The 288358-nt window shown below is 44.4% G+C and overlaps 1 protein-coding gene and 1 pseudogene across 4 annotated transcripts; both read left to right on the forward strand.

The window, feature by feature from the left end:
• The first annotated feature begins 5966 nt into the window (after nucleotides 1-5966).
• Nucleotides 5967-238113, forward strand: ETV6 (ETS variant transcription factor 6). 4 transcript variants are annotated; one of them, XM_028119824.2, is made up of 8 exons: nucleotides 5967-6205; nucleotides 96387-96516; nucleotides 190155-190319; nucleotides 202853-202987; nucleotides 216568-217113; nucleotides 228984-229126; nucleotides 231067-231167; nucleotides 234790-238113. In XM_028119824.2, exons 1-8 carry the CDS (start codon nucleotides 6173-6175, stop codon nucleotides 234893-234895), a joined length of 1359 nt encoding a protein of 452 aa, XP_027975625.1. In that variant the 5' UTR covers nucleotides 5967-6172; the 3' UTR covers nucleotides 234896-238113. The 4 variants fall into 4 exon arrangements, with proteins under 4 accessions (XP_027975625.1, XP_027975626.1, XP_027975627.1 ...); XM_028119825.2 differs by having other exon boundaries at nucleotides 96390-96516; XM_088025923.1 differs by lacking the exon at nucleotides 5967-6205 and adding an exon at nucleotides 93765-93810.
• A 43594-nt stretch (nucleotides 238114-281707) lies between these two features.
• LOC114221666 (large ribosomal subunit protein eL15 pseudogene) lies at nucleotides 281708-282419 on the forward strand (annotated as a pseudogene).
• The last annotated feature ends 5939 nt before the right edge of the window (nucleotides 282420-288358 follow it).

The raw sequence follows: 288358 nt of genomic DNA on the forward strand, positions 1-288358 counted from the left end.
GAATAAAGATTAGACATTCGGGGCGCCTGGGTGGCTCAGTTGGTTAAGCATCTGCCTTTGGTTCAGGTCATGATCCCAGGGTCCTGGGATCGAGCCCCACATTGGGCTCTGCTTGGCGGGGAGCCTGCTTCTCCCTCTCCTTCTGCTTGTGCTCTCTCTCTCAAATAAATAAATAAAATATTTTAAAAAAAGATTAGACATTCGGGTTCTTCTTCAACTTTGTACATAGAAAGTCACAGGAGACCATAATTCACTCCCTACACCCAATACAGACCAAATAATCTACATAATTATAGTTTCTTTTTAAATCAGAGAAATGAGAGTACGAAGAAACCTAAGCAAACTAAATTTTAGAAAATGACAACCCTTCAGATAAGAGGAAAGATATGCAGTGGTTCTCACCCTTGACTGAAGTGGAGGGAAGATTAATCCACCATAGATGATGGTAAGGAGAAATGAGCCTAACTTTTAACAAGTTCTGATGGCAGTGTGTGGACCATGGATAGGTTAGAATCCAGAGGAGCCATAGGCACAGAAGAAACTATACTACCTCACAGTTCTTTCTGTGATATTCACTAACAGGTAGGACCACGAAAATAAGGGCAGTGAAGAAGAGCTGGGGAGAAACTTTCAGAGATACATTGGGCTTTCAGCTAAGAAAGTTTTGTAGAGGGATAGAAGAGCTCTGGCCCTCTAGGCATTCAGCTCAGAAATCTGAATCTGAATCCCAGAAAGATTGGGAATGGAAGTGGGAGAGAACTGAGATCCTCCCCCGAAGCTTAAAGCTAAGGAAGACATCAAGCAGAGTAGAACAGCTGAGAATAAGAGCTCTAAAACAATATCTGCTTGAAGGAAAAGTCCTGTCCTGCCTTCAAAATATTTGAAGCCAATGGTGAATTGACTCAAACTATAAAATTATAACAAACCCCACATTCAGCTGAACTATAGATCATACAGACTCAGCCTAAATTCTGGTGGTATTCTAAGAGAAGATGTATAGCCTCTTTTGGAGGAAAACATCATTTAATTCTTTGTCTACTGTATTTTTACATAAAATATCTAGCACATAGTAAACAATATTAAGAAACATTAAAAAAAAAACACAATAAAATGTAACCCATGGTCAAGAAAGAAAAACATCGAGGTGCCGGGGAGGCTCAGTCAGTTCGGCTCAGGTCATGATCCAGGGTCCTGGGATCAAGCCCTGCGTTGGGCTCCCTACTCAGTGGGGATCCTGCTTCTTCCTATCACCCTGCCCCCCCCCCCCGCTTTTGAGCGCACTCATATGTGCACTCTCTGTCACTCTCTCAAATAAATAAATAAAAATCTTTAAAAAAGGAAAGGAAAACATCAATAGAAGTTAACCAAGAAATAGTCCAGATTTCAGAATTATCACAATGTGACAAAAATGCTAAAGGACTTAAAGGAAAAGGTAGAAGCCGTGTATGAAGATATGAGTAACTTCAAGAAAGTGATGGAGAGTATAAAAAAATGAAAATACTAAAAATAAAAAACACAGTATCACAAGTAAAGAACTATTTAGATGGGCTGGCTTAACAGTAAGGTGGACAATACAGAGGAAAGAAATTTAAAAAGAGATAAATAGAAGGAAGGCATCCAAACTGAAAGACAAAGAGAAAAAAAGTAAAACAACAGAGTATTTTAGATATATGGAACAATGTCATGTGGTCTAATATTTGTATCACTGGAGTAATAAAAGGCCAGGAGAGAGAGAATGGGCAGAAACAATATTCAGAGAGGTAACAGATGAGAATTTTCCCAAGCTAATGAAAGATATCAACTTATAGCCCAAGAATTGCAGACAAAATCAAGAAAAATAAATACAAAGGAAACCACACTTAGGCACACCATAGTCAAAATTTTGAAAGCTAAATTTAGAGAGACCTTAAAAGCAGGCAGAGAAAAAAAAAGATACTGTACACAGGGAGTGAAAATATGAACTACAAATGACTTTTAATAAAAAATTATGGAGACAGAGATGGAATTATGTATTTAAAGTGCCAAAAGGAAATAGAATTATCAACCTAAAATTTTATATACAGTGAAAATTATCCTTCAAAAATGAATGTGAAATAAAGACATCCTCACACAGACAAAAGCTGAGACACTTTATCACCAACAAACTGCACTTCAAGAAATACCAAAAGTTCTCGAGGCCAGAGAAAAATGAAACCATATCTGCAAGAAGAAATAAAAAAGTATCAGAAAGGACAAGTAAAAAAGACACATATGTTTTAGTACCTTCATTATATACACATATTTACAATTTTTTAAATATCAACCCCCCCCCACCAACAATGTATGGTGGGTTTTAGAACACATAGAAGTAAATATATGCCAGTATCATAAAGGATGGGAGAGGGATAAATGGAATTATGCTGTTGTAAGTTTCTTATATATTCTTAAAATAGAATAATATTATTTGAAGATAGTTATAATTAAAGATGCAAACTGCAATTTCTAGAGGACCACTATATTTAACATACAAGAGAAAAGCTACAAAGATGACATAGGAATATGAAAAAAATACCCAATTTGCCAAAGATTCAGGAAACGGAATAGAGAAACAATTGACAAGTTGGAATGAATAAGTGAAAACTTCCTCCAACCACGATTATTGAACACTGAATGTCTTTGGAAATTAGTGTTTGCTACAGACTTGATGTTTTTCATTAATTCAGCCTAAAACTATAAGGCAAAACGGAGTTATGTGTGAAGTATATGCTGTAGTTAGATCATTTTGATATGACTAACATTGTTGCAATCACAAATAAGAGCTGCTTTATAAACTTCCCATGCCATCAGGAGTTAAAACAAGAAGCAAGATCTCCATTCCAACACAAATTTTCAGCAGTTACATTTTTCTGAAGTCAGACTACAATTCCAGTAGTGGTTTTTGGATTATGATACAAGTGAAAAGGAAATTTCCGTATTTAAAATCCATTTTACTGTGCACTTCCACCTAATTTTCCATTGAAAGTGATTAACCTGCAATGTAATGGCAGGCAAAGGGGAAATGCCAAGAGAACTTAATAGAATTGTAATAGAATTTTTTTTTAAGATTTTATTTTTATTAATTTGACAGAGAAAGAGACAGCGAGGGAGGGAACACAAGCAGAGAGAGTGGAGGAGGGAGAAGCAGGCTTCCTGCCAAGCAGGGAGCCCTATGTGGGGCTCGATCCCAGGACCCGGGATCATGACCTGAGCCGAAGGCAGATGCTTAACGACTGAGCCACCCAGGCGCCCCAGAATTGTAATAGAATTGTATAAATGCCTTCCAAGCAACGAATATGCTTAAGTAAAACCATATGCTCATGGGTTATCTGTCAGTACCTATCTGGGTGAGAAAATATTTTCAAAAGTGAAATATGTAAAATTTCACTACAGATCAGCATTAACAGATAAACAGATAAACAATTAGTTTTGATGATAGAGAACCATTACTCTGAACTGGTGTTCAACTAAGTAAAATGTTATCCCCCACAAATGTAATTCCATTCCTCTCATTATTAGACTTGATTACAATTATCATTACACCTTACATTTTGTCAATAATGTGGATGTTCATTTTCTCTCTTGTTATAGAAATATCTGCATAATGCCCTCAGTTTTGCCTCTTTGCACACAAACTCTAAAATATTTTTTATCTGGCCCTTTATAGAAAGAAATTGCCAACTGGTCTAAACGCACAGATTTCCACAACTGTTGTTTTGTTTTGGAATCACATGCTTTCTATGGGTCACGTGGAGAAGGTAAAAAGGAGGTAGAAATGGAAGTTGAGAGTTAATTCAGTCCTGAGGTTAAGTTAATTGTAGCTAAGATTGAGAACATGTTATATGTAGCAAGTACTCAGGTAATTAAGCACTTTGTATATATTTGCTCATTTAATACAGGAATCTTATGAGATAGGTACTATTCCAAACCTTTTACAGAAGCTGAGAGTTGCCGAGGATCTTACTGGTAAGTGATATAGAGGTTTACAGGATTTAATCCAGCGATAGGACATCAGAATCAACGTCTGCAACATAAGTAGAGGGATCAAGGGAAGATAATTGTTGGGGGGCGTGAGGGGCTGGGGGATAGAGGTGGGTGGCAAGTGGTCCAAGGTAGAGGAGCCGGTGTGGACATGAGATCTCTTGGGGAGGATATGACTACCAGGTGACAAAAACTGGTAAGATCCCTGGAGGCTCACAAAAACCCGTAATTCCCACCTGCCAGCAATAGGACTCTTTTTTTTTTTTTTTTTTTTTTAACCCCAACCCCTTTTAATCAATTCTGGTTCAGAATTTCCTGATGAGTGCGTGAAGAGGTCTGGATACATTTTATAATGTGGAGAGTGGAAGATGAGTAGGAAAAATCTGTAGCGTGGGGATCTGGGAAATCTGTCCTGTTTTACAAGTAGATATACACACATTACAGGTACATATTCACACCTATGTATTTATATATTTGTAACATAACACACATCCACACTATCAGCAGGGTTTAGAATTTAAAACACAATTATGTTCTCAGTGTTTTGCAGCGGCCACTTCAGAGCATTTTAAGAGACTATGAATGACAATAAAAATAACAGAGTGATCAGACCACATGTGCTCAAGGCTAGAACCCTCAGCCCCGTCGGCTTTTACTTCCCTTCGATTGTTTTTCCAGCCAAATATTCCTCCCCTGGCAGGAAGGATCCCAGGGTCATCCAACCAGCCAATGACGGTTTCAGAGAAGCGATCCCGGGGAGGGGTATTACGTTCAGGAACACGTCCTGTCAACTTTGCAGTCGAGTCACCTATTTCGGTTGGTAGCGGCCGCTATTTCTTTAAATGGACAGCGGATTTCGAAACGGCAGGAAGGGGGGGGTCAGGAAAAGGAACTCAACCGCCTTTGATAACTGCCCAGCAGCCTTCCCTTCCCCAGAACGCGTGCTCGGTTGGGGAAGCGCTTGCGGCGGCCGCATTCCCCCCCCGCCCCCCCACCGGGCGCGCGCGGCGCCTGCTCTTTTCGGGGCGCCCACCCTCGCGGGGAATCCCCCCCAACCCGGCCGTCCCCCTGCGTCTGCGGCGCGGCCGCCCGGCTTTGTCTCCGGCGGCGTCGCGCTCCGGCGCTCACGCTCCCACATTTCCCCGTGTGCAGGCTGTAACCCGATCTCCCATTTCCTGGTGAATTCTCTTAAAGAGGCAGCGGTCGAGAAGCAGAACAAAGGCTATTGTTTTATTTCCTCCTTTGGATTCCGCGTCCTTACCGGAATGCCCCTTCATATATGATTATTCTCCTTGCTTCTGCGCTCGGGCTGGGGCAGGGGGTGGAGGAGAGCCCCTGTGCATTTCAGTGTATCTGAGAGACGCAGCCGGGGAAGGTGGGAGGCGTTTCATAAAAATCTGTCTTGTGGTTTCTGGGGCCCCAGCGTAACGTTTTTTTCAACGTGTCTCCCTAGACCAGGCGATTGCTCGGCCGCGCCTGGGCAGCCCGGCTCCCCCGCCGGCGGAGGGGTTCGCGGCGGGCGCGCGTGGGCCGCGCTGCGGGGGGCTGTGCCGCGCGCTCCGCCGCCGGCCGCGGCCTCGCGCGGCCCCGCTTCCCCGGCTTCCCTCCGCAGCCGCCGCCCCTCCCCCCGCCCGGCTTTTATTTCCCCGATGCCGGGCTGTAACCCGAGCTTTTATTTCCTGGTGGCTCCTTTAAGAGGCAGAGCTCAGTGCTGGGAATTCACGTCAGTTTCTGCACTGAAACTCTCAAGATCAATGAGCAAAGAGCTTTCTCAGTTCTGCCTTTCAGTTTCTCTCTTCCAGGAAGGAAAACATTCGAGAGAGCGAGGGAGAGCGGCGGGAGGGCGGGGGGCGGGGGCGCCGGCCGCGGGTGGGAGGAGAGAGCGGGAGGCCGGCCGGGCTGCGCCCCGGGTCGCCGCGCCGCGCCGCGACCTGCAGACCCCGCCGCCGCGCTCCGGCCCGGCTCCCACGCCCCCGCCGCCCCGCGCACCCAACTCCGCCGGCCGCCCCGCCCCGCCCCGCGCGCTCGCAGACCCCCGGGGCGGCTGCCGGGAGAGATGCTGCAAGAAACTTCTTAAATGACCGCGTCCGGCTGGCCGTGGAGCGCTTCTGGGTTGGGGAGAGGAAAGGAAAGTGGAAAAAAACTGAGAACTTCCTGATCTCTCTCGCTGTGAGACATGTCTGAGACTCCTGCTCAGTGTAGCATTAAGGTAAAGATCTTCTCCCCCTCCCTCTCTGTGCTCGAAAATCTTGAGCTGCACCGGCCGGGGCAGTCCTGCTGGGCTCCTCCGAGGGGGCTGTGGCAGTTGCTCCGGACGCAGTGAATTATTTGGGGCGCCAGGGAAGGAGATGCAGCTCGCGGCGGCGGCTATACCCTTTCGTGTAACCTTGCTGCTCCCCCCGCCGAGCCCCCTCTCGGCTTCTCTCCCCCTACCCCACCCCCTACCTTTTTGACAATTAAATGCCCGACACAATTGGCCAGGAGGAACCCGAGTGGTCTCTAGAACTGTAAAACACCCCCGTAATTAGTGCGCTTTTGTAAAAAAAAAAAAAAAAAAAAAAAAAGGAAAAAAAAACCTGCTCCTACTCCTACTCCCAACATGTGACTGAAATGTAACTTTTGTTCCTGAGGGGTGGTCTTCTTAGGGAAAAAAAAGTTCCTCAGCCCCCGTTGGGGATGCAATCTTTTTTTTTCCCCCTTAGAGTACTGCCTGGGTCAGATCAGACTGGATTTTTTTCCCCTCCTCTGATTGTAATTGCAAGCGCTGTCGGAGAGACAGTCCTGGTGTCAGCTTTTCCTGGGCATTTGCACAATGAATTTCTCTCTTTCTTTTTTAAACCGAGGTGAATAAGTTGCCGAATGCTTATTTTACTCCCATGCATGTGAAAGTTGAGTAATCCCAAAGTAGAAAACTCCTGTGTTGCAGAGAGAGAGAGAGAGAGAATTATCTAAGTGACCAGGCAAAGTGACCTTCCCTGTTTGACAGTGCAGAGTAGAAATCTCCCGGCTTTCTGGTCGTGTTTTGCAGTATTGTAAATGCAGGGTGGTGGATGTTTGCAAACACCGTACTTGGCTTCCAAGTAGTCGTGTGTGTACACGTATATATGTCTGCATCTATAGAGCTGGTGGTACTGTGGTTTGTTGCTTCTAAAAAGTTGTAAAGTTTGCCACCGTGAGGAGGCAGGATGATTTGTCCATTTCCCCCAATTATTTTTCCCATGGCTGTGTATATTGTGCACTTTATTTATTTCACTATTCCATCAGTCCCCAGGTGGAAAAGCCTTCTGCTTCTGTGAGAGGCTGAAGCCACTGAAGTTTGTTTGTTTTCAGCTTGGCCCATTTAATATGTGCTCATTGAGTGGACGCTGCAGAAACAATGAACAAATAACCTGTTTTCCTCATCTGGGGGGAATTAGAGAAACCTTTCCTGTTTCAACACTGCTTTTCCAATAGGATCTGTTTAAAGGAAACAGTATTTTATTATATTTGCTTACTAGGTTTTCGTAATTAGACTCAGATTTTAGTGTTTCTCATCAGGTGAGATTTTCATGGATTTTTAACATAGGGCTAAAGTGAACTGAAAAAGTGGGTTGGGTTTCTTTGTTTTTGCCTCACAAAAATGCCCAGGGGCACTTGAGGGCTTTTGTGTTTGTGGATACCTGGGGGCAGCAGAATGTCTGTGGTGGAGAGGGTATCGCAGTAAATAATTTAAGGTACTTGGATACTTCAAAACTAGTTTCTTTTGCTGTATAAATTAGATTCTACAATGAGCACGGTACGGATAATCTAATTTGACACTTCATAACACAAACAGAGGTAACTAAATAATAGGGTATTAAATCAGTAAATTGTATTCGCTGGCAATAAATCCCACATCAGGAAAACATGGACCAACGACGGGGCGGTAATTTTAGGCTGAAAACAAACAAAAAGCAATTCTTTCTGTGACTTTTCTTGATACCTCTCTTAAAGAGACTGCATGTCCCCACTGTTCTGATGGGCTTGTTTCTGGTGCTACGAGTGGCTTGTTTCATCCTACTCTAGTGGGAAGAGTTCAGCAGCCGCTTTCCTTACACAAACATACAGAACTAATCCCCAAACCCAGACAGAACACTGTCTTAAATGTGACATAAAAATTGCAGCCATAGTTTGCCTGTCATTTTTTTCCTTTTTGCTTATCCTTTCAGGTTTTTTTCGGTGCCTCTTTTCATGACTGTATTTCTATGTAATTAACATAGATGGAATATTCTTCACTAGTAATGAAAGTATCACTTGTATTTGAATGGTTCCTCACGGAACCAGTGTAGGACTGTTGGCTTAGACTGTGTGTATGTTTAGGTGCACACATGTGAAGTGTGTTTTTTCCAAGGAGTTTGTTGAATTCACAGTGTTCCAATAATATGTGCTGCAGATCAAGGACTTGGGATTATTCCGGGTCATCTGAAAATGTGCTGGTGATGTGTGCAGTGTTTCATTTAGTCCTTGGGATGTGGTACAGTGACTGCATAATAAAAAATGTTTGCTGGTAACCCGCAAGCAAGTACGGGGATTGTTTCTAGAGTCCAGTAAACAATAACTTTTCTGTGGAGCAGAGAAGGAATGTCAGAAGCTTTCAAGGATGAGCTGATGAGTCCGATGTATTGAAGACATGTGATATGGAAGCCTCCCTCTGTGTGGAGAGATTTCCCTTACTCCTCCGCTCCACTCCTGAAACCTTCCTCACTTGTTCCCATTCCTTACAAGCAGCTGGTCAGCAAACAGTAAATTCCTCAGCAGCTGGTGTGATGGAGCACAGAGGAGCCTGACCAGAGGCAGCCACAGAGGGAAGTACTTGGTTTACTTCTGAGCAGTGTCTCTTCTCCTGGAAAAGCGAAGTGTAGAATTTAGGTGCAATTTCCAAGGTGAAAGTTTTTGACTCGGTCAAGCAGTGACAGCTTTGTATAGATCACTTCTGTGGTGGTGGTTGACATTGAATGCCTGATAAGCACTTTTTATATTTCTTTTGAGCTTTGTAGGCATCTTTTCATCACCTAGGGAAGTGAGTATCAGACACGCATTGTACATAGAAGACAGGTTGACTAGCCCAGGGTTACCCAAACCATCACGGAGCCCCACTGTTTCTCTGCACTGGGCTGCCCCACGTGTGTAAAGGCACTCTCATCCAAGAGTTTAAATGCTTTGCTGACCAGTGGGGTGGTTCAAATGTAAGGACAGGGACAACTGACTATAAAAAAAAAAACAACAGTTTTTTTCAGAGGCTTGAGTGGCTGGCTGTGCTGGTCATGGGAGGAAGGAAGAGGCTGTCCTTTCCATCATCAGCCTTCACCTTCAAGTCACCTGTTCGGTTTTAAGTTCAGCCGACTTGCTGCGGAAAGTGGTGATGGCCCAGCAGACACAGTCCTTCGCTTCTTGGCGTGGTGCTTTAGTTGTGAGGGCCATCCAGGTTACCAAACCTAGTGGCCTAGCTGCCCCTTCCCCCTTTCCCCGCCCTCCCTGTTTGTCTCTACTCTCCAGTATGGTTGGCCTTCTTAGCAGAAAGAAATCTCTTTTTATTTTGCTACTAACTGGGACACTCCGGGTTTCCCCTACTGGACTCTGAGCTCCTTGGGTTTAGTGATGGTTATCTTGTGTCCCAGTACCTAGCTTGGCACCTGGCACAGAAATGTTCCTCAGTAATGTTTGCTGATTTGAAGTGAGGCATGGGAGGAGGTCAGCGCCCTTTCCTCTGTCTGTTCCTGTGTACCAGAGGGTGACTAACACTTTTATCCGATAGCTCACGTGAAGTATTTAATAAGTCCACACTGCTATCTCGGGGGGGCCTAGAACACTCTCTAGGTGTCTGTCCAAAAATGATCATCAGTAGAATTTTGGTATAATGATACTATTTTTATTATTTTCATAAAATGAGAAAAAAAACTCTTGTGTATCTAAACAGACAAGGGAATTGAGTAAAAGATGATAAAGGGACTTGAAGAATCACTTTAGAAGGCTCAAATTAGTGGGCTTGCCAGTTTTCCCGTTCTTGGACAATTGAACCAGGGAACCTTTAGGCTTTCAGAACTGGAAGGCCTTAGGGATCACCTGGGCCAGCCTCGTATTTTTATGGAGAGGAGGTCCAGAGGACGAAATGGCTTGCTCCAGCTAATTGGTGACTGAGCCAGGTTTAGAGCACCACAGGCCTTGTTCTCAGGCCCCCGCACTGCATTTGCTGGGTTCATGGTGCATCCCTATAAAAGGCCAAGGAAATTCGATACAATAGGCTGCACTCTCTCTGGCACTTCCTAGCTTGGTCCATTTTAATCCCAAGCCAGCTGGTATGAGGGCACGGAGGTGTGTGCCAAGGGAGATGTGTGTGGGGGGAGCACCGGCCCCAGAGGCTATGTTGTTAGATGTGAGAAGAGGAAGTAGTAGGAGTAGGGGATCAGGGAAGAAGGGCGGGATGGACTTGTATTTGTACCACTGTTTGCGGCAACAATTTTTTTTATTGTAAAAAACACACAGTGTGAAATTTACTATCTTAACCATTTTTAAGTGTGCAGTTCCGTAGTAATAAGTATATTCACATTGTGGGGCAACAGACAGATCTCTAGAACTTTTTCATCTTGCAGCTCAGAAACTCTGTACCCACTACACACTAATTTTCCCCCTCCCCTCCTCCCAGCCTTGGTAGCCGCCTGTCGATTTTCTGTCTCTGTGGTTTTGACTACTTAGGATACCTTATGTAAGTGGAATCCTATATTATTGTTACTTTGCTTATTGTTAACGCCCTGGAGATTCCTCCATGTGGCAGAATGGTACAGGATTTCCATCTTGTTTTAAGGCTGCATAATATTCCGTTTTATGTGTATGCCACGTTCTCTTTATCCGTTCATCTGCTGATGGAGATCTCGATCACTTCTATCTCATGGCTGTTGTGGATGAAGCTGTGGTGAGTATAGATGTGTGATGATTGCTTGGAGAGCCTGCTTTGAGCCCTTTGGATGTACGCCCGGAGATGGGGTGGGTGGGATGCAGCAACTCTTTTTTACAGTGTGTGTGAGAAGTCTGGTACGAAAGGAAGGTAGAGCTGAAAGAAAATCTGTAAATCTCAGTTGAGCTGCGTCTGCGCACACCGAGGAAGGTAAAGGGGTGAGGAGGCACGGGGTTACTGGGAGTAACTGGGGGAAGAGCAGTCTCGTTTTATTACCCATTTTTAAAACGTTGCCCTTCCGTGTGGTTCTCCCAGCTGAGTGGCTCAGTGTTAAATGAAGCCCCCTAGGGTGTGGGGTATACAAACAGCATATTTTTCCCTGTGAATGCTACTGTAGAGAAAGCACTGGGGTTTGTTTTCAGGCAGAGTCCGGGACTGCTGTATTTGTTGTTAGACGTGTGTAAGAAACCAACCTCTGTGTGTGTTTGTTGAATAGAATGAGTGTGAGTGCACTCAGGGTTCCCACGCCAGAGGGGCCATGCTTAAAGATGGTTCCCTGCCAAACCTAGTATTTGGGGGCGAGAGACTGAATGAGCGAGAAGTTAGAATTGTAGCCTATTAAACAACAAACACATTTTGATTTATTTCGGAACCTACAGGAACCAGACTGATGAAGTGTGGCTTGCTGGGGCATCTCAGGATAAGCCCCGATGAAGAGGCAGAAATGACTTGTGTCCCACATCATCTGTTGGTTAGAAATGAGTGCTATTGCCTGTTCGAAACTGTTCCGTCAGTGTCGAAATACTACCACAAATATATTATTTGCTCTCTTAATTTGCTCGATAAGCCTTTCTTCTTAGATAGTGAACATGTACAGGTCGGCCTGGTCTTTGTCGAAATGATCTGGAATTTTCAGACTGTGGGGAAGCGGTGGGAGGGGTTGAATAAGGAAGGCATTAGCCCGAGTTTGTTACGTGTGGACTCCCAGAGGGGCAGAGCTGCTTCTTGGTCCTGTGGACTGTGTTTATGGAAAACTGTGTAACACTTGCATTTTGGAGCTTTCCCTGTTCTGGGTAATTAAAGTGGTTTGTCAGCTGTTTTAGTGGTCATTGTGCCTACATTTTCTCCCCTTCTTCTGCTTCCTCCTTCTCTTCCTCCTTCTTCATCACCACCACCACCACCACCGGGTGTGGAAGACGACTGCCTGCTGGTCCACCGTGTGCGAAGTGTTTGATCTGCATTATCTCCCTTACTCTTCACAACTTTCTCAGGGATGCCGTTTTTCTCCCCATTTACAAATGTGGATCCTGAAGCCTGGAGTGTTTTAAGCGACCCGTTGGCCTAAGATCTCAGACACCATACCTGGCCAAGCTAGGGCCTACAATTCCAGAGCATTCTCCATGACACTGTTCTCAGATATGGCCATCGTCGTGAAGAAAATTAGGAAACTGATTGTGACGGGCGATGGTGGAGCCTCGCATGAGCCGGGGTGAGAGGCAGAAATAGGGCAGCAGAGATGGTTCCTTCCCATTCTGGGTCCCCTTGAAGGTGGGTTGTTCCTCTCTGTTCCTCTCACAGGGGGGAGAGCCGGATGGCCACGCCACGCAACCCAGTGCCCAGTTCTTCCATTTTTCTTCCCGTCTCTGGTGTTCTCTAGTGATATCTTGTCTTTCGATAGGTTTCTTTCAAGGCCCTCAATGTTCTCAGAAACCTTTCTTTTCCCTCTCTGCCTTTTTCTTCTTTCCCTGGCACCTAATTACTCCTTCATTCTGTGGGTGACAGGCTGCACTGTGTCCTCTCATACTGCCCAATCTCAGCCGCTGGGTTAGACACCTTTGTGTCTGTCACTCCCTGGTCAGTCTCTTTTCTGTCCACAGCTTTTTTTGGTCCCCCTCCCTTGAAACTTTTTACACAATCCGTCAACATGAAGTTTTTCTTAAACCATCCCTCACAGACATTCTCAGTACTGTATGATTTCTAGGAATCTCAGGTCTTTTCAGGTATCCCCCGATTGTCCCACACCACCAGAGGAATAATCTTTTCTTTCCCCCTTTTTCCTGGTAGCCTGACCACACTCTCCTCGTTCTATCTTACTTGAGCGAAGAGAGAATTTTGGCTATCTGAGTTCATAAAATTTGGCATTTGAACAACTTTAATGAAGTCTTTCTTCAGAGCAGATATGGGGAAGGAAGCAGAGAGAGAGAGACGTGGGGAGGCAACAAGAGGGAATCTGAGAGAGCACAACCGAAATTTCTCGTGAAACAGATGAGGAAACTGGGTCCTTTGGCATTTAAATAGCACGCCTGAGATCACACTGTTCGTGGTAGCTGAGCCAGAGTCAGAATTGGCTATTCTGTCCTAGGACCATGTCCCTCTAACACCACGGCAGAGGAAGAGTGATAAAATGCAGACAAGATTTCAGAAAGTGTGGCTTCATCGTGAGGACTCCGGTAGAGTTAAGCCCATTTGTATGGCACCACACAATGACTGATGATATTAATGATCATAATTACGACTTCCAAGTTAAAGACAAGCTTTAAGTTATGAGATTTAGGAAGTGAGAAAATGTAATGCATTTTGGAAAGCTATCCAACAAAAATGTTTGGCGTAAAAATAATGTGAAGTTTTAAAAGGCTACGCTTCAGTTATCTGGATGAATGACTTATGAAAAATATGTTACTCCCCGGTGAAGACAGGAAGGAGCTATCCAATAAATCTGTACGTTCACCAGACCTGTGTACTTCTTGGGGGTATTTTCCCTTTGTGTGTGGGAGTCAGACATACGGAAAACGATTTCATTTCCTGAATGACCTGAAAAGGATGCGGCGCCCTGCTGCCGTGAGCACTGTGGGTGAAGTGCGTTCAGTGATGTAAGTGTTGCCACGATGTAGTTCCAGTCACCTCTACTTCAGATTTTCATTCGCATTTTTTTCTGTCTGATGTTCTTTGGTTATCTGTCAAGGCGATTTCCCTCAAGAGGGCTGTAAAGTTGCTGGGAAGAGGGGACCAGTCATTGCCATACTGTGGAGCCCTTCTAGGGGAAGAACACAGACACTGGAGTAGACAGGCCTGAGTGTGAGTCCTGGTTCTTGAACTTAATTAATCTTCATCTTCAACCTGTTAACTCGTCTGCAGTGGTAATAAAGATACCTCTCCCTTGGGGTATGTAAATTTCATAATGCAGTGACTTACTCTGTTAAAAAAAAAAGTTAGTTCTTCCCCCCCCCGCCCCACCTTTATGTATGCTCCATAATATCTAGAAGGAGCTAGAGATTTTCTAGTCCCCGGCCTATGTTATACACTTGGTATGGCGGCCAGAGATGTTGATGGTTTGCTCCAGCTCCTGTGGCTGGTCGGTGGCACCTCCTGAACCCAAATCTAGGCCCCCCCCCACAAGTTGGCAGACTCCCAGCAAGCGTGCTTGCCGCTATGGACTGGGGTCACTCAGTCGTGTTGAATTTTAATTGAATGCAAGCCTCAACAGTAGGAGAGATGAGCCAGCTGCAGTTACTTGGTAATAACCAAGGCCTTTTGCATCTCAGTGAAGTTTTGAGGGAATAGCTGGTACGGTTCTGAATAAGTTTCAAAGATAAAAGAAAAGGAAAAAAAAAACAAAAACAAAACCCGAAGCCTGGAAGTACTGTCCAGTGACTCTAACTAGCATTATTACTCAGCCCTCAAGTATTCAGACCTATTCAGGGATCCGCTTGTTCACACAGTTGCTTATTATTTGCGGCCAGGGCGCGACTTGAACGAGGGCATCATTTCTTAAATCTGCTTTTGTTAAACAGGCAGTTCCATGTCTGTCTGACCACAGAGCAGACACTGTTTGCTGGGGGGTGGGGGGGGGTTGAATTTCCAGTTTCAAGAGCAGGAGTCGATGGCTTTCAGTGGAAGTTTATACAGAAGAGTTGGAGAAAGCCAAATGTGTGACTTTGGGGCATGAGGGAACTTTTGTTTTTAGATGTTGAGGGACTGAAGTATCTGTTTTCAGCAGCTCTGTTCTCTTAGCCGTGGACTTGAAATGTATTCCTGAGTTTTCCTCTATATATCCACGTTAGAGGAGGAGATGACTTGGAGGCTGGAAAATGACCCTTTGTGAGGCAGAGTGGAGAGAACGTGGCTGCCTCTTCCGCCTGACCCCCCACAGCAGGTGTGGGCGCTTTGGGACTATTGCAGAAAGAGCATAGGTTTGGGGAGAAACCGTTCCTCTGCCCTCCTCCTTGGAAAACACAAGTGAAAGTTTGTGATTTTCTCCTCAGCTGCCTTGTCCCCCTCCCCAGTGGCTTGTAAGGGGCCACATAACTGTATCTTTCCGAAGACTTATCTCTGTAACAAGCAGTAACCCCTGCTCTACTCACAATCCCTATATGTGAGGAAACAGGAACCAGAGATGAGATGCTGACTCTGAACTATTTCCTGGAAGAAATGAGCTGCAGGTAGAAATCATCCTGATCATTAAAAAGGAAAAAAAAAAAAAAACCCAAGCCCCCGAGAACAGCCTATTTGTCTCTGAAGTTCCCCTTTTCCCTAAGACTTCCCCTTGTTCCCTAGTGAAAGTGTGGGTCTGGGTGCGGCGCTGGTGGCAATGCTGGGAAACTGGGAGACGGGAAAGAACGGGGAGGGCTCTAATCTGCTCCTCGGGCTGCAGGTGTGGCCAGAGCAGCGCTGGGCTCCCTGATGAATAATCCAGGTCAGGAGACAATTTAGAGTTTGTATCGTCCAGGGCCTGCTAATTAACACTCAGATCAATACATCCGCACTGGGGTGGGCCAGGGGAGCTAGAACAGAGACTTAACAGAAAGGGGAGCAGGAGTTTGCTAAGCTGTCTTCTGGACTGCTCTGAGGAGCTCAGCCAAAGGGAAGGAGACTTTTCCCCACCTTCGTTCATTCGTTATTCATTGTTGCTTCTGGACAGCTCATCTTTCCCACACTGTCCTGGACGGTCGAATCAGAGTCCTGCTGGAGGAGACCGCATAAGAGAGTCTCCTGACTCACCGGAGGGTCCAGCTACGTCTTTTCATGTACAGATGTGTGATCCCGGGCGGGGCCTCCGAGGGGACAGACGGGAGTTCTCTTTTCTCTGGGCCTGGTTGTGTGTGTGTGCCCAGCTTCCTGCCAGAGAGTCAGCCCACCTGGTTTTGGGGGATGGAAAATCTGAAGGATTGGACTCCTGGTGCATTTTGCAGTTGCTGTGTCCTTTTGACCTGAGATCTGGGAGGTTTTAAAAATCCAAGTCATGAGGTCACTGGACGGGTGCTTCGCACAGCTGAGACCCATGGCTTTCCTCACTCCCGGGTCCTGATGGTCATGGCCAGCAATGGGGTGGGGACAGCAGGTCTCGCTTGGTGCCTTTTGATGTGGTCTGTATTCGAAGTGAGGTGAACCGGGTGGGAGAGCCGTCGTTTGGGACGGAAATAGGAGTAACGGAGATCTTCGGTCTGGGAGTGTCCTCTTACCCCTGCCTGGGAGGCCTGAGTGACCCCATGTGGCTGACTGCATCCCAGATCCCCTGGAAGGCTGCCAGATCCTTATTTGACTTTGTGCCATTTAGTCCTTCCGTTAGTCTGCTGACTTGAATACTTTAGGATGAGGTGGAAGGAGGAAGCATATGAGTTGGAAAGGTAAGAGTCTTTACCCTCAGAAAGCTAGAGAAACGGAGGCTTGCTTTCCGATTTTTACATTATGCCTTTTTTGTGTCTCTGCGGCTCTGTGCTTTTGGCTCTGAGTCGGGTGGTATGGGTCCACTTCTCTGCAGGTAGAAGTCACCTGTAGGTCAGAGGCAGCTTTTTTTCTTTAAACATTATTTATTTTAGAGAGAGGGAAAGAGTGTAGGGGGAGAGGCAGAGGCAGAGGGAGAGGAAGAAGCAGACTCCCTGCTGAGCAAGGAGCCTGATTCAGTGCTTGATCCCAGGACTCCGAGATCATGACCTGAGCGGAAATCAAGAGTCAGATGCTTAACTGACTAAGCCACCCAGGCGCCCTTCAGAGGCAGCTTTTGAACACGGTGGAATCCAGGGGGGCTGTTGGAGGGCACAGGAAGGCTGGAGTAGTGATCCTGTAATCTCTTCCAGCATGCTATAAGGGTATCTTTAACCTTCACCCAGATAGGCAGGGAGATGGGCAAAGGGACCTCAGCATTAGGTTACATGTCAAGTAGGGCACCTATTAGAATATGTCTTACTTATTCCCACCCTTCCTGGAACTGTGGTTTTTCTATGCTACCTACCTTAGAAAATGGACAGGTCCCTGATACCAGTGGCAGGATATGTATTGATCATCTTTTGGAAGCACGGTGAGATAGGTGGACAGGACCTCAGAGGGAAAAGACCCTTAAAAATGCATGAAGGACACAAGGCGGGGAGCCATGTAGACCCCCTGAAAGGCCTTGTCATTCCTGCAGAGAGGGAAGAGGTGGGCCCAAGGGCATAAGTCAGTGTTAACGTTAGCTAGCTCTTCTGAGAATTTGTCTGTCTTGAAAACTTTGGTAAAATGACCAAATGGAGCTTCTCTAAACCAGGGGGAAGGCCTGTGTGTGCTTTTGTGGTTAGCTGTCGTGTTGAGCAGTCTGATTTAAGGGAAAGATGGTTCTGTGTACATTTCCATTTCAGTTGTGGTATTTTAAGGTTTACCATGGAGGAGGTGTGGGTGAATGAGAAGATAGTCCTGTTGCTTCTTGACTCAGTTCGATCTACGTTACAGGTGAAAGTAAGTTCACAACGCGTCCACATTCTTATTCGGGTACATTTTAGGATTGCCTGCAGATCCTAGGGCACATCTAGTTATTCTCCCTTGGTGTACATGCTTGTGGCCTGCCAGGCTAAATGCCAAGTGGATTATTAGAAAGAATTCACTTCACAGATCTGGCCCCCACATTGGTGTCTGTGATTCTTCTTGGGCTCTTGTATTGGGGTTCTCTTAATCCTTTTGGGACTCCCAAGTGGGACCCATGCTGACAAGATCATGCTGCTTTGGGGAAGTACTGGTTGCACACTTCCCCAAGCAGGGTGGAGCAAGTGTTAGTCCAGCTGGCTGCCTTTTGGGCAGTTGGCCATGCTTGGCACTTCTGAGTTTCTGGTCTACCAGTTGCCAGAAAGGCAGCCTTTCAGCGGTCCTATAGTGTCCCCAGGGCACAAATGTTAGGCTTTGGAGGAAAATTTGCGATTTTATGTTCACTCCTTGTTTTCGTTTATGTGCATTTATGGCATTATAGTTGAAGTTCGTTGAAAGATGCCTCTGTGCTCCAAAGCCTAGAAAGTAGCTTCTTTGGGTGAGGGAGAGGTTCCTAGGTAAAGTTATTGAAGGCCCATGCTGAGGGACGCACACTGGAGGTTAGAATGAGCATGATGTAGGGAGAACAGTGAGAGGGTGGCTGACACCATGCCTTTAGATGCTGTTTTTAGTTCTAGTCAGGACTGTACAGTATGGCTGTGCCTCCTTGGGCATCATTCTGCTTTTACTCCGAGGGTTTGTTCTTGTGATCCTGCATATGTGCACGTGTGTGCATGCCCACAGGATCATAAGTCATGGAAATGATGGCATAATCTGTTTTCTAGCTTATAGAGTGAAAGATTACACAAAAGCCAGCCTTGTGGCAAGAAAACCTTACATATAGATGGGAAATATATCTCCTCGGAGGGTTGGCTTTCTGATGGGCTATAAACGGATTGTTAAACAGCAATGTGAGGGGCCGTTAACAAGCTGTTTCTAGGAGCATCTCCCTGGTCTGGTCTGAAAAGGTAATGTGTACGTATTAGAGCTATGAAATAGTTTGCCTGTGGTGTTTATATGTTGGTAGATTGTGTGTGTGTGTGTGTGTGTGTGTGTGTGTGTCTGTCTTCAGGGGTGAATGAACCGAACAGATAATTTTACATGTTGTTTATTTCCTCCTACATTAGCGTCCACGTTCTATGGTGGGCTGTGTTCTGCTTAGTTTTTTAAGCTGGCTTAAATGAAGAGGTGTTTGGTCAGGCAAACTTCAGAAAGCTTCAGTATGTTTATGAAAGAGCTGAACACTGGTCCATGCCAGTTTCTGCTACTATTGGATTTTAATGAGAACCCTTTCTTGTTACTAGGATGCCATGCTTCTACTGTGTTCACAGCTGCTGTGTTAAAAAACAGGTGTCTCTTATAATCCTCTGACTGGATCAGTTTGCTAGCCTGGCAAAGGCTTATTATTATTGTTTTTATATATTTATCTGTGTCCCACATAGGTCAGAGCCTGCCAGAAGCTGTTGATGAGCAGGATTAATGCGAGAGAAGATGGGAGCTTTTCTTGATGGAGATTTCTGTGAAAACAGTCCATCTAAGATCTTATACCGTAAAGACAGAGCTAAATAAAACTGTTCGGGATATGGATCACAGGGGAGAACAGCCAAAAGAGGAATAGTAAATGAATAGTTCTGCCAAGTCACCTCTCTGTCCTTCTTCAAAGGCCATCTTAAAGCCCATGCTGCCACAAACGCCATCCAAGACTAAGGGGCATGAGTGATGACAGGGCACATGAACAGATTCATCCACTGTTGCTTCTCAAGGCTGCTGGATCCCAGGCTTCTGGAGGGCGGATGTTCTGTCTTCTCTGGCCCGCAAGGCAAGCTGGTGTCCTGCTGCGCACCTCACCCCTCTCCTGCTGTTCCTTCTTCTCCATCCTCACTGGCGCTGTCTTCCCTCTAGCCCCAGATTTCTCACTTGTCTGCCATCTCTCACCTTCCTACCTCCACTCCCTGCACTTTCCAGTCTGACCCAGAATGATTCTTTGCGAGTCAAAACTCAGTCACATCAGTCCCTTTTTGACCCTACAGTTCAGGATGGAACCCAGCCCTTCATCATGGAAGGCCCTGGGCAGTCTACCTTTCTAGAATCGTTCTCCAACCTCCCCCTTCTGTCTTGTCTTCAACCGAGACCTGCTCTTCTCCCAAAACACATAATGCACCCTAATGCCTCGAATCTTCCCCTCATCCTTTTTCCGCCTGGTAGCCAGTGTGTCATCTGAAGCCCATTTTTGAAGCCTTCCCTGTTATTGACAGGCACAGCATCCTGCTAGCCTTTGAACGTGCTGGCTATTGGCCATGACCCTGTTGCAGTTTGCTTGTCATCCTCTAGCTACAGTGATAGCCTGTGGGGAGCAGGAGTCCGATGGATTCGTTTTTTTATATCTCCAGTTGTCCGGCACGGTGCTTGGCGCGGGGAAGGTCCGATGTATGTTAGCTGAATAGAATTTTTTAAATCAGCAAGTATTTATTAAGCTTCTCTTATGGGCTCAGTGGGGACTAGGCTCTGTGACACATACATAAGTGTGAGATAAACACCTTGCACAGTCGAAATCCTGAGCAAATAGCCCCTGAAGGTAGAGGAAGGAAGGGAGAGACCTCACTTTTGTTGTAGGGTTAGAACCACATGGCCCGGCTGACCGCACTGCCACTCCCCATACCTGAGACGTACGCACTGGACAGACACACACACACAGGACCCGTACAGTCTTTCCCTCTTAACTGTCCACCTTCCAGAGAGGAGCACAGAGAGCTGGAGAAAAGACTGGAGAACCTGTAGGCGCAATGCAAAGGGAGACGCATGAATAGCCCCAAACTAGTAAACTTACTCACCAATGTGCCTTTTCTTTGCTTGGCTCAGGATGCTCCCGGGCCCGGGAGAGAGAGCTGATGGCTGTGTGTTGCAGCCATGTGCAGTCTTTTGACATTGTTGGCTGTGGTTCTCTGGGAACCAGGGGTGTATCACCAGTGCGTGGGGCTGCCTGTTGTCCCCTCACCTCATTCCTTTGCTAGCTGGTTGGCAGAGATAGCCCTGAAAGAGCAGCCTGACTTCCTGAGTCTTCTGTGAAGTCTGTGATTGCCTTGCCAAGGACAGGGAGGAATCTGACTCTGTACTTGGGTCAGCTCTTTTCAGCCTTCTCCTCCTGATCCTGTGTTCTCTTTACTTATCTGGGAAGCTGATCTTCTTGGAGCTCTTAGGTTACTCCTAACATGTTGCCTGGGGGGCCTAAACCAGAGAAAACAACGGAGCGTACCACGGGACTACAAAAACAACTCAGAGCTGTGTCTTACAGACGGTCCGACAGCCTCACCATTTCTGTTGACAGTGGACAACTCAGTGCTCCTTACTTAAAGAGGAGGCTCTTAGGAGATGGTGTTAGGGTTATGAACACTCTGGTACGTGTGAAATGGACCAACCAGGACAAGTCGGATATTTTCAGATATAAGCAGACACACCTAGACCTTCCCCACAAGCCCAAATGGCTCATTTCCTCTTTCTTCTCATTGCCATTAACATGCAGCTGGGATTGGGGGCATCCAGATATGTGAAAAGTCTCCACTTTCTGAACCCACCCAGACCCCAAGCAAGGATTCTTTCATGGCTCCCCAGACCATCACCTGCCAGGTTTTCCTGGCTACCTGCCAGGGGTGCTCTTTTCCAGATCCACACTGCAGCTGCTGGCCAGCCCTCCCGGCCTTGATCTTATCTTGGCTTCAGGGGACCCGTCTCCTCACTGCTTTCCTTCTAGGCCTGTCCACACCGGCAGCCCAGGGTTTCCCTTGCCTCTCCCAGATGGGCTCCAAGGGGGGTTGTGTGCAAGTTGGGAGTTGTTAACAGCCACGATGGGGAGCGGCAAGGCATGGGTCCCAGTGCAAACACACATTTATGAAGCTGCTGGGGGTGGGGGTGGCCACCAAGGGTGTACCCTCAGGAGCACCCTGCTCGTACCCCTCATGCTGTTCAGGCCAAAGGGATGCTGTCAGCTTCCTCCCACCAGTGCTGTCCTTGCCCAACATCTCCATGGCCAAGGCTGTTGATTTAGAGGCCGTTTCCTTCCTGTCCACTTTCTCTCCTTTCCTTCCAGCCTCACCAGACCCAGTGGTAGGCTTACTGCTCAGGGCTCACGGGAACCCGGGGCTTGGCGCGGATGAGCCCCGGGGTTCCTGATAATGAACAGGCCATAGTCTAATCTCTGACCTGTCCCCCGTTTAGCTCTGTGAGGAATTACAGTCCTTGTTCTAGCAACCTGCTCAAGAACAAACTTTTGAGCCCCCACAACTGTAATAGGGCCATCAGGCTTTGTTTTCACTTGAAGTTGCTTAACCATTGACCTTCCTGCGAGAAAATTTCAGGATGCTTTTCTGAAGGAGCTGTTGAAATAGAAACGGGAGAGTGATAACAAGTACCCATTCAATTGTGTGGGAGGGGCACTCCAGCCCCGCCCCCAAGTTACCATATTTTCCAAACCCTACATGAGTGTGATCTGATAAAGGACTTCTCACTGTTTCTCATTTATGTGGCAAGCCTTACAAAAGGGTACACCGAATGGTGTATTTTAACAGATTACTTTTTTTTTTTAAAGATTTTATTTATTTGATAGAGCGAACACAAGTAGGCAGAGCGGCAGGGAGAGGGAGAAGCAGGCTCTCCCCGCTGAGCATGGAGCCCGATGTGGGGCTCAACCCCAGGACCCTGGGATCATGACCTGAGCCGAAGGCAGACGCTTAACCTACTGAGCCACCCAGGCGCCCCTTAACAGATTACTTTTACAAAAAATAAAATCACGTGCGTTCAAGGCTGTTGAGGAACAGCCCACCTTCAAGCCAGTCTTCCAGTGTGGCGAGGGTGACACCGCCCAGTGACGGGAGGCTCCACACCCTGGGGCTCTTCTGAACTTGTTCCCTTCTGACGACCCCTGGCTGGGGTTGAGAAGGACTAGCCAGTCTGTTTGTCTTTCTTCTGGATAAAAGTTGGAAGGACACTTAAGCCTTATGCTTCAGGGCAGAATCTGATCACAGCGGAGATGAGGAAGAAATTTCCCCCTGTGGTATCAGGTTGCACAACGGCCCAGGCAGGTGCACTACCTCTGTTAAACACACACGCAGCAGCACGCTGCCTCCTCCCTGGCCATCTCCAGGCCAGGCTGTTGGACCTCGCGGGCCAGTGAGGTGATTCCTTTGGCAGGTCCTGCGCTCGAAGATGGAAGGCAGCTCTACTCCCGCACTCGGCCTTCCTCTGGCTTCCTGTACTGGCCTCAGGGCTGTGTTGTCGGGCCCTTAGAACCCTCTGCAACTTTGGGGGAGATTGGAAGTTGGGTCTTGGTCGCTACACACCCACGCCTGCACTCACACATGCCTTTAAAGAGTTTTCTGTAAACTCGCTGCTCCTTTCCTGGGCATGACTTTAGTGCCTACGCCACATCTAACCCATATGCATCCCCAAAATACCACTCACAACGAATAGTAGAGTAGAATTCTTTTAACATCAGGCCCACAGTTGACCATCTCAGGCCTGCATTGTGGGTAGCTTTGAAGTCTGATCCAAAAGAAGAGAGAGAGAGAGAGAGAGAGAGAGAGTGTGTGTGTGTGTGTGTGTGTGTGTGTGTGTGTGTGTGTATTGTTGGGGGGGAGGGGAGGTGTGGGGAGATGGACTTTTCCTTTTCTTCCTCTTTCTTTCTTAAGGCCCTGCCTGTGCTGCTTCTTGTGCAGTCGGATAATTACTAGTGCTTCGGAGGCTGACCCGCCTGCTCCTCTTCCTCTGCATCTCTATCTCCTGCAGTGCACTCCTTCCTTCTGTCTCTATTATTAGACTACTTAGCTTTACCATTCACTTCCCCACCTCTCCCTGGTTCCCTCCTCATCTTCCTCCGGTCTTTGTTTTCCCTTCCCCTCAGTAAAGTTATTTTGGGGCGCACTTTCCTTGTTCTGTTCAGATGTGAATCTTCTTTTTCTTTGTTACAATAAAATTAATTTGTTTCTCCTTCATTTCATCATGCAGTCCTTCCTGTTCCCCAAAGTGGAAGGCATCGCCCTCCCACACAGAATGTCTGGCTTGGGAACCTTCAAAACAGGAGGTGCTGAGGTGACCTCCCCCAAAACAGGTTTGCTCACCCCCAGGACTGTGGGCTTTGATGTTCTGGTTCTCACCTCCTTTGTTCTTTTTCATGATTCAAACCCAATCATGTTCCTTCCCCAGATTCCTGTTTTAGTCCTTAATGGTTCATGTTGGTTTGCTCATTTTGTAGTTTATTGTTTTCCTTCTTCCCTGTAAGTTTTTCTTGTTCTTTGGGCAACACTGATATTCCTGTTAATTAGAGATTACACCAGTTTTCATTACCAAAACTTGCTAAATGGACATAATAGTGAGCCTTTGGCACTTATATGAAGCATGCCCTTTGGAAATATGGGAAGAAAAGTAGATTTGGGGCAGCTCTTGGTATAATAATAATTCCAGCTTTATGGGGAGAAAGTTCATGAGGTTCTAATGGAGTAAAAGCTTAAAAGTTACTCTTGTCTTGGTAGTTTATGTAGGTCTCAGTTTGGGTGAGAAACAGTTTAAATGTAAAAGTTTTTCAAGTAGTGGACTTAGAAATTATTGTAATTATTGCTTTAAGTTCCACAACTAATAATTAATTTCTGTATGTTAAGAGTTTTAGTGCTGATGATCTGTTACTTTGCGGTTTTAGCCTATTGGGAATTATAATTTTCTGGTTTTATAGCAGGGTTTATAATGCGTGCCGTGCTGTATTTAAGTAGCGAAACCGCGTTTCTTTAAATAGGCTTTCCTATTCAGACTTTTACTGAGGTAGCCATATCCTCTGACGCTTTATCACTACCCATTTGTAAGATTTCTTGCTATAAGGATAGTTTCATCCTGTTTGCAACATACCCTGTTCTGGGAATAGATAGAAGGAATTGAGGGAATTCTGTTTGAGTCATACTCCATGAAAGAGCAACATCATTTTAGGAATGAAAGCAGAGAAGTTCTCACTCTTCTAAAAATAATGGGGAGAAGATTTAGGGAGGTAGCTGATAGGATCAGTTTTAAGACCAGGTCAGACATACATGCTAATTCCCTCTTTGTAAATGAGAAGTGAGAAGTGGCCTCTAATAGCTTTATTATGGTTAGGTTAAGTAGGTGAGATTTTATTCCACCCAAAGCATGAGGCTTCCGTAAGCATTGCACTTTGAAACTTGCCTTGTTGGATTTTAAAAAAATGTTCTCTTCAGGGGCACCCGGCTTGTTCAGTTGGTAGCGCGTGCGACTCTTGATCTCAGGGTTGTAAGTTTGAGCCCCATGTTGGGTGCAGAGATTACTTAAAAATAACATCTTTAACCAAAAAATCAAAATGTCCTTTTCAGGATTTTAATCATGTATAATAAAACAAAGAGTCCCTTGCACTTTCTTAAAATCATGTATGCTTTTTGGAGAGGGTAGGTGAGTGAGCAGGGCTTGTGGGTGTTTCTGGCTTTTCCTTATGGGCCTTGCTTCTAAGAAGTAAGAAGTGATGGGAATAACCCAAACTGTAAAGCTTATGGTGGATTTCTGCTTCCCAGGGCAGGAACCATACCCCACCCCCACCCCTCACTTCCCCCAACTTGTATCTCAGTGGTCCTGAAAAGGAGGAGAGAGCTGTTGATTTGTGACCTTTTTTTTTTTGGAATTCAGTTTTAGGCCCCACAGCTATTCCAAAACCATGAGGACTTACCAGCTCAGAGTTGGGAGCCAGTGGGGTTAGAGGTGAGGGTAGAAAATGGGGATTCTTGCTCCAGGCTGCTGTAGTCAGAGTTGTTTACATGGGCTCGGGTTGGAAGCCTTGTTTCTTTGACTCTTTCATTAAACCTAGGTGTGCTGTGCAGGCTTTGGGTCCACTGTCACAATTAAAGGATGGGGAAGAGGGGCGTCGGGATGTCTATCCAATCTGTTCTGACTGCCGAGCACTTGTAATTCAGGGGATAGTCATTAGAATAACAGAATGTAGACATTTAGAGCTACAGTTTTTAGGAATTTAGGCTCGAACTAGAATCCTGGTCTTCTGACTCCCAACCAGCTTACTGATTTTTAATTCAGTTGTTGGTTTTATTTTAGGCTTTATTTTCGAGATAAGATTCAAGTCACATCACTCTGATTTGTGAGAAGTTTTTTTGTTTGTTTTTGTTTTTGTTTTTTTATCAACCAGGTGATCTAAGTGAACATATCTGCTTTTCATTTGGGTGTTTTTTGGTCATATAAGGAAAACCACAAACTCAGAAGCTCTTGAATGCTTCATGTTTGGAATTTTTTTTTTTTTTTTAATTCAGAGTGAATTACGGACAGTGGAGTAGGAAATAGACCATATACGTAACACAACATCCACTCCCCTGTCTCGCCACCTGCACTTCCATTGGGTGTTTCAGGGTTCATTTTAAGGTGAGAGGTTCATGCCGGCCCCTTGACCACCCTTGTTTCCTTTTGCTGAAAAATGTAATCACAAGGCTTTTATTTCACAGTGCACTTTGACTATAGGAAGGAACCAACTCCCACCCCAAACCGAATTGCCTTTGAGATCCTATTAAACAGCGAATGCCCTGAACACCAGTATATGAAAATGCTTTTCTAGGATGAGCTCAAAGCATTTCATCCTCCAAATAAAATCTATCTGCTCGCACTTAGATTGTTCAAAGGCAGATGGTAGGCAATTGAAACAGAGAGGCAAGCTGGCAAAAGAAAAAATAAAACCACAAATATCTGAACATGAAGGTGATCTACGCTCTTGCCAAACCCCCTCCTAACTTCGTTAACACAGCAGTATAGCAATTAAGTAACATGGGACTCAGACTCATATGGCTAATACAATTGTCCTCCGTTAATGGGGTGAATCAAAGCTTGCATATAATATACAGCATTGTTCAACAAAATGCAGAGCTGAAGGAGAGTTTAAGAGGGAATCAGCAGCAGAGCCCATAAACCAGGCTACCCGTAGCAAACAACCACCTTATTGAAATCTCACTGGCCCTTACCACATATTCACGGTGGGGTCACTGGTAGGAAATATTCGCTGTTACAGTTACCATGTCTTAAGGAGAGGGGCCACTCAGCAGTATCGAGCTTGAGAGTGGCAGTTAGATGCCCTTGAGGTGAGGAAGAGGTGGTGAAGAGGCTGACTCAGAACACGGGGGGAGCCCACAGAAGAGGTGTTGTGGGGAGCCCTGACTTAGGGACAAATGTTACTGCCATCCTAGTGCTGCGGGGCGGCGGTGTAATCAGACAGCCCTCTTGGTTCCCTTAGCCTTATAACCTACCAGCGGACTTCGCAGACGCCCAAACCTGGCACTTCTTACTAACCTTGAACTTGAACACTCAGTGACAGAAGGGGACCGCAGTGTGTTTCAGCTGCTGGAGCCGGGCGTCTGCGTGGCTGCCGTCTCTCGGCAGGCCGTCTGTGGCTCTGCAGGGGCTCCAGGACGGGTGCGTGAGAGGGGGCCAGTCCCCACTGCGGAAGGGGCAGCCTTCCGAGCAGGTGGGGCGGGCGCGTGCGAGGGGCGGCAGTGGGCAGGATGTGAGAGGAGTGCACTCTGCTGAGTGACAGTGTGGGGATGTGTGTGAGGAAAGCGGCTACTGACCGGGGGCTGGTGTAGGAGACAAGGCTCCGATCGCCGCCCAGAATAAAAGAAAGGATGCCTCGGTATCCAAAGGAAACCACTGCTGGCAGAGTAAACCTTGTGCTGCCTCAGTAACAGAGGAGAGGCTTGGAAGAGTTTGCGCTACATGTGAAAAGGCAGTAAAATCAGCTCTTGAACTTTGGAGTCATACAAAGTTCAAATATCGAGGTGTCTGACGGGCAGTGATTAGAGGAACGTTAGGGCGTGTGAATGAGTGAACGCATTCCTTCACAAATCTGTGTTTCTCTTCCCCAGCCTTCCACGTGGTATAGTTGTATTGTCCCAGAAACATGGGTTTATCTCTTACATAAGAGAGCTTGTTGCATTTTATTGCTCTATTCCATTTTCCATTGTTTTCTTCCCTAATGGTCCTGTGTTTGATCCTGGCCAGATGTTGCCAGTGACTATTGTTAGAATGATCTTTTTTCCTTTCCCTGCCCGGTCAGACGATGGCCCGTGGTCCCTAAACTGGGATTTGGCAGTGATTCACAACTGTTGTGAGTACAGTTCAGGAATAAGACTCAGGAATGGAAGGGCCATATTATGGAATTTGGTTGAAGCAGGTTTTGTTTTTCTTCTGCCAATGTAAATCTATCCCAGAGAATTTGTCTTTACTCACAAAGAATGGCCTCTGTTCCACCTTGCTCTAAAAGGTACAAGGTCATGGGGATGCATATTTGATGTGCACCTTGGGGACTGGCTGACCACCCCAGCAAGTACAATGTGTGGAATCCAGCAAACAATAAAGAGCATGTGCTCGCGTGGCCAGATCGTTAACTTCCTTCCTTTCTCGCCTTGAGTTTTAGGAACTCCTTCCTTGCTAGTTCCATAGGCCATAGGACGTAGCTACACAAAATGCCAGAGGATGCTCAGAGGGGTGTGTGGAGGAAGAAGGGAAAGCAGGAATTCTGGGCCAGAGAGCAGATGGCCAGCTGGTGACCTAGGAAGGGAAGCTCAGGTTTTTAAAGTGAAAAAAATAGTTGTTTTTTGTTTTGTTTTGTTTTAATGAGGGATTTTTGTCAAGTAATACCCTATCTCCAAGTTGGAGAATTCCAAAAGCGGACATAGAGTCCCTGCTCTCGAGGGTTTACAGTCCAGGGAGACAATCTTGTTAATGTAATGAAGTGATGCAGAAGACGGCCAGAGAAAATGGAAACACCCTTTGTCCGGCACCTTCTTTGGCCCTGTTAAAATGTGCACTGTGGCTGTGGGCCTAGGGGATTTTTTAGGTTTGTTTTTGGTGTTTTCCCCATGATGACCTGGTTGTGCAACCCTGCATTTGGAACCAGCTGCTTCCTGCTGCTCTTTTCCAGGAGTGCATGAATGTCCATCTCCCGGAGTGATGATGGAGACCAGGGTGGGTGGGGGAGACAGCTCGGCCTCCTCTCTCCCTTCTCCCATGTTCTCCGGCAGCCAGGAGCCGGGCTGATGCTCAGGAGGCCTGGGGCTGTGTCCTTGCTCAGAGTGGTAGGGAGCCTGGTGGTAATCTGATGAGGGCCACATCCCTCCTAATGCTGGAGGGAGCCTGCTTTTGCTGAAGGCATCGGATATATTACGGGCTACGTAGGTACAGCTTGGCCCCCTTCAGCTCCCTGGGCAGGCCTTACCCCCTGGCATGCACAGGTTTATTTATATTTAGAGACCTAGCAGTAGCCACAGCAGTGAGCCTAGTTTTCCAACCTGTAAAAGTTTATTACCACAGGAAGCAGGAAGATTGGGATCTTTTTGTAAGGTGTTCTGTTGCCCCGAAGTACCTGCAGCTCCCAGGTCTTTTTACATTGATCCCACAACCACCCAGAAGGCATTCAGAGAGGACCTTGTAGAAGACAGCCATTTGTACTTGTGCTACAAACCGGCAAAAATCAAGCAAGCAAGCAAACAAGAAAAGCCCTTGGAAGTCCTTTAGTTGTAGTGATATGTATTCGAAAAGTATCATGTATCACTGAGCAGGGACGTCTGTACATTTCAGTCCTTTGAAAAACATCACGATACAGCCCTCTGAAGTTAGTTAGCATACATTGTGCATTCAAGGGAAATGTTAATTTGAAGCTAAGACATGGGGCTTTTTTTCTCTTCCTAGAAAAAAGTAGTTAAGGAGCTAGGTGTACCTAGAAATGGTTAAATGAAATAATGCCACCAAGAAAAAGCCCTCAAAGGCAAGTGGAAATTTTCTGTCTCACTCCTTGTGCTGTGTTTCTCGCCACCGTGTCTGGCCACTCACTGTTCGTGTCACTTTCCTCGTTAGTTTGGAGTGGGCCCTGGCTGGGCGATGGCTTGGGGGTGACTGCGGGCTGTCCTTGGTTAAGGCGATGTGAGCAGCACACAAACGTCATGCCCTTCTCGGTTATTCTCAGCCTGGGATGCAGGAGCGATAGAGGCACTACTCAGTCTGCTGTCCCTCCCTTCGGTCCCCTGTCATCACGCTTTCCCACATGGCTCCCATCGATCCCTGTTGCCCTCATGTGAAAGCCCAGCTAAGCCCAACAAGGCCTGTTGCCCTGTGTGATCTGTCCCTCGTCTCATTCCCCGGGACTCCCTTTTACCCACTCCCAGGAAGGTGTCATCCTCTCCTCTCCTGGTCTTCCTCTTCCTGGGAGACTCCTCTGTCTTTCTTCTCCCAACGGACTATTCATCCTCAGGTCTCACTCCCCAGGAGTCTTTTCCTGGACTTCCTGGGTCTGAGGGAGATGTCTTTCTCCTGTATCCTCGTAACACCTATTTTGAGACTTTCATCCCATTATCTTGCGATTGCCCCTTTGTATCTATCACTTGACAATACAGCCCATTAAGTGAGGGCCTCATCTTGATTTTGTGTCTGTGACCACAGGGTTGGGTATAGAGTTGGTGTTCCATAATAAATCATTGTTGAATGAAGGAACATGTAGAAAACAGAATATGGTCTCTGATTAATTTGGTGTCTGATGCTCCCCAGATCCTTCTTATCAGTTCATAAGACTCTGCAGGACTCTGAGGGTGATGCATATCTGCAGGATTGTCAGATGTAGTCAGGTTGTTAGAAGTGTTTTTATGCAGGGAACAACATGGAGTTTTTTATTTTTAGTTGTGAATTCAGAATCTTAAGTTATACATGAGTTGCAGTGGTTTGGTTTTTAAATTGAGTTTTTGCTTAAACTTAAATCCAAAACAAAATGAACTAAAAGGAGCCTCTCTACAAAGGCTCTGTGGCTCTCTGGATGTTCCTGTAAGACAGGAAAAGCTATCACAGATCAATTCCCGTTCCTGCTTTTGAAAGAAGATAGATGGGTCTGGCTTTGTGAGGAACCTTCCCTTTCTTGCCTCCCCCCTCCACTCTCTCTCTCTCTCTGCCAGTAATTGCATGGCTAAACTGAAACACTACTGAAAATCCAAGTTCTTTCCTGGCTCTGAATAAGGTAGCATACATGTCTCTACTCTCTGGAATCATACGTACGTGCGTATATACATGCATACACACATATACTCTGCTTTTGGCCTAAAATGATGGGCCTACATGAAGACCTCTTTCTTGTTTCTTAAGCAGATGGACAGCTCTTTTATGCTTATCTGAATCTTTCTTGGTTACTTTGCTGGGATGTAGCCAAAATAACATGGGATATGCAGTCCGGTGACTCGGATTAATTGAACACATACTTACTGAGCACCTAGGATATTCTAGGTATCTCGGAATTACCATGGTGACGAAGACAAGGCCTCTGATTCAAGAGCCTTGCTGTGTTAACGGCACGCTAGTGCCATTTACTTTGTAACTTAAGGGGGCGAATCATTTAACCTCTTTAAACTTCCTGTTTCTTCACTGTAAAATGAGGATAGTAGCACCTACTTAGAGTTGCCGTGAGGATAGTAACACCTACTTTGTAGGGCTGTTAAGAGCACCTAGGTGTTCATGTTTGTCAGATTCCGCCTGACAAACATCTGTTCATCCTTCGTGTTTCTCAGCCCTTTCTGACCGCCCCCAGCAAAGATTCCATGCCTCAGCACCCCACAGTCCCTCGGGCGGTCTGCTGTGGCACCTCACTCCTCCCTGTAAGCATCGTTTCTTTGGTGCCTGCGCCATGCCAGACTCTTAGCCCATCTCTGTAATCCCAGTGCCTGGCTTGGTATCTAGCAGGCAGTGCTTGATATGTGCTTGCTGCTAAATAAATTAAAGGACAGGCTTATGAATGATCAGGTACCACACATACCATGTTATTATTGTAGGAACTTTGGGCAAGAAAATAGAACAAAAAGAGTGCTTTGAGGCTCTGGAGATTGAAGGAAAACCTGGCATGTCCAACTCTTACTTTAAGGTTATAAATGTGTGCCCCTCAACCATGGATGCTGATAAACATCCAAGTCTGTTTGATCAGACATCAAGGCAAAGAAACCTCTTGAGGTCAGGGAGGAAGTCTACCATAGGTTTAATCTAAAGGTTAGCACATGGTTTCATTAGCTAACAAAACGAGCAGATCTCGGTGGTTGACAAAGACAGGCTCATTTTGGCTGTTTTCTGATGTGTTCACCACAACAAACATGGTAACACCTGCTTCCCGCCCGTTTCATCTCTGGCAGAAAGAAGTGTGTTTCTCCTCTTCCTGAGATGGTCTCTTTTCCTACCCTGACCATACCTTTTTTGGTGTTGTCTATATAGACGAGAGAATTAATATGAGTTAGTGATAACATATGAGTTGAAAAGAGACCGTTCTTGTCCACTGTGGGGTGTGTGTGTGTGTGTGTGTGTGTGTGTGTGTGTGTGTGTGTGTGTGTGTGTAATCAACACAGTCTCAATGTGTGGGAGATAAGGGGTGAGCACTTTTGGAAAAGATCATGCCTTGGAGGGTTAGTTTTTTCCCTTTACTCACCTCTGGCTATCAGCATTGAAATCAAAGGTCAGATGGTTGCTTGAGAAGAAACAGCCACTCCCAGCAATTGTGTAGTTTTCTAGGTCGGGTCAGTTCTTAGTGCTGGATGGATAGATGGATGGATACATGCGTTTTTGAGAAAAAGCAAAACAAAACAACAACACTCCTTCCTGAATAAAGCTTGGTAATCCTTCCCACTGTGTCTCCTTTCCTCTCTTCCCTGGTTTCCATAGACTGGGGCCTCCCTCCTTGTGCGCCTAGCGTAGAATTTACTTGGGGCCTGTTAAATTGTCTTGATGTTTTCTAGTCTATAAATATATTTTTAAATGGGGCCATCATGGGATTTGGCTGTATTTATTTTTGTCACTCTCTCGTTTTTCTCCCAGGGAAATGGCATGTTTACGAAGAATTTCACTCATTGGTAACATTCGATGACTTGTGTCTTTCATAGACCATGTCTCTCCCCTGCTGTCATAGTTAGGGAAATGGACAGTTCCTTACTTTCGGACATACTTGTTCTAGGGTCTGTGAATGACCTAGGACAGTGGCCACACTCCCTTTGGCATCCATCACTTTGGCATCCTCTGGGTTTCACGCATCTCATCGTATTACTCTTCTCGAGTTTACAAATCTCTTTTCATTGATTTCATTTGAGTTTGGCATCATGATGTAGTGGGACTAGCACTTGGCTGGGAATTAGGACTAGCTGTGCCCTTGGATAAGACACTCAGCATTCCTGGTTTGTAGTTTTTGCCTCTGTAAAAGTCGAGACATCCAATTTGAGAGTTCTCTGGCTCTAAGGGCATTTTGACCTCTGAATGCTGAAAGGATGCAGGTGGGATTTCAATCGTTCATAGCTTATGCTTTCTGGGAGCATTTTGGTCAGCTGTGTGAGTGATGATTCAAAAAATCCCATGTTCCTATGAGAAGCAAAGGGAAATATGCTGGCCCCTCAGATGGTAGCTGCTAGTTGTCAGGGGCAATCAATGTATTTCAGGTCAGTCGATAAGCTAGAAACCAAATTGCATAGTTGCCCTGTGCGTATTATTTAGTATAATTAAGGTGTACATTTTTCTTATTTCAAAACTACTTTTGATGGTAGAGTATTTGCTTCCTCTGTTTTTGACTGTGAACCCCTTTGCCCATTAGTGATGGTATTCTCACTCACCTCTTCCAAAAAGATCCGTATTACATGTCCAGCTAGGACAGGGACTCTGCATCGGGGAGAGCATCTCTCATATAATTTGACTCAGGCTGAGCACATTGATTTTCTTGCAACTAGGGATTAACTCCCTCCATTGAAGACTCATGTGAGGGGAAGAACAGATAGCAAAGTGTTTGTTAAGATGATGGACTGTCCTTATTTTGCCTTCCGGCAGCAAAGTGATCTGCATGGAAACTAATTAGAGCATTTCCCCAACGGTGTTGATGATCTGCTTCTCCTCCTGGCTATAATTTGAGCACTCCTGCGGTCTCTTAGATGGTGGTGCCATGTGTCAGGACCTCTCCATCTTTCTAGCCTGTGTCCCTTGCCTGCAAGGATGTGGAGAATGGCTCATTCCTTCAAGTGAATTCAGACCTTTCAGGTGATGCTCTTCCATGATACTCCTTGCTGTTCTGCTTTTCAAAGTCTTGAATACTATACATAGGTAATTAGGACACTCGAGGGTCCGCCACGTCTGGTCCACATTTTTTGGTGGCACAGGGACGAAGCTTCCTCTCTGGCCTGCTAAGCCAGCCTCTCTTCTCTGCATCCCACTGGGTCTAGACTTACCTTCTTTCTAATATGGCAGCGTCCTTGCCCCATGGCTGGAGGGAGGATAGGGATAATCTTTGTCATGCCGTGGCAGCTATAAGCCACGTGGATCTGCGTGCCATAGCGGCTGGAGTACTATCAAGTCCACTGGGTTCCTTTGTTTTTCAGGATAATTTTTGTTTGGCTCATTTACTGAGTAGCAGACACAGTCCCACCTTTTCTTTTTGATATAGTGGGCTAAAAATTTGGGTTCTGTGGCCTTAATCATTTACATAGCTCAAGTTAGCTATTAATACTTTTTAGGAGATTTAATGCCCATTTCTGGTGGGCTTCGCCTATTTTTTATTTTTATATCATAAACCACAAAGTCCTGTGACTTAGAAAATCATGAGGTAAGACTGAAGTTAGGAATGTAGGACCCTGACTAGGCTATGATGCTCATTCTCACAGCTGGCTAAAGGCTTCAGACCATCATTCAGTGAGTAAATCTATATGGTATATTTTGTTTACACTTTGATTGTCAAGGCTAATTGTTTTAATTTTAAAATTATGCCTTGATTAGATTCAGGAATCCCTTGTAGACAAAAACTCAGGAAATTTGTTTGAATTTCTACAAGACTGTTTTAATTTCACATTTCATAGATAACACCAAGACTTAGCCACGCTTTTCGTACTGATGCCTCCCTTATAGATAAATCACAGTGCAACTAAGGTAAAATAAAAATGTAAAAAGAACTCTAAGAAGTGAATCTACTCATTCCTTCTTGAGACATTTATTTATTCATTTATTGCTCCATTTTTGCCACAGCATATAGACCACTAGACTCTCTTGCTGTCTGGTTTATATAGAGGTTCAGAAAGTAGGACTGGGAAGAGGAAAGGGGGCCTCCACTTTCCTTTAAGACTACTTTTTAAGTCCATTAGTTTCTGCAACTCTCATATCTGAAGAACCTGAAGGCAAACCGTGAGCCTGAGTTTCAAGTTGGTTTTCCTGGAAATGTCACCAGGATATAAACTCAGAAGCGGACCGCCCAAAGAAAAATTCCCTAAAAAATTGTTATTCCTTTTTTTTTTTTTTTTTTTTATGGTGTTACCGATGTTCTTGTGGGAGTCTCAGAGACTAGGACATACTTGGTAGAGTTGCCTCCCAAACGTCCTTGCTGAGCTCCTCTTTTGCAAGAAGCTTTTCTTTAATTACTCTGTGAATGTGTGCATAAAGACGAAGGCCTGACCTTCCTAAACACTGTGTTATAAAATTAATTGATAATTAATTCCACAGATGCATCCTGATACATGGATAGAAGACAAAGATGGTCGTTGGTCACAGACTTTGAATCAGAATGACTCAGGGGAATTGGGCCCGCAGGTACGAAGTTTTAGGCGCACCATGACCAAATCACTTTACTTATTTTCCTTTTAATATTTGCACAAGATGAGTGTAAGCACCATGTAAAAGTTCTTTACTTTTTTAAATTTTTATTTTTTTTAAAGATTTTATTTATTTATTTGAGAGAGAGAGAGAGAGAGAGAGAGAGAGAGAAACAGCACGAGAGGGGAAAGGGTCAGAGGGAGAAGCAGACTCCCCGCCGAGCCGGGAGCCCGATGCGGGACTCGATCCCGGCACTCCGGGATCATGACCTGAGCCGAAGGCAGTCACCTAACCAACTGAGCCACCCAGGCGCCCTGTAAAAGTTCTTTAAATAAGTACAAAATAATTACAAATGATAAAACTTCTTTTTCTTTACGGTAGATAAACCAGTGTGTCAGAGGGGTCCTCATCCGTGGCCTGCTTTGAATCATCGCTGATGTGATAAACTAAATGAGCATCTCCTTTTATTTAGCTTTAAAATGAATGCTTTGTGGGTTTTTTCCCCCTTTGAGATTTTACTTAGAAAGGCTTTCTCTACCTCAAGATCAAATAAATACTCAATTAAATATATGAACTATTACTTGTTCCATCTCTCCATTTAGGTTTAAGATTTTATTAGAGAAATCTCCACACGTATTCCACAGTAGAGAGCAGTGTAATGAACTACATATACTCACCACTCAATTTCAACGGTTCTTAATACATGACTAATCTTGCTCTATCTATATCCTCCTGCACTCCTCACCCCTTTTCCACCCTGATATTTTGAAGTATAAATCCCTCACATAATTTCATCTATAAATACTTAAGTATGTGTCTTTAACAGGCTTAAAAAAAAAAATAAAATGTCATTATTACATCTAACAAAGCTAACAGTAATTCCTCCATGTTATTTAATTAATATCTACCGCTCAAATATGATACCTAGTGTTTTAGGCCTTGAGGATACAGCCTATAAAAGTAAGGCCTAAGGTTTTAATACCTGTGGGCCAAAATTCTAATGTGAGGAGACAGACAAAAATAAGTAAGATAAAAAGAAGGTAATTGTGTTGAGTGCTCTGAGGCGGACACAATGGGCAATAGGAAAGAATGACCCAGGCCCCCAGGGATGGGGCTGTTCCAGGAAAGGGTGGTCAGGAGCCTTGTGAGGACATATTGGGGGAGTCAAGACACCAGAGACGGGATGAAGAGAAGGACCTGGGAACAGCCTCCAGAGGGGGTGGGGGGAAGGAGATTGGTGATTTTGGTGGGCCGACCAGGGTGTGCCATCTCTCCAAGCAAACTCTTTTCATTGTTAATGCTGGCTTGAGTCGCAGTCATTTGTAATGCGTAACCTTTTGGTGTCTAACTTTTCGGCAGGGTAAATAGAACCATCCAAAATACACTGATGGTGAACTTCGTGATAATTTTTGGCCGATGTGTTTATCAGTTATGCTTAATTGCCCCCTGAATGTTCCAGAAAAAAATGAAACTGAAAATTCAGGCTGCTTAAAGACCCCTTGAAATATATAAGCCCTGAAAGGCACAAACCCTTATCTCTCTGTAATAATAAGCTCTAATTTCTGCAGGACATGTTCCCTCTTGAGATTTTGGACACTTCCTGACTCTTTCTGGGTAAAATAAAAGTGACAACTTCTTTTTTTTTTCCTCTTGTGACTTTTTAATACTTCTTCTTCTCTGGGTTAAAACCGGGAAGTGGAAAATCAGTGTGTAGAAACCCAACAATACACACACACGCGCGCGCGTGCACGCGTATTTTCATGGATATATGAATATATATATATATATGGGAAATAGGGAGGAGGGAAAGAATCCATAGGGAAGCTGGTCTTTATTAAATTTGATTTAAATGTGATAGCAAATTAGAGTACATTCTTGTCTTATTCTTCTCTGTAACAAAGATAAAATGAGGCATTATGTTGAGGTGATCGAGCACAAGTGGACGATTCCAGCATTTTCCTTCTCAGCCATTAAAAGAAGATTTTGAAAGAAGCAGTCTTTCCACATACATACAAAGACTTTGTCAGTCTCTCTTCAAACACAGCCAGCCACAGTCAGACTAAACATTGGTAGACATTTCACTGAGTCCACAGTGGAGATATTTGTGGATTCACATATTTCCTTTCTACAAGAAAGTCTTCAGGCATTTACTGTGTTCCTGCATTTAAGACCCCTCCCAGCGTCGTAGGGAAAGAAAAGCACCCAGACTGTAGTCTTTACCTTTCAGGAACTTGTGGCCTAATTGAGGTAAGATGTCCGCAGTAGAAGGTAAGTAGTAGCTGAACGCAGAATGTAATCAGTGCCAAATGCAGATGAGTGCTAAGAGTTGAAAAGAGGGAGAAAGTTCACTGCAAGCTAGAATAATGATCCTAATGACTACAGCCAGCATGCAGGGAGTGTTTACCTTGTACTGGGTACTGGTCAAATATTTTACAGGTATTCGGTCAATCATCTTCATGTCCGCCATGACGTAGGTGCCCAAGGTCACATGACAAGGAAATGGTAGGCCCGCCCGCCCTCCTCCCCCCCCCCCCCCGCCTTAGATTCTGGGCTGTCGGACTCCAAGGCACAGTCTTATGCATACCAGAGTGGGCTAGGGAAGCCTGCAGCAAGGGGGGACCCTTTGGGCAAAGGAAGCAGCCCATCTCACGGAAGCAGCTGGTAGATACAGGGAAAGAGTGACGGGTAAGGTTTCAGGGACATTATTGAAAAGCCCTTCAGTGTGGGTTAAAGGCCTGTAAACTTGCTGAGAAAAGCAATTGGGGAACCAATACATGAACTTACCAAGAAAACAACGTCATCACCCGACACCCTGGGAGGATGGGTCTCCCAGGGGAACAGCAGGGCCGTGTTGCTGGGCAACCACGACGGTTCAAGTTTGGGCTCCCTAATCATTTCTGCTTCAGTCTTGTGGCTGTCCAGTGACTTGTTTGGCTTTCCATTAGCCCTTTCTCCCTTGGCCTTGAGGGATCGATAACTACAGAATCGCAGTCACCAGGCAGGATGCGCTCACCTTCCCGCTAGTCTTCCCAGCAACTCCCGCAAGGCTGATGGTGCCTTCTTAGACAACAGAAGGTAAAACCAGGTGGCATCACCCCCTTTACTCCTCTCTGGATCTGGGGCCAAAGACTGCAAAACCACATTTCAGGGCAACTTGGAACTTTTAGGAGGAGAGTGGTGGCACGCAGAGGCCCTTCCAGAGTAACTGCAGTACCACCAGCTGCCCCTCCAGACCTGCCTCTGCGTCCCTAGGGGCTAATTAGGAGACTCCTTTGTGATCACCTGGTCGAGACTGCGTATTATATTTAGACAGCAAGGTCAGGGGCGTAACCACAACTTTTCTACTCCATGCTGATTAATCTAGGATTTAAATACAGGCTCCAAAATAAAGTGTAAGTGGTGGTAGCTCAAAGAAGCAAACCAAGCTTCACATTAAATGACATGGGGCTCCTGAAAATATGGGAAGCCCTGGGAACAAAGTTTACTTACTACATCTATAACTCTTTTTAGACAAAGAAAATATGTGATTAAGAAATGTTTTTGGCAAGATCTCACCAAGATTATTTACTGGGAAGGAGGCCCAGGACTCAGCCAGGCAGGAAAATGTGGGGTGTTTGCCGGAGTTGTGGAAGAACATTCTGAAGTTTGGAAGTAGAGTGAACGAGGGGGAGGGAGAACCATAATACAGTTTTCTGCTCTTAAAGGATCCCTGCAAAAGCCAAAATAAGTAAAGGAAGCCTCCCCCCTCCCTTGAAATTTAGGGACTCCCTCGTGGTGGGGAGGGGTGGGGCTTGAACATTCACTCTGCTTATTAGGCAGGTTTTGAATATTTAAACACCCAGCACAGTACTTTTAACTTTGTTTTCCTTGAAACCATGGCTAGCTCTTCTCTAGTCTTCTCCAGGAAGAAAACTTGATTGTTTGCAGTCATCCTGGCATAAAAATGTCCAAGTTATGCTAACGGGCAGGCTTAGGTAAGCAAAGAAGATTTGCCTGTCTGCTTCCAATGTTTCACTACCTAGCTTTTTATAAAACAAAAAAATAAACTGCCATCAACTGAAGTTTCAGGTTAGGGCTTGGTTTGAAGGTGTTTGGAGATTTGAGCATCCTTCGCCGTATTGTTTGTAGACATTGGACGTGTTTCAGTGTCCTGGCTGACCACGTTTCCCCCCAGAGGCGCGTTCTCTACAGAATCATTTGTCTCCCGCTGGGAGACTCTTCCCTCCCTCCCCTTTGTCTATTTCTCAGACATCTGCTGCACACTTTCTCAGGGGCATGCAGTCCAAACCATTGGAGAGAGCTTTGTGTGCTTAGTGTAACTTGCGGGAGAAGATAGACCTGATTGATTTTCATGTGCAAATACAGCGATGTTCTTGCCAGAAGCTCCGTGTACTCGGTGTCACACGCATGAATTTATGATGCACTTTGGAGAGGGTCAGAATATTCAAAGATGAAATTAATGCTGGTCCAGCCGTGCTCTGTGGTGCTGAGGTAAATGAAGGGTATCTGGTGTTCTCTGGAGCTCAGGTTCCTCCAGTGAATGCCAAGAGGAAAAAGAGGGCTCCGTGGATTGACACTGGGACGTTTGGATGCATATGTCTTGCCTCCTTTCAATTGGTAATCTAGACACAAGCCGGCTGGGGGAAATCAATTAGTGGCAGAACGTGCCAGGAGCTGTCCTCTCTCCGCCCGCCTCACTCCCTTACAGGACACCTGTTCATTTTGCATACATTCAGGCACCATCTTCTCATATTCCTGTAATTTTATTCTTTTGTTTTGATGTTGGTCTTTATATGCAAAGAACTAGATTAATGTCTGCCAAATAATGTTCCACTGGGTTATAGTCCGTTTACTCATTCACTCTCCCGTCGATGGGCATTCAGGTTGGTGCTAGGATCTTGGCTACTGTGAACATGTCTGCTATAAATATTCTTGTACATATAATCAGTTGTCCATATGCGAGAGATGACTCTGTGTATAGGACTTCATTTTTTGGAAACTAGCAGTGATAGTATGAACCAGAGAACATTTGTGGGAAGCATGATGGAGATAAATCCTCTGCTTTTTATTTCAGTTGGTGTGAAGAAGTCGCATGTAAACTTTGTGTGAGGTAAGGCACCATTTTATTTTGACTTCATTTCTTCCACCATTGTCCTGGCCCCAGCCAGTGCTTGGAACAAGTCTGGGCACACAGTGAGCACTTTCTTTACATGTAGGTTCAGTGTAGTCAGTGCTTGTTGATTTTATCTGATCTTAAACTCTTTGAAGGTAAAGCCATGTTCTCATGAGACCAGTCTTTTTTGTGCTTCCAAGTGTCTAATTGGGTCAGTTTTTTGCCCTTAAAGAACTTCCCATCTATTGGGGAGAATTATAATGCATTGTGATACACTGTAACCCTTAGGTCATAGAGAAAGGGTGCTTACCTTTCCCTGGGAGAGAAGACTTCTGGGGGTGACAGGGGAGAACGTATTGGATCTGATCATTGGAGCATGAGTAAGAGTTCACAAGATAGATTAGGAAGGTGGAGAGTATGGACTCTTTCAGGGAACTTAGAAGCATGGGAAAACATGGCACACTCAGGCCCTGGAAAGTGGTTGATTTTGGCTAGAACATGCGTTGTATGCAGTTAAGTTAGGCAAACGAGAAGTCAACTGGGCTTGTGTTTTTGTGAGTCTCTTCATCTTTGAGGATTGTAGATAGACCAAAGTCATTTTCACTTAGTCCCACTACTAGGCATCTGGGTCTCTGGTACTTAGTGATGTCCCTCCCCTTTCCCCTTCGGTGGCACATCCATTTGGCCAAGAGGGACCCAGAGTAGGGGGAAGATCCTAATTACCTCTGGTCCTCGTTAGCCTGTTGCTTGGATGGTAGAGTTCACCTAAGTTAGGCTTCAGGTACAGTCTGTGGTCATGGAATCCTGCTTTTCGCTCCAGGAATTAGACCACGATTGTAGGGGTAGCAAAAATACGTGCTGTGGAAAGCTTGCTTTCTCCTTCTGGTGGCTGTTAGCCCCAGTGCTCTTCTTCTGTCATATCTCTGCCCCCGGCTGCTTTCATCTCTTTGCTTTCTAGTGATGGAGCAGTGGGGAAGCTACGGGGATGCTGGCCTCACTCGCACCCATCCCTGACCATCTGTTCTCAGAGACTCCGAAGCTAGCAGAGGGAGTGATGATTTCAGGGGGGAGGACCGGAGGGGCTGGCGGACAGCAGACGTCTCTCTTCTCAGAGAAAACAGCTAGTCCTCTGTGACCAGTTCTCCTTCTAATGAGAGAGATCATACAGCCACTGCACACACCAGTACGTGCACTTGGGAAGATCGGATGGATTTGTACCAAATAAAATTTTTATTGGAGTGGATGGTGGTAGAGGAACACATTTTATTATGCCACGGGATAAGATAGTATTATATTTTGGATGACTTTTGGGAAGTCTTTGTTTTAGGTTCATCTTTGGAGATCTGATTTCTTTGTATTCTTTTACCTACCTAGCAGGGTGTTTAAGAACTCAGTAGCCTTGGGGCACCTGGGTGGCTCAGCCGTTAAACGTCTGCCTTCGGCTCAGGTCATGATCCGGGGTCCTGGGATGGAGCCCCGCATCAGGCTCCCTGCTCAGCGGGAAGCCTGCTTCTCCCTCTGCCACTGCCCCTGCTTGTGTTCCCTCTCTTGCTGTTGTCTCTCTCTGTCAAATAAATAAATAAAATCTTAAAAAAAACCCCAAAAACTCAGTAGCCTTTAAAGTTGGCTAGATCTGCCCATGTTTGAGCTCAGCCTCTGCCACTTTTTCACTGTGTGACTTTTGGCATATTTTTTAACCTCTGAGGCTCAGTTTCCTCAGCTGAGAAATGGGCCACTGATTGTTGGCTCCCACGCTGGGTTTTTATGAGGGTTATGTGAGCTGTAATGCGTTTAAAGTAGCTTTCTATGGAGTTATTTGAATGTTGGACTCATGCATTGCTTTTATAGAAAGGATTCGGTTCATCCTTTAAGCTGTGTCAGTCAGGTGGCCATCGTGAAACCAAATGGGCTGTCTTCTGTGAGGCTTAATAGATTTTTAATAGCATTCAGTGCAGAGGTTAAATTAAATAGGAGGATGATCGCATGCAGAGTGGGCACCTCTCTGCTTAAACGTGGCTCTCTCTCACTTTCAAAACAGGGCTTTAAAAATCTCCTTCTCTAGAAACATTCCCGATGAAACCTCTTTTTCCACCTGCTCACTGTCTCTGTTTGCTACAGCCTTCTCTCTGCTTTCATATATTTAGCTCTGCAAAGTCATAATCATTTATCCATTTAAATGTACTTTTGTGTGTGTTTGTCCTGTCTCTCCCTTTAGGAGACGTATCCCCGCAGGTGCATGGAATGAAATGTCCTTCCTTCCCCATGGAAATACTGTTTTCCCTTTCCTCAAGGAGCTGGGAGAGAATTCAGCTCGACGCTCAGTATGGGTCCGTGTATCACTGTGCCTCTCTTCCCTTAGTTCACCATGTGGTTAAAAAAATAAAATGGGGAAATGGTCGTGCAAAGATGATGTATGTCCCTTATGTGTATGTCATCTGTGACTTCTGTATACTGAATTTCACTGAAATCTGTCCAAAGATACTGAAGACAGGCCTCTGTGAAACACTGAATTTTCTGGCATTTTCGTACTTGTAATGCATGCATCAAACTGATCTGTCATGAACCGTAAGTACGTCATCCTTCCTTTTCGTGATGTTATCAAATCGAGCTCGGGTTCAGAGGACTCTTAGAAAAATCACTGTGGTATGAGGGGCGCCTGGGTGGCTCGGTCGGTTGAGCGTCGGACTCTTGGTTTTGGCTCAGGTCATGATCTCATGGTTGTGGAATTGAGCCCCATGGAGGGCTCTGTGCTCAGCAGGGAGTCTGCTGGAGATTCTCTTTCTCCCTCTGCCCTGCCCCCGCCCCCAGCGCGTGCGCTCTCTCTAAAATAAATAAATAAATCTTAAAAAAAAATACTACGGTATGAACAGAATCTAATGAAGTAGAGATTTCTCCACCCTATGTTAATTAGCACCTTGAGAGTTAAAGAGTGAGGTGGAGGGTACGGACAGGGATCGAACAGTATGGAGAAATTTGGAGAGAGGAACAACGCGGGGATGAACGGGAACCATCCCCACAAGAGCCGTTGCTTTGAAGTAGTTGGAGTTCTTTCCTTTGACTTTGGGATTCTTCCTGCCAGGCATGGGAGTTTGTCCTGGGTGCGCTCTGCTTTCCCTGGAGTCAGGGCTCCCCAGTGGAAGTGAGCTGTGTTATGGTCCTGTCCAGTTTCAGCCTTCTAGGGCATGAGGTGGAGAGAATACTTGACGGCGCGAGCTAGAAGGAGAAGGGCTCATTTTGTCCTCAAGGCTGTCCTTTCTAAGCATAATGAGGTTTCATCTGAGAGGTCCTCTAAGGTGTGGAGTCAGAGCCTGAGGAGTTTCCAGGGCTCACGTTCGTGCTGTCCTCATCTGGTAGCCAGGTAGAGGGCCTCGGGGTCCTAGTGGCACTTCCTCCTGCTCCTTCTTCCCTCTGTGCTGGATGACCCGGGGGCATCCTGAAGGACTGCAGGAACCTCAGCTGCTCCTCTTGCCCTCTTACGTGGCTGTGGGTTCAGCGTTGGGGACTCGTGTTTAGCAGCCCTTAACATGGCTTTCCCCATGTTCCCAGTGGCCTCTTTGTTTTTAATCATCCACTCGTGGAATGTTTTCAAGGGCCTTGCGGTCCTGTTGCCTAATCTGCCTCCTTCACTTCGGAGGTGAGGACCCCGAGGCCTGGGGAGGGGACGTAACAGGCCCGCAAAGGTACGTTTTGGCTAGAGGCAGAGATTTCCAGAATTTCTGGAATCCTTGTCCAGGGCCTTTTCCATTTCTCTCTTCCACTTTGTGTTGTCAGACTTTCAGAACCCCTCCAGTGTTTTTGGCTGATGAACCTCAGACCTCTGTGGGAATAGAAGTTTCTATGAAAACCCAATTTTAAACCTATTTTTTTTTCCCAGTGATAACACATTACTTTTATAATCAGAAGAGAAAATAAAGCTTGGCTAAGGAGGTTGCTAGAAGGAAGGGCAAGGCTCCAGCTTCTTTTGCACTGTATTCATGGCGGAGAGGCGGTGAGCAAAGTGGTCAGGCCATGGGCTCTGCTGCGGACTGCCTGCCTGAAGATCCTCACCCTGGTGCTTGCAGACACCTCGGATCCCTGCTCAGATGGCACCTTATCTGGGAGGCCTTCCCGGGTCCCCCTTTTGAAATAGCAACGACTCAACTCCCTCTAAACAATCCTTTATGTCCCCTTCACAGCTCTGTTTTTCTGTAGGGCACTTGCCACTCTCTGACGTTGATCCTCGTTGTTTTTTACTTAAAATATTTCCTCTTCTGCTAGTATGTAGCCCCACGGGAATGGGGACTTTTGTCTCTTTTGTTCACTGCTGTGTCCCCAGCACCCAGAGCAGTGCCTATTTCTTGAAACGGTGAATGGAACTTTGGGCAAGTTACCCAATCTTTCTGTGCCTTACTTTTCTTGAGAGTAAAAATAGGGATTAAAAATAGAGCCTACTTAGAGGCTTCCAGTTATGGAGTGGATAAGTCATGGGGATGAAAGGGGATGTAGCGAGTGGTATTGTAATAGTGCTGTACGGTGACAGATGGTGGCTGCACTTACGGTGAGCACAGCATAATGCATAGAGATGTTGAATCACTCTGTTGCACACCCAAAACTAATGTAACTTTGTGTGTCAACTGTATGTCAAATAACCAAAAAATAGAGCCCACCTCACAGAGTTGCAGTAATAACTAGAGGAGTTCGTTCTATCGTCCAAAGCACTTGGAACCAGCCTGGCACATAGTAACTGCTCAGTAAATGTTCTCTGTTATTACAATCATCATTAAATATTTGACTTCCTTACCAGACTGTAAATTCCCCAAGGGCAGAGGCTGTTTCTTACATCATCTTTTTATTCCTGGTAGCGATGTGGTTAACACATGAGTGATATTCAGCATTTGTTAAATAGATAAATAAATTACGGAGAAATGGTAGGCAATACCTCGGTAAATATTTGTTAAATTTAAATACTTAGTTTTCCTTCCTGTCTTTTTCTCCACGCTGCAGTTGGTGAATCTTCATTGAATGGTACGATTATATCGTGCCTTAGCTCATCACTTAAGCAGGGGGGCCAATAATTTATTTTGTTTCCATGACTTGGCTGAAATTTCTTGGGGATTGACAGTGGCAGAAACTCTGTGGGCGATGAATGTTACCTCGGCCTCTAAGATACAGAGTGGTTACTTGAGATCTCTTCCATTTATAGTTGATACTTCACCCAAATGCTTCCCTGGGAAAGGGGGTGCTTACTGAGGCAGCAGGTATCAGAGCAGACAGATGCAGGAAAAGATGAAAGAGCAGGTTTAGAGGGAAACGTACTCCTCCTCTCTGTTCTCAAGAAACAGTTGAAAGGTTGTAAAAAGATTCTGCTTCTAAACTAGAACCAGTCATTTGAATTCCGTGGGCCTCACAGTTTTTCTGGTAAAATGAGAGAATGGGACTAGAAGATCTCGAAGGAACCTTCTGACTTTTGAAATTTCCCGATGCTATGGAAAATGCTGAAGAAGGCCCTAGACCGTTGAAGAATTTAAGGGCAGAGGCTTGAGTGGAGACACTGATAAATTGGAAGAGGGTGTTGCCGCAGGAGGGAGCACCGGACAAGTGGCTAAATGGCATAGAGTGTCCATTTGTGAGAGGAACTGGAAAACATAGCATTTAAATAGAAAATGAACTCAGAACCCACATCTTAATAAAAGCCTTTTCTGATCTCCTGGTTTGAGTCAGTTTATTTAATGTGAACTAAGTTGTATGTTAGCGGTCCAATCTGGGTGTCACATTTGTGAAACTTTCCCATAACTAAGTCCCGGGAGGTTTCCAATCATGCCCATAAGGTAATGCAATTTGGCAAGAGGATTTGGACCTTGACAAAATCTCTTGCCCAATTTGGTTTCCAGAAAGGCTGACTTACCTAATTTGAAAATAAGTTGAAAACAAAACCTTTGGTTGTTACTTGTTTGATGAAATGCCACAGAAAGCTATGTGTTTGTTTGTTTTTTTCTCATACCCCATCACTGTGGAGAAGATTGTTACCGTTTGCGTCCTTGGTTTACTGTCCTTTCCTGCCATAATGCTCCAGCAAGGCTAAATCACTACAGCAATGATGTTAAATCCTAGGAATCCTTTGTGTGTGTGTGTGTGTGTGTGTGTGTATTTGTATGTATGTGTATTTTGTACCATGTATATCTACCTGCATTCCCTATCTCCACATTAATACTTGCTTTCTGTGGCTTTGTAACAAATCACCACAAACTTAGTGGTTTAAAACGACACACGTTTACTTTCCTACGGTTTCTGGGGGTCAGGAATCTGGACACAGCTTACTCGGGTCATTCACTTAGGGTCTCACAAGGCTGCAGTTAAAGTATTGGCCAGGACTGTGGTCTCATCTGAGGCTTGACTGGGGAAGAATCTACTTCTGGTGGCAAATTAGTACTTAGCAGTTGTGAACAGAGGATTTCAGTTATTTGTTAGCTCTTGGCCACAGGTGGCCATCAGCTCTTTACTGTGTGTGCCACCCAACCTAGGCACCTCACACAAGGCAGCTTGCTCCTTCCAAACTAGCAAGGGAGTTTAATGTTTTCCTGTAGCTCAACTTTCTTTATAGGTGTGACCTCAGTTTTTGTCCCTATTATCCTTATAAGGTAAGATAGAAGTAAGGAGAACCAAGAGGCTTCAGAAGAGCTAAATGAAAAATTAAAAATAGAAATACCATATGATCCAGTAATTCTCCTACTGGGTATGTACCCAAAGAAAACAACAAAGAAACCCTCCACTAAGTCAGAAAGGTACACGCACCCCTATGTTCATTACAGCATTATTGACAATAGGCAAGATATGGAAGCAACCTAAGTGTCCATGATCCATGGACAGATGAATGGATAAAAAAGATGTCATGTATATATGCAATGGACTATTTCTCAGCCATAAAAAAAAGAATGAGATCTTGTCATTTGTGACAACGTGGGTGGACCTAGAGGCTATTATGCTAAGTGCAGTAAGTCAGACAGAGAAAGACAAATGCCATGTGACTTCACTTATATGTGGAATCTAAAAAAACCAAGACAAATGAACAAACAAAACAAGCGGACTAAAGAAATACAGAGAACAAACTGGTGGTTGCCAGAGGGGAGGGAGGGAGGGGGGTGGGCGAAATAGGTGCAGGGTACAAACTTCCAGTTATAATATAAATAAGTTACAGGGATGAAAAATATAACCACCCCCCCCCCAGGCTAAGTGAAATGTCTAAGGTTGGAAGCAGACAGTGGTTGCATTGGAATAAGAATACAAGTTGATTAATAACAAAAATTGGCATTTTCTAAATATTTGCTACATACCAGATACTGCACAAAGAGCTTTATGTCGCTACATGCTCATTCAGCTCTCTGTACAACGCTCTGAGCTAGGTATTGGTATTAACTAAAATACTTAATGGGTGGGGAAATTGAGGGTTGGAGAGGTTATATAACCTGCCCAAGGTTTGCAGAGAGAGAGTGCCCAGGTTTGAACACAGGCAGGCAGATTCCAGAAGCCACTACCATCCTGCTCTGAAAATCTTCCCATTAGAACATAACGCTACCTGTGTTCAGAATTCTTCCTTTTGTCAGGTACTTAATTCGCTGCAATGTTGCAAAGGGATCATTATAATAGATTGCTCCTTTCAAAGTGCATCAATAAAATGGAGGGACAATGTTCTTTCTTTTCTATTTGAGCCAGGCTTTCTCATTTTTTCTCAAGCATCTGGGACAAATTGAGGGAAACCAGAATTTAGTGGGATTTGCATGTATTAATAACACTTTTGCTGCATACACATCCAAAAAATGAAACTGAGAGTCCTCAGTGTTGATAGAATACAACTTGTTCATTTTAATGTTCATTTTCAATTAAGTGCTGTGCATTTCATTATTCCATAAAACACTAGTAACCTGGGAAAGACAGAAAAGGTCTATTTTTCCATTCTGTAAAAACCATTTATGTAGATGGATCTTGTTGAGACATGTGCAAAATTTGAGCGTTAGAAACTGAAATTTTAGAGTAAAATAATCTAGTTGTGTGTGTTTTTTCTATATTTCTGGAATCCTGGAGAGTTATTCTGCAAGATACTTTAAAATGTATAAATACAGAGGAAAAAAATAAAATACAGAGAAGGTTTGTTGATTATTGAACTTTTTCATGAGTAGCAACAGATGGAGGTCAAGAGAATGGGAAAATGTTGTACTGGGTGAGATCCAACCAAACACCCAAAAGTGTTGTGGCCATTCTTCATATTATATAACATGTAGAATGGCAGAGTCCTCCAGCTGGAAGGACCTTAGGCCATACCGAGGACCCCACTTCATTTGCTAGAACGGATGCAAAGGTGCAAGTAGGTCAAGGTTGGGTATCCAACTTCCTTCATTAATGCTTATGAATTTGCCTTCCCTGAACTCCTTTTGGAAACCTTTCTTGAACTTATTGTCCTTTCTCCTGTACTACAGTTGAATTTCTTTCTATAAACCTCAGTTCAAATCAGCATAGCACATAGTTATTTGAGTATATGTCTCATTCTTCCTAGGATTCCTTAGACTATTTATAATCAACTTTAATCTCCCTCCAGTACCAAGCGTGAGGCCTGGGATATTGGAGGTTCTCAGTATGTACTGTGGACAGCAGGGCTTACCACCAATAGTTCTAAAACTTCCATTTTAAGTTTTGGAGGGATAGTCCCCTCATTCCAGGAATCTGAGAGTTGGTGAACAAAATCAAATCCACGGTATCACTGTCCTTCATGTTCCTGTGTTTTTTTGTTGTTTGTCCTTAATTTTTTTTTCTCAGCTACTCTCTTTCTTTTCCACTTAAAAATTATAGCAAAATAACATAAAATGTACCATCTTAACCATTTTTATGTGTACAATTTAGCATCACTAAGTACACTCACACTGCGGCGCAACCGTCTCCACCGTCCACATCTAGCGCTTTTTCATGTTCCCCAGCTGAAACTGCATATCCATTAAACAATAACCCCACTTCACCCTTCCCTCCCGTGTCTGGTAGCCACCATTCTCCTTTCTGTCTCTATGAATTTGACTCTCCTAGGAACCTCACATAAATGGAGTCCTACAGTATTTGCCTTTGTGTGATTGACCTCACTCACTTAGCCCAGGTTTTGTGGTTTGTCCGTGTTATGGCATGTGTCAGAATTTCCTTGTTTGTGATGCCATCTGTTGTCTGTGAAGACTCAAGAGTCTCAGTGGTTTTAGTTTTTGTAGCCGGAGGTAGATTTTTCTCCCAGACCTATCCTTGGCCTTTTTGTGAGAGGAAATTTCCAAAGGCATGCCCTGACTTCCTGAGTGGTGTTCTTTGGTGGAGTTGAGTAGCAAAACTGAGGTGGTTCATGTCGATGTAACACGGGAGCACCTGCTGCACGTCAGGGGCTCTGCCTGTGGTCTCTTGGTAGCAGAAGAACTCAAACAAGACTTTCATAAACAGTATAAACTTATACTTTGAAGAACAAAGCTGGGTTGGCCTCAAAAATGGCCATCAGAGCCTATGTAAGTGGTCCATAAAGAACTTGGCTCTTCATGAAGCTCACCAGGAAAAGATGTAGTCCCAGCCTGTATGCAGTTTATATTCTAAGTTGTGAAATGTCAGAAATGACTCTGGAGAATTAAAAAAAAAAGAATTTAGTTAGTATTCTTAAAAAGTGATCATGTAAGGAGGGCCCTGAACTTTCAAAGACAGAAAGGGAAAACATTACTTGGTATAAGTATTGAAAGAAAATACCCAGGAGTCATTAGTTGACTAAAAGCTGATTGGGAAAAAGTGCTGAAATATACTAAAAATAATACAAGTTTCAAGGAAAATAACCCTTTTGCTAACCTTTGCATTAGTTCCTTATTAGAGTATTTTTTCCTGTTTTAGTCACTCTTTAGAAGAGTGTGTATAAATATAGAAGTTGAAGAGAAGTGTGATAAAAATAATTGAAGATGTAGAACATGGTTTTTAAAAGAAAAGGTTAGAGAAATTTGGGGATTAGAATGGCTGACTTTGTTATCTTAATATAAAAAAAATCAGAAGACTATTTATGGGTGAGCCGATGTGAACGATACCAAGAAGTTTAAAACACACTCTCTCCCCTTGTGGGGCTTTAATCTACTGCCCAGGTTTTCACTGTATAGTTGATCAGGTCTTTTCTTTCTTTCTTTCTTTCTTTCTTTCTTTCTTTCTTTCTTTCTTTCTTTCTTTTTTTCTTTTCTTTTCTTTTCTTTTCTTTTCTTTTCTTTTCTTTTCTTTCTTTTCTTTCTTTCTTCTCTTTCTTCTCTTTCTTCTCTTTCTTCTCTTTCTTCTTTCTTCTTTCTTTCTCTTTCTTTCCTTTCTTTCTTTCTTTCTTTCTTTCTCTTTCTTTCTTTCTTTCTCTTTCTTTCTTTCTTTCCTTTCTTCTTTTTTTCTTTCTTTCTCTTTCTTTTTCTTTCTTTTCTTTCTTTCTTTCTTTTTTTTTTTCAATTTCCCAAGAGCACTGAGTAGAAGGAAATACATGTGAAGTTTTGGGAGATACTTCAAACGATCCTCAGAGCCTAGCAGAGCGCCTTGTAATTACCCAGTGGAAGATGAGTTTCCTTCCGGGCAGTCAGGAGGGCTGAGCAGGAGAGCTTCCTGAAGGAATCTGGACTGAATGATGTCAATTATGTAATTCCTTTTCATTTTAAGATTGGAAGGAAACTTTAGGAAGGGATAAATAATTGCCCTTTGAGTATTAGAGTCCACACTTAAAATATGTGTATATTTCTAAGGTTTTGAAAATTGAAAAAGGCTATCTTGGTCACTCCAGAGTATTTTCAGGTCCTCCTTCTGTTGTTTTTAATCTGACTCTTGTTTGTTCCTTTCTTAGCAGGTATTACAGATATTTTGTTTATTCTTTATTTTGTCTGCCTCGCTATCACAAGGTAGGCATCTTGAGAACAGGGACTGTTCAGTTCTTTATTGTATTTCTGGTGTCAAGCAGAGCGTTGACACACAGTAGGTACTCAAGAGATATTGGTTTAATGAAGGAACCGTCGTTCAAGAGTGGGGAACGGGGAGGGGACAAGTGTTAGGAAGATCAGTCAGTGGATGTTGACTGCTTTGAAGGGACAGTAGCCTGGGGGTTAAACAGGGAAGGAACAGAGGCAGAAAGCGGGAGAAGGGGAAGGGGAGTGAATTCATAGGCCTTTTTTCCTGTTGGTGGTGGTACATTAGGTAAGAATGTGCTAAAAATGGTAGACATAGAGGATCATATAAAAAAATGGGAGGCATCATGGGCTCGTGCCCAGACACACCAGCTCGGGGAAACGGTTCACGAGGACTTGCCACTGGGTGAGGTTTGTTTATGTTTTCTAAAACGGCCAAAGGCTCTCTGAAAACCAAGTTTTCCTGGTGTGTAAATCAGTTGGAGGTTTTAGTGGTGGTGGTGGTGGTGGTGTGTGTGTGTGTTTCAAGCATCTGACTCTTTTATTTATATTCTCTGCCCTGGCCTTCAGATGTTTTTTGAGCGGCTTTAGATTAGATTATCTGCATTGGGATAATGGAGCAATTTTGCAGTGAACTGCCTCTGTGCTTTGGACTAGTCCATTCTTCTTGGCCTGACTAGCCAAAAAAAAAAAAAAAAAATCTTGATTTAGTCTGGTCTGGTCTGTTGTAGTCTGACTTCAGGACTTGAAGTCCCAGACCCTAGGATGATTAACCTAAAATGCGAGCCTATTAACAAAAGGGTAAAACAAAGTTTCAAAAGAAAATCACCTCTTCCCAAACAAGCAGTCCTCTCCAAATCCAAATAATTCCACCTTCCAAACTGTCCCACGCCGATGGAGCTTCTGAGGGAAATTTGTTTGAACCACAGGGTTCCCTTATAACTTGAATATTCTCAGGGGAAGCCTGGAGCTCAGCGAAGACCACTCTAACCCTTGTCAGCCCCCCAAGCTCTCTCAAGGTCTCTGTAGGCCTCACCAAGAGAAGGCAGGCTGGGGGTCCACCAGCTGCTGCTGCTGAAGTGCTTTTAATACCCTGGAAGCATGGGGGTAAATGAAAGCGAGAGCCTTGAACCTATGGACTTTTCCAGAATAGTTTTGAGGGACATACTGTCGCAGTGGGAGTCCCAGGGCACTCAGCTTCCATGGTTTTATAAATCTTTGGAGGACCTCTTTGGGACCGGGATGATAAGAAGCAAATGTTCCTTCTGCTGATGTCCCTTTGTTTGAGCTCTTGATGTCCTCAGACCCCATGTTCACGTTGGTGAAAGGAATGAAAATAACAGGGCCTTTCATTTATAAAGCAGCTTTTAAAATATTTGCTTTTGTTATCTTGTTCCATCCTGATAATAACCATGTGAGAAAAGCAGGGTGCGTTCTTACCGTCCTTGTGTATATATGCAGAGAAACTGATGCACAAAGTATTTAGTGAAAGGGCAGAGCAAGGACCAAACACTGTGTCTTCTTGCTGGGAAAGCAAGCACAAGTGCATAATCGTCTCTCTGTAAAGCAGTCCTGAAGAAAAACCAAAGAAGAGGAAGCCCGATGGGGTGCACTTCAGCTTTTTAAAATTTTCCTCAGTAAAATAGTGAATCAACATGCTCTGAGCCTCTGGGGTGGAGAACCCTCCTTACCCTCGAGGCCTCCTTGAGAGGCACTGAGTGCCCTAGGGACCCCAAGTTCAAGTGCTTAGAGAGACAGTAGGGCCAACCAGACTTTTGAGAGCAGGACAGATCAGAGACTAAGTGTTAAGTGTTAACTGAGCACTAAGGAATTCTGAAATTGACAGGTGGAGAGAGACCCTGTACGTATGGCTTGCTTCGTGAGAAGCAGTTGCTTCTTCTAGGCCTGGTTCCAGAACGATGGCTTCCATAGCTGTATCTATTTGCTTTCTGCTGGGGCATATAATTTACCTTTCGAGTTCTATAAATGGAATCAGGGGTGAAGCCTTGACTTTGTTGACGGAGGACCTTCAAGTTGGTTTCTCTGCTCCACAGTGAACACTTTGTACAGTCAGGTAGACCTTTACGCCAGAGGACCAACTCTTGGGTGTTTGGAAAGGAAGACAAACCTGTATTTTGTAGAAAGGGCCTATTGTTCCCAGGGAGTGGTTGTAGCCAACTTCTTGGGCTCCTTGGCTGACTCTGAAGAAGGAATTGAAGTCAGAATGCTAATCACTGACTTGCACAGACATCAACAATCAGACCTCAGGGAGTTCATAGGAAAGTAAACAGAAGTGCTCCATTTCAGATTCTAGAAGAAGAGCAATCATGTCAAAGAGGCTCAAGAGGAAAAAAATGTGTTGGTGAGGGGGAAAAAGAAATTCTCATTCCCTGCTTCTCAGGTCTTAAAAATAAAGAAATCCTGAGGCGTGGGCTCACTTGCCATTACCAGGATTGATGTGGCTGGCAGCCTTATTCTTTTAGAGGTGGTCTCCTGAGCCCAGAGCCGGAGCAGGCTGGTGAGAACCACGCCCTGACTGAATTGCAGGGTTTCTCTATGTGAGCTGGACATAGACTTTTGTATTCTGATTGTGCACTGCATTTCCATTGATCCATTTTATATTCTCGCTTGTTCGCTCTAATGCCAAACAGCAGGAATGCTGTTGAGAATGCTGTTATCAGGAAGGAGCAGTTTCTTCTGAATGTGAGAAATTTTGGAATTGTTGGAACCAATGTGTCGCTCTGAGTGGTGGGTCCACGGAACGGTTCTCAGTTTGGTTTAGCCCCTGATGATTTTTCCTTCTCTTAATGTAAGGAGAGAATTATTTCCCCCCTCAGTTACTGCTCTCCAACGTCCTTCATGTAGATTTATGTATTCTAATCTGGGCCTTTCTTTGATTTAGTGCCAAGTTGTTCAAATTCCAAGTCATGGATGCGGCAGGTGGGTAAGATGATCTGTCCTAGAATGCGTGGTGAAAACAGCAGTGGCCGTGGCACCGGGAGACCTGGTTCTACTTCTGCCAGTGACCTGCCTGTGACCTGAAGTGTCACTGAGCTGGTCGTGTCACCTTACAGGGCCATAGTCACCTGTTATTGATGAGGCTGGGCTTAGAACATGGTTACCGTAATTCTAATCTCAGCCTTCTCTCCTAGATTAGAGCTTACAAAGGGACTCTTTAATAGGAGCCGTTTATAAGCTATTTGAAGTCTATCCATTCTTCTCCCAGTAGTTGTGTTTATGATTCTCTCAGCCTTGTTCCACGAACTATGGCAAGTAGAGAAGTTATCCCATCCATTGCTCTGTTATCCTGCACGCTGTGGTGTGTGTACCTGAAAAGCTGTACTTACTCTCCAGGTTAACCTTTGTTTCTAGTGAGAGAGAGCTCTCACACACAGCCTTGATCTCATGTAACCGAAATTGGAATAAATCAGAGCTGCGGTGCATGGGACAAATGGGAACATCTCAAGTTTAGGGTTGAGGAGTCCTGATGAGAAAAATTAACAGTGTGGATAAGGAATTCGAAGACCCATAAAGCACTCCTCACTGTTGGCCGTTTGGGGGAGTCCTGTTGTCTTCTGAGCCATTGTCTGGACAGGCCAGGAAGCTTGCTGAAAGATCGGCCATTTGCTAGAAGTGCTGTCTGCCATACCGTGTTCTCTTAAGGAGCTGTGGGGCTGAGGTACTACATCCCTAGGAAGTGCTTCCCACCGGCTGCTCACAGTCTGCACATCACAGATGATTGAGATTTTCACCGGTCTGCTGTGCATCCCCTCTGCAAGCCTTGCTGTGTCATCCTTATTAACACGGGGACCACTTACAGTACCGCACCAAGTGGGATGGGCATTGTTTCCGTCCAGGCTTGTGAAAATCGGACGTGTGACCTTGACTGGCTTTTCACCTCTCAGGCCAACTCCTGGAGTCTTGCAGGCCTTCTGTGGCGCTGAAACCCGGGGCTGCTCAAGGCAACTCTGCTTTCTTGCTGAGATCTTTTTGTTACCTTTGCCCCCACCCGCCTTGTGTTTCAGCCATCAGTGAGTTTATTTTTTTATTTTTTTAAGTCACACAGACATTCAACCAGACTTTGGGGTTGGGGGGATGAAAACTGTTATAAGAAACTTTCCCAGAATTGTAAGGGACTTAAAACCCACTTGAAAACAGGAGGCCTAAGTATGTGAAAAGTCATCTTCGCGGTATTGGCTCATGGATGGAGTAGACAGTAGGATCAGGGAAGGAGAGATTTCTATTCAGGAGTGATCGGGGGAGGCTGTATTGAGGTCGTGGTCTCACTCCATGGCCTGAAAGCTTGATTTTCTCCCTTTTATTTTATATGTAACATCTGAGATATGTATATATATGTGTGTATATATATGTGATATATATATATCAGATATTACAAATAAAACATATATATATATGAAGCTATGTGAGTTACAAAGTATGACAATAAAATGAAAACCTCTGAACCTACCATCTAACTTAGGAACTAGAACATTACCAATACTATTGCCCTACCTGTGTGCACCTCTCCCATTCCACCCCTGCCCTCCCACCCAGGTTAGCCACGGTCTTGAATCTCGTGAGGTTTATTCCTTTGGTTTTTTTCGCCTTTTTTGAAAATCTTTGTAGAACTCCTATGTTTTCTTTGGAGATCTCATAATAAATCTGTGATACGGGATCTCTGAAGGCAAAATACTTGGGGCATATGTGACGGTCAGTTTTACATACAGGTTCCCCCGCTATCCAAAAGTAGAGCGTTCCTACAAAAACCTTCTTAAGCTGAAATGGTGTAACGCGAAGGGGTAGTTACCATTAATTTATATGGAAGAAGTGTTGAGTATTCCCAAACGCAAAAAATAATGTCCCTCGGGCTTTTCTGTGTCTTAGGACACAGGCACATCTTGCTGACTGACCCCAGAAAGAAACTGAGATCAAGCACAGATGCTCACAGCTTCATGCTGAGATGCTGAGCGTGCCTGCTGGGGAAGGAGCTGACGGGGCCCCTCTCGTTGCTTGTAATGCCCTGCGTCTGAAATGGCTCGCTGCAGAGCAAACACCGAATGCTATTGCCACTTTTTTCCTTTTTTTGGAAAAGGGAAAAATCCTCTTCAGATTTCATTTGGTTAGTGGAAACAGGTCCTAACAGAAGTTTTTTCTAAAGGTGAAGTGGCATAATGCAAAGTTTTGAAAAGTGGGGGATACCTGTATCTACTTGGCTGGGTTGCGGTGCGCAGTTAGGTAGTCAAACATTATTTTGGATATTTCAGTGAAGGTGTTTGTGGGTGAGGTTAACATTATAATTGGTAGACTTCGAATAAAACAGGTTGCCCTTCATAATGTGGGTGGGTCTCATCCAATCATTCGAAGGCCTGAATAGAACAAAAGACTGACACCTCTCCCCGTCTACCGCTCTCCCCTCCCCGCACCCGTTGCCCTAAGCGAGAGGCAGCGCCGCAGCCAACTACCTTCAGACCTGAACTGCAGCACTGTCACCTGCCTGGGTTCCCAGCCTGCCAGCCAACCCTGCAGATTTTGTACTTGCCAGTACCCCTAAGTGTTATGAGCCAATTCTTTAAAATAAATCTGTTCACGTACACACGCGCACACACACACACACACACACGTTGTATGGGTTGTGTTTCTCTGGAAAACCCTGACTAATACAGCATATCACAGCGCTCTGCATGCCATGTGGGTGGCATTACAGACTGGATTTGCAGAGTGTTCTTTTGTCAGGAGATCAGCAGTATATTAGTCACATGCTAGGGAAGCATTTGGCTGATTTTGGCCTAGGCCATGGAAGGGAAATCTTGATTCTTCTGTAGAAGCAAAGCCTACTCAGTCTTTTTGGAGTACTCTTTTCTCCTTGGTAGTGCTCTGTCACCTTCCAAAGCCCTGTTGCTTTTGCTGGTCACTCAGTTACTGTTTCCTACCAACCGTGTGCCCCAGTACCCCTATCCTTTCTCAACAGCATGTGCACAAGCGTATCCGTGCGTGTGTGTTTCTGTACCTTCTATCTGGAACCTAGCTCTCCTCATTACCAGGAAAGAGCTTTCGCCTCTCTGAGCCCCTGTCCCCGTATCTGCCCCAGGGTTGGAGGGAATCGTCCATCTGCATTTATTGTGTGTCGCCATGTTCCAGATGCTGATCGAGGTGCCTTACCTGTTTATTCCATGTCTATCATTGTAACAAACCCAGGTGGTAGCTGCTCTCATCATGATGACTTCGTAGTGAGAAACTGGCAAGGAAGTTATAGAAATGGGATTTGAATCCAGGCAGTGTGGCCCGCCCCCCGCCCCCCCCAGAGCCCCTGCTCCTAACACTTTTGTAAACATACTATAAACTGAAAAGTACTCTGCAAGTATAAGATACAGCTGTTATTAAAATACTGTATTTGCCTTGGGGCCCCGTGCTCTGCTAGTTAATAGCTGGGGCATTTGAGGAGCTGGTCCAAGCTAATAAGGTCACTGGTAGGAATGTATTGCCCTTCCTGGAAAGCTCTGCTTCTGTGACAGAAGCCTGGCAGTCACAGTTCCTGAGCACCAAGGAGAATTTCTAGAGGGGTCCTCTTAGGACGTGACAGTTAGTGGCGGGTTGGGTCAAGAGCCTCCTCTCAGGTCACACCAAGAAAACCACCATCTCCTTGGCATTTAAATAGGTCCTGGAGACTACAGTGTAGCCCACTGAGACAGAGAGACTCCATCGGCTTGGAGGGTTGGAGGCCTCAGCCAGACGTGACAGATCTTTGGGACTCCTTTACCAATCCAGGGCCATGGCAGATGTTGTTAAGTAATCATAACACTGTGCAGAATAACCACTGCTAACTGATCGAGTTGTGCAAATAGCATGGAAGGTCTTTGGCCATTCTCGCAGAGGTCTGGGTTTCCCCCTGACAACCCAGCCTGGCTTTACTCTTGCCTTTCCTGTGTCTCTCCTGTTTTCCCCACCCATAGTTCTCCAGGATTTCAACACTGACTCTGCCTGCAAAGTCTTGTTTTCCTCAGTGTTTTTAACTCCTTTTCCTGTCTGGTTACGGAGTGAAACGGTACCACACATCTCAGTTTCCAGAGCTAATTCTCAAGGAGTGAGAATCATTCCCTCTTTCCATGGAGACAGTTCAGTTTTTTGGGTGAGGGTGGTGCAGGGAGAGGGTCATACCACACACCAACACTCCTGGGAGGGTCTCCACCTGTGAGGTTCGTTTCTCGCCACTGTGGAAGGAACAGAAGTTATTCCATTTAAGTGTAGAAACTTGTTTTTTTTTTTTTTTTAAAGGCCTCGCTTCCTTTTTCTTTGTAGATCCTGCTTCCCCCTCTCCTGTACTGTCACATAGACGCTGGTGCGTAGAGATCGTTTCTGGTCCCAAGAGCTTTTTGAAGGAACGAGACTGTGTATGCCATTGTTTTCTGGGGGGAGATCCATGCTCTTCCCTCTGCTTTCCAAACATTTCTCCCAAAAGCATTTTCAAAACATCAGTCATGCAAGGGAACAATGGTTTCTGGGTCGTTCCGGGGGCACCTTCTTAATGACTCAAAAATGAATAAAATGTAGAGGAATACTCCTCTCAAGCCGTGATTTATACGTCATTTCCTTGCTTTCTTCAACACCCTTATTTTTGAACCAGTCCGTATTTTGATCAACGTTTTTTGGGGGAAGAATTGTGTGGTATTTCCCAACGTTCCCCCGTGGGTGGACCGGCATCACTGAATTACTTTCCTGTATTTTTTTTTCCGCTTTCTGTCTCCCGTTTTGTCAAGGCTCCAGCAAGCTCCAGCCTTTTCTCGGTGTTTTTGAGTCCTGGAATTTTAGTGTGGCATCTGTGGTTGTGTTTAATTTCCCATCATTATTTTCCAGCCCATCAAGGAAGTCTCATAAAAACAAAGCATTTTGTTTGATCCTCAGGTGGAGAGGTTTGAACCCTGGTGCACACGGGCCCTTCTGAGCTGTCCCCTAAGTCGGAGGGGCAGTGGGCTCCTCGGCTGTTGGCAGAGCGCAGCACGTCTCTGTGGTCTGCCTTTGTGCTCTTTCCTCTTTCATCCATCCACCCCATGTTAAGGGATAGAAGTGTTGTTAGCAACATTCCTTGGGTGGTCAGATTTTTAGCACTGTAACCTCATCTGAGACTTAGGATGACATGCCAGCCCTGAGAGAGGCCCTGCGTTGAGTGAAGGACCCGGAAGCCAGTCTAGTCCCTTCCCTTCCTAGAAACGTGACCCCCTCAGAGCTGTATGCCCTCAGCATGGCGGGTGGTGATAGTACTGGGGGCGGCTGTCCGTGTCAGTCAGGGTTCTCTGGAGAAACAGAACCAGTCGTGTGTGTGTAAGTGTGCACCGAGGCTTATTTTAAGGAATTGGCGCACACCATTGTGGAGGCTGGCAAATCCACAATCTGGAGGGCAGGCCGGCAGGCCAGAGACCTAGGGAAGAGCTGATGTTGCACCTCGAGGCCAAAGGCAGGCTGAAGAAGTCCCTCTTCCTCGGGGACCTCAGTCTGTTTTCTCTTTGGATCTTCAACTGATTGATTGCACGAGGCCCACCCCCATGATGGAGGGCAGTCTGCTTTACTCAGAGTCCATGGATTTAAATGTTCATCTCATTTAAAGATGACCTTCGTGGCAACATCTAGACTGGCATGTGACCAGATAGCTGGGTTCCATGGCCCAGCCGTGCTGACACATGCAATTAGCCCTCACACCATCTCGCAGGGCTTTTCCGAGGCTCGGCTGTTGAAGAGTCAGGAGCTAAAAGCACGTAGGGGGGAGTCAGCTGTCCTTGAGCTCTTCTCTTGTTTTTCCCTCTCTCTGCTCTTTTACTTCCTGAATTTTCTTTTTCTTCCCTCCCTTTTACCGTTTGCTTCCTTCTGACATGTGCCCTCCTTCTCCCACCCACTCCACCTGAGACGGGGGCCGTGTGCGAAGAAAGAATAAGAGGGAACAATCCGATGGGCGATTAATGTGTAATGGAAAGAGAACAGATCTGACGTTATTCTGACTGGAGTTAATCTCGCCCTTTTATGGCCACGGGCAAGTGGATATACCTCTCTGAGCCTTTGGTCACTGATTTCTAAAATGAGGATAACGAGATGTATCTGGTACAGTTCTTAGGATGATTAAATGATTTAACATAATCATGTGCATTTCCCTTGCTTCCAGATGTTTCCTTGAATCAGAGTATTTTTTAACTTTAAAGCATTACTCATTTTGAACTCCTTCAGGCTTTGGTACCTACTAGACTTCCCATTAGAACAGATGAACTATTTTGCTATGATTGTGAACCACCGTTTCAATAAAGTCTCCTAGTGAATGTTCTTGTATCTTAAGTCTCTCTTGCTGTTCCTCAGACACTCCAAGCACACTCCTACCTCAGGGCCTTTGCAAGTGCTGTTTTGTCTATGTAGAGCTCTTCCTGCAGATAACTGGATGGCTTATTCCTGCGTATCTTTCAGGTATCTGCTTATATGTCACCTCCTCAGAGGGTCCTTCCCTGCTTAACTTACATAAAATAATATACTCTCTTACTCTCTATTGCATTTTATTTTTCTTCATAGTGTTCATTTGAAATATATATTTATTTTCTATGCACACCTCCCACTAGAATAGTGGTTCTCAACCTTGGATGTTCATTATAATCACCATGGGAGCTTTTAAAAATCCTAATGCCACTCCAGAACAATTAAATCAAACTCTGGGGGAGAGATCCAGGCATCGGTATTTTATAAAACTTTCTGGGTGATTCCTGTGTGCGGCCAGGATTGAGAACCAGTGCTCTAGAACCCTGCCACGAGAATGTGGTTGTGTGCAGGTGGCACCAACATCATCCAGGAGCTCAGGAGAAATACAGGTGCTTGGTCCCACCCCAGGCCCCCTGAGTCTGCTTCTACTGTTTGGCAAGATCCCCAGATGAGTCAGATGAACCCGGAGTTTGAAATGCGCTGCACTAGAATGTAAACTCGCGGCATTGTTTTCGCTTTGTTTTTAGTGCCAGAAGAGTGCCTAGCACATAGTAAGCGCTCACTAAATGTTAACTGAATGAATGATGAACTAGTGTCGGAGATAAGAGGAAGGAGGTGGTAAGGAAAAGAGCTTGAAGACAGAGGAAACCAGCCTTGCCCTGCCCACGTTCCCTGAGCACAGGCATATGTACAGGCGTACGCACAGCTCCTATTCCTCCCGTGAAAACATAACCAGCTTCAGGTCCCACATCTCAGGGCTCGCCTCCAGCTATTGTGCCTTCCAGGTGATTGCTGACTAATCAAAGATAACTGTGATAATGAATTGCCTAACTACCCGGGCCGATTTCTTCCCTCCGAGCATAGATTTTATTAGGGGCCTGCTGAAACCAATTAGGCAATTAAGTAATAATTTAGTAAGACTTTATGGACTGCCTACTACATGCATGGCTTCACATGGCTCGAGTGGCAAAGAACCCAAGATGGAAAAGACAATCCAGCCGTAGAGACAGTCCTGGAGGTGGGTGATTATAACTTGAGGCAAAAAGTGACCGGGGCTGGGAATCTCGCAGGCAGGGTGCTGTGGAAGGTCAGTAGTAAGCGCTGATTGCAGGCGTGGGGGTCAGGGTAGACTTCCTGCGGGGGGCGGGGAGGGCGGGGGCATTTGAGCTGGGCTGGAACACAGGGCCGGTGACGTATGATTCAGGAGTGCAGGGAAGGCAGGTAGGAGGAATGAGGGCAGCGGGGCACAGAGGATGACTGTTGGCTGTGGAAGGTGGATTGGAGAAGGAGACCATGGGTGCATCAGAACCAGTTTGCAGGTGATTACAGATGCTATCCCAGTTCGTTGACCAGGCCCTGATCTTGGGCGGTGTGGCAGGAGGGTGTGAGATGTGGGGACGCTTTTGAGGGCTTTCTCGAAGGTGGAAGATTCTGTCTCCCTTAAGCCTTACAACAATGCTAAGAAGTAGGTGAGGGGATTTCCGTTTTCTTTAATTTTTAAAAATTTTTTAAAGTTGTGATGGAATTGACATGTAACAGTGTATTAGTTTCAGGTGTACAACGTAGTGGTTTGCTATAGGTGCGCCCTGGGGGATGGTCATCACAGTAAACTCACTGAACATCCATCACCGCACATAGTCAGGAACTTTCTTCTTGTGATGAGAACTTTCAAGATGTGGTCTCTTAGCAACATTCAGATATACAGTATAGCTCTGTGAACTGTGGTTGCCGTGCTGTACATGACATCGCTAGAACCCTTTTATTTTATAACCGGACATTGTACCTCTTGACAGCGCCCCCCCCCTCCCCCGCCTCACCCCTGCCTCCGGCACCACCAGTCTGTTCTCTGTGAGTTCCTTTTGTTTGTTTGTTTCTTTTTCTGATTCATGTATACGTGTGATCCTACATTATTGGTCTTTCTCTGACTTGTTTCACGTAGTTATTTTCATTTTAAGGACGAGAAAACCAAGACTCACAGGATAAGTACCTCACCCAAGGTCACACAGCTAATAATAATTGCCGCATGTGGGCCACAAACACAGGTCTTTTCCCATGTAAACGGTGGTCCTCACTGCTGTGCTCAGCTCTCTCCAGAATCAGCACTTTCTCTCGCTGCTGACAGCAGACCTTATAAAGGAAGATCAGGCATCGCTTGCCTTATTCTTGAGCGCTTTTGTTTTCTATGATTAGCATAAATTGGGGATTTGTGGCAGCTGATTTCTCTCTGTGACTTTGGTCACGATGACACAATATGGCCTTTGGAAGTAAAGGCTTTGAGTTCCCTAAAAAAAAAAAAAAACAAAAACTAGATTGTAAGAGGGTATAGAAGAAAACTAACCCAAATCAGAGGTTTTCTACCAGCTCTCTTTCTTAGGTTTCTTGTAATAATCAATACTCAGCAATTCTTTCTTCACGTTAACTAGAAGAGTCAGGGAAGAATGGCGACCTTTGACCTAGCTGTCTCAAGCCTGTGCTCTTGGTAAAAGGAAGTTTGCTGAGATCTGGGTCTGATACTGAAAAGCTGAAGGAAGCAACATCTTGCATATTACCCTTGCATTGAAGACCATTTGGATCCGCTTAGGTGGAGAATCAGGGCTGTGATCTGGAAATTGGGACTGACTTATGCCACCCCATTGACCTAGATGAGTGGGATCCATTCAGACAGCTTCAGTTTCTAGACTGGCGTTTGTATTAGTATTTGGTGGAAGTTGGTCGAATTTTGGCCGAAGTTGGGGGATGTGGGCAGAGCTGGTTTCCCTCTTTCATGCTTTGCTCTAGGAATGCTCTGAGGTAGGTCAGGAAGACTCATGACTCAGACCAGCAGTTAACCACCTTGAACATCTCTGTTCCTCTATCTGTTATATAAGGGGTCCAGTTAGGAGGACCACCAGTCACGCTTCCAGCTCTAAAATTCTATGCTCTTTCCTTTAAACAGTGACTGAAATAGCCATTGAGTGGCTGTGTTAGGTGTTGCTTACTTTTTTTCCCCCAGACCTTTGTATTCAACTACATGTTTGTGTCATCCAGTTTTAAGAACACCTTAGTGGCCTCCAGACAGTTGTCCACAGCCCATCAGCTGTTCAGCCACTTATCCCTGGTTATGAGTAGGTGCAGATTCCGCATCTCTCAGATCTAAATAATTAGGTGAATTTTGTTCTTGGGAGGGAAAGGGCCAGCGTGGCGAGCAGCAAGCCCTCATCCAAGCATGTCCTTTTGGCCTCCGGTGCACACAGGTGGATGGCTTCCCCTGAACCTCAGGGAAGACCTTTATTTTGCCCTTCCTGCACCACAGACGTTAATGTCATTCTTCCACTCCAAATCCATTAGCGTCTGCCCAGCTCCGTTTTCTTCCTTTTGCCAAGAAGCAGGCAACCAGCTCTGCCTTCCCAAGAGAGAACAGACCTGGAACCACGGGTGCCACGTTTTCAGCTTTGATGGCGATGGCTTTGGTTCCCTTGTTTCATCACAGGTTAGGATGCGCAGGCAGTGCTGTGTGACACAGAACCCATAAAGCATATCTGCTTCCTGCTGATTTCATGGTTCTGGAGGGGAGGCTGTGCATGGGGCTTAGGAGAGACTGGAGGATCAAGCAGGGTGCTATGGACTCTTTACTTATACTCAAGAGCATAACTGTCCTTTTGAAGGGAACACAGCTGCCTTTCCCCATAGTATAGCTCTGTGCTGCTGTGTGTGCGTGCGCACACGTGCGGGCACGTGTATGCGCATGCATGCGCGCTGAAGAGTAAGGAGTGTCCATCCATCCCTGTCACGTCTGAGAACATTAATAAAAGACTCAGCATCATATGCTTGCCGGTGATCCCAAGACAGCTACTGAGACATGTCTCTGTCTCCCGGCTCCTTTTGAATCCCTAGGGCCCTTCTGTAGTTTGCTGTTGTTGAGACTCATTGGGAAGTTGGCACGCGGACAGACTCCAGACCGTGAGTGGCCCTGCTGTTCCCCCACTGCATCCGACCCATTCGTAGCTGACGGAGCCTGGCCTTGCAGCGAAGTGAACAGCCTGGAAGTGGAGTTCTCTCAATCTCGGCAACGTTCGTCTCATGCAAATTTCTCTCAAGCTGAAAAGAAAAGAACAAACAAATAGAATGCCAACTTTTAAAACAAGCTTGGGAAACATTGGGAAAAAGTCAGACTATGTTTAAATCAGCGCGAGAAGATGAGGCCCATAATCAAAGATTTGAGATAGATTTGGGGAGTTTCCCAAAAATCAGGCTCCCAAGTGAGCAATACTTGGTGTGTGTATTTGAGAAGCGGTTTCTGATGCTGCCGTCCGTTGGCAGTGTCGCCCCATTCTGGTCACCCTGTGCTCCCTGTCGTCTGACCAGCACCCTCCTCTCTAGGGAGCAGTCATCCTCCTGTGCCTTGCCCTTGCCAGCCCAGAGCCTCACGCCCTGCTTGACCACACCCTGCTCCTATTGGCACAGCTTCCCAGACTCACTGGAGTGACTCTTTGATGGGATTTAAAGTGCTTGGCAGGACCTCCTACATCATTTGTGGGGCCCGGTGCAAGATGAAAATGCAAGGCCCCTTGTTCAGAAATTCCAAAGAATTTCGGGACGGCCACAGGAGAGCATTAAAACAAGCACAGGCAAGCTCACACAAGCACGGGACCCTGGGCGACTGCACGGGTCACATATGCCGGAAGCCCGCCTGCCATCAGTACTGTTTTTCGGAATAAGCAGGAGTTGGTTTTAGGGCCCCCTGACCCTCCAGCTCAGTCTGTGCGACGGCCTGTGGCGGATCCCTGACCCGTGATTCACAAAGAGTCATTCAGACAGGAGCTGCCCAGGGTCTGGGTTCTCAGTCTTTCCTGAAGTCACTGAGGCTGTGCAGAATGTGTTTAGTGTTTCATCCAGTCAGTTAGGGTAATCACTGGGGGCAGTCAGTTTTTCTGGCACCTTCAGAGGTGGAGGCAGACCAGATTCAGTGAAGGCTATAGAAGCTACCCAAGGACCGGCCAGGCTGCCACCCTGTCAGCGAGCCCGCGGGGAGGGGAAACGGAAGCCCGGGCCCTGGGGAGCCACGTTCCTGGAGTCTGGGATCCATTTGCACTAGGCAGGAGGCCCGCATCCCAAGTTAGGAGGCACTGCCTTGGTGTCCAGCGTCATATTGATGTCCTTTGGCGAAGAAATAATGGTCTTTGCCCCGAATTCTTTTATAATCTCTCTCTGGGCAACACAAATCATATTAAAAATGCCAGCAAGCTTGAGACCTGTAAAATATACTGATCTTTGAGGTCTTGTGATGGAGACGTCAGGTGCCGTGGGCCGGGGAGTGAAGAGACTTTTCTTTCCTGAAGGACAAGCTTCTGTAGTGTTTCCTGCACTGAGTAGGTAACGCCAGCCTGTCTTTCACTCACCAGGGATGGCAAGGAAGGACTGGATGACAAATAAGAAAGCAAGCCCATCTGTAATTTCATAGGCCATGGAAGAACGATGACTTGATCTCTCATCAGCACCGAGAAGGCCTCGGTGTTTCTCGCAGTGAGACACTCCAGGTGCCGCGGCTTCTTTGGGGTGCTAGGGCAGAGTCTTGGGGAGCTGCCTCACCAGTGAGGCTGGGGGAGGAGAAAGGCAAGTTCAGACACTAAAATCCCGTGAGGGTGGGGCTGGAGAAAGGGACAGGAGCAGGAACAGGAACGGACTATTAACAGACTCTCTTCGGCCTTTCTTCCTTCTGCCGGCTGGGCCGTTTGGCTGCTTCCCTCCCCGAAGTAGGAAGCGGTCGTGCAGTGGCCTTCAGAGCCTGGGCTCCTGCCACACAGACAGCCTGGCACACTGGCTGGCCCTGACTCATCTGGGAAGTGAAGGCGTCTTTTACAAGCTCCTCGCCCACCGAGGCCTCAGGCTTCTGCCATACAGGAAATGTCTGGTCTCCCACTAATCAGAACTGTGAACAACTAGTGGCCATTTGTATAGATTTGGCAAAGGGGTGGGAGCGGGTGGTTATTTGTATTGGTGCTGATAGATGGGGAAAGAGTATACATGTGGAGAGACTGTGAGGGGGTTCTACACATGCTTAGGTATGGCCTTTCCTCTTTCAAAGTCAGAAAGAGCAGGGGCGCCTGGGTGGCTCAGTCGGTTAAGCGTCTTGTCTGCAGCTCAGGTCATGATCTCAGGGTCCTGGGGTTGGGCCTTGCTTTGGGCTTCTTGCTCATCAGGGAGTCCGCTTCTCCCTCTGCCCCTCCCCTGCGCTCGGGCTCACTCTCTCTCTCTATCAAATAAATAATCTTTAACAGCTAGCAGAGCCATTTGCCAAATGAGCCTTGAGGGCATTGTCACAAAAAGAGTTCTAGGTGGAAGTAAGAAATCTTACTGACTGGTGGGGTGCCATGAGCATAATTTTGGGGTGAGGGGTGGGGGAAGGCAGCTCTACGTTCATATCTTAGCTCTGGTACCTAAGAACTCTGGGACTTAAATTCTCTAAACCTGTTTCTCTATAAAATCAGGATAAAAAAATTTCTCGCCAAATTGTTTTAGAAGTGAGTAAGATAATGGTTAGAAGATGTCCAGCAGATGGTCTGGCACCCTAGACTAGTAGGTACCTATTTCATGTTAGAGTTTTGTCTTTCTTATGAGAATAAAGACGTCGTGGGAAGTGGCAGTGGTGGGGAAAGTCCGTTATTAAAATTAAGATGGGGTCCAAAGAGCTGTGATGGATCTAAGCCTTTTTTTTACCTGTGATCAAAATTGTCCATGACTGTGGCATTTCTAAGGGGTTTAATTTAAGGTAAGAAGATACCGTAGGTTACCTCTGTAGAAATTCCAGAATTTGAACGTAATGCTTCAGTTCACTCGTAGACTGAGCTAACGCTGTCAAGTTAGACTGACCTGACTGTATCTGACAATTAGGGGCAGGGAGAATATTGAAAATTGGAGCCCATAGATAATCCCAGTGTCTCGTTTTAGCCAATAACAATTTTTCTCCCACCAAGTCTTTACCAGAACCGCTAACAAGGAGGAAAATTGACTGGTTTGAGTTTCCTCACCTTTTATTCTCCCTTGCTTATCCTCAGTAGAGGTGCTAATGAACAGTGAAATGGCCACGGGGTGAGCTGCCCCAGGGAGAAGGAGCAGGCTTAAAGAAGCCACCAGCTGGATAACTGGGTTGAATAATTGAGCTAACTTAGCCGAAAGAACGGACACGTCCACCTGCTATGTATTGTCAGAAGCCAAATGAACACTGAGAGCAAAGCTTTTCTTTTCAGGTTTCTTTTTCATTTAGGGATAGGTATTTGGGGACACTGCAAGCCTCTTAAGTCTGCTAGCTGATGTGGGGATGCTATGAAGGAGTTAAACCGCTGTAAGAATATGCAAGGATTCTTACCTGCTCCTAACCTCCTTCCATCAAAGTATAGATACTGTTGGAGAAGCCAAATCGACTTCTGTGAAAATAAAGGAAATTGAGATTGCTCTCCCAAGCCCCAGTCCTAGGCCACTCCCTAGACAGAGAATGGATGATCCAGGTATTTTCACCTTTGCCCATTGCCAGCCAGGCAAGGCCGCTCCCCTCCCCATGAGGGAAACGTCTTTCATTATCTGTCTTAATTGAGCCACTATATGGAGAAGCACAGTACTATAATTAATTCTGAGGTGCTCAGACTGTTCATCAGAATCACCTAGAGGGCTTTTAAAAACAGTGTGCAGACTCGTTCCCCTGGAATCTTTGATTTAGTAGGACTGGGCAGGGAGCAAGAATTTGCACATCTGAAAGTTCCCGGGTTCTTAGGACCGTACCTTGGGAGCCACACGCGTAAGGGGTAAGAAGGGGAGCTCTGAAATCAGACTACCTGGGTCTGAATACTAGATCTCACACCTGATAGTTGTGTGACGGGGTCGTTAAAGCTGACCTAATCTCTTGGTACCCAAGTGTTCTCACTTGTAAAATGGAAATACTGATACCTTATAAGGTTGTGAGCATTAAATTAATACATGAGAAGCCTTTAGAATATTGTCTGCTGTATCCCAAGTGTTCAGTCCAGACTAGAGTGGCACAGTGATAGGCCCCGTAACAGTGAATAGAATGAGCCCTAAATTTACAAGGATGGTTACTCTTAAGACCCACAACCCTCTTCTCCCTCTTTCTTGCTTCCTCCCTTACTTCTCACTTCCTTTTTCTTCTCTCCTTCCCTTCCCACACCCCTCTCATTCTGTTTTGCTCTTCATAAACAATATGGTGACAAAATTAGTAAAACTCTAAATAAAAAAGAAAATACACATTTGTTGGTTGTCATAAAGCGTGACCTTCGAGAGTGTGAAGGTCTTCGCCTTGGTGCCAGCCATACAGTAGGAGTTGGGTGGACATTTATTGCATGAAACCAGTCATCCTTACAAGTCAAACCGGACTGATCCATCAGGGTTCCCTTCCGGTTCTTCACCCTGTCCTGGTTTCTCCTTGACTAACACATCCGTGAGGTTCACCTCTGCTCTTTCTTCCTCCAGCTGCAGCACGCACATGCCAAGGCAGGGTGGAATCACCATCTGTCTACAAAGCTCTTGTTTTACTGGCTGTTACCGGGACCGCTCGTCACAGAACAGGAGTCTCAGGGGCACCTGGGTGGCTCAGTTAGTTGAGCAACTGACTCTTGGTTTTGGCTCAGGTCAAGATCTCAGGGTTCTGGGATCGAGCCCTTGCGACAGGCTCTGCGCCCAGCAGGGTGTCTGCTTGGGATTCTCTTCCTCTGCTCCTCTCCCTGCTTGCTCTCTCTCTCTCTCTCTCTCTCTCTCTCTCTCTCTCTGTCTCCCTGCCCTTTCTCTCTCAAATAAATAAATGAATCTTAAAAAACAGGAGCCCCCAGGAAGCTCTGAGTCCAAGCCCCCAGGAAGTGCCTGACCCTGGGCTCCTTGGAGGGAGACCAGGCCATCTGAAGCCACCCCGTGCTCCCTGACCCAGGGATTGTCACTTCCTGCAACATCTCCCTCCCAACCCAGCTTGCAACATGAGAGATACCAGTGTCAGCTCATAGGGAAGTTGGCTGTCAGGTATTGCCCAGTTACAGTTGGTTTAAACTCAGGACTACCCGTAGTACTGCCTCCAGATCGCAAGCAGGTCAGCTGCGTGAGTCTCTGGTTACTCTTGCAGCTCAGGTTTCCCTCCGGCAGGTCCTGATAGGGGCTAGTTTTGCACAGTAGATGTGGTCAGGTCCTACGGCCAGGTTTAAGATTTCCGTGTATAGCCGTCCTAGCAGCGGTGCCTAGAGAGGGAGTATGTTCTGAGGGCTTGGAAGGAAGTTTCTTTCCATGCAAAGCATGTTCCTTGATCGTTTGGAGCTAGTCATGTGGAGTGGATCTGTGCCAGTCAGCACCAGAATTTCTACGAAGGGGAGAGTCTGTATTCCCTGGGACCTTTCAAGGGTCCGTGTTTTCATCGTTTCTCATTGCTTGCCCTGTGACTGGCTGTTACATAAACATTGACTCAGGGCCTACTGCATGCCAGCTACTCTGCTAGGTACTCACAAGGATGGGGAGTAGCATGCAGAGATGGAACCTTTCTTTCTGCTCTGTGTATCAGTGGAGAGTTGAGTTGGTGACAAGAATAAAGAGTTAGGGGTGGGAGAACTGAGAATAAGCGATAAGCCTTCAAGCAATGGGAACAAAAGTGTTAACTTGGGAAATTTTTTAGACAGTTTATTGAGGTATTTGTAGTAGATACGTATCTAGATATGGGGCTTTTCTGGCATGTGGTCCATGAGGGAGACTTTTGCAGGCTTCCCGGACGGCTTTTGACTGGACCCTCCGCCTTAGCATTGAACCTGTGCAGGGTAGACGTCTCTTACTATAGTACACCAAGGTTTCTGGTAGAGCTACTCCGGGATCCACACAGATACTTCTTATTCCCCTCCCCTGAGTCCTCCAACTTCCCATTTGGGAAGAGTAGAGTTTTATGACTCTTTCTTTTTTTTTTTTTTTAAGATTTTATTTATTTATTTGACAGAGAGAGACACAGCAAGAGAGGGAACACAAGCAGGGGGAGTGGGAGAGGGAGAAGCAGGCTTCCCGCGGAGCAGGGAGCCCGATGTGGGGCTCGATCCCAGGACCCCGGGATCATGACCTGAGCCGAAGGCAGACACTTAACGACTGAGCCACCCAGGTGCCCCATGACCCTGTATTTCTTCTATCATGAACTGGCTACCACCCCCTTCTCTGCCCATTTTCCCTGTCAGGTTCACCTTGGGTCACATCTTTCCTCCGGGATCCATTCCCTGCCAGGAATTGACAGGGAGCTTTTAAGGCTTACATTTCTTCTTCTTTTTCTTCTTTTTTCTTTTCCCCGTTCAACACCTAGTCTGGCACTAAATACTTACATGCTATGCTGTGAATATGTGTGTGAATGGATTGATCAGAATTCCAAATTTTAGTTGCAGGAAAATTCTTTTGTTTTGCGTCGTACATGGCTTACCACGAGGAAAGGTCCTAACAAGGACTTGGCAATCCTGAGATTTTCTTTGGAATGGCATCTGCCTTACTAAATGTTGACCTATTTTGTAACAGACCAGGATGATGGGGTTTCCCTTTTGCCTACTATTTCAACAAAGTTAACTGCATTGAAGGCCTATCTCAAAGGCAATATATATATATTTTTTAATTTCAGAGTAGTGTTCCTAGGCTGAATTATGACTTCCGCTCATCTTAGCCTCTGGTACACTCTCTTATTTTGAGCGTTTGTTATGTTCCCCTCTGACTCCTTCCAGGCGCCTCAAGGATGGGCAAGAATCATGTCTTACCATTTCTGTGTCCAAGTGTGGATTCACAGTGCCTATCACTGGCACATAGTATGTACTCAGGAAATGTTTATGTACTCAAGAAGTGTTCTCAAGAGAAATGTACTCAAGAAGTGATCAAATGAATAGATAATTTGGGTTATGAAAGTTCTAATTTGGCGCTCATTCCAAATGGAAGAGGGATATATCTGGAAGAGGGAGCATGAGGAGTCCAAGGGACAGAGGGAGATTGGCTATATCCAGAACTCACAGTAGTTTCCTCAGGAAACACTACCAGATAGTATTGGATGTGGGGGAAGTGATCCACTTGCTCAATATCCTAGACTACAGTTGGCACACTGGGTATTCATTTGTGCACAGCTAATACAGAGGATAGGAAAAATAAAAATGACGTGATTCTTCACAGCCTAGGTGGGGAGATAATATATAAGCCCAAAGTAATTAAAAAATACAGATCAGTTCAGGATTAAGTATAGGAGTCTTTAGGTTAGGGAGAAGAAGAACAAAATCTCCTGTGTGCCAAATCCTGTGTAATACAGAGGTAGGAGCCTTAGATACACCCACAAACATGACTTCATTCAATCTGCACAGCCTTTCAAGATCGGTGTCTTTATCTCTAGTCTACAGACCAGGAAACTGGGATTTGGGGGCTAGGTTACTTGTGCAGAATCACCCAGCTAGTAAATGTCAGTGCCAAGATTTGAACTTGTGGCCAGCGAAGAAGAGACCTAATCTGTCTTATGGAGGGTAAGTAAACTGTGGATGGGCAGAGGGAGGAGGGTACCACTTTGCAGAGGCCCTGCCTTGTAGCTTTGAGGGGATAGTCTCACACACCCCGTACCCTGGATGACAGGCTGTTGAGGGGATAGACACACACACACACACACACACACACACACACACACACACACACACCAGTCACACACACACACACACACACACACACACACACACACACACACACACACACACACCAGTCACACACCCCGTACCCTGGATGACAGGCTGTTGAGGGGATAGACACACACACACACACACACACACACACACACACACACACACACACACACCAGTCACACACACACACACACACACACACACACACACACACACACACACACACACACACACCAGTCACACACCCCGTACCCTGGATGACAGGTTGTTGAATGTGGAGTTTACCTGACTCTCCCAACAGAGAGAGGGGCACAGACGAAACCTTCTATTACACAGTCATGCCCACATGCCATGGGCTACGGAGGCTGTACTCACGCACCAACCAGCTGCACGCCTCACAGAACTAACTTCTGTGACAAGGGCCCCACAGAGAAAATCATCTTTTAGGGCCCTCTCCCTCACAGGGGCAGTGGGTACCTGGGAGCTTCCTGTAAATTGTGGTGACCGTGTTCCCTTTGGTCATTTTCCATTGCTTTGTTCCTCATCTCCCTCATCCCTGTCACTTATGAAGTCCCTTGAAAGGGATAATTGTGCTAAAGAAAGACTCAGAGAATAAGAAATAAGAAAAAGCTAAGAAAATACAACCTCAAGCCTACATGGAGCTGGTTTTCCAGTTAAGAGGCTTAATTAAAAGTGTGGGGACTGAACCTGATCTTTACATTGTTATGAAAAGTGAAGAAAGCATTATGGCACGTGTCCCTTATAGGCTGCATTGCGTGCCATCACATGCATGGGGAGGAGGCCTGAGGGCTTGCTGGTCCACTGGCGCTCACAGGGTGCTCGCACCAAGTACCCCTCAATGGCTCCATAGGAGCGGACCCTGGCAGGGGAAAGCTCTCTTTCCAGCGGTAAGACTTGGTGATCCGTGCTTCGGTGAAGGGGGCTTATATAAAAGCTTCTCTTGGCCTGCCCATGCCTCTTTCAGCTGGATATTCGTTCAGCACGGTGGAGTAAGTTAGGGGGAGATTATACACTAGTAAGCACTAGTAAGCCTCACAAGAGAAGAGTCTACACCTTAAAAATTCCACTATATTTACTCCCCAGTGATAGAAGCGATGGGGCTGGCCTTGAGGCTCCTTAGAGATCCCCTTCAGAGTTAAGATTTATGACACCGGTTTTACTGTCAAATTGGGTCGTAGACATTTATGATTACAGGAAATCATTTAAACTTATTTACTGTTTATTAAATTTGTAAACCACCTAAAAGATTTATAAAATTGAGCCTCTTTGCATGGTAATCAACGACCTGTACCTGACTTTTTCAAGTCTTAAGCTGTGTGTTCCCATAGCTATTGGATAGCTTGTCATCGACGTTTCATTACAATTTCATATTCTACTTTTAGGATTATTTAGTATCAAAAAATAATACGTAATATCGTATGTCAGGCTTTATAGTTTACAAAACACCTTGACAGATACTATTTCTGTTATTTTTGATGGCTCTGTGACACTCCATGGAACTGATCTGCAACAGTTTAAGGTTCTTTTTATTTTGTATTTTACTTGATTTTTATTATTTTTCTTTTTTTTTTTTCTTTTTAAGGTTCTGTTTCTCAACTGAGTTCTGCTCAAGTGTGAGAAACCATAGCAGTGAACATGAACTAGTTTTAGCCTTATCACCATTTCCTGTTTAGGCAGGTAGGATCTGCTGAAGGAAAGAACGGTTGCCAAATGGCTAGGTGTGCTAGTTCATGGCCTAGAAGGGGCAGCTGTCGGTTGGACTTTGCCCATTTCAGGATTTTATCTGATCTCCTGGGTGTACTCATGAGTGCAGTCCTGTGGGTGGAAAGCATTCGGATCAGAGACGTGTTGAAAGGGTTTGTACCTTTAAACGAAGAACCTTTCCAAAGGTCCTTACAGCGGTTAGGTAGCTCTCTGGGAGCAGGTGGGGGTCAGGTTGTGGGCAGTAGGTGTGGGTTCATGCCTAATAAATGGACTCTCCTGGGATCAGAGAGGGTGGCTCCCTGGGTCACCTCTTATACTATGAATGGAAAAGGAGATATGACAGGAAGAGCCCGGCTCCAGTCCTATTTGGGGTGACTGCTGGCGATTTGATGATTTCCTCCTTGATCTCGAGGCCCTCTCAATATGAATGACTTGTACGATGGGGAACAGTGGTCTTTGAACTCTTGGTTGATACAATCTTGACCTTGGTTAGATACCATCTTGACTTCTGGAAAGAACTCTGTCCTGGACTACTATTTTGTTGATTCTCCTCTCCACAAAATAACTGGTGTCTTAAGATCTTTCTTACTTTACATGCTTAAAGTTGAAGGTCATCTCCTTTGTAGTGAAAAAATAACCATTTTCCCAGTGGTGTGTGCCAGATGTGTGGGTTAAAGCAGGAAGACTAGCTGTCCTGGGTTCTCTCGTTAGGTTTTTTGCTGAATCACGGAGGCATTTAATTTCTCTCTACCACTTTTTCTAGCTCTGCAAAATAAGAGAGGCGAGTTCATGAACATTTGTGTGCTACTGGGGGGATTTTTCTGTGCAAGTGAAAATTATTATTGATGCAACCACAGGACTTGCTGCCAGCTTCAAGGGGTGCATTTTACTTTCTCTGGAAAGAGGCCAGCAGTAATGATGGAAACACAGTGCATTTGACTTTGACCTTACTTTTGACAACTGTTCCCTTGCAATCCTTAAAAACACATTCCACCATTTAAGAGAACAGTAGCAGGTCTTTGGCGAAGCCTGTGGCCTATGCATGCCTTTGTAGGTCTTTGGGATCTTGGTGAGAAAACCCTATTCCTCACTTTGCTTCCTGGTAGCTTGGCATTTTAGAGACATCTGGAAAGAAAGGTGGCAGAAAAGCAGCATAACCGGCTTGACAAGCCTTGTATAAACAGAGGAAGTCCAGTAAGGCTCCTGGTCCGGGATTGCCAAGCTCAAAGAAGCCAATTGTAGTGTGCACAAAGGTGCAAGTCACTAAGGCCCATAGAGCTCCCGGGAGGCCTGCACATAGGCAAGACCTGAAGTTCTCAGCAAAGACTGAAGGTCCATCGCAGCCCAGGGAGCTAAGCTGAGTTTGATGACTGTGGACTCTTCAGTGAGGTAGCGTTGTTGCCTGGACTGGCCATGTAGTTGGGTGGACAGTTGCTCCAGCCCTGCTCTCCCGTGACCCTGGTTTCTCGATCCTTTAGACTCATCCTCCAGGGGCAGACGGTGGTGGTGGCTGCCGTCTCCACTGCAGAATGTGGGTGAAGTGTGCTTGATTTGATTTCCCCCTTTTGCTTGGGATGGTACAACAATCAGCCCATTAAAATGGAAGTGGAAGGAGGGAAAGCCCCTCCCATGGGCCCCTGGCCCGTCAGAGGGCTGCCCTTTCCTCTTCCCTAGAACATTACTTTATCTAGTGCACGTCATGCTTCTAGGACATCAGATAAGGTGGAAGAAAGTACCTTTCCCAAATATGTGTCCAGGCAGGTTTCAGCTGTTCTTGTGAGAAGCGGAACCCGTCGACGTGCTCCTGGGGGTAACCCCCTCCTTGGCTCACATCCTTTCTGCCCTCTGCAGGCCAAGCGCTTCCAGTGTGTTTGGTGACCCAGGAAAGGTGACAGTGAGACAGACAGCCTTCTGTGGCACTGCTCTTAGGGAGTGCTGCTTGGGAGAAATATTAGGGTGAGAAGTTTTATGGTAGGGTGGCTCTTTTCCACCGTGATGAGGACAGTCAGGAATAAGTCCAAAAAGGCAGTTTTTGATCTTTAAAATACTGTGCTAGATAAAATAAAAATATAAATTCCCCCCCATTCAGCACCTGGCACAGTGTTTAACAACAACACATTTTTTAAATAAGATTTTATTTATTTATTTATTTGAGAGAGAGAGAGCACGAGCAGGGGAAGGGGCAGAGCCAGAGGGTGAAGCAGACTCCTTGGCCAGCAGAGAGCCCAATGCAGGACTCGATCCCAGGACCCCGGGATCATGACCTGAGCCAAAGGCAAATGCTTAACCCACTGAGCCACCCGGGTGCCCCACAGCAACACATTTTTGATTGAAAATACCACAGATGGCTGAATGAATGGGCATTCCTTAAGTGCGAGAATTGATCTTTTCTGATCAGATGGTTTTCTGCTTACCTCAAATTACGTGTCACAAGAATTTAGGATGCTTACAGGGAGAAATGAGTGCTGTTTGTTTCTCCATAATATTTCTATATGAAAGCAAGCACTTGCTGAACTTTAGAAGCCTTTGGAGGTTTTTGAAATTCCCCACCGTTATTCTTAAGAAGAGAAGAGAGAACAATTTTTTTTTCTACCCTCTTGGCTGATAAGGAAAAAGCGAATTTCAGAAAAACATGGGACGGAACAGGAAGTGTTCAGAGGTTTAGTCATACTTGTTAGGTATGAAAAAGCCCCACTGCATTCTCATATTGTTTCTTTTATGGACTTAACACTTCCTACTTTGAGAATACCTTCCTCCCCAAGGGCTCAAAGCCCTTTATAGTCATTAATCTTCATCCTGCTTCTTTTCTTAAAAACTTGAAACGTTAGCGACCATTTTGCGAGTGTCATACCAGCTACAACTTGCAGCTAAATGCATCTTATCTGTCCGGGTCCATTAGCTCCGGTGAGAATGTGGCCCCAGAGCAGGCAGTAGGGGGACCCGTTTGTCTGGGTTTCCGTGGGACTTTCCTCGTTTTAGCGCCCAAATCCCACATCCCAGGAGCCCCCTCAGCCCCAGGGAAATCAGGATGGTTGGTCATCCAAGATGGCGACCCGTGCCAGTAGCCCTGAATGAAGAGAAATCCTTCCACCCTGCCGTCCTTCTCTCCAACCGTGGCCAGTGGCCTGAGAAATGACCCAGACAAGAGTCTGTGAATAAGGTAGCGCAGACCTTTTGTGCCACTCGGTGGAAGAGGATTCAAAGCACAGAGTCATGGAATTAGGGAAATGCAAGATGAGTAGGGATAGCTTTGTGTCTATGAAGTAAAATTTCTGGTTTCTTGGGGGGTTTTTTTGGTTTTGTTTTTTTTTCTGTTTTTGGTTTACCCTTTCGCTCCTTACTACAGTACATGGTGAAAAGCGAAAACAAGAACTGATAACTACCTAATTTCTGAAACAAGAAGTGTGATTTCAGATACTTCTGTTGGTCTCAGATTTTTCATCTGAAAAATGAGGATGCTGGTCTTGATGTCTAGGGCCCCTTTCTGCTCAAACTTACGATGCGGAAAGAAGCAGGAAGTAGGAAGCAGGAGAGGGCAACAAGAAAATGGATTCCATCCCCTTTAATAAGCTCTACTCACCAGGAGGACATTTTCCTTTAAGTATGAATCTTTCGCCATACTTAGGGCGTTTCCACCCGTCATTTCCCACCTCGTCTTTTTCTACCATCTTACGCTGTGTTGTTTGAATGTGCACCTTTGTCTGAGCCAGGGAGGGTGTGGGTGGCTGCCATGGTTCTCCAGGTGCACCCGATATGCAGACAGCCTTTCCTTTTTCTGCCTCTAGAGGACCTAGAACAACCCTCGCTCTTAGGACACCCTGGCAGCGGGCCTGAGAACCTTACCCTGGGTATCAGGATATGCTCTCTTCTATTTAAATGGTCCAACTCCAGGTATACAGTCATCTTGTGAAACACTAGAACTTGCAAACACTTTCTAGTATGTATTTTTTACTGTCTTTCGTGAGCCCATCATGCCACTTTCGTTCACTCCTCATTTTGGGGAAGAGATGTAAAGGGATCACAGCTTTCGAATCCAACAGCTTTGGTTCGAATTCTAGCGCCATTGGTTTCGTGACATTGGCAAGCACGGTCTTTAAACGTGATTCAGCTGGATTTCTTCATGTATAAAACCAAAAGGTATCATATCTTAGTTTTGGCACATGGAAGGCACTGAATATATTTCAATGACCTCTTAGCCGTTTATTTTCTCTTAGCCCTACCCCCTGTACCATACCCCCTGACATGTCACCTTGCTTTCATTCTTTGCCCCCTGTTAATTTCAGAGATTACAGGAAAGGTGTTCCAGGTAAAGGAGAATAAGTACACAGCGAGTGGGTGCTAATTGAATAATTATACCAAGCTGTTCCTCCTGACAACTTGTACTAGGCCACGCTGCCCCTGAATGCTGATGGAACCAACTGGGGAAAAGGTGTCATTAGCAAAGAACCAGTCACCTCAGCATAAGAAATGAAATGTGTGCATTATTGGACACCTTGCACACCACCACTTGCATGCTTGACGATATTGAAAAGTTGATCTGTAAATGCAGGTAAAGCTGACAACTGATCGTTGTGACAGATAGCAGGAAAACCTCCCTTGAGCAGATCCCTGGATGTTTCAGCTGTTGTCACTAACATGTTCATCAAAAGAATCAAATGCATTGGGGCGCCTGGGTGGCTCAGTTGGTTAAGCATCTGCCTTCGGCTCAGGTGCTGATCCCAGGGTCCTGGGATCGAGCCCAGCATCAGGCTCCTTGCTCAGCGGGGAGCCTGCTTCTCCCTCTCCCTCTCCCTCTATCTGCTCCCCCTGCTTATGCATACTGTCTCTCTCTCTCAAATAAATAAATGAAATCTTAAAAAAAAAAAGAATCAAATGCATGTTTTCCCTTTGAGTAGAGCATAGAAAATAGTGTTACAGAAATTACCTAAAATCTCTCTCTGGGACCATCTCCTGAATCCAGGTCGATGGGTGACTTGATCATGCTAGGACATGCAGACCTGGCGGTGGACACTTCTGTTGCAGCATCTTTATAGCAATTGACTCTTTTGATTTCCATTTTCCTGTTGGTTTTTTCCCGTTTTTTTCCTTGCTTAAAAATAGGTGATTTGCAAAGACACTTGAAAGTGACTTAAATCCTATAATAGGTAATCATTTTACAGGAGCACTGTATCTTTTATCACACAGTCCTTGATGTAATTATGTGATAATTAAGTGTAATTATGTGATATCATGAGCCTACCACAGATGGAGCCACCAAGCCATCTCAGAAATGACCGTATCTGTACGTGTGTATGTGTGTATGTCTTTAAGATTTACCACAATTTTGGCACATGTACAGTTGTCACTGATATTCATTATGCTTTTTATGTGCTAGGTCCTGTGCTATGTTCTGGTGTATTATGTCCTTCAATCCTCACAGCCCTTTGCGGTGGAGCCAGTGTTATTACCCCATTTTGTAGGTGAAGCAACTGAGGCTTGTGGAGTTTAAGTAACTTGCGCAAAGTTGTACAAAGTCGTGCAGTAAGTGCCAGAGTCAAGACTGAAAACATACCTGGGTGCTTCCACGCAGTAGCTCTTAACTACTATTCTACTCTACACCGGTGAAAAATATTTTTAGAACTGAATGAAGAAATCTAAGGAAGAGGAAACATACCTAGAGTCTAATGTCTTTTGTGATAACAGTGTGAAACTTTTGTCTCTTTAAAATGTCATCAAGGGGCGCCTGGATGGCTCAGGCAGTTGAACATTCGACTCTTGATTTTGGCTCAGATCATGATCTTGGGGTCGTGAGATCGAGCCTTGCATCAGGCTCTGCGCTCAGCGCAGAGTCCACTTAAGATTCTCTTCCTCTCCCTCTGCCGCTCTCCCCCCCCTCAAATAAATAAATAAATCTTTTTAAAAAGTCATTAAAATAAAACTTAAAGGCTCCATTCTTCATCTTCTACTTAATAAGAATGAGCAAAATATCTAGGTAATTCATGGCATGTGGCCCCTTTTTGAGATACCAGTTCTCGTTTCCAAGCCTTCTTTTTCCTTCCAGTTCCATATGTACCGGTGTTTATCTGCTGCTTAATCTACCTGCTCCTTCATAGGTGTTTGTAGGTCCAACGTGGTATTCATGTGGCAACTTCAACTAAAAGCACCTTAGCCCCAGCATCAGCACAGGATGGGGGTCATGGACCTCCAATTGAGTAAGCCTGTGGCTTCTTGATGCCCGTGGAAGTAAGGCTAAGGGAGCTGGTCTTTGGAGGACTTATCTCTTAGTGAAATCAGAATTGGTGTGTTACCTTACGTGATTTCTAGAGCAGTGGGGTAAGGCTAAAAAAGGAATACTTGTACCAGCAGTCAAATATCCATGTACGTGTTGTCTCCTTTAGAGTTTCAAAGTAGTCACTTAAAAGACAAAATGTTTACTTGAATTGTACACCCCTTGCTTGTCATGGAAGAAAGATCCTCAGTTCATAGGCTCTGGGTTCAAAGACTGGCTTATCACTTATTAACATTATGCAAGTTATGTAGCATTGTTGAATCCCAATTTTTAAGTCTTTAAAATTGGGATTAAAATGTCAGACTTAATTTGATTGCTGGGAAATTTAAATGAAATAATATATGTGCGGGGCACCTGGGTGGCTCATTTGGTTAAGCTGCTGCCTTCAGCTCAGGTCATGATTCCAGAGTCCTGGGATTGAGCCCCGCATCAGGCTCCTTGCTCTGCGGGGAGCCTGCTTCTCCCTCTGCCTGCCACTCCCCCCTGCTTGTGGTCTCTCTCTCTCTCTCTCACTATCTCTCTCTGTGTCAAATAAATAAATAAAATCTTAAAAAAAAAAGAAATAATACATGTGCCTGCTATGTAAGAGTTGACAATAAATATTTTTCCTTTGTCCGTAAGGCTTTTTTCCTCCTCTAGACTTTAAGCTCCGTGAAGAAAGCAAAAATTGTTTTTCTTACTCATCTTCATATTCTCAATACCTAGCAGTATCGGGCATGATTCATTGAATCAAAAATCGTTTAGGAAGGTCTTCAGATCATTCACTCACTCCTTCTTCAGTTGCATACGTACAGTGTGTCAGGCTCTGTGCTTGGGATAGTAGAGTCAATAGCACAAACATAGTCTGCCGCCATTTGTTTGTCTTTGTGAGAGAGAAACATTATATGGATAATAGAGTAATGAACAACTTTGGTCCTTGAGGCAGGATTTAAATTTTGGAAATAACCAAAATTACTTCGCCTCAAGTCTGATGAGTTCTTGAAACTGTTTTTGGTCAGATACAAAGAATAGCAATAAATCATTATAATTTGGTTCTGAAAGTCCTAAAGGAGGTATTTCTAAAGTATTTCTGGGGAAGGATGGCATCACTGGAAAAAGTATAACCACATTAAAAAGGTCTGTCTCACGAGGCAGCAGAATTGATGTGAAGGGATCATAGTTTAGGTAAGGTGTTCCAGGAACTTGGAACCACGTGGAGTAAGACCTAAAAACAAGTCAGATAGCTCGATGATTGGACGGTGAATATGCCTCCTGGAGAGGAGAACTAAGAGGAGATGAGGCAGTGTTGACAGCTCTAGCAAGATTCTTATGTAGATAGTTGGACTTAAAACTTTATCAATAAGTCACTAGGTGGCCCTAGGGGAAAACACAAGACAAAAGATTGAGTTTGTGTTAGCACCAAGAAATGCTCTTGGTGAGATTATCTAGTGAGGCTCATTTAATCCATCCATCCATCCATCCATCCATCCATCCATGAGTGCCTAGTGCCAGCCCACAGGCACTGCTCTAGGTATAAAAGGAACAGAATAGGCAAGTACCTGCTCACGTGGAGTTTTCTGCTAATGACAGCCTTCCCTCCTGGGTGAGAGGGAGGGTCTGGGGCTCCAGGGTGCTGTCGGGGGTCTAAGAAGCAGTTGAAGGTGAGGTAGGCCCCCAATATGGATATAGACAAGAAAATGGAAGTCCAAGCTCCCTCAAGCCATCGACCCGGAAACAAGAAACTGAAGTTAAGACCTAGATCCAGACTCAGGGGCAGATCTGCAGAGAGGAGCAGGCGTGCACAGTAGGGGGGCTTGGCCTGAGACAGGAGGAGAGGCAAACCCTGAATGGGCAGTGGAGCCCATGCAGGGGAGGGAACTGTTTAAAGCTCTGAGTTGTGATGATAGAGCTGAAAACCTGTACTCAACTATAGGAAGTTGTCTTAGCATCTTTATTGAACTAGAAAGTGATCGACAACTGCGTTTTTATTTAGGTGTTAAGACACTCCAGGTAAGGGCGCCTAGGTGGCTCAGTCTTTAAGTGTCTGCCTTTGGCTCAGGTCATGTACTCTGTATAGGGCTTTACTTCCACTTTGGTTCTGTTTTCTCCTGACAAGATACATCGTTCCTCTGATGAGTGGAAAGTGTCTTCTGAGAAGTTTAAACCTCTATTTTATGGGTCAGAATTGTAGATGGGAGAAATAATTAGTATTAAGCAAAGTGCCCAAAGCTTTAGGAGTTCCAGGTGGGTTATATTTTTAGGCATCGCCTAAGAAAGGTTGTGACCAAGTTCAAGGACATCCAAATGAGGGCAGGTTGCGATGATCATTTGTACTGGAGAGAAGAGCGGAAGCTGCAAAGTGGCGTTCTGAACGAACTTGTTCTGCAGCTCCCAGGGAAATTTGTTAGGTGGTTAAAAAGAGTGAGCGAGCAAGCGAGAGAAGATAGATATTGATAAGAAGAAATTAAAAGACTTCTCTTGATGGAGTCCAAACTCCTCTGGGTTCTTTCTCCTGAGTGCTGAGAGGCTCATCGTCACCAAGTAGAGGGGCAGGAGGTATCTCTGGCCCCTTTGTCCTTCTCTGTAAATGGCTTCCAGTTTAGAGGACTCTAATGACTGACCATTGCAATTGGAGAAATGCAAGAAGAGGACCATGGGCCATCTGTAGTCATTGTCTACCCAGAGTTCATGATGTTTCAGAAAGGATGTGGGATAACATCACACCTTTGACCTCCACGCATTCCTGTGGGGTGCTCACTGTCCCAGTATCTAACCCACGATATGCAGTAGCTACATATGGAAATGGCTAGTGCAACAGAGAAGCTGAATTCTTAACTTACTTCATTTTAATTAATTTTAATTTTAAAATGTACTTGATTTTTATTAAAAATCTTTTAAAGTGTGTTTGGAACAGCTTGGGTATATGTATTTACCTTTTCAACTGTAAACTGTGTGAACTGTAAATACAGATCAGGTATTTCCAGTGAAAATTTGGTGTCTGATTTGAGCTGTAAACTAGACACTAGATTGCAAAGACCTACTATGAAAAAAAAACATATCTCAATAAATGAATTGATTTGTATTTCAAAAGAATATTTTGGGGGTGCCCGGGTGGCTCAGTCGTTAAGCATCTGCCTTCGGCTCAGGTCATGGTCCCAGGGTCCTGGGATCGAGCCCGCATCGGGCTCCCTGCTCAGCAGGAAGCCTGCTTCTCCCTCTGTGTACCGCTCCCCCTGGTTGTGTTCCCTCTCTCTCTCTCTCTCTGTTAAATAAATGAATAAAATCTTTAAAAAAGAGAATATTTTGGATACATTGGGTCAAATGTAATACATTATTTAATTAATTTGACCTGTCCCCTTTTTTAATGTGACTAGTAGAAAATGTTAAATTACACATGTGGCTCGCACTGTATTTCTGCTGGGCAGCCTTGGTCTAGATAATGTCCTATGGGACCCACTGGAAGTATTATTAGGACTCTTTTAGGGAAAGTTGCTAGACTTCCAAAGTTGTAGACCTGTTTTCTCCATTATGTTACTATGCTTTTCTTTTTATGGGTGGGTTTATGACAACTGATGGTTGGAAAACAGGTCTTAGTAAGTTAATTGAGAGGGTAGCTTTGCTTGTGTTAATTAGAATGATTTTCAAATGCATTTTCAGCGCACTCAGAAACCACTGATTCTCATGCAAGCAAAGAACTACATTAGTGCTTTGTCATTTGTGTCTGTTCAGACCCTGCTCCTTTTCTTGGGGCAGAAACCTTGGTGATCGTCAGCATAGATTTGATTTGCTTGTGGCAAGGAACATGAAGAAATCCAACTATAGGGGAATTCCATAGCTGTAAGGGACTTAGGAGCCCTTTGCTAGCTCCTGTTTGGACCCTCCCAGCTCCAAGTGGTTTTCAGAGTCCCTATTTCAACTTTTTGGTTAAACTTTCCAGATCTTCCTATTTATAGATTTCGGTTGTTGGCAGCTCCGTGTTGGAGCTCTTGACACGACTGGTGAGGCTTGACTGGCGGTGACGCTGCGATGTGCTTTCACAGCTTGGTTTGCAAGTTGGTTTCTAAAGATGCAAAGAGACTTACTATCCGCTGTAGTAGTTTCAACACCTGAGTGGATTTCAGATGCTAAAGTTGCGTTCTTGCCATGATTCTATTGCTGTTGCAGAATTGTGTTTTGCTTAAAGGAAGAGGAGATAAAATACTAATAACATCAAGATTGCCTGGAAACTTGAAAATTTTGTTTTAGAGGAAGAACTTGAGTTTTCAGTGGCCTTTTTCAAGAGTGTTTTTTTGTTTTTTTGTTTTTGTTTTGTTTTGTTTTTAAATCAAGGAATGAGTAAATAACTCAGGTTCTTGAGTAAGCCGCCCTTCCCCTTACGGGCCACTTTATACCCAGTTTTATCACGATGACGAAGAGTTTAAAAAACCTTCTAGGCAGAAAGTAACTGTAGAAAGATGACAGCTTTGAGTTTAGGACTGCTAAACTTCATCCAGAGTGGTTATATGATTCATTCAAAAATCTTGTTAACCCTTCAACCTCAACTCCTGTATGTGTCAACTAGGTTTTGTATTAGTTGCGGTGACATGACTCTTAGGGGTGTTAGAACAGCCTGTAATTGAAGGGCTTTTGGTAATTGAAGGGTATCTTGGTAAAGAGCTTTAGCAGGCTCAAGATTTCTACTAATTTAGGGTTCTAAGATTTTATTAAGAAGTCGGCTGCTCAAGCTATTTCTTCAGATTTGAGCTGTATGAAATAAAGACCTAACCACTAGTAGCAAGGTTACTTTGGGGGCAAATGGGGTCCACTCATCCCTTTAGAATGGCATAAATGCAGTCCTGACTACCATCATGGAAAAGAGGCTCCCCAGTCTCCCAGCTGTTTGATGCGGGTTCATTCTTGAGCAAGAAGGGGGCCCGGGGTCTGGGTACACGAAGACAGACAGACCCTTCTGGGTGCAAGAGGGGGAAGGGAGAGCAGGCCAGAAGTGGAATGGATTTTCATTCCTTCTTGCTTTTCCTTCACTAACCTTGTCTTGCTCCTGCTACACACTTCAAGTGCAGTCAGTGCTGAGAACACAGGCTCGAGAGCTGTGTGGAGCTCCAGAAAGTGAAGCAGAACAGCCTTCCTGCTGGTGGGTTTAGGAGGAAGCTCCAGAGGCAGTTGGGAGAGAAGAGGAACCAGCTCAGGCACACCTGTCTAGGGCCCTTGTTCCTATGTAGGTCAGGTAGTCATTAGTCAGGAACTTCCTGAATTACACGGATAATCTCCATTTTATGGTTAAAGGCAGAACAGTAGCAACTTACTCAGGAGGGAAGGACCATTAGCAGATTGGTTAATAAGGTTTCTCTCTCTCTTTTTTTAAAGATTTTATTTATTTATTCGAGAGAGAGAGAGAGAGAACGAGCAGGTGAGGGGGGCAGAGGGAGAGGCAGGCTCCTGGGGACTTGATCCCAGGACCCTGGGATCATAACCTAAGCTGAAGGCAGATGCTTTAACCAACTGAACCACCCAGGCGCCTGGTTAATAAGGTTTCTAAAAAACTGTTGTGAAAGATAATCAGTTAACGTGTCTTGTTTTACAATATTTATTTGTGTCATGATTCTCAGCCTTACCCCTCTGCATATTGGAATCTCATGGGGAGGTTTAAAGATACTGATACCTAGCTGATTTACTTGGATACTGGAATTTTTTTTGTTCTTTTTTTTTTTCTTTAAGCTTTTTATTTCTTTTTTTGAGAGAGCGAGAGAGGGACCACAGAGGGAGAGGGAGAAGCCTACTCCCCGCCGAGCAGAAAGCCCGACATGGGCCTTGATCCCAGGATCCTGGGATCATGACCTGGGCCGAAGGCAGACACTTAACTGACTGAGCCACCCAGGTGCCCCAGAATTTTTTTTTTCCTTCTTAAAGCTTCTCCAGATGATTCTCCTGTGCAGCCAACATTCTGAATGCCTGATGTAGAATGTGTGTTTCCTTGATCATTAACTGATCCCGAGTCCCTGAAGTATATGGAAATTCAAGCATATTTTTCATATACTGTGGAGCCCTAATAGTTACAACGAAGGCATGGATCTTATTAAAATAAATTGTTAGTTTTTTTTAAACTATCTTGAAGATGATTCTTTTTTTTAATTTATTCATTTGAGAGAGAGACAGAGAGCACAAGCAGTGGGAGAGGCAGAGGGAGAGGGAGAAGCAGACCCCCTGCTGAGCCAGGAGCCAGACATGGGGCTTGATCCCAGGACCTGAAGACCACAACCCAAACCGAAGGCAGACTCTCAACCATCTGAGCCACCCAGGGACCCCAGTAAATTGTTAGTCTTAACAACAGGGCTACAAGAGTGTAGCACAGGAATTTCCTTAATTCAAGCTGTTTAATATTCTGATAATCACTGCTGTCATCTCTGACACACAGAAATCCATTGTCAAAAACAGAACTCTGTGGTCTTTCTAACCATGACCACAGCGAAGGAGAAGATGCCTTTTCTGAGTTCCTATCAGGAGTGTGGTGTCTAAGAATCAGGGAATTTCTAAGGTTTTTGATAAGCGTAGGTAGCAGAGGTGGAAGATACTTGCCATGAGGGTTGTTACTTCTGGAAACGTTTCTCTGAAAGAGGAAACGCGGGTGTGTGACACTCATAATCAGTATTCAAGGTTGTTTATATGTTACTTTTTAAAGGTGCAGAGGCTGGGGGGGGGGGGGGATGGGAGATAAATTCAGCCCTAATTCCTCAGTCAGTTATAGAGTGAAGTCATGTCGATCTTGTCCTGGTTTTAATTAAGTTCTCATGTTACAACATAAAGACAGGTTTAATTCTTAAGGCATACACAAAAAGTAGTGCTTTATTTGGGACTTCTCAAATTCCCTGTCATAATAAAGCCTTGCATTTATAGAGAGCCTTTGTTTGAAGAAACTTGTAATATTTTACAAGCTTAATCTCATTTATCTGTAAAATAATGTTCTGTGACAGTGGAGGTTGGGTATGGGTATGCCAGTCTCTCAGACGGCAATGCTGAGGAGAGGTTGACTTCTTTCTTTTCCACTGCTTTTTGAGTATGGTGCTCTTACGTCGTTCTGTTGAAATTATTTAGGTGGTAAACATTTTCCAGAGATATAAATCTTTTCCAGATCTAATTTGCGCTTCTTACTCTAGGTATAGTTTACAGGGCTTTTTCTGTTTATATTTATTTCTCCGCCTGAGGCAGCCCAGGAATTATCTGATCTATGGAGCGCAAGGGAATTTGTTCAGTCTGACCATGGCAGGGGGCTGTACCCCAGCCTTCTGCCTTACAGACTGAGCCATGGTGGGGTGGGGGTGTCTCCTGGTTCGCTGGAAAGGGACCAAATCCAGCGAGGCAGTTGTAGGACTTCATGCACACAGCTTCCTTGGGGCTGCCATTTTTAGAGACTTTATTCAGTTTTATTCAGTGTTTCTCTGGATTACTGTTATCTGAATGGGAACGTAAATCTTGCTCTGGTGTCAAATCTTTAAAACCTAATATTTCTTAGAGTAAAAAGATGGCTTTTTCGTTTTAAAAGAGGTCCGAGTTGCCTCCCTTGCAACCACCCCCAGCAGACAGCTGGGGTTGTGGGTTCAGGCCATAGCTTCTCTTTCTCTCTCTCTCTTCCTTTTACAAGACTTCCAGGATACAGCCGTTCAAGAAAGAAGTGAAAATGAGCAAAGCCCAGAGTGGTGCTGTAACACAGAAAAGCTGCGTGGGGGGAGGGGTGAAGGGTTTAGGAGGCACAAGGCAGCAGGTGGAAGGGGAGGAGGGACAAATGGTTAATGCACAGGTTTGAAGCAACAACCTGTGCATTAACCATGTATTCTGCCCCCGGGCTCTGCACAAGTCTGACCCATGATCTTTCTTGGCCCAGGTCTTAAGGTCCCACGGCCCCAGGGGACTTGGCTCCCCCACCCCAGGGGCTCTGTGACAGCTCTAGAGAGCATCACACGGCAGGTGGAACATGCCTGGAAGGTATCTCTCCTTTGGGGGGAGAAATTGAGAAGCGCTCTCTAATGGCGCCCTTGATATAACTAAATAGCAGCTCTCTCAGTTCATTACTCGTTAGCCCCAGGCAGGGACACTGCATCCTGGCTAATTGTAATAGCCACATCATTAAGGGGAATGGCATTAATGGAGGAGAAAGCAGCTAATCAAGAGCCGAACTTGGCCACTTTGTTGTGCCCAAGACATAAGCTGCTGTGAATTTAAGTACCTATTTCTTTTGCTATTAGAATTAGTTAGGAAGAAAAGATTTAGTGACCCTCTTTTCAAAAGGTTGATCCAGAGCTCTGGGGCATTTCTGGATAAATCCAACAGCAAGACTTGATTTTTCACAGGGATAACACCTGGTTGTGTATAAATAAAGTCACACCACCTTTATTACACTTGTGTGACCCACTATCAGTAGGACATGCCCTTTCATGGCGTTTCCAGGAGTGGTGATGTATGTTGGTGAGCTCACCTAATCTCCACTCAGAGCGAAAGCAGTCATCTCCATCATGGTAGGGATTCGGGGGGTAGCTGGGGCCACGGAGCACACGTGTTTAATTTTCCCATCCAGGTTGAAAGCCTGTGACCTCACCTGTGTCAGCACTGGGTTCCAGCCAAGTGAGCTGAGCATCCTTTAAGCATAGACCTCCCTGGAAACCACAACCTGGCATGCAAAGGAATCACAGCTTGAGATTCTGCTTACAATTCATGTCAGAAATACTTAAGAAATTCAGGGGACAAAAAAGGGAAAGAAATTCATACCATCTCAGGGTTGGAAAGGATCTTAATTAAAATGTTTTAAATTAGAACAATAAGGAAATCTATTTGAGTTGTTTTTGTTTTTGTTTTTTGTTTTGCTTTGGTGCTTGTCTTAAAGGGGTGGCTTCTAGTTCTAGACACTAGTGCTGTTTCTAATAATATTTGGTAGAACCCTTGCATCCTGTGAGGGGACTTGGGGAGTTCTGATGGAGAGAGGAGGGGAGTGTGGTGGTGACGCTCTGTTTGGATCTGTTCTGCCCTCTGCCCACACTGTAATTAATAAGCTGTGACTCACCAGGGGATGTGAGATCATATAGGGACAGCATCTTGGGAGTCCTAAGGCATCTTCAAGTTCTGCTTGAGTTCCTTCCCCGTGTAGGAACCCCTTGTAGAGTCACCTTTGAGCCTCAGCTTCAACTGGCTTGAGGGGGAATAATACACCGCGTCCATGTTTCTAGCGCACAGGTATATGTGGCCGGCGCTGCCCTCTAAGGTGCCCTTATCTCTGCCTCACACTAGTCCTCCCCATATTTGAAGACCTCTAGAAGGATCCTTTAAATCTTTTCTTCCCCACAGGCTACATGTATCCTTAGCGCCTTTATCCATTCCTCATTTGAGAGAATGGAGTCTGCCTCTTCAGCCTGTTGAAGCATCATGGGACTGTGGCCGCTCAGATTTCTGGAGACAGACTCAGCTCCTTCTTGGTATACAGATGTTCTCACTCTAGGCAGGACTAGATGTTGACAGGGCCTTTCCTCCTCACCGCTCCTGTGTGTCTCACCTGCACATTTAGATTTGCTGCTCACTAGATAAAGGGAAAGTAGCTGAGTAAGGGAAATGTGTTCTGTTGTTGTTAAAGAAAATCTTAGAGATAAAAGTAACATATTTTTACTCAAAAATTAACCTCAGGTGAGATTTCTGAAGTCATCCTATGCACCAGTAATCTGCAAAGGCCCCGGTGGCTCTTCGGATTGTGTCCCACAGGTAATATCTGGATGAATCCTAATGGCTACCTCTGCTCAGAGGTCTGAGAACTTCTCTCATATGTCGTGTTTAGTCCCTTCCTCAGCCAAATGCATTTACTCCCTCCATCTGTGCTCCCAATTGGATAAGTAAACAGGCTTCAGAAAGTCGGCACCCTGGCTTAGGCGGCTCTGTGGAGTGACTCTCAGGAACCCCACACAATCCTCTGAGGGGTAGGGGCACAAAGCAATGGAATTTTCCAGAGCTGCAATGATTCTTACAAGCTTGGACTTCTCTCTGGGGATTCCCCATAAGTTGTGAAGCCACTGACGGTAGGCCGGTGCTACTTAAATGTAGTATCTTATTTCTCTATACCAGCCATACCATCTCATGAGCTGGAGACTTCAACGGGATTGCTTAACCCCTGTGATCTTCAGGTCAGTTTCCTTGTGTGGAATGGAGATGATCGTGCCTTCCCTGCAGAGTTATTGTGAGTCTAAAATAAAGGCTTCATGGCAAGCACATTCCAAGTGCTCTCTGAATGCTAGCTCCCCTTCCTGATGGTTGCAGTGACTGTATCTTACCACTAAGATCGGCACATCTGTTCTGAGGGGTATAGGTATTTATTATGAGGGCCCATGTACATGTATGGGTAAAGTGGTACAGGATTTTAAATATTGGGACCATCTTGGAAATTCGAGGACTTGATGGTGGCAGAATTTATAATGCCTAATACAGGCACTGGCTCCTAGTGGACACTTGATGAATGCTGAAGTATTTCGTAACAACCATAGGGGAAAAAAAAATACCCTTGTGACCTCTCACAGCAATGTTTGACCAGGGGGGCCCATTGCTCACACTTCTTTTTATTCACTTTGCTGTGCATAGATCACATAGTTCTGGGCAAAAGGAAGGCTTAAGATGCTGTAACTAATTGTGTCTGATTGACAGACAGGATACGCTATTAGGCCGGGAAGGTGAGGAAGGGGCTATTTCAGTTGTAAATATACAGGAATCTGCATATTTCAGGTCCTGAACCTGTCTGCTCAGATGTCCATGGCAAGAGCCCTTCGTAGACCAGTGAAGCCAGACTCCTAGGAAGATTTCCCATCGGTGTGTGTGTGTGTGGTTTGTTGGGTGCATCCTCCCACACCCCCTTCCAAGGGCCGAATGGGCATCTGGGCGACACGGACAGAAGCTGCAGGGAACAGGAGTGTAGCTCCACCTATCCTAATTTGCACAGGGTATCCCCACTTTTTCCCCCCTGAAATTACTGGAGGCAAAGGAAAAGCCAAAGACTGATTGGGCAGTACAAATCCAGTGGCTTGGCACACAGAGGGATGTTTCTCTCAGGAGAGGCGCTAAGAGGAGGGTCTGCTCGGGCTGCTGGGATAGATGTCTCCTGGAGCCCCTAGGGGATGGAAAGCTAGCATCACAATGTCACTGCTGGGATTTGCTGGAGCTGGTTTTCTACTTCAGAGTTCATGTCTGAATACCTCAGATCCCCAGGTATATATATCCCAGATCCTAAGGCATACAGCTTCCTTCTGGGGAAATGCCAAAGCTGCCGTGGCCTGTGGCTCTGGGTACAGTGTGTATTTAGAAAAGCAGGCTGGTGTTTGCATCTTTTCCCAAGTTCTCCAAGTTGATCTCGCCACCTTTGGGGGTGAACAAAATATTCAACGTGAATTTTCAAGTGAAAGAAATTGGCATTCGAGAGTGTGTTAGTTCAGGTTCTTGTGCATGTCTGTTTGCATCCACTGTGCCAAAAACCTTGAAAACCGTGCTGCTCCAGTTTCTGTCTTGCTCAGTTTTTGGGTGACATCTGGATCTCACCGGTTAATGAAAGCTCTAGCCACCACCCTGCGTCATTTTGCAGCCAGAAGCGTGCACTTAAATAATTGTGCATTTCGGCTTCAGTTTAGTGAATCTCGGTAAATCGCTTCCTACAGGAGAGACATGTCTTCTCTTCGGTCTGTAGACGACAGACTGTAGTAACAAGCATCAGCTTTCCCGGCAGCTTTCCTAAAACCCTGCAGGGGGAAAAAGAGCTCCTTCCCTGCAAAGCTTGAGCATCACCAGTGTGCCTGCTGGACCTCGGGTGCCTGCTATTTGCCATCTTGGCTGAGGTGTCAGTTTCAGGCAGTGAAGGGACACCAAAGTGCAGCAGGAGGCAAGGGCGTCTGTAGAATTTTTACCGTAGTTCCCTGAGAAATGGTCACCCTGTCTGTTTCTGTGTCACTCTTCCTCCTCAGGCCTGTACATGGGCTTCAGAAACCCTCCTTGGGGTCATCTGGCATTCATAGTGGGTTTGGGGGCTACTTTGGGAAAATAGTGCCTAAATCCAGGACGTCTCCACTTTAGAGGAATCTTTAAAATGACCTGTAAACCATCTTTTTGCAAATACAACCAGACTTTGCTTCTGTTTTTCTCAGTTCCAGAAACGCTTTATCTTTATTTCCAGAAAGTTAATATTTAATTAGCAACAGGCTCTAAGCGTCTCAACCCTTCAGCCTCTTTAAAGAACTAATGGTGTAAAAACATGTGTAAATGTACCAGGGGGATCCCGATGATTTATAGAAGCTCTATATTGAATAATTTTGAAAAGGGAAGACGTTTTTGGTAATAAGAATATTCATTTTTTGACTCTTCAGTTCTGTGATATGCAGTCATGGGGTAGGGAGGAGGGGAGAGGAAAATACCATTCTCCTCTGGAGCGTAAAATCTTTAAGCTTATTTTATGTGATAGTCACAGGTTCCTAAGTACTTGATTTAAAAATGAGCAGAATCCAGTGGGTACCCTTCATTGGCCCTTCATGGTTTAGGGAGGAAGGAGAACAGGGAATAGACCTCATTTTGGTTCTGGTAGTTAAATGCTTGCAGCAACCCTACTCCATATTCCATTTAAATTAAAAAAAAAGAAAAGCTTTCTATAATGGTTAGTGAAATTTACATTTCATCCCTTGCCTAAAACTATTTTTAGCCTTATTTTCTCTTTACAGAGCTTTGTGCTGCTCCCCGCCCCCCGCCCCCCATTAGGTGCTTCCCTTTTGTTCTGTAGGTTGGTTCGATAGTTTGTATCTGCAAATTTGAGAGCCGCACATTTTATTTTTTTAGCATCTAAACAATAATGTAACCACATCACGGCCTTTTCAGTCACATCATTGACCTCCGCGGGCAGTTTATCCCCCTACAACACTTGAATGCATTAATATCACTGTCTGTAGCATTTTAATTTAATTAGAGCAGTGGTTATAATCCTCTTGGGAAAATCGTTATCCCCTCTGTACTGTTAAAATAAAATACCTCTGGTTTTCATCCGACTGACAGTTTTGCTTTTGAGGTGAATGAGCTGTAAGTGGGTACTCCCCTTCCCTTTGTTGGGGTCAGGCCACAGAAGCAGTTGTGAGGATAAAGAGGTTTTCTTGATTTGAGAAACTGGATGTCCTTAAGTCTCTCTGTCTAGATGTCTCCGTCTGAGATAGTGTTTGTTTCCTATTTCTAATTGCTGATAGTCTGCAGGTTGTGCCTTGTAGATGTTAAGCGCCTGGTTATAGGAATAGAAGAAACGTGAACCATGTGAGTCGCCCTAGAAATTAACAGAAAGAGAGACAAAGGGAGATAAGCCTGCAGTGTGGGATTCCCAGGTGTGTGTTGTGTTCGGTGGGGAGAGGAGCCCACGTCCTGGGCGGTGTCCTTTCTGGGGTCCCCTGAGTGCTCTGCTGGTCGCTGAACCCGGGGTCAGGGTAAGTGTGTAACTTGTGCTAGCAAATTGCTCAAGGTCTTAGAAGCGTATTTTGCTTTTCCCCCTCTTGGTCAGGGTACCCTCTCTTCTGCTGCTACTGACAAATCTCTTCATGGAAACTTTTAAAAAGAGCTTTCCGTCCCAAGCTTATGGTGTTGCATGGAATATTGTTGAGTAGAAATGAGAATCTCGAATCTGTCTCCATCTAGAATTGTTTGGACATGGGGGGTGGTATAAATCCCAGGGCAAGCACTGAAGTGTGGCAATTCAGTAGAGCAGGAAGGACAGGCAACCACGACGAAGTGCGCACATGGCGGGGGCGGGGGGCGGCGCGGGGTTACCTCCTGAGAAATGATGGTGAAATGAAGGGACAGCAATGATAATTTAGCAAATCAGAATATATACATTTTAAAGGTGATACCTAGCTTGACTCTTATCAGTAGGCTAGAGGTAGATTTCCCAAGAAACAAAGTAAAATCCGTTTGGGGGGCTGGGTTTCTTCCATTTTTGTCCTTGATGGACTTGGTGAGGGGCGAGGGAGCTGGGATGACGTGGCCTGTCCCAGGGACCAGTTGCAGGATCTGGTGAGTCTCTCTTTGCTTTAAGAGACAGTCATCGTATTATGAAATGCCATCTTTTTTTTTCTTGCACTTGTGCCATGCCATTTGAAAAACTCTTTGGCTGCCCTATGTTTTCTTCATCAACAGTTTCACTTCTGCAAAAACCCTAACAAAACAAAGCTATTTCTGGGAATAAAGTTAACGGCAGATAAGATATCTAGACATATATTGGGACTGGTTTTTTTTTTTTTCCCCCGAGTGTTGAAGTGTGTGGAGAATTTGTTAAAACAGACTGTGTTTAGAATGCTTAAAAAGCCCACCTCACTTTGAAAAACCCTTAAACAGCTTTTGTATGTGTTCTATAGGTGTGTTGATGTCTTTGCCTCTTTCACCCCCAAAACCCTGAACCAAACATCAAAAAGTATAACTCCTCCTTAAGCTAGAGTTGCTCAAAATATGTGTGATGTTTGGTAAAATTCAAGAAAAGTGAAGTTGAAGCTTTTGCTCTGGGTGACCTTTAACTGGACATCTTGATTGAGACAGAAATGAAATCTAGGATATGTACTCCTGCCTTTAATTAAGAAATTCACGAGAAAAGTTTAGGATGTATGTCTAAATGGAAATATTCCAAATGCCCTAGTTGCTGGTAGAGGATGCCTCAGGGAAGGTATAGCGATTCCATTCGGAAATTACAGAAATATGTATAGATTAATTTAAAATCGAAACTTCCTACCACAACCACCAAACTTTCCAGGCTCTGAGCAGAAGAGAAGCTTTAATTTGGTTATAGAGCCAGGGGGACTCCCCTGCTTCCCTTTGCACATTTGATGAAATATAAAATGTTGGAGAAACGTCTTTCCAAAACATAAACACCCCCTGTGATTTTTCTTTTGCTCTTCCTTTTTGTTTTCATAATGGCATCTTACTGATCTTTTTTCCCCCAACTAATTTTGGACCCTGTATGTCCCACTTTACTTTGCCCAGTTGAACCACAGAAACGAATGGAAGTTATGTTTATTTATGTATGGACTTTAAGTCAAAGTAGTTGATCTAAGATGCAAATTGCACTGCTCTTCCAGCTGAACATAATAGTCTGTTCCTTGCCATTATTTGCTGTGTTTTAACTTAAAGCCTAGTAACAGTCCTTCCCATCCCATCCAGTTTTAATTGATCTAATAAACACTGTTTGAATTTAAACAGTGCATCTGCAGAAGTCCCCCTCCCCCCTTTCCTTGTCAGTTGAGTATCTTCAATTAAACAGTACTTGCCTTAACTGCAGACAGTTCTTGAATGAGCTCTGAAATACTTTCAGAAGGAAGGGAAGTATCGATTCTGAGTTGGAGAATGAAGGGACAAGGAGCTGCCATTAATGTTACAGATAATTCCCTGCTATGAAGGAAAAAAAATAAACAGTGGATATTTTTGGTTTATAATGAGATAGGTAGACCATAGAAGAATCTTGCTGTAGATTTATGAACTAAATCTAGAACTTACAAGCCATCACTTTGAGCTCACCTCTCATTGGATCTGAGTACAGAATCATATTTGTATTAGAAGCTGGGGATATTGCCAGAGAAGAGGAAACGTGGTTTTAATGTATGGGTGACGTTAATTATGGGACTTGGACAAGCAATTTTTGAGAGTAGTCTTTAAAGCCATTCTCTTGGATATGCTGTTTCATTTCCTCCACCTTGTCTCTCCTCCTCACTTGAACGAACCACTAGTGCAGAGAGGGGGAAATGGACACTTACTGACCAGAGTCCAAAGAAGCCCTATGTTCAGCCTTTCCAGAGCCTTGTTACAAATCCCAAATGCTGGAGATCCAAAAGACAACTAAGTAGATGGAGTGTCTGCAGAGGGGGCGAGGGGGATTGCTGTGAAGCCTGATCTACCTGCGCTCAAATGCCCCCCCTCTCCCCTTTGCTCCCCACCCCTCTCCCTGATTTCACACCCAAGTCAGTTCTAAGCCTTCATTGTCTTCTTCCCCTGCCCCTCTTCCTGCCCTTCTTTCTAACAGCAGGAACGAATTTCATATACACCTCCCGAGAGCCCAGTGCCGAGTTACGCTTCCTCGACTCCACTTCATGTTCCAGTGCCCCGAGCGCTCAGGATGGAGGACGACTCGATCCGTCTGCCCGCGCACCTGCGTGAGTGTTCGCGTGTGCGCGGGGCTGGGAGGGAGGACGCACACCACCACGGCCAGGAGGACAGACGGACTGAGAGGGGAATGATTGGGCGGGGGCGCGGGGCTTTGGGCCGGAGAGGGGCAGGCTCTGAAATTGTCACTCGGAGTGCACTTTGCGAAGCTGCTTTGCAGCCCATTGAAAAGCTTGAGACTCCTGGCCCTTGCTGCCACGTTACCCCCAACATCTGGAAATGCGTACTGTAGGGCAGAGTCCACTCAATCTCCTAAGAGGCAAAGTGAACTTTTTTGGAAAGTTTGTCTCCCTAAGTTCACACTTGACTCCTCTTTTTAGTATTTTCATAAGGCCCTAAATTTTGGGCAGTTTCTGAGTCAGATTCCCTCCCTGCTTTGCTTTTAGGCTCCCCTCCTTTTTTCTTTTTTTTTTTTTTTTTAATGCATGCTGGCTGCTTTTCCTTCCTTAATTTTACTGCCTAGATATGGCCTCTCCGTTCCGTCCTTTCTTCTCCTCTCCTGTCCTGTTCTCTTGTACCTGCCTTGCCTCTGCGGCTCTGGTCAGTTTGCACTCTTTCCACCTTTCTCTCTCAGATCATCTCTTCCCCCTGCCTCTCCCCGCTCCCTGTCTGAATTCTCAACTGCAGCTTGGCAGAGAGCATCAGGGCCAACACACTTGTGCTCTGGGGGCCAGCCTCCAAAGCAGCCGACACCTGTCATTTCCTCTTTGTCTTTCTTTCCTGTGCTGCCACCCAGCCGACATGATCCAGCGTGATGGGGCAGCTGGGGAGAATGAGTCACCTGATTCCCACCCTGATCACAGTGGCCAAGAAAATGCCAGGCTTTCTGGCTTGAACATTGTCCTGAGGGTGCAGGTCCAGGTTGTAGAGGACACGGGGGGTCACCTTGGCCCTATCTTGGCTCCCCAGGATATCCGCTTCCTCTCATTCCGTCCCTCCTCAGAAGCCAGAAGCTCGCTTGCTGAAAGTGGAGAACAAAAAGAGACAGGGGATGTAGACGCCTCTTCGCTCACCCTGTGAGAATTCAGGGAATCAGGTGACTGTGTTGCTGGGAGGTCCCAGGGGCATGTTGCTGGCTATCCCTTCCCCTCCAGTGAGGAGGGTAGCTGGGATTATGGGGAGGAGCTGAGGGCCACGGGAGCCCTTTCTTCCCCTCCTCCAGCTTGCTGCGTCCGTCTATATTTACCAAGTTGCTATAAGTGACAGCACATTCCAGCTTCACTTGGGCAAGGAGGCAAAGGACAGAGCTCCACTCTCCCATCTTCTCCCCAGTGAACTTTTAGAGATGAGATTGGGACTGTAGCTGTGCCATGCCGTGCGAGGGTCATGACGGCAGGCTCTCCTGTCCTTGGTAAACCTGAGTGTTGAGGCCCCAGGGGGGTAGACGGGACTGGAAAAGATACCGGAGTCAGGTAATAGCATCTTTTCCTCCAGAAGCTGTCCTGTGACCGGTATATTCACTTCAGGAATAGTCACTTCCAAGTCGAACACGCTTATGCCATGCTGGCAAAACACTCCTACTGTCTAATCTCCTTCATTTATTTATTCCGCAAATAGTTATTGGTTATCTGTGCTGCGCCGGACACTCTTCTGGATGCTGGGGATACCAAAGCAAACAAAGCAGACCAAACTCCTTGCCCTTACAGAGTTTAAAGTCGAGTACAGAGGAAAAAAAAAAATGTATGAACGCTTGGTCCAAACAGAGATTTCTCTCATAGCTTTTTATCCCTTTGAGACATCCCCCGCAAGGAGGCCCTAACTCTTGGTTCACCTCTGGATGCCTTTATTGTTGGAAGCCCTTTTACCACAGGACTGCCTGCCCATAAGTAGTTACCATGGCAGAAGAAACAAAGAAGCACACCAAACTAGCTAGTTAGAAGGTCTTCATTCTTAATGAGTTCTGCTGTTAGACTAGCTGGTTGACTGTTAGTCAGTCATTATAATACCCAGTTTTCCTACCAGACAGTATTGTGACGCGACAAGGGCACGTTTAACGGCCCTCTTCACTTTAAGGTACCATAATCTCACTTAGGGAGTCCTTCTCCATACTTGGAACCATCTCTTCTTTACCAACACTGTTTCCGGAGTAGACGGTTTCCTCATGGGCCTCAGCTGGGCTGCCTACCACTGCTTTATAGGCCCTACCATGCGCCTAGCACACAACTGTAATAGCTAATATTTGTTGTGGGATTGCCCTGGTCCAGGAACTGTGTGGAGTCCTCTGTGTAAATTATTTTATTTAATTCTTCCAGCAGTATCTGTAGGGTAGATGTTCTTTTTTTTTAATGTTTTATTTATTTATTCATGAGAGTCAGAGAGAGAGAGAGAGAGAGAGAGAGAGAGAGAGAGAGGCAGAGGTAAAGGGAGAAGCAGGCTCCCCGCCTAGCAGGGAGCCTGATGCGGGACTCGATCCCAGGACCCTGGGATCATGACCCGAGCCGAAGGCAGACGCTTAACCATCTGAGCCACCCAGGCACCCGGGTAGATGTTCTTTTAACATTCACATCACACATAAGGAATTTAGGGCTTAGAGAATTTAAGGAAACTGCCAAGGTCACATAGTTAGTAGCGGGTAGAGTTGGGATTCAAACTCAGCTCTGTCTGACTCCGGAGCCTAGACTCTTGTCTATTATGCTACTATGTAAGTGTGTTTAATAAGTACTTTTTGGATAGAGGGATGAATTCACAGTTGACACTTAGCCAGTATTCACCCATGTGGCTATAGTGGCTGAAGTGATTTATGGCTTGAATCTTCTAACTGGTCAATGAATTGTGGAATAGTTTATGTCCCTTGGATGGATCCCCACATATATAATGATCAGATATAGGATTGTAGCATATTACTGCCGACCTTAGAATATAATCAGGTGTTAGAGTATGGATTCAGGTCTGGGCGATGCCTTCTTACTGGCAGCCTGACTTTAGAGACCTCCCGCGTAATCTGCATGAGCCCTGTTGGTCCTGACATCTGGACTGAATCCTCTGAAAATGGAGGCTCCCAGGCTCTTGCTGTTTGTCCTCAGCTGGGGCTTTCCACATGTGGCTGAGCTGCCCTCCTCCGTCTCCTTTTCCAGGATTCAGCTGCCCATCAAGCTGTTTGAGAAACATCTCATGTAGCCCCTAGGATGGTTGAGGCTGTGCCATATACTTGAAGATGCATCCCAGCTGGGTTTCCAAACCTAAGAGAAAATAAATATTCTAACAAGGGAATTGGGTTATTGCTGTTTTAATCTGGGATTCCAGACAATTCCCAATGGAATGCTCATGGAAAGTACGGGGAAGAATCTGGAAGCCAAGACAGCAGCAGGACATTTATGGTATTGCTAGGTTGAAAGCATTTTTAGCTGCTTGTTTTAAAGAGATACTCCCCAGACTGGTGTGCCTCAAAGTAGTTTCTTTTCAAACCATTTGTCCTCAGTGGTCTCCCGATAAACCTTCTTGCTTAACTCTTTTTCTCTTTTCGTTCTTAAGTCAAAATATATCCTTCCCTGGTTGGAGGGAAGGCAGGGCTCATAATAGTGAAGATTCTCATACTGAGGGTTTCTCACCATTTTGTTCTGCAAACCCCAGCATTACCCAATCTGAAGACACAGTGTGACAAATTAGCAAGCTATTGAGAAGTAGAAAGTAATGCTTTTCCTTCTATTTGCCTATGATAAAAACAAAGTGATAAATGGAGCAAAGTGTTAAGTGGTGATTATAGAGGACCTGCTAGGGCCAGGTGGGGGTAGTCGGGGCCCAGGAAAGGAGGAGAGCCAAGGGCAGAGGGGCCAGCCCCGAGCCATCCTGGCCTGGCCTCCTCGCTGCCCACACGCGCAGGCCGGGCCTGTCAGCAGTCCTGCAGCAGATTTCTGGAACCTGCCTGTTTTACTAGGAGAGCAGACACAAGTATGTTTATTGAGAAGATAGAAAGGGCTTCTTCTTTATATTTTTTCCTCCTTCTACAAAGGGTACTGACTTATTTTTTAAGCTTGAAGGTAGAAGAGCTGAAGTACAACAATTATAGCAGGTGGGTGGAAGACACAAAGTTCTAGTCCTTAATAGGAACTGAGCCTCTCATTGTACCTTGAAAACACTTAAAGGACCAAAGACCCCTGAAAGTCCCTAGAGGAGCTCACTCTTGTTTCTCCAACCACTGAAAGCCATTGCCTCATTCTCACTAGGGGCCTCATGATGTGAGGCCTCCTTTCCTTCCTTCCTTCCTTCCTTCCTTCCTTCCTTCCTTCCTTCCTTCCTTTCTGAAGATTTTTCATTTATTTATTTGAGAGAGAGAAGAGCGTGAGCACGAGCAGAGAGAGGGGCGGAGGGAAAAGCAGACCCCCAGCTGAACAGGGAGCCCGACACAGGACTCAGTCTCAGGACCCTGGGATCTTGACCTGAGCTGAAGGCAGGTGCTTAACTGACTGAGCCACCCAGGCACCCCTGGTGGGGAGACTTTTCTAATTTGTCTGCCCAAAGACCACCTTCTTGTAAATTCCTGGGGAGGTGTGCGTCATGAGGGGGCAGCCATAGGTGCCTCATGAGGTGGTGCCAACCCTCAGCCTCTACCATGATGCTCAGGGCTGCCCATCTGATTATAGTAAGTATGCTTCAGACTTATCAGGCAGAATTTAAATCACTAAATGTCCTTTATTTTAAATTCCTTTTTACATGATCATTTCTGATTTAGCTGATAGAATCACATCTAATCACAGGTTGACATTATCTCTTTGCTCAGAGACTCCGCATTTTGCAGTGCCGGTTGGGCCTTCTAAAACCCCTATGAATTGATATTTAAAAATCAGAACCTAGGACTCATTCATCATTTTTAATAGGGTTACGGTTTATGATGTTGTGGGTTAATAAATAGCCATAATAGCTGCTCAGAGTTTTCTAGAATCGGAGCACCAGAAATAGTCCCTTGGCTCTACTTCCTTTCCTTGTGAATCTTTCAAAATTCTTACATTACTACTCCTACTTGTGTGTGTTTAATAATTTAATTTAATGCCTTCCTTTGGAAACGTTACCTCACGGCTCACCCACTTGGTGATTTTGCCTTCTCAGCAGAGTAGCTGAGTTGAAGACAGTCACGTGGCGAGCAAGGCTATATTAGAACCAGGATAGTGAAAAGAGATGCAGTGCCTCGCTTTCCTAATTAGCTAAAGCAACCCACAATTTTATATACTTGCAAGTTAATTTTGTTCCCTGAGAAGAGGCAAAAATGGGAATGAAATATAATCGTATTTCGTATTTTATATTATTACAAGCAACAGCATGTGCTCCTATATATTATCTCATTTAATCATGGAACAGTCCTTGAAGTAGGTGTTACTAAGTCTGTTTTTTTGATGAGGCGACTGTGGCTCCGATAGGTCCACTGAATTGATCAGATTCACCCAAGCCTGGGAAGAGCCGAATGTGGTGTCTACTTTGGAAGTCATCATTGAGGCTTCTGGGGAGAACACATTAATGACAGAGTCTGGTGGCCTTGGATGTAGCAGGAGTGCTGACTTTGGAGTCTGGGCGGCTGTGGGTGCAGGGACTGGGAGCGCTTTGGCTCTGGTCATGCACTTGACTATTCATTTGAGCCGAACCTCAACAGGTCCCACCAGGAACCCGAGGCAGTTACTGTGTATAATTCACTCTGGTCTTGCCCATCTGTCTCTACTGTCTTCTCTCTTCACTCTCTCATGAGCTCAGGTTGACGTTCAGTTTCTGTCTGCAACCAGAGGGACAGAGCTGGCCATGAAGGCCTCAGAGGGCCAGCTCCAGGAGTGGGGCTCGGTCATGTCCCCACATTCCCTGGCATTTCATCAGGAATGACCTGGGAACAGGTCTCACTGCCTTTTTTTTTTTTTTTGGCGTTTCCAAATGAAAAGGCCTGGTAGTAGGAAGGACTTGGGTCCGGATAGACCTGAGTGGGCTTGCATTCCAGGGCTGCCTCTCTCTGTTAGAGAGATGATTTAACTTCTCTAAAACCCACCTTTCTAATATACTTACTCATGAGGGTTCCCCATAAGGATCAGAGCTAACTTATGGGTAGGACCTCACACAGTGCCCAGCTCACTAGGGCTCTTTCAGTTTCCAAAGCTGTAAAGGGGTGGCTTCCTCATTTTCAAGGGCCAAGAGAAGCTGGTCTGTCCTTGTTTGTTTCACTAAAGAAAAGGCCTAGAGTTCTGTCTACATAGCACTGAGACTGACTTCCCTAAAGTCACACTGGAAATGAGCTTTATCCTCTAACGACCCACGATTTCTGGGAGCTCAAGTCCGCTCTCGGGCACTTTCCTACCCACATGCTCTCTGTACCTCTGTCTGGCATGGTTTTCTTCACTGGCCTTGCCCAGTCTGTAAATCTCCCTCCGCAGCCTTCCCTACTCTTCTTCTCAAACCTAGCAAGTCCTCCCCTGTCCTCTGCCGTTATCAGTGTTCCAAAAATGGCCTCTCCTCGCACAGCTGCCCGTGACGTGACGTGACGTCACCAGCAGAGTTGAGGCAAGGACATGGGGAAGATTTAATTCTCAGTGAGCATCTGACAGAGCAGTAAGGACTTCTAACAAAGATGGCCAGCCACCCGCGTTTTAGATCTTGTTTCCCTTAAGCCTTCCTTTGGGTGCCTCCACTTTTCGCATTCAGATGCTTGAAGGCTTTCTACTTTTCCAGCAGCACCCGGGGGCCGAATCAGGGCCCTGCTTAGCTGCTTCAAACAGCTTGGAGAGAAAAAACAGCCCACCACAGAACAGCCAGGATGCTTTGGAAGGGAAATTTCCTTTTTGGGCTTGCAGTCTGAAAGAATTTCCGATGCAGGCAGACGTTAATTCCTAGCTCCATGCTTCCTGATAAGGAAGCAGCTTCAATAAATGCAGCTATTTATAGATGTCTTTTTTTTTTAAATATATAACCAGAGGTCTATTGACCTTTTCTTTCACTTTGCATTTCATGCCGTGCGCTCTGTGTACATTTAAGGCAGTTCCTCCAGCAGAAGCTCTGACAAAGCGCCTTGATCCTGGGGGCCTGGGGAAGGGAGGGCTCTCCACGTCCTTGGAATTCTGAAGTTGACGGTTTGGAAGCTCTTGGCAATTGATGGTCCCTACCTGGTGCTATGGGTTACTGAGGTGAGCCCAGAGACGCCCCGTGCTATTCTAGGCCCAATATTGAGAGATGATGATGGACTAAGCCAGACAGCCATTTAAAAGTAAGAGCCCATGAGAACCAGTCAGTCCTCTGAGTAGAGACTAGAACAACAGGAAATAAATGATGTTCCCATTTCTTCTGTCTCCCCTCAACTGTCTCCCCTCAGACTTTCCAACCATTAGGACCTCTGTGGTCTTTCTCTTGGCATATTAGGGCCCCTGTCCATAAGTTCCATGGCCAGTTTCATATATAGCTACACAATCCTTGCAGACAGGCGAGATGAAGATTCAGTGTGATGCTGGCTTGAAATGGCTTTCCTAGGTTACTCCTCAAGTCCTCTTCGTTATCACAAAGCATTGACTGGGCCGAGTCTATACAAATAGGATAAAGTTTCCATTCTCAAATAACAGATATTTTCTCCCATTTTGCTTCATGCCTAAGTGAAATCTTATCAGTAGCTCAGACTCTTGGAATTTCTGACAGGAATAACTTTGACTTCATGTTTTTCTGGAGGTAAAAGTTGCCACGGACCTTTGGATGTTACCAATTTCACTGTTGCTATAGGAAGATTCTGGGTCAGTTGACTGAACCGTCCATGTGTGTTTTGGGGCTTCTTCCTTCTGGTCCCTTCTGAAGCAAGGTAGAGCAGGATTTGAGAGATAGAAACTGTCCCTGGCTTTGGCCACGTGTTGCCTGTAAATTCCCAAGAATAATTAGTTACCCCGCCCTGATAGTTCCTGCTTCCATCTTGGGTAGGTGGATTAAACTCCATTCCTTTGAAATTAGACTCTATTTCTGTTTCCTCTAGATCATGGATAGAAATAGCCTCAAATGGAGCTCCAAGATTTCAGTAATAGAAATGCAGATTGCAGATCTAGGTACTGGATAAAGAGCTGTAGATGTGTGGTGGATGCTGATTAGATGCCTGGAAGCAAAAGTCTATCCCAGGCGGGGCTGTGCAGGGAACACTTGATTTCAGCAATTCAGTGGGGCTGAATTCTCTACTCTGGGGTGGGAGCATTAGCTAAAGTGGTTCACTGAGGAAGGTGAAGGTTTCTAACAATCAGGCAAAAAAAAAAAAAAAAAAGGCACCCAGGTGAGTCTTGAAGGTCATGGAATAGTAATATCTTAAGAAAATTTACAGGTGTAGCAGGCAATCTGTGTATTAGCTCCACCTTAAAAGTCACAATATTAAGATTTAATTACCCATTTGTTTTCCAGGAGTGGCTTATCTTTGCCAGTGAGTTTCTTTTTTTTGTTGTTATACCCCACTTGACAGTTTGCTAGAACTGTGCTTCTCCTTAGGAGCCATTCTGAGGCCGACTGTGTGTAAGATGCCACTCTAAAGAAATTTCTGTGGCAATAATGTGTGGAATAAGGAATCATTGTCACTGCTGTTTATTGAGCACTTTCTATTTGCCAGGACCTTTCCATACATTATTCTGAATAATCTCTAACACCGAAAGGTAGATATTATGTCTGTATCTTTATCCGAGGCTCAGAGTGGTAAATCACTTGCCAGAGGTCACACAAGAGAGAAGGTGAAGGAGTCATGATTTGAATCCAGATCAAAGCCCAAAGCTCAGGCTTTTTGTCACTTCTCTTTGTTGCTTCTTCATTAGGAACCGATAGACGTCATGGTTAGAAGCTGTTGGTTAGAAGGAGAAAATCCAAGCTAACAGCTTGATTTTTTTTTTTTTTAATTTAAGGGAAATTTTTATAAACTACGGACAAGGAGGGCCAAAGGGATAAAATGAGGGACATAAACTGAATTACGTTGAGAAGTAGTGGAAGAAAAATTTTCAAATTCAGTCCTCTATGCAGACTGTTATTTGTACTATATCAGATACCTCTGTGAATTCTGGAATGTTAGAAACAAAGTTAAGTGAAAAAGAGATGATCCGCCTCCCAGACGATTATAAAACAGCCAGAAAGATGATGTGCTCAAACGGAGATTTTATTAACGAGTTCACAAAATAAAGCTTTTCACTTCCTAATACTTTGTTAGTCTGACATGCCTCAGAAAAATTGTGTGACATCTCGGTGCCTCAGTTTACCAACATGGCATATGTTCCAGGAAATTCTACCACAGGGTAAAAGAGCGGGGAGTGGACTTGTCTGGGGTCGGTCCTCTGAGCGTTGGCCCAGTGTGCTCATTGGGGGGGGGGGTCCATCCCAAACAATCTGTTCTTTCTCCCAGGGTTGTAGTTTCTTCATATCTAAAGCAAAGTAGCCTGAGTATATTATTCTCCTGGTCCTTCAGAGGCTCAAACATTTTACTTGTTCTCTAATTACAGAAGAGAAGTGCAAGGGATATTAGCAGTGGCGCATTGTCTGTAAATGCTAAGTATCATGATCGTTCACTTGACTTCTAGGGCTCAACATCAAATTTTAGTTCAGATGGTGGTGTTTCAGTGACACAGGAAACTGTCCTCTACTTGAGCTGTGATTGTCTTGTGAGGATGTGCTCTTGCAAGGAAATATGGGAATTCTCGACATCTGATACTAGTGGACACTTGCCTACATTGCCCATGGTCAGGATCGGGTATGGAGGCAGTTCCTTGGCCTTGCAGGTTTTCTGATGGCTGTCGCGGCCACTTGCCCCTTACACGGGTCCCAAGAACCTTCTCTCTGATCTCAGGCCTGCTCCCTATTTCTCGTAGCCCTGAGAACTGTCTGTGAGTTGGCTCTTTGCCCAGGGCATTACGCACAGGTGTGGCTTCTGGTAACTACCTACTCGACCCCAACTGCACCATTTGTGGGAATCCCCTCTGCAACTTGAGGCACGTTTGCCTTTCCTGTAATCTGTAAAAATGGCAGTCTGCGTTTTGCTCCCTCTGTAGATGCCCACTGGGTTTCCGGCTTGACAAAGCCAGCTGATCTGCATGGATAGGGCCATGCTATCCTCCTCCTTTGGCCAGCCTCATAGCACATGCGCAATTAATACTGCATTAATTAATAATGGGGGGGGAAGCACAGTTGGCAAGGGAATGAAGGCTTTCAGCTTCTAAAGTGAAGGCTTTGATGCTGAGCTTTAAAGTACATTTCCATCTGCCCCAGCCAGCGAAGAGAATCAGTGACACTTATACCGTCCCATGGGCATGGAAACTCAGGCCCAAGAAACTGTTTCTAAATAGGGGCCCTAAACTAGTTACTCAGATTATCTTCTTACTGCCCAGGGCTATGAAAAAGGGGTAGAGGATCCGGGAGCAAAGAATTGCCCACAGCAGCGGTGACTCATGAGCAAAGCTGATGAGTGGTTTTATTTTGCCTCCTTAAGGAGCTCTTGGGTCACCAACATCAGGAACTCATTGTCGAGAAATAAATGTGAGCAGATGACTTGGTGCCAACCCTCTTGAGGAAATAAAATTACTCTTTCTTCTTCCTCCTCCTATGCCTTACTTGAGGAAGTAGCCCCAAAGGCAGTGCAAGTTCACAGACCTGTTATTCTAATGGGTCGGAAGGTTCCTCTGTCTTGGGCAGGTTTTCCTACTACCAGTGAACAAAGTGGGGGAGAAAAATGCTTTCTTTTCTTTTTCATTCTGATTTCTTCCACACCGGCGTTCTCATAGTTCTGACTCCCACACTTACTCTTTTCACTTCTTGTGCGGGGTGGTGGTGAGGCCGCCTCACAAAATCCCCGCCCTAGACGGATAGTTCTCGTTCCCCTATTTACAGCTCTGTGTCAGGCATTTTGTGTGGCGCTCTGGCTGCCTTTAAAACTTGGCCATGAATCAAATATTCACCCAGATATTTGGGATTTTATTTTTTTTAAAGGTCTTTTAGAAACACAAAAGCAGAAATTCCCTGAGAGAGGTATTCCTCACTGAAGAGCCATGGGTTATAAATGTCCTTTTAAACTACACTTTAGTTCTCTGATCATGCTGAGAGGAACTTCAGAGGCCCATAGAAATCTAAACAGATGTAAAATTTGCTTGGACCTTGTAAAAGGAAAAAAAATTTTTTCTTTCGATTCTTAGGCAAAGAAAAATTTTACTTCAGATGAATTCAAATGAGTGTGTGTGTGTATGTGTGTGTGTTTGGTTCATATTGTTTCATAGCTATTACCCCAGATATCTGCTTCACAGAGCTTCTGTGGTGATTCTTATTACTCAGAGTGATCCAGGGAAAGAACTTGAAGAAATACGACTGGGTTCTGTAGCATGGCATTGTATATCATCTAGCTGTGTATCAGTCTCCTCCTGTCTCATACTTTTTTGCTTGCTAAAGGAGTATTGAGATTCAGAGAGTGGCTGTCCCAATGATGCTACTATGGATCTAGGACAGAGGGTTTTGTAGCTGTGAACTGGGCCAGTGTTATGCTTTGGCAGGGTGTGTGGTCACCCAGTTGCAGTGATTTAAGAGGGCCCTGAATTTAAATGTCTCCCATGATGAACCACCATGATGTCTGAAGTTCCACTGTTAAGATACATTCCCTTTGGATTGGGCATTATTTCTACCAAGCTCTGCTTTTTAACAGTAAGTTGGTAGGATAACAGCTAGTACCTTGGAGAGTGATAATTAATTCCTTAAGTCCCTGGTATCTTAATGAAAATTAATTTATCAAATCTCTTGAATCTTTTGAAATAGAAGAACCACGGCCAGCATGGAGGTCAAGGGAGAGCGTAGCGTTGGGAAAAACTCCGTAATTTTGCTTGGGGCTGGCCTTCTCCATGGAGAAGACTGATGTAAAATTGGATGGAAAATCCAGGCCCCTTGATTTAGACAAAACATTGTGAACCTGGACCTCTGAGGCCAAGATGAGTAATCTGATATTTACCATGTCTGGCTGTTGGTCTCAAGACATTGCCAGCATCATATTGACTGAACAGAGTTGGAGCTCCTTCAGCACACGGTCAACTTGAGAACATTCAAGTTGTCTTCATTGCCTTGAGAGGAGGAGAGAATTTCACATCTGAATTCTTAAGAGTTTCAACCATTCTTAACCAAAATGTCTTTGCCTCTGAAGTGACAGTTAGATTGTAATGCCAAGACCATGCTGCTATTATAAGGGATCTGTTAATCCAAGTCTCAAGGTGAAGTGGTCAGGAAAAGCTTGACTTGCAGAGAATTTAAAGGAGCTAGCCAGAGGTGCATGGCTTATTTGAGGAGTGGGTGTGTGGAATTTGGGAGGAAGATCCTTCGTAGGTCTTTGTATGGAGTAATAGCTACCATTGATTGAGTGCTTATGGAAGGCACTTTTCACATGTATTATATCATTTAATCCTCATGACAGCCTTACAGGCAAGTTTTATTATCCCCACTTCACTGATGAAAAGTCAGGTTGAAAGAAGTTAAGGAATTTGGCCCGAGTCACAGAGCTGGTAGTTGGCAGAGCAGCTTCCTCATACTCCACATTTTCCCTCCCAAATGTAAGCCAAAGACCTATTCCCCAGACCATTCCCTCTGAGAACATGAAAAATAATGTTGGGTCCCCCTATGAGATTCAACTGTAGTTAAAACCTCATAAATTTTCAAAAAAATAGAATAACTCACTAAAATAAAATTGTAAATCCACCCCACGGAAGATATCTACTACAACCCCAAAACCTCAGGGTTAATATATTCAGATTTCGGTAAGCCATATGATTCTCACTAGTCCCTTAAATATCTGCTCTGTTTCCTGGTAAACAATATCCCTTACAGAGTCTGGGCACAGGAATAGCGCAGTAAGATCAGATTCTTTCTCTCCGCCATTCTAGTGCAGTCGCATCGCAGGGTGAAAATCCGGGGCTGTCTCAGCCCCTCATCTGATGTGTCTCTCTTTGTCCCACTGCCTTCTCTACGGTTCGAAGTCCAATGCCGCTCCCTCTTTTTGTGCTGTAGGTCTCTGTGTTGTTTCCTTTATACGCAACACATTTTTTTTTTTAATGAAGTGATTTGAAATGGAAAATTAAAAACTTAACTATGCGTCTGGCAGTTTCCTGCTAATATGCCTCTCTGCTAAGAAGCTTCAGAAAATACTATATATTATTATTCACTTCACAGCTGCTCCGGGCGCTCACCCACTTAGTCATTCACAGTATGTCTGAGAGATTAGTTTTACAAGGCTGTGGTTTGAGATATTTTTCCCGTCCGTGTTTTCCTTAAAATCCTCACTGGGGGAAGTTTGTGTAGAAAAAAAAAAAAAAATCCACCACCCTTGATAAAAGGGAATTTGGTAATGTGCGTGCTTTAGAAGCTCTAGTGGGCTCTTTAATTTTCTTGCACTCTCTTCCTTTGAAATACTGTAGTCTTTCAGTGACAGGTCTCAAGTCAGTGTGTGGGACCGAGAGAGAACAAGAGTAAGTGTTTTGCTCCAGTGTGGTTGTAAACCTCCTATTTTGGTGTCAGATGTGTGAGAGAATCACTGCTCAGGCAAAGGTGGTAAATTATGCCATAATAATACTGCTTCATCTCAAAGGCCAAATCTGATTTTTTTTTTTTTTAATATTTAAACTCCATGAAGAAAGAGATTTTTGCCTGTTTTATTTACTGTTTTTTCTCCTAAGTACCTAGAGCAGTGCCTGGCACATAGTAGGCCCACAAGGGAAAATAATTTGGGCCTTCGTTTAGTAAGAACAGCTGTAGAAATGCAGTTCGGGGAGGGGGCCCTCTTTGTGCAAGCATTCATGATAGCGAATGCGATTTATGAAAAAACTGGGAAGATGTGGGAAACATCAAAATAAAATGTTTTGAGTAAGACAGACCAGAGTCCCTTGCTCGGCTACCCCTCCCCACCCCTGCACCCAAACCAAGTTGTCCTGATTTTCTGAGTCTGTTAAAACTAAGAAAATTTTAACTGGAAAACAGAAAGGTGCTTTTGTGTTGCAGCGCCCCTGGATGACTGTGGGGTGCCTGTTTGTGAGCGTGTTCATGTGTGCTATGGAGGTGAGTCTACAGATGGGCCCATTTCTCGGTGAAAAGTGCAGGCACTGAATCCCTCTTGGAGGGTTAGAGCTCTGGCTGTTACACAGGATGGGGTTGGGGGAAAGGGCACAGGAGAATGAAGAAGAGGGAGGAAGGGGTGGGCCAGGGCCAGTTTCAGTGGGGTCCCCGCCCCCGGGGTGAGAGCCCAACTGTTTACCCGACATCCCAGCAGCAGCAGAAAGCCAGGGGTGTTTTCGGGACTCAGCTGCCAAAGTTTCTTGAAACAGCTCTGCTCAAAGGCATATGCTGGGCTCACTTCTGAGGGAAATTTCCTTTTTGGGGAAGTTGAAGCAAAGGAATTTCCTGTGTGGGCAGACAGAGCTTCCTGACTTGAAGGCTTCTTGGAAGGGAAACAGTTTCATAATGAAATGACAAATTAAAGACATACCAGCCGGGTTCACTTCAAAACAGCTATTGAGAGTACAGGCAAAGCCCTATTATACTCCCTCACAGAACAAAAATAAATCCCATCCTGACAGGTTTCTGTATGCTGGATGATATCCGTCCCCCCGCACCTTCCTTCACAGCCTTCTTCCTCTCCCTTCCTCCCACCCCCGCCATTAGCTGCCACCATCTCTATCTTTAACTGTTCCCGAGAGCAGCCGGAGAGGAGGTCTGGAGCATCTCTTGCTGCCTTGCTTTGTGGCTTCGCCCATCCCTGACCTACATGGAGGCCTTGTAGGTCGTATCACAGCCCCATGCTGCTGAGACTCACAGAAATGGCCTCTTTCCTTACCCTGTCTTTAGCAGTGGGGTTAAAAAGAAAGTGCAGCCATTTCCGCAGGCTGGCCTTTAAAATCTTGTACACGGTACATGTAAGTGCTGTTCTGGTCTGGGGAGCTGGGTCTTTGCTTTGGGGAAGGAAAGAAGGGTCCATGTTGGCGCAGAGGATGTCCTTATACCTGCACATGTCATTTTCTGCAGTTCAGTCAGCCTGCATTTTTTAAATTGACATGAAGATGCCTTATGAAGTAACTTTCTTTTTTCAATGGCACAGACTGGGAGGAAGAATGGTGGCAGTATCATTTGTGGGTCAGAATTAATTAGTCTTAGCCTAATGAAGGGAAACCGCACAGTTTTAGAACCAGATTTCCGAGTTCAAGTGCCAGCTCTAGCAAAAGATGACTGGCAGTGTAACCTTGGACAAGTCACTTAACTTCTGGCCTCAGTTTCCTTATCTCTGAAATGGGTACAGCAAACCCCTTTCCACACCGTTGTGAGGAAATTAGATTATGATTTCAGAAACACTCTGTAAGCTCCTCCAAAGCCTTTGCCAGATGGCACTCATTATTTAGCCATGATTGAGGCCTTTGGGGATTGAAATACAATATTAGGTTGAAAGAGCAAAATTGTAGAATTTGTCAATTTGGCAAGTATCTATTACAGATTTTCTGTGAGTACAGCATGCTTGGGCTCTGTGGGGAGAAATACACAGAGGATGAAGTTTAGAGTGGCCACAGAAAGAATCTTGAACTTGGGGCCAAGAGGCCAGGGTTCAGTCCTGGCTGTCATTCAGTAGCTCTGTGGCTTGGGGGTGAACTGTTTAGCCATGATAAGCCTCGGTTGCTTCTTTGTAAAATTGGGGGAAATCAGACGCTATGACTTTAATAAGTTCTGTCCAATTCTGACCTTGTAGAAGCGATTTTAAGAGGTCCCGGCCTTTGACAGTTGTTCATAGGATTTATTCTAAAGAGCAAGGAAGAACAATTCACTGTATGACAGCCTGTCTGGTGAAGAAGCTTGCATCAAAAAGCTGGATATTTTTTATTAGTGTACGTGATAAAAACAGGAAAAAATGAGTGCATGCTATGTCAGCTGTAGCAGTTCAGTTTTGGGTGTTTCAGAGTGAATGCTGACTTAAAAATAACTAGGATCCTGGGTTGAATATGGCGGTTTCCTCAAAAGAACTTGCCTCGGGGCTCTGATTTACCTTCTCTCGGCTGCATGTTTCCAAATGGTTGTTCGCTGAAGCCATTGCCATCGCGGGTAGCCTTGTCCAGATAGGCTTCTAGGAGAGAGGACACAATGTTGACTGGTCCTGCCAATCAGGTTTTAGTATGTGCTGATCTGTAATTGAAGGACTGCCCCATTATTCTTCCTCCAGTTTCATATGGTGTGAATAAAGGATGCTTAGTGACTTTGCCTTGAAGCATGTTTTCTCAGCACTTTGATTTGAGAAAACTGAGGCATTAGAAAAATTCGATCGATACCGTGTATAAAATCACAGTTGCAAAATGGTGACAAGCCAAGCACCGTGTAAATAGCTGTCATTTATGGGGTGTGTGTTGTATGTTCCTAGTGCTCTAATAAATTGTCTCATTAATTTTATCCTCCCAGTGAGTCTGAGAGGTCTGTGATTCTGTCTTCACCTTACAGAAACTAGGGCTTTGAAATGTTAAGTAATCTGCTCAAGGCCACGGAACTGGTTGGTGGTTGAGCCGGAATTCGAACCCAGGTTGATCTGCTCCAGAACCTGTGCTCTTCACCCCTTCTTGGCAGCCCAGCTCTGTTGTCAACTGTTTTAAATCGACCTCAGTGCTTAGAAGTGATGTCAAACCTGTCCCAGACCTCTAAAAAGAAAGAGCACTAACCTTGTAGTCTTGCAATGGCAGACTCTTGTAATGGCAGAAAAGCCTGCAGAAAAAAATATACGTGGGCAATAAACTGAGCAAATATAACCGTGCCCTTCACCTCTGGAAGAGAGCCCATTCTGGTTCATTCGAGGGCCAAGTTGGCCTGGAACCTCACGGACCAGCTCTGGCCACACTTCATCAATTAGGACAGAAAGGCCATGCTGCTCAGGTTTCAGATAGGTAAGGAAAGTGACTGGTGCCAGGTTGTATCCTTTTCCTTGTGAAATTCCTTGGAAATACTGTTTGTGACTGCCCAGGGTTGTTCTGAAGAAAATTCAAATCTCGTTCTACTCAGGCATCTGTTGAAGACCATGCTCAGTGCTAGGGGGTACAAGGATGCATAAGGGACTCAGAAAGCAGGAACTTGGATAATCATTCAACAAAACCAGTATTTATTGAGAATCTGCTGTGCCCAGTAGAACAGTAATTACAAGAGATAAATATCTCCGAAATTTGCAGGAATACGTTTTAAATATTCACAGAAAATATGGGTTTTTTTCCCTTGATTTGTTTGATTTTATTAACTTTCCTCTGTACAAGCAAGCTTACAGTGTGTGTCCTCTTGTTTTAGTCCAAAGTTTTATAATTGGTCACTTACCTAACTACAGTGTAAGTAGCTCCAGAATTTCTCCTCCTCGTTCCCATCGTTAATCTCATTTTTCTTCCCCAAAGAATATAGATTTTTTTAAAAAGATTTATTTATTTATTTGAGGGAGAGAGAGAGAGCGAGGGAGGGAGCGCACCAGTGGGGAAAGGGGCAGAGGGAGAGAATATTCAAGCAGACTCCCGCTGGGTGTGGAGCCCATCATGGGGCTCGATCCCACGAGCCACGAGGTCAGGACCTGAGCCAAAACCAAGAGTTGGACGCTCAACCAACTGATTCGACCAGGCGCCCCAGGAATATAGATTTTTTAAAATTATTTCTCAATAAAAGCCAAAATATTTTTAAAATTCACTTATATTTAAAACACAGATAACATCCAGGAGAAAACCCGAGACAAATGAGATTTTGATAGTACTTAATAATAAAAGATTCAAAGGACCAAGTTATTCTTTGGCATATATAGCAAAAACACCACAGAGGTGTTGTTTTGAGCTCAGAGTAAGGGGAGAAATGGAGTCATTCCTCCTGTAGAGAAATGTAATCTCTGATTTCAGTTGTTCCTTGGCCTCCAGCAGCCAGTGGGGTCTTTTGAAAAAATTCTTTTCCCTCATTACTCAATATATTCCCCATTGGGGCTTAAAGTGGAAAAAAAAGAAAGTGCTATTGAAATGTTATGACCAAATCTACACTTTATTTTTATTTTATTTTTTAAAGATTTTATTTATTTGACAGAGACAGCGAGAGAGGGAACACAAGCAGGGGGAGCGGCAGGCAGAGGGAGAGGGAGAAGCAGGCTTCCCGCGGAGCAGGGAGCCCGATGTGGGGCTCGATCCCGGGACCCTGGGACCATGACCTGAGCCGAAGGCAGACGCTTAACGACTCAGCCACCCAGGTGCCCCCAAATCTACACTTTAACGTGTTCCTTCGCTCCTCGGGTGAGGAAGTGGAGGCGACGCGGAAGAGATTGACTTATTATTGATTTTGTTTGGAAGTGAGAAGAAGTGGGGGGAGGGTTGGAAGAAGAGCGGGCGTGCGCTCCTCTGGCACCCCAGGCCCATGATTCCCTGACCATTTCTCTTACCTGGCACTCTCAGGCAGCATTGTAAGGGGTGGGGAGGGAATACGTGAGGAGGAAGATCATATTAGCAGAGGAGTTGCAGGAGCTGAGGAGGTGCCAAAGGGAGCAAGGTGACTGACAGGTAGATGAAATTCAATAACCTTTCCACTCAAATTTTTCCAAAAGAGAAATTGCTAATTAATAAGTTTGAGCTAGATCTTCTTTTTTAATATTCCCTGCTCCTTAGACAGAGGTGCTGATGATACACTAAATGTAAGCAAGCAGATGTGGGGAAACAGAACAAAGCCCACTGGGCCTTGAGATCCCTCAGACCCCCAGGCCTTGGATGTTGGGGGTTGACAGTGTCTTCCCATGTGCTGTACCATCGAGACCCCAAGTGACTGAGTCAGTGGCCCAGCTTCAACTCTGGGCGTGCAGAGAAAGGAAGCTCTGCCTTCTTTGTTCGCCTTGTACTTGTTGGAAGCTGGGTTGCCTCTGCCCATCTTACAAGAAACCAGAGAACTCTAAGGCTCTATGTGATCCTGGCCCAGCCCGAAGCCCGAGGCTTCTGAACATGAACATGGTAGTTCCAGCGCTCCTCCATGACTCCTGGGAATTCCTAATGGGGGGAGCCATAGCTAGCCACCGTCAACCTAATGGTAGACCAGAGTCCCTCCTCCTTCCACCTGCCCTGTCACAATCTTAAGATCTTGGAGGAAAGTAAAATAGACTTTCTTCTAGACAGGTATAGAGGTTTCACTTACAAAGGTAGCTTTGATGCTAGAGAAAGAAAGCCTTTTTGACTTCTGTGAATAAGGAATAAGTCATGGCTGTGTTGCACCTCCTGGATGGTCCAGTGGATTTGCACGAGACTCAGAGCGATACTGACGTGCTTTAACTGATGCCCAACATCAAGTCTATTTGTCTCTCCCATTAGAGACTGATTGTGACAGCATTGCCATCGACCTGCCACATATAAGAACTCCGGTTTCTGAAAATGTAGCAGGGCTTTGTAGGGATTAACACCAAGTCATGCTTTAACATCTCACAGTTTACAGCAATGAGCTGGGTACTGTGTAAACAGTGCATTGCCGATGATCAATAAGTGTTAAGTAGTAGCTCCAATGGTGTCCCCCCTTCCACAGTTTACTTTCAGTTCTTTGTCAAATAATATAATCGAGTCCATAACCCAAACGTAGGGAGCAATTGCTACATGTGAACTTGGTTGTTTTAAAATCTTGAGATACCTCTTCCCTTACCTCCTTCCTTGTCAACGAGCATTTATAGTTTTAATGACATTTAAAAGTCAATCTCCAAACCCTTTAGAGCTAAATCCTAGCAGAGACAAACTTTAAACTGGTGGGAGTGGGGTGTAGAGCAATCCTTCTGGGAGTCAGAATGAGATACTTGTGTGTCTGGACTGGTGGCAGGTTTGTATGTTACCAGAGTGATCTCCATGGTAACAGATCAACATGGTGCCAGTGACAACTCTACACTCCAAGCTTTAGGTTCCCATGAGAAACTGGATTCTTACAGCAAGTAGAGAGGAAAAAATCAAGGAATATGGATGTATGCCTCCCCTTCCTGGTGGAGTTCTGGTCATGAAGTTTCCATTCATATAATCAGTGACATGCCCTGTTTAACCACTTGAGTTCCCCTGTAAATCAAGACTCTTCAGAGAACGCACAATGTTCTCTTGAATTTCAACTGAACTCACACCAACTTTAAATAGGCTTTTACAGCAAAGAACTGTATTACAGTGGAACAAGAATGTGACTTGGAGTTAGGAAACGTGGCCTTCGGACACAGCTCGTACACTGCCTTGGAAGTCCTTACTTTCCAGATTCTTTGATTCTCACCAGTTCTGATAGTCCAATTATATGGAAAGCCCCTGCCTACTATGATACATTGGCAGTAAAAATGGTACCCAGTTGAATAGAGTATAGTGTTTCCATCCCCATCACCATCCAAGGTGTGATAATGCTGTGATCATGTGCATGCAGACTTTCAAACACCTAAAAAGTAGAAGGTAGGAGTCATCTCTATTAATGATTAAACTGTGAATGTAACAACCAAAATCTGGAGGCTGGGCAGCCAGCAGAAGAGTTCATTTTTCTGGAGTGTTGGTTACAAAAGGTTATTAATTTGGAGAATCAGCACTCGTTTATCTTAAACCACAAGAGAACATTTGTGAATTCAGAAGAACGATTATGTAATTTGGTAATTTCATGAGCCTCTTCCCTGGGGAATCTTATGACTCAACCATCAAAGGTGTCAGAGTAGAGAAGACGGCTTTCCGCAGTCAGATCTGTGCCTGTGTCTGGGCTTCGGTACACTTGGGAGTGTGATTCTTTGTAACCAAGCCCTCAGAGTGATTGGTGCTAGGTGATTTGGGTAATGGTTTTTGTTGTATATGTTTAAAGAGGACCAATCCCTCCCCCAAAGGGAAGTTTCTTTTCTAAGGAATTTATTCCTAGGGTTGTGGGGGAGTTAAACCCACTGCACCTCAAGGAAGTAACTGATTGCACATTTCCTATAAAAGGCAACTATGAACTTGATATTGACTAAAGCAAACCAGCAGCTTCTTTCTACTACTTAGAATATTTCTTTACCATACTTTGCAAGAACGTAAAGAACACCTAATAACGATAGTGCTCAGTTTAAGCTTCAAGTCTTGCAGTTCTCTGTGGTCTATCTTTAACCAACAAAAGTTTAAAGATTTTTATTTTAGAATCATAATGTTGGAAAATCTTTAGGTTGCCCACATCATAATGCTGCTTCTAAGACTGGTTTTAGGAAGGTCCCTGATCAAGATTCAAGTACGAAAAATCTTGATCTTATTTTCTTTGTCATTTCTTTGTCTTAAGTTTACTTTGTTGACATAGAAAGAATTTTTGTTTAGCTCAACAAGAGTCAAAAGGGAAATATATATATATATATACATAATTTATATATAATCTTTTTAATAAAGACCTTTTTGCCTGAGAATCAACAGTGTTGGGACTGTTTCAGTGGAAAATGGAAACATTCTTGAAGTGATAGCAGAATGAACAGGACAGAGAGTTGGAATTTTAGAGCTTGGTTTCCTTACTATGCAGTTCCAGTTCCAGAACATTAGCATTGTCTATGTTCAAATGTAAATATACATTGTCTTGTTGCTATCTGCTAGTTGAAGTTTCTCTTTGCCTTGTAATGAAGAGATAATTGATAGCTATGAACGCCTTTAAAGGAGACTATACGTGGCTGAGAGTCCTGTTAAGCTGATATTCAAAGCACTTTTCTTATGCTCTGGCTTGTCAGGCTTTCAGAAAGAAGGTTTTAGTAGAAAAAGGAGGGCATTTGAGGAAAACAGAGCATATTTATAAGGAGCGCGTGCTTCATTCCCTTCAAAACACAAACAAATAAATAAACTGAAAAAACCCACAAGCAAACCAACCAACCAATCCGAATCCTGGGAGTGGGAAGGAAAGCCATCCGTGGGAGGCTTCTCTGGCATAGCCGCCCCATGGCCTGTGTGGCAAACACCACCGCGGCTGGGGAAGGTCGGGGAAAGGAAACGTGGCCCGTTGCTGTGATTGTGGGTGACCTGTCGCAGCTGCTGGCACTGCCCCAGAGAAACAGGAGATGGCGTGAAGAGAACGGGGACCCACGGATGTGTCACGGGAATGAGGGCAGAGCTGGAGCCCAGAGAGCCGAGGGGAAGGAATGATGGCGCGGCACCCAGCCCCAAGGCCGACGGAAGAAGAAGTTGGCTGATCTCAGAAAGGAGAGGTGTTTTGTGTGTTTTGGTTTTTCTTTTAATGAAACGGGGAGGGTTGAATGAGGCAGGAGGGTGGGAAGTGTCTAGGCAGTTTCATGTCCAGGGTTGAGTGATGGTCTTCCTAGCAGCAAAATGCAGATCCTTTTTTTAACCCCCCCCAGCCCCACCCAAGAGAGGTTTACAAATGGGACATGGGGGCTCGTGCAGGCAGGCCTCCAAGAGTCAAGGGCAGGGTTTGGGGTCAGCTGATGGACTCTGCTCCTTCGTATCTCTTCGGTATCCTGCACACCTGCTCGCTCCAGGCCCTGCAGGGGTGTGAAATTGTAGGGTCAGTCTGCATCTTAGAATGTGTGTCCCCAGATGATACTGGTACCTGGAGCATGTTTTTCCCTTCACGATAAGTAAATAAATGTAAACAAACGGTGTTCATATGTCCACTTAGCTCACAAAAGCCCCTATGTAACTCCTAATCTGTCTGACATATAGTACTTGCTGATGGACCTGTTTCCACTAACCACCTTTTCCAGCATAATAATTTATCCGGCAAAATACACGGAGAGATTCCAGCTCTGGTTCACCAAGGAGGAGCACATCATAACCACTGCCCTGCCCCTTGAAGGAACTTGGGGGGAAATGAACAACTAGTAACTTGTTAGCTAGCCTCTGAATGAGGGAGGGTGCTGGTTTGGAAAGCCCCGAGGAATTCTGAATGATACAGGAGAGGACTGTGGCCCCATGGGGGCAGGCTGGGGAATCATCCATCCATCTTCCAACTAGTGGGTTACTGTGGAGTGTCTAACCAGGAACTTTGCGTATAAGAACACGACCTCTGCAGATTTGGACATGGCTAGATGCCTTCAGTGTATGCTGTATCTTTAATTCCTACTCACCTGCTGTCTCGACCTTGCATGACACCTTGTACCAGAGGGCAATTTGTTTTCTCTTGTCAACGCTATGGTTTGAGAATTTGGCTGTTAATGATTGAGAGTACAGGAAAACGTGGGGGTCCAGAAGGGTAAGGCTGATGTTCCCAGGACCGTGAACTTGGGACTATGAGCTGTGGATGGCGGAGACAGGGAGGCTGATAGTGGGTGGCGGTCTCCTTCACTCGGCTCCTAATCCTGGAAAGTTAACTGTGAGGAGAAAACTTAGCCATTCACAACAAACATTTACCGAACTTATTTTGTGGCAGGCCCTGTGATGAGTGCTGGGGTTATACGCTGAATAAAATGCAGACACCCCTCTTTATTACTTATTAAAATGTCTTTATGTAAGTTTGTGTTCTCTTCTTCAGCAAATATTAACCGAGTGCCCATCTTGTGCCAGGTGGATGCTAGGCACTGTGGAAACCGTGTTGAACAGGGGCAGATGTTTGCCCTGTTAGTTTCTGGAATTTGCAGTCCAGAGGGGGCCTCTAACACCCCTCCCTCCCCCATCAGCTATGTACAGAAAGTACCGTAACTGCCTAGTTCAGAGTCTTTGCTTAGGTCACTCCCTGAGTCAGGTCTTTCCACATTTATAAATATCCCTGTTATGGGAGCCACTGAAAGGACAGAAAAACCTGATAAACCAGGCAGGCCTAGCACCCAAGAAATGGTTTGTGAACAGTTAGTGGGGCACTAGGAGTCCCTGCACTGAGCATGATGTTCTCCTGGGTGTACATTGGTGTGTTATGAACTGCTTCATCGTGCCAGTCTGGTTTTCTTGCCTGTAGTCCTCCAGATCTGTGTAAGCTAGGATGATCTATCTTCCGCTGATGTTTCTGGAGTTCTAGGAAACAGTTTTGTTTGTTTGTTTGTTTAATTTAAAAAAATGGGAACATGGTTTATTTTTTGGAAACCAGGGAACAGTTTAATCCACTCTCTGCCATAGCACCGGGCACCACGCCTCCTAACCATGCTTGATGGTGATGCCCACAGATGATGGTTATTACCAGCACTGGGTTTGTAAAGCAATCGACCAGTGATGCGACTGTCCAGGCTCAGCCGGGGAGCTCATCATCATATGGAAGGAGGAGCTCAGGGCCACATCCAGGAAGTTATGGGGTGATGGAAATCGATTTCATATATTAAAGTAAATCTGCAGTGAGGTGAAGACAAGCCTGTCAGGACAAAACCCTTTTGGTGTAGCGGCACTAAGAAGTCCCAGTGCGGGGACCTGACTTCTACTTTAGGCTGAGCACTAAAATTAATTCGCCAAAGAATAACAGTATACCCTAGAAATAATGGTATCAGATTTTGTTTTTTTAACTGGCAGATTTTTTTGAATGTTAATTCTCAATGCAGATCAAGTTGGGGGGGATGGGCGCACGTATGTAAGTGTGCAACAGCTCACACAAGAGGTACATCTCTGTAAGTGAGATAGAGGCCAACAGCGACCTGAGAACAAAAAGACAATTCACTGAGCATCTCCTTTGTAGAAACGCTTTTGGCAGGTGTGGGTAAAGAACCTTGAAACAGTTGAACACATTGGCTCAGTAATCTTTTCTCTAAAAATCCACCACTAGGAAACATTGCAGATGCTGACAAAAGATTCATATACGTGTCTGTGCAGATTAGGAGGAGCCAACCACAAGGAATCGGTTAAATGAATTAGGGCAGGCAGGCTATTATGCTGGAATATTATGCAGCCATTAAAAATCATGTTTTTGAAATGTTCATCGAATAGAATTGAAGAGGAAGGATACCGGTCTCTCCCCTCAAAATAATCCCATTAAAAAAAATCCATTAAAGTAGACCAGAAGGAAACGCAGGAAAATAGTTCTGGTGGTTATCTCTAGGTGAGAGGATGAGGGGTAGAGTTGTTTGGTTTCCCCCCGCCCCTTCTCTACTGTAATTTTTTCTAGCATTGTGTAGGATTATTTTTGTCTTAGGAAATCGTGATCACATCTGTCCCCAGCTGCCCACCTGGATTTACTGTGTTGAAATGTAAACGGGGGCCTGTGTTTTCCATTGTCCCCTTCCCCCTACCCTTGAAACCCCTCAGGACCTTCCCACTGTACAGAGGACAAATGCAGCAGCCTGCAAGGTCCTGCTGGCTCCGGGTCCCACTCACCTCTGCAGCTTTATTTGGTACACTCAGCTCTTTGTTTTCCAGGCGTCCTGGGCCTTTTTCAGTTGTCCTGTACAGATCGCACTCTCTCTCCTCCTCCTTCTGGCTGCAACACTCTTCTCCATGCTGAGCCCTTTCCCCTGTTCCACCACCTACCCCCGCTGTAGCCCGATACATTCAGTGTAATTCCAGTGCCTCCTTTAGACCTCAGCCGAAGTCACTAATGCCTGAGGACTCACCAGCGCCCCCAGTGTTCTTCCAACACGTGCTCAGCTTCCCTTCTTAACACGTGGGTTCCCAGTCTGTCCTCAGGACTGGACCACAAGTTCCAGAAGGGCTGGGACTATACCTTGTTGATCACCACTGTGTTCCCCCAGAATGTAGCACAGGGTTGAGCTCACCAGTTGAGCCATCAGTACTTAAGATGGCTCTTAAGTACTGATGAATGAGTGAATCTCATTTAATTGGACTGAAACATCTGTTCTCAGGGCAGGCTGTGTCCAACAGTAGAAATGCATAGGCTCAGCAATTCATCAGTCTTCTATAATCCCCAGCGCTCGACCTCTGAAACTAATAATACACTATATGTTAAATACTTGAACTTAAACTTAAAAATGCTTAAAAAATAAAAAAAATAATTTTTAAAAATAAATAAAAATCTAGCTCTTGGGTAAAAAAAAAAGAAAATGCAGAGGCTTTGGAGCCCCGCATAGCTGAATGTCACAGTGTCTCCTCATTTTCCTGAATGTCTCCTCATTTCCTAAAGGAGGGTCCCCGTACCTGTCATATACACTTGTTGTGAGGTTACATGAGTTATTGCTTATGAAGTGCCTTGTAGAGTGTCTGGCACATGGCAAATATTCAGTAAAGGATGCTGTCTTCCTGGGCAACCCTCAGTGCCTGTCTATGCAGCCAGGCCTGGGATACACCTGTTTTTAACATGACCTTGTCTGCTATAAGTCACTTGAGGAGAGGTTTGCCCAGAAGAAACCCCGCCCCCCCGGAAAATGAGGTCTGGTTAGTACTCATCATAAACTCTAAGGCACTATTAGATTTCTGGGGCCCAGCACCATGCCAAACACCTGATGTGTTGTGTATGTGTGCTGAACTGAATTGACAAGAATCAGACTGAAGCACTGAGTGAAAGCTGTATGTGCTGCCTTCTCCTTGGGGATGCAAATCATTCTGAACTCTGCCTGACATTGTTTGATACCTGGTTGGAAAAAGAAGAAGATAACTTCCCTGACGGGTCAAAGAGTTCTTATTTTTCCATCCTAAAAACCACTCTTCTTTCAAACACCATTGAACTAGCCCAGTTCTGTACACTGGGCTTGAATTGTGTGGTTGTTAAAGCCAAGTTCTTTCTTTGAGGTTGGAGCCCTATATGTGGGTGAGCTCAAGTAAAAGGTCTCAGAGATTCAGACACGTCATCCTTTTATATAATATTATTCAAGCACTCCAGCCCTGGGACTATCCCCCTTACTGTAGCTTTTCGAACATTGTCACATTTGTCAGACTTCAGCTGGTGGTTATTTATCTCCCAAACAACCAAAACCAGATTTATTTTGGAAGCAGACGTTAGTGTGGCTGTTGTTCTTCCTATATCTGGGCCCTGAATAGTTCAAAACTAGATTCAGTACTTTGCCGGGTATTTTCATAGGTTTGGGCTTTAAGCAAACACGAAAATTGGGCCCACTGACTTCCGTCTGCATGTATACACACACCCATCTCTGTGTTTTTGTGTGTGTGCTTTCCGGAATAAGACCTCCTTTAAAACTGAACCTTTCATCATTTGAGAACTGATTTGCAGTTTTATAGCTTGTACTTTTTATGGTTCTTGGAGAATCGCTGCAGCAAATATATTTGGCAGGAAGTTAGCACACAAGCCCTTCCCCAGAACTTGGTACCAAATTTGCTGAGTTCCCATCTTAAGAATTTGAAATTCCTCTAACTTTTTCCTGTGATGTGCTCATTTTTTATCTAAAACTGTAGTTGAAAGCTAGTCTTGGTAATCATTCACATCAAGAAAGGAACACATTTCTCAAAAAAGAAGTCAGGTGCTAAAAATAGCCTCCCCACTAAGACGCACTTACTTTTCTACCTAGGGAATCAAGATAGAAACATTTCTAGGAGAGAAATGGCAATAGTTCAAGTGATGCAACCATTTAGCTGCCTACTATTTTCTTCTTTTCTGCCAGAAGGAAAATATACAATATAATGTAGAAAAATTTCCCCAGAGTTGTTAAAATAATCACTGCAATAACCTTTGGTGCTTAGTACTACCCTGAAAACTTGGATCTTTAGAACACTACATTTCTCAGGTTTTCCAGATAGCCAGGTTTTTACTCAAAGATTGGTTGGTATGGCAGTTCCTGCTGTTACAGTTGAGTACCCTATGAGAATCCTTCATGGAAGTAAAAAGTGTAAAGAGAATTGCTGAGAAGTGACCAATGACTCCCCTCTGTGCTTGCGTAGTGTGCTGTGTAATTAAACGAGTGGGTAAAGTCTGTATGAAGTAAAGTATTACGCAATATCAAATAAACGACGTGACTTTTAAAAAGGTTTGCACGTATTTATTTTTTCTGTGCCTGTAACATTACAAATGTCCTACCCTTAGCCTTCCCTGCTTCTAGTGACATGGATGCCAAAAAAACAAAAGGGTTAATTAGGAGTCATTCCTTTTTTTCTCTTCCTGGCACGGAGGAGGCTTTCAATAATACGTGCTGAATGAATGAACCAGTCTGTGAGTCATAATTTATCACACAGTTGATTAATAGAAGTATAATTGTTATCCCTTCTAGTTTAATAGATGTAGCAGATTTTTTTAAAGTTGAGATTATCTCTATCACTGGGACGCCAGCTTTTTTTTTTTTTTTTTGAGATTTTATTTATATTACTTTAGAGAGAGAGTGCGCGAGAGTGGGGGGAGGGGTGCAGGAGAGGAACAAGCCGACTCCCCGCTTAGCGCAGAGCCTGATGCAAGGCTCTATCCCACGACCCTGAGATCATGACCTGAGCCGAAATCAAGAGCCGATGCCCAACCAACTGAGCCACCCAGGCACCCCTGGGATGCCAGCTTTTTAGAAGACCAAACATCTTGGGTTTGTATTAGGAGCAGTTTTTAGGTTCAGTAGCCTTTTTTACTATGTTGGGACAAGAGCAGATATTCACCCCAACTCATTCTGTGATGTAATGCTGTTAGAAGTGTGCTAATTCTTGCTTGCAAAACACAACAAAAACAAAAGTTATGTATAACTTAGAAAAAGGTCTCATTGGAAAGGTATTAGGTATTTCATTCGCTCAATTAAAACAAAAAAAAGCAGACGCCAAGACCTGCTCAGCAGCCAGAGCTCAGCCAAGATCATGCCACGGGGACAGTGCTCTTAGAATGCCACCACAGTGTGGCTGCCGGTGGACACACAACTTACAGGGCTGACACCCCTGCCGTGAATAATACCCCACCATCCCTGGGGAAGCGTCACTCCCTTAAGATTCACGAACTGTGGCAGGTGCATCTGATTGGCCCTGGTTCTGATCTAGGGACAGGTGCGAAAGCCCTGCCAATCTTGGGATTCCCCCCGCAGAAGGGCTGTGTGGATGCTGAGCAGACAAAATTCTGGAAGTCCAGCATAAGATTGTAAATTATCACACAGCACTGTGTTTCATTTTGGTTTTATGTCCTGGGGACTCTTTCTTCGTGGCAAAGTTAAGTGGTTCCACATTGGCATTCTCCAGGTCAGCACACAGAACGTCAATGGACTGTTTTCCTTTGCTCCACTTTCATGGATGAGGCTTTAGCAACTTGCGCACAAAGAGTTTTGTTTCCAAATTCTGTTAGCATGCTAAGAAGCCCACCGATGCCATGAAACAGTGGCCATGCCCTATTCCAAGAAAATGATGGGCCTGGCTTTTTAACATGGGCAGCATCCAGCTCTTTGAAAGTATTTATTTACTTTTTTAAAAAACTGCTCTTATTAATATCTGATACATATCAATAAGTCTGAGAGCGGTAAAGGACCTCAGAGATGATATTCTTCAACTTGTCACCCAAGTCATGAATGTCTCAACAGCATCCTAGATGCAGCAGGACATTGAACTTGGATATGGTCAGTGAGGAGCGTGTCACTGTCCCTTTTCCATCCCATTCTTGGATGTCTCTGGATGTGATGAGACTTCTCTGAAATTCGATTCATTGTCACGTTGCTCTTTGGTTCTGGTTTTGCCATGTGGGACCAAATGGGACATGTTCCTTCTGCGTTAATTCTAGAGACAAACAAAACTTTGGAATCAGGTATGGATTTGACGCCCACCATTGCCGTTTACCAGCTGGTTCACTTTTAGAATCATTGTATGATCTTTTCTGAACTGCTTTTCCTCATTGGTAAAAGGAGAAATAATAACAACTTGGTAGGATTAAGATATAATGGAGAGTCCCTTACACTGTGCCTGGCCAATAGTGTAGATCCGTAATAAATGTTAACTGGCCTCCTCATTGTTAGTCATACATTCAGAGATGACTGTCTTGTGCCTTCGGTCTTCCGCTTTCCATGTGAAGCCTTTGCTCACCTGAGACAAGCCCTCCCGGGTAATTTACCATTCTGGTCTTCTTCCTGAGCCCCCTTCTGTTCCTGTTCTTCCAGTTTTATTAATGTTGGTGTGAAAATGTGGTCTGCCCACTGAGGGGGCTGAGGGGAGTGGAACTGTGACTTCCAGTAGATGCAAAACTAATTGCTGAATGAAGGAATAGGCGATTATTTCATCAATGTGATGTAAGGTCATGTTAGCATTTCAGTATCGATGTTATGCTCATGTTGACCATTTTTACTTGGACTATTGCCAGAGTCAGAATTCTCCCTTATACTTTTGTGGTTTTTTTTTTTTTTTTAAGTCAAATAGATGCCTTTACATTTAATCCTATTAAATTTCATTTAAGTTGGCTGAGGCAATTTGATCTTATGTTCCTCCCTCTTGAGAATCTCTTCTACTTTATGTCACTTTAGATGAGTATCCCCTATAGGCCTTTACGTTAATTATTTGGAAAGAAAAGATTGAATGGGACAGGATCAGTGAAAGAGCCCTGTGGCATACTACTAGAAACTGTCTTCCAGGTAGATATAGACTAATCTTTATAAGTATGTTGTGGTTATGTAGTGTTTTATGACACATAAATCTCTTTTTATATGCCATACGTTATATATGCCATAAATGACACATCATCATTTTTGTAAATGTGCACAGTGGTACTCCCATTTCAATTTAACCCATAAGAAAATGTCAAGATAAACCGTCAGATTATTTGCTGAAATCAAGACAGCTCCTTGGCTGTCCTGAAAAAATCTTTACCACCTACTCTCTTTCACTTTGCTTATCTGCTCCTGATGAACCTAAAACCTTATAGTGAGGTTTTTTGGTTAAAGTCTTCCTGGATCAGTGGTGGTAAGCAGATGGTTAATCAATTTATATACTCTCAGTGCTTTCAAAAGAGAGAAAGGAGAATGGTAGTTTTGCCTGAGAGGAGTTTTTAACCTGGAAAAACAGCTAAAATATATCTGAAATCTGTTGAGTGAGAGAGAGTGTCCTTTATTCTTTGACCATAACAGTATGTATATGTGTGTATTTGTGTGTTTTCTCCCAGTGAACACTTATGATAATGGCTTTTTATGTTTTATTTTCATTTTAAAATAGACTCTGTACAATGTTCTCTAATGTAATAGAAAGACAGAAGGATTTGCTGGGAAATGCTTAAACTAAACCTATTATAGGATGTTCCTGGGAACAACTTCAGAAGGGGATAGCTTTTCTTGCTTATGTGCTCTTTCTCTCGAAATACCTTTTCAGAAAATTCTCAAAATAACTTACAACCATAACATCAAAAGAATATGCCGCCTTGGTTTGTATGTGTATAAAATTATATATAAGTTAGCCTCAAGCCTCAACCCAAGAAAGGCAATTAAATTATTTCTGTGTGTAAGAAAAATACGGCTGGTCTACATCAATATAGAACAATAACTACAAATCTGTGACTGGCTGAAGAAGGAAGTAGGAGCTAGTTTTTGAGGGGCTTAGGGCATGTCATATTAAGGAGTTTAGATTTTACCCTGAAAATTGTACGGTGACTCAAGGGGATTTCAATAGGAAGGAGAAGCGATCAGATTTATGTTTAAAAGCATTCATGGATAGCAACACAGAGGATGGAATGAGGTAAAAAGCTGTTGCATTGATCCAGGGGAGAAAAAATACTACAAGTCCCAAACCAGGGCAGCGGCAGTGGGGCTGGAGTGCATGGGAAATATCCAAGTGATATTAAGTAGAATCAGGGGGCAAGGCTGAGTGACAGATCAAATGAGGAGGGTAAGCGAAAGCAGCAGAAAAGAGGGCTCTGTGGAGCGTCCATTATCTAGGGTGGCAAGATGAAAGGAAGAGCCTCTAACAAAGCCCCCTGGGAAGTAGGAGGGAAGTCCTGGAGAGACAGGAGAAAGTGAATTTCAGGAAGGAGAGAATGATCCTGAATAGCCAAGTGCTGTGAGAAGTCGGATAAGATGAGGACGGAGGATGTCCTTGGCTTTTCCACGGGAGGAAGTCCTCAGTGGCTTAAAACAGTGTCTGAGGTGGGGAGAGGCGAGTGGAAACCCGACTGGCATGAGCTAGAAGGGGGGGAAAGTGATGGTAGGTGTCTCTTTGGTTGGCTGTGGATTGGAATAGGTAAGAGAGGAGCTGGGAGCCACTGTGGTAAAGGGAGGGTCATGGCATACCTTCACTGGCAGGTATTTGGCCATGAAGAATTGCCCGTAAGAGTTGAGAGCTGAACATAGAGAAGTAAGGGGCGACCAATGGAACTGGGTCTTGCAGAAGTAGGAGAAAATGAGATACAAAATAAAAATGGGGATGTTCTTTCGAGTTCAATCAGAGGAGGATGGGTTCATTGCATTGAAACTAGAAGAAAGGCATGTGTCAATACACCTATAGGAGGGCAGGCCGAAACACGATGGGCATCCTCCACAGAATTCCGTCTTTCCCCCCAGTGAGGCCCCACGTGGAAGGGGTAGCAGGAAAGGAAATGGGAGAGTGGCTGATGAAGCCAGAGACTGGTTGCTTGGCAAGCTGGGGGCCTGGCGTTGCCTCCCGGCAGGAGACGTGACATCTGTGTCAGCCCAAGTCAGTCTGTCTGTCTGTGCGCCCTTCCCCCGTGCTGGCCAACACCATGGTGTAGTCGGGGAGAAAGGAGATGGCCAGCCTCATTCTTTCGGTAAATATTGAGTACCTGCTGCATGCCAGGTCCGTTCCGTATCATTGAGGGGCAGCGGCTAACCACATAGAGAAGTAAGTTAGTGAGCTGTGTGGCTGTCTGTCCGGGTTAAGTGTATTCCAAGCACGGAGAGCAATGAAGGCCTTGAGGAGGGAATATGTGCGATGTATTACAAAGGCGCAGCGAGGAAGCAAGTGTGTCGAAGTGATGTCTGGCAGGTGAGGGACACTTGGGTTTGGAAGGAGGGGTGGGAGCAGGAGGATTTGGGAGGACCCCGCAGGCCATTGTAAAGAGTTTGGCTTTTAATTTGCCGAGGAGAATTTTAAGCAGAGGACCGGCACAGTCTGACTTTGATTTTTAAAGTCTCACTCTGGCTGCTGTAGGGATAAAAGGAGGGAGAGTGTGAGGAGGGAGGGAAGAGCCTGAAAGCAGAGAGGCCTGCTAGGAGCCTGTAAACAGTAAGTCTCGCAAGACATGGTGGAGGGTTAGACCACACACGTTCCTACCTCAGGGCCTTTGCACTTCCTGTTCTGAGTGTCTGGGGTGCTCTTCTTCCAGATATTCCCATGGCCCACACCCTCACCTCCTTTAGATGTCTGCTCAACTGTGAGGCCTTCGTAGCAGCCCTTACCCCCTCAGCAGCATACCCTTTCCATGACATTTTTCTCTCTCCATAAAACTTGCCACCATTTGACATAGTGTACATGCTTCTTGTTGATTTATGTATTGTCTATCTTTCCTGACTAGAATGCAAGCTTTTTAAGAACAGAGGTTTCACTCCGTTTTGTTCACGGCCGTGTGCCTGCTAGCTAGAGTAGTGCCTTCCCTGAGGAGGTGCTCAATAAACATTTGTTGACTCGATTAAGGAATGAAGTTCTTCTCTCTCCATTATCACTAATGCCACCTCCGCCATTACAATTAGTGAGAATAATGGCAGTGCTAATATTATATTTCCTTACTGTATCTCCGTTTTTGTAAAGATGCAATACATCAGGCTTCATCTGTCTTCCTCTGCAGAGTAGAAGTATGTCACTAAGCCATGCAGTCAATTTCTTGGCTCCTGGTGTAGCAAGCAGCCTTGCATTTGGTTTGTGTCAGTCTTTACATCTGTGTTTAGTCACGTCGCTCACGCGCTTCAGAATCCTCTAGCTTAAACTCTTGAGTAATTCTGGACAGTGGAGTTAGCTGGGAACTTGAGAACCAGATGAAGGATTCTGCCAATAGCATGCCTTATGTGCTTGGCATCTAATTCTGGCACTTGTTTTAGCAGGTTTGATTGCATAATTCAGCCATTGGCTACAAAAAGTGACCATATATCCAGCAAGGGGAGGAGGCTTTGGAGGCACAAGATGGAAGCTGTTTTAGGGATTCAGAGGATGGGCTAGGGTGCTTGTTTTTAAAAATACATCCACATTTCCAGTGCTCTTGGGATTATTCCAGGCCTTATGTACCGACCATCATGGTGCATTACTTCCTTGGGGGAGGACAGGGTGATGCTCTCGTTTGTGGTCCTTTCATAGCAGGTCTCTGTTTTATTTTTTATGCCTGAATCCCATGTTTTGCAATATTTTCTCTCCTACAAAATCTGTATCAATTAAGTGCAACTTAATTTGTTTTCCCACTTTTCCCTAATTAAACACATATATCTATAGACTGCTATCGGAACTTCCAAGTATGAAATAATCACAAATAGCATCTGTAATTGACAAGGTTCCAAAATAAAAGCGAAGAATTTGTAGATTTCGTCGCCACACCCTCATTGTGGGTCAACAGTAGGATTCCTGATATTTTTGAATGGACAAATATGCCTTTTGAGAACCCTCGGTTTGTTTCTAGAGGAGAGACTTTACAGTGCTTTGTTTTGTTTTCAATGTGTGGAATTTTCAGTTGTAAGTGAAAGAGCACTCTGCGCCAAGATCAGGACTGTAGGTCTGTCCCTCAGCAGGCAGGTGATCATGAGCAAGTCACTTGGAGAAGAGAGACACGTGAGAGTTTTGAACCAGGTGACTTCTAAAGGCTCTTCCACTATGAGAAAGTGCAGTAATTTTTCACACAGGTCCATGCCTGTTGTCTCTTTTTGCAGCCTTCAGGGTTAATCAGAGCTCTCGGGAACACTGTGACCTTAGAGGGAACTGACTGACGTCAACAGAACAGATGCTGGCCCCCTCTAGTACTCTCCGGGGCACATGACCCACTCCCTATTTGAAACCCTGAATCTTTCCGTCACTGGTAAATGCCTCTATAATTGATACTGTTGCCAGTGATCAAGCACTGAAATTACCGACTGATAGAGCTGGGAGAGACCCTAAGGTATTATCTAGCCCAATTATGGCCCCAGACACCTATGTGTCTGAAAAGAGAAAGCGGGGCGGGGAGGGGGCTGGTTCATGAGCCAGCTTTAGTATTCCAAATGCCCCATGGTAATTCTACATTTGAGGATAATATTGTAAATTCAGTCAATCTAGGGATGCATGAAGTTCCTCTGCTTTTGGCAGGAGTTATCAATACGTGAATAAATCAGTTATTCCTAGAAACTGCTCTTGGGGAAGCAAAAGCTTTCAAAAACCAAATGCCTGTAGCTGTGATGTCCAGCACAATTAGCCACTGGCCATGTACTGAGCACTTGAAACGTAACTGATCCCTACTGAGCTATGCTGTCAGTGTAAAATGCACACCAGACTTCAAAAACTTAGCAGAAAAATGTGAAATATCTCATTAATTTTTATATTGGTTACATGTTTGAATTATAATATTTTAGACGCATTGGGTTAAATAAAATATTTAATTAAAAGTAACATAGACCCTTTCCTTTTACTCTTTTTACTATGGGGACTAAAACATTTTAAATCCCATCATGTGGCTCACACTATACTTCTATTAGAAGCGCTGGTCTCTTGTGAGAGATTTCTGGGTGGTGAAAAGGCTGGGACTCGTTCTTTATTTTGGAGACCTGCAAAGTGAGATCAGAGGGGTTAGGCCACTTGCTCAAGATCACACAGCAGGTTGGTAGCGGAACCAGGATTAGGGGCCAGCAGGCTCTCCATTACTGAAAACAGCACGAGGATCACAATGATTTGTTTTACTAGGGCTCTGTAAAATTGCTCCTTGGAGTAAATGCCAAGGTTCTTGTATGGATCATTAGCAGTTCTATCCCTCCAGTATCAAATCCAACCAAAAACAAAGAGAAAAGAAGGAAGCAAAGGAGAGAGAAAAGGCCTTCTCTTAAAGGACCCGGTGAGAAATCCCAGTTTTCATTCTTGAGCAGATTTCCTTTACCCCAGCACCCTGGAACATTAATTGCTGAAGAAAACCACAGTAAGAAAACATTGACAGGGAGTCCAGCCCTCAATCATCATGCTTTTCCCTTTCAACACAGCAAGAACCCCTCATTAAGAGATTAAGGTTGACCAAAAATAAATTGTTTCTTGGTCCCTAGGCAGTTCATTTGACATCACTTCCACGGGATGAGGGACCCCAATGGTATGTGCTTAGCATTGGGCTACATTAATACTACATAGTATTATTCTCAAAAGCTTTAAAATAGATTTTTTTGAGTATTGAACTAATAAGACTTTAATGTGACTAATAACCGTAATATTTTGCCCACAAATGGGGATTTCTCTCCCCCCCCCTCCACAGTGTATGCCCAAACCCAACAATTCTATCTTAGAAAAATCATGAAAAGCAGACTATGAAGCGTGGCAACGTCATGATCACCTGAGGAATTGTGTAATCGCATGAGATGGAGATTTAGCCTGTAGTGCATGTGGTCCTTTGTCCCCTTCTCCTTGGAGCCATCATTTCTCCTCTGATAAACTTTATGTGATTTTTATGGTTATCCATATTGTTACTTATGGAGTTTAAAGGAGGTAAAATTTTTATAAGGTACATTACAGAATCTTTTGTGCCCCCCCCACTCTCTGTCCCCACTCTTGATTTCCTGCTCCCTGGAGGCACCCACTTTCCTATCTTTTAACTGATTCTTTTGTCATTTACCTCCACTTCTTAAATCACACCCTCATGTTGCTATTCTTCTTTCTTTTTCAGTTCTAGACATTCTCTATTCTTAGCCCACCGTGGCACTTGACAGTCTGTCCATTTTGCCCCCTACCCCAGCCCTGCCGTGGAAGCATCCTGGTAGCCGTGATTTTGGACAGGTCAATATTTAGTGTTCACATACTATGATTCTATAAATGCTATTACATCTGACTCATGTGCTCTATTAAGATTGCTTTTCCTTTCCTGTAACTTCTGGTTTTCCCTGGAGTTATTAAGGGCAATGTTTTTACCACGTACGTACAGTTTTAATGCTCAGTTTTTTATGTAAAAACTCACTGCTAATTTACCTTTCTCAGATGCAGGAGATGTCACAAATCCTGGAGCAGAGTCCCTCAGAGGCTTCCACCTGCTCCGGTCTTGGCTTCAGCTTGACGCTCAGCTGCCATCTGGACCTTTCTTCACTTTAGGTCCTCCTTGAGTTTGATTCCACTTCCCGAGTTCCAGGCTTTTTCTTGTTTTAGTTTATTTTCTGCCTTTAATGGAGGACAACTTCCAAGAGCTTCCTAGGAATGGGGGTGGGGCCATGTTAGAGGGGGAAGTAAAATTTGTGAAAACTTGCATGTCTGAAAACATCTTTATTCTCTCCCCATACTTGATAATTTGACTTAATAAGTTGCCTAAGTATATAATTCTAGGCAGGAAATAATTTTCCCCCAGAATTTTGAAGGCAGTGCTCCATTGTACTGTCTTTTGGTGGTGCTGTGGCAAAGACCATGCCTTTCTGATTGTTCATCCTTTGTGTGTAACTTTTTTTGTTTGCTTGTTTGTCCTCTGGGAATATTTTTATCCTATGGGTTCTAAATTCACTGCCACGGGCCATGGTGCGGGTCTGTGTTCGCCCATTCAGACCACTTCAATCTGGACATTCATTTTCTTTAGTTCTGGGAAATGCTTTCCCCTGTTTTCTTGGCTTTTTCCCTGAAACTCCCATTATTAGGATGTTGGTCCTATGATTTTCTTATCTTTTCTAGTTATTTTCCACCTGCTTATACTTTGGGCTCCTCTTTGGGAGATAACCTTAACTTTATTTTCTAGTCCTTCTATTGAGTTTTTATTCCTGAGATCATATTTTTTTTTTTTTTTTTTTTTGAGAGGGTGTGCAGGAGGGGCATAGGGAGAGAATCTTAAGCAGGCTCCAAGCCCAGCAAGGAGCCAGATTCTGGGCTTGATCTCCTGACATCCTGACCTGAGCCGAAATTAAGAGTCAGATGCTTAACTGACTAAGCCACCCAGGTGCCCCGAGATCATACCTTTAATATGCAAGTGGGATTTTTTGTTGTTGTTCTGGACACATTCCTCATTATAGCATCTTGTCTTATTTCATAGTTGCAACATCTTCTCTTATGCCTGGAAGGATAATAATTATTATTATTACTTATTTTCCCTACACTGTTTTCTCCATGATGCCTTTTTCTGGTTGTTTTTTTGTTTGTTTGTTTTCTATGTTTGCTTTTGGCTGGGTGGTTTGCTCTCTGCCCTTTTTATACTCAAACATCTAGTGATCTCTGCTTGTCTGCTCATAGGAAGGGGGATGGAACACGGATTAGAAGTTCTACATGTGGGTGGGGGGATGGGTTAGCCTGGTGACGGGTATTAAAGAGGGCACGTTCTGCGTGGAGCACTGGGTGTTATGCACAAACAATGAATCATGGAACACTGCATCAGAAACTAATGATGTAATGTATGGTGATTCACATAACAATAAAAAATTAAAAAAAAAAGTCCTACGTGCATGTGTGGGCTTCTCCACAAGGGTGACAAGTCTGGGTATTTCCTTTGGATACCTTTGTCATGAATATCTCTGAGTCTTTTGTCCTTGGCTATTCCCATTCTCCAGAGATGGTTGCTCTTCAGGTAGCTGCCAACCTCCTAGGAGAGCAGTAGGAAGAGATGGGCTGGGGGGTGGGGGGAGTCTCAGCAGTTGTCATGTACACTAGCTTTTACTTCTCCGTCTGTAAATTTCCAGTTAATTCCACCTAGCCATTTTGGTTTCAGTTCTTTCTCAAGTCACTAACTTTTATTGTCTCCAGTGCATAAACGTCTAATCTTCTGCCATGGGAGGGGAGGAGCAGGGACTCAGCTGTCCAGATTTTCAGATGTAACGAGTGCCACCAGTTTCCAGGCCTTTGAGGGTTCCTGCCCTGTGAATCTGGATATTTCACAGCTTTCCTTACTATGAGCTTAGCATTCCACTTTCTTGGGTCTGCTAAGTAAATTACCATCGGTTCATCTGCTTTCAAGTTTCTGGCTTGTTTTTCTTTTCTTCTTCCTCTCGTGTTCCTCTCCCTCCCCCTTCTCCTTCTTTCTCTTATCTCCTCTCCTGGTGTTTTAGTCCTTGTGCTTTCTTAAAAATCTTTTTGCTGTTATTTTAGAGGAGTTTAGGGAAAGAGAGCAGAGCTAAAATTAACTTCCTCAAAGACTGATGAATTTTGACAGTCTCTCTGCCGTAGGGAGATTGTCCAAAGTATATGTGTTTTGTGTATATCAAACTAGAGCTTCTCAGGAAGATTTTTTTATTAATTGAAATTATTATTACTACTGATCATTGTTTTACCCATAGACAAGTATAGATTGTGTCACAAGTGTTGCCTGTGTAGAAGTCTTGTAAGGCACAACTTAAAGGACAGGTAGTTTTATTTTTGTATTCCTGTGCCCTCTTGAGGGAAACAAATGTTTATGTCTCCTTCCTTAAAAGAAATCAGTGGACAAATCTGGATAGCACCCAGCTAGGTTTTTGTTTTGTTTTTACACCAACACCCTTTAATTTAATAAAGAAATTAACACATGAAGTAATAAACTGGTTAATGTAAGTAAAGCTCTTAGAATCATGACTGGCACATAGCACTATGTATGGATTAATTGTTACTGTTATTATTATGTGCTGTTGTCTTGATAGTGCTTCCAAACCTTCCAAGAGATACATCCAGTGGTTCTCAAACCCAGCTGCAGAACAGATTCACCTGATGATCTTTTAAAAAAGATTACATTTCCCACTCCAGATCAACTGAATCAGAATCTTCAGGGGTGGGTTCCAAGTACATAACAAAATGCAGCTCCAGTTTTCTGGGGGAAAGATAAGTGAGACATTTCCAGAACCACTCCGGGGCGGGGGGGGGGGCGTTGTCACATCACTGATGGAAATTATGTGGATGATAGTTTAAGAAGACTACAAAGGAGCCAGCTCTGGGAGCTGAGATGAAAAGTGAAGGATATATACACAGCAAATAAATAAATAAGTGTGCGTGTATATATGTATATACACACACGCACATATATATGATACATATACATGCAATAAATAAAGTATATCTACACAGCAAATAAGTAAGTATACATACACCTACGCACAGAGCTAGAAACCAAGGCATTGCCTGGCCCTCCTTCTGTACAGAACATTTAGGCAGTACGTTACCCTTTTTCTTTATGCTGTTTTGCTCTTTTCTTTAGATCAGATTTTACCTGGATAGAAGAATTATCAAAAGAGGTTCATGTGGATGGATGTGCATTTATTTCTGCTCTCCCAATGGCAGACGTTTGTGAAGTGTTGGCCAGAGTCAGCTACTTTAGACAAGATCCATCCTCCTAAGTGGGACTCATACAGTCTTGAGATGGATTACATTTACATTAATCCTTGTTCGGACTCAGGTCTCATCTGCTAATAGGGTTCAGTTTTCATTCATCTACTGTAAAACCGAACAACCCTTATTTGCGACTGAGGGAGAGGAAAGAGAAGAAATTAAAAAAAAAAAAGCATTATATTTTATTTCCATGTAAGTGACTTGAAAAGCTGTAAGTGATTATTTTATTTGAGAATTAAGAGCAACCCTTGGTTTAACTAAAACAGTGGTACTGAGAAGAATAATTTATAGAATAATAGAATTGTAGAATTCTACATTATATAATTATATAATAATTAATAGAAATCATAGCTGAGTGGGGCGGAGGGGTGGGTGATGAAAAATGCAAAATTGCAGAACGACCAGATTCATATTTTACCTTATCCAAATTTTAATGCTTGATTTTCAGGACTATTCCTTTATAATTTATAAAACATTTATCTTCAGACTCTCTCTGTATTCGGTGTTGGAACAATGGAGAATAATCAGAGCTTTCCACTGCGAAGGTAACAATAGTAGCCCTTACTCCATGCAGACTGGGTGCCAGGCACTGTCCTAAGCACTTTCCCATCTGCTAGCTAATGTAATCCTCATCAAGGCCGTGGAGAAGGTTCTGTTAAGACGAAGAAAGTGAAAGCAGAGGAGGCTAACTTGCTGGTTAAGTGGTGGGGCTCCCCTGTTCGCTTGAGCACTTGGCTGTATTGCTTTGGGTTGCTCACCACAGGTGCCTGGCCCCGAGGACATTATGTTCCGGACTGGGCCGGCCAGGGCTGCAGAAGGTGTTTTAGACAGAAGCCAAAGGAAGCTTAGTACATGCCTCCTCTTCCTTCCACGTGCTGCCTCAATTCAAAACCAACAGTAACTCTCTCAAGGGACTATTAGGTGAGGTGAGGCTCTGAGAACTCAGATAAATTAAGATCACACACATGGACGGTGACAGCCAGAATCCAATCCAAGTCAGATTCCGAAGCCAGTGGCATACCTCTCTTCTTCTCTTACTACCTTTTGCTCTGTTTTGCCTCGCCGGTCGGAGGCGGGGGTGGGGGAGGTGGGCAGGAAAGAAAGCCGGGGATGAATAGATAACTCTACTCACAATTACCTCGTGTAGCGCTGTGTGACTCCTAAGTCTGTTTCCCAGGCAGAAACCTGACTAAATGGCAAATAAAGCCCAGGGAGGAAGGCACCCTTTCCCCTTTTATGCCTGGAAGAAATAACACGTCTGCATTGGCACCAGAGCGCTGTGCCAACCAACTCTGGGTTTTTTTTTTCCTTCCCCTCGCTCCTCCCCCCCCCCATCAAAAAGATATGAATGCTGAGATCATCCCAGAGAAATCTAGAATAAATACCATGAGAAAATGGTCCCTCTGGAAGGCATCTTGTTCTCCTGCTGTTTGTAATTGTGAAAAGCTCAGCAACTGGGCAGCTGGATGGGTATAAATATAGCCCAGAGCACTGACGCCCGCTGAATCCTGCTTTCTTAGAAGCACAATGGGAACCCACGGAAACCAGGGAAGGAGCAGTAAAGCCCCGTCAATCAATCAGCCTCCCTCCCTCCCTCTCCATCCTAGACCTCAGTGTGGGTGTGAGGATAGAAGCAGCTTTAAGAGTGCACTTAAAATAGCTCTTGGAACTGGACACTGGCTAAGCTCAAAGTCAGGGAAGATGCTACCTGTAAATCCGGCCCCTGTCTGACCTGTAAGCCCAGGACTGTTTTGACCCTCTGGTGAGGGAATCTCAGGAGCACATTCATTCTCAGCCCAGCTGCTTGGGCACAAGCAACTTTTTCTAGCATGAGCTCCAGGCGTTTGGTGCCTCACTGCTGCCTCCATATTCAGATATCTTATTCTAACCAGACTCAGCTGCCTAAAGCTGGGGATTAAAAATAGCCTCCCAGTGCTAGCTATGGAATTGAAGGGAGAGATACTTGGTGAGCAGAGAGGTCAGCTCTACTCCGGGCACCTGATTCTCATACCTGTGGGTTTCATTGCCTCTAAGTATTTAATCCCTTTAGGTTATTTTAATTTTGTGCTCTACCATCACCCATTTTGCGTGGCTATATAAGATAAAACAGTCCTCCTAGATTTGCGGGCATCAGTATCATTAGGAGTCTGGATTTTGGCAGGAGAAAGCCATTATTTTGCTTGGTGGTTCCCAGAAACAAATTGTGTCTAGTTATCTTTCCACGCAGACATCACTGGTATTTGCTATTGATGCATACATTTATTGTTTTTTTTTTTTCTTTCCCATTTGGCAGTAAATGCTTCAAAGAAAAGGATCATGTCTTCTCCTTTCATTGTAACCATCCACAAAGCTTAATAAATGGTCTTACACAACTTACCATGTTTTGTGACTATTGAACTGACCCAAACAACTTTTCTTTAATGTCCATAGTGCTCTTCTAGAAGAGGGCAGAAGTACTGTATCATGTGCATAACATTCCAGTGTTTAGGGTTCCTTGTTTGCCGGCGGTCTGAGTAGCCAGTGTGTATGTGTGTTTTTAGTTGTCTTGTTGGATATGAGCTGCATCTATGCTTTTTTTTTTTTAATTTTATTTATTTATTTGACAGAGAGAGAGAGAGCACAAGCAGGCAGAGAGGCAGGCAGAGGGAGAGGGAGAAGCAGGCTCTCCACAGAGCAGGGAGCCTGATGAGGGGCTCGATCCCAGGACTCTGGGATCATGACCTGAGCTGAAGGCAGCCACTTAACCAACTGAGCCATCCAGGCGCCCCATATGCTTTTTTTTTTTTTAATTTCTAAGATTGCTTCCTCCAAGTTGAACCTCAGAGTATAATATTTGTTAAAATAAGGCAGGAGCAGTTAAAGCAGAATATATTTAAACTGTAAATTTAAACAGGGATAAATTGGAGAAGACCCAAAGTCAAAGAGTAGGAGCTCCATCCGCTCACTGGTGGCCCGAGCACCCCAGCACTCCAGCACAGGACCTTCCTCCCAAAACATCCTGCTTCCAAAATTGTCTGTCCTTGGAACTGGGGCCATGTTAGCAAAGGAACCCCAGCTGTTCTGGCCTTGGTAGTGACTCCAGGGAAATCAGGCCACCACATGGAGACTTCATAGAGCCAAAGTGAACATCTTGAGTTACAATCGGGAGACTTTGCAGGTTATACAGAGCATTAATGATCGTTAGCCTAAAAACCATTCACTTAGCATAGCGCCTGGCACCTAGTCCGGGCTCACTAAATGTGAACTAACAGACAAAGAGGCTTCCACCCTTATCTATTAGCTCAACTTCAAAAAGCCTAGAAAAATAACGTGGTGAATTTGATCCACACGGCCCACAGCAAGTGCATTCCCTCAACTGATGATGATCAAATGGCCTTGGCCACATTCTTCAGATTTTTCCCTTTGCCTCGGAATAAAGACTCCATTTCACACAGATAAAGTGTAGACACCTCAGCCTCCAGTCCAGGTACTGTCCTGTAAAGAAGGAAAGTCCATTGTGTATGAAACTCGTATGAAAACGATGAGTTAGGATACATTCGAGATGAGAGGACAGATTGAGTTCTAGACTATTATGCACATACCAGAAAGAAAAAGAGAAAACCACATTTCACTTGATCATCTTCTGGTCCTTGGCCAAGATTCGCATTCACCTGTTAGGTGCCATATTCATCTTTGCCCCACTGGGCACCAGCCCGGTGACATTTATCATTGCCTTTAGCCCACCCAACACCCACAAGCTGGGTGGTGGTGTCCACAGTCCACAAGTGAGGAAACTGAGACTCTGGAGTGAAGGGACTTGTCCAGGGGCATCAAGCAAGTAAATAGCAGAGGAAGGATTCGAGCCCAGACCTTCTCATTCCCAGCCCAGTGACATAGGAATAAAATAGTGGAAACAGCTGTCCAACCCTCCCAGAGTGTTTTCGGGCATTAAAAGCACTGACCATCTCAGAGGTGGCGCTAATTCTTCTCCATCACCTATCACAGAAACCAGCGCTCTTCTGTATTTTGTCCATGCTTCAAGGCACTGAGGCTGTGCCCCGATGGGTCTCCTGTCTACAAACTTTCATTTTCTCTTTCTTTTGTTTTAAGAAATCAAATAGCGCTGAGGGATAATTTCTTGCAATATCTCTTTATCTCTCAAGAAGACTTGAGAGGAATTTGGATGTCCTTTTTTTATTGAAAGATGCTTTCTCTCCTGTAAGAACCTAAAAATAGTGTGTTGGTCCTCTGTGTGATGTTCCTAACAAGTCCAAGTCATGCCATAAATAAAGCTCTATTTTGGAGAGGCCATTCATTCTTGCAAGCACAGGTATTTTTATTCATACGGTGTGCTTAGCACCAGCCCAGGCACTGGGGACGGAGAAATGAAAGGATCTTCGCTTTAAGAAATGCACAGTTCCCAAACCTCAGCTGTGCCCACAGAGTGGAGGCAATTAGGGAAATTTCAGCAGCAGATAATGGAACGAAGGCCTGGACCACCGGTTTTTGGTGAGTGTGGTAGGGAGGCAAGGTGCTGGTAGTTGGGGGTAGGAAGTGTCGCACATGAACTCTGGAAATGGGAGCTTAAGGAGCAGAGAGCAGAAACCCAGCCACAGAAACTGGAATTCAGTCATAGGGCTTGTGTTATGGAGAAGGACTGGAAGATAGAGCTGGGTGGGAAACCCCGATAAGGGACCCCATAACAGCAAAGACTTTCTTCCGGGTGACCAAGCAAGGCCCACTAAAGCCAGCAGTCATGGTGACTCATTACTGATTCCCTGAACAACTCGTCCCAAGCTTCCTCTTGATAAAGGAGAGGATTGGGCCTGGAGTCTGGGTGGAGCTGGATTTACAGAAAGGGGCTTAAGCAAATCCAGCTGGAAAGGTTATAGGGTCATAAGGGCAGCCAGCCAAGTACTCACTACTGCTAAAACCCCTGTAAAATCAGTAGGACTAATGTTATGCACATATAGATCTCTCATATAGGAGAGAGTGGACATTCCAAGTTGGCATAATTTACAAGAAAGGATTTCAGCTCTGTGGGTCTTAAGGACTACATTATGAGGTTGCTAGAATCTTCACCATTGAAGACAGTTTTGTGTGATCTGTTTGTTTATTTAGAGTAGAAACAAAAGAACATTCCCATCATTTTTAACACAAAGGTTTCAGAAGATTCGCTTTTTAACAAATACCTATCAACTATCTACTGTGATTCCAAAGACAAGTAAGATAGTAAAATAGTTCTTGCCCTCAAGGAACTTCTCCTCTCTTGGGGAAGACAGATAACTAACCAGCAAATTAGAATATAGGGTGATTGGGGTTACACTTCATGTCATTGACCCACAGAGGAGAAGCAGTTGACTTAGGAAAGGAGAAAGTGTTTAAGCTGGGTCGTGAGGGACTCTCTTTCTCAAGATTTCTAAAATCTTTAGAAAGGGAGGGCACCTGGTTTGCTCAGTTGGTTAAGCATCTGCCTTCCGCTCAGGTCATGATCTCAGGGTCCTGAGATTGAGCCCCATGTCGGGCTCCCTGCTCAGCGGAGGGTCTGCTTCTGCCTCTCCCTCTGCCCCTAACCCTGCTCGTGCTCTCTCTCTTTCTCAAATAAATAAATAAAATCTTAAAAAAAAAAAAAATAGGTGGGTCGCAAAGGAAAGTAAAAGTAGAGTCTGAAGAAGGCAAAGAGATACAAAGATGCATGGCTGGTTCTAGAAACAACCAGTAGCTGGTGGCTGGAGTGAAGGGGAGTTGATAGGAAACAAAACTGGAAAGATAGGTCTCCAGGGCTAAGCTGAAGAATTCAGTTTCACCCCCAAATCTGTGGGCAGCCACTGAAGGGTTTTAGGCAAGGAAAGGATGTATTCCTCTTTGTGGTTAGAAAGAATACTTTGGGAACTGTGTGAAGGGTAGATTATAAGATAGGAGTCAGAAAGGCCAATTAGGAAGGAAAATGCCCGAGTACTCACATTTTTCTCCTATCACCTGTTGTAGCCTCCAAAAGTACAGACTCCACTCCAAAGAAGCCACACAAATGTGGAATATCGGCCTGCGAGCCACTCAGGAAAGGGTATGCTGGTGTCAGACATTGAAAGGACTGTGCAGTGAGGAAATAAGTTACAGTAGGGCACATGTCTAAGGAAACTGCAGGAAAATTTAAAATCTAAATCACATTGTGACCATGATGCCGATAAGAACCAAAATTTCACTGAGTAAAACTGACGGGAATGTTTTGAAGTTGCCCCCCCCACCCCGACCCCCAGAAAAAGCCTGCATAGCTTCACTTTTGAGTTGCAATTAAATTCAAAATGTTACATAGCTGTATGTATTAGTGGTATTTACATTCTCACACGTTTCGGATCTCTCAAGCCCACTCTGGTAGTATTTGTTTTCCTTTGTGATGGGAGTTAATTCAGTCACACTTTCTTCTCCTGACAATAACTGCATTTTTTTTTTCCTGAGGTAGCTTTCCCTCCAACCGTTTCTTGTTGTTCTTACCCAAGACCCAGTATCTGCCAAAACAAATGTATGTGAGTGATAAACGCTGCGAGGAATGTCTGTTGGACCACAGGAAATTTCCTGTTCAGGAAGAGATCTTGGGAACTTCCTGTGGAGAGGTGCATTGTGGGACTTTTGGCTGCAGGCCCTTGACCACAGCTGCAATTAACTAAAGGCATGGGGGGAGGGGAGAGGAAGAAGAGGAGACAGCTACCCACAGACATTTTTATCCATGTAGCCTGAGGAGAGAATGGGCTAATACAGGTTAAAATTTTCCAAGTGAACTAAATGTCTGATGCACAACAAGGTCACTGGTGCCCAGTCTCCTTTGTGGCCACCCATCCTTCACAGCAGCCCAGATGCTTCCTTAGGATTCCTAAAAACAAGCACTGTCGCCTTATCTATGTGTGTCCTCCTGTGCCTCCATCCCTGGTAAGCCTGCGTGAAGTGTCCACCTCCTCTTGAGCCTCACCGACTGCCTGCAATGCCCTGATTAGCCTCAGGACCACTCATGGTTACTGGTGTCCAGGCCTTGGAGTTGGTGATTCTTTTCTATCCTGACTGAAGTAAGGAAGAGAGAAGAAGAGAAACCTTGGCTCTTTGGCTTACCTCTATTTGACTCAGAAAACATTAAAGAAACGTTACTGAATTATCACAAAAGACTGGGTTAATAAATCCAGTTCATAAGCACAATCAAAACCAGCAGGAGAACCCTGCATTCTTGTTCTTCAGTGCCATTCGGGAATGAAGTCCTGATTAACGCCCCATAGCCAGACTTCTTCATGGCTGCGTGGCAGAGCCAGGTCCCAGTCCGCAGGGAAGTTTCTGGGGCACTGTGGTAGGCAGGTAAGATATCAGGACTCAGACCTTCAAGGCAGTTTCTAGCTGTGTAATCTCTAGCTGCATAGAGGGCAAGTTATTTTCTCTTTCTGCATTTCAGCTTCTTTGTCTAACCTGGGGAGTAAAAAAAAAGTCCCCTCTCTCATGATTGATGTGAAAATTAAATCAAATAACATATAGAAAAGTGCCTGACCCAAACCAGACGCTGAGAGTTTTACATACATTTTCCTTTGAGTCTATCATCATTACAAACTGGAAATTACTTAGGTGTGGCTCTGGCTAGAGTCAGAGGAAAGGCTTTGAGGGGCCTTTCACCCTCCACTTCTGTGATTTGTATTTAAGGAAGTTTTTTCTAGAGCTTTTACTTTGCATCCAAGTGCACGTTACTTCCTTACAGCCTCCGCTCACCACTTTACAGAGTCCACTCTGAAGAGCAGGGCTTATGTTTGAGTTCCAGAATCAGTCACAGCTTGTGCCTGACTAAGGATTAGTCCTTGGGGATCTCCAGCAGGGGTGACCCACGCCATTGTCTGGGTCATGAGGACGTCGCCCTTTCTGCACTGCCTGTGTCGCTGTCCATCCCTCTCGCTCTGCCCTAACACACGCAGCCCCCATCATACGCGGGACTGATTGCTAAACATGCATTTATTACTGTGTCATACTTATTTGTGTGTCTCAGTCACCCACTAGAGGGTGACTCCTTGAGGATAGGGGCCCTGTCTGCCGCATGGTATGTGCTTAACAGAGGCTTGGGAAATTGAATCCACTTGATTTTAGGGGAAGGGTCCCCGGGAAGCCTTTAACGTGGGACTTAAAAGACATTCATGATATTATGTTGTAAAATACTGTACCAGCCAGCTTGAGTGTTCTGTTATTAAAAATATGTGTCTGTGTGCGGTACCGACTGTATGTATGTAGTGTGGTCCCCTGTCACTTGGCCTACATGCTCCATGGTCACATTTTTTAGTTTCCATTTTCACAGCTCCCATTTCTTCAGAAATGCTGGGGGGGCGGTTTTCTTCTTGTTTATTTTTTGGTTTGCCTCTTCTTTATTCTGGAAGCTTGAAATACAGGCCTGTTTTCACAATAGGCCTGGAATCAAAAGGCATTGGTATTGACCTTTGATAGCGTGAGCCCCCAGACATCTTGAAAATGGGGTTCAGATTTTAAAATGTTCTTCAAGAGTAGGTGATCCTGTGCTCACCAGAAAGAATTAAAAGGCAAGAGTATTTTTGTGGCAGATACTGTCCAAGTGTATAGTCTACCCTCCGAAGCAATACAATTACATCCTGGTTTTAGAGATAAAAGCAAAAATATGGGTGAAATTAAAGTGAGCTGTATTCATTGTAAAGTTGTCCTCACTCATCCCATTCGATTTTGTTTTACGTTATTCTGAGGAGACTCCCCACATTAGAATGGCAAATATGTGAGCAGAGAAACATACGTTAACTAGAAGAGAACAAAATAGACCTCTTAACTGACCTTTCTTTTTAAAACTCTGACCTTGGTCTTTCAAAGAAAAAGGCAAAAAAAAAAATTTTTTTTTTAAGATACCTGATTAGTTCAAGAGGCAACTCTATGGTTATGGCTTAATTAAGCCAGTTTCCTACATTTTGAAAATGTTTCTAGGTTTGGAAAAATAAAAGCTTGTTTAATGAATCTTGATATAGCCAAAAACTTCAGGTAATCAGAATGCATTTCCACAGCTGGTGCTCTCTTTAATTCAGATTGTGTTGACAAAGACTGGGAAATTGAATGGTCCTCCCAAGGAGAGACCTCACTGTTCTGTAGATAACCTACTACCAGCCAGGCATTTGCTAGAGTGAAAATATTGCTATGGTTAAACTAGTTAGTCCTACCTTCTATTTGTATGAAATCTCACTTTACCAGTGTTCATGCCTATGTTAATCTGTCTTGTTTAATCATCACAGTGCCACATGTTGTACAGAGGGGGAAATCAATTCAGAGAGGCTAGGGGTGGAGGTCGACCAGCAGAACCTGCACTCACATTAGGTCTTCTCTCTCCAAGTTCAGTCTGGCCTGCGGTGAAGCTGCTGGCCAAGAGGTGAACACCAACATGTGCCAGTTAGTAAGCAGTTTTCTGACAAATCCAAGGCCAAGGGAAGTGAAATAACTTCTTTGTTCCCCTCCATCTCTTCCCATGCTGTCCACCCCTCAGCCCCCTGCCGCCTTCCACCCCTATTCACACCCACCCTTTCTGCCCACACCACCTCAGCCGCCTGTGCAGTTTCTGTGGGGAGCTAAGGAACTCTTTGTTTGTGCAGTCAGGGCTTCCTCACAGGAAATTTCCTGTGATGGAAACTCTGGGGAAACTTCCTGTTGGTTAGGATACTGCAGGGGGCTGATAACATGAACCACTTAAACCTCCAAACCTCAGCTGCTGAGAAGGATGGGATGGTCCTTCCCTACTTTCTTTCTCAGAGTCTAGGAGGGTAAGAAACTGCAAGTGTACAGAAGCCTCAAGAGTCTCACTTGGGCAGCATTTTCCGGAAGGTAAAAGCTACATCTGTGACCAGCAAGTTCTTCTAGAAGATCAGCCCTCATGGTTCAGTGGACTGTTTAGGTTTCTAATGAGACTGGTACCTGCAGGGACATTCTGTCTGGAACCAAAAAGAGGAGTCTGGAAGGTGTCTCAAGGTTCTGGATTTGATTTTTTTCTATATCACTTTAAAACATAGTTTTGTTACTACTCTTCAGTGTTACATGTTTATGAGTACTACAAACGTCTGTTTCCAGCTATCACTTAGGGACTGAGAATTTTAATTAATCCTTGTCATTGGCAGACACAGTTGCCTATGTTACATGATATGGTTTGCTTAACACCAAGGGTAAACCGTCTGGAGTGTATACCATAGGACGACCAATCTTGAGCCATAGCACAAAATTATCCAGTAAGCTTTAAGTTCATTTGACCTACTCTGGACCTCTAGTGGATTGTTTTGTTGTTTGCTAGCATTGAAGCAAAGGTAATTATTCCTCAGTCATCTCTTGGGGTTAACTTAGCTTTGAGTATCTCCAATGTTGGGAATTCTGTAGGTTCCCTTTGCAGCTCTCATAGCCCAAACTCAAGTTTGGTCTTCTAATTGGCCTGACTTTTCCCTGGTGACCTGTAGACCCATTATTACTCATCCTGGCCTTGTTGTACAATGAAAATAACTGACCCCTGTCTTCTTGTTGTTTTCATATCAGTGGACAGTTACTTGAAAGATGTCTCTTAATCATTGGATTTGCCCCAACTCGAGTCCATGTCTCTACAAGTTTCCTAATCGGTGTTGTTTTCCTGGTTTAGCTGCTAAGGTGGCCTTCATCTCTAAAGTACACTAAATTCAGTGGAAGTCTCTACCAGTCTCACCTTCCCAAACTTCTGCCACAAGCTGGTGTTCTTTCTTGCTTTCTTTGTAGGAAATGATCATTCCAGCCTCAGAGTAAACCAGTAAACTGAGCGTACTTTCAGGTGGGATATTGTGGTTATATTCTTGGTCCACACTGCAAATTAGGGAAGCATGAAAGAAATTACAGTTAACCAGAAAGAAGTTTGTTTGCTGATAAGAAGCCTGCCTCCTAGACTCCTAGAAGACACAGACCGTTGTTCATCTTTGTATCCACAAAATTTTGTAATTTTTTGGCATGTAGTCTCAATACATGTTTGTTGAATGAATGACTCCTACAAGTCAAAAGGGAGCATGTTTTTAGATTTATTTTGTTTCTAGAATGTGTAAAAGTTGCAAATTTTTGCAGTTTATTTGTAAGGATAAGCTGTCCTCATAAATTGGGTATTGATCTTCAAAATGATGAATTACCAATAATGAATGATGCTGCCTGTAATATACTTACAAAAGCTAAGGAAGATATCTTTGTAAAAATGCCTTGGAAGAAGCTTTAAATATGGAAATGCAAACCAGTGATTCAGTTTGGGACACTCAGAAGAAGAATAGGGGCTCTTTAGGTGTTTTGCAATATGACTTACTTTTGATCTTATATTTGATGTTGTATTATAGAATGGGACTAACTGGAATGTGTTATAAACAGAGAGAGACTGTCATGAACACTAATTAGCACCATTTTTAATCCGTTCTTACTTTAAAATAGATCACGGTGATGTTGTAATACCTACAGACTGAACCAAGATGATATTACCAGTAGTAGTAATAGAACATCATGATCCTCATCAAAATTGTATTAAATTACTGCAGGACTCTCTGCTAGGTATCCTTATCTTTTTTGGAAGTCTGGTGCGTGTACTAGAAGGACCAGGGGCTTTGGAATCTTATAGCTAATATCTAGTTCTACTTTTGCTATTCTGTTCATTCTTTCAACAGATAATTCATTGCATGGCTGCTACATATACTGTGAGGTGCTAAGTATCTGTCATTGACCAAGGTGGATATGCCCCACCTTCGTGTTGCTTACAACGTACTAGGGGAGATTGAGGCTTACCAGGAATTAACAGCAGCATTCAGTCCATTTCCCACACAACAGGGACAGCAGTCTGCCGTGAAACAGAAATCACTGTGTCATTTCACTGCTGGAAAACCTGCAGTGGCTTCCAGTCGCATTTAGAAATATTCTGAGTTCTCAGTCGGAACCACCAGGCCCTGTATGATCCAGGCTCTGGAAACCTCTCTAACCTCATTCTGTATTACCTTTTGTTCTGTTCATTCCTCTTTAGCCACACTGGTCATCTCGCTATTCTCAAAACTCTCTATGCTTCTACCTCGGTCCTCTGCACTTGCTGTGTTTCTGCCTGTAAGACTGCCCCCCACCCCTCCCCAGATATTCCCATAGCACAGTTTCTCACCTTACCCTGGTCTCTGCTCAAATACCACCTCCCTAGAGAAGCTTCCCTGATAGCTCTTTGCAAAATGGCACCCGCCCTCCTTCCCCTTCCCCTTTATCTTGCACTGTTTTCGTTCATAGCACTTCTCACCACTCGACTTGTGATTTTTAAGAAATTGGACGGCGGCTCTTAGGTGTTTATTCAAAAAGACAGTTGGCAGTCCTGTGTGCCGGGGCGGGGGGGGGGGGGTTGATGCCTGGTGAGTCCGACTGTGGTGGTCCAGCTGGGTAATTTGGCTATCTCATGGGAGACTCCAAAAGCCTTTTGGGAAAGTGAGTTTGCCCCAGAAGAAATCCTGTGTTCTCCTGCTCATAAGGAGCCAACCTGGGAAGGGGCTTGAGCTTTTATCATTCATTACGCAGATTTCCACCGAATTCCCCTGTGTTCTCCTACTCCTTGATCTCTGCGGGGCCTGGTGCTCTCTAACTCAACCTGATTCAGGCAAGCCAGTGTTCTGTCATCTACCAGGAGTTGCAGCCGCTGAGCTGCATCATGCCACAGATCCTTTTATTGGTAGCCTCTCCTGCTGTCCTCCTGCCTTCCGAGGAGCTTGGAGCCTTTTGTTTCCGAGGTTTTTTGAGATTCTGTCAGGAAAACCGGCTTGTTTCTTTTCGACGTCTCCCCCTGCAGGCAGGTAGGGTTCAGCTGTCCGACTCTACCAAATCAGATACGAACTGCCCATCTGCTTCCCATCCTCGAACACTTCGTGTACCTCTCTCAGCTGCCGTTGTTTCTTCTCCCATTCTACCTCCATAATTATGGGTGTGTACCTTTTTCATTCCTCTGCTGAGGTTTGGTGGCACTTGGGACAGGAGCCAGGTTAGACACAGACATGACTCATTTATATAGTCACACTCGAGGGTGAGTGCATTGATGCGGCTCTGCAGGCTGTTTTGAAAGCATAAAGCACAGGAACTTGGTCTAGTCTATGGTATACACTTAAGAGGAGACTTAAAAGCTTAGTAGGAGTTAATTGGGGAAAGAAGAGGTAGGATTGTCTCTGGGACGGAGAAAACAGGTGAAAGCCCTGAGACGAGAGGATTTGGTCTTCAAAGAATGGAAAGGTCAGCCAACTGACATTTGGTGGATTTGCTGTGGAAAACCAGAGTGGCACAGTACAGAACTGCAAGGGCTAAAGATGGCGAGGTAGAGGGAGGCACCATCATGTTTGGGATTTGGGCCTTTATCCTAAGAGCAACGAGCAGCCATGACTGTTACCCGTGCCACCTTGGACCTCCCGAAATCTTGGTTCTTCTTTTGTAAACCAGGCACATCATCTTGACCTCACTGAGTGGTAAGCATTAAATGGCACCACAAATTAAAATCGTCATACTTGTTCGCTGAATTTGATCTTTCGGGACATGACAAATCATGGCAGCCCCGCAGTAGAACAGCGTAATCAAAACGTCAAGTTGAACAATAATCTTTGAAATCAAGTAAGTGAAAGATATAAAGTCAGGACCAATCGAGTGGTATTGTTCTGGGTCCCAAAAGTCCAGTAACAGAGGAGTTTCAATTAGCTACACGCCAGACTAAGGTAGACTTGCAAGATGGTCAAAAGTTAAAAGGTAAGAACTTGGTAGTCTTCCAGCTGTGCTGAAAACCTGATACTACATGAAGATTGATGAAGAAACTTATCCATTAGCGATTGGTAGTTGGAGACTATGGAGGAAGCAGGCAGCAGAAAAAGGTGGTGGGTAGCCCGACACACCTTTGTCCCATGCCACGTAAGTTGATAATGAAGCAGTTATCTCAGGTTTTCATGTAAAAAAGGTTCTCACGCTTGGCAATATGCTAAATGCTATAGAAAACAGACAATAAAACATGAAAGAGGAGGCTTCTGTCCTCAAGGAACTTTTAAGCCTTAATACATTTTCACATGAGTTGTAATACATTTGTTATTTTAAAAGAATTGGCCAGAGAGTTACACCTTCAATGCAGGGATGAATTAACAAGTTTCAGGACTCTAACTTAACACATACACATGGTGTTCATCCTGCCTGTAGCCAGCCAGCATCAGAGAAGCTGAAGAGCTCAACCCTGTGAGCTCATCCTTTGAGCCTGAGAATCAGCCTTAACTCATGACCTGACGTTGCTGAACGCACTGAACATTTCTTAAAGGAAAGCACCGATGTATAAAAATCACTTGGTGGTACCCCACCAGTCAAGTCAATGAGCAGAATTGTCCCATTGGCAAATGGTCTTAAGTTTCTAGAATTCGTTCTGGGTTTTAATGAGGCAGGCAGATTCTGAAGCCCACTAATTTGTGATTGCCAGGTTAGCGTAGGCTCTGATGTTATCCACAAATAGGCAGTGAGGTTCACACGTGACTGATGTAGTTGATGTCATTGTATTGCCTTTTACAGCTCAGTAGAAATAACTTGCAGTTAGACACTGTAGTAGAAGCAGGCATCTACTTAGCTTAGATCTGAAAGGATTTCAAAGAAAATAAATACGCACTAGAGAGTAGGTGGATTTTGATAGCTTATTTCAAACATCAGTTTTTAGTAAGCACATGCAGAAATGTGTTGTAGTGGAGAAAATGGGTAGAGTGAAGGAAGGTAGAGACAGATTCGCGTGGGCTTTCAATGAACATGTGCACGGTTGGGCTTCCGGTTAGGAAACAGTGGCTCAGGGTGAGGCCTCTACGTTTGCAGGGCTCATTGGGCAGGAGCAGGAGAAGCTCCAGGCTAGGAGGTTGACAGCTATACCTTGAAACCTCAGAAATGAAAAACCTTTCAAATGAAAGGTTTTTCATTTCTGAGCTTATTGGAAGGTGGATGAGAAGGAAAAGGTTAGTCACATAATAAAATAATATGTAAAGACTAACCAAATAACCCACATTAGGTTTTACTCACTGTCAGGCAGGAACATATCATATTTTAAAAAGGGGTATCTTTACCTAAGTGTACCTCTGTAAACTAACTGCCTTCCCAATGAAACAGGATGCACCTGTCTAGAGGGATCTTTGTTACTAGAGCAATGGATGTTTTATTGGACTGACAGATTTTATTGCCTTTTTAGAAAAAAATAATGGGAGGTGGTATCAAATCACCTTTTCTCTTGCCCCAAGAAGTTTGGCAAAAATAGGAATTACTTCTTGAACTTGAGAAACCAGTTATTTGACCTACATTTTTTGGTACCTTAGCACATTCTTCTAAAGTAGTAAGAGCATATATTTTTCTCTTTCTTACCCTGCAGCCCTGTTCCCCAATTATCATCAGTGATATACGCCCCCATAAATCAATGAGAGGACCAAGAAAGAGAAACATAAAATTCGCTTGAAAAAGAATACCTATAAGGCATTCCTAGAATTTTCAGTATAAATCACTTTTTGGCAGCAAACTTAATTGTTCCCAAACATTTGATAACAAGGATGGCGTCCATAGTGTGGTCCAAAATCTCATCTATATGACAGGTGCAAGGGGAACGGAATTGGGCCCCACAGACCACTGTTGCCATGTGAGTAGCTGCAGCTTTAACACAAATTTTATATTTTTCTCCATAGTTGCCATCATACCCCCTCCACCCCCATTTCCCCCATAGGATACCATTAGAAGAAAAAAGGAACTGACAAAGTACTAGAAAGCTACACTGAAGAAGATAATAGCAGGCAGTAAGGTACTAAGAGAAAATCACAGAAGAGAGTAGGTGTGATGTTGTGATTTATAATAAGAAATATATATTTGGTCTTTGTCCCCATTTCTGGCATAGAACTGAAACCCTTGGAATTTTGTAAATGATGAGAGCGATGAAGGTTTCTTTTGTTCAGTGAATGAGGTGACTTTGGGAAGCACAGAAGGTTGGGAGCTGGTTGCCAGTGGAGCCAGCCATGTGATTAGAGGGTTGGAACTTTTAGTTCTTCCTCCGACCCTGGTGAGGCCATTCGCCAGTGGCCAATGATTTAATCAACCATGCCTGTGTCATAAAGCCTCCATAAAAACCTAGAAGAAGAGGGTTCAGAGGGCTTCCGGGTTGGTGAACACAGGAGGTGCTGGGAGAGGGGTGCTCTTGGAGAGGCCATGGGAGCTCCGTACCCCTTCGCCATACTGTATCCTGTGCATCTCTTCCAGCTGGCTGTTCCTGAGTTATGTCCTTTTATAATAAACCACTGATCTAGTAAGTAAAATGTTTTCTGGAGTTCTGTGACCAGCTCTAGCAAATTAGTCAAACCAAGGAAGGAGGGCATTGTGGGAGCCTGTGATTTGTAGCCAGTTAGAAGCACAGGTGACAACGTTAGCTGGTGACTCGCATCTGGAAGTGAGGTTAGGGGACAGTCTTGTAGGACTGAGCCCTCAACCTGTGGAGTCTGGTGCTATCTTTGGATAAACAGTGCCAGGATTGAGTTGAATTCTCAGTCACCCTGCTGGTGTCTGGAGAATTGCTTCGTGTTGTGTAAGAAGCGCCTCCCCCACCCCACCCCACCAACGCACAGGTTGGAGTTGGGTCAGGGAACCCAAAAGAGCAGGGGACCCACAGAAAATTAAGGAGTGCTTGGAAGAGGAAGGATGAGTAGAGAAATGTGTCTTCTGGGAATCATTGATAGCGAGATTATCTATTTTACAATGACAGGAAGTAGGTGAAAGAGAGGCTGTAGGTAAAGGGATGACAGAATGTGTAACGGGTCAGCAAGGAGGAAGGAGAGGTTATGAAGGAAGAAAACAGTACGGTAAAATGAGAAGGAAAGACACAAAATGAACAGAAAAGATATTGGAGAGATGTGAAGGAAAAAGGAGAAAAGATGTAAGAGGGGAGGAATGAAAATAAACAAGTAAAATAGGAATTAACTTGTCTCAAGTGGAAAACCCTTACCCATAAACCCATGAAGAAAACACTGCTTTACTTCAGAAAGCACACAGCAGACCAGTAATACAAGGTATTGTTGAAGACCTAGAAAGAGGGTACTTAGGAATGAAGGCTACATGGGTAAAGGAGGCACATCTTTATCAGGACTCTGTACAGCTCAGAACCAAGCATCTGTGTGCCACAATCCATAGTTTCTGAATGTCACGGAGGGAAAGTGTAAGTATGAAGGAAAGGAAAGGGAAGTATGAAGTATGAGACAAGACACACCAAAACAAAAATACCTGTTTTGTCTTGAGATTCTGGTTGGCAGGATCCAACCTAAAACATATATGACTGTCACCATTAGAAAGATCCACACATTTGATGCTCCTTTCTCTTTCTGATTAGGATTCACCTGGAAAGCTGGAAATCCATCTTTGATAATGACCTACACCTTCTAGAAGATTAAAAGCTATTATTTTCTCTTTCCTTTGATGCTGCTTTCATAGATGGGTAGTGGGACTTCTGCAATTAGATGGGCATTCCAGGTCATCTAGTCTACCCCCACCGGGTGTGGACATTCTCCCTGGGCGTCGCTGAGTGACAGCCATACCCCTCTGCCCCAGACGCTTCTGTGGATGTGACCTCACTGTCTCTCAGGCCGTCTTGCCACCTTTCAACAACACCAATTGTCAGAAAGTTCTTTAAACTTTTACATGCATGACATTTATTAAAACATCCATTGCCGTGAGACAACAAATAATTGGTACCCTATATTTTTTTCTTCTCCAGTTCTGATCATTGCCCAGGCATTGTTTATAAGAGGAGCTCAACCTCAGCCAGTCTTTCTGCTTTTCCTTCATGCTCCTGCTGTATCTAGAATACGGGACTCATTTAGAATCTAACTAAAAATGAGAAATCCTCTGTTTCAACAAATACGAAGTGTGCAATCAGTAGGAAAAGGAAAGGTGGTTTAGCAGAGACTGATGATCATTCCAAGAAGCAGTGTCTTTTGGAACATTCCATGGTGACCTCACCACTGGAGTTATCTCCTTATCTCTCTGGCTTCAGAGTTTTCAGAAAAGACTTGCTGCCTTCAGAATATTTCCAGGCCTTCCTTTGGTGCTTGGATTTCTACCCCTAGCAGCTTATTCCTTCATGGATTTTTGTTAAAAAAAAAAAAAAAAATGCCCATAGTCCAGGGAGATGGCTCATTAAGCTCTGAGTGTCATTGCACTTAAGCATTAGTCATTTTTATATCTCTTCCTAGAAATGTGATTTAACGGCACCGCAGTGGTGGTGGGGGTACCAAGAGGAAACGGGGATGTGTAGATCACTAGGCACAGGTTTCAGGGTGGAAAAAAGAAAAGAAGAGTAATATTTCAGAGTCTTGATGAAGACCCAGCACTTTCACATGTATAATTTTCACAATCCCTGTGAGTTGAGATCTGCCTTTTACAGATGAGGAAGTGAAGAGAGGAGGCGAAGTGTCCCCACCCAGGTCATACGCTAGTCAGGAACAGGACTGGGATTTACAACCAGAGCTGCCTAATCCAAAGCCTCTGCTCTCTTACTATTCCGTGACACCTGTGCCATCATCAAAGGGAAGTGCACAAAAAGCTGGAATGCTGAGATGAAATTTGCCTACTTGAGAATTTTGCACAAGGCTAACCCTGTCTAAAAGCATTGCTTTGAAATCATATGCATGTGGCAGCAAAAATGTCCTATTGCCAATGAATTTTTAACCCTGGAGTTACTCGACCTAAAATTTATTAAAAAAAAAAACCTATAAAGTAAAATATTTTGTAATGAGGTATTGGTTTATAAGGAAGCTTTCTCCACTTGTTCAGAATACTTTTTATTATTTCCTTATTCACTTTCATAGATTTACCCCTTTTTGGAGAAGTGCGCTGTGTGAATCTGGCACCAGTCTTGTGTTACCACCAGAAAGCTGGTGAAGATCAGCTCTGAGGTCACTTCCACCTCTAATTCCTTGCAGTATTTCGGCCTCATGCTGTTAACGCTAGATCACAGGTCCCCTCAGGGAATGACAGTGGGTATAATTCTCAGCTATCCCCCAGCTCTGGTCACAGCAGCCAGTGCAGCAAAGCTCCTGGAACCCCCTCCTCTCATTGTTAACTCACTCACTCAAATACATGTAATCATTGTCTGGGATTATTTCCTGTGTCTCATTCTGGTGCTTTCCGGAGAGCTTTGGGGGCACACAGCCTTCAGGTGAATTTCCCCATCATCAGGAGAGAATCTTCTGGGAGGCAGTTCTGTTCCCCCCAACTCAGTATTCTCTCACAGCAACTGCAAAACCACACTTTTTCTATTAAGTACAAATCCTGGGACTATAACAAAAGGCTTCTGTGAGCTTGAAAGCAGCGGGGGAGGGTACAACGTGAAGGACTGAAGATTTAAAGGGTTTCATTTCTTCCTTGCTGGAGACTGTATTGTGTTTGAATGCAGTTTGGAATCTGCTTTTCTCCCACAAGGGGAAAGAGAAATCTGCCCTAAAGCTGCACGGGGACCCCGACTGGTCTTTATCCTCATAGCTTAGTGATTTCCTGCCACCTGAGTGAGCAAGCAAGCAAGCAAGCACTGGGGCTCTCTGACATTCAGGGGGCCCCAGGAAGCCCGGCTGGGAGACCATGGGGACTGGGCTCTGAAACCACACACTCAGTTCACCGCTGTGAACGTCTTCCCTTTGCCGGGTGGCCACTCAGCCAGGCAGTGCTCTCCCACCGGAGCCCACAGCCACAGCCAATCTGCCCTCCCAGGGTGGTGGAATTCATTGTTTTCAACGTGGTGCATGGGGGAATCAGAATTTTGCATCCTTCCCAACTGAGGAGAACTGAGTTCTACAAAGAAAGTTACAAGCATTGAAAAGAAGGTCCCCTTCCCTCCCTTCCTCTTTGAGCCCACCCCTGAGGACACCCGGTCTTGCCCTCCTGCATTTGAGGGAAACCTGCTTCCCTGCTGGATAGTGCCAGGCACTGTGAACAGTGGGCTTGGCTTCGCTGCCAAAGCTCTTGCTTTCTCCATAGCAGAGTTAATGTGGTCATGACTCAGAATTATGGGACCCCAGATGCTAAGGAAGTGAACTAACTTCTTTTCAGCTCACAGTGGACTCATAGTCAACAGAATAGGTTTCATGTTCTAATGAAACATCACAGAAACTCTGTCCTTGGTGGCTAAGTGGTATGTGGTATGACTGTGACTCCCTCCCTTCTCCCTCCCTCTCTCCTTCATTGCTCCCTCTTTTTTTCTTTCTTCAAGTCAGAGCTGAGAGCTATGAATTCCAGCCCAGATTCCTTTAAGTAAAGGTCCTCCTGAACATGCCCTTGAAAAGAGTTCATCTTGTAATATGCCTATCCAGAATTGCATGTAGTTCCTTGGATTTAGGAAAGGCTGGAGAAATCTTCCACTCCATTTAAGGAGAGCCTGTATGGTTAGTGGATAGGGCCTCAGGCACAGGATTGCAACAACAACAATAATGCAAAGAAGTACACCTGTGAAATAAAAAACTTAATAATGAAGAACAACTAACAAGTCTGTAGCACCTGTTAAAAAATTCATCTGAGTAAATTTAAAGATTAAATTGGCTTTATTCAGTGATTCATGAGTTGGACAGCATCCCATCTAACGGATAAAAAGGAGCTCCAAGGAGCTGTACCAAATGGAAGGCTTTTATAGCCAGAAGGGGGCAGAAAAAGGAAGTTTCTAACAGAGTGGGCTGTTTCAGCAAGGTTACCTTCCTTTGGGAGAAGGCTGGGGACCTGTCAAGCAGATGACCTCACTGGTGCTAACCAGGTAGTTCCAGATGGACTGGTTAAAAGTCACAGTCCTGGGAGAGACAGAAACTGCATTTAAGTGTCAAGGGGACACTTGACCCCATTGGGGCCCTGTTGTTCCTTTTTTAAAAAAACGTTTTCCCCCTTTTGATCAGACTCTCAGCCTAAGAGATGTGATCAAAATTTAGGGCATTAGAGCCCCTCTAGCTACCTCTCTGTAGTTCTTGCGGCTTTTACTGATCCCCTATGTGATCTTCACAGTCAGGATGCTTTTTGTTGAATCTCTGTGATATCCACAGGTCACAGGTTCAGGTTCAGGTTCTTCTAGTCGGTCATTCTCTTCATTGCTTTGACGTTCCAGTCAGACAGAGATCATTTGCTCAGTGGGTTAGCAGCTGCAAACATTTATTTAAAGCTTTTGAGAGAATACAGACCACAATGATTATTATAAGCTGGATACTTCGCGGTGTTGGGAGCACACTTCTGAGCCATGGTCGCTGAGATCCAAACCGATCAAAATCAAGTAGGTTAAAGAAAGACCTTGTTGAAGGAGTTACCTCTTACAGCCATGTGGCTTGCTCAGTGATCTTATGTCATTGAGTTTGAACTTCCCCAGAGGTATTAATTTAGGTATAGGAGGTGGTGTTGGCCACAGCACAGACACCTCTTTGCTCCGCTAAAAAATAATCAAGGGCTATCTTACTATCAAGGACAACTTCGGCCAGAGAGTCTAAGGATCTGGGAGGGCAGGGGCAGGTACTGTCTTAGCAGTGGACTCTGAAATATCTTCAAGAGTTAAGCAAAGGTTCCTGGTCATCTTCTCATTTACATTTACTCCTAGCCAGGGAAGTAGGGACCTGCCAGACTCTGAATCTGGAAAGCCTCCTAAAGGTCCTTTCCGACTCGATGATGTAAATTCAGGGGAGTTGACCAATGAGATATCTTAGTTCATGTGTGAACAGTTAGATAACCCCAAGAGGCATTGCCCACTTATGCACCATCTAGGTATTTGTAGGTCCAAGGGGAATGATAACCACCACAGACTGGGTTAAACTCTGTTGGGGCCAAAACTGTTCCCGTTAAAGTGGTACTGTTTGTGGATTCACTCATAGAGATTGTTGCATTTGCCTATTCAAGCCAGGGGTCAGTTAGGTTTTCTGTACATTCGGGAAATAAATCTCCTAGCCTGAAATAAAGAGTTATTCTCAGTGTCTTACAAAGATGGATGCTGCTGATGAGATCTTTTCCTGATTGGGGGCAGGTCTGATTTAGAGAATCATGAGAAAGTGGGGGTACAAATATGAGATTTATGTAGATATTTGTGTCTAATTGGGGAACTACAGTTTAACTGGAGAAAGGTAAAAGAAAGGCACTGGATTTCTGGCCTTAAGAGCTGAATTTGGTAAGAGACTCTTGCGGGGGGAGTCGGTTATAGCTGGTGGTGACGTTGGGAACACAAGTTCACAGGGAAGACTGGAGGTCTCCAGTGTTATAGATAGATTGGAATCTTTGATGACAAATCCGGAAGTCTGAAAAGTTACTCCCCATATCTATGTCCTGGGAAATACAGATGATGGCCTTATCTTTCTAAGCCAATGCCAGAATAAAGGAAAGAAGAGAAGAAGGCGTTTCATGTTTAGGTAAAGTATGAAGTCTTGATCGGTGTCAGATGGAAGCAGTCTCCCTTGATGTGAGCTACTTTGGAGAGCTCCAGTGTCTGTGCAGGACCAGATGTCAGGTGGAACCTTCATTAGCTGTGACATATGGACCCTAGACTCAGTGCCTTCTCATATCTTGGCAGTGTCAGTGGTCCGGAGTACATGGTAAGGTTCCTTCCGGTGGAGTTCAACAACTCTCTTCTGCCAATGATGTTTCCAGAATATCTAGTTGCCAGGCTCCAGCCAGACTGTGACCATCAGGATCCTTTGAATTGGGATCCAGGAAAGCTTCTTTAACCTGTTGATGATAAGCTTTATCATGAGACATTCAAGACACAGTAACTAGTTATACTAGCATGACAAAAAAAGGGACGACAAGCAGAATGTTATATACCAATAAACATTGGGATGCCCATGACTATTTCATATGGAGTCCAGTGGTTTTAGCAAATTTATGGATTTTAAGTTTGGGGACCCCATTAGCTCTCTCGACCTTGTCTGATAATTGAGGGTGATAGGGACAGTGATAATTCCAAGAAGTTTGTAAGGTTTTCATGATTGATTTCACCCAGTGAAGCGGGGGCCTGGCTCACTGGAGACCGTGGAAGGTATACCCCAAGTGGGAAACACATTTTCTAACAATTTCTTTGCCACTCTGAGGGCGTCACCCTCGCAGCAAGGGAAGGCTCAGCCCACCTGGAAAACACACATCTGATAACAAGGACATGTTGATAACACATAGTAAGTGGTAGTTGAATCCAGTCCTGCTGCAGATACTCAAAAGGTCCAGAGGGAGGAGGTTTGGAACCTGGAAACAAAAGTAGTTTTCCCAGGATTATGGACCTGACGGGTCAGGCACTGGTGATAAGCTGTTTTCACATTTTTAGAAGTCTCTCCATGAATGTTTATTTGTAATCTGAGTCATTTTAATCGCTCCATGGTGGGTGAGAGAATGCAAAAAAAAAAAAAAAAAGAAAAATGGGGTTTGCCAGGGAGCTGGGAAGAACCAAGTGGCCATCTCAGGTTTCCCATAGCCCCGACTATTCATTCAATCTACAACCATTGCTCATCCATCGTGATTTCTCTGATTCAGAAACAGACTTGCCATGTTGCAAGAACATCAGGATGGCAAGACTCTGGCAACAAAGGGTCATTCTTTGCGTCAGTAGAATAGACTTCCCCGGCATGTGCCACAATCTTTCCAGATTCTGTTGCTGCTGCCTTTGCATACAAGTCAGCGAGAGCATTTTCCTGATACTTAGGTTCAGTCTTTTTGGTATGAGCCTTAATTTTGATGACAGCAGTTTGAGAGGGTAAGAGAATAGCGTTAAGTTCTTTTACTTGCCATCCATTTTTTATTGGAGTCCCACTGAATGTAAGGACAGCCTCTTTGTTTCCATAACATCCCCAAATCATGGACAACCCCAAAGGCATACAGTGTGAACGTTGACAGTCTGTCCTTCTGGTAACTGATGTGCTCTGGTAGGGCACGGAGCTCTGCTTTTGGACTGATGAAGCTTATGGGAGCTTACCCCTTTCAAGTAGTTCATGCTGGGTAGTAATAGCATAACCTGCCCGGAAAATCCCTTTCTCATTTTTACAGTACGAACCATCAAGAAGCAAAATTAGATCAGGATTAGTCAAAGGGACTATGGTATCCCTCATCAATCAGGACATGGTATCCCCAATTGGGACATTACTACCTCGAAATCATCAGGCTCACCTTTGTCAAGTAAAGGTAGTAACATAGGAGGATGAAGAATATTGTCGCATTTAAGGTGGAGATTAAGTGGTGAACGCAGAAGGATCTCCTAGGAGGTTAGTCTGCTTTCAGAGAAATGTTGGGTCAATTCAGAGGTCAGAAGACTTTGGACAGCGAGTGGGGTGTGCAAATAAATGTCATTTCCTAGGGTTAAAGGTGCTGGGGCTTCTAACTTTGCAGCTGCAGCCATAGCCTAAGGCAGCTGGGACAGGTAGGAGCAACTGAGCTAAGTCGAATGCTCTAATAGGCAGTCGGCCTGTGCTTATTACCATGTTCCTTGCATGAGCATTCCCAGGGCTCCGTAACTCTGAGGTGCACAAATAAGGGGAAAGACTTTGAATAGGTAGGTGGCTCTAGGGCAGGTGGTTCTTGCAGCGTTTGTTTTGGTCTCAGAAAAGCCTGCTCCGGTTTATCCTCCCAAGGAAAGGGCTCAAGGACTGAAGTTTTAGTAAGTTCTTGAGTGGGGAAGCTAATAGAGAAAAGTGAAGAACCCATAGTCTGTAATAACCACAAGGCCTAGAAATCCACGCAGCTGTTGCTTGTTTGTGGGTCTACAAAATTCTTGAATTAGCTTAATTCTTTTTGGAAATAGCTAGATTTCTCAGCGCTTAGATCATGACCTAGGTAATGAACAGAGATCATTGTAATTTTTCCTTAGAGACTTCATGTCCCCTTTCAGCTAACTGCTGTAGCAAATAAATGGAACTCTTCATGGGCGCTTTCTTTGGTAACAGCACAGCAAGAGATTGTCTATGTATTGTAAAAGGGTCAATTTCCTGGGGAATTGGATGGTCCTTAAGTCTTGCTGACATCCTGGGGAGAAGTAAGAAGAGGCCTCAGCGAACCCTTGAGACAAGATGGTCCAGGCATATTGTTGATGGTTCCAAGTAAAGGCAAATGTTGACTGTTGGGATCTATAGGGATGCTGAAAAAGGCTGAACCAAGGTCTGCTGGCACTTGTGACAAAAGGGCATTGGGGTTTGGAACAGCTGGAAAATTGGGAATAACTATCTTGTTAATAGCTCTCGAGCCCTGGTCAAATCACCGCCCCCGTCCATTAGGTTTCTGGACTGGCGAGAGCCTCGCGTTCCAGAGGCTGGTACAAGGAATGATTAGGCCCTGGCCGATTAGGTCTTCTGCTGTTGCTGTGAGGCCTCAGATGCCCTCAAGCTTTAACGGTTATTGAGGCAATTTGGGAAGAGGTTTAGTTATATGCTCTGCACTTTCTATTCTCCCAATGTCAGTATTAGAAGTAGCCCACACATTTCTGGGCACCTTGATTAAATCGAGGACTTCTGTTGAAATTCTTTCTCTTCTATGTCAAGGACAGACTGTAAGGAACATAAAAGATCAGGTTCAGGTTGGCCAGGGAACTCTAAGGTGAAATCTCCATAGGAAGCAAAACATACCAGCCCTTTTAACTTAGAAAGGAGATCTCTACCTAGTAGATTAACGGGAGCTGGATAACATAGCAAAAAAGGGATGTTTTTCAGGGAAGGTCCCAGAGTCATTTGTACCGGTTGACATAGAAATTCTCTCTGAATTTGGTTAGGTACCCCCGCTATGGAAACTTCTTTTTCACTTTGAGGGATGTGGTGTCCTAGGACAGTGGGGTTTAAAGTAGAAAGCAAAGCACTGGTGTCTACCAGAATTTGGGAAGTTTTCTCATTATTTTTTTTCTTTTTATTTGAATACAGTTGACACACAATGTTACATTAGTTCCAAGTGTACAAGTTAGTGATTTGACAGGTTTATGCATTATGCTGTGTTTACCACAAATATAGCTACCATCTGTCCCATTACATCACTATTACAATATCATTGACTATATTCTTTGTGCTCTGCTTTTTATTCATGTGACTTACTCATTCCATAACTGGAGGCCTGTGTCTCCCACTCCCCTTCACCCATTTTGCCCATCCCCCCACCCCCTCCCCTCTGGCAACCATCAGTTTGTTCTCTGTATTTATAGTTCTGATGCTGCTTTTTGTTTATTCATTTTTTTAGATTTCATTTATGAGCGGAATCACAGAGTATTTGTCTTTCTCAGTCTGACTTATTTCACTTCGCGTAATACCCTCCAGGTCCATCCATGTTGTTTCAAATGGCACGATTCCATCCTTTGTATGGCTGTCTAATATTCCAGTGTGTATATACACCGCATTTCCTTTATCCATTGGTCTCTTGATGGACATTTAGGTTGTTTCCACATCTTGGTTATTGTAAATAATGCTGAAGTAAACCTAGGGGTGCATATATTTTTTCATATTAGTGTTTTCATTTTCCCTGGATAAATACCTAGTAATGGAGCTGTTGGGTCATACAGTATTTCTATTTTTAATTTCTTGAGGAATCTCCGTATGGTTTTCCACAGCAACGGTACCAACTTATATTCCCACCAACAGGGCATGAGGGTTCCTTTTTCTCCACACCCTCACCAACACTTTTATTTCTGGTCTTCTTGATTTTAGTCATCCTGACAGGTGTGAGGTGATACCTCATTGTGGTTTTGATTTGTAGTTCCCTGATGATGAGTGATGTTGAGCATCTTTTCTTGCGTCTGTTGGCCTTCTGTATGTCTTCTTTGGGAAAATGTCTATTTAGGTCCTCCGCCCATTTTCCAATTGGATTGTTTGTTTTTTTGATGTTGAATTATATGAGTTCTTTATATATTTTGGGTATTAACCCCTTATCGGATATGTCATTTGCAACCCCCATTTAGTAGGTTGTCTTTTTGTTTTGTTGATGGTTTCCTTTGCTGTGCAAAAGTTTTTTTTTTTTTTATTTTGCTGTAGTCCCAGTAGTTTATTTTTGCTTTTGTTTGCCTTGCCTTAGGAGATGTATCTAGAAAAAGGTTGCTATGGCTGATATCAAATAGTGCCTGTGTTCTCGTCTGGGATTCTTATGGTTTCACATGTCATATTTAGGTCTTTAATGCATTTTAAGTTTGTTTTTGTGTATGGTGTTAGAAAATAGTCCGGTTTCATTCATTTGCTTGTAGTAGCTGTCCAGTTTTCCCAACACCATTTATTGAAAACGCTGTCTTTCCCCCTTGTATATTCTTGCCTCCTTTGTCATAGATTAATTGGCCATATATATGTGGGTTTATTTCTGGGCTCTCTGTCCTGTTCCATTGATCTATGTGTCTGTTTTTGTGCCAGGACCATACTGTTTTGATTACCATAGCTTTGTAGTATATCTTGAAATCTGGAATTGTGATTTTAATTAGTTTCCCCTAGGCTCTCTAAGGGGATTCTTGGTGTAATCAGTAGGGATTACCATTGGAGTCCTACCAGCTCTGGGAGGCACCCATCTGGGGGCCTCCTTCAGGGGCAGATATGGGGGTATTTGAGTTGATGTGGGAGAATTTGCAGAGGACTTTTGAGGACAACCTCTTTTTCCAGTACCCCAGCCGATTAGAATTGAGGCATTGATTTCTGGGTCTGTGTTTTGATAATGGACCCCTAGGAGGTTGCAGTGGGTGGTGGGCGGGGGGCAGGTATTATTTTAGATCTCTGACCTTGGAACTGTTGTAGGTGTAGGGCCAAGAGCTAGGCAGGCTTTTTTTTTTTTTTTTTTTTAAATGGTCTTGCTCTAAAGTCCTTCCAAAATGCTCAGCTATGGTCCCAAGTTCAGTCAGACCGGTGGCCTCCCATCCTATTTTCTTTTATCAATCCACTAATCTCAGGAGATAACCCATTTACAAATAGTGCAGCTATAGTTGATTGGGTGACTGTGTTTATTGTATTGTACCTGAAATGCTGTAGGAAGAGAACTTCCAGGAGGCTGCAAGTCTGCCACAGGTTCATCTCTCTTTTGTTTACATGTTTAAATAACAGGCCAATCAATGCAGTCAGGGAAGACTCTAGGAGTGGCTTTTGAAAGATCTCTTGCTAGGAGCGCCTGGGTGGCACAGGTTGTTACTGGTCCGACTCTTGGTTCTGGCTCAGGTCATGGTCTCAGGGTCCTGGGATCAAACCCCACATTGGGCCCCACATCAGGCTCTGTGCTCAGCGTGGAGTCTGCTTGAGATTCTCTCTCCCTTGCCCTCTGCCCCTCCTGCTCCTGCTGTCTCTGTCTCTCTCTCTCTCAAATAAATAAATAAATCTTTAAAAAAATAAAAGATCTGTTGCTATATTGTGAAGTTCTTCTGGTCCAGGAGGGGACCATGTTGAAGATGGAGGATCTCAAATATCCTCCTTGGTGTTTTGGCATTTTGCTTCATACACCCATTTGGGGGCTTCACCAGGTCCTACCAACATGTGCACAAGCTGATCAAGATCTGGCAGCCCGGGGTCTTAGGCCCAGATAATGACGCTAAATTCTTACAAAAACCTTAGGAGGATCCTCCCTAGGGTTAGGAAGCACCTTAACAATGGGTCTTAGTTCAGCCTTTGACCAGCCAGTGAGAAATACCTAATGAGGATCACCTGCAATCTCAGGTGGTTTTTATCTTATTTTTTATTTTGTTTTTTTTAAAGATTTTATTTATTTATTTGAGAGAGAAAGAATGAGAGACAGAGAGCATGAGAGGTAGGAGGGTCAGAGGGAGAAGCAGGTTCCCTACCAAGCAGGGAGCCCAATGCAGGACTCGATCCCGGGACTCCAGGATCATGACCTGAGCCAACGGCAGTCGCTTAACCAACTGAGCCATCCAGGCGCCCAGGTAGTTTTTATCTTAAAAGGTAACTGTCTCCTAGTCTTCAGAGTGGAAAGGGGGAAAGGAAGCAGTAGGAGTCATGTCAGTCTTATTATCTTTTGTTTTAGATACCTCTTCAGTCTTTAATTTTTCATTAGCCTTTTAGAGCACATTTTTTAAGGAAGCAATTTTGGAATCTTGAAGCCTTTTCGATGGTTCTGCATGCTAATTAAAATAGGTATCCTGGAGCGCCTGGGTGGCTCAGTTGTTAAGCGTCTGGCTTCGGCTCGGGTCGTGGTCCCAGGGTCCTAGGATCGAGCCCCGCATCGGGCTCTCTGCTTGGCGGGAAGCCTGCTTCTCCCTCTCCCACTCCCCCGGCTTGTGTTCCCTCTCTCGCTGTGTCTCTCTCTGTCAAATAAATAAAAAATCTAAATAAAATAAAAGTATCCCGTTCTGTTTAATTCAGGAACCCTTTTTTTTAACTGCGCTTCTTAAATGAACAGTCTTGTCCTAATTGGAACATTTGCCATAATGGCCACTGTCATTCGAGGTTGTTTTTAGTGTGACTGCCATTTCTGTAGGTATCTACAGCTTATGTCCAGGAACTATAGTTTCTGGACATAAAATAAGCAGGTGTGCCAGAAAGTGGCATGCCCATCTCTTTAGAATTTAAAGATCTCCTCCCCCCCCTTTTTTTTTTGCTAAGCCTTCGAGTCTCTCAGAGCCAAGCTAATACCTAAGAGATATGTGCCTCTGTTTTACAGTGTATCACATTGCATGGAAATTTTCTTGAGGTTGGTGGATGACCTACTGTCAATCTAACTCATTCCATGACTGACTTATCCTAACACGGAAGTCTTTGGGTTAGGTGGCAAGCACTCTAACAGCTTTTAAGTGCTAGACTCATGCCCACCATTTTTTTGCCCTTCCAAGATCCCCATTCACAATAGCCTTTATCTGCACAAAACAAGACAAACACACATGTGCACCTTAACACGCCCAGCAGTGACCACGAGATGTTACTGTGGCCTCGCCCAGAGAAGGCCCTGCACGCACCACTGGCAATTCCCAACCTGGAACTGGGGCAAGTGGGGGAAAAGACTGAACCAGCAAACCCCAGAAATGAAGACTGTGGACTGGACTGGGTTAGCAAAAAGGAGAGTTGCAGACTAGCAAGCCAATTAGATCAGGAGCTTGACTCAAGGAGAGGGTTGCTCAGAACAGAGAGGAACTTATCTATGGCCCTTGGAAATGGTGAGAAAGACAGGACCCAGCAGTGTTTGTGGGCACCACACCTGTGTTTCTTACTGTCCCCAGGGCTGTCAGAAGCCTCCTTCAATCCCACCACTGCCACCAAATCTGTTAAAAGGCAAAATTCACGTGAGTAAATGTGAAGATCAGACTGGCTATTCATCGATTCATGAGTTGGACAGCATCCCCTCCAGTGGGTAGAAAGGAGCTCCAAGAAGCTGTATCAAATGGAAGGCTTTTATAGCCAGAAGGGGGCAGAAAAAGGAAGTTTCTAACAAAGAGTAGGGTTGTTCAGCAAGTACCTTCCTCTGGGAAAAGGCTGGGGGTCTGTCAAGCAGATGACCTCACTGGTGCTGACCAGGTAGTTCCAGATGGACTGGTTAAAAGTCACCGTCCTGGGAGAGGCCAAAACTACAATTAAGTCCTGGTTTGCTGTTGGGGAACAAGTGACTCCACTGGGGCCCTGGTGTCCCCCCCCTTTTTTTAAACACACTTTCTTCTAAGGAGCACCAAGCACTTCCTTGTAAATTCTGTCCTTTTCTCACAGAGCATGAGTTATTTCCTAGAAATGACTTAGACTCCTTTGGAAAAGTGCATCGATTCTTTTAACCATCATGGTCCTGTTACAGTAAAACGTCTATTATCTGATTTTCTGTGAATTTGTAAAGCCGTTATTAACTGGCACATTATGTATATCACCAGTACCATGACAGCTGATGTTTGTGACAGTGACCCTGAACTTCTGTAAGATCCTGAATGACCCACTCAAGAACCAAAGAAAGATTAAATTGTATTTAAAAGAGATTTTTATGTTGTGTCTATTTTATTATATTCAAATTCTTTTTAGTGGAGTCCAAGTATATGTCCGCCATGATTTTCCAGGATAGTACCAATTTAAAATATTTCATCCTTTCTTGGCATCGTTAATCACACCTAGTAAAAATAAAATAACTTCAGTATTTGGGGTCTAAACTACAGGTGATTACATCTGTGATTAAACCCGTAAGGGAAACAAAATTTCCTTTTCAGAGATGAAATATCCTAAGTATGATCAGCAAAGTGTAGGACAGATCAACCCAGACACTCCCTGCTGTTCCTTTTTAAGACTTCAGTCCAACTTCGTGAGGTGTTCTGAGTTGTGTTGGGCTGACACGGTCAACCAGAGGAGACTGATAGTGGTTTGGCAGCCAGATGATAATGGCTCAGGTCAGTGGCCCTCTTTCTTGAGCTGTGCAACTCTCCCTCAGGTTTTGTGAGATGTGGTTTCTGTCATTTTCCTTGAAGGAAACCTGATGTAGAGAAATAAACAATGACTCCCATGTTATAGATGTGAACACAGGCTCAAAGCCAGTACTAAAGCACAAGGCTTCTAATTCCTCATCCGTGGTTCCCTGATGCCCATAATTCCCTGATGACTGAGTACGGTCACCCTTTGAGGTGAATGGTCCCCCAGTGCCTAGTTGTAAACAAGCAGATAAACATGGAGAGTACCTTTGAGGACACTGATCCATGGGGCCACCTCAACTTTCAGAGCTCAGTGTATTAGACAAATGCTGGACCGAGAGCCAGAAGACCTCGGTTCTATCCTAGTTGGGCAACTTTGAGCAAGCCAATTATCCTCCGTCCCTTCCGGTGCTCAGCTGGAAATAAGAACAGTAATGTGTGCACCACTGACCCACCTGGTTATTCGGAGAGGCAAATGAGATAAAGTGCTTGAAAGCCCTTTGTTGCCGGGTATGAGGTCATGTGTCCACGTCCCATGATTCAGCTCAGAGGAGAAGGACATCCAGGAGAAGGGCTTGGTAGGACTGATGACTTAGTCGTGGGGATATTTGTGGACCAGAGGCAACAAATAAATTCATGTGACTGGGGGCAGAGAAAAGTATGCCGGATATAGTAGAAATGCCTGGAACCCGTAATTGTCGTCGAGTTTGAAACTCAAAAATGATGCAACAGGCAGTTCCATTAGAATTTCTGCCCCCTCCCCACCCCTGCCCACTCTTCACCGCTTCTGAGAATGACAGGTCCGGGCATTCCTGGGGTGATAGATCATTTAAAAAGGTGACCCCTAAGAAATCTTAGTATATTTTGAAGTGTGCATGGTTCACCAGGCAGAAAACAGAAGCGGCCCAAGCCCAGCAGAGGGGGTGGTCTGTACAAAGGCCAGAGAACATGGTGCCTCTGGGAATTGCAAGCATGCCCATGTGGCTGGAGATGGGTCAGCCAGAGGGCAGCATGGCAAGTTGAGCGGGAGCTTAGAAAGGCCCTGGGAAGCTTCTGGAAATGTTTAAGCAAAGCAATAATACAACTTTCTGTTTTAGAAAGATTGCTGCCTCAAACTTGGTGCTCAGCTACCTGACCCTTTTACTTTTTATTGGATAGAGGAGAGATCTCAAGATAAGCGTGCCTGCAGTCAGCGCTCTTTCTCTGTCTAAGCCAAAGGATGGTCGGGTGCCACAGAGTGGGGGACTGAGTTAGAAAGGGTGGGAGGTGCCGCAGATGGGTCCATGCTGCACTTGACAATTTGATAGCATTAAGTCACTCAAGTCGAACTGCCTTCTGCTTTTCCTTTGATATTTCTCTATAGCCAGTGGAAGCTTTAACCAGATGCCACCTTCTTTCCATCCTTCCGTTGACCTCACAGCCCACTTCGAATTGAGATGTTCGAAGTCCCAAGTCAGAGATAGCGTGTACCATGACCGACGTCAGGGTGGAGGGGGCTGTCCTCTGCAGGCTTTAGGACCATCCGGTGGTGTGCTCTGACACTGGGAAGCTGGGGGACCTGAGCTTTGGCGTCAGCTCCGCTGGGCTCTGAGTCTTGCTTCCGCCATGCACTGGACTCGGGATCTTCATAAATCATTTAACCCCTCTGTCCAGGCTTGCATTTTCTCATCTGTAAAAGGATAGCGGTAATGTCCATCTTCCAGAGCTGGTATGAGGGTCAAACAGATAGTATCTCCAAAGCACCGGGTATATGGTAAAATCTCAATTTATGTCTTTCATTTAAATGCCAGAAGTGAATACTCTTTCAGTAATTACTCTCTTAAAAGCAAACAAAAGAGATCTTGCGTGCGTGATGCTCCCGTGTCTGCTGTATGGTATGACAAAGTTGAAATAGGAGTTAATGACGAAGATATCAGAAAGGAAAAATGTCTCTATCATGCCAAGCAAGGGAAACTGAGGAAAGAAGGGGAGCTGATAGATCAGATGATTAGGGGTCAAAATGTGCTCTACTGGCCTAATATTAGAACTCTGAGGACTAATTTCCACTGATGAGCTCAGTGCCTACCCAACCAATAATATGCTTTTCTAGCCAGAAAGACGCACCTACAGGATCTATTCAGTTTTAAGACACAAATCCTGATTACTTGTCGTGAAGTCTTCCTGCTCTTTCCATGGCTGCAAATGGCACACGTAGGACTACCACCAAGCCAACTCAAGTACACGAACGCCTACCAGGGTGGGTTCCCTGAGGGGCACCAAGTCAAACACAAATAGGCTCGCCTTCGGAGCTTACTGCCTGATGAGGAAAAAGAAATAAGCACAGATAAATCCAATTTAACACAGCTTCTGGAAATTATGTCTACGGCTTCAGAGTGCTCTGGAAGCAAAAAGACAGGAGGAAAGACATTTTTGGAAGAAGGCTTCATGGAAAGAGTGACTTTCCTTCCAGGCATTAGAGGAGGGGTGAGTTTCACCAAGCCGGGGCTGGGGGAGTGTGGACTCCAGAAGAAGCACGCCTGTGCGCTGAGGCACACTGGAGAGAGCCTGGACCAGGACGGCAGTAAGGGAGTGTCAGGCCAAGGGTCTCGGGAGGGGAAGCGGGGTAGGTTAAGGTGTTGAGTGCATCTTTAAAGAGAGTGACTTTATTCTCTGTGCCTTGGGGGAGAGTCTTGAAGGTTTTTATCAAAGAAGCAATGGGAATGGTTCTTAAGGAAGATTTCTCTGAGAACACTGCATATTCTCTCTGAATGATTTTGTGGTTTGGGTTTTACACCAGTTACAATGTGGAGCTTGGCGTCTCCGAGCCTACAGTCTGTATTTCCAGAAGAAGGGGTCAGCTTCCCTTTGTTCACTGCTCAGCCCTCACGTCCCTCACGTGGACACTGCTCCTCAGGCCTTAGAGTGCCCCTCGTCAGCGCTCTCGTGTTCCCTGAGGCTGGTCGAGAGCCATGTTTGCTAACCCACAGTCCCACCCTCCTCCCTCGAGTCAGCACGCCTCAGCCCTCCCCTCCACCCTTAGCTTGTCTGCCTTCAGGCCCAGCTTACAGTTGCTCCAGTCAAAGCGCCGGGCCCTTCCTAATGTCTACCTGCTCCTTTCCCCTGAGTGTAGGCTCCTCTGCCCCAGCACCCCCAGTCAGTTACCCTCTCCCTCCTCCATACTCAGTTGGGTTGATTGAGTTCCTTCCATCTTCAGAGAAACCTGCCTGGATTCTATATCGCTCTCCACTCCCACCCCGTCTGTTTTTTCCTTCACAGCCAAGATTGTGAAAGAGTTATCCACCCCTATCCCTCATTTCCTCACCTCCCATGAACGCCTCAGCCCACTCTGACCTGGTCTCCATCCCCGTTACACCTCCGCTCTGACTAGAATCACCAGATGCTCAGTCCACTGGACATGCCTTGCGGCTCCTTATCGCGACTCTGCGGCTCATGACGCGTCTGACTGCTTCCCGAGACTCGCTCCATCTTGGCTGGCGAGATACATTCTCCCCTGCTTTGTCTCTTGCTGCCCCGTCCTTCAAGAGTACACCTGTTTAAAGTGGTTTGCTGCTTAAATGTTTTCCTTCGATCTCATCTACTCCAGTGGCTTCAGTAATCACTGGTATGATATCTCCTAAATCTCTTTTCCATCTAGCCTAGATCTTTCCTTTAAGTACCGGATACATGTATACGACTGCCCACTGGGCCTCTCGCCTCGCTGCCCCACAGCTCATAGTCAACAAAAATGAATTTGTTTTCACCCCCTCAGCCCTCCATGGGCAGGTGTGGACGGGTACCGCTGTCTAGTTGGGGGAATCGGAAGCCTGGATTTTGTCATGCCTGCTTCCTCCACAGAGTTAACCTCCAAGTTCTGTCAGTTTGACCTCCCTGATCTCTTGAGCCCATCCTTCTGCTTTAGTTCAGACTAACAGTGTCTGTCACCTCCATTCCTACAACAGCCCCTAATTCTAATTGATCTCCTCATTCCAGTCTTGCTCTGTCCTAATTCATCTTCCACTGTGCAGCTGGAGTGATCCTTCGAAAACAATATCTGATTATGTTACTCCCTTGTTTAAAATCCTTCAATGACTCGAAGTAGCCTGAGGATAACGTCTAAAGTCCTTAGTACAGCAGACAAGGCCCTTGCTAATAATGGCTAACATTTATCAGGTGCTTGGTCTGTGCCAGGCACTCTTCTGAGTGGGACAGACTTCACAGCTCTCCGATGTAGGTCCTATTTCTATCTCACTTTTAAAATTGAGGAAACTAAGGCACAGAAGGGTAAGTCCCTGGCCCAAGATCACATGGCTAGTAAGTCGGGGAGCCAAGATTCCAACCCAGGAAGCCTGGCTCTAGGGCCACACTCCTATACACCATGTTATACCGTCTCTCCTTCTCAGGGCATCGCTTCTCATTCATTCAGAAATATTTACTGAATGCCTGCCATGTGCCAGAAACTGCTTGAAGCATCAGAAAAACAGTTCCTTCACTGCTGTCATGGATTTTTGTAACTAAGTACAATAAAGATCAAAATATATGTAATCAGGAGTCTACCTGTGGAATCATAACAAAGGCTTTTTGAAAGCATATTTAGAGACTGGATGCCAAGATAAAATAACTTTAATGATGCTAATATTTGCTTCCCCTAAATAGTTTTCCAGAGACTAAGATTGTGTTTGAAATTTTTTTATGGGCATATCCTTTGATCTGGTGAGCACCAAAAACAAATAAATAACAAGACAAGTGAGGGGAAAATCTGCTTATATTCTAGTGAAGAAAATGAAAAATACACAAGACTATGTAGAGTAATAAATGCTAAGGAAAAAGATAAAGCAAGAAAAAAAGAGGAGTCTGAGAACAGAGATGTGTAGTTTGATGTCGAATGTCTAGGGAAGACTTGAAGGAAGTGGAGATATCTGGGAGACCACTCCAGCTAAAGGAACAGCAAGTTCAAAGGCCCTGAGGTAGGAATGTGCCTGGTTTGTTTGAAGAACAGCAAAGAGGTCAGTATGGCTGGAGCAGAATGAGGGAGAGGAGAAAAAGGAAAGGGGATGGGTCCAGACAGCGGTCAGATCTTGTAGGGCCCTAAAAGTCATCTTAAGGACTTGGACATTAACTCTGAGTGAGATGGGAAGCCACTGAAGGATTTTGAGTAGGGGAATGACATCATGTAAATTCTGAGCAGAGGAGTGATGCGTTTTAAATGGATCCCTCTGGCCTGTATGTTGAGAATAGACTCTAGGGGAAACAGACTCTAGGTGGAAGCTGGGAGACCGGTGAGGGAGCTGTACCAGAAGCACAGGTGGGAGCTGAGGGTGGCTGGGACTAAGGTGGTAGCGGCAGACGTGGTGGAAGTGGTCAGATTCTGGATACATCTTAAAGGCAGAGCCCACAGCATTTGCCAGTGGGTTGGATGGCTGCAAGGTGTGGAGCCCTGGCATCTGGGAGGACGGACCTGGTGTTCTCTGCCATGGAAAAGACCTGGAACAGCAGTTGGACAGGTGATAGCATGAGGGCAGCTGGGGACAGATCGAGTCCACTGTGCCTATAAAGCATCGCCCCTCCCCTCTGTAAATGCACGTTCCCTTGCATTTCTGAGTTCTGTCCTACTGAAACCACTCAGTTTCCCACACCGGTTTGGCTCTCTCGTGTGTACAGGGCTTTGTATCTGCCGTGCCGTCTGCCAGCAAAGCTGTGACCCCATTCTTGAGTTCAGAAGGTCGTCCCTGGCCCTGCTGTAATGCACTGGGCCTGTCAGGGTCTCTTTAGGGTCCTTGCTTCCCCAGCAGACTTGAAAACCCAGTGTCCCTGACCTTGATGGGCCCTGCACCTTGTACAAGATGCAATCCATAATGGGTGCCTAATCTGTCGGATGGATGGGCGAGTGGGTGGACGGACGGAGAGATGGACAGATGAGCACTCAGCACAATGAGACCAAGCTGTGTTTTGATGGCAATGATGGGAATTCCCCTGGAACACTGCCAGGTGAGATGATCACCCCAGACTGAAATGAAAGAAACGGCAGATGTCAGGAAGTTTTCGTGTTAATCCTGGCGTGTGCGTTAGAACACTCCCGCGCAGCACCCCGCCCCCATCCCCACTTCCCGCATACTCTCCCCACCTTCCTACCCCAGTTCTGGCTCCTGGGCGTGTTAACTCTAGCATCAGTGAACATACACCCTCTACTCCACACATCCAGGTCTGTAGGGGAAGTTTTGGTTATAAAACCGGAAGAGTGTTTAACCTGATGACGTGCTGCGAGCTTGCCTTCCGTGGGCCTCCAGGCCTGCCAAAACCATCAGGCCTCATTATGTAGGAAGCTGCCTCGGCCAGGCATTACTAATTTGGGCATTACTAACTCGGATGCCTATTCAGGCAAATGAGCAATGAATGTAAAGTGCTTTTGTCAGTGAATTGCAAGTGAAGACCCGGGTTGGGGGGGGGGGCATTAGTAAAGGGAAGATGATAGAATGTTTTGAGTTTTTGCTCCATTTCCAGAAAGGACACTCATTGCTTCCTGGAAGCTGCACTTGGCAACAGGCAGGGAGAATGGGAAAGATTTATTTCCCTTTGCCAGAGCTCAATAATTCAGCCTGAGTATTCCAAATCGATACATTTCTTGCAAAGTTTCCAAGGGCTGCATTAAAAAAGCCACTTTGAAAAATTATCATCCCATGGCAGCATCCTTGGATGAGACGGTTGTGTCAGGGATGAGGCGGGTCTTCCGAATAGACACAGCTCTGCTGAGAAGGGAGGCTTTTAGAAGCAGGAAAGCCGGGTTCAAGCTGAGAGCAAGACCGTTGACACCCAAACAGGCTCTGGAGCCCCAGGCAATTTTGCTTTGTGGGGCTCTCCCTGAGATGAGCAGCCAAATCGCTCCTCCTCGGGCTTGTGTGGGAAATCTGTGACAGACACACAACTCCCGATGTCTTTGAGCTGCAGTTTGTCACTGAGCACAGGGCCGGGGGGCTCACCTGAGGAGATCTTCAGCAGGATCGACTTCTTGTGGTGGCAGGTATGGAAGGACGGTCGCGAAAGGTTGGGTGTCTTTCTGCTGTCGTCACTGGTGTTGTTTTAGTCTCCACTAGACCTTTCTTCCATTTGGAAGTTTTACTTTCACTGGAATAGTTCTTCGGTCCTTTCAGTGGAAGAAGCCATGCTCCCTCGTTGTCGTGATCTCGGGGTTGTAAGATCGAGTCCTGCATCGGGCTCCACGGTGGGCGAGGAGTCTGCTCGGGATTCTCTCTTTATTCCTCTCTCTCTGCCCCTCCCCCTCAAATAAGTTAATTAATTAGAAAGAAAGAAAGAGAGAAGCCATGTATTCCCTCCCTTGACATCTGTGGCCTGTGGAGGCGATAGTCATTTGATCATGTCTTCTCTCCAAATCCTGTTTCTGCGCTTCCTGCACTTTGGGCTGACTCCCTTTGGTGTGGCCAGAGACCCCTCAGAGTAATGACCACACTTCTTTCACTTACTGCCACGAAACCCAGCAAGAGTTCATCCAGAGACATAAGAAGATGGGTGCTCTCTTTTACGAGATACCAGAGGGATGCTGTCCTTGCAAACCTGAAGCGTTCTGGGACAGAGCCTGGGAAGGTGGCATGGTAGCCATGTCCGTGTCAAACTCCCAGGACCCACAGGCAAGAGCAGAGCAACTCCATAGCACAGCCAAAGCCTGTGGACCGGAGCAGAACTGCTGACAAGCTAGCCCCATGATCCAGTGGGGCTTTTTTTTTTTTTTTATAAGGGTTTTGTTTGTTTGTTTTGCTTTTTTAAGATTTTATTTATTTATTTGACAGAGAGAGACTATGAGAGAGGGAACAGAAGCAGGGGGAGTGGGAGAGGGAGAAGCAGGCTTCCTGCCGAGCAGGGAGCCCGATGCGGGGCTCGATCCCAGGACCCTGGGATCATGACCTGAGCCAAAGGCAGACACTTAACGACTGAGCCACCCAGGTGCCCCCAGTGAGGCTTTTGACGGACATTACAACAGGAAAAGCCCAGAGCAGCCAACAGGTGCTCACTGGGACTCATGGAGGGTCAGTTTGAGAGGAAGAGCTGAAAGTGAGGATCCTTCCACTGATCCAAGAGCAGTGCATGCACACAGCCTGGAGCGAGGCCTAAAGGGTTTGGAGGACTCTCATCTCTGAACTCAGGAACTCACCAGCCAGGTCCTCCTTCCAGGACCAGCCCACACTGAGAGGCTTGCGGGAGTGAGAGCAAGTTGAATAGGAGAGGGACAACAGAGACTGAGGAAAAAAGGTTCCTGAAAGGAAAGAGGAGGAAATTTCCACCAACAGTAGAAGAGAGAGTTTTGTCAATTTGGAACACGCCTTGTTCTAAAAGTTCAGGAAAACCAATTTCACATGAAAACGAGCCACAGAGAAATAGTGAGGGCAAATCCCACACAAGGTTTTTATGAGATAAAAGAAAGTAAGAAGGAAAATAGCACTCCTGAAGAAAGCATGCCAAAGAGACGTGGTTTCAGAACCATTCAGAATTGTAATCTGCCATCCAAATGAGCTAAAATTCATTAAGAAAATGATATAAAATAGAGGGGACAATATAAATCAGAATTAGGAAAAGTTAGAAATTGAATGCCAGAACTCAGGAAACTAAATGAAAAAAAAATTAAAATGAAAGAAATTAAATGAAGGAAAAATCACTTCAGAAATGAAGAGCAAACTAGTAGGAATACAAGATGAATATATAAAAAGGTAATGTTTAAGAGAAACGGAAGGTGGAAAACTGGAAAGTTTTTAAGATCCAAAAGAAATAAAGCGATTTTTGAGAATTCAAGAGAAAGTGATAAATATTGAAGAGAGGCAAGGAAATCTCAACATGCGGGTATTGGGAGCCTGTGAGGAAGGAAACCAAGCAATCTCCTGTGTGCATCACTCCAGTCTCTGCCTCTGTGTTCACATGGGACTTCTCTTCTGTGTCCCCTCCCCCACCCTTGTGTTCTCTCAGAATAATGACACTTGTCATTAGACTTGGTCCCACCCGAATAATCCAGGATGATCTCATCCGGAGATCCTTAACTCAATTACATCTGCAAAGATCTTTTTAAAAATAAGGTCACATTGGCAGGTTCCAGGGATTATGATATGGACGTACCTTTTTTTGGGGGGGCCACCACTGAACCCTCTTATAGTTGCTGTGCTAGGAGGCAGCAGACACAGGATTTGAATTTTGTTTTCTAATAAAGGAGCTAAAGGCAAATTTTAACGTTTCCAGCAAATTAGCTGTTCTTGCCAAGAAACAGAATTAGCATGCTTTATAAATAGCAGGAAAATAGGAGGTCAGCCTGCCCCCCCCCACCCCCCACCTGGAGGCCTCACCTGGCTCACGTTCTGCTCGGCCTCAGGGAAGCGTCCAGGCACTGTGTGAATGAACATTACTTGGGCCGTCAGGGATGCGCCGCTCATTCTGTTGAGCTGTTTTTCAGACGCTCGAGGCAAAGTTAAAAAAGCAGACAGAGCCCTGTCACCAGAACTCAGGATGCTCACGTCTACCTGTATTGTAAGCGGCCACCCCTTTCCCAGCGCAGAAGTAAAAGCTCCTTTGAAAGAGTCATACATCTGGGGCGCCTGGGTGCCTCAGTCGGTTAAGTGTCTGCCTTCAGCTCAGGTCATGATTTCAGGGTCCTGGGATCGAGTCCCAGATTGGGCTCCTTACTCAGTGGGGATCCTGCTTCTCCCTCTGCTTCTTCCGCTCCCCCCTGCTTGTGTGCGCTCTCTGTCAAATACATAAATAAAATCTTAAAAAAAAAAAAAGGTCTTACATCATAAACATCTGCAGGTGAAAGTGAACAAAATCTCCTTCCCTTTGGAGCCTCTGCCCTTCTGCCTCCTGAGCTGCTGCACACCCCCACTGTCCTTAAAACGTGAGGGTCCTCTCGCTCTTGGCTCTGACAGGTTCGTCTGTCTCGCCCACTAAGGTGTAAGCGGATTATACTGATTTAGGGTATTCTCTCAGCCAGCTTCCCCTTCACAGACGTCTTCATGCCTTCGTCCAAAGGAGGGACCGATCTCAAACTGCAGACAAGACCGTCGACAGAGCCAAAGAGAGGGATATTTGGCAGCAAGAGAGAGTCTCCCTCTGGCCACGGAGCGTGCCCGCTCTTCTGGAAGGCGGCATGGGGTTGCTTTTGCTGTGTTTTTTTGTTTTTTTTTTGTTTTTTTTTGTTTTTCATTTTCCTGACTCCCCAGTGACCTTAAGCCCTGAAAACCAGGGGATTAGTAACCTTCACAACTCGGATACCAGGGAATTTCACGGGTGAGGAAGAAAGATTACAACTTTTTTAATGGATAAATGTGCAACATTTCCCTATGAAGATCCTTAGCACAGAAACAACAAGGGGAGGAGAAGTGGAGAGGTGTGTGTGACACCCACGCACGCACACACGCTATGTGTATGATTTCATCCTGCCCCTGTTGCCCTGTCAGGCTGCCCCTCCTCGTGTCCGTTCAGCTGCAGCTCGGGCAGCCTGGAGAAGGAGAGAGAATGGGGCCCCAAAAGGCAACCGACCGGGCCTTTGAAACAGTTGGAATCACTCTCCAAAGTGTCAGGGAAGAGGTGAAGGAAGAAGGGGGGAAGGGGAGGGAGGGAGAGTTCCCCTTTAAAAGAGGACATGTTCCAAAAGAGCATCGTCTCACAAGTGCTTTAGGTTGCTTGAACCCTGGTCACTTTTTGGGCCCAGGATGTGTTTTCTGAGGCCTGTGGAGTGAGCTGTTGTAAAAGTTAAACACTTCTTTCAGGCTCCCTTTTCCGCCTGGCTCCTCCCCTCCTCTTCTCCCCGCCCTCCCAGCCTCATGTTCACCCCACAGGACTCGAAGATAATAGGGACTGTCTCCATCCTGAGAAAAGGCAGCCTGCTTGTTTAAGTTTCCTTGGAATAAAGAGAACCCGGGAGGGAAGGGACCAGGCACAGCTGAACCACACAAAGGAAAGGCTCTCCCATGCCAGTGACGGGGCACATAAGGCCCCGTCCAGAATGAGAATGAGTTCTGCTCTTGTTACGCTTTGCAAAGGAATGTTCTGTGGACTGTGGCCTGCACAAGAGATGATCCTGTGTGGTTTAAAAGAGCAAGAGGGGGAAAGAAAGGATATGCATTCTTCTTTATTCAGACACCCGTAGTAGATCATCTGTGTTAGAGGGATCACGCAAATCCAACGAGATCCTTCTGTTCTCTGCACCCCTCCGTTGCCACTGCCAATTAGAAAACCTTGCACCAGCTTTTCCCAGCAGTTTCAGTTTGCCCCCTAAATCTATTTGAGGAGCATTTCAATTCTTAATATCTATTTCCCTACATTTTTCCCTCTTAAAAATGGACCTCTTAAAAAGTGTGCATAAATATCAGCAATATCTTTCTGCCCTGCAGTGTGAGAAATGCTGCCCTTAATTGCCTCTGTCCCGTAGAAGTCCGTCTTTCAGTCACATATCTCCTTCAGTGGAGTCTCTCCTATCCCAGGTGCCTCACTGTTCATAAATTAAGATCATTTGCAGTGATTACTCTTCACTGGTATGAATAAAAACTTGCAGTATGTTAGCAATGGTTTCTAAAATACCTGAGGAAGGGGCATTCCATATTTAAGGTCAGGTGTGTGCATTTCTTAAGGAAGTGAGCCCCCCCCCAAGAGTCGCCTTTCCTCATTCCATTGCCCCGCACACATTTCGGAGTGAGACAAGGGCAACCTTCCTGCCTCTCTTCCCTTTCCTCTGCAAGATATCAGGAGAGACATATCTGTGTTTCTCTCCTTACACCTAAATTGGTTCTTACCTCCAAATTGCCAGTACTTATCGTCAGGCCCATTTGCACACACAAGGCTGAAAAATACTAACCCAATTCTCCAAGGGTCCCTAGATAAACTTGAGGTAGTCTATAAACTTCGAACTTGTGGGCAGGTATTTGTGTGCATGGGCCTGTGCCTTTCGAAAGAGGGTCCGTAGCTCTCACTGAATTCTCAGAAGGGTCCATTATCTCTGAAACAGAAGTGCAGCTCTAATCTGTGCCCCCTCCCCGTTGTCACTACACGCTCAGTCATCTCTCTTTTCAATAGAACTTTAGTTAAAATGTTGATCTTTTGTTCATCGTGAATTTTTTGCATTCATTCTGATTTTTTCAATAACGTGTTAAAATATTATTTTTCCCAAAATATATGTTAATACTTTTCATGCTTATTAAATTCAGGGCACTGACTTAAATTTTGCACCTGCAGTGAGTGCTTCACTTGCCTCACCCTAGTCCAGGACTTAAATGGGCTTTCTTCCTCCAGTCTTTCATCTGTTCCAGTCCATTCTCTACATCTCCTCGTGAGCCATCTCCCCAGCCTGCGATGCACACTGATGATGCTGGACCCCTCCTCAGAGCCCTGTGCTGGCCCCATAGCTCCTGCCAGAGTCTTCACACAGCCTGTGAGAACCCTTGCTCCAGTTTTGAATCCCCACTGAGCTGCAGAAAAAACTCCAGTCTCCTGGAGAGGTGTGGCAAAGTACAGCTAATCTGCTATCCAGTCTCTTTCCTACCCAACCGCCCAACATGCACTGAGCACTTCCCATGTACCAGACTAGTCTTTATATGGATTATCTCGTTTCATACTTAAATTTGCCCAGGGAGATGAGTACTGTTCTTGGCCTCATTTTACTTCTGGGGAAACAGGTTCAGAGATACAACTTACCTAAAACCACTGAGCTAGTAGGTGGCAGGACCAGTATTTGAACTCAGGGCTGAGTCCAAAACCCAAGTTTCAGTCTAAAATATGACATGCCTCTCACCACGTTGGGCTTGCTGCCCAAAAGCAGAAATGGGAAGGACTCTTAAGTCATGTTTGTGAGGATGAGTGGCAGGCTCTGGGCTGGTTTTGCCATCAACAGGTTTGCTGATAAAACCCTTTTGTGAATAAAACTGAGTGAAAGCCAAAAAAAAAAAAATCCACAAAATGAAGTCTATAAGAAAAAAATTTCCCAGGGAATTGAATATGACTTTGGATCTACACATGAACATATAGTATTCTTGCTTTTGGGATTTGGGCCAAAAGACGTAAGTAGAACCTTCTAACCTCTACTCGAATCCTCAGTGCTGAGAAACGGTAACCTTGAGGACAAAAATAGGAAATGTTTTGGAACTTCTAATTCCCTAGTGACAGAATTTCTGTGCTGAAAGCGATTTTGATCAAATAGCAACTCCAAGGTTAAAGGCAGACCCAGGGAAATGAGAATGCTGGGCTCGTCGGAGTTACCACTAAGACCAAGACCAGTGTGGGAGCCTGGAGGCCTGGCTGTCAGAAGAGTCTCCTGGAAAGTGCTCTGGGAAGCAGCTTGAAGGGCTGTGAGGATTCTTGGTTTTACTTCGGAGAGTTTATCCTAAGGTAAACCCTGCCTGCCACAAATCCCTTTGCAGAAGGCAGAGGGGGCCCTCTGGGCACTGCTCAAAGTTCTGGATCTACGGCTAAACCAAACCTGCCACGAGAAGTTGAGTTTATGATTGATCATCCCTAATGCCCTTGCATTGTTACCATGCATGGCAGAGTGCAAGGGATTTTTATATCCATTATTACATCCTTTGACCCGGACGCAGTTCATTGGACTGATACCAAAGATCTGGGGCTGGACTTCTGGTCCTACGCCCATTGTGACCTTGAGAAAGTCCCTCTACCTCTCTGGGCTTCCGGTCCATCAGCAAGTATAGTTGTACCAGCCTTAGCTGCCTCACAGAAGAGTTGTGGGATGCCATGGATGGGGCCACGTATGGTAATAGCGAAGAACTGCACAAAGCTGAAGTAGCCTACCTGATGAGAATGGTGTCGGGTAGGGGAGGGGTGGCAGTCGCAGGCTGCAGAGCTGGCCCAGGGGTGGATTGGGGATCTCTGTACAGCCTGCTGTCACTGGGGGACCATTGTGTGCCGAGTGTGACGTGAGAGGCGCTGAGCAGTCTCCATCAGCTCCATGCGTGCACATTTTAACTCATAACAGGTGCACCTAACAATGAGCAGTTTTATCTCCCAGAAGGTAGAAGAAATGATGAGGGGCACTACGAATTTGGCGCCAGGTCTGGCAAATAAGGAAGAATCAGTTGGCAGAGTGGGATGATGGGAACTTCTGGTGAGAATGAAAACATCATCTTAGAATTAGAAAAGAGAAATGCAAGACATGATCAGATGTGCTTTCAGACATTTAGAGGAGAAGTACCTGTGGTCTCACAATCCACAGTGCTCACACACAAGGCAGAAGACTCAGGGTGCTTTTGAAAGTGAACTTCTGGGGCGCCTGGGTGGCTCAGTCAGCTAAGCGTCTGGCTCTTGATTTTGGCTCAGGTCGTGACCTCAGGGTTGTGAGATTGAGCCTCACATTGGGCTCCACGCTCAGCAGGGAGTCTGCTTGAGATTCTCTCTCTCAAGTAAATAAATAAATCTAGAAAAAAGAAAAGAAAAAGAAAATAAACTTCTGACATGGGCTGCACAGGGCGCTTACTGGGACAAGGGGAGGAAGGCAGTGGAAGAAGCTGATGAGGCTGTATTGGAGACATTCTCTGGGGATCTCAAATTTTAAAATAGTTTTTTTTTTTTTTAAGTAATGCAGGCTTAATATAAAGAATTGGGAAATAAAAAATGAAAAGGAGACAGTAAGCATTACCTATAATTCTACAGAGTGACAGTTGGCCATTAATATTTTTATGTTTCCTGGTGATATTTTTCTATGCATTGTTTGAGATTATCACATATACACACACATGCTATTTGGTATTCTTCCATATGAATAGATACTCTTTATAAATATTCTGTGATTGGCTGCATAATTTTCTGTCAGAGATGTTGTCCACGTTTGCTTAGGTAGTCCTTATTGATGTTCCCAGCTTCCTGCTAGTAAAAATAACACTGCAATGAACATCTTTGTGCATGAACGATTTCTCTATATCCTAGTTTTTTAAGGTAGATTCTCAGAAGTTAACATTTTTAGGGCTCTTAAATTACCACCAAGTTGTTTGCCAGAAAGATCATGCCAGTTTTATCTTCCCGCTCTTTTGTGTGTACCAGCCTAATCTCAAATTTTAAAAAGATCTATATAGTAGATGGAAGAAAAACTTACTGAAAAGGAAAACGTACAAGAGCCATGTTTGGACCTAGAAGGCTAAAACTAAGTGAGCTGAAAATTCACCATGGAAGCTGCTTAAGAGAACAATGAGTCTTGTGGGTGGTTTAAGAACAAGGACAGTGTCAGGGCGCCTGGGTGGCTCAGTCGGTTAAGCGTCCGACTCTTGATTTCAGCTCAGGTCGTGATCTCAGGGTCCTGGACACTGCACTCAGCAGGGAGCCTACTTGAGATTCTCTCTCTCCCTCTGTCCTTCCCCTCCATTCTCTCACTCTCTCTCAAATAAATAAGTAAATCTTAAAAAAAAAAAAAAAAAAAAAAGGAGCACAGTATCAGCACGCTGATTGGAGCAGATGGAGTGACATTGACAAGTGGCAAAGAGAAAACGAAACTGTTCAACTTCTCTCTTTCTTCTCTCTTCCATCAGGGAAGATGATTGTCAGACTGAAACGAGTATTGCAAACGCTGACATAAGGGAATTAAAGCCCAAGATGGGAGAATTGATGTAAAAGTGAATCTGAGTTGTTCTAAATAAATTCAAGGCTCTTGGCCCAGACAGATGACATAGGAGAATGCAGAACTTACAAGGCTGAGCTCACTGCAGGCCACTACGGTGATCCCTGAGGGTTGCAAGAAATGGAAGAGGTACTGAAAGAAAGAATCTGAACCACTGTTCACCTGATCATTCAGAATCGGAAAGGAAAAGAGAGTGTAGGCAAAGACTAAAAACAGCTAGCAGGATCTGACTTCCAGATGAAATTCAGGACAGATTTTGAGACATACATGTTGTGAGCACTTAGGAAAAAGTTGTCCTTTCAGAGCCAAGCCCCCGCTCCCTCTCTTCTCCCTCTAGCCTCTTCAGCCTCTTCAGTAAGGCTGTAGTTACATATTTATGGACATGAAGAAAGCATTTCATTGAATTTTAGATGGTGTCTTTTCGGCGGAGCTTGAAAAATGTGATCTAACTACCAGAGTATGTACACGGGTTGATCAGTGAACACTTGTGCCCAAAAGGAGCCAACACCTTGATCCGTGTCCATCTGCAAGGAGGTAGCTGGTAGGTCACTGGAGTGCTACCATCCCAGCCCTCACCTCATCAGCATTTTGTCAGGAACCTGTTGAGGTGAAGGATGCTTATCAAAGCTGCAGATCACATGAAGGTGTGAAGTATGGTTGTTACTAGAAATAGAACCAAACCTGGAGAGACTGCAGCACGCTGGAATGATGGTAAAAAGTAACAAGATGAAATCTAATATTGATTAACATATATTTGTACGGTTGGGTTCCAAACACCAGCTATGTATGTGCCGGGAAGGGCAAGTAAAAAAGATGACAGTAGTATGAGTAGCTAATATTTATTAGGTGCTTGCTGTATTCCACATACTGTCTTATGTGTTTTATATTATCATCATTTGTATAATCTTACTCTGTACTAGCTTTATGGCCTCTTCACATTTGATAAGCACATCGTCCGTGATTCACTGGTACTTACTCATGGGTTGAAAATTGTCCCCATTTTTCGGCTGAGGCAAGTGAGATACAGAGAGGTTGAGTAACTTGTCTGAGGTCACACAGCTGGGAAATAATGTGCTGGTGCGCAGTGCCTGCCCATGTATCCACCGTGGAAATTCACACAACCGCTGAAACTGTTCTCTGGCTCTTTTTAAAATCAGGACTTTATTTTGATGTCCTGCCAAAAACACCAGATAAGCTTAGGCAGAGAGGTAGATGGTTAATAAGATGGACTTTGGGCCAAGCCAGCTGGCTTGTCCGTTTCCTGGCTATGTGACTTTGGCCGAGTCAGTTCAGTTCCCTCTGCTGCAGGTTTTCTCCTTTGTAAGTCGAGATAGTGATTGCTTCTATCCGTACAGTATTGCTGTAGGGATTCAATGAGTTCTGTACAGAGAGCATTGGGAACAGTGCCTGGCACACAGTAAGCTCTTGTAAGGATTTGCTCTTATTATGAGGTACTTGAGAAGCAGGATGGCAGCATTTGAAGAGTTGGGACTGTGGAGCCAGACCATCTGGGTTTGGATCCTAGCGCCACCATGGCCAGTTATGTGTGCCGCATTTTTTGCTCATCTATAAAATGAGAATGAGAACCTCTGTAGAAAATATTCAGTCGAAGTGCCCAACAATTGTCAGCTACTATTATCAGCAGAATTCTATTGTCCAGAGGAAGAAGGGTTCTGGTCCTGCTCCCGGTACTATGTTTAGGGATGGGAGCTAAATCTGCTCTCTGGAAGAGGTGGGCGGGTCGGTGAGGGTCTAAAACTGCAGCAGAGAAGTTATGTTTGGACCAATTTAGGACATTGAATCTGAAGGCAAGATGACTAAGCAAGGAAGTGATAACTTTCCTCATTCATGTCAAGGGTTACAGAAATTGTTCTGTGTCAATGAATCAAGTTATGACACAGCATAAGAGGCTTAAAACAGGGAATCTGGGCCAGCTTCATCGTGGTTCAGCCTCTTAACTTTTCCCGGCTTCAGTTTCCTAATGAGTAAAGGTGGGTGGGAGTTGGGCTAGATCATCTCTGGGATGTCTTCTTCTCTTTTACAATGCGATCCTATCAGCCACAGAATCTGCATCAAAATCCCGTTTACACAGAGAGTTTGGGACAAAGGGTGTTTTTGATGAATGTATACTGTAGCAAAAGAGCTTGAACTGAGTAACGTTCAAACCAGTGCCATCACCCCATGACTCTGAGCCCCCTGTTTCCTCTGTTAAACTGAAATGAGAACATGACGGATTTCACGGAGCTTCTGTGAGAATCACGTGAGGTTATACATGTGAAAGCACCTAGTCAAAATGTCATGTTTATTATTGCCTTAGCCGGTTTATAACTTTTCCAAGAATCAGAATAGAAGAAAACACTCTTAAGCACTGCAGTCTACTGAAAATAATTTAATCTCTTTTCCGAGACTCAGAAGATCATTCAGGAAGTTACAAAATCTCAGGGTCATCGTCATGAGCAGGGAATAGTTCGGTAGAAAAAAGGTCCTGGCTGTTTGTATCCTTTGGTTTTTCAGATTCAGATGAAGGGGGAGGGTGTTGACAGTTAACCCAGAAAGGAACAGAGATCACGTACTCAAAGCCCCTCATTTAACAGAGGAAGCCACAGAGAGAGAAACTGCCCCAAATCAGCTGTTAACTAATGGGAGCTTTGGGGGTTAAGTCCAGGTTCCTGACTCCCAGCGCAGTTTCCATCCTTAGGCTAAACACAGCTCAGAAAGCTTGAAATCAGGCTAAGAATGTACTGATGAAAGTGGCTGCCCCTTTGACCATGGAATCGAAGAACTATTAGAAGGAAATTTAGGGCCTGGGTGTATCATTGAAGGGTATGACACCATGAACTTCACTTGACCCACTTGGAAAAAAAAACGCAGTAGAATTCTTAGGAATTTTGTTAATCGCAGCAGTTCATTTCTTCTGTACAAAATTCTTCTCAAATATGCTCTGAAGTGAATTGACATTAAAAATGCAGGTCTTAGTATGGCTCTCATGGGCTTATGATGTGCACGGGGGGTAGTGTAACAGAGTGCAGAAAAAGGGTCTCTTCCTTTTACTAATGATTAGTAACATCTGTATTATTCAGCTTTGTTGAGTTAAAGTCGCAAGAGACAACCGTAAAGGCGGTTCTATGTGATATGTTCTCCCTCATCTTGTCTATGTGGCTTCCGTTACATTAGCAGCTGTGAGCCAGGGCAAGTCTCAAGGCCAGTGCCTATGAGCAGCGAGTAGCCAGTGAGGGCGGTGCTGTCTTCCCGATGTGTTCAAAGCAGAGTGCCACCTGCATCTCCCTCCTCTTCCCATTTATGAATCTACTTCTCCAGGGATATACAGATTTTTTTTGCTCTATTTTTAGTCTGTTGACAACCTGAGGACGCCTCCAAGGATCAAAGTCTGGGATGGGGAGGATTGAGTTCACTCAGTCTTTTCTGAAGCCCTAATAGATGCTGCAAATCAATCTGAATTCTGACTCGGGGTGGGAAATGTGTGCGTAAGCACAGCGTGAGGGATAAGAGCACGGACTCTGAAACTAGACTCCCTGGGTTTGACTCTCAGCCCCTCTTGTTACCATGGCCATATGACCTTGGGCAAATCCCTTCGATGCACTGAGCCCGAGCTCCCTGATCTCATGGGGTTGCTGTGAGCATGCAGTTAAACGAACTTATATTTATAAAGCGCTTACAATAGTGCTAGATGATAGATGTGCTTAATAAATGACTATTAAGCAAATTAAAGGGTCCTAATTAGACAGAGTTGCCTCTGGGCCCAAGGCTCTATTCCATTTAGACGCTGTAACTCCCAGGCCTTAGGGCTGTTCGGTTTGAGGAAAGGGGGCTTCTTTTTCCTCAGTCTTTCTAGTGAGACAATGAGGAAATAGCACTAGGACTTGACTTTGAACACCGTAGTTTATCAAGCCCCTTTCCAGAAGCTCGGGCAGTGTGTTTACCTTTTCTTCATGCTAAGGGAAGAGTAGTGACTCTGGTCAGTGTCCTGGGTGGCCTCAAGCAGGTAGCTTGGTCTGTTGGGGTCACTTTGGTAAACCTGCTAGGATTACCATGGTATTCCCTGGACTGACGGTGACTCGATGGGCCCCTTTTGCACACAGCCCAGAGCACTCAAGTCGGTTCCCCGGGAGGGGGTTTCCGCGGTGGCTCTGCTTGGCTTCAGGGACTGGGCTGTGGGAGACATTAATGGGAAGTGAAAAGAGAAACTGTTGCCCTTCACCAGCAGGGCTGTTTGGAGTGTGTGACTCTTCTTGTATTTAGGGAAAAGATTACTCATGAGTATTTTCTTCCATAGAATATAAAGAACCTCAAATTACTACTTGAGTCCCCCACCCCCTTCTCACCCGCCTCCCTCCGGTTCAGTGAATCCTCTGCAGACACTTCAGCATTTTACTCTCATTTCCCCTCCCGAGTGGGATTCGGTTCTGTATTTGCTCTGGCACTCACATTTCCAATAAGCTACCCCATCGTTTTTCCTGTTTCTGATTGAGCATCTTCTGCCCCGTGGCCCGCCTACCACCAGGCTCTTTCCTAGGCCACGCTGCACTGGAACCTCACACCCGGCCCCAGGATCTGGTTATACCCATGCTGTTCGTGTGAAGGAGAGGAAGGGGAAAGTTCCTAGTAACAAATCACTAATCACTGTGCTGTTCCTGTTCAGAGGTGACACCACTGACAATAGGAAGTAAACGTTAAGGTTTCTTACGGGTTCAAAAGTTGAGATCTTGCAGAGCCATCCTCACGCCCACCCCCATTTCATTGTGATTGAGATACGTGTTTTCAAGGTCACTGGAAAGAGTAGGGGCACCCTTTGTATCCAAGGACCATTTGAAATGGGCATTACTTCTTGGCATAGTTAAGAGTCAGAAACAAAACCTTGAACTCTTTAGTGGCTGTGTTTTAGTCTCAAGATCATAGAGCAGTAGCATACTGCACATTCTTATTTTATGATGCCACTTTTTTTCCATGTAAAATTATTAAACGTACAAAACAAGAAAAAACTCTTAAATGCCTATCTCTGATTAGGCCAGTGCCCATAGTTCTTTCTTGGTGCCCTACATGATAGCCTACTTTAGAAAGGACTTCCCCAGAGCTAAAGGAAGCCAGCTACCATTCTTCAAAACTAGACTTTGCAAAGGAGCCACCTGGAAGACAGAGCCAATAGTCATGCCCAGAGGCCCTGGACCTTCTCCAAGGGATCTGAGCTGTTCGTTCCCTGGTCCACTAGGGAGAAAAAGCAGCCCATCCAAGTAGACCAGACAGTTCTTTGTGATACTTAAGGATGAAAAGGTGACTCTTTCCAGGATCAAGCTGAAAGGCACTTTTACAGCACACTCAAGTCTCCTTAGCAAGTTTAAGTCACTTACTGGAGAGACTGAAGCTCCTCTTATCAAATCCTGATTCCATTGTACTTGAACTATTAATTCATGCAGTACAGTTTTAGAGAATGAAGCTTTGTTGTGCAGCTAGCTTCTTCCAACCTGTCCATTCTCATTTTGGTCTCAGGACTGCTTTCAATTCTTAAGAATTATTGAAGACCCCAAAGAGCTTCACTCATATGGATTATATCTATCTATAGTTACCATATTGGAAATTAAAACTGAGAATTAAAAAAAATGCTTACTAAAAAATAGTAAGCTAAGCTTATATAATTAGCATAAATATATATTTATGAATATATCTTCCAAAACAAAAAAAATTAGAAAAATGGCATTGTGTTACATTTTTGCAAGTCTCTTTTGCAAATCGTAGAAGATGGCTGGATTCTCATATCCACCGCAATATCACATGTCATGTAGCTTCTAGAAAATTCCACTCATGAACGAACGAGAGTGAAAAAATTCAGTAACCTCTTACTATTGTTATGAAAAGAGTTTTGACTTTATAGACACCCTGAAAAGGTCTTGGGAACCTGAGGGGTCCCCAGATCACACTTTGAGAACCACTGTTCTAAACCACCTGAATGATATATCAAAGATTTCCCATAACAGCAAAATGAAATAAAAATATAGACTCACAGTCCAGCATCCAGAAAGATCCAGCCTGAGCTACCCTCTTAACCTAAGCTGCAGCCCTCCCTTTGGTCCACTACTGGTCCTACTTAGAGTCCAAGTACCACCCCCGCTAGGAAGTTCTAACATCAGAAAAGTAGAATAAAAAGGCAAAAGACCTTTTATCCTTACTTTGCCCTCTCATTCCCAGAGGCTAGCCTGATAGTTTCCCAGAGGCTGAGTGAATTGTTCTTCCTGGAAGAAGTTTCAGGGAACGCTTCATTATTTGGCAGCTCTCGAAGGTCAAGCCCAGCTCTGGAACATTCTCACTTCAAAAGGATAGTGGGTGACAGTCAGCTCAGTTGTGATTCTAAGGTCCCCTCCAAAGCACATTGACATCTGTCATGACCATGTCAGGCCACCGAAGAGCCTCAGCTTTAGGGCATACCTGAGATCAAGACAGCCTCAGGAGCTGGACAAGGAAGGACGGGACACCAAGACCTAGGGTCCATTAAAGACACAAAAAAGGATTTGTCTTCTCATTTTGCTTCTAAATAAATAGTTCATCGGACCATAATTTGGCACTTACAAATCTTGAGCTTTAACTTGGGATTCAGAGTTGAGCATAAGGGCTCTTCAGACGTGGAGACTCGATTTTATTAACCATTCAGAAAGCTTTTCCCTTTATTCCAACTGTCTGACAAGGCCTTTTTTTCTTCTCTCTCTCTCTCTCTCTCTTTATGCCTTGCTCTCTCTCCAACAGGCTTGCAGCCAATTTACTGGAGCAGGGATGACGTAGCCCAGTGGCTCAAGTGGGCTGAAAATGAGTTTTCTTTAAGGCCAATTGACAGCAACACGTTTGAAATGAATGGCAAAGCTCTCCTGCTGCTGACCAAAGAGGACTTTCGCTATCGATCTCCTCATTCAGGTGAGAGTCTGGACCCTTGACACGTGCTCAGCTGGGACAATCTGCTAGCCATTGGTTGGTCTTTGCCACCACTCGTCATGCCCAAGAACTCCCCACAGTAGGCCACCAGGAGCACAAAGACAATGACCTAAGCTTAGGAGAGGAAAGATCCTGCTGACATAAGTCAGTATGAGGGGAAAAGAGGAAGAGTTTCCAGATCAAGGGGAAACTTTGAAGGTTGGGAGAAGGAATCCACTTAGGACCTACAGACACTGGAGCTTAAGGGATCTTGTTGTGGCCACCAAATCAAGAAGAAAATGCATTCCAGCCCTTTCACCCTGCCTTGCTCCTGATTCTGAAACGTTTGAAAGAGATGCTTAGGAGTGAGTATAGGTGGTGAACTGCTCAGTGAAAACCAAAGACAGAGGAGGAAGGGGCATGAAGGCTGCTAAGGTAGATGGAGTGGGAAGAAGAGACATGAGGGAACAGGAGGTAAGGATGGGAAGAAGTGGAGATCCTAGAAGCTAAGGCAAGCTTAGAAATAAACTCAAAGGGCTTCGGGTGACACCCTTTGCGGTACCGAACTGTGTGAAGTGTCGCATCTTGTAGCTTATAGAAATCCTGAAAAGTGCAGGTGGAAGACTTCCCAGGCTCATCTAACTAGGCAGTTTTGTCAAAATAAGGGCTCCCAAGACTCCATGGGAGGATTGGATTCAGTAAAGAGCTTTTGTACCTGCAGAGTGTATTGCTGACCTAGTTAAGACTTCAAATATACTTTCTAATTTCATTTCTTAAACATTATGGATATTTAGAAGAGAGTTATTTGGGAACTCCATATGTGAAAGGGGACCTTTGGTCTGGGGTTTATGCCTCTTGAGAGGCTAGTCAGTCAAGTACCAACAGACCCTCCTCTCGAGTCTCACTGTGGCCAATTTTGATGTAACTTGTCCGGCAGAGACTCTCTTTGTCTTGACAAAGGGCAAAGATCCTGCATAAGGTCTTGGCATAGTTCCAACGACGTTCAACCCTTATTTACTCCTGGAGGCCTGCCAGAAGTTAATAAACTAACCGTCATGAGGAAACATCACCATCACAGGGGGTGAGGTAAGGATATAGAACAGTATCTCCCCTGCTTTTCCCAATTGCAGCAGACCGTTTATATGAGGAAATGATAAAGGGAAGTTTCCCCCAGAAGTAGAGATGTTATTGAAACTTGAAAGTTTATTATCTCTGAAAAACAGATCATTTTTAAGGTTCTACAAAGGAATAGAGCCAGACATCCCTGAAACATTTTGTCTCAAATCATTGATTCTTTCTGCTGTCTCTGAATACGAAAACTGGAGTAACCATATATGTAAATAAAACTAACCTAAAAGGAAACTACATAGTTCCTTTTAATTTAGTGCAAAAATACTTACCTTGTCTGTTCTTGTGAAAACACAAGGGTATACTCAAAGGGGCAAAGTCACCTCTCTGGAGGAAAGGAACTCTTAACTCTTTAGTGTGTTCCAGAAACACCATTCATGTAAGGCAAACAAGGGAAGACACAGGCATGCGTTTTGATGGGATTTGACTTAGCCCTTAGCCTGGCTTTCCTCCATGAGTCTTTAAGTCCCCCCCTGGTCATATCTCAGGTACTCCTTTTTGTTGCTGTTTTTCTCCCTAGTCACCTCTGTCCACTTTACCTAGAAACCAGAGGTTCTCTCTGCTCAAAGCTGGAAGCAAAGATGGGCAACAGCCTCCCAGGAGGCCCTTGCCATTTTCTCAGGTCTCTGCCAGAGCGGGCCATGTGGTAGATGTACAGGATCCCTCAGTCCAGTTAGAGAGAGGGGATGGCATTGAACCTAAAGGCAAAAGGAAGCTGGAGAGGGGAGAGGACAGGGTAGGATGGGGTTTATGAAAGAAGGAATAGAGTTGATTTGGAGCATGAAGGATGGATGGAACTGAGGAGGTGGGGGGAGAAGAACATTCCAGGTCACTGGAGCAGCATTAGTTTAGTGTATTTGGTTGATGGTGAAATAGCCCATCTGATGAAAGGAAAAGGCCGGAGGTGGGAGGCCAGATGAAGTCAATGCGCTAGGCTGGTCTTGAGGCGCTTAGACCCCAGGTAAGGAGCAGTAGAAATTCATTCGGTGAGTATTCGCTGAGCAACTCCATGCTCAAGGTACAGAAGTATGGGCTAAGGAGGTTCAGGGAGAGCAGAGGCGATTTCTGGCTGGCTTGTCAAACAAAAGCTCCAGGGTGTGGTCATGGAGGCAGACTTTGAAAGCTGGGAAAGGCAACTAAGGTGGAGGTAAGGAAAGGTGTTAAAGAGGAACTGTAGGTCAGTTGGTATGGAGATGGAGTTCAGAAGATAAGGCCATGCAAATTCGATCCTCTGTTTGAGACACTGCCCATCGTCACTCATCGCCCCTGCCTGACATGTCTGATTGCCATTTCATACTTGAAGTTCTGCTGACCTTTTCCAGGAAAGCTTTCCCCGATTGCCATCCTGCTTCCCCGACTACCCCCTTGCCGCCTTCCTCTCCTCTACCTCTTCCCTCCTCAGCCTGGGCTAGGTGCCGTTCCTCTTTTATCACAGAGCATACCCTCATTCTGGCGTGGCTTCTGACACACACACACACACACACACACACACACACACACACACACCATGTTATATGTGATTGCTTTCTGTTCTGCATCCCTCTTCTAGAGCAGGAAGTTCATCTGGGCAAGGGGCTGTGTCTTGTTAAGCTGACTGGTCTCCAGCATTTAGCAGAGTGCGTGGCATCCAGTTGGCGCTCAACAAATCTTAATTGAATTATGACCCAACACATGAGTCCCTTAAAGCCCAAGTTGGGAAGTTTGGATTTTATTTTGCAGATAGTGGGAAACCACTGACAGGTTTTGATCAGGAGAATAATAGAATTGGAGCTCTCCCTTTGGAGCAGACCTTGGCCATTGGTGCATAGGGTGGACTCAGAGGGTCCCTAAAAACAGGAGACCTAGTTAGAATGTTCTTGCTGCAGTCCTCATTGGAGACATTGAAATCCAGAACGAGATCAGTGAGAGTAAAATAATAGGACTTCAGGCCCAGAATGGTGAGCTAAGATGAGGAACTCGTGTAGGAAGGGCTAAGACTCATTTTGGCCAAGCGATGCCACAGCATCCAAAAAGACATGTCCTGTTCTGCAGTTGGAATGCTGACACCAGAGCCGGGCCAGAGCAGGGAATAGTAGATGGGAGCATTATCCCCATTATGTTGAGCTGGGAATAAAGAGAAATGTATCCTGTAGGTGATTTAATTAAGGCATTGACCAGAAAGCCATGGACAGAATTTCAAGGTGATACCTGCCAGTAGGGGCTGCAAGAAAACTTAACCACAGAACAGAGGGATGTTGTCAGAGGGTTTGGAAACAGAGCTAAGAAAAAGTTAAGAAGACATTCTCATGACGTGGCCACATAGCAGGGTAATGAGGGCATGATCTACCTGCTGGCATTCTTCTAAGGTAGAGACAAGGTATAGATAGAAAATCTTTTTTAGCTCTCAAATGTCACATTTGCCACTATTTCTTCTGACATGGGCTTTCTGGGTTAGCGTTTGATGTAGTAGATGTCCCGAGGCCCGGGTTCTCTACATGGCTCCTCCACAGGTCCACAATACTTCATTGGCCCCTATTTTCCTCCTCCATAAAATGGGATTTTTCCCATATGGATCCTGAGCTCCCGTCTACTCTTAACAGTTCAGCCCAATTTCAAGCATGAAACAGTGTTCAGCTTCTATTCAGTAGCACAACCTCCTATCCCACAGGCAATGAATAAATACTCTGATTCCCTTCAACCTCTATGCCTTGTAAAACTTATACTTCACCCAATTTTTTTCTGTATTTCTTTGAATCTTTTTTGCTGCCTAAGATGAATCAGCAGCAGCTTCTCACCAGTCATGGGGCTGCTGGAATAAAACAAAAGTATCTGGTTGCCCCGTCACCATGAATGGATGTTTATAGCTTCCTCCCAGCCTTGTTTCCTGCCCGGCCTCACCCAGAATTAAGCTCTCTGTATATGGAAATAACATTCTCCTCAGCACAACTCATTTCAAATGTACAGAGGAGGGAACGGGACCCAGTGGATTATAATTACCTGAAATGTTAATATGTCTTAGGTCCAAATATGGTAGCCTCTCTGAACTCCACATTCTTTGGCCAATATGACAAACTACACTTATCTCGTCCATTTCCAGGACAAGACTTCTCCACTTTCAACTCTATAATAAGGCAGGGAACATGCAGAATGTGCTTTAAGTAATTACATTATCTCCAAACTGAAGGTTTTAAGGCTGAAGATAAATGGGATATTTTCTTTGGAATATCCTCCCAGTTAGAAGATGTAAGATGGTGAATTTATAACATTTGTAAAGCTAAAGAATAAATGGAAGGGAACTGTAACTTTATAAAATTTTACCTGTACAGGATAATTTTACCTACTCTTTGAGCTACTAGACAGTTACTGCCTTAAATGGCCTGGGATGATTTAAATTCAAAGGGATATTTGATTATTTGACCACTCTGAGACTTGAGAAAACACATGAATAAGAAAGAACAGACAAGTTAGCGTTGATATTAACTCTTATTTAGAGTTATCCATTGTAAGACATCAAGGTGGAATGGATTTATGTACGCATTTTTTATAAGAATAACAACAACAAAAACCACAAGTTATCTTCAATTTAATTCATGTTAGACTCTCTATTGATGCTAAAAAATGGAAAATAAGCCTATTTTCAAAGTTCCTTCAGTTCAATTCAGCAAAAAATGTATGATGGGTTTACTAAGTGAATCAGTCATTTAACATACCAGAATGTGATTATTTCTTCCCTCCCCAATGCACCAGAATCTTTGTTTTTGGAAATATGCCTTGCTTGTGACCTTCAAATATGGTAAAATTCCCTTTCAAGGTTAAGTGAAAAATACTGATCTTTATCTTCATAAAATTCCTCCTTGGACCAACTTGCTTAATTCATTTCTCTTAAGCAATGGTAGGTACATTTGCTGGGTTGAATGGCTGGGTCAACTGGCTGTTTTAGAATCAAGGTGCAGAATATGAGGGGATGGGTCACAGGGTGATTATCGTCCTAAAGGGTGGGAGTTGCTGCAGCAGGCATGATTCTTGATTGAGACACCCAGAGTTGGCTCTTTCTTCTCCTTCTGTTTGTGAATGGAGAAAAAAAAAAGTGTAAACACATCAGAGAAATGCTTAGATGGGTCAGTTACAGAAAAGTCATTTAATTTTTTCTTAGCACTTCGCTTTTCCCATTTGTGAAACAGTGGTGATGACCAATCCCCCTGCCATACGGAGTGATATTATAATGTGTAAAACATACAACACTTCCTTTAATAAAGTGCATACTTATTTTACAATATTCGTATTTTCTCACAGGCTTATTTTTTTTTCTCTGTAACATCTCTTTATGTTCTGCAACCAGCTAAAGGCAGTTGTCTTAAGGTATCTCTTTCCTAACCAATTTATTCTTGTCTTTTTTTTTTTAAGATTTTATTTATTTATTTGAGACAGACAGACAGAGCGTGAGAGAGCATGAGCAGGGAGGAGAGGGAGAAGCAGGCTCCCCGTGGAGCAGGGAGCCCGACGCGGGGCTCGATCCCAGGACCCTGGGATCATGACCTGAGCTGAAGGCAGACGCTTAACCGACTGAGCCACCCAGGCGCCCCAATTTATTCTTGTCTTAAAGACAATATTCAGATTTTCCCACAACCAGCTCCCTGTCTGTCAGGATCTCTGTGTCTCAGACATAGATATCAAGCTAAATCCCAAATACTTGTTCCTAAGTAAAAGACTAGCTTATGTTTATGGTTCCAGAGGCACTCTGTATTTAACAAAGAGGCCTGTCATTTAACCAGCCTGCAAAAATGGATTGAGTGGAATTTTCAGAAAATAAGGTCGAACAGAGATGGAAAACCAAGCAGTCCCCCAGTGGGAGGGGGCTGTCATGGCCACCAGTGGGCCCTCCCTGGGCCAGTGCCTGCCTTGGCATTCTCACTGCTGAATTTAACTGAATGACCCGAGGCCTTGGACCTCCTCCTGAACATCTACCACAGGCAGAAAGAACCCAGCAGAGAGAATTTGATGACAGATCTGAAACATAACTCCCACCCTTGCACCATTTTTTTTTTTTTTTTTTTTTTACGAATTGGTCAAAAGGAAACTAAAATCTCTGAATAAAAACAGGAGAGAGTGAGAGAGAACAAGAGGACAGTTTGCAAATTTAAGAATGTGTTACTTCAGTTAATCTTCACATGAGGATATGCACATAGTAAATCATCACCTGAAAAATGCAAATTTTAAGAATGTTAAATAAAAATCTGCTTTCAGCCTACTGAACTCGAGAAGTTAAACGTTGTGAAACCCCAGAGGAGGGGCTCTGGGTAGCCTTGTAGATGACACTATGCATGGGTCCCAGCCTTCTGCAGAACAGGGAATGGATAAGAACTTTAAAAGTGATCAGACTCTTTCACTGATAATAACATTTGAAAAAAATATCCCAAGGACACAGTCCAATGGCAGTGGGGGAAAAAATGCCCTTAGCAATCCTATTTATAATTATAAAAACTGGAAATGCCCAACCCACCCACAGTATGGGACTTGCTAAACAAAGTTGGAGGATGTAAATATAAAGGAATATACTGTGGCTTTACAACTATGCATCGAGCCACTTACTATTTCTTGAATAGATTACACAGGGCCTTGCAGGTCATGTTCAGGACCCCAAAGGTTATTATAAAAACAGGTAGAGGCCATTCAGCATTTTAAGCAGAGATTGGCATGACAAAGTGCAAAGGTGAAGAGTGGATGTGGGCAGTTGGCTTGGCTGGCATTCAGGAACAGTGGTGGTGACCTGAATTAAGATGGGATCAGCAGGGAGAAGGGGATAACACCAGGAGTATTTAGAAGGCAGAGTCTGAAAGTCTTGGTGACTGGTTAGATTTTGGACGAGAGAAAGAGAAGAGTTAATTAAGCATGACTCCTGGGTTTCTGGCCTGAACAACCGGGCATTCACTGTGCTAGGAAACACCATGTGGGTTGTAAAGACTTTGACGTTCAACACATTAAATGTGTGGTGTCTGTACGTCATGTGAAAGGGAAGTATCTAGGAGATAACTGAAGGTTCTGGAGTTGAGAAGAAATGCCTGGCTGGAGTAGATTTAGCATCGATGGCCTGATGGAGGCCATGGGAGTAGATGAGATTACCAGGGAGAAAGACTAGTGGCAGCCTGGGGAGCCTTACTGTTGCAGGGTTGGAGGAGGTGGAAAGAAAATCAGGAGGGGTAGGAACATCCCAAGCCGTGGACTGTTCTAGAAGAAGGCAGATAGATAGTGAGCGCTACTGATGAATATTGCTCAAAGGCAGAGTCCCCAAGTACCGACCATTGCCCTCTGGTTTGACCATGAGGAGGTCCGCAGTAGAAGGGGTGGGAAGTGGCAAGAACAGAGTTGGACAGCTCCTCGGCCAAGCTTGGCCGTGCTGGGACCAGTGAACCAGGAGCAGTATCTGGAGGGGTAGATGGGGAGGAGGGCTGTGTGTATGTGCAGAAAACAGGAAAAACCAGACACTGCTTAAATGCTAAAGGGAAGAATCTCATAGAAAGAGGTTGAAGATACAACTGTGAACTAGAGGAAAGAGAGAGACTGAGCTAGAAATGTCTATGTGAAATGATGTCAACCGGGAAAACACATATTCAATACATATGAATGTGACTTCATGAAACTTGTATAGGCGCTTTAAATACAAAAGTGTTGAAGCAAAGCAAATGGTTTCTAGATTTTTTGAGACACGTCTGTGAATAATCATCAAATCACAAGGGGTGCCATCTATTGAGCCCACATTATCGCAGACATTGGGCTGGTGCTTGTTCATATCATCTCACTTGATCTTCCTATCAGCCCTGCCAAGTCTGTGGCATTATTCTCGTTTGAGACAAAAGAATGTTTCACTAAGCCTGGAGTTAAGCCTCACAGAGAAAGAATATTTGCCTGAGGGCATGCAGCTGACAAATAGAGGACCCAGGGGGACCTGGGACCTCTTGCCCCAGAGCCTGGGCTCTTCCCTCAAAAGGAAAGAAACCTTAACCCCCCAAACAGCATCTGTCTGTTCTCAGTCTTCAGACACTAGGAACATTGATAAGGCAACTTGCGGCAGGTTTGTTCACTCTCTTTACTATCCGTTGGAAACAAATTACAAATAAAATAATAGAATTTCATATTCTCTGAGTGGATGCCTGGCTTTTCACATCAAGATCACCACTACAGAATTACATGTGTGTTTAGTCTGTGGGTTTCTGTGTTGTATGTGTGTGTGTGCATCCGTGTGTGTGTGTGTGTGTCCATGCGTGTGTGCACCCACTCGGGGATATCTAGGTTTTATGGGGCCTGAAGCTTATAATTTGGGGGACACATATGGCTTTAGGGCTCCTCCCAGGAGCCTGTGCAGGTGAAAGCCCTGCAACTCATCAGCTTCCTAGCAGCATCACCTCTGTACGTACATGTATATGTATGAACCATGTATATATGCATGAAGATGTATAGAGAAACCAACAATAGCTCGTGTCCCTTAAACAGGAGCCTTGGTTCCATTGCTTAGTACAATAGAAGCGCCTTTTACAGTTAGCACTAGGTATTGCTTTTCTGGGAAGACAGAGAAGATTTATCATGAATCAAATGGGCCAAGAATTTTTTGACAAGTGCCTTTTGAATTCAAGCCAGTGGTCATTAGCTAAGTTAGATACACAGTACTATGGCTCGTGCTCTTTATTTTCAGCAGGCAAATAAATATAACTTATTTTCGACTCTCGTTTTTTATTCCAGAGATCTTTTTGTTAATACTACTTTTTAGATGTGATCTTCTGTGTATATACGAACATTTTTAAGGTTAACAGGAGAACAGGCTGGGTGTTGGAGAGAACAGGAGGCAGCAGAGATGGGAGAGGATGGGGGTGGGGTCTTTATTTATTGAGAAAACTGTTGTAGACAAGACACATGTTCTCTGTTGTTCCAGAGCCAAAACTAGGAACTGAGGTACATGAGTTTGCAGGCAAGGCCAAGTTCCAACTCAACAGAAGAACTTTCTATCAACTAGAGCTGTCCAAAAATGGTTTGCTTATGTTTGTGGCCGGCCGCCCATCCCTGGAAGTACTCAGCCAAAGCTACTTCTTGGCAGGGGAAGGGGAGGCAGCGGACTTCTACTGAACACAAGTTTGAGTTGATCTAAGTAACCTCTAGAATCCTTTCTAAGATTCCAAGCTATTATTGGGCATACACTCTTACTGCCCAACCACATGTACCTGGGCTATGCACCATAAGTTGGTTTCCCCCCCATAGTCCTAATGCATTTGTGCTAAGCCAGGCACATTCCCCAACTGAGCCCCTGGTTGCTGAGGAGACATGTCTGTGAATGGACTGATCCATCTATGGCCATCCTCTACAGTCTTCAGATTCAATTTTTTCCTGGCTTGGAATGTGGGACCTTTGCCCCATGCTCACACCCACTAACCAGCCATCCCAGGTGGCACTTACGAATGTGATCTCACTAGTTCTCATCACGGGCTAATGGTTTAGGTAAGGAACTGGCAGAGTTCCACTTGATTCACCCCTCTCCTGCTTTCTCTCACACACTGAGACAGGAACTTTCTCTGCCCGGCTCCCTTTGCCAGCTTTGGGATGAGAGACAGAAGAGAGCCAGCACAGAAGCCTGGGAGAGTCTGGGGTGGAGGGCCTGTCAGCCCTTCTGTGGGCCTGCCCAGCAGGCCCAGGGGAGGGGCTCAGCAGGAGGGGTCCAGAGAAGCCAAGACGGGTGAATGGCCTCAATTAACCTTTGCCCTTTCTGCGGGGGGAACATAACAATGACCATGACCCACGCACTGGTTGTTCTCCATGAGAGACTGCCTTAAGGGTCTACAGGTCTGTCCTACACCACTGTAATAATATCAGTAAGAACCGTGATGGTGGCGGGGATAGCTGTGGTCACAGAAACAACTCATGTTTGCTGAGTTCTTGCTGTTTGCCGAGCCCCCGTGATGAGCTCATTACAGGGATTACCTCATCCCCTCCTCACGCGAATTCTGAGGTAGATGCTGTTAACATGGCCATTTTGTAGACCAAGGAACTGAGGCCTAGAGAGGGTAAAGGACATGCCTAAGACCCTGGTCTGACTCCAGAGCCTAGACTCTTCCCCGTTCTGCTTTGTTGCCTCGCTTTCTGTATGTACATAGAGAAATGGAAACACAAAAAAGAAGTGACCTGCCAGGTCTTAAATCAGCACACAGCAGAGCTTCTGGAGCCCCAAGAGCGACCTCTGATGAGAGGTCAACGGGTAACACGCATGGCACACACGCCTGCTCTAGGTGCTTCGCCACACTCCCCTCGTTGAACCCTTGCAGCAGACTTGGAGGGTAGATGTCATTTGCACTTCACAGGGAAGTTCGGGGACTTGTTCAAGGTCACCGGGTGCAGAGGGGCTGGGCGGCCTGCATCTGCAAGTCTGTGCCTTCCCCGCCACATCAGCCTGCCTCTCTGAGCGAACAAAGTTGAACACCCTCACAGACACTAAATTTGTATTTCCTGGCCTCCTCTTCCAAAATGGATACACTAATTACTGGCCATTTTTTTTAGTAATACTAATCATCAGGAACACATTTTTCGGTACTGCGTTTTCTCTTTCCGCGTACTACCGAAATAAAGCATTGCTCAAACCCACAGGATAAAACCCAGCGGGTGTGAGGCCATGGAAATTAAGAAAAGTTCAGGAAGACATTACACTACACCAAAAGAAACAAAGTGTTGATTAGGGTCTTATTTTTGTAAGCGATTAAAATATGAATCATTAAAATAGGACTGTATTTCAGGCTCTGTACCCTCCTCTCATCAGAGACGACATTACCATGACTACTAGGTTCAGACTAGATGTGCTCCAAGCTTTCCCAGCTCAAAAAACGCACTCGTGTGTGCCACAGTTCTACCTTCCACAGAACATTCTTCCAAGTCTGGTGCAGAAACCCTCTGCGTCCTCTCGCCCATGTCATTAGCAGGAAATGCCCAAATGACATGCTGGCCTTCAGCTCTTTAAAGTCTTTTTCTTTATTGAGTCCTAATAGTAAATAGTGTCATTAAGTAATATTAATAACCACCCAAACTCAAAGGTAGAGGAAGGAATAAAGTCAAAGCAAAGACACAAAGGCACCTCAGGAATCACTTAGAACAGAATATCCTCGAACTTTATTTGGTACAAATGGTTGGCAGAAAGAAAGAAATTAATCTGGAGCGTTTCTTGGGTTCAGACAGAATTTAAAAGAAAAAAAAATTTAGCAGTAGCCCAAAATAAGCAGTCAAATTAAGTTGTTAATTAAAGTATCTGTTAAAAATGGCTAAAATTAGAGACAAAAGCCCATTGTTTGGTACAATTGTTGACTGCATATCTGTGTATGGAAGGGCGTAGGGGGACAGTTAGAAAAGCCTATGGTATATTAAAGATTAATCACCCACCCCTAAGGGGTTTTGAGCACCCACCTGCATTTTTGAACTTGGATCTAAGCTGAAGGGGTGGGACAAGACCATGCATGACAGGTTTTGGGGGGCTTTTTTGTGCTTTTGTTTTTTTGGGTGTTTTTGTTTTGTTTTGGTTTGGGTTTTTTTTTTGCTAATTACTCAGTGGACACTTTAAATACCAAATATATCAGAACAGAGGGCCCTAGCTCAGACGAGCCCCTACCATCCTCTGCAAGGGGCTGACATCTAGAGATGATTTTCTAGAGACTGTAGAGCCTTGGAGCAATGCCGGTGTGTGTTTTTAAAGGAGGTAAGCATCCCAGAACATGCCGTTCTTTATAGGGTATCTTCAATAGTCAGCACCTCTGACGGGCTTGTGCATTTTTTTCATCCTCAGTCTCTTCCTGCCTGGGATTAGAGTGGGTTCGAAAGGCAATTTTTTTCCATTGGAAGATCTCTATGAAGAATGTATGAATTGCCAGTGGAACATTAAAAATTTTCATACTTAATGACTTCATAATCCTTCTTTGGTTACTCTGAAATGCAAGCAAAGAATGATGGGAAAAGAATATTTTTCACAAGAATAATAGCAATAAATTAGAATCGTTGAAACGTCCAATAAAGTCTGGTGCATCCGTGTGATGGGCTCTCATTTTGCAGCTAGTGGAGCAGTTCAGTAACGTGAAGGGAAACAGGTACGAAACTAGTACAAGCCTGATTCTAACTATAAAACCATAGGTGGTAGGGATAGGACTTCTTTCTCTTAGTGATAGGATTATAGGTGATTTTTGTTTTCTTTCTGGTTTTCAGTGCTTTTTAAACTATTTCCGTATATTGCACAATTTAAAAAGTCCAATGAAAAAGCGAGCACGTGGCTCCAACCCTCTGTGTTTCCCCCTCATGCTCCATGGTGGTAGGTGGCATGAGGACCTGGCTCGCCATTATGTCTTTAGTCCTATGCCAACAATGGAGAGTCGAATATTCCCATTGCTCTAGTTCTCTTTCCTTTTTCTTTCCAGGTGATGTGCTCTATGAACTCCTTCAGCATATTCTGAAGCAGAGAAAACCTCGGATTCTTTTTTCACCGTTCTTCCATCCCGGAAACTCTATACACACACAGCCAGAAGTCATCCTGCATCAGAACCATGAAGAAGGTACCAGAGGAGGCTTTTCTTTACTTGCGTGAGGTTTAGACAATCCAAGAGGTGTCATTGTTTATTTGATAAGTTGTTCTTATTCACGTGATTTGTTTGTCATTGAACAAACATGTATTGAGTGCTTGCTTTATAGAAGACACTGAGGGAGATGCCAAGATGAATGAGATATACTCTGGGTTCTCTGCAATCTGATAGAGAAATGAGGTACATGGATGAGTATCAAAGCATAGCTGTAAGGTCAGTGGGGGGGGGGCGGAATTACATCTAGGCACAAGCATCAAGGTCAGCCTCGTGAAGCAGGTGGTTCTGGAGGCTTCCTTGATGGTCCAGCAGAATTCTGGTAAGCAACGATGAGGTGGAGAATCCTCCAGGCAGAGAGTATAGGATGGAGTGAGTCCCTGGAATAAGAGAGCCATCAGATGACTTGGGTTATAAGGCTTATCGTTTTTCCCCCCTCTACCTTTTATTCTGGAAAATGTCAAACAATAGAGATTTCTCCCAAATAGAGAGAATGAAGTAAGTAAACCCCCGTGAGCCATCACCCCGTTTCAACAACAATCAACATTTTGCTTTTGCAGAGCTAGTCCCCAGGCAGTCATATTGGACCCAGAATGGAGAGGGCTTTGATGAAGGAGAGTAATGGGGGTCTTTGAAAATTTGTGAGTAGAGGGTAATAAAAGCTGGGGGAATAAGACGGACTCAAACCCTGTGAACCCTGGTGGACCAGGGGTTCCTCCTTCGTGCACCGAAGGCGGCTTCTTGCAGTGTGCTCAACATAAGTGCCTACTCAGATGCACCTGCTAAGCCCCAGGCTGCTCTTCTCTGGTAAGCCCCAGCCGTCCTAAAATCATTGGTAGGAAACAGAAACAAAAGACCAGAATTGAACTGTGGTGCTGGACATCGTTCCAAAGCAGGTGTTTGGGTGCCGACCTAGGTTATTAAAGTCTTACTTGATGCGTGATTCCAATTGAGCAGCGATGCATCGTACCTCTGAGGAGCGTGATGTCCATGTGTGCGTGGATCGGTTAGACAACAGACACGGGGACACAAAGTAATGCTTTCCAACTTGCCCTTTTTCTTAGGACTGGATTACTCGGGGCCTCCAATCCTGGTTCCTTGGGATAGTTCCTTAAATCGATTGAGCCTTCTTAAGAGCAGGGCTCATATTTTTGTTGTTGTTGTTGTTTTGTTTTGTTGTTGGTAAATTAAAAAATGAGAAGTTATTTGTTTTCTTAATTAACACTTCACAAAAGAGAGCCTGACTCCAGGCGACTGCCATCCCTTCCTCGTGCCAAGTGTCTCACAGCAGGCCCCCTTGCTTTCGTGATGGGGAATAAACGAGCGGCTCTTGCCTGCTCCCTGCCTGTTTCTCTCATCCTTTCTTCCCCCAGCTTTACCCTTGCTTAATTTAGCAGCTGCCCCCCCCCCCCCCCCCGCCCAATTCAGTTTCTCTGTTCTTTTGCTCTTTCTGCCATGTACATTTCCGGCTTGCATAATAGCCAACAGCTATTCCAGAAAAGAAGTGGGTTTACTGAAGCTCGACAAAGGCAAGCTTGCCTCTTCGGATACAAAAGGTGTGTGATGGTCTCCCCACCCCCCACCCCGCCCCCGTCTCTCTCTCCTGTACTCATTATTTAAAAAAAAAAAAAAAAATCCCATTTGGAATTCGCATTCCTCTTTTTATTCCCAAATGTGTTGGGAAGCTTCTGGTCTCTCACTGCAAATCCTTCCACCTTGAATTGACTCAGAAGTAGGTGTTTGTTGTTCTTCTCATTTGCAGGAGCTAATCAATAGAGAAAGCCGGGCTTACTCTCAGAGCTGCTCTCAGACCAAGTAAATACAGATGTGCTGCTCCATATGCCGTAATGAGCTGTGCTCTCGGGTGTTATGATGTCGGTGGTGGTGATTCCATAGGTTAAAGGATGGAGCTAATGAGACCAAGGTCAAGGGCTTCATCACCCTGTGGACCAGTGTGCTCTGCTTCAGAGCCAGCTCTTAAAAGGAGTGTGTTCTCAGAGACCATTCCTTAAAGCCGTCAGCCAGGAATCAAGACTGGAGGGTCCATGCCTGTTTAAACACGGCATATTCTCTCAGGTGAACAGATGGACATGCGAGAAGGGAACTTTAGGTCTTTGTCAGATGGTATCAGCTGAGAAGAGCTGTATAGTGATATGCACAGGCTGCCTGCCCCCCCAACTGCCATTGGTGACAGGGGGACCCTCCAGAGAGGGGAGTCAACCAGTACAAGGTCCCTACCTCCAAACACCTCCTACCTTGTTCCCTTTTCTCCACCAAAAAGAAAAAATACCCAGCTCACCATGACTGGTCTCTAGAATTAATGCCGCCACACTTCCTTGTGAGTGGTAAAACACAAATATGGACATCTGTTAATGTACAGAAAGATCTCCCCCCCCAAAAAAAAAACAATTCTGTAAAGTGAGATTATACATATCAAATATTCTATCCCCCGTGGTCTGGTCCACATCCCTGGGGGCACAGTCCTTTGTAAAAGTGTGTTGCCATTGATGGCATTGACCTGACACAGAGATAATGTGACAGGGAAGAGAGCAGGAACATTCCAGAGGAGAATGGACGCGGCCCCTCAACAGCCTGGCACAGTGAGGCGTGCGGAGTGAAGTGCAAAGACAAAGCTTCGTTTACCCCCTCCCTGCGACTGCAGATGTGTGGCCGTGCCCGGAGCTAGGAAGTTGGTGTTACAGCTCAGAGGCTCCCCTCCAGGCTCTGAGGGGAGAGGTGGGCGATCCCACGAATTCCAGTTACCCTTTATTTTGTAAACATTCATCATCTCCATATTGTACACAATTCTGAAATTGTGTCATGCCTGGGGCAAAGCAGTCCTCCGCTGACGGCCCAGGTCTAGGAGAACCAGCATGGCCGCCCTCTTTCCTTATTGACTTATGAGAGCGCAGTATTCTACAACGAAGGCAGCCTTGTGTAATCTCTCACCCATCCCGAGCCACTGTGACAAGGAAACAGGACTCCTCCAGCAGGTACACCAGTTATGTAAGAATGAGACAAAACAAAAAAATGATACTGTTTCTTTCACCAAAACCAGGAGGTAAAACATCTTTAGAAATTTCAGATCAGCAAATGATGATAAAATAAATGCGTTTTGTCACACACAGTTACAATATCAACTTCTTTTGACATCTTAGGTTCTAAAATCAGTTACTTCTAACTCCTATGGAATAATTACAAGAAAGGCTTTGTCCCTAAGTATATATTCGATCACCAGTAGCCGTACTGGTGTTAAAAATACTTGCATAGTAATTCTCAAAAAGCTTATTGAGCGGTATAAAATATGCTTCCAGTTGAGCTAGTCTCCCAATGGGGCCAGCTCCACAGAGTTACCCCTGTCGGACTGGACAGGCCCAAGTCTGTAGAGAGAAGGAACGAGAATTGTGTTTATCATATGCTCTCATCCCATGACCCCTGTGGGGGACCCTCTTATAATTTCAGCTCTCTAGTCCCACCCTCTCCTATGTCCTATCTAAGAGAGAGGGAGATGATTTTTAATCACTTCAATTTGAAAATATTCACACATGCAGTGTTGTGATTGTTTCTGCAACAGTGGACACACTTTGAAGACACAAGTGTTGCTCTGGGGCAGGTAGCTCTTTTTACTAGGTGGACGTGGAAATCATCAGTGATAGAACTTTCAAGTGTTGAAACAGTTCTCCCTACAACCAGTACATGGTAATGGCCCAGAGAATAGAGAGAAGTCATTTCTTTGTGGGGAATTGGGAGGGTGCCATGCATTCTGCAAGAGCCCAGAGATTTTCATTTATATGATTGCTTTATTGAGGGAAATATTTCCCCTCCACTCCCAGTCCCCTCTACTGCCAAATCCAAGTGCCCAAAGACTGCTTTGGAGGAAGGAAACTTTACACAATTTTAATGAGATAATTAAAGAGGATGAGGTATATGAATCTGCTTCATAGGAACAAAATATTAGCTAACTTTTATTGTGTGCTAGGCTCTGTTCTAAGCTCTTACGTGTCCAAATCATTTCATCTTCACAATTACCGTATAAGAAAGGTAATGTTATCCGCACTTTACAAATGAGGAGATAGAAGCTGAGAGCCTCCAGATCACACAGCTACCAAGTAGCAAAACTGAGACTTAGCCCTGGGTCCACTTAGCTCTCATGCCTGTGTTCCTTCCATTGCAGCATGAATGAGCCAACAAAATAACATTTCTGTTCATGTGTTTTGTGCAAACACCCTGAAAATGGGACAGAAGATGGAGCAATGAGTAGAACTGGGGAGATTAGGAGGCCAAGCCAGGTCCCCTGACCAGGGTATGGGGTGGCAGATGCCAGCAAACCTGCTTATAATTTTTCTGCCTCGTGGTACTTGAAACTGCCAAATCTAAACAAACAAACAAAAAGGTCAAGGATAACTTTTTTTTAAATTTTATTTATTTGAGAGCGAGAGCTCGTGCAGGGGAGGAGCAGAGGGAGAGGGAGAGAGAGAATCTCAAGCAGACTCTGCACTGAGCGTGGAGCCCAACACAGTGCTCGATCTCCCGACCCCAAGATCATGATCTGAGCCAAAACAAGAGTCAGACACTTAACCAAATGAGCCACCCAGGTGCCCCATCAAAGATAACTTTGGAGACACCACTATATGTCTGCAGGTCATGCTGTCAAAAACTCATGCTGATTCGGACTGAATTAACCCACTGTAAATCTTTGACTACCTCTGAATGAATGGACTTAGCATGAAGAAAATCCCCCAGCCCGTGAGAAATGTGAGTTCAGAGTCTGGCACTGGCTTCTGAGCCTGGCTGTCATCCCCCTTGGGAACCAGCCCCTTGGTGCTGATCACTCCTTGGGAGCTGGTTCCTCAGTATAGCTGCTGACAAGACACCAGAGTAGATGAAGTTTGTAGCTGATCCAGCCATCCTGTTACAGGTTGTTGTAAAAACTTCTCTGAGATCATGTTGACACTTGAAGTGTCAAGGAGGGGCGCCTGGGTGGCTCAGTCAGTTAAGCGTCTGCCTTCGGCTCAGGTCATGATCCCAGGGTCCTGAGATCAAGCCCCATGTCAGGTTCTCTGCTCGGTGGGGAGCCTGCTTCTCCCTTTCCCTTTGCCTGCCTCTCTGCCTACTTGTGCTCTCTCTCTCAGATAGATAGATAGATAGAAAGATAGATAGAAAGATAGATAGATAGATAGACAGACAGATAGATAGATAGATAGACAGATAGATAGACAGATAGATAGATAGAGTCAGGGAGGCCATTGGCTGGGGCTTGACATCGATGTTAATCCTGTAAGGCATGATGGACCCAGAGAGCATAATGGTGTGTGTGTGCTCTGGATCCCAACCATCTGGGTTCTAATCCCAGCTCCCCCATTTACTGGCTGAGTGACTGTAGGCAAGTTACTTAACTTCCTTGTGTCAGTTTCCACCCGGAAAAGAAGGAAAACGTCAGTACCTATTGAATGTGATTGATATAAAAATAATGTTAATATGGGAAATGTCCTTAGAACAACAACTATCACATAGCAAGCACTCAATAATTGTTTTTCATTATCATTATTTGATATCTCTTAACCACTGTTTGGTTGGGGTTTTTTTCTTCTTCTTGTCTTTTAAACCTAAACAAATATTGAATTGTGATAAAATACACATAACATTTACCATCTTAGCCCCTTGTAAGCTTACATAACAGTTCAGTAGTGTTAAATATATTCACGTTGTTGTGCAATGGTTGGTTTTATTTCTTACCTCCAATCCCAGTTTTCCTAACTATTCCCATTATTGTGACCCAGTGCACTTTGTGCAAACACCACATTTCTGTATCCCAGACGTCGGAAGGGCCTGCTGCCTACCCACGCCGTGATACCAGAATTCCTTCATGAACGAACCAGGCCCCCTCTGTTAGGTTCTGTGGGAAACCACACTGAAAGTGCCAACTTCAGTTGCTCTCAGGGCACAGCCCGTTTTGAAAAGGAACAGTGTTTGTGCTTTGTTACCTTGAAGTACCTGGCATATGATAGGACCTCCATGACCCCTTTGGGACCTTTTAATCTTCCAGCTGTCTCCTCTCACATGTAAGAACCATAAGATTAACCTTTGGTGCCCCCTTTCAATTCTGGGATTCTTATATCTGGCTGGAGATAATGAGGTTCCAGCAGAGGAAGACCAGGCCCCAATCTTGACTTCCTGTTGTCCCCAGGGCACCAGGTACCACCTCTTCCCCTTGCTCCATCCTTCTACTCTCCTCTAACTCCTCCATGCCTCCCTAGGGCCTCTTCTTCCTGCTTTGCTTCCTGTATTTCAGAGTCTGGGATAGCATGACCTTTTACCCTCTGACCCTTGGCCCCAGATGCGGCATTTCATTGTGATGGGGGAAGAGTGGAGGCCCTGGGATGGTGCCCAGAGCCTCTTTTCATCTGGGGGTGGGGGGACTCGGTGTACTTCAGGGAGGACCCACTCACTTCCCTCTCCCTCCTCTGGCTTCCTCCATCCAGTCCTGTAGAGGCTGCTCTTAGCCCAGGGGCTAGCTGGCTCCCGGATTAAGCCAGAAGTTTTAGCTCCAGAGATCCCTAATATGCATGACTAACTCTCCCCAGGTAGCCAGGAAGTTTTCAAGAAACTTCCTGTTCCCCCGGGGAAGTGCTGTCTGAGCCCTTTGAAATAAGAGGACTGGAGCAGTTTGGGTTCACCTCCAGAGCCGGAAGCCCTCTGTGATCTTGCTCTTTCCCCTCTCCAGCACTCCGACTTATCTCTGCCACCCTGACCCCCTCCCTATAAATGATTCACAAGGTTTACCCCACAAGTCTAATTGGCTCATTTGAAATCTGACCCGTTGATTTCTTCATTCACTTCTCTTGTGCAGCCCCGTACTGAGACTGAGGCGGGGCAGACTTTGCTTCGGTGCTCTCTGGTACTGAGCCGCTTGCAGAGGCTAGCCATTTGGGAGGCTGTCCCTCGCACAGGAATACAGATTAAGCCCCAGAGTCCTGCAAGTCACCCATTTTGTTTCCTTCAGCCCCTTTTTAGCAAGCACTTCTAAAACTCTGGGAGCTCACCTAGGATTTATTGGTGACGAGCTCACACATCTGTGAGTCATACACTGCAAACTCGGGCGATGTTCTTCTTGGGCCCTACCAGGGAATTCAGTGACCGTGGCAACTTGCCGAATGGAGCAAATGGGCTGAATGGGCAGGCAGAGGGTCAGTGGTGAGTCTCGATGGAACCTTGTGGAACCTTGTGGAGTGGCAGCAGGGGCAGGGTGGGGGCTGTGTATTAGTGCGCTAGGGTGGCCATAACAAAGCGCCACAAACTGGGGGGCTTAACCAACAGAAATGTATTGTCTTACAGTTCTGGAGGCTGGAAGTCCAAGATCAAGGTAAGGGCGGGGTCAGTTCCTTCTGAGGGTTGGGAGGGAGAATCTGTTCTGGGCCTCTCTCCTAACTTCTCCTGGTTTGCTAGGCATCTCTGGTGCTCCTTGACTGGTAGATCTCTGCCTTCGTCTTCACATGGCATGCTCCCTGTGACGGACTCTTAATTCAGCACCTTTAGCCTTGTGTTTTTTTATGTGTGTGCCTTCTCCATTAGACTACGATATCCTTGAGAGCAAGGACCACTTTTCCTTCCCTTTGCATACACTGCATCCAAGACGCTACTTGAAATATGGTTGGCATCACTGAAGGTTCTTTGGTTCAACACATATTTTGTAATCACTGTGTGGCAAAACATTCCCCTTCCAATCATGCAGTCTATGCCTGTCTATACGTCCAAATTCTCCCTTAAGTAAGGACATCCGTCATGTTGGATTAGGGGCCCACCCTATTCTAAGACAACCTTGTCTTAATTAATGATACTTGCAGTGACCCTATTTCTAAATAAGGTCACATTCTGAGATGTGTTGGGACTCAACACACGTCAACATATGAATGAGGGGTGTGGGGTGAGGCCGGTAGCACGATTCACCCCATAAAAGGGGGTGACAGAACCTAAGCGTGTGTAGGAAGTCTGTTTTGAACTGCATCTGAAGGCCTAGAACATTTAGTCTCCATAGTTCTTTATATCATTTGTGGTTCCCACTAATGTTTTACAAATTCATGCTGGGAAGTGAGTGGTTCCTTCCAGGAGAATGTGGAACACAGTGGACTGAGGCTGATGAGTAAATTACCTGCTGGGCCCGTTGATTTGCATCTCCCTGACTAACTTCTCTTATCACCATCCATGGCCTTAGGGAAAGCGAGGTGGTGGAAATGTGATCCTCGGAAACTTGATCCTTCTTTGTGAGTTAGAAGCTTGAGCCTTTGCTCTACCCTGGAAATTTCCTGCTTAAAGCCCACAACTTTAACCAAAGGCAGTTTTTGTTGGTTTGTTTTAAGTTTACTAGTTATTCGTTCTTTATGACCTGAATAAATTGGGTCAAATTTTGATGACTTTTAAATAGACAAATTTTCCTAATAAGTAGTAAAAGGAAAGAAAACAAGAAAAGAAATCCTTTTTTTGTAATCCTCACACTTAAAGCCCTCATTTATTTGGGGCTGTTTGGTGGCAAGAAGGGAGTATTTGTATCTAAAAGAGGTCCACAAAGAGAAAGGTTTGGGATTAGAAAACACTTTCAACCAGAACGGGTTCCCTGCCAGTCCGTGGTCTCTCTCCCCGCTCCTCTCCATGCCCACACTGACTAATTAACGTGTGGCTTTCCCTCCCTCTTTCTTGCGCATTTCCCTCCCATATCAAGACCTTCAGACCGAGGGCAATGTGGATAATTTCCCAGCTCTCCAGCTGGGCAGTTCCCCAAGAACAAACCCAGACATCAAGGCCAGACCAAAAAAATCTTCTTGTTTTAGACAGAGGACTCCTACATCTGGGGGATTTAATGCACCCACTGTCCGCTCAGTGCATTTCCTGTGTCCGGAGCTTCTCTGCCTGCCGGCTCTGGTCTCATAAGTTTCCACACCCTGCTGCCAACTTATAATAACAGGGCAGCAGGCAGCAGGGTGGGAACGGCAGAGTCTCCTCCATACGTGGGCGCATGCTTTGCAAACTGAAACAAAAGCTTGGAAGGTCTCATTGCAGGCCTTTCAGCCTTGACAGTGGTTGTGCCCAGACTACCAGGAGCCTGGACTTAAATACCCTTGGATCCAGTTCTCCACCATTAATGTTATCAACTTCAAGTACTTCCTCTTTGAGTGGTGTCTGCAGAGAAATAAATAAATCAAGCTCCTCCAGGTCCTGTTCCTGCCTGGACCCTGAGTCAAAAGTAAAATCTGAGTTGGATTATCCAGAGCACTGTCTCTCTCCCTCCTTCATTGTTCCCAAAGATCTGGGCAGGAACGGAGAGTGAAATCTCTCCAGGACATTACATCAGTTCCTCTTTTACCCTTGGCATGGAAATTCTTCCTCTCAGAGTCCACCCAGACTTCCTAGGGCTTGCCCTGAGTGCACACCCATGCACTGAGCCTTGAAGCCCAAGACATCAAAGAGAGCCTGCAGGTGACCAGACTCCTGGCCAACGCCTGTGTCTGTTTTTGAAATTTGTAAGACAGGAAATGGATTCAGGATATAAGATTTTTCAGTACATGGTCTTCATCATCCTTAAGTATTTTTAAGCCCTAATAAGCTTTAAGTAAAGGGAAATATTCTGTATATGGCATTTAGAAGAAAATGCAAAAACTTGAAAACACAACCATCTTAAGTAGTTGCTTATCATGGTCATGTTCTGTGACAGAGAAGAGATAAATTCCTTTTTGGGGACAGCAGAGTCAAGGTCTGTATTAGCTATGAAAAGAAAACTTGCCTCATCCCCAAAAGATGGTAGATCATTTCTGTCGTGCTAATCATCTCAGCCATTAAAATTAATTACGTGGGCCTAATCTGTTAAGTACCCTGTAAGCATTTATTTGCATTTGGGTTAAAGTGAAGAATTTAGTACTTGTTATCCCAACCTGTATTCTTGCAAGGTTGACTAAGTACTTAAAAAAAAAAGAAAAGAAAAGAAAAGAAAAAGAGATGCTTTTTATAGTGGAAAATATCAAACTTAGGCAAAACTAGAGAGAATTATTTAATGAGCCACAATGTACCCATCACCAGCTTCAGTGATCAACTCATGACCAATCTTGTTTCCTCTGTGCCCCACCTACTCTCCGCTTCACCATCCCAAATTAAAGCAAATTCCAGATACATAGTTTCATCTGTAGATATATCAGTACAGGTCTGAAAAGAGAAGGACCCTTTATAAAATCTTAATCACAAGGCCATCACATCACCTGAAAACTGACAGTTCAGTTGTCAAAACAAGGGTCTATACATTGCAGATGGTTGATGTGTCTCTTAAGTTCCTTTTAGTGTATGGGTCTCCGTTTATATCTTTCTTGTGTACATGCTTGCACTCTCTCTCTCTCTCTCTCTCTCTCTCTCTCTTTCTCTGGGTGTTTAAAAGAGAAGTTGGCCATAATTGGTATAACTTTACCTGTGTACATAGTGTATCTTTTTTTCCCCTCTGGTTACTTTCAGGATTTTCTCTTTATCTTTGGTTTTCAGCAGTTTGACTATGAAATGCCTGGATGTAGCTTTTGTATTTATCCGGCTTTGTATTTACTGAGCATTTTGGATCTATAAGTTTCCTGTTGTTGTTACCAAATTGGAGGACCATTTGGTCATTATTCGGGTTTGGGGTTTTTTGGGGGTGGGGGGAGGGGTTGGTCCCATCCTTTCTGTTCTCTTCTTCTTGGATTCCAATTACATGTCCATTAGACCATTTAATATTGTTCCACAGGTCACTGAGGATCTATTTGTTTATTTGTTTCTAATTTTCATTGATGTGTCTTCAAATTTACTAACCTTCCTTCTGTCATCTCCAGTCTGCTGTTAAGTACATCCAGTCCAATCTTTCAGCTACTGTGTTTTTCAGTCCTAGAATCTTCTTAAGTTTCCATTTTTTTTTCTGACAGTCTCCATCTGTCATATCTCATTATGACCATCATCTCCTTCAAGTGCTTACACTTATTTCTAATAGCTACTTTGAGGTTCTTTTTTGCTAATACCAACATCTAGATGATCTCAGAGTCTGTTTCTGTTGACTGCCTTTCCTCTTGATTATGGGTCACATTTTTCTGTTTTTTTCACATGTCCTGAAAATCCTTATTGAATACTGGACGTTATAGATGATACATTGTAGAGACTCTAGATTATGTTATATTCCTCTGAAGAATGTTGATTTTTGCTCTAGCAGATAAACCACTAGCCAGTCACTTTGAGTTTGCAGAGGCTTGGTCTTACATTTGCTTAGGGCAGATCTCTTTCGGTTTTGCCTATAGCCCTGAGGCAAATCCCTTTGTCCTGGAGCTAGTTTTTACTCCTAAGGTGTGGCTGTTCTGGGGTAATAAACAGCCTGAGGTGTTTACAGAGCCTTTGTTGCTAGGGCTCAAATCCTGCATTCTCTCTCCAATCTAGTGGCCAGTAGCTGACATTCCTGCTCTTATGTTTCAGCCATACAGCTGTTGTTTTCACTGAGCTCCTTAGTGGTCCCCATTGCACATGCGCCATTCAGGAGCACATATTAGGGATGTGAGGGAAGTTTATGTGCCAATTTAGTGGCTATTCCCCCTGCAGCTCTCCCCTTTATAGGATCTGCTTGCTCGATTTTTTGCCATTCTGGAGCCCCATACTCTGTTCCCTGACAGATTATAGAACTTGCAGTTCATTTGCAGCTGCCCCCTGCTACAGGGACTGGGGAAGACCCTCAGGGATATATAAATTTGGATCTCACTTGTGCAGTTCTCTTCTTTCAAGAGTAAAATGCCCTTCAGTTTTCTCCAGCACCTTCAAATAACTTGTAAATGTATTATATCCAGATTCCATCATTTCTGTATGTAGGAAGGTTAGTTTGATACAAGCCGGGAAACTGGAATCCCCTTCTCCTTTATCACAGAAAGGTGGTAGCATGCCAAAATACGTCACCTGGCTTTGCATACCTAATCATAGAACCTGGAGACCAGTCCTTAGCAGAATATTAAGACACTCCTCGTTCCGTTTTATACCTGCCTGATCCTCCATTGTTTAGAGATATAGTATCATTCATTGAGGCAGTCTCCCATTGATAGCTGTTCCAACAAGTAAGCACTTTTAAATTCACGGCAGCAGGTTACACAGTAGTTACAAAATAAACCCTTTGCCTTCAAGCAGATGCTCTTTTAGTGATCGTGAACATTTCTTTTGTTTACTGTCTCATATAACCGAGATCTAGAGGAATCCTCATTCTTCTATTAATCCTATGGAAAACTTTGAGGCACTACCAGCTCGGTCTCTGTTTACTAACCCTGTCAGATTCCGAGATCCCCTTTATATGTTCTTCATGTAGATACTGTCATAAGGGACAAAGGGAGGTATCTTTTGACTTGCTTTACTTAGAATCATGGACAAATCTTTGACCATACAAGGACCTGAAAGCATGTGCATCGTTTTGGTGAGACAGCTCTGGGAGCAGATGTGGCCAGAGAAACCTCATTAAGATGAGTGGGAGGCACTGTAGAAAGCTCCATTTTCGTAGGCAGATTTTCGTCCTTCCTTCCCCTAAGCAGGGATTCCTAAAGCCATGTATGTGCCCGTCCCCCTCCCATCCCAGCCCACAGGACTGCTTCTGTTGCTGAGCCGTGTACACTTCCGATGTTGTCCGTGCTCAGATAGCACCAGCTTGAAAGTTCAAGTGGGAGGGGGTAGAGGCATTGTTGGAGGTGTCTTTCCCTCCTTTTCCTTACTTACTGCTGCCTGTCTCTGAGCATTTGTAGGCTCTGTGCACTCGGAAACAAAGTCATCCTAAATCTTCTGTCAAGTACAAGATTGCCAGTCTGTAAATTGGGCCCACTGTCCATGCTTAGAGCAGGTTTTGCTATCACTTTTCCCCTTGGTGTCTGTATATAGCAAAGTGGCAGATATCATAATGGGTACCGAGATTCTAGACTCTTACTGGAGTCTGGGTCTCATTGCCTCATCAGCTGTGTGTCTTTGAATAAGTTGCTTAACTTCTTTATGCCTCCATTTTATCACCTGTGAAATAGGAGTACTGGTATTAGCATCTCCTACTGAGGAGTTTTATACATTGAAACAACATAATCCAGTACCAAGGATATAGTAGCTACTTTAGCAGTAGTAATAATAGTATCATTAACACCAATAACAACGTCCCCGAAGTAGAGAATTTATAAATTTAGTTATGAAGATGTAAGTCAGTGAAAGCATCTAGAAAGAAACTCTTAAGGACCCCAAAAGCCACGTCAAAGAGTCAAGCAACCAAAAGCTAAAGAACATGGGTTTGGCTTCCTTGTGTTTATAAGCCACTAGTAAGTGATTAATGGAATGCTTGTAGACATTCTTAGACTGTCTAGTGTAGGAAAAGAATTTCAAGTATGCGCACTTCAATTGTTTTTTTAAGCAGTGGAAAAGACACTCCATCTCGAGGGACGGACGGTCTGCCCGGCACACGTCCAGGCTCCACTCACTGTTTACTACCTTTAGAACCGCAGTGGGGTTCCTCTCCTGACAGTTGACTGGGGTCAGTGATCGTCTCTCCCTCTGCTCCACAGATAATTGTGTCCAGAGGACCCCAAGGCCACCAGTGGAGAACGTGCACCACAACCCCCCCACCATTGAACTGTTGCACCGGTCTCGATCACCTGTCACAGCCAATCACCGGCCTTCTCCCGACCCCGAGCAGCGGCCCCTCCGGTCCCCCCTGGACAACATGATCCGCCGCCTCTCCCCGGCCGAGAGGGCCCAGGGGCCGAGGCTCCACCAGGAGAACAACCACCAGGAGTCCTACCCCCTGTCAGTGTCTCCCATGGAGAATAACCACTGCCCACCGTCCTCTGAGCCCCACCAGAAGCCATCGAGCCCCCGGCAGGAGAGCACCCGCGTGATCCAGCTGATGCCCAGTCCCATCATGCACCCTTTGATCCTGAACCCCCGGCACTCCGTGGATTTCAAACAGTCCAGGCTCTCCGAGGACGGGCTGCATAGGGAAGGGAAGCCCATCAACCTCTCCCATCGGGAAGACCTGGCGTACATGAACCACATCATGGTGTCTGTCTCCCCACCCGAGGAGCACGCCATGCCCATTGGGAGAATAGCAGGTAGGTGAGCGCACCCCTCCGCCACCAGTCCAGCCTCTGGGGAGACCTGACAAAGCCCCGCTCTCTCCCCAGCCTTGCAGTGAGCCTCACACCGTTCCCAATTAGGCACCCTCAAAGGCTCTGTGAGGGCAAGTGGAGGCTTCTGCCTGAATGAAGTGAAATCCCTAATGGGCTAGTTAATGAGCCGCTGGGATGGAGTAGTTAATGAGCCTCAGAAATGTTAAGAAACAAATGTCCTACGTCCAGCTTACAAGGAGAGTCACATCAGAATCATGGCTAAGCGAAAACATTTAAAATAAAAGGTTTATGAGCATGCTAATGGCCCTGTCTTGAAGTTTCCAGCAGCTAATTAATGACCAGACACAGCATAAAGAACCTTTGTCTCCGATTCAGACCTGTAATCCCGTCCTATGGGCAGTAACTCAATGTAGCCTTCACCTTGGGAGAAGGTAGGAGAGAAAAACACGGTTATGGTGTTGTAGGCAGGTGTTGCTGGGTCATTTGGACGAAGGAAACCACTCCCAAATTCTTTTACTTTTATGATGACAAGCCCAAATTTGCTTCCCTAAGACAAGAAACCAGTGGAAACCAGGGGGAAAAATCTACATGTTGTATTTGTGCTAGTCTGCCCATAATTTACGTGAAGTCATTCTCCAGACACTTAACCCTCCAGCCACGTGGCAAGGGCAGCTCTTTTCCTAGAGCATCTCTGCATTCATGAGACATTTATTGAGCACCCACTGTGCACAGATAAATGCATTAGGAAGTAGGGGGACACAGAGCTGCTTTAACACAATTATTTCCTCGAGGAATTTAAAATTTCCTGGGAGAGACAGATGTGAAAACCACCCACTAAGATATAAGGCAGATGAAGTCAGTCCTGTGACCCATTCATCCAGTGCATGTGCACTTACTGAGTACTGACTGTGTACTAGGATAATTCAATGCTGTGGGAGCAAAGCAGAAGGTGCATTTTGACGGGAGGAATGGAGGAAGGCTTTACAGGGAGGTGGCTCGGTGCTGAAGGTGATTATGTGTTCAGTAGTGGGAGGGAGGCATGGAGGCAGGAGAAGTCAAACCTGGTCAGGGCAAGGCGAGAAATGCCCCCTTCCTCCGTGAGTGGAGACCCCAGGACAGAGCTCCCACTGAACCCCAGGATTGAGCAGTGCTCCTGACGGCATGACGGCACCGAGTCCTACGGGCTACATTAACAGCCTCTGCCTTGATTCATTGTCCCTTTTTTGTTTAAATTATTTGTTTCTAAATGATTCTCTGGCTCCAAGCGTACCGCCAATGTTGCCTCAGTTTTCGTGTTACAAATCATTTACATCAGGGGTGTTGAATCAAGAAAATGAAATGCCAAAGAAATATGACTTTTATGTTTGAAAAACTATGAAACATGAAATGACCTGTGTCCGGGATTTGATTCAAAATGATCCCACGGCGCCAGGGGTGAGGCATGGGTGGGGTGTGCATAAAATAAGACTAGCTGTGAGCTAATGGCTGTATGGCTGGGTGATGGGTACACAGGGATTCACATTATTTTGTTCTCTACCTTTACAGGTGTGTATATGTATGTATGTGTTTTTTTTTTAATCTAAAAACAAGAAAAGAAAAGAAACCAGAATTTATAAAGAGACAGAGACCTTAGGCAAAACATGTGAATTTTCCCAGATGATTAGAGAAAGAGGAGGGGGTCAGGGTATTACTGTGAAGAATAGAATGACCTGTCTTGTGCTTCCCAGGCCAGACCTTTCCCCTCTGTACATGCCCTTCTTGTCTTGTTTCTTGCACGGTCTATACAGCAGGGCTGGACATTTTGCAGATACTGTCTACTTGTTTATAATTCTCAGGACAGCTCTCAGAGGCAGCTCATTATTGCCGTATGCATTTTATGTGGAAGGTCATTTGAACCGGGGAAGTCACGGAGGAAACAGAGCCCCAGAGAAGCCAAGTCAGATAGGGGTTGGGTGATGGGGTCAATGGGACAGTCACTGCTGTTGGCAGGGCTGCCCTCATGGGACCTGGCTTCTCCGGCAGTATCTGTCCCGGCCACCTCCTCTGTCACGCCGTCTTATCACAGACTTCCTAGGAATCTAAGATCAGCCCATAGATCAAAAAAGTTAACATTATTTAGACTTACGGAGTTATTTCTCCCTTGTTTAGTAGGTTTCTAAATGTTAAAATATTAGTCTCTTAAAAATTGTGCTACTATTTTTTTTAATCTTATTTCTGAACATCAGAATTGTTGGGTGATGGATGCAGCCTCATCAATAAGATGCTCTAAGGACTGTCATAACCAACCCAGTGATGAACCTTGGTACCCACGGGGGCCCTGTCTCTCTCAAGAACACACAGAAGAGGGGAATCGAGGCTTTTCTGTAGGACCCTAGGAAGTCAGAATATTCATCTAGAATAACCCTAGGGCCCAGATCCTTTGGGGAGTGCCTTAACTCCTCCAGGATGAGAGAGTCCCCTCAAATTATTCATCATTAATGCCCTCATGACATACTCCAAAGTTGAAAATTCTCCAGATGTAAGTATTAACTAACTTAACCAAATCCGGCATCGGTGAATTTACCTGAAAAATCACTTTTTCTCAAGGGTGAGAGGAGAGGAGTAGGAAGTCTAGAGTCTAACACTTAGTCTTGATTCTAACCCTCCAAGGAGAACTTACCACAACTCCAGACTCCTTTGGGATATCCCTGTCCCCTCACTTCTACCCTTCAAGTGTCTTTTTGGACTACTCCGATCCTTATAAAATTCTGTTTAGTAGGGGTTGAGCCCATGGGGGAATTCCTGTGTACAATGTGAAGTTCTGGCATTACTGAACAGCCCTTAAAAGGCTTCATATCTGCAAAGCAGACGTGAAATGAGCAAACTTAGTTCCTTAAGCTTGTTCGGTGAGCATAGCCCAGAAAGAAGTGAACGTGCTGCTGAATACCGGAGCCGGAGGATATGGAGAGGAACACGGCTTATGAATGTGGATCAAAAACTTAACGCCAGATTCTTGTCCACTGAGATGCCGTTTGCTCAAGTACTTTTGGGCACCTTCTGTGTTTGAGGCACTGGACGACATTCATGGGGGCGGGGTGGGGGAGGGTTCCAGGAGGTCTAAGATAGAATCTTTATCTTGAAAAACCTGAATGCAGCGTGTGGTGTCTTTGAAGGACTCCTGTTAAGTGCTGTGGGGGTGTTAGGGAAGGCTCCGTGGAGGGGCTGCCTTTGAGCTAGGCTTACGAATGCTTAGAATATGAACAATGACGATTAAAGGAAAAGAGGTCCTTCCAGATGGAGAAGACTCCAAAGCAAGATAAGGCCCAGGATATTTTTTCTATTTCAGGTAGAAATGTAAATCTTCAGAATCCAAACCCATTAAAAATCTCTCATATTTCTTCCATTCTTTTTTTTTCTCTCTCTCTCTCTTTAACATCTCAGGATTGGGATGTAGCATACAATTTAGAAGTGACATGCAAAGTTATGATGGTTTACTTAGGTATTGGCCTTGTAGAAAAATTAGGATAATCAATGAAAGAAATTTAGGAGGTAATAGGCAGCTTAAATACAAACCACAGATGAGATCTATTTAGATCTAAATAGATTATTTTTAAAGGTATCCCTTATTCTTCAAAGGATAAGAAGGACTGTTGGTGAGGTTACTAAGTCAGAATAGCCAGAGTTTATGGAAGAGAATTTAACATGGAACACAGTGAGGCAAGACCCCTGGGCTCAGACATTTTATTGGATAGCAATGGTGTATGTAACGGGGAACAAATTGTTCCTTTCCGGGCTTGTTTTCTATTTGTTATGCTCATGAAGTGATTGCTTGGTGGGGCGGGGGGGGAGTGGTAGGAGGTAGGGGGCCCAGGCAGCATGTGTGAACCTTCTAGCATTTTCTCAACCCACAGAAGTTTTGCTGGCCCGTGCCTTGCCCATGTGTTTCATATCCAAAGAGTCTATCAGCGGCACGCACCATAAGGTGATGGGGCTTAGCGCTGGTAATGCCGTGAGTCACGTTTTCGGTATGTATTGACATTCGTTCTTAGAAGTCGGTGATTTCAAACCTGGAAGGGGCTTGTACAGATGCAGAAAGGGAGATTCAGGCACATCCAGAGTCCAGCCTTGAGCCTTGTCCAGTGCTCTTTCCAAGACACGTGTTGCCTTCTGACCTGGGCCTCCAGAGCTGGGATTGGGAACTCTGGCCCGTGGGCCAAATCAGCCAGCGCCTGTTTTTGTAAATCAAGTTTTATTGGCACACAGCCATGCCCAATCACTTAGTGTCCACAGCAGAGTGGAGCAAGTTGCAAGAGAGATGGTATGGCCGGCAGAGCCTAAAATATTTGCAGACAGCCTGACAGGAAGCATTTGCTGCCCCCTGTTCCACGGCGTTGTTGACTCGTATGTAGCGTGTGCTTGAGGTCACAGGCATGATGCAGGATGCAGAAGTAGAAAACACTGTCCCTGCTCTCAAGGAATTACTTGCACTTTAGAGGATGAGGCATGCCTAAAACACGTAGAAGGAACAATAACAGGTGATGTAAGAAAGGAGACAAGTTCGAGACTGTAGGCTGTTTGCAGACCAGTCCGGAATAGTTACAATAACATCATGAACATAAGTAAAATACAGCTAAGAGACAGAAACTGATTCTTTGCATACTTGGATAGTGTAGTTAAATGGTCCATTCATTTGTTCAAAAATGATCGTGTATCTCTCTATGTGCCGGGCATTTTTCTAGGCGATAGGGTATAGCGTCTCTAAATGCCAAATTTTGTGTCTTTGCTGACATAAAGCAAGATCCCTCTGACTTTACACCATCAAACAAGCTAAGCTCTTGCTTTGGTTTTCACTGTAGACAGCTAAGTCTTAAAAGAAAAATTTTAAGTCATTTTGGCTTTGTCTTAAAGTTCTTCAATTCCATTAAAACCTGAGTTACCAAACTTCCTGTCTGCTCGTCCCTTCTTTGGCCTTAATCCACAGCTCTGCTAAGGAGGCCAAGATGCATTGGCAAACTGGTTTATAATCCATTCATACTCCTTCATTTGCTGCACAAACGTGGGGACTTTACAGGTCTGTACAGATTTGCTTGTCCAAGCCCATGACCCATCCAATAGAAACTATTTCTTTTCTGGTGCTTATCTCATAACCTTTGCTTAGTCCCCTGATTTTCTTTGCAAACATGAGCTTCTTCATGGTGTGTGAGGACTTCATTGTTTGGTTGATCCTGCAGCAGATAAGACATAAAATTCCCCCCAGCACGTGCTCCCTCCACTCCCAACCCTCCTACAGCACACGTCATGGCAATCTTTCAGACCTTTAAAGGGACTTTCAGAAATATGTTTATTATCACTCAAGGTTACATTTTCAACAGAAACAAAAAGATCCTAATCAAGGAAACATGGAGTCTCCTGTACGGCTTCTTTGTCACCTGACTAGAACAATGTATTTTCCTGATTTGGTTTTATTGACTGGATGTGTTCTGTAGGCACAGAAATTCAGCCCTGGAAGCCTCTAATCTTAAATCAGATGAAGAAAAATAAGCCTGAGACTCCAGGGTAAGCAGTTGGAGGCACGTCCCCAGGGCCTCGAGCACCGGGGAAGTCGCTCTGCCCTCTTCTTGTTTCCATCTCTGCACCCCCCCCCCGCCCGCCCGCCCCCTCCCCGCCCCCACAGTATTTAGTGCTGGTGACATGGTTGCAAATGAAGCTCATGGACTTTTTTTTTTTTTTTAATGAGCCTCAGGAGCAGCCTTGAGGGGAAAAAGACATTATAAAAGAGAAGCCTAAAGGGTTTAGCATGACAGTGATGAGGGACAGTCTCTTCCCAGGGCCTTGGTGGTAAGGTGGACATGCATATGTGTACCTTTGCCCACAGGTGTGTCAATGTCTGTTTTGAGGAAGGGAAGGACAGTGCTGTGGGATGTCTCCTTAAACCAGAGGGGCCCGGGGTTTCAGTACCAGCTAGAAGAGCCATATCATCCCACACCGTCTCAGGCAGATAACCCTCTGCAGAACCCCAGAGGGCTCCCGACCCAGGGTCCTAATCAACAGCTGGCCTGGAATGTTCCCCGGGAAGCAGTGTGAGCCTGTGGGAGAGCATGGACTCGGAAACAAGCAGGACTGGAATCTAGTCCTTGTCTCCCAGCAGAGGTGCTCACTGTCCCTGAGGCCTGCTTTCTTTCTCCATCATAGTGAGAATACTAATACCCATTTCCAGGCACTTTGGAGTACTAATGAGACAAAATGTAAATACACAGCACCAGTCGGCTAATGACCAAGCACTAAGGTCCCTTCTCTTTGCCCTACTGCAGGGCTGCAGAGAATGATGGGAGGGCAGTGGGTACAGCCAGCCCCACTGCCCACCCGGAGCTGGGCCCGGGCGTTGAGCCCCAAGGGCACCCCTTCGTGCCCTTGTTTCCTTATCTCCTTGGAGATTCACTTCTGCACTCCCTCTCACCTCGGAGGCTTTGCTCAGGAATGTCCCACATGGCTCTGACTTCTCAAACTGGCTGAGTCACCGCCGTTTATTTTCACTGTGAACTACCAAGAAATCAAAGAGCCCTAAAAGAGAAGGAAGTTTCAGGACAGGGTTTTTAAAAAGATAAAACGCAGCCACAGTGGCTGGGCGGAAAATAATAGAAGGAGCTGGAGGAGACTGGAAATTCCAGTTTGTGTAAGGACACACATTTCTGTAACACAGCGTGACTGCCCGGAGGTAGGGATGCGATTTCCCAGGCTGCCCCCACCTGAGCAAAGCAGGGGCCGGCCGCTGCGAGGTTCCGGCTGGGGGCTGAAGCTTTAAGTGTTCCCTTCCCTCCTGGGCAAGATTGCCCCTAGGTGAGAACCATGATGCGGGGTGGCAACTTTTATTTTGGATGTTACTTACCTGTTTTGTTATCCATACCTCATGCAACCAGAGGTGCAAAGGGCCAGCCTCGTTAGCAGCTGTAGGCCCTCTGCCCCCTTGGAGCCAGGAAGCCGAGATCTGTATTCCTCACCTTAGCCTCTCCCCACCCAGCTTGCTACCGCGCACACATGGTTTCTGTTTTCCTAAGCCCGCAACAGAGCACAAGCAACTGCCCATGGTAAACACACTTCCGTGTATCAACATAGCACTGGATTTATCAACTTTCTGCTTCCAGGGAATGGCCGATCTAGAATTGAGGACAGGACAGGAAAAAAAAAAAAAAAAAATACCGAGCTGTGCATGTTGTAAAGCCCATGTTTCTATAAGCAGAGTTTCTCAAGCTTAGCACTCTTGACAGTCAGGTCAAATGATTCTTTGTTAGGGTATGGGGGGAGCTGACTTGTGCATTATAAGATACTTAGCAGCATCCCTGGCCTCTACCCACTAGAGGCCAGTAGCATCCTCCGCCCCACTTCTGACAACCAAAATTACCTCCAAACATTGCGAAATACCTTCCTTCCATACTGGGCAACGTTGCCCCTCGTTTAGAACTTTTATTTTGTATTTTACTTAACCTGTTTTGTTGCTGAACCTGAAATAAATTTATTAATTTTTGCAATAAATTGAAAGAAATGAAACAGGGACGCTCGGCGTCTGGTGAGTTGGTGATTATACCCACGGAACTCCAGTTTACAGACCTTCATTTAAAATTCCATTTGGGCAGTTAAAACAACATAAAATTACTTTCTCAGAAGCTTTCCCAACATTTTAATTAACCACCATCATTAAACATTCCCTTTGTCAATAACTTGACTTGCCCACTCAGATTTTTAAATTTCAGTTTTGTCTAGCATGGTTTTTTCATTAGAAACCATGTTGGTTATGTGTGAATTGCCCATCTTTTTACAATCTATGCTCCGGGAGCATGTACAATGAGTCTCTGGTAGGAGACAGACGTGGGAGTGAAAATATTTCTCCTTAACCACAGGAAGGGATTCTTTACAATGCCTTTTAGCTGTGGATACCCAGGGCACCTCACCCAGCAGGAAAGAGAGAGAATATTCTCTCTGCAACTGGAAAATGGCACTTCACTGGAGCTAAACCCTTTCATAAACTTCCTCTCATGGAAGAGACAATCCAAATAAAAGACATTTGTTTAAAATACCCACGTGCCTTAATATAGAAGACCCTTTAGTTTAAGAGAAATGCACTTAAAATTAATGAATATCTTGTAATAGAAATTTTTTTCACATGCATGTTCAAGTGTTTTGTAATAGGATACTCTTGTATTTGTAGAGTTTCATGAGTTTTATTATATAGTATTAAGCATTTTCGTTGATTATCAGAGAACATTATATCTGTGCACATGCGGATTTTGACAGCTGAAAGATTGCACATAATAACCTCCAGAGGATCTAGGGAACTAAAAAGGATCTGCCTCTTATTTCATTGAAATCTTAAAAACAAAATAACTCCAATGGCTTGACCTTCAGTTGTTAAAAAAAAAAAAAGAAAGAAAAAGAAAAAAAATCTTACGTGGTCAGGCATTTATATATATATCATCTGGAATAATTTTTAACTAAAGAAACACAAAACAATCAAAAGTGTTATAAAAGCCGCTTATACTCTTGAGTTTGAAACAACTGCTTTATGCCACAAAATTCCTGTTGCTACCTCTGTTAGTGACGGAGTAATTCAGTATGTCTTGAATGTCAACATATTTTTATTACTCAGCTAAAGTTGGCTTTGCTGGTTTAAATGTCATTTAAAGAGGGCACCTGGGTGGCTCAGTTGGTTAAGCGACTGCCTTCGGCTCAGGTCATGATCCTGGAGTCCCTGGATCGAGTCCTGCATCGGGCTCCCTGCTCAGCAGGGAGTCTGCTTCTCCCTCTGACCCTCCCCCCTCTCATGTGCTCTCTCTCTCTCTCTCATTCTCTCTCTTTCAAGTAAATAAATAAATAAATCTTTAAAAAAAATAAAATAAATGTCATTTAAAGTGATCAATTGGCAGCTTGTTTGGGGTTATTTTCACATTTATGAAAGGGAAAAGTTTGCAAGAGTCAAATGTTCTTGAAACGTATAGGTAAACCCTGTTCTCTGGTAAGCCCTGCCCTTCATTTACCAACCAAAGAGCAGATAACTTCCTAGATCTTTTTTAGTAAATGGTTTACATAAAGGTCCAAGTTCGATGCCTCTGAAAAACCAGCGTGGTGGCGCAGTGCTGGTTAAGCCCTTACTTGGAGAAATGGCCTGGTTCCCATTGTAGTGTTTTATAAGAAATAGAATGCACAGCGACAGTAAAACAAAAGCCACAGAAACATGGAAAGTAAAAGTCCGCACTTGGGTGGGAATGGAAGGACCATCCACTCTATGCTTTAGTTCCAGTTGGCTGAGACGTGAGGGGAGTAGCCATATATTGCTCACCTTCCTAGGGGCACAATTTCTTTATATCAGCTACTAAAGGCAGTTTTTTTTTATTATTGCTAGTCAAATGAACACTCTAGAGACTCACATTCCCAATCCAGATGAATCCAAAGGTGCCTTCAGGCCTGTTTGCAGCGGACACGATTTCTCCCCTGTAGAGAAGCAATAGAAGAGTTATACCCACAGACCCCCTTTGTTGTTCCCTCTAATTTACTGGCATTTTATGTGATATTTGGTTTTGTCAGACGCTTTCCAGATCGTGGGGAAATTAAAATGTCTCTGCCATTTGATGGTAGGACAAACACTGAATCCACAGCTCAGTCCTCTGTTTTCCATCTGTAGTAAAAATGTGAGACAAGGAGGTGGCAGGAGGGTTAAGACACATTGCCGACCTCACCGCTTTGCTTAGCAACTAGAGTCGTCCTGTGACAAGTGCCTTAAAAATGAGCTAGATTCTTCTCAGCCTGCACTAGTGTGACGCGGACTTCTCCAGGTGCTTTATGGTATGAGGATTGGGTCCCCTGCTCTCCTCCCCCCGGCCGGCAGGGGGTAATGGAAGTGACTGGCTGCTTCTGTTGCCAGAATGGGGTTCAGCTCCCAGAGTCTGCGGTGTCTTTGCTTCAAGAAGAGAGCAGTTTGTCCTGTTCTAAAACACGCACATCCCGTTAATGTTTGGACACAGATAATTGGGGAGGGTGGTGGCGGGAGGCTACTGTAAGAGAATATTTATGCTCATTTTCAGTTTCATGTTCGTTTCTTGAAAGATGAAACCTCTTAGAAAATGCCACATTTCCTTCTGCCATTCAGAGAAAAGGCCGGATTTCAGCACGGTTGCCCTGAACAGAGCGAAACCTTGCTCTGGAAAGTCCTAAAATTGTACAAATATCTACCTGTTAACCATCAGGAAGAGCGGCGCAGAGCCTGAACTCCTACATGTCACCCACGAACTGTGCCCTTAGAGTAAATTACCAAGCCCTCTAAGCCCCAGCTTCCTCGTCCATAAAATAGGAATAGCAACAGCACCTGCCTCTCAAGGGGTCACCAGGGTCAAGTGCAGCCATGCTTGTGGAATACAAGCACAGTGCCTGCTCACAGCACCCAATACATGGTGGTGGTGTTATTTCCATGACTTTTCCCTTCACTTGTGCCATCACTAATACGGTAATCCTGTAAAGGACGTGTTATTCCTGTTTCATATATGAGGAAACAACCTCAGGGAGGTTTAAGAAATTTGCCCAAGGTGACCTGACTCCATTCCTCTTGTAAAGAGACTCCCGAGAAGGGTGTGTTTCATTCCCTGGGAGGTGACCATGTTGGCTCTAAATTATTCCAAGTCTCGATTAGACACTGCCCTCCAGGTGTGCCAGGCCTCACCCAACAGAAGGAAGTCAGCACGGTGTCGTGCAAGAGACCCAGAATTCTAATCCCAGCCACCTGGGGCCTCCAAGGATTAGAAAGGATGCAAGGAAAGTGCTGAGCACACACAAAGAATTCAATCATTGATCCTTCACTACCAGCCGTTCTGGCTAGGGCCTGCCGAGGCTCCCAGAATCAACAGTGAACCCCTGGAAATCAGAACCTCGTATTCTCATCTGGAGGCCGGTACAGAAAGCACACCTAGGTAGGATAGGTCTGCCTCCATCCACCTATCCAGGGTGCCGGAGGGCAAACCACATACCATTTCAGCACATCCAGAAAACACTAGAACAAGGGAAAAGGGTGCAGGCTGTCTTCTCTTTAGTATGCCAGCCCACATCCAAAAGCCGAGGACTAGCACAGTGCCTGGCCTGTATTAACTCACTTAATAAATACTTGTGGCCTGACCAAGTGACGGAACGTCAGTCTGCCAAATGGGGAAGTGATTTTTTTGACTTGGGTTCCTTTCTACCCTGATTTCATTATGAGAAAACAATTTTAAAGAACTCCAAAATAGGGCGTAATGAGAAAATATGTCCTCTTGAAAACCATGCCAGTCACAGCTCCCAATCATAGCAAAACACAGAGTTTTCTTTCCCAGAGCCTTTCACGCATCACACTTCTTTTTCTGCCACTTGGTAGCCTGCCCTGATCTTCTCGTCTTTGTCCGTTCAGCCTCCAACCCCAGAGTAATCTTGCAGTACCACCAACCAGACCATGCTGTTTGCCTGGAACCCTGGGGCTCTCTTCCCGCCCTTTGACCCCGCCAGCCTAGTGTTATCCCCTCTCTTGGCTTGCTCTCTGTCTTTCATGTGAGCTCTGCTCAAGGTCAAGTCATTGGTCATGACCTTGGACAAGTTGCTTCCTCTTCCAGGTCACCGTGTCCTCATCTGTGGAGGGAGGCGGATGGCTGAGATGGTCTCCAAGGCCTCCACAGGTCAAAGGTCGCCTTTCTCCAGCACCATCTGCTAGGTCTCTCTGGGCCCTGGTCTCCTCACTGTGAAATAAGAAAGACCATCAATCCACGGGAGGCAGAAGTGACTACTTGATTATTTTCTGTTACTTGTTCTTAGTGCCTCAACAAGAAACCTATTCAAAAGTGTTTTCTTGCCCTTTTCCTCTGTAGACTGTAGACTGCTTTGGGATTACGTCTATCAGTTGCTTTCTGACAGCCGGTACGAAAACTTCATCCGATGGGAGGACAAAGAATCCAAAATATTCCGGATAGTGGATCCCAATGGACTGGCTCGACTATGGGGAAACCATAAGGTAAACGGGTACCAACTATTTACTCTGCCAACTAGTGCCAAAAAAAAAAAAAAAAAAAAAAAAGCCTTTATCTTCAGGGTAGGAGGATAATTGCCTGACTTCTGTCTCCTCAGTGTGCCCCTCATTATTTAGCTTATTTCTCATGGGGCAAACAATTAGACAGTTGGAAAGGGAAGGAAATAATAAAGATGCCACCTTCCATTTGTTACTTAGCCAGGGGCCAGTTAACTTCGCACCCCCTGGGTCTGATAGGGCCACTTTGGGATCAGCCCTCCATCCCATCCTCTCGAGCTGGCCCTGCCACCCTTCTGTCACCAGGAGCTGGGAAACGGAAGCTCCACAGAGCTCTGGGACTCACAAGGCAGTGGGGAAGGGTCACTTCTGTTCTGCTCGGTTAGAAACTCCCATGGCTGCAAAAGCCCCCTTCTCCGTGGAAATGCTTACCCTCCGACTTCGCAACATCCCCTTGAAAAGCAACTGTTTGCCCCACACTTTTCCATGCTGGGAAGAGGGGCTGGAATTTAAAAGACGCAGTCTTTTATAGTTAGAAAAACTGTCAAAGTACATAGATGTAAAAAGTGGGTAAAACACCCTAAATGTCCACTGTGGATGACTGGATAATGAAACGATGGTGTATACATACCATGGAATATTACTCAGCCTTAAAAAGGAAAGAAATCCTGTGACAGGCTACAACATGGAGGAATCTTGAGGCCATTATGCTAAGTGAAATAAGCCAGTCACAGAAAGACAAGCATTGCCTGCTTCCATTCATAGGGCAGATTCATGGAACCAGAGAGTGGAATGGTGTTGCCAGGGGTTGGGGAGAGGGGGGAAGGGGTGAGTATTATTCAATGGGCAGAAAGTTTCCATGAAGCAAGATGGGTAAGTTCTAGAGCTCTGCTATATAACCTTGTACCTAGAGTTACCACAACTGTAGGATGCACTTAACAATTTGTCGAGAAGCTAGAGGTCATGTTAAGTGTTCTTACCACAGGAGAAGAAAAGAAAATAGAGACACAGAGCAAAGAGTCTCCCCCCCTCAAAAAATAAATAAATAAATAAATAAATAAATACATCCGTATCCCTACTCAAAATAAAACAAACGAGTCACCAAGGTCCAGGCCTGACCACAGGCCGACAGATGTGGGACAAAGCAGGCAAGACACCTGGGAGACACACCACCAGGTGAGCTGAGTGGGAGGGGGTGGAGGGGGGCACAGCCCAGCCCCACCGGGGCTGCAGCCTCAGAGGTTGGCAGCCTGAGCCCCGGTGGGCAGACCCCAGGGCCACGTTGAGGAAGACCTGATGTAGGCCATGACCAAATACGGCAAGGCCCCACTGACAGACTCCTTGGTGTGTGAGTCACCGAGAAAAATCCCGCCGCGGCTCCTGACTGTGCCCTGGCCCCTGGGGCTCGGAACTACTGTATTCTTCCTTCCAGAACAGGAATTTAAACAACAACAACAAAAAAATCTCTTCCTTAAAATGACAAACCAGAAACACAAGTTGGAGAAAGGTCACTGCAATAAAAAAAAAAAAGAAAGAAAAGAAAAAAAGGAATTCTCTGTGGGTCAGAAGGTGAAGGATGACCCAACAGATCGGGGGACCCTGCAGGAAATTCACTGAGCAGAGCAGGGCTTGGTCTTGGGAAAGGAAACCAGGGAGGTTGCCGTGGGATATGCTTTCTTAGCTGCAGCGCCAAGACTTCTGACAAAAGGTGATTCACCTTCGGACACCTCTTGGCAGCGCGTGAAAGCAGAGGGGGGTGGGTACCGGTGGGCCCAGAGCTGGGGGAGGAGCAGGGAGCTTTCCCCAACCGGCAGGGCCGTGCCTGCAGCTGAAAAGCTTTTATTTTAATAGCTCCCCAGCGTCTTTTCTGAGGTTGATTTCACAGTGTCTTTGTGCTTTTTTTCTCTCTTCCTCCTTTGAACAAACAGAACAGAACAAACATGACCTATGAGAAAATGTCCAGAGCCCTGCGCCACTACTACAAACTAAACATTATCAGGAAGGAGCCAGGACAAAGGCTTTTGTTCAGGTAGCACTTCCTTTTTCTCCTTTCCTTCTTTTGGGAGGATATTGTTTTCTTTAAATAAGAGGGAAGAGGGAGACTGTTAAGGTCTCTACCTGCCTGTGTGACACTCAAAGCCATCCAGTGCTACAAACTGGATACCGGATGCTGGGCTGTTAGAATTTTAGGGAAAAAAAAATTTTTTTTTTTTTTTTACTTATGTCTGTATTAGAATAAAGCCTGTAAACACAATCTGACTCACAATCTGACTCACCTTTCAAAATAATGCAGTGATCAAATAGTATCAACATCCCAGTGTAGTTAAAAGGAACAACCAAAGTAACATCATCGAGCTTTTAAATCTAGGCTTCCAGGTTCCCAACCCTGTAAGCCACATTCTGAACCGGTGTTTGTCAAACTGCAGGTCATGACCTGTTCATGAATCAAGAAATAGATTTAATGAGTCAGTCACAAAACTGTTTTTTTTTTTTTTAGTGAAATAGAACCAAATTGGATAGAACAGAGTTGAAAATACCAGACTGTATCACATGAAATAAGAGTGACTAATGATTCATGAAAATTTTGGGGTGTGTGTATGTGTGTTGTACATGCTGAGTCATGATGTGAAATGTATTTTTTTATGATGCATTATAATCAGAAAAGTCTGAAAACTGCTGCACTAGACATTCCTCTTTCCAGACTTCCTCACAGCTAATGAGTTCCAACCATTTAACCTACCACATAGATTGTGATTCCAAGTACTATGCAAGAGAGGAGAAAGAATTAGAAGAGGAAGAAGAAGGGATCTAAAGGACCGATCAGGAGAGGTAGAAGTGGTGGTAATTGACACTGGTGGTAATGGCCGTGGGGAGACCCAGGAAAGGCCGGGAGAAGGTGGGATCAACACACATGACGTTAGGTTATGGGTTTGGCAGGTGGGACAGAAAAGAGTTTCAGATGGGGCTAGAGAGACGGATTGGGAGGTAGAAAGTGACACTCGGTATGAATAGATGAGCTTGCTGGGATAGACTGGAAAAAGCAGAGAACCTGGACTTTAGCAGCAAGAACTGTGGTAACTTAGGAAGAGGGAAAACACTTGAGATTTTCAAAAACAACAGAAAAGGCTGTTCAAGAGTTGGAAACAGAATGGATTGAAGTAAAAAAAAAAAAAAAAAAAAGAACCCTCCTTTCCCTGGCTCTGCTGATGCTTTCCCTTCATCCTTCACCCTAAACTTAGTCCTCCTATTATTCTTCCTGGATGAAATGATCCCAATATGCAGCTTCACTTATCACCTTAATGGTTAGACTCTGTATCCAGCTCTGAAATCCTCCTGAAATTCCAAATCTCAATTTCCAAGAGCCTCTCATAGTACATGTCCCCTGAAATGCCACATCAGTATCTCAGACATGAAATGTTCATGTTCACATACTAGAAACCTCCCCTCCCCGCATCCAGAATTCTCGTTACTCGTCAGTGGCGTCACCATTGTTCTAAGTGGCCAAACTTGACATTGGAGTTATCAGTGACTCTTCCCATATCCAGGTTAGTCATTGTGCTGGATTGTCCTTCCACTGTATTCTATGTCATCAGGGCTAGAAGCCTGGAAACCACATTTCCCAAGATTTCTTACCAGCAGATTCCAGGTCAGAGGCTACCAATGACAAGCACTTTCATGAGAATCTGGGAGATGTAAGAAGGGCAAAAGCATTATTATTGCTTCCCTGCCTAGACTTTATGATTTACACCTAGATTAATTCATAATCCTTTCTACCCCTGGTCCACTCTCCTGCCTTCCAAATTCATCACGCACCCAGCCAGCTGCCCTGCAACACTAACATGATTCCCTGTGCCGGAAACCTACATCCCTTTCACTTTTGCTTTTCGTGATATATATGCCTTCTAGGCCCATCTCAAGTGTCCTGCCCTTCATGCAGCCTTCTTCAACTGCTCAGACACGCAGAGATCTCTTCCTCCATCATCTCTTGGATTCCCTTGGCCCTAAACCACATTGCGTTTGCAATAGTTGTATGTAGCATATGTGTGGATTTGGCCTCCGGAGATTGTTAGTGACTTCAGATGGTGGGGAGAAGTTTTAGTTAGAGGATGAAAGGAGAAGATAGACTGCAGACTTGACAAATCATCCTGCTTGAGAAGTTCAGCAATAAAGGGCAGAAAAGAAGCAGAAGTAGTTGGAAAGTTCATAGGCTTCCAAGAGTGATTTTCGACAATATAAAAGGACAGACTAGTGCTATTAGTGAGGAGAGTTGGTCATTTTTGAGGAAATGAGTGTTAGAAGCCAGACTTGCCCAAAATGCTTCTTCGTGGATAATCAAGTGAAGTGTTAAATTGTGGGTACTCTTTACAGGATTTGTAGGCATTGAAAGAAGGAAGATTTCAGTAGGGACCGGTGCTGTTACATGGCTCTTTGATGAAGAGGCAGGGCTCAGAGAAAGGAGTAAAGAGAGAAGGCAGGTTTGGAGGAAGGCATGAGCCATGATTTGTATAAGAAAAAAGACTGGCCAGGCTAGAGTAAAGGGTTCATAAACAGCGGGGGCCCAAGTTTCCCAGGTAGAGATGACCGAGAGCCCAGGTGGGCAAGCCGAAGAGTGTGTCCTTGGCTTTATCTGATAAGTGCTCATCGTAGGCTTTTGAACATGGAGTCACGAGAGAAAAAGTATGTTTTCAGACAGTTCATCTGGTGGCAGGGCAGAGTGTCTGGGGAGGGAAGGGTGCGCAGGCCCTGAGCGGGACTGTGGAGGGGGCTCTCCCACGGTGAGGCTACAGGGTCTGCACCCAGGCTGCCTTCCTGAACCGGGGAAATCATGGTCGATACGAGTCGCCGATGTTACTTCCAACAAGAAGATAAGGCTTGCCGTATGCACCCGGCTGCAGAGGAGGATGCACTAGCGGGGATTCATTGCTAGCATGCTGGGTGGAGCAGTGATAACAGTGAAAAGGATTCTTTCTTTTTGCCTTTCTAATTTCCAAAAGCACCACTAACTTGCCCTGTTACGAAAATTTTCCATTCAACGTTTAATTATGTCCTTTGAGTTAAATTCAAGTTTTGCGTACGGTTCCCTGGGCTCACAGTCTGAGATGGGAATGGATCTACAGCTCCCAGAGGTCATTGGAAGATCTAACTGGGGCGCCTGGGTGGCTCAGTCGTTAAGCATCTGCCTTCGACTCAGGTCATGATCCCGGGGTCCTGGGATCGAGCCCCACGTCGGGCTCCCTGCTCTGCGGGAAGCCTGCTTCTCCCTCTCCCACTCCCCCTGCTTGTGTTCCCTCTCTCGCTGTGTCTCTCTCTGTCAAATAAATAAATAAAATCTTAGAAAAAAAAAAAAGGAAGAAAAGAAAATCTAACTCTCTAAAAATAAGAGACACTGACCAGTGAGCTCTACCAGGGTTCCCTCGCATGGCCATGCACAAAGCACTACACAGCTCCAAGGGGTACTGTCTTCTAGACTCTTTTGATAGTCCTTTGACCATTTTTCAGGCTTTCCAGTTTGTGCTCAGTTACGATTACTGGCCGGGTTCAGTAGCTCTCCAGCTCTTTGAGGTGATGGGGCTTTTGCTTTTAGTTGAGAGTTCAGGGTGAGGACAAACTTGAGGAAAATGTAATCTCTGGACTCCTTTCCTCTTCCAAAGGTTTATGAAAACCCCCGATGAAATCATGAGTGGCCGAACGGACCGTCTGGAGCACCTTGAGTCCCAGGAGCTGGATGAACAAATATACCAAGAAGATGAGTGCTGAGGGAACCAAGCCACGGCCTCTGCAGGGGGGTCGGCAGCCAGGGGCCCCCTGCCCATGAGGGCCCTGGAGGCGTGGCGAGCAGGCGGACTGCAAGCTGAACCGGAAGAGACCTGGAAGTGGGAGTGACACTTGTCTCACATAGTGGGAGGGCCCCCAGAGCACCTTAGACAAACCACCCAGCAAAGGCGGGGCTGGAATTCTGGCCGAGGGCACGAGCCTGGGACTCCTGGTTCCGTTTCCTCCTCTTGTGGAACCTCTCCATCTGTAATTCCTCACCCTCACCCATCCACCTATTGTTAGTTTCATGGTGTTTTCGTTTTTGGTTTTTTTTTTTTTGTTTTTTTTTTTTTTTAAGACCATGCAGTTTGACTTTTCATCATTCATACAGGGGAAGACATCCGAGGTTGTTTTCCTATGGAAATATATATCTATTATATATATCTATTTTTTGCAAATCTCACAAAGTGTGGCAAGCCCAGCTGGTCAGGAAAGAGAACACTTGCAAAGGGTTTCAGGTTCCTCTTTATCCTGCCATGTGGATCAGGTTTGTTCCTGTTGCTGTTGGGTCTTGGCTGGGGGAAAAAAAAAAAAAAAGATGCTTTTAAAAAAGAAAAAGTGAAAAGGCGAGCTCTCTTTTTCTCCCTCTCACTCTTTCCTTCCCTGCCTCCCGTCTGTCCTCCCTCCCCGCCTGCTGTTGAGCTTCAGATGCCTTTTAGCAGAGTTGAGCCTCTCGGAGAGTCTTGAGCATTGTTGACACCCGGACGGCATCAGTGGTCTGGGTGCTTTGCAGCCGGCACCGCAAAATCAAACCCACATCCCGGCATCTGGCAACCCACTGGAGGGAGGCCCCAAACCTCACAGGTGCTGTGGTCCTCCAGAAAGAGAAATGCCAGTCCAGCGGGCTGCCCCCGCCCCCCACATGGCTGTGAGAACCCCAGGACTTGGTGGTTCTGCAGGATGGAAGATTAAGGACAGAAGGCGGGTCTGCATCATTCGGAAGCATCATGGGATTAGTTTGCAAGTTCCACAAGGTGGAAAATACAAAAGGACCCCACGGGCCTGATGGTCAGAAACTAGGCTGCAGGAGGGATTTGTGCTTCCAGCGCAGGTGACTAAGGCTAGTGAGGGAGAAGGTCTTCTCTGCTCCGTCCGGAGGCCATCTTGTGGTCAGTTTCATGCCCTCGCCTGATTCCCGCCCCCCATTCCTAGCCTTTTTTTTTTTTTTGGTTTCCTAGTCCCCACAGGACCCAGGGCATTTGAGAGGAGAGGACCGTGGAGTACACAGTCACTTGCTCCTGGTGTTTGCCAAGCCAGGGCAAACAGGAAACTCCTCAGATTCATTACCTGTTTCTTCTCTTCTTTCATAGCTGTGTTTCAGAACGGACCCGTTTGTGGCTCTTTTTCACCTCAAAATCAGGTCCATAGTATCTTGTAAAATGAGGAAGTGCCACCTCTTAGTACTTTTGATGATAACAGATATTTTTAGAAAGCCGTTTTAGGGTTTGTTTGTTTTTTTCCTTTTCTAGCCACCTGAATTGACTCTCCCATTCCCAGGTTCAGAATCCAATATTAGGACAGTCTTTTTTTAATCCAAGAGATTAGACCTGCCTTACAAAGCACCCCCTCCTCGTTTCTCTTGTTTCCTCGCTCGGGTGAGCATCTCACAGCTCCCAGCATCACCATCAGCAGCACTTAGCGGGAGGCTGCCAGAGCCCTGGGTAGCTCCTCAAGCCACTTCTGACCGCGTCAGGCAGGTGGGGGTTGGAGGAACACAGGCAGGAGGAATTCTCCCCCGGCCTTACTGACAAGGACACCAGCCTGGGGGGAGGGAAGGACAGATTGACTGTGGGTCAAGGACACCGGAATCAGGGAGCCCTTCAAAGCTCTTCAGTTGTATCAGACCGCAGATAGACACATGGATGATGTAGCCGGCCTCCTCTGCTGTCACGCACTCCCCCAACTCTACCTTTTAGAAGGTTGGGCTTGCAGTCAGGTCAGCGACCTGCTGTGGGAGGCTGGAGGGGCCATTGATGAAGGAAGGGTCTGGTCTCAATCTGCTTGAGTGGTGGTGAAATTGAGCTGGACCCCAGCATGCTACAGATACCTTTCAGGAGCGATCAACAGCATACAGGGATACATTCTCCAGCCTCTAAGATGACTGATGTTGGATCACAACTGGAGATCTTAAGCCACGTACCGGGTGTGTTACGAAGGCCGTCGAATTTAAGGGCTGAAGAGAAGGGGTGGATTTTGACTGAGGCCCTTTGTGTGACTATGAAATCAGAGACGGCATGATGTGGCTTTTAGATTAGAACATCTCATTCTGTTCACTTTACCCAGATAGAAGGGCTCAGGCTCTTACTGTTCAAAGAATATTACAGTTGAATTATGGAGGGAAATTCCCCTTGGCCCCAAGGACTTCTGTATTTAAAGCAATACCCTGCAAGAATATGTAAGATAGGATGACACCTTCGGCCACTTGAAGAAAAGAAGGTGCTAATTCCAGTATGATCTTTAGTTCCCACCCAGATATTACCAATAAGAATTTTCTGTTGATTCCCTTAAAGGCAAAAGTCCTCATTTATTCTTTGAGCTAACACCTGGGCAGTGCTGACACCAGAGGTAACAGTGCTTACACACTGCAGACCCCAGTGATCCCCGCTTCAGTTCAGCAAACTTGGCTGAAGCACCTGCTAGACACTGTGAGGGATTCAAAGAGGAATCGGGCACAGCCCCTGCCCTCTGAGAGCATCTGCTAAACCTGTAGAATCTATCCAGGCTGAAATTCCTCACTTCAATACTAAGTGCTGGGGGAGATAGCACGTTCACCTGGGACCACATGAAAAGCATGTCTGTGATCTGAATAGTTGGCCTTTCCCTGCTGCTGTCATGGGATTCCTTGGCTTAGATCAGAAATCAGGGAAGGAGAATGCGGAAGAGCACTGTGGAGCGGGGAGAGCTTCCTTCAGCTGTGTCTGGGGGGGGTCACTCTTGCTTGATCTCCAGCTAGAAATTCTCTAGCACCTTCTCTTGCCTGCATCTTGGGTTCACTGCGTTGCGTCCTCTCCATCAGAGGAAAGCAGTGGCAGTTGGCTGCACTGGCCATATGGAGGGAACATTCTTTTTGTCCCAAGGCAACTTGATCTCTGGCCTAAGGCAGCGTCACCAATGTCCTGAGTCCCTTCCTTCCTTTCTTTCTTTTCTTTCTTTCTTTCTTTTTCTTTCTTTCTTTCTTTCTTTCTTTCTTTCTTTCTTTCTTTCTTTCTTTCTTTCTTTCTTTCTTTTTCTTTCTTTCTTTCTTTCTTTCTTTCTTTCTTTCTTTCTTTCTTTCTTTCTTCCTTCCTTTCTTTCTTTCTTTCTTTCTTTCTTTCTTTCTTTCTTTCTTTCTTTCTTTCTTTCTTCTTTCTCTCTCTCCCTCTCTCTTTCTTTCTTTCTTTCTTTCTTTCTTTCTTTCTTTCTTTCTCTTTCTTTCTTTCTTTTTCTTTCTTTCTTTGAGGGGGACGTCCCCACAGAAAAAGAGGAATGATAGACTGATGGATTTTCTCTGCTCAAACAGTGTGTTTGGAACCCTCTGACCCAGGGTCTTTTTACACTGATATCTTGCCCAAATAAGAATGTAGCTTTAGCTAAAACTTCAATGGCTATGACAGGATTCACCTAAATGACTAAGTAACCACTGTTTCCACCTTTCACTGTCTAGGGTCCAACTCTGAATACATTTTTGAAACGTTCACTCCCTTCTGCAGAAGGGAGACCTGAGTGTCCAGGAGGTAGGATGATGCCCCGGGAGCCGACGGCATGCCAGGGAGAGTGAGGTGTGGAATCCAGCCCAGCCATACCTCCATTTGACCCATTCCCACCCAGGAAGCTGAAGATAAAAGATTTGGGGCAATACCCAAAAACAAAGGGCAGGTTTTTTTGCCCTAGCGTTCGGTGCTAGTAAGTTTTTATCCACTCAACCTGCTCCTCTTCTGAGCAGAAGTCTGGAAGGAAGGCAGTGATCTAAGGAAGCCGTGGGGGGAGGGGTATGATAATTCCTGCCTGTCTAAAAACCACAGAAGACTAACCTGATACTCCTTTGGCCCCATCTGCATCAACACTAAACAACTACAAACTCCCCAAATCTTTCACACACGCCAAGTGAACATTCTCGAAGATTTCTCTTTGTGACTGCAACCACCTGCAAAACAGAATGAATCTAGTTTCTTTTCCTTTTTTTCTTTTTGTTTAATTTCTAATCTCTTGTTGTTTATGAGGTGTGGGGTTTATAAGGGACTGAATCAAATGAATGTAACAAAAAAGAAAAACAAAAAATGCCTTTTCTCAGGGCCAGTGAGTTGCAAATAATTTTTAAAGAAAAGCCTATAATTGCATCATCTCAATAAATTTTTTATAAAAAAAAGGACCAAGTCTCTGTTTTTAATAATATGAAATGGAGTCCTACAGGCAAGGTACGCCAATGAGGTAAATCCTGTCTCCACTCAATTACAGAATAAAGTGCGGTGCTGGTTTTCCACTGGCAGGCGGCCTCTGTCACAGAGCCATCTGCAGGGAGTCTTGAGACAAGCGGCACCAGAAGGGTCAGAAAGTTCGAATCCGAGCATCTGCCACAGGTGGAGAAATTTGCCGGAAGGAGCCCCGACCAGAGATGCTTGGGTCCCGTGCTGTGCCAAAGATTTAGCAGCTCACTGAGGACTGAGGTGATTCCAATGTCCTCCCACAATAGAACGGCTCCTTAATCCTACCACAGTTGTGGTTGTGAGCCTGCAGGTGAGGTGGGGCCCAGGACTACACAAAGGACCATAATGACCTGAGGAAGGTCATCACCCAGCTCAGAGCCCTCCCCCATGCTCAGAATGTCTCAGTGACACTGGCCAGTGGGGCCACCTGCCAACCAGTAGGTGCTTATGATTTCAATATCAAACATCCTGCAGTCAACCAGAACTATCTGTCTGCCATCAGAGGTGGGTAGAAACTAAAAGAATGGAAAATTAAGCAAATGAAGTCTCTTGTTAGCAACTCAGATGCAGGTTTGGGAAGTAGGTGTTTGAAAGCCATCAGATTAGTTCTGTATGTAAGTTGTCCTGGGTACTCTGTCTTCCGTGACCATGGATTGCTGATATCTGGCCCTATATTCCATATCATCAGAGTACAGTATCAAAGAGTAAGTGTCTGTGTATTTCCTGAGGTGCTAATAATGCATCTGAAACTCCTGTTTTGTTTTGGTTTTTTTTTGTAACTCGGCATCAGCATCACCTGGAAATTGCTAGAAATGCAAATTATCAGTTCCTGTCCCATAAACTGAATCAAAAACTTTGGTCGGGGAGGGGAGGGCTTAGCGATTTTTTAACAAGCTCTCCAGGTGATTCTGATGCATGCTGAAGTTTGGGGACCACTGTTAGAATCAGTTTGTTCATCTGGGTATAAAGAAGACTATGTGGCCTTCTAAATTTTAAGTACACAGAATAATTGATGCTGACTAATTTGCATTAACAGTACTCACACATGGTAATGCTGTATTTTTCCTAATACTAAATATACTATGGAATGGGGCTAAGTGGACAAACAACCACATATCAAAGTCGTCTTCTAGTTTCCTCCAAATCTTTTCAGCAGTCCGTTTGCTGTAAAGATGAGATGTTTTAAAAGGTAGCTCTAGCAGCTGACCTGCCCTTTGCAAATTAGAGCACAACTCCTTATTCACTTATGTCCACTTCTCTGCCTAACCAACCTAACCTAAAAAGGAAAATAAAAGGATCATTCTCATCTACTCACTGACCTTGATTATCTGTCCCTGGTGTTATTAAGCAGAGCCCAGATGACCACTCAGCCAGGGTATTGGCAGGAGAGTCCAGAACCACTGAAGTCGACCTTCTCCAACCTGAGAAGTGCTTGTGAGTCACCGGGATCTTGGTAAAAAAGTAGATTCTGCCAGTAATATCTACATCTTGGGAATTATGGGCAGAAGATTTGCTCTTCTACCCTACTCTCGGAGTGAGGCTTGAAACTTGGCATTTCTAACAAGAAATGCCCTACCCAGTCCTGCCAGTGACGCTGACACCTGCTAGTCCTCAGACCACCCTTGGGAGTAGCAAGACATCCACTCTCGCCCATCAAGCCCCGAGATTCTGACCCTAATGCAAAATTGAACTAGCCTCTCTCTTTGGTGTGCCTTCCTTTGCCAAGTCCTCCCTAGAAAAGTCCCTGGGGCCAATCTGCTCTGCAAGGAGTTTGCTTGTTCTCTGGAGCAGCAGCAAGAGTGAACAGCATGATCAAAAGCCTCTTCATCAAGTGAAGGGACAGCTATTCGTGTACTAGACCTTAATACTGGTGCTCCTGACCCGACGCCTCATGGCCACCATGCTTATGGTAAGGAATGGGAATTCCTGGCATCACTGCCTCTCTTCGAGCCTCTAGAAAGACCGATCATGCTCACTGTAAGCAGAGAGAAAGCTGATGATGACATCCTCGTCATTCCAAAACAATAGGATACACGAGCAGATGTTCCATCCAAAGTGCCCAAGATGTTGACCTTAAAACCCTGGCACAATGTGCATCTTCACAAGTGAATGAGGGAGTGAAGTCAGAGAAGATCTTTGTGACCTTGGGTTAGCCAAAGGTTTCTTAGCTATCACCTCCCAAAACACAACCCATAAAAGAAAAAAAAAAATTGGACAAAGTGAACTTCATCAAAATTAAAACTTGCTCTTCAAAAGACACCATTAAGAAAATGAAAAGACAAGCTGCAGACTGGGAGAAAAGGCAACTCTTTTTATGTACAAAATCAGACATTTATTGCAGGCACTGAACATAGTCTCCCATTTGTACTTTACCCGCGACTACCTTGGAAGAAGGTTCTCTTTCCATTCATTAGTGGGCAGCGTCAGTCACCCACACATAAGAAACAGATATGTATTCCGTGTCTGCTGGAATGAAGCCACCTTCAAAGCAGGTTTTAAAAGCATTTCTTCCGTGTGTCATGTTGGCAAAACACCTCTCACTGTTCTGCAGTTCGTATGCCCTCTTCCCTTTCCCTTTTCAAATTTCTGAAGCAGGGCAGCCTTTGGGGAGGCATATTAGAGGGTTTTTAAACTACATAATAAAATAAATCACTCATTCCTAGTAAATAGCCTGCACGCTGAATAGTCCGGTCTCGGACCTCCAGCTGATTGCGGCCATAGGCAAAGTGACGTTTCTAGGCAGGGGGGCCTCGGGCCTGGGGGAGAGGCTGCAGGGGCAACGTATGACCTGCTGCGTGAGGAGCAAAACTGGCAGCAGAGATAGGCAGCACTGGCAGAGAGACAGAGAGACAGAGAGACCTGAGTTCGCTGGGGCCGAGTTTCTGATTTATTCCATTCTGATGTTACATCCCTTGCAAGCTGATGCCCAACCCAGGTGGTGTGAGAGCAACAGAGGGGAGTGGTTAACCCAATGCAGAGTCAGAATGGCTGGTCCCACCCCACTTCGTCTCACTAGCTGTGTGACCACAGGCAACTCACTTACCCTCTCTGTGTCTCAGTTTCCTCGAGTGTAACACGGGGATCATGCTGATAATAGTCCCTACCTCAGAAGGATGGTGGTGAGGAGCAGATGAGGTATTCCAGAGAAAGGGCTTAGAAAAGTGCTTGGCACAACGTGACCTGCTATTAATTTTACACTTTACTCCAGAGCCACTGAGCCACTGCCCGCTGCTTCACCCAGAACAGCTCTGTATCCGTTCTACACGTCAGGATTCTCCAAAAAAACTACCCTCTGAAAAGTTGCCATTGTTTCTGTTTTATTCTGTCTTAGGTTGGACACCAGAGAATGAGTGCAACCCCATCACTTCACAGAGGAGAGGGGTCAGAGGCTGGGTCAGGTGAGGGGCTATCCGAGCCCTCCCACACCCCACAGCTGTCTGAGCCAGCCCCCCCACCCCTGCCCAGCGTCCGCAGTGGGCCAAGTTCTCAACCTTGCAGAACACCTGAACACTCAGTGATATTTATTTGTGGCAATGGACTCAACCCAAGGGAAATATTGCCTTGACTCAGGTTTACTGAGAATATTTTGATCTGGTTTTGTTCAGTTCAATAGCTTTAGGAAATGTGTAGGCTTCATTCTATTTAGAATTAGTCTGTGAGTTTCCTTGATTTTGTTTTTCTCCCACTTGCTAAGGAAGTCCTGGCTCAGCTCATAGGTGCACAAAACAATGTTATTTGGGTTCAGTTTGGGGACTGGGAAATTAGAGCATTATGTTTGAGGATTGCTCTGAACATGAGGGAGCCACATCATAAAGCCCTAGAAGTCTGGCTGCTTGGGAAACCAGAAGGTCTGGCCGTGAGACGATCCTGGACATCTTGCTCACTGCTAAGACTCCTGCTTTTCTGTTAGACAAGGGAAGGATGCACCTGACCAAATGGAGAATCTTCCATTTCCAGTCAGAGATGAATCTTCACATGAAACAACAGGAAGAACAGCATCCGTGCTGGGGTCTAATCCCATTTAATCACTATCTCAAGCAATTCACTGAAGGAGTGTGGCTCGGGTTTCTTAAAGAATTCTTTTCCTCAGGGCGCCTGGGTGGCTCAATTTGTTGGGCGTCCAACTCTTGATTTCAGCTCAGGTCGTCATCTCCAGGTCCTGGGATCGAGCCCCACATCGTGTTCTGCACTCAGCGGGGAGTCTGCTCCTCCCCTCGCTCTCGTGTTTGCTCTCTCTCTCTCTCTCTCTCTCTCTCTCAAATAAATAAGTAAAGTCTTGAAAAAAAAAAAAGAATTCTTTTCCTCAAAGCACCATTGACGTGATTCAGTGAAGAAAATGTGTGACAATCCTAGCACATACATGTTAGTTCCCTTTCCTCTTTTATGCCTGACAAACCCTTCCCCCAACTCATACACACTACACATTTCTTTAATTCTGTTTCTATGGAATTCCAAGTGGGAAAATCACCCACTGACAACTGCTGACGGATGTTGACCTTTTGTTTTTAATCAGCTGAATTGCCACTTGACCTCCTAAAGACACATATGTTCCTTAGTCAAGACCTTGACCAACATAGGGTAGCTTACCTTGCAAAACCATCTGGGAAGTCAGAACATCCTTCCTCTGCCAACCCCCCAGAGGAGCTTCCCCCAAGATTAGAAGTCTGGAAGCCGTTCCCCTCCCCCAGTTTCTTGCTCCTAGTAAAAGCCTGCACATGTCATTTGCATCAGCTTAGAGCTCGTTAGTCAAATCAGTAGATGAATGCAAATTCTCCAAGGGATTCAAAATCTGCTTTGGGCAATTCAGTTCGGAACTCTTTCCTTTCCCTTACAGGCTCCCAATACTGATTCCCACCTGAGGAAAACCTAGAATATGGAACACTCCAGAGATGACTTTATCTCCAAACCAAAGATTTTCTATTGCAAGAGAAATTTTGGTTGTGGTTTAAACTGTTTAGGTGAAATCAGGGTTTCAGACACTCAAATAAAGTTCCCTTGCTAGTATATGCTTCATTCTCTCCATGCTCCCAGCATTCACCACCACAGCCATCTTCAAATATTACCTCAGTGTCAATGATTGGGGGGCACCTGGCCACATGCAAGAGAGAGCCACCCTCGAGGACCACTAAGTTTTCCCATGAAAGGTGTGGACTCAGACTCGAATTTGACATGACCAGGCCATTTGGCTGAGACATTTGCCATGAAGAAGATCCACTTCCTTTCTATGCTTACCTGCAAAGGCTCCTTCCGTTTCAGACAGGTAATGTGGCTTAACTGGCCGTCGAGGAGGAATTACGCCAAAGTCAAATAATTATACAGTGTTGTGATGTGCTGCTCCTTTAGCCTCCCTCGCTTTATAGTTTTGGGTGCCAACCTTTGGATGGGCTCAGACTTGCCAAAGAACATTCCCTACTGGGTGCTCCACAGAAGCCCCAGTTCTGGGGAGGTTGCTCAGGCCACGGTGCAATTTGAACAAGTCTAGCCCAAGGGCCTTCAGGCCAGTCAACCCCAAATTATTTTGAGACATGCCTGCTTTTTGTTTTTTGAACATATTTTGCAGACGATCCAGGTGTCCCAGGTGGTCTGTAGCTTCTCAGATGGATCAGTAAGCTTCCTCAGGGAAGTAAGATCAGGGTGGTCTGGTGAAAAGAGCACAGGCTTTGGTACCAGACAGAGGTAGGGTTGGAACCTGGCTCTACCCCCTGCAGCAATGGGACATTATAAAAAACAAAATAAAAAGAAAAGAAAAAAAAGAAAAAGAAAAGAAAACTCATCTTCTTTGAGTAGCCTATTTCCTTCTCTACCATTCTGAAGGGTTTCGTTGAAAAGTAGAGATAATGTATATAAAGTGCCTGGCACATTATAGATGTTCAATAAATACTATACATTATTATAGAACTGGGTGGGTTCTTTCTCCAGAAAGTGAATGCATAGGTGGATATGGAATTTGCTGTCTAAAAATCGTATTCTCTACTCACCAAATCTTACCTAGCCTCTCTCTTCATAGTTTATTCTTTTTTCCCTTCATTATTCAAGGGAAAAAAAATTTAAAGAAGCAACTGAAGTATAGAGGCCGTCTGGATCTGTCTTTTGCCAAGTGAACCATCTTCTTTCCCAATTCATGATGTATAGGGCGAGGTTTAGAAGCATTTTTGAATCCTGCATAAAAATCTTTATTCTTACACAGTACTTAGAAAGAGTGCTTACATACACTATATCTATAAATTCTTATAACAACCCCATGAAAAAATATTTTCTCTCTCATTTTAAGGTGGAAACTGAGACTCAAGGGAAGGTAAGATTTGGTTAAGTTCACACAGATAGAAAGCAGGAGCACTTGATTTCAAAATAAGATCTTCTGATTCCTTTTTTTTTTCCTTTTTTTCACGTTATCCAGGAAAGGAAACTCTTCAAACCACTGTCAGCCTTTGATACCAACATTTCTTGATTTGAACATTAGAGAACAGGGCTCTTATGGAGTAGAGACTGGCTGGAGGAACGGGCTGGACCTGGCAGTGATCTGGAATTTGGAGTCCCAAGAACCAGAGGAGGGTGCTGCAGGTGTCTCCTAAGGCAGCAAGGTGTAGTAGGAGAGCACTGGGTGCCTTGAAATGTGGGGTACCAAACAGAGGAAATTGTACCTGAAAGAGATTTGGAGGGATACTAAAAATAAACTTCCCCTAAATTATAATTTCACTTTGGGCCAGCTCCACCTCTCTTCTTTACTAATTTCATAAATTTTTTCTGACTTTTTCCATGGCCCTTTCTCAGGAACCCTGTCATCCACAAGAATGAAGTCCAGTTCATTCGTATACTGAGAAGGGCCAGGGACATGGCAGAATGGAAGTCCACCATCCCAGTTGAGGCCACATGAAAGGAGAGGATCTGCTGAAGGGACTAAGGAGGAAAACTCTGGTGAATTCAGCAGGCAGAGGTGGAGTACAAGGCCAGGAGCAGAGTTGTGCCGATTACCAGTTAGCTGAAATGGGTAAAAGTCAGATTCAAGAATATAAACACTGGCATTTGAAGAGCCAAGGACCAGGCAGCCAGATATGGGGTGAGAATCAGGGGGTATCTGACAGCAGCTTCTAAGAGTGAGAATGACCAAAAGCAGAAGTATCAGAGGATAATGACAGAGGACAACTGTAGGGGCATCAGTGTGACTCTGCCTTTGGCTCGAGTCATGATCCCAGGGTCCTGGGATTGAGCCCTGCGTCGAGCTCCCTGTTTAGTGGGGAGTCTGCTTCTGCTTCTGCCTTTGCTCCTCCCCTCTGTTCTGGTAGTCTCTCCCTCTCTCTCTCAAATAAATAAATAAAATCTTAAAAAAAAAAGGGAAGAAAGAAAGAAAGAAAGAAAGAAAGAAAGAAAGAAAGAAAGAAAGAAAGGAAGGAAGGAAGGAAGAAAGAAAGAAAAGCAACTGTACATAAGTGTTTGCATGTACTTTTGTGTGTGTGTGTTGTGTGCATGTGTGTTTGAACAAATGATAATATTGCTAGGGCAACTCAAGTCATAGGAGCACAGAATTTTAGACCTAGAAGGAGTCTTAAGTCATTTCATGTAAATTGGAGCTCAACAGATATGAGTGATTGAGCCAAAGTCACAGAGCTACCCAGTGACATAACTAACATGCTTCTCTATGGTTCATTGTCTTTAGCACAGAGTCAGGAAAATACCTCAGGAAGGAATCAGAGGCAAAGAATAAAGAACAGTCCTCAAAAGTTGTCAATCAACAGAATAAATATGAAGGCAAAAAGAAGAGAGGAAAATGTTCACACATTCAGATATGAAAAGTACCACACATGAGAAGACAATTTAGTCTTAGGAAAAACAGATCCTAAAAGCAGAAAAGGCATAAGAATATTGTCTCAGAAGGAAATGCAAAAACACAAAAAAGATTACTTTTATGGGCAGCTTGATGCCAAAGTTTTATAATAAAGTGCATGGCATAAATATTTGATTTTGCATGAAGAAATACAAGGAACTGGTTTGTGTGAGAGGAAGGAGGCTAGATGTTCACTGCAATTTAAATTTAAAAAGAGGATGAATAAACCTACTTTATTAGCTGAAAGGCTGCAATTGGGTGTTCCAATAAAGTGGCTTCCTGTAGGCTTCTCAGCAATTTATAAATACACACAGACAGTTTCAGAAACAAGGAGTTCACTGAGGCTATAAACTAAGCCTTGGTTTTCACTCTTGTCCCAGAAACTGTTAGATAGACTAGTCCTTAAAATGACAAAACTTTAAACAAAATGAGATTAGAGCAAAAGTTATAACATTGGAGTGTAGGGGGTTATAACATACAAAAATGTAATACATATCCCAACTAAGACATAAGTGACAGGAGGAAGGTGGTAAGTGAACCCATATGGTTATCAGGGTCTTACATTTTACATGAAGTAATACAATATTAACTCTAAGACTCTCAAAAGGTAGGAATATATAATATAATGTTTAAGCAATCACTATTAAAAATGCAAAAAGGTAGCAGATAAAGTGGAATTATGAAAAGTATTCAATTAACTCAAAAGAAACCAAGAAAAGAGTAGGAGAGGGAAAAAAAAAACAGATGGGACCAATAGAAAATGAAGAACAAAACATAGACCTAAATGCAATCAAATCAGTAATTACATTAAGTGTAAAAGGACTAAACACTTCAAATAAATAACAGAGATTGTCAGAATGGACAAAAAGCAATACCCAAGTTTACACTGTCTATAAGAGACATACTTTAAATACAAAGACACAGATAGGTTAAAAATAAATGGCTAGAAAAATATGCCATGCCAACAGCAAGCATGAGAAGGCTGATGTGGCTATATTAGTATTAAACAAAGTAGACTTCAAGGCAAAAAGTATTATTGGATGTAAAATGGGAGCCGTTCGAAGTAAGCATTAGTCTGCTGACTATAGAACCTAAGGAGTCAAAAATTCAAGGGGAGGACAAGATGAAGTATGACAGCCATTTTCCTAAATTCCCTCTAGTTTATCTTAAAAATAATTTAAGACAACCATACTTAACTTCCTGAGTTGGCAATGGGAAAGATAAAATGTAAATTTTTTTAAAAAAAGAATAGGCTCTTCAACTAGGAGAGAAACTTGGGAACACCAAATTGTGTGGACTCTCCATCTTTCAGTATAGCTTAAATGAGTTGGGGATGACCAGTCATGTGCTTAATAGGTATATGTTAAGTTCTCACCATATGCCAAGCACTGGACTAAGCATTTGGATGAATAATATAAACACAACCCTGCCCTCATATTGATAAAACAAATAAACCAACAAGTCACTAAACCAGCTATAAATCATGACAATTATTATCAAGAAAATACTAATGGTGCTGAGATGGAGAATAACAAAGAATAGAGGAAACAGGCCTAAGATGAGAATATCAGAGAAGGGCTTAAGAGAAGGTGACATTTGGGAAAAGCAGGGTGAGTGGAGAGGTCAGGAGAACAGTATGTGCAAAGGTACTCAAGGAGGAAAGAACTCTGGAGTTTTTAAGGAACTGAATCAGAGTGGCTACAGCCCAGAGTAAGGGAGACAGGGACTAAATCCTATGGGACAATTCTACCAGACCTTCAAGGAACATACTATCCAAGCTTATATAAAATTGTCCATAGACTAAAAAAAGAAGCACCCCTTTCCTAACTCAAAAGACTAATATAACCCTGATACCAAAACCATATAGGACAAGACAAAAATGGGAATTATGGTACAGTCTCACTCATCAAATAGACATAAAAATCCCAAATCCAACAAACAATAATAACACTTATACAGCCCCTTGGAGGTATTACTAAACAGCCCAAAGCATCACACTTTGAAAACTGGCAAAACAACTTATTGTTGCTTTTCATAATATTGGAAAATTTGCACCTGACTAAGTTTATAATTGCACCACTTATAATCATGGAAATACCCAGCTCTCGGGTTTTATATTATAGAGAGAACCGGCACTATACACATTTGTAAATAAATAAGTTTTGCCTTTAGAACCTAGTGTGCCCTTTCCCTACCCTCAGCTCACAACCTCACCCTGAATGTCCTACTGCCTCTCTTTTTTGGGGGTTTGTGTTGGCCATTTATCTCTCTGTAAAATAGTGGAAATACTTAATTCCTTTGGTTGTTATGCAATGACCAAATGAAATAATGCATAGTATGTGTCTACTATAGCATTTGAAAAGTAGCAGGAATTCAATGATATTTGTTGTTGTTTGTAGAATGAAAAGTTTTGTTCTACATTCTAGGATTTCAGGAGCACAGAGAGGTATGATGGGAAATAGTGCCCCTGATATAAAATCTCAATGAGTTACACATAGAGCAATAAATCAACCAGATTCTGAAGCATACTTTGAGGGGCAATTCTCAATCAAGGGCTTGATTTTATTTGTTCCCAAGTAGAGTCTGAATCGCCTTTGGTCAGTCTTTTTTTTTTTTTTTTTTTTTGTCCTCTAAACAATTTTTTCTTTTACAAATCTTAGCTGCTCATATCCAACCAAGGATCTCTTTAAACCTCAGACCTTCTCTTTTTTTTTTTAAGATTTTATTTATTTATTTGAGAGAGAGAGAGAGAGAAACAGCATGAGAGGGGAGAAGGTCAGAGGGAGAAGCAGGTTCCCCGCTGAGCCGGGAGCCTGATGTGGGACTCGATCCCAGGACTCCGGGATCATGACCTGAGCCGAAGGCAGTCGCTTAACCAACTGAGCCACCCAGGTGCCCAGACCTTCTCTTAATAACTTAATTTTAAAAATCTATCAGATTGAATGAATCAAATGCAAACATACTGCTTTTAAAGGACATCTCTGTCATTCCTTGATCCATCTAAGTATCATTAAGTTCATACCAATGCCATCTAACACTTGACATCTTGGGAGTTAAAAATTCAGAGTCAGACAAGTAGCATCCGGAGGCAAAATCAGATTTCTCCATTCAAAAAGAGGAGTTCTGTTTATCTGTTTCACAATTAAATAAAGAATACCGATGTTTTGTGAACCATCCATGGCTAGCTCCCCTATGCTCATTTCTGTAGCAAAGGGGGAAATAATGGAGTGACTTGGGAGCATCTAACATAGTTAAGGCATTCATCACAAGAGTCCATTCCCAGGATAAGATGTATTCACATCATAAGAAGCTATTACTCCATTTTTTTCTTATAACCCTTTCCACCATATTGGGTACTTCATAAAAGTGCTTCAGCACTCAGAAAGAGAGAAGCCTGTCTTTTTTGAATATGTCTAGAAAGTAAATTCCAAACCACAACTAGCTCAAAATTAGCTCTGATAAATAGTGATTGATTGACTGATTGACAACTTATTTCTGTGAATATACTGGTTCCCAATCTGACTAATATCTAATTATTTATGTGTTTCTTTGCTGCTCCCCACCCCACCCCAGCTTTCTTAAGCTCCAGGAATGTAGAACCATGACCGACTCATGTCATCTGTGCTTTATTGCCCTTACATCTGGGAAATACTCTCAGGGAGGAGGGATCAAGACCTGGGTGTCCCCTGTGGGAGCTCAAGGGGGAATGGCTAACTTGATCATCCAAATCACCAAGTCCTGGAAGGGAATGGCTAGCTGGTATCTGAGTCATGCCTTAATCAACAGCCAAGAACTCACGGGGGATGGAGAGAGTAGAGGAGGAGGGAGTGCCTCGAGGTGAGAAAGCTCCTTTTGGTAGCCCGACCCTGGCTCTTCCACATCACCACAGAATGACTGCTGAGGTCTCCTGTTTCTAAAGCAGTCCTGTCTGGTTGGAAGAAGGGAGTAATCAGGAGTGTGAGGACATGGGAAGCCAAAATCAGGCACAAGAAGTAAAGAGGTTCCATTAAACCCAAGACCTTCTCTTAATGAATCAGTAAATATTCAATAGATTAAAGAGATCAAATGTAAACACGATGATTTTAAAGGGCACTTTTACCATTCCTTGATCCATCTTAGAGTTCCCTGGGCTTTCCACTGGCAAGATTCGCCCCGGCGGTAGTTAAGAAAAGGCAAAGAGCTGACAATGCATTCTAAACAATTTTGACCCCCTCCTGGTTGTACCCCACCCAGTCAAGTTGGCCAGCACTCATCATATTGACTGGTTTGGCAATGACTAAAGTCAATCCTACTAAGTAGGTAGACCCTGTATCCCCATAGCCATCCCGTCTCCCCCCTGTCATAAGCTAAGTCCTTTTTCCCCTTTAGAAACAGAGTAACAGGTGCAAATGCCATGATGGAACCCAGCTCAAGTGGCAACAGTCTATCCAGTTCTGAAGAAGAAACATCTGTGCATGGTATGGGAGTCTTCCTCTCTGAAACTGACACCTATTGCTTTTACTATGAGTCACTTACTAGACTCTTCTTTTGGACTCCGCCTTGCTTCCCCACTTGCTCCTGGAACCTGACTCCTTACCATCAGTCTTTCTTTGGGGTGACTTGACCTCCAGCCTCTGCCAAGGTCAACTCTTGTCAATGAGCCAACATTCCTAGCCCCAACCACACATACTCAGCCCAGATTCCACCGAAGCCCTCAGCTGAGACATCCCCCAGGCAACAAAAAAGTCAGAATGAACTATATCTAAACCACAGCCCTTATAGAGTTCCTTGCAATAATTTCATCTTCTGATAGTCATGCAAGGGATTTACTCCTTTATCGAAATCACCAATTAAGGCTTAGCTCTCAGGGTAGCCAGCCCATTCTCACCTTCGCCTAAATATAAACCTGAAACACAGAGAAAATCTAGGAAGTAGATCAAAGAATATGCTTCTTTCTTCTAAAAAGGAAACATATGTTCCCTAGGTAAATAGGAAAATAATTCAAGAGCACATTCTTACTTATACTCTCTTCCCTAACTCATATCTGTAAGATTTTCTACTTGATTCTCTGTAGCCCTAGTGAAACCCAAACCTAAAATGTTTAGCAAAATCCCCAAACATCCTATTTTCAATATTTGTAGACTTCAAAATTCTGTTTAATAAATAATTCATTTGCCATGCATATTGGGATGTGAAATGTAAATAAAATTTTCAGAAAACCGAAATTACTATTTTAAGTCCTGAATGACATTTTGTTTTAATATATTTTATTTTTTAAAGGCAGTTTTAGGTTAATAGCAAAATTGAGCAGAGAATATAGAAAGTTTCTACATACCTCCAGCCCCCACACATGCACAGCCTCCCCCATTATCAACATTCCCCAGCAGACTGGTACACTTGTTAGAAATGATAAATCTACATTGACACATCACTACCCAAAGTCTATAGTTTACATTAGTGTTTACTCAGCTTTGTACATTCTGTGGGTTTGGACAAATGTATAATGACATGTTTCCACCATTATAGTATCACACAGAGTAGTTTCCCTAAAAATATTTGTGCTCTGCCTGTTCATCCCTTCCTCCTCCCTAACCCCTGGTAAACCCTGATCTTTGTACTGTCTCCATAGTTTTCTTTTTTCCAGAATGTCATATAGTTGGAATCATTTAGTATGTGATTTTTTAGATTGGCTTCTTTCACCTAATAATATGCATTTAAGATTTCTCCATAGCTTTTCATTGCTTGATAGATCATTTCTTAGTGCTGAGTAATATCCCATTGTAGGGATGAAGCATGGTTTATTTAGCCATTCACCTACAGAAGAGCATCCTGGTTGCTTCCACCTTCTAGCAATTACAAAGAAAGCTTTTGTAAACTTACATGGGGTTTTGTGTGAATGTAAGTTTTCAGTTCATTTGGGTAAATCCCGTGGAGCATGATTGCTGGATCATATGCTATGGTAAGGCTATATTTTGCTTTGTAAGAAACTGCCAAGCTGTTGTGCACAGTGACTGCATCATTTTGCATTCCCATCAGCTGTGAATGAGAGTTCCGGTTGCTTCATATCCTCACCAGCCTTTGGTGTTACTAGTATTCTGGATTTGGACCATTCCAATAAGTGTGTAGTGATATCTTATTTATGTTTTAATTTGCATGTCCCTGATGGCATATGTGAAGCATCTTTCTATATGCTTATTTGCCATCTGTGTATCCTCTTTGGTGAGGTGTTTTGGACCCATTTTTTAACTGAGTTGTTTGTTTTCTTACTGTTGAGTTTTAAGAATTCTTTTTATATTTGGGAGAACAGCCCTTTATCAGATGTATCTTTTGCAAATCCAGCCTCTCCTAGTTGGTGGCTTGTCTTTTTTGTTCTGTTGACAGTATTTTTCAGAGCAGATTTTTTTTTTATTCCAGCATAGTTAACATACAGAGTTATGTAATTTCAGGTGTACCCTATAGTGATTCAACAATTCTATATATTATTCAGTGCTCATCATGATAAGTGTACTCTTTGGGTTTTTTTAGTTTATGTTGTCTTTTACTCTTTTAGAGGGAACATTTTTCAGGTGAATATTTTCATTATTTTTTGTATCAATTTTTTATTTACATTGTAGTTAGTTAACATATAGTTTAATATTGGTTTTAGGAATAGAATTTAGTGATTCATCACTTGCATACAATGCCCAGTGCTCATCACAACACGTACACTCCTTAATACCCATCACCTGTTTAGCCCATCCCCTGCCCCTCTCCCCTCAAGCAACCCTCAGTTTGCTCTCCATACTTATGTCTCTTATGGTTAACCTCCCTCCTTTTCCATCCCCTATGTTCATCTGTTTTGTATCTTAAATTCCACATATGAATGAAATAATGTGGTATTTGTCTTTCTCTGACTGACTTATTTCGCTTAGCATCATACACTCTAGCTCCATCCACGTCATTGCAAATGGCAAGATTTCATTCTTTTTGATGGCTGGGTAATATTCCATTATATTTATATATTCCATTTATATGTTTATATATTCCAATATATATTCCTATTTATATTACATATAATATGATATATATAATCTTTATCCATTCATCAGTTGATGCACATTTCGGCTCTTTCCATGATTTTGCTATTGTCGATAATGCCGCTATAAACATCGGGGTGCATGTGCCCTTTCAAATCAGTATGTTTGTATCCTTTGGGTAAATACCTGGTAGTATAATTGCTGGGTCTTAAGGTAGCTCTATTTTTAACTTTTTGAGGAACCTCCACACCATCTTCCAGAGCGGCTGCTCCAATTTGCAGTCCCACAAACAGTGTAAAAGGGCTCCTCCTTCACATCCTCACCAGCATCTGTTGTTTCCTGTGTTGTTAATTTTAGCCATTCTGACAGGTGTGAGGTGGTAGCTCATCGTGGTTTTGATTTGTATTTCCTTAAAGATGAGCAATGTTGAGCATTTGTTCATGGGTCTGTTGGCCATCTGGATGTCTTCTTTGGAAAAAATGTCTATTCAGGTCTTCTACCCATTTTTAATCAGATTTTTTTTTTTGGTGTTGAGTTGTGTAAGTTCTTTATATATTTTGGATATTATCTCCTTATCAGATGTATCATTTGAAGTATCTTCTCCCATTCAGTAGGTTATAATTATAATCACTGTTATAATTCCTTGGCTTATTAAGTATACCATATTTATGTATTTAAATTTTTGCTGACTCCAAAATACCTGTGTTATTGTTTGCCACCCCCCCGGCACCCACACACAAGATGACTCCAGATTACGTTATACTTTGGTGATTCTGCTATTTCTAGAACTTCTTCTTTCTGTTCCTCATCCCTTCCGTTCCCTTTCAGCTTTTCTCCTTCATGTCCAATACCATCTAATTAAGTGGGAATAAATTGCAATGTCCACAGGAACTATGTTTTACACTCATTTTAAAACAAATGGTCTAAGAAGTCATGTGGGGGACTTTGTATCCCTTCTGTGGATTGAATTACTCACTCTCAGAAACCTTAGATCCAGAGGCATGATCTAGGCAGCCACACTACTCAAAATCCTTATCTCACGATGTGGGGCACTATTTTGATACAACTATAATAATGACAAATGTAATTAGCAGGTAAATACTAACTTCTTTCTTCTTCAAAAGCTAAATTCCTGGGAATTTCTCCTCTTCTTTTCCCTTTTATCCTCACCTCACTTTTCCAAAAATAAGCAACTTGAGCTCCCTCAGAACATTTACAACTATATAATAGATGTCACTATTAACAGTCACCAAAACCTATATCTCTCAGTGACACATCCCTCCCCAAATCTCCTATCCAGACACCTGCAATTTACTTTTCAATGTTTCTCTGCATCTAGAGATATGGGAAGGACCATAGCTCAGAAAGAATTACACAGTTCAGGGATTTAGAATTGATCTAATGAAAGTTGATAAGACTTGTTTGCCTGGGGTCATTGATTTGTAGCCAAGCCAGCTCAATGAGTCCAGTTTCTAACTTATCATTTTCATCCTTCATCAAGAGAGGCACTGGGAAGACCGCTGAATCCACAAAGCCAGTATTGTCAATTGTGATTAAAAAGAGTGTAGGATTCACTTTCTCTGACACAAGAGGGAAACCAAAGCTGACTCAACTAAGAGGAGGGCAAGAGGAGTCCTGGCCGGTGTCACCTCACCTGGACAGGGAATTCAGAGAAGACTGGGGTTTCCATTGCACAGTGTCTGGGGAATGTTAGAAAAACAGGGCTCTCATTGTTCAACATCCAGCATGTAACTACCAGAGATGAGAGCTTCCTTTCTACTCATTACCTATGGCCCAGAGTTGTGAGAAGAGGTAATCAGACCGTATGGTAACATCCTTTGAACTCCCTGGAGAGCTTGAATGACAGTAAAGCATGTGGGATCCTTATCAACTCTAACTCTCTTGGGCGTTCCTCTCCCATCTTTGACACCTGTGCAGTCACTCAAAGTGGTTCTTTCTTCATTCTGTGCTGCCGCTGTTGGTTTCAAGCCCATTCAAAGCTCCCTCCAGGAAATAGCAAATAACACTAAAACCTATGTCAGTATCCCAAGTGTCAAAGCACAACCTGAGGGTTTCACATGAACTCAGTCTCTTTGCAAAGAGTAGAGTAATAACAGTATGCATTGGTTCCGCAAACTGGAGACCATCAAAAGAGGCCTTAGTCTTTAGGCAGCATTATTGTGCCTACATTAACTTTCTCTGGAAGGAAAAGCAGTATTTTTTTTCCCTCTACATTCTCTACATTCTTCTCCTTCATTAATTCTAAATCAGAAATTTTGTTTTTGCATCAAAAAGGAGGCTTTACAAAAGGTTCTACAGATTTTAAGGATGCTAACAAAAAAGCAAACATGAATGGAAACATTTTTTTTTATTTTTTTAAGTTTTTATTTAAATTCCAGTTAGTTAACACAGAGTGTAACATTAGTTTCCAGTGTACAATACAGTGACTCCACACTTCCATACATCACCTGGTGCTCATCACAAATGCACACCTTAATCCCCATCACCCTGCCCCCTCCCCTCTGGTCACCATCAGTTTGTTCTCTATAGTTAAGAGTCTGTTTCTTCGTTTGCCTCCCTCTCTCTTTTTTTCTTCCCTTTGCTTATTTGTTTTGTTTCCTAAATTCCACATATGAGTGAAATCATATGGCATTTGTCTTTCTCTGACTGACACTGATGGACACTTAGGCTGTTTCCATAATTTGGCTATTGTAGGTAATACTGCTATCAAGTCGGGCTACATGTATCTCTTCGAGTTAGCATTTTTGTATTTTTTGGGTACACATTAATTTTATTTTAAAAAAATTTCTTTCCAGGAAGATCTGAGCGTTGCAGGTATGTGGAAGAACGTGAGGTCATTTCAAAATATACCATGTTGAATTTAACCTTCAATTATGAGCAGTGATTCAGTCGGGCAATTAAGTATCCGTGCAATACAGAAATGGATTCCATTTGCCAGTAAATAAAAACGTGTTTTACTGCAACACACTCCATTCTGAAAACATTCCCTTGACCCTCATAAGCTTAATAATCACACTACTGTCTGAATAAGATATCTTTTCTCCACTAACCTCTCCTCTGTGCTGCTTGAATATATCCCATCTGGTCAATAAATCTAAAATTCAGAGGCTTATATCCTAATTTTATTTTTCAAAATAGAGTTTCTAAAAAGGCATCAGTTGAAAACACTTATAATAACATATAGATTCTTCATTGAGAACATTACATATGCATAGACACACATACATAAAGGAATATATATAAATTTATATACATTCTTTGCTAAATTCATGAATAAGAAAAGGCTGTCAACTATCACCATTTCTATTTCCATTTACCATTATTCTGGGGGCACCTCGGTGGCTCTTGATTTCAGCTCAGGTCATGATCTCAGAGTTGTGATATTGAGCCCCGCATCCAGTTCTGTGCTGGGCATGGAGCCTGCTTAAGATTCTCTCTCATTCCCTCTGCCTCTGCTCCTCCTCTCTCTAAAAAAACCCCACAAACATTATTCTCTAAGTATCAGATAAATTAGGCAACAAAAAAAAAGAAAAGTGCAGCATTTGGTGATACTATGATATTTGCCTAGAGAACGCACTACAATCCACTAAAAATTATTATAAATAATAAGAAATTGAAGTTGTCTACATACAAAATTAATATTGAAAAATCAAAAGTCTTCCTGTCTATAAACAACATCTGCTTAGAATTTTTAGTGGGACAAAAGAACCCACTGATAATGAGAACAAAAGATAAAACACATTGGAGTAACTCCAAAAACAATATGCAAGAAAATTGTAAAATGGTACTGAGGGAATCCCCAAAAAAGCTTAAATGAAAAGTCATATCTATTCTTACACAGGAAGACTCAACATCACAAAGATGTTAATTCTTTTTAAATTAATCCAAAATGTATACCATACTCATAAAATATGAACAGAATATTTTTCTAACTAGACAAAGTGGTTCTAAAGTTTATTGGAGAATAAACATGTAAGAATTGCCAGGACAATTCTGGGGGGAAAATAGTGAAACAAGTCTATTTTGCCAAAATTTAGCTAATTAAAACAGTATGGTGCTGGTTCATAAATATATCAATAGAATAGAAGGATAGAAAATCAAGAAACTGACTCAAATTTACACAGGATAGATAAAGGTAGAATCTTAAATCAGTGAGGACCAGATGAATTATTCAATAAATAGTACTAAGACAAGAAGGTAGCCATCTCAGGAAAAAATTATATCCATATACCAAAATTAATAATAAAATAAAAACCAAGTACGTCAAAGATTGAAATGAAAAAATTAAGTCTTAAAAGTATTAGAAGAAAACATGAGGAAAATGTTCACCAAATAAAAAGTAAAAAGACCATAGCCCAGTAGGACAATGGCCAAGGGATATTACCAGAGCATTCACAGAAAAAACAAAAAAAGACTACAGATGACTCTTGATCCTATGAAAAAATATTCAACTTTACTCACAACAAAGTAAGTGATAAAATAATTTAAACTGTAGTAACACCATTCCTATCGATTTGTTTGGAAGATACTTAAAACAAAATTTGACAAAGCACTGTATTTTTGAGGAAACCCACACTCTGACATTTCCATTAGGAAAGAAAACCAAAATAACCACCCCAAGGAGAGCAATTTGTCAATGTCACAATTACAAATGTCACCCCAGCAGTTGCTACCTGGTTACAAAACTAAAGGACTGAAAATGATCTAAACGCCCATCACAATAGAGCTTGTTATTTAAATTATGGAATATCTATATAAGAAAATATTACAACGAAAGACAAATACCATCTGAATTAATTTATATGGGGAATCTAAGAAACAAAACAAACAAACAAGGAGAAACAGACCCATAAATGCAGAAAACAAGCTTGTGGTTGCCAGAGGGCACAGGGGGAAATTGGCAAAACAAGTGAAGAGTTGTGGGAGGTACAGGCTTCCAGTTATGGACTGAATAAGTCACGGGGATGAAAGGTACAATGTAGGGAATATAGTCAATGGTATCGTAATAACGTTGTATGGTGACAGATGGTGGCTACGCTTGTGGTGAGCACAGCGTAATGTATAGACTTGTCCAATCACTATGTTGTACACTTGAAACTAATGTCACATTGTGTGTCCACTCTACTTCAATTTTTTTTTTTAAAGATTTTATTTATTTATTTGAGAGAGAGAGAATGAGAAATAGAGAGCACGAGAGGGAAGAGGGTCAGAGGGAGAAGCAGACTCCCTGCTGAGCAGGGAGCCCGATGTGGGACTCGATCCCGGGACTCCAGGATCATGACCTGAGCCGAAGGCAGTCGCCCAACCAACTGAGCCACCCAGGCGCCCCCACTCTACTTCAATTTTAAAAAAAGAGAAACTAAACCAGTAAGACAAGTCAGAACTAAACTGATGAGACAGATAAAAGAAAATTGTTACTCTCCCCATCACCAGCAAGTTTGTAATTCTGATATAAGAAAGCTGAATAGGTATGTCAAAAAAAATAAAATAAAAATATGAATTCTTCCTCATCTGAAAAACAAGATAAAATAGAATACTTCTATAAAAAGAAATGAAGAAACTCTCTCTGAATATCTGAAGAATCCTGGCTGGGTGGCTGGGTGGCTGGGTGGTTCAGTCGTTAAGCATCTGCCTTCGGCTCGGGTCATGATCTCAGAGTCCTGGGATCGCGCCCCGCATCAGGCTCCCTGCTTGGACAGGAGTCTGCTTCTCCCTTTCCCACTCCTCCTGCTTGTGTTCCCTCTCTCGCTGTCTCTCTCTCTCTGTCAGATGAATAAATAAAATCTTAAAAAAAAAAAACTGAAGAATCTTCAAGATACGTTGTTAAGTTAAAAAAATGGAAGTGCAGGACCAAGTGTATGGTATGCAGCCATATTGTACTAAAAATATATTGAAAGGGAAAATACGTGATTTTATATTAATAAAATACCTTTGATAGAATACACAAGAAACTGGTAATGGTGGTTGTCTCTGAGAAGGGCAACTGAATTGCTGGGTATTCCAGTTATCTAGAACTGTGTCATGACCTCCCTCCCCAAGTTTAGTGGCATAAAACCACGTCCATCTGATGGATCTCGCAGACTCTGTGGGTCAAGAATGTGGCCAGGGCAGAGAGCAGGGACTGGAGGCTGACTTATCCCTGATCACTGATGTCTGGAGCTCCAGCTGTGAGAATGGATTTGTAGCATGCGACTAAAGGCTTCTTCACTCCCCTGGCTGGCACCCACGCTGTGGTGGCTCAGTTGCCATTGATAACAGCGTACCCACAAGCGACCTCTCAGTGTGGCTGGAGCTTCCTCACAGCTTGGTAGATGAGTCATAGTCGGACCTCCAAGAGCCAACTCAGGGCTCCAAGAGCGAGTGTTCCAACATGCAGGGGAGATGCTGCATGGCCTTTTATGCCTAGCTCCCAAATCACGTAGCATCCCTTCTACTGTACCCTATAGATTGAAGCAGTCACAAGCCTGCTCAGATTCAAGGAACCAGGACATAGAAATTGAAGCACATCAATTCGATAACAGTGGTTATCTCTGGGGAGTGGAATTTGGGGAGATTTTAATTTTCCTTTTTTTGCCAACTTTTACTTCTTAATTTCTTTAAGGAAGGAAAGACTACCTGTGTTATAAAATAAGTATTTTAGAAAAATCTGGGTTCTCTCTTAAAAGTCTCTTCTATGGAGCACAACAACACCATGCTTCACGTGCATTTCCTTGAGTTTGAAATAGTAAGAGTTGAGCGATACATCCACGTACATTCTTTATAAATTCTCTCCACAATAACACCATATAAGAAGCATATGGTGACATGTGGTCACTTGAGTGAAAGTATACCTTATTCATCTGTCGCAACTTGAGAATGGGGTTCTGCAGGCTCAAAGAAACACGACTCCAGTTGACTTTGCCTGGACCTTGTCCAGCTGTGTGGCTCAGCTCTGTGGGACCGACGTCATTGTCCTTGTCGCATGGATGTGTGCTGGCCTGCCTTTGTCCTTTGCCTTGGCTGCCATGCCTTTACAGGAAGTTTTCTCCTTACTCTTTGCCCTTCCTCCCACCTTTATCCTTCTGTCTCTCCACACACCTTCGCCCTCCCCAGATGTTTCTTCCTTAACCCACTTTCTCTCCTCTCATCTTTCATTTTCTCTCCACACCACACCTGCTCTCATACGGACCATTATATAAGGGGGTGGGGGTGGGACCACCTTCAGTCAACAAAACAGGGTTATAGGGCTCTCTTGCCTTTTCTCAGCTACTAGTTTGGGTTTGTTTTTTTCCACATCGCTTCCTTTTATTTCATCATTGGACTTAGGATGACCTGGTAGTTTCTAATTTCCTTCTTTTTTTTTTTTTAAACTGTGGTAAAATACACGCTCCATGAAATTCACCATTTTAAAGTGTACAGCTCAGTAGCTTTAAGCACATTCCCACTGTCATGCTACCATCACCACTACCCATCTCCAGAATTTTTTCATCTCCCAAAACTGACACTACTAGCCCATTAAACACCAGCTCCCCATTCCCCACTCCCAAACCCCCGGCAACGGCCATTTCTACTTTCAGTATCCATGAATTTGAACTATGCTAGGTATTTCGTGTAAGTGGGATCATATAGTAATTATCCTTTCTGTGATGGGCTTATTGCACTTAGCAGAACTTCTTCAAGTTCATCTATGTTGTTGCATGTGTCAGAATTCCTTTCCTTTTCAAGACTGAATAATATTCCATTGTTTATATACACCACACTTGGTTTATCCACTCATCTGTCCATGGACACTGGGTTCTTAGCTGTCAGTTTTTTCCAAACAAAGTGAAGAAGGCCTTTCTCTCCCCTAACCCCAGACCAAAGTTGCCCTCTCTCATTCCTGGCCTGCGGCTCCCTCCTTCCCTGCTGGAGCGCCTCGGGATTGGGTCTTGTGGTCTCATCTCACCTCTTCCCACACTGTCCTGAATGACAGGTACTATTTCCACGGTCCTCAACACCCTCCAGAGATGATGACTCGAGGCTTATCTCTCCAAACAAGACTTCAGCTCAGGGCCCCGAGCCTTACACCTGCCTAAATATGTCACAACTCTACTTATGAATATCTCAAAACCAGTTCATAACCAGATTTCTTTATTCTTCCCCACCCTTCCACCCTCAGGGTAAAAGTGACCGGAACCCTTCCCTAAACCAGCCAGGAGACAAGGCTTCGTCTTTAAGACACTGAAGCTTGATGCTCCACCTCTGGACACCAGCCCCCAGAGGAGGGTAAGTGTGAGACTCAGAGCTGAAAATAAGGTAAATTAATGGAAAGTCTGTATGCTCTATAGTAGGATGTGGACCCAGTCCCCCTCCCCTCCCATGCTCCCAGAACAACAGGAGTCAAAGGCAAGTTCTTGGGCAAGAGATTGGAATTTTCTTCTCTGGAGAAACTGAGTGTCCCCATAGAAACAACCTTCTGACACTGATATTTGGTTGGTTCACTGTCTGTTCCCTGTCCTGAGAGGCCTCCTAGTCACCAAGAACAAAACCAGCTATGTACATGAAAGCTTTAACCTGTGCACGAGGGACGGTCTCTTGAATGTCAATAACAACAGGATCCACGGGCATTTAAGGAATACAGCAAGGTACCCCTCTTGTCTAGAAATTTAAAGATAATTATCAAGAAAATAACTAAAGGAGTTAAAGATGGTTACCTCTGTGGAGCACAACTAATAGGAAGGGACTGTTGTTGTCAGTTATACATGTTTTTAGTATTATTTGATTTTTAAATATGTGTATTTATTTATTATTCTCAGGGCACTGAAAGTGACCATCCTAAAATGTCAACCAGGTCACTTAAAACCCTACAATGTCTTCCCATTACCCTCAGAATGTACACAAACACCAGTGGTAACCCCTAAGTCCTGGCATGATCTGACTGCCACCTGCCTCTTCAACCACATCCTGCTCTATCCCACTCGCTCCCTTTTTCATTAAGCTCCGGCCTCACCATTTTCCTTTCCTTCAATTCCTTTCCAAAAGCCACAGTCTCTTCTGCCTCAGTCCTTTCCATATGCTCTTGCATATCCATGGAACATTTTTGCCCCACTCTTCATCTGGCTGGCCCCTTCCCATCCTTCGGGTCTCCACATAAATATCACCTCCAAGGGAGGCCATCTCCAACCAACCTATCAAAAGTAAGTCCCCCTTATTATCTTTAATTTATCCTCTTACTTGCTCCTTTCATCACATTTTTAATTGCTTTTATTTTTTTATCTATTCATTTGTTTTATTATTCTGCTCCCCCAATAGAAAATTAGCTCCATGAAGGCAAGGACCATGTTCTATCTCTAGAGTCTGGCACAGTACCTGTTTGAATAAGTTACATCCTAAACTGAATGCAAATCTCAATTTCCATCTCCCTGGGCAGTTTTCCAGGTTGTACTGCTCTTCAGAGTAAGCACTACCATCTTGGTTAAAGAGTAAAGATGTATGACAACAGATGCTCCCTAAGATGTGACACACATCAGCCCCACTCCAGACTGCTAAGACATCTCCCTCATGGGGCTTAAGTAACAGTTTACCGCTTTATATTAGGAGGAAAAGAGAACAGGAAAAACACATATACAAATTGATTCGGGTGGAGGGAAGTACTATTTATTTAAATTACTCAAGAAAGCGTCCATAGATAACAGGGAGGAGCCCCTATCTTGTTGGGCTCTGGGGAGTGGGAGTCAAATGCTAATTTTCATTTGAATCACATCAATACGGATAACGTAACAGCCTAATACTTAAGAGTAATGATGACTATTAAAATTGTAATAATGTAGGAGAGCAAGAAATCAGAAAAAGAAAAGGGATAGGTAGGTAAAGTACCCTCAACTGTGTTCTCCAGACATTTTAGTTATATCTAAACCATATCTTCATCAGAAAAAATCTGCAGGTGGCGAGGATAGTGCTAATGACAAGGTGTTTGCTCTTTGTCTGACCTGGAAAGAAATACCTACTTTGTTACCTTAAAATTCAATCCATATCACCCCATGTTATCCAATCCATGTCACAATCCAAAATCATCGTGGCTTATTTCAAGCACTACCAGACATGTATTTGAAAGGAGAGTCATGCACTCTGCTGACGTTGAGATTTTATTTTTATTTTTTTTAAGATTTTATTTATTTATTTGACAGAGAGAGAGAGAGCACACAAGCAGGGGGAGCGGCAGAGGCAGAGGGAGAAGCAGACCTCCCCGCAGAGCAGGGAGTCCAAATGCAGGGCATGATCCCAGGACTCTGGGATCATGATGCCAGCCAAAGGCAGACACTCAACAGACTGAGCCACCCAGGCACCCCTGATGTTGAGATTTTAACACACACAGTCTTCTCTCCTTATGAGGAAGCAGAAGCTCAAGTCCTGCCTTCAGGAGAAGGAGGGACCCAATGATTCCTCTACATTTCTCCCAGCTCTAAGATTCAATAATTGGGTGACTCGTCATTTGCTGAAGGAAATTATTTAGGAGATTAGGTGGTCATAAGCCTGGTCATACTTATGGAACTGTTAGATCTATACAATGACATACTATAAAAAGGAAAGCCCAGAGGAAAGCAAGAAAACCTCAAATTCTATATAAGGAGAAACTGGAGTGATGAATTACTTATCATTTGTTTACTCATTAAGCAAACATTCATTTAGCACTCACTACATAACTGGCACAGTGCTTTAAGTGGGGCAGGTACATAAAATGACTCCCTGTGTTCAAAGAGCAGTGAGGATAAACTCAAAAATAAGCAATTTTAGCACAATCTGATGAATGCTATTGTAGGGTTCAGTGCCACAAACTCTAGGAACCCAGAGGGATGGGTAGCTCTACTGAGGGAGTTAAGAAGGACTTTATCAAGGAGATGATAGTTGAGCTGGGCTTTGAAGGATGAGTAGGAGTTTTCTAGTGAAGAATGGGAAGGGGATTCAAAGAAGGAATGGAAAACGTAAAGGCTTAGAGACATGAAAGAGCACAGAAGAGAAAGGAAAAGGAAATATTTGGAGTAAGTGAAGCAGGAGTACATTAGGATAAAAGACCAGAATCAAGGCATATAGGAAACTGATCATTAGGAATTTTGTATGCCAAGCTAAAAGCTTAATTTTTTCCTACAACAAGGTACATGATTGAATGATTTTTTTCCAAGAGTGCTTCATGATCACGTTGCTTTTGTTAAAAGGAATTCTCTGGGGGGATTCTAGAAAATTAAGATACCAAAGAAAACCAGTCAGGAGGCCACTGTAATTGTTTAGTCAAGAAATAAGCACCTGCCTTAACACATGGAAATATTTTCAACTTCACTATAATGAAATTCACATTACATACCATTTCTCACCTATCAAGATGGCAAAAATTCAGATTCTTGAGAACACACTCAAGATGTTGTTGAAGCCACGGAAAAACAGGCCCTCTAATATATTGCTGGTAGAAGTGAAAAATAGTGCAACCCATACAGAGGACAGTTTGGTAATTTCCAATAAAATAATATATGTCTTTACCCAAATCAATCTACAGATTCACTTGATCTTAGCCAAAAGGCCAAGAAATGATAGCAATCTACAGATTCAATACAATCCCTATCAAAATACCAACAGCATTTTTCACAAAACTAGACCAAATAATACTAAAGTTTGTATGGAACTACAAAAGACCCCAACTAGGCAAAGCAATCCTGAGAAAGAAAAACAAAGCTGGAGGTATCACAATTCCAGATTTCAAGACATACTACAAAGCTATAGTAATCAAAACAGCATGGTACTGGGACAAAAATAGACACATATATCAATGGAACAGAACAGAGAGCCCAGAAATAAACCCAAGGTTATTTGGTCAATTAGTCATTGACAAAAGAGGCAGGAATATACAATGGGGAAATAAATGATGCTGGGAAACCTGGGCAGCCACATGCAAGAGAATGAAACTGGACCACTCTCTAATATCACACACAAAAATAAACTCAAGTGGATTAAAGGTCCAAATATGAGACCTGAAACCATAAAAATCCTAGAAGAGAACACAGGTGGTAAAGTCTCTGACATTGGCCACAGTTAACATTTTTCTACAAATGTCTCCTAAGGCAAGGGAAACACAAAAGCAGAAATAAACTATTGGAACGACATCAAAATAAAAAGCTTTTGCACAGTGAAGGAAACCATCAAAAAAACTAAAAGGCAGCCTACTAAATGGGAGAATATATTTGCAAATGATACATCTCATAAGGGTTTAATATCCAAAATATATAAAGAACTTATACAACTCAACACGAAAAAAAAATTCTGATTAAAAGTGGGCAGAGGACCTGAATAGACATTTTTCCAAAGAAGACATCCAGATGCCCAACACACATGAAAAGATGCTCAACATCGCTCATCATCAGGGAAATGCAAATCACAACCACAATGAGGTATCACCTTGCACCTGTCAGAATAGCTAAAATTAAAAAACAAAAACAAGAAATAACAAGTGTTGCCAAGGATGTGGAGAAAAAGGAGCCTTCATACACTGTTGGTGGGAAAGTAAATTGGTGCAGCCACTGTGGAAAAGAGTAAGGATGTTCCTCAAAAAATTAAAAATAAAAATATCATATGATCAAATAATTACCAAGAAAGAGTAAATGAGAATGCAGTAAAGGGAATAAAGATAGGAATGATAGGTATAGAGTTTGTTTGTTAAGTAAAGCCTAAAACTGAATGCAAATATTAAAAATTAACCTCAGGAACAAGAAAAGGATGTTCCTTCTCACCATTGCTTTTCAACACAACACTGGGAGTTCTAGCTAATGCTATAAAAGAAGAAAAGGAAATTAAAAGCATACAGACTTGAAAGGTAGAAATAAAACTGTCTTTGTTCACAGATGACATGATCATCTATGCAGAAAATCAAAAGAATCGACAAAAAAATTTCTGGAACTAATAAATGATTATTACAAAAATTCAGGATACAAGTATAATATAAAAAGTCAATCATTGTTTTATATAAAAGCAAATAATAAGTGAAATTTGAAATTGAAAACACATGACTATCTACATTAGCACCCAAAAAATTAAATTTGGGGATATAAATCTAACAAAATATGTACAAGATTTATATGAGAAAAACTGATGAAAGATATCAAAGAAGAATTAAATAAATGTAGGATATTCCATGTTTATGGATGAAGACTCAATATTGCCAAGATGTCAGTTCTTCCCAACGTGATTTATAGATTCAATGCAATCCCAATTAAAATCTCAGTAAGTTGTTCTATCTATATAGATAAGCTTATGTATAAAGCTTATATAAAGTGACAAAAGACCCAAAATAGTCAACACAATATTGAAAAAAAACAAGGTCAGAGAACTGACACTAATTGGACCTCAAAATGTACTATGAAGCTATGGTAATCAAGACAGTGTGGTATTGGCAAAAGAATAGATAAGTAGATCGATGGAAAAGAATAGAGAGCCCAGACATAGACTCATGGAATATAGTCAACTGATCTTTACAAATGGAGCAAAGATAGTCTTTTCAACAAATGGCGCTGAACAACTGGACATCCACATGCAACATAATAATAATAATAATCCAGAAATAGAACTTACACCCTTCATAAATTAACTCAAAATAGATCACAGATCTAAATGTAAAATGCACAACTATAAAACTCAGAAGATAACATGGGAGAAAACCCAGATAACCTTGGGCATGCTGATGACTTTTTAGGTACATCACATCACCAAAAGCACTTTCCACAAAAAAAAAAAAAAAAAAGAACTGATAAGCTGGCCTTCATCAAAATTAAAAATATTCTGCTCTGCAAAGGATAATGTCAAGAGAATGAGAAGACAAGTCACAGACTGGGAAAAGATATTTGCAAAAAACATTTAATAAAAGATTTTTATCCAAAATATACAAAGAATTTTTAAAATTCAACAATAAGAAAACAACTCGATTTAAAAATGGGCAAAAGACCTGAGCAGATTCCTCACCAAGATGTACAGATGGCAGTAAGCATATAAAAAGACATTCAACATTATATATCAGGAGGGAATTGCAAATTAAAACAACAACGAGATATACTACACATCTATTAAAATAGCCAAAATCCAAAACACTGACAACACCAAACGCTGGCAATTATGTGGAGCAACAAGAACTCTCATTCACTGCTGGTGGGAATGCAAAGTGGTATGGCCATTTTGGAAGACAGTTTGGAAGGTTCTTACAAAACTAAATGTAGTCTTACTATAAGATCTAGCAATAGCACTTCTTAGCTTTTATCCAAAAGAACTGAAAATGTATGTCCACATAAAACCTGCATGTGGTGTTTATTGCTGTAAACATTTGAAATGTGAAATTAAATCTGATATTGCTTAATTTATAATTGCCAAAACTTTGAAGCAACCAAGATACTCTTCAGTAGGTGATGGAATATTATTCAGCACTTTAAAAAGATGAGCTATCGAGCCATAAAAAGACATACAGGAAACGTAAATGCGTATTTCTAAGTGAAAAAAGCCAACCTGAAAAGTTTACATACTGTATGATTCCAATTATGTGACATTCTGAAAGAAACAAAACTATGGAGACAGTAAAAAGATCAATGGTTACCACGGCTTCCGGGAAAAGAAGGATGAATAGGTGGAGCACAGAGAATTTCTGGAGTAGTGAAACTATTCTGCATGATACTATAATGGGAGATACAAGTCATTATACATTTGTCCAAACCCATAGAAGGTACAACACCAAGAGTGAACCCTAAAGTAAACCACAAACTTTGGATGATGACATGTCCATGTAGGTTCATTGACCGTGACAGACGTACCACTATGGTGCAAAATGTTGATAGTGGGAGAAGGTGGCGGGGTGTAGGGAATATATAGGAATTTTCTGTACTTTTGGCTCAGTTTTGTTGTGAACATAAAACTGCTCTGAAAAATAAAGTTTATTAATTTAAAAAGCTAACTTGATATAAATATAATAGCAAAATCACACAAAGAAATTAATTTGAGTAATTTTTAAAGTCTACATTCTCTACATCCTTAGTGGGAAATATATTCTAAGGATAAAAGAACTGCAAAGAAATCTTCAATGTTACTGGACGGGTTTATTGGTAGTGGTGATAATGGCATAATGTTCTGAAAATATTTTATGTATATAATAGGATAAAGTAAATAAATATATTACTGATATTAGAAACCAAGATTTCCACTAGGAGAAAATAGAGATAAAAATTTAAAATAAGAAAAAGTAAGCATAAATTTTAATTGTAAATATCAGTGAACTTACAGTTTTTTTAAATATATTTTCTGGGGCGCCTGGGTGGCTCAGGTGTTAAGCGTCTGCCTTCGGCTCAGGTCATAATCCCAGGGTCCTGGGATCCAGCCCTGCATCGGGCTCCCTGCTCCGCGGGAAGCCTGCTTCTCCCTCTCCCACTCTCCCTGCTTGTGTTCCCTCTCTCGCTGTGTCTCTCTCTGTCAAATAAATAAATAAAATCTTAAATATATATATATATATATATATATATATATATATATATATATTCTATTACTTCCACTGCAAAGGCCCAGGTATAGTAACACACCAATAGCAAAGAGCACACCTAGCAACCAGATCTTGGTGTCTAAATATCATTCTCCACTAAAAGAGACCAGAGTTCCTTGGAGAAACATCCATTCCCAGGTCTGGGGCCAGAAAAACATAAGTTGAGCCTTGTATTTCTTGTTTTGCTCAAAATAAGGAAGTATACAAAGACCAAGAATCTTGTTAAAGGGTTTCAGAGCCTGGCCTAAAGGGGCTCCCACTGAACACAAGTGGATCAATTCAAGCAATTTGCAAAAATTGATTCAGACAGGGATCATCAATAGATCCTGAGACCACTGGGTAAACTGTGTTGGGCATCAGGATATTCACACCATTGCAAAGTATTACCCACAGATTGCTAATTACAAAGGAGTAAAGTTACTTTTATAGTTGAGAGATATGATTGATATTTTCTCTTTCTCTTCTCTAGGATTTTCTTTTTCTGGGATACTAACCAAACTTACTCTCTGTGGTGGCTTCAGAGTGTGTCAACCTAGCCAAGTTGGAGCCATGTTTCCCAGAATTCCCTTCCATGTCCTGAAGTAAAGCTGGTCACAAGATAAGTTTATGAGTGATTCAGAAAGGGAACCTGGAGCCACATAGTCAATGAATTATAGCTTTCTGGGGCTGAAATTCCACTGGGTTAAGGACCATTCTACCCATCTGCAACTTCATCCAGTCCTCACTGCTTCCATTTCTAGAATGTGAGGCTGATGATCTGGTTTGGGGAGGAGGAGCACAGGATTAGCTTGTTTCTTATTTTCCTCTTTAACTTCTCCTGGCATACTAGAGCTTTTCCTGGAAACCATAAAAAGAAATAACAACAACAACATTATTGGCTACCTCAGCCTCACTCACAAGTGGAGTCTGGGAATTACATAAAGCCCCTGTGTATTTGGGCGTGAAGAAAGAAGCTCATTTAAATATCTGTGACATCAATGGAACAGGCACTGATTAGACAGATGGACAGTGGCATTTTTAGTATAATATGCCTTATAAGCCTGCAGAAAAATCACTCAGCCCACCACGATGTTGGTGACTCATGGGTGTTAATAGTGACAGTTCATAACTCTACCGAGAATACAGCCAATTTCTGCTTATCCACAAATAGATTGTTACTTTGCCAAGTATTTGCACAGCAATCTGTTCCAGCCTCAGCTACCACAGCAGGCCCCAGCTTGGGTGGGGTCAAGGCTATGTATAAGGGAATGTGGAAAGCAGGGCTGGGCCTAGAATATAGAGTGAAGGGTAAGGGAGTATTTTCACCCCAGCATGCAACTGATTATATTCTAAGGTGAAATGTTACTCATCAGTGTCAGCAAATATTTACTGAGCACCTGTTATGATTGGGACACTGTGCAGGGCAGTAAGGATTCAAAAGCTTTAAAATAGGATCCCTCCTTCAGAACCTTACACTAGAGTTTAGGACACAAACCATAAACATAAAAACACATGCATCAGTATTCACTAGGAACAGTAAATGGCCAAGTGTGTGATGCAGCCAATAGAGAGCAGAGAAGAGAAATTTGCACTCTGTAGATGTGAGAGATGAATCACAGGACTGAGTGAATTCTCCAGGGAGAAAAGAGAAAGCAATAGAAGCAAGAAATATTTATTAAGCATCTACTAATGATATACTAACAGCTACCATTTGGGGCATTTAACAATACCAAGTGCTTTACCTGTGCTTCTCACTTAATTTTTGCAATCACCATGTGATTAAGTGAATTAGCATCCCCATATTATAGTTAACCTAGCACAGTCTCAGGTAAGTGATTACCCCAAGGTCACACAACCTGGAAACAGTGGGCAGAACTCACACACAGATTTGTACCACTCAGAGTTCACGCTCTTTCTATTTCAGGGTCTGGGTTCCCTCTTCTGTATCTCTTCACACTACACCTGTCTCAGGTATGTCATGTGTAGCTTCCATGGCCTTGGTCTTCGAGGAGAAAGCCATGTACACAGGAGGATGGGGGACAAGACAATGCCAAACCAAAAGGTGAGTGCCCCGATGTAGGGCAGAGATCATTGGTGCTGGGGAGGGGGCAGTCCGGCGGGGCACTCGTGCTGTGGGAAGAAGTTGCCATTCGAAAAGCATCAGGTCCCTCTAGCTGCCTCCAGGGAGCTCCCAGACAAATTCTGGTACAAAAGTTATAAACTACAACAGCCCCTCGAGGATTCTCTTTATTCATCTGATGCTGCACAGCAGGGCACCCTGAATATGTTTCAACAGCAGACAAATGGCCCTGGGTGTCCTGACTGATTGTGGACATAAGAGGTGCCGGCTATTCCCAAGACCCAGCCACCCATCAGAGTGATGGCAGCTCTCCAGGCGCCGAGAATATTCCCCACGCCTATAATGGGCCTAACTAGTGTCAATATTCACAGAGGAACCCAAGGGACAACAGATGGACGGAGTGAACCAAAAGGCAGCCACTTCCGCATCTTCATTTTGAGGTCTCTGATGCAGAACAGAAGGAGGGGTTCCGGGAAACCCAAGGTGCTCTGCTCTCACCTTGGCAAACTTGTTCACCTCCCTTAAACATTTGAGTAACTACCCAGTGAAAGGTGGATAATAAATGGCAGGAGTCCAGTGAAGTGTTAGCATTTCTGTCTTAGGATAAAACAAATCCTCTCTCTCCCTTTCCCCGACTGTAATTTTCTTCTGTATAATTTTCCAGCAGTACTTGGCAAGTTTGGGATTCACCAGCACATAGTCCTTAGCTGTAAAAATGACAGCAATGATACTTAAAGTCCAGAGGGAAGAGAACTAGCCAAGAAAAATCCTGGGGAGTGCCAACATCCAAGTCTGTGATGTGAAGAGGAGGGACCTCTGAACTCTATGTGATCATGAATGTCCATAAAGAACCAGGACCCAAAAGTGCCCTGGGAGTCTGCGGTCCAAGGCAGCAAGAAAATCCAGGAAGTAGACAACTAAAAAATGTCCCCTGCATTTGGTACGTAGGTCATGAATGACCTTAGTGTGAAAGTTCTGGTAGAGTTGTGGGGTTCGGAAGACAGAGCCACTTGGACTAAGGGGCGAAAGGAGATGAGGAAACGGAGAAGCTTGAATACACTAGTAGGGGAAGGTAAAGGGAGAGCAATTTTTTTCAAGATGGAAATTATTTGAGTGTGATGAGAGTTTCAGGAGAAAGATCCAGTAGGGAATGAGAAGTCATCACAGGGATGGTGGAGGGGATGGCAGAACGCTGGTAGACATTGTACAGAGAGAGCCTGGAATGTGTGTTCCTCAGCCAGACTCTCCAAGTTTTCTCAAACATCCATAAACAACTTAGATTGTCTTCTTCCATCTCCCTTTGTACCTAGTCAAGGACAGGAGGCCATCTTTGCTGACCTAATCAGTTTACCCCCAAAAAGGTGCAAACAAGCTTTACTGTGTACAGACCATTTGCAGTGTTTTCTTATCTCCCACCCTTATGTGTAAATCCTTATCTCAGCTTAAGAACAGATCCCTTGGGTGATTCAGTCAGTGGAACATACAACTTGATCTCTGGGTAGTGAGTTCAAGCCCCACATTGGGTGTAGAGATTACTTTTTTTTAAAAAAAGAAGGGATTCTTTCACATAGGAGGAAATAATTTGCATATAAACTAATTAATGGATACTCAAACTAACTAAATGTTCTTGAGTTATTTTTTTGGCAAGAGAAAGAAAGGCAGAAGATGCAGGAGCAAGTGGTGGTGACTGATGAAGCAAGGTCCAGAGATGACGGAAGGGGACGGGGTCAGAGGGATCCCGATGAGGTTGCCTTTCAGTAGGAGCATGGCTCCCGTGTACTTTGACCCTGGAGAAAATGTGGGGAAGGTGCTAAGATTGGGGGGGGCAATGGGGTAAAGTGGGACAGGAGGTTAGAGGGCTGTTTGCCGAGAATGAAGAGGCCAACCATGCAGTGAATGGTGGACGGTTTAAATTGTTGTTGAAGAGAATGGGCAATAGACCAGACATGGGCAAGAAAGCACCGCTGGGCACCCACACAGAGCCAGCTGCTGCAGAGACACAAATGGTGACAGTCTGCATTGCTAGGTGATTTACCCCCACCAGCTGCCCAGGTGTGGAGGAAGAAGAGAACGGGGTAGGTATTTCACTGGGTAGGTGCAGAAGAAGAATGGGGCAGGGGGCGGGTGGGGAAAGGTGGAGGCAAGGAGTTCAGATGATCACAGGACCTGGGCTGGAATGGCGCAGGGGAGAGGCAAGGAGGGTGCACACGGTGGCCCGTGTTCTAGTTAGAACAGAATCCACTCCAGCTGGCTGAAAAAGAGGGGGATATAGATAGCTCAAAAAAAAATCACCGAGAGATGTAAAGAAACAGACTCTGGCTGAGCGTCCAGGAATGTCGCCCCCCCGACACATGGTGGGCCTGGCCCATCCCAGGGGCTGAACCTCCACCATAATCACGAAGCATTAGCTCAGAGGCCGACCACCACAGCTGCCAACTATAGAACGAAACCCCCTCCATCACCACGTTCCCGGAAAAGCAGACGCCCCTGCTCTGCCTTTCTGTAGAACTCCACATTGAGTCAATGTCTCTTGTAGGTACATTAGGTTGGTGGAACCTAAATCATCATCCCCAGCAGCAAGGAAGCGAGGGAGACTAGGACCTTAACAATGTGTTTTGTCTCCCTTCCCCTCTGTACCCCCGGGGCGGGGGGGAAGGAGGCTGGTATTTGCACTGTTGGAGAAAGTGTTCCAGAAGTATAGAAAGTGTTCAAGAGGTTTGGGACAGCTGTCCACTATCGGGTACATCAAGGCTGCCGCAGCCTACACCACGCCTCTGTGAACATTTTCTTGAATGCCCTTCTGGGCACATGCTGTGTGCACATGGCTTGGCACGTCTGTTCTTCATAAGAAGATAGAGGTGCCCCTGCTTCCAGAGACGCTGCCCTTCCCCCATGCACAGATGCAGGAAGCTTGTGGAGCAAAGTGCAAAGGTTGGGTTCCAGCCCCCACCTGTCTCCTCAAGCAGCAGACTGTGCAGTCCGCAAAGGGCACAGTCATTTGTGACAACTCTGGAACCTACTGACTGAGCAGAAATAGAGGAGCCAAGGGCCAAGAAGTCTCCACAAAGTCAAAGAGCATGTGTCATGGGAAGGAGATGGTGGGAGAGCCCGAAGGATGGGTGTTTTGGTCATAGCATGAAAGCCAGGCGTCTGAGAGCTCTGGGCTGGAGCTGTCCATGTACAAATAGCAAGTCCCCGTGGGTGGGGGAAGTGCAGGGGAGCTAAGGAGGCCTTGAAATTGAGGAAGCTGTTTGAGAGACAGATCATCTATGTGGATATTAAAAATTGAGATGGACCGAGAGGAAGAAAGGAGCCAGATTCCAAAGTCGTCCATGAGACAGCTACAGGGAGACAGTGGGTGACGCACCCAGGAGGACAAGAAGAACGTAATAACCTTAAATGAGAAGGACTTCATGTAAGGGTGGGAGCTAACCAATAACCACAGATCCCCAGCTCTCCTCTCTTGGCCCCCTGCTCCATGGGACACTGATGTGTGGCCTCAGGCTGCCGTAACAAAGTACAACAGACTGGGGGGCTTAAATAAAAGAAAGTTATTTCTCACAGTTCTGGAGGCTGGAAGTCCAAGATCAAGTTGCTGGCATGCTTGGGTTCTGGAGAGAGCCCTCTTCTTGGCTTGTATCAGATGGCTGCCTTCTCCCAATGTCTTCACATGGGAGAGAAAGAGGGTAAGTTCTCCAGTGTCCCTTCTTATAATGGCACTAACTCCATCATGAGGGGACCCTCATGACTTCATCTAGCCCTAATCACCCCAAAGACCCCATCTCCAATATAGCCTTCCACTGGGGGTAAGGCTTCAATATATGAATTGGGGGGCAGGGAAGACACAGTCCATAGCACTCAGTCCATAGTACTCCATTGTTTGTGAACAAAACAAAATCCCTATTCTCACAGAGCTTATATTATAATGGAGGGAGGTAAACAACACACACACACACACACACAAATATGTTAGGATAATAAGTGCTCTAAGAAAACCTAGGTTAATGGAGTGACGGAGAACCAGGATATTGCTGTACATTGAATGGATATAGAAGAAGGGAGTGAGACATCGAATATCTGGTGAAAGAGTATTATAGCCTGAGAGGGCAGCAAGTGCAAAGGCCCTGAGGCAGGATCAGGTTTGACCTGTGAAACTGGAGAGAGACAAGAAGGAAAGTACTAGGATTTGTTGTCATTGGAGTATAACAGCAGGCAAATCACATAGGGACATTGTAAGGACTTCAGTTCTTACTCTGAGTGAGGTGGAAAGCTATTTAGGTTAGTGAGGAGAGAAATGACATGATCTGGAAATGGAAGAATGGGAAACCTACAGTAGAGGAAATTACACAGGTGGTGTTCCTTAGGGGAGAGGCGGGTTGCAAGGAAGAGAGGAGTGGAGGAAGTGTGGTTTGAGAAAGCTGAACACTGAGAGGTGAGGGTCCATGGGGCACAGTGGCATGATTGGTGGGGAGGGCCAGGGTGAATAAGGGGTATGAGAAAACAGGAGAGGGGGTGGCTACCTGGACATCTAAAATTAAAGGAGCGAGGGGGACGCTGGACCAAGACGCTCGAGGCAGGATGGGGTCAGGAGTCAGAGGCATAAGGAGAGCTACCTGGGGTCTGCAGAGGGCAGAAAGGGCTGTGGTATAATGTGGAAGCCACCAGAGGTGCCCAAAGGTTTCAGGATGGCAGGGGAGAGAGACATGGGGAAGCTGGGACATCTCCCCAAAGTGTAGGATGGCATCCTGGAGAGCCGGCAGAGTGCAAGGGGCTTTCTGGCCAACATCGCTCTCCCGGTAAATTCTGAGGGGAAGGGTAGGAAAACACGGAACCCTGGAAAGCTGTCCAACCCAGGAAAAGCCCCCGCCCCGTGGGATCTGGGTGGACCTGCAGGTCCTGATGAATGGTGAGCAGGGAGGGGGAGCTTGTCCCGAGAAAGGAAAAGGTCTTCACAGCAGCCCTCCTGGTGACCCAGGCCCCCAGGGGACGTGCAGGGAGGAGGCCACGGATTATGGAGGAAAAAAAGCTACAGAATCTATCTAATCAAGAGTCACTTTCTGGGCGCCTGGGTGGCTCAGTTGGTTAAGCGACTGCCTTCGGCTCAGGTCATGATCCAGGAGTCCCTGGATCGAGTCCCTGCATCAGGCTCCCTGCTCGGCGGAGAGTCTGCTTCTCCCTCTGACCCTCCCCCCCTCTCATGTGCTCTCTCTCTCTCTCTCTCATTCTCTCTGTCTCAAATAAATAAATAAATCTTTAAAAAAAAAAAGAGTCACTTTCCATAACCTCGTTTGCAATTCAGTTGCTCCTTTGGCAAAAGTCCCCGTGCAGCTGTTCCAACCGGCAAGGCAAATCTTTGCCAGGTAAACCAGGGGGGCCGTGCATGATGCCTGGCGGCTGCCAGCCTCAATACTACAGGGCTCAGTTTCCCCTCTCCAGGCTGGCTTGCTTGTCCAGGCCGTTAGGCCGGCTCCACACTGGGGGACAAGGGAGGCGGGAGGTGCAGGCTCACGCAGACAGCGCTGCCTTGCCTTGCCTGGTTCAAGCAAGACACAAAGCGTTCTTTGATCTGAGCCCTCTGCCAGTTCTGGAAGGGCTGCATTTGTCACAGCTCCAAAAAAGAGCAGGAGGTTACTTAGCTATGGATGAATAATAATTGGGCATTTGTCTAACTACTACTGTACTGATGAATAATTAAAATTTTTATTACAATCGAGGCGAAAATCACTCTACCCACACAGACGGTCTGTCAGCTGTGCCAGGTGAAATGCAGGTATTGCAAGAGGACCTTCCAAGTCCGGAAAGAGAAGCCACGGTTATGGTTAAGAGGGCCGGGCCAAAAGCTGGGGATCTTTGGAAAAGTTACAGGGGAAGCCGACCCAAAGACAGAGGTCTGTTCCTTTACATTCCTTTGCAGGATGTAATAAAATCAGTTGGCTGGAGTCGGACCTGGGGCATGCAAGTGGCTGAAACAGCTAGCGAAAACTACGGGTGACAACCAGGAGGCACCCAAGATAAAGAGAAATAGACAGGGACTCGGCTGTGCGCACACCCTCTGTCATAGCCGATGCCGGGGACTTTGATGACGAGGGAGACGGGACAGTTGGAGTATGACGGAACTCAGGAGTCAGAACCCACCTCCCAGGTCAATGGGGTGGCTGCTTCTTGGCTGTGACCTTGGGCAAGCTCCCCAAACCTCCACAGGCCTCCCTTTCTACATCCATAAAATAGGGATAATGCTGCCTCGCCCTGTGTTGCCCTGAGGATGAAATGAGATCATGTAAATGAGAGTATTTGGTAATTATAAAGACACACAGCAAATGCAGTTATAACTCAAAAATCAGACTTAAAGGCAACGGAGTCCAAACAGCCTCAGAGTTGGGATAGGTTGAGTGAATTAGGATTCAGGAAGAATGGAAAAGAAAAATCTGTGCTATTTGGCTTGGATATGAAATTACCAATGGAATTTCGTAGATTCTAACTTAAATACATTGTGCAAAGTAAATAAACATCCCTTTAGTTATAATAGCATTTTATTTTTCTCTGGTTTGTCAATAGGACCATTCACTTAAAAGGAAGCCATGAAACATTATTTTGATGAGAGAGTACCTATGGAATTCATACATCCTCCAATAAATAGAGTCCTGCGGTGGGATGTGACCATGGGGAGGAGGGACTATTTTTGAGAGCATGTCCTAAGCAGTAAAATCTTGACATCCCCTGAGGGGTAAATCCCAAGAATCCCTGACTCTTCAAATACGTAAGGATAATATAGCGTAGAGGTGGTGGCTTCATCTTCCTCCTTGCAATGACCAGCCTTGCAATCCACAATTCAAGTTCATGATGAAAACCCAAAGTGTTCAACGTCTGAAGGCTGAACATCCGTCACGAGTTAGCTCCTTTAATCCTCACAACACTCCTGTGTTCCCCATTTTACACCGAATGAAATGAAGGCTCCGAGGGGTTTAAGTAATTCACCCAAGATCCCAAGGCTGTTAATGCAGAGAACCAGGATTGGAAGCTTATTTATCTCTCCAAAGCCATCAAAGTGTTCACTATAATATTCCCCTTCATAGTTCATATGGGGATACAACATTGACCACAACAAGGTCCCTTTCCCTTATAACCTTCTGGGAGAGATAATGGTGCGCCAAATTAATTCAGCAAGTATTTGTTGGGTACTTCCATTCAAGGTGCCGGAGATCCACAGGTAAATGAGAGAGACAAAGCCCGGTTCTTGGGAGCAGCTAGGAGGTGAGCACCATGGGCATGTGTAGACTCTGTGCTGGAGGCCTTGCAGGGCCCCTTACTAGCTCCTGGGGTTGGATCCCCTTAGGTTCCTGCCACTGGATGTCCTGGTTACAGCTACCACCCGAGCAACCCCCTTGAGTGTCCAGAAACTGCCGGACAGCTGGCGGGCTGCGTGGAAACAGACAGAACAGGGATCTGGAGGCAGAATCCTGGCAGTTCTGGCTTCACTTTCGCTAAGCCCGTGACCTTCTGTAAGTCCTTCAACCACCAAATCAGCCTCTTTGCTTGTAAATGGGGATATTGTTGAGTGGAAAGGACTGGTGACACATTGTCCAGAAGTGCCTTGAAAATCATACTCCATGAAAGCTAGCTTTCCTTATCCTTGTGCATTTCTGCTAATCAGACCCAGGATAGGTGGTGTTTTCATCAATCCACGAGGCTCTGGGAGATGCAACCTTTGAATGTTCCCAAGGGCTCCTCTGTGGCACGCAAGAGTGTCTCACGTGGTTCTGGCCTCGATGGGAAGTGGTGTTGCAGAAGGTGAGGGGCCACAAGGGAAAAAATCGTTCCATGCCACCTCTTTTCCATCTCTTCTTGGGCATAGATGCATGTGACATATGGTGGAAGTTTGTGTAGTTCCAATTAACAAAGAGCAGGGTGGGAAGAGGTGGGATTTTTAAAACTTTGGCTAGATCCGCTGAAGAATTTAGCTACAATGGAGCCTCCCCTGACACCACAGGTGCTGTCATCCTGTGTGTGATTCTGCCCTGACTCGGCCTCTGAATGACTGTGGCCTGACCGCTGAACTCCATAGGTCGGGAATGCTGCTTCATTTCACAGAATAACAAAGCAGCTGCTGTCCCACTAGCTGAATGTGCCTGGACATCTGGCTGGTGTCCTTCCAAAGGGCTCCATCCTGAGCGATCCTCAAGCAAAACACTCCAACCTTCCATTGTGGACTCGGGCCAGGACTGCGTGTCTGACCGTTAGCAGCCAGCTGCTGAGCTCCCAATGAGACAGGTCATGAATAGTTGGCTGGTATCTCAGGCCTTTCAACAACCAGATCAGATGTGACAGACGAGCAGTCAGTTTTATTCACCCGGCTCTAAACTCTTGTAACCTATCAGAAAGAAATAGGGCCAAACCCTGAAAGTCAGATTAGGGTGTGGTATAAACATCGTCTTCACTGTGACTTATTTCTTCCTTCTTAGCTATCTCAAGTCACTCAAAGAAGTGAGGCAGTTTGCCCATGGGTATCCAGGGATGAGCATCCAATTACGTTTCAGTGAATCCAGAGTCTTCTCCTAAAGTTCAGGAACAGTTGTGGTTGGCTCGTCTGCCTATGCAATGTCCCCACAGTATGATGGTGGGGAGACTGTGACATTCATGCTCTCCACCTTCCCACCCTGGTGCCTGTGGGCTGGTAGGGAGAGGAGACGGTGCTTCGAGAACAGGGAAGAGAGCCCCTCCAGTTCAGAGAATCAGCCTGACACCCTTGGACCTTCTCATACAACTTCCTCCCAAGGGCAAACTGAAGGCACTCATGACGTCATCGACAGGGAGCCTCCCAGCTTAGTCTGTTTAATGCTGGAGCTCACACATGGGGCAGCCTTGTGCCCTCATATACATTCTAGTATTTGAAGAAAAAAAAACAAAACACTTCCTTATATTGAAATGAAACCGGCTTCTCTAGAACTTTCTTCCACTGGTCAGTTAGATATACCAGGTTTGTATCATACCTTCAGAAAATATGAGGGGCCCAAAAAAGAAGAACAGGTGCCTCTGGTCTTCCTGCCAGATCCTCCTCCTAATCTATCCCCGCAGAGGTGTTTTAGCTTGCTTTCTGACTTGTTTTAAAAAGTCAGATCTTGATTAACTATAAAAGCCTTTCTCCGGTGGACCCCTTTTCCTGTGTCCTCTCATCTGTCTTCCTGAATATCACAGAACCTTCCAACCACTGCAGTATCCAGCACATGCACGCACTCCAGAGAATTCGAGGCAAAGGCTCAACTATGAACAAGAAAAAGGCATTTGTGGGTGCTTCTCAGTGCTTATTAGGGACAAAACAAAACCCACAAGGATGAGCTTTGCAGTTTCCAGTTTGGGGGTGGGTGTCATGTGGCTCAATCCAGGCCTTGGCCCATAGCTTTTACCTCCAAAGTGATTTGCACAAATGTGTCAACATTGCTTTAAATAAAATGCACAGGTATATTCAGTATATTTTACTGATGTGAACTATCATCAGAAAATCACCCATTGGGGTGCTCAGTCAGTTAAGCATCCAACTCTTGATTTCAGCCCAGGTCACGATCTCAGGGTCTTGGGATCGAGACTGGCTACCTTTATTGTTGGTGGTGATGATGATGATGATGATGATATTTTTGTATTTGCTAGTTTTACATTAGTAAGTATCTCAGTGTAAGAGAGAATTGTAGACTGTAATAAAATAAATAGCTGTGTATCCACCATCTAGCTTTAACATTATTAACACTTTACTATATTTTATTCGGTTTCCTTTTTTTGTTAAAAAAAAAAAATACAGCATTTAGATACATGTAACGCTGTGTGTTCCTCCCTGATCCCTCCACTCCTTAGACAACTATTGGCCCGGGCCTAATGGTATCGTCCCACAAAGACTTTGAAAAAATATTCACTACAGCTTTCCATGTGGTTGCAGCCACCAGGTAAGCAAGATGGGCATTTACAATCACATTCAGGAGCTATGGAAGAAGAAGCAGTCCCGTGTAATATGTTTTCTCCTCCAGGTGCTGCGGGTAGAACCGCCAGCTCTCTGCTCCACCAGCCCCATAAAGGGCACGCACTGGGACACAAGGCCAGGCAGGGTTATGTCATATATTGGATGTGCGTGCGCCCGAGTGCAACCTACAACAATCCCATCCATCATGGTGTTAACCAGCTAGTTTGCTCGAAGACTTCAGTCTGCTGTTGAGGAGCGAGCTAGGTACCACTGGGGACTCTGAGAGCCCTGAACTCTTACATTAGATTCCACATACAAATTCTTTGAGGTTCCCCTCATTGACTCATTCCATTAAGCTATCAGAAGAAATCCTGGGGTGTCTGGCTGTCTCAGTCGGTAGAGTGTACAACTCTTGATTTCGGGGTTGTAAGTTCAAGCCCCACATTGGGTGTAGAGATGACTTAAAAATAAAATCTTGAAGAAGAAGAAGAAGATGAGGAGGGGGAGGAGGAAGAGGAAGAAGAAGAAATCCTGACACCCAGTGGGTCACGAAACCAGTTACAAGCACAGGGAGATTTGAGGGCTCACATCTGCAGGCCACAAGAGTCATGGCCTTGGAAAGGGTCTCAAGTGCCTCCATGCTCTCCATGGTTCCCTGTGCAGCTTGGAGAAGGCACAGTATTCTCCAGTGCCACCGTTACTGCTAATATAAGGGATGTTTATAAAATTCTTATCTAATAAATAATTTAGAATAATCAAAAAATGGACTACATATATACTCATAAAGAAATGATGGGGATTTTTTTAATATTTTACATTTTAAATAAAATTATGTCATACTTTGTGTTCTATTCTGCACTTGTCTTTTACTCAACATTATGCTTTTGAGATATACCCATAATGATACATGTAACTCTGCATCATACATCCAGTGGCTATTATATTTCCTATCTTTAAAAAAAAAATCTTCCATCAACTTTGCCAGCCACTTACTGCCCACTCCTTTGCTCTCTCCACCATTTTTTGTAACAAAATTCCCTGAAAGCGCTGTCTATACTCATCGTCTCTAAGCTTTCTGTCAAACTCTCTCAACCCACTCCAGTCAGAGCCCCCGGACTCCACTAGCCAGAGACTTGGTTATAACAGTTGTCCCTCCTCTCTAGAGTTGCTGCATTGCTTTATGAGTGGTCAAGGAGAGGCCTCATGTCTCAGTTCCTGCCGGTGGTTTCTGGGGTTCTCCAATAGCTTTCCTCTGCTCCTCTGTCCTGAACTTTAGGACCTGGAGCCAAGCAGACTGGCCCAGCTCAAGAGGTGACAGCAATTCGGCTGTTTCTGCTGCTATGTGATAGACTGCATACATAAAAATGCCCAATCTAGAAGTCCTTTCTGACAGCTTCTAGAGAGATGCAGAAACATTATGCTGAGTTTTTCCTTCCCTTGTGAGCGCTGTCATGGTTAGAGAGGAACAGAGTCTTCCTCCAGGACCCCTACCCTTGGATTGCCCTTGGATTCCACTCAGCTAAGCAGCGGAAGTCCCTAGCTGCTAGTAAGATAGAGGAGCCACAGTGTGGACCAAGAATAGCTTTTCAGCCCTGCTCTTCCATTCCTAAAAACATATTTTGTTAGAGGTTGCAGTAAAGGTCTATGAATGAATGCTTAGATCGCTCTTAGAGGACTTGGAGCTCATGAAAGAGCAAGGGTACACTGTTTTCAGAGCACGTGTCCTCACCTGTGAAAGGACACATTTATTGGCCATGCATATGCATCTCCCCCTGCTCATGGAGAAAGATGGACTCATACACTAAACTGCCTGACTCTATTGATAAATCACATAGATGCACAAGTCAGACTCATGCTGTCGACAAGGCATTTCATTGACATTCCTTTCTTTCTTTCTTTCTTTTTAATGTTTTATCTATTTATTTGAGAGAGTAAGGGAGAAGGGCAGAGAGAGAGAAGCAGAATCCCAGGACCCAGGAATCATGACCTGAGCCAAAGGCAGACACCCAACTGACTGAGCCACCCACCCAGGTGGCCCATCTTTTTTTTTTTTTTTCCTGTCCTGTTCAAATTACTTTGTATCTCAGCTTATACTGAGATATGGGTGAATAGCCAAAAGTCCCAGTGTCCTGCTCAGGAAATGTGAAAAAAACAAAACAGACACTGTGACTCTCCTCTCCAAACCACAGCACTGAGAAACAAATCACCTGTGCACAAAGAGATGCTGCTTACCTTGTTAATATATTGTACAGACTGATTTTTATTTTGCATTAGCTTTTCATACAACTGCTTTCTAAAGAGATTTTCACAATGAGCTGTGTAAATGTAGGACTGGTGGCAGAGAGAGGGAAATAAGAAAAGGTATAGGCAAAGAAGAAAATGTTACCAAAGATTTTGGAAGGAAAGGTCATCTAGGACAAATAAAACATTTTTAAAAATAAGTACTGTAGAATGAAATAGACAACTCGAGACAAGTAAATTGGCTTTCTTCTCCTTTCCTTACATTCTTTGTCTTATTTCTCCCTTGGATAAGACAGACAGGGTTTGAATCTCAGCTCTCTCACTATTGTGACTTTGGGCAATTTATTTTACCTCCATATCCCAAGTGTCATTATCTGTAAAATAAAAGATAATTACAGGACCCACCGCCCTGGGTGACTATGAGTATTAAATGTGAATGGAGTACCTAGCTCGTTGCCTGGCCCATAGAGTGTATTCAATGCAGTTAGCTGAGGGTATTATTAACAATCCCTTCATAAATTTCTCAATAGTCACTTCCATTTAAACCCTGTGAGCCCCTAGTCTACTCCAACTGCCCTCAGCCTCTCCCTTCTTCACTGCCTTCATTCCCACCTCTCGGCCAGGTTGACAAGTCACTGGGGCAAGTTCATGAGTTGCCCCAATCTATCTTTCCAGCCCCAAATACTTCCCTGACTCCATAAATCTGTGCTTTGGCCACATTGAACCATCCCAGCCCTTGGTGATGGCGGCTCTTCAGTTTTTCTTTGTCCTTCCTGCCTTCGTGCTCTTTTCCTGGAATGCCCTTCTCTCTTGTTGTCCTACTCAAGACGGGCTGTCCTTCACTCCACAGCCCTTTGAGCCCACCTCTGATACTGCACTTGTCTCATTGCACTACCAGGTTTTATTTATGGAATACACTTAGCCGTACTGTGAGCTATGTATTTAGACCTAGAGAGATGGATGATAGATAGACAGATAGATAACTACATATATCTCCACCAAGCTGGTACTCAAGGCATGCTTATGGAATGTATGAGTGAGCAGACAGTTTCTTCTAAGCTGTTCCAGTCTTGGTTGGCCACTTGGAAGATCTTCCAGGGAGAGCAGATCAATGCTGCCTTCTCTCGCCACCTACAAATACAAGTGCTTAAGACCCTCGGGTCACTCGGGCAAATTTTCCAGATTGAAAACGGCAAGCCCGGGTACATTTGACTCTCATGTGGAGGTGAGTCTTCTGAAAATGAAATGGAGATGAGGGGTAAGATTCCTCTGGTGGCCCAATTTCCCTGTGAGGTCCTCTCATGATTGAAAGCATCCTGGAAAGAATTCTGTGGCACTTGCCTCACCCATCCTGGGCTTATGACAAGAGAAAGGTCTCAGTGGTCAGTGTGGCTCCTCATCAGGAGCCTCTCCTGGCTCCATTGTTGCTCTGTTTTTTCTTTTATTAAGTTTTTAATTTTAATTCCAGTATGGCTAACATACAATGTTATATTCATTCAGGTATGCAATATAGTGATTCAACAATTCTATACATCCTTCATTACTCTGTGCTCATCATGATAAGTGTACTCTTAATGCCCGTCACCTATTTCACCCACCCTCCAGCCTCCATTGTTTTGTCGGAGGGGGACACATTAGAGCAGAGATTCCCTGGGAGATCCCAAAAATTCCTCCTCATCTCACTATAGCAGCGGGGAATCCAGAAATGATTCACAGCTGAAGCCACTGTCCCACATCAGTGCATCATGTGGTCATTTAAACTGGAAACCAGATGGCCATCTGGACACAATCTATCCATATTTTTGTGAAGTTGCAAATACACAGTGAGTAAGAGGAGTTCAGTAAATCCTATTATACTGTTGGTGCTGGAAGCCATGAAGACCAACCCTTGGTCTAGTGAAAGACACACTCCCTACAGAGACTGTAGCCCACCCCCCACCCCCGGGACAGGATTCCACCTGCAAGAAAAGTAAATCCAAGGGAGAGAGAGGCACTTCCCAGTAGGTATTTTGCTTTTTGTTTTTTTAGTTGTTTGCTTTGCTTTATTTTGTTTTACTACAGTTCGGTTCTACCGGTAGCACAGTGGGACTCCTACATAATGTGGCACAGTTTCCCTGAGTTTTAGTAAAAGATATGTAAAGAAAAGAAAAAAACTATGGTCTCCTTGGCAGGCTCAGAAATAATGAATTAGCATGTGAAAAAACAGGAAAAGTAAGTGACCCTTCCAAGGTCACCTGATTAGTGGCAGGGTGTGGACCAGAGTCCACGTGTCCTGACCACTCACCACCAGGCCATCTTCCCATGGACAAGATCCCTTCTAGGTCAGAGCCTGGAACCAAGGAAGTGACATTGTGTGCTAGGGGACAGGGAGGGCACCGAGATAGCCAGTTCCGGCCCTAACTCCTAATGGCCCGAGTTCAAAATCGAGCCCTGCTTCTTAGCAGCTGTGAGACACTGGGTCCATTTACTTAATTTCCCTGTGCCTCTATTCCCTTATCTGGAAAATGGGATTGATGATAATATGGATCACTTAGAACTAAATGACACATTAAAGCTTTAGGAATAGGGCCTGGCACATAGTCAAGACTGTTAGTTGTTGTTACTCCTGGTAATGGCTTCTCTACAAACCTTTTCTGAGTGGTGGAGAGCACGCACTTCACCTGTTCCTTTCACTATGGCCGTGAACTTGCTCTGGCACTGGTAGTCCCAAAGTGGATCCCCCTGTTGACTTCCTCAGACCCTTGATCCATCTCTGCTAGGAAAATTTTCAGCGGCTGCTTACTTACCACTTTTTTTGAGGGCACCTTCCACTGTTGGACCACTGCAGTTCTTAGAAAGACCCCACTTGCATTGGGATAAAATCTGACCTGCCTCTCTATCACTTCTCCCCACTGGTCTTAACACTACTGCTTTACTTCTCATACTAAGACAAATGTTTCCCCTGGGAGACTTGGTGATGTGTTGGGGATTTGTAAACTCGTAAAATAAATATGGCATGTTTTCCTGATGAACCAAACTGAAATGAAGATTTATTGGGGGAGCAGGGAGGAATTTAAGCTTTGCGTTGAACATCTCTTCTTTTAAAAAGATTTTCAAAAATTTTAAAATACTTCTCCTTAAAACAAACAAGCATATTTTCATGTATAGTCTAAAGTTCAAATAATTTGTTTTTCAGACTTGACACAAAAATTTTCTTTTGGCGGCTCGGCCCCAGACCTCCCTGGAGTATCTATTCACTTGCCTTTGACACTGGGGATTTCTAGATGGAAAAGCCTGAGAAATGCTACTCTATTGAACAGAGCTACAAAGAACAAATCTAATTCCTTTCCCACAGGACCGCCCGTCAAGTTTCCATAAGACCTTACGGTTGGAAAGAGACTCAGAAATTGTCTAAATCGATCTCCTTTCTGCAGCAGCCCTAACAGATGGTCACCCAGCCTCTGCTGGATCAGGCTCAGAGCAAAGAGACCACGTGGTAATCTTTCCACTCCATTGCTGGCCAGCTCTAATGGTTAGAATATGCTTTTCTTAAGCTGAGCAACACGTACGTCAGACCTGAGTTGGACTCCACACTAGTCACTTAGCCTCACTGGACCTCAGTTTCCTTAACTGTAAAATCGAATGAATGGTGTTAGCTACATCACAGGGATACTTAGAAGAGAAAATGCGTGTAAATCACTTAGTCTTCTGGTCCGAGGATTGATTCAGTAAATGTTCCCCACCACCATCACCATTTCCCACATAGCTTCCATGAGCCAAAGATACAGAGCCTGTTTATATTGCCTCTGCTCCGAAACCATGTTTTAGGTATTGGATGACAGTTAATAGACTCTCCCCAACTGTGCCTAAGAGCATGATTTCCTAAGCCAATCTGCCCCCACCTTCCTCCATAGAACAACGTTCTGACCCTTCTGTTAATGTATCTTTTTTCAGAAAGCCATTTGAAAGTGTATTAAAAGATTCTTATGGCTCAATTGGAGGAATGTTAGAGAATGGAAAAGTGCTCTGGAGAAAGGAGAAAGGGGCAGAGTCAGGAGATGGGAAAGGCTAGGACGTGGAGGGGTGCAATTTAAAATAGAGTCATCCCGGGGCGCCTGGGTGGCTCATTCGTTAAGCGTCTGCCCTCGGCTCAGGTCATGATCCCAGGGTCCTGAGATCGAGCCCTGCATCAGGCTCCCTGCTCAGCGGGAAGCCTGCTTCTCCCTCTCCCACTCCCCCTGCTTGTGTTCCCTCTCTCACTGTGTCTCTCTCGTCAAATAAATAAATAAAATCTTAAAAAAATATATAAAATAAAATGAGTCGTCCCACAGCTCAAAAGCTCCAAGGACTGGGCTTTCTTACAAAGTCTGATTGGCAAATGCGGCTTGGACCAGAGTTGAGGGAGGCACCCCGCTCCTTCCCAGAG

Source organism: Eumetopias jubatus, unplaced genomic scaffold (genome assembly GCF_037043125.1).
Source record: "Eumetopias jubatus isolate StellerSeaLion01/CBP00866 unplaced genomic scaffold, mEumJub1_p1.0 scaffold_8, whole genome shotgun sequence".
In the NCBI taxonomy this organism is placed as follows: Eukaryota; Metazoa; Chordata; class Mammalia; order Carnivora; family Otariidae; genus Eumetopias; species Eumetopias jubatus.

Coding starts and splice junctions, on each gene's coding strand:
- ETV6 (XM_028119824.2), top strand. CDS start 6,173: ATGTCTGAGACTCCTGCTCAGTGTAGCATTAAG. Junction 6,206..96,386: donor CTGCTCAGTGTAGCATTAAG/GTAAAGATCTTC, acceptor TCTTTCTAACAG/CAGGAACGAATTTCATATAC. Junction 202,988..216,567: donor GCATCAGAACCATGAAGAAG/GTACCAGAGGAG, acceptor TCTGCTCCACAG/ATAATTGTGTCCAGAGGACC.